Source organism: Schistocerca americana, chromosome 1 (assembly GCF_021461395.2).
Source record: "Schistocerca americana isolate TAMUIC-IGC-003095 chromosome 1, iqSchAmer2.1, whole genome shotgun sequence".
Taxonomy (NCBI): Eukaryota; Metazoa; Arthropoda; class Insecta; order Orthoptera; family Acrididae; genus Schistocerca; species Schistocerca americana.
In genome coordinates, this window is record NC_060119.1 from 362,793,990 (window position 1) to 363,034,815 (window position 240,826).

A 240,826-nucleotide genomic window follows, 5' to 3' on the forward strand; every position below is an offset into this window, starting at 1 on the left:
ACTCTGTCCATATTAGCCGAAAATTTTAAAACCAAGACGAAACCTGACAGCTCAGGAACGTTTGAAAAGCGGTTGCATTTACATGGGAGCGAAAATCGAATGCGTAAATGGAAAACCAGCAAGTAAACCTGGATTTCCAGAATCGATTTTGAAGTGTTTATATGACCATCCTGAAATGGTAATGGGAAATCGGTTTTCGAAATCCGATTTTGGGACCCCTATGTAAATGGTCAAATGGGGTGATTATGTCGTCGGGACGGCGAGAGTGGGTGCCGCCATTTAAAATGCATTGTAGTACATTGTTTTGACAGGACAGGATAGGACGGGACGGGACGCTCAGTATGAATTGGTCTCTCCGTGGTAACTTGAATAGTGAAAACAGAGAAATTGTCTGCGTCTGTCAGCATGCAGGCAGCTTGTGCCTGGTATAAATTTTATTATCTCTTCAATGAACCAAAAATAGTTAAATAATACTGAAAATTTATTTTGTAGCGTGCATCATTTTTCGCCATCCGTGGACTAGGCGCAAGTCAGCTCTGATTGCTACGGTTATTAACCAGCCCATAGAATAGTTGAAAGGAGAAACGACATTCAAAAGTAACGATTGAAGCCTAGCATTATTTCCCTTTTATGATTAAACATTGTAATTTCTCAAAGGCCAATGGATTATCCGAAGTGTGTTATTACAACTGTTTCTGAACTTTGTATTGAAACTGTACCTTACTGCATTGTCACATCTGATAAAATTTAAAATAAAAGTCATATTGAACTAAAAAAAGTTGGGTCTTCGGTATAGCATCTTTGTCTTAACGTCAATATCGTGTTGTACGATTGGCGGCTTGTTTAGTGTCAAAATTAAATATGCTTCGTTCGAAGTTGTGGGAGATGCTATTTGTGTCAATACTGTCTAGGGATATTTATTTTATGTCTTTAATCTATGAAGATTGCTATTGCTGTTTAAAAATTAGATCATTCTGGTGAGGTTTCCAGATCATACTCTGGAATTATTGTTTACTGTCGTAAACGTTGATGCAAGGTTTAAAATACATTTAAAATAATGGCTGCAGACGATTCAATGAATTTCTCAGAAAACGATCACGCAAATGTCGTTCTGGAAAAGCTGAAAGCTCAGAGGGATCAGGGGAAGTTCTGTGATATTGTTCTTTACGTGGGAGGAACCGAATTCCGAGCACATCGAAACGTACTGGCTTCATGTTCACAGTATTTCGAATCAATCCTAAAGACTCATAAATCAATAAAAGAACGTTTAACAGTCACCTGCCAGAGTTCAGAGATATTCCAGAGCTTGTTGAATTATATGTATACAGGTTGTGTCATAATTAATAAAAGCAATGTTTCTGAATTGTTGAGATTGGCCAATCATTTTCTAGTTGGAAAGTTAAAAAACTACTGCGCCGATTACCTTGACAGGCATTTGGATGTAACAAATTGTCTGTCTGTCAGAGACCTGAGTGAGAAGTATAATTTGCCTATCTTACTAAAGGCTGCAACCTTATTTGTGGCAGTGAATATAAACAAAGTACTTTTTGAAGAAGAATTAATGAACTTTAGCCTTCCAAAAATGGAAGAATTTCTTTCAGAAAAGGTGCGTTTAGCAAGACAATACTTGTGTAAAGAGCATACTGTATGAGTAGTTTATGCATAAATGCCTAATGTACGTCAATATTGATAGTATACTTTTTGCATGAAATAAGTTTCTGTATTTTTTATTTTCCTTTCACTGAAGTGTTATAAATATTGTTCTAGAATTCATTAGCTTGTTCAAGAAGGAATGGAATGAGTATAATTATGCATGCATTTTCCTCTGTGATTCAGTGTACTTCACACCATATCGTTAAATTCTCACACCTTTGAGAGAAGCATGAGGAATAATTATTTTATCCACATTGATTTGTGCTGTATTGATATTGTTTCATGGTTGCAATGTGCTTTCATATCAAGTAACTGCTATTAATAAAAGCCATTCTTAATAAGATGATTTTAAGTTTTTGTAGTGGTATCACAAATAAAATAAGTTTCATTCTGACATTATATAGTTCCAACAGTTTCCGGGTTGATGTAATGTGAATAAAAATTACTGTTTCCAGGAAATATTTATTATTATATTTTTAGTAAGCACAGAAGCCTTATATTGTGTTTCCACAGAGAGAGGAGGCTGATGACAAAAAATGCTAAACGCAAAATAACAAAATTGTAAAGAATCTGACAAAAAAAGTGTAGTATTTGCATCAGTAAAGCAATGTTTTCGTTAAGAGCATACAATTGGAAATAGACATTGAAATTTTGCAAACATATGAAAAAAATGACAGTGACTATGAGATATAGTATTAAAACACACAATGGTGTATTGTAGGGAAGGTAAATGACCAACTTCAGCTTGGTAAGAGAATTATAGGAAAGTGTAGCTTATCTATAAAGGGGACTGCATATAGGGCATTAATGCTAGAGTGTTTGGGATAGCCTCCAGGTTGAAAGAAAGGAAAACATTGGAGCAGTTCAGAGGTGTGCTGCTATATTTCCTACCAGTATGGTCAGTCAGCATCTGAGTATTAATGGAAGTGCTGTGTGAACTAAAAGGGGACTCCATGGAGGGAAGACTGCATTGATTTTGTAGAAGACTGTTGAGAAAATTTAGAGACTTGAGATTTGCAGCTGACTACAGAACAATTCTACTGTTACATCCAAACATTTTGTGTAAGGACCGTGAGGACTATATAAAAGAAGTTAGGAGGAGGAGATTAGTGTTTAACATCCTGTCGACAACAAATTCATTGGAGACAGCACAAGCTCGCATTAGGAAATCGGCCGTGCCCTTTGAAAGGAGCCATCCTGGGATTTGCCTGAAATGATTTAGGGACATAACGGAAAACCTAAATCAGGATGACCGGAGACAGATTTGAACCATCATCCTCCTGAATGCGAGTCCAGTGTGCTAACCACTGCAGCACCTAGCTCGGTGAGAAGAAGTTATGCCTCATAGGGAAGCATATAGATAGTTTTTCCTCACTCCATTTGTGATTGAAACAGGAAATGGAATGAGAAGCAAGGGTACCCTACTGCCATACATCATATAGTGGCTTGTGGAGTATGTATGTAGCTATACATATGTTGATATACAAAAAGATAAAAAAATGCATACATACTTATTTCGTTAATGCATCTTACATTGGAATGTCTGTACAGGCTTAGAACAAGATTCAAAAGTAAAAAGAAATTGTACTCACTATTGATGAATGTATAGCAAATATATTTAGGATAAAGTTTTCTTAAGATATGAATTATGTGGAGGAAAGGGGAACTCATTTAGTTCATGCAAGCTTGCCTTCAGGTACCTATCAACTGAAGAAAAGTGTTTTGCTTTAGCATTATCATTTTAAAGGTATTGATTTAATTTCAAATTGAAATGGCTAGTTTGTTGAGGAGTAGGCTGCCCATATTTATCAATCTATCTTGACTTACCCTCTGTCTTTTGCTCACCAGATTATGTTTAACTTGGTTCATGTGTCATGGTTGTTGATTTCTCTTTGTTGGAAACCGATACAGTTTTTCCCCCACTGCAGTAAACGGTTCTGAGTATATAAATACAGGAGATTAGTAATGTATTAAGTTATTTGAAAATAAATTCAGTGGTTGATATCACTGGTACTCTGTTATTTTTGCTATCCTTTCTCTGCATAAAGAAAATTTTTCTCAGAGATGCCCCGCAAAAGGGGACATTGAGAGTGCAAGTCTGTCATACAAAGCTTTTAGTGTGTTTATATCACACGATTACCTGAGGAATCTGAATGCTTAGTAGAGCCTGACGAGGAGTGAGCTGGCAAACCACACTTTAAAAACTTTATCCCTGCAATTAACGTGTCGTCAATTTGCGAGGGTTCCATGTAGTATGATAGTTCCTGGGTGGCTAGAAGAGAAATATGAGCTGTTTTTGTGGTGTTCAGCAACAGTTTAAGGTTGAGGAGCATAGAGAGGAGTCTTTCAGTTGTTTTATTCTGTTGTACCATCTGCGAGTACTACAGAATACATATTTAGAGGATTTAATGAAAGGTCATTGATAAAAACTAGGAAGAATCGAGGGCTTATTACTGAGTTTGTGCCACTCATTATCTAACCCGGGTTTGTCGATTCTTTTTTTTATTTTTTATTTTTTTTGTTTAAAGTGGATTTGGGTTATACTGTTTACTTTTTGTTGGTGATATAAGATTTAAACAACTGATTTGCAGCACATTTGATACTATATGGTTCTGCTAGAACAGGAAGCTAAAGTTAAAGAAGACTAATTCACAGCACTGATTTAGAAAGGCTATATGATTGAAGAAAAAATGTAGTGACGTTCAGCATGAAGATAATGATCAGTAAGTCTTACTTCTATGATATGTCTGAAATACAGTGACTAAAGTGGATCATGGATCATTACTCCAGTGGAGCGGGATTTCCTTCCATATCTTTTTGTTTGACATGCTGTCAGTAAGCTTTGAAGGACAAAAATGCATAATAAGGTTTCCAGTGTATTAAACTTGTCTTAATTTTATTGATACTACATTCGCTTCATTACAGATGAAAATAGAATATCCAGTTTCTTCGTGCCGGTGATGCTGTAGTGCTTTGCAGATCTACTTTAATATTATTTTTCAGCAACACTTACCAGCAGATTCAGCTTTTTACTGCTTGTTTTGTTTGGCGTATCCTCTCTGAGTAAATTTTGGTTTCATTAAAGAGTTCCAAATAAACGCTAGCTGAATCACTTAAAAAAATATATGCATTGTGTTCTCTGTACCGTAACGGGCACTTAAAGGGAGCAGGGGAATCGATGTAAGCCGAATGACTATGGGTTGTTATGACTCGGTTGTAGTCAGTGCAAACCTTAGCAACTGAGTGGTACTGTGGACTGTAGCAGTGTGGTTAGCAGTTTTTAATGCCTTTTCATTTTATTAAGACATAATTTGTTGCAGTAAGTATCAGAAATGGACTTATTACTATATAATTCTATCAAAGGAAAACCCATTCAAAGAAATAACTAATAAATTATGAAGCAGAAGTGCTTTTGAGTATGTACCTTCAAGAGAGAAAAAGAGTAGTGTTGCTCTCTCTCTCTCTCTCTCTCTCTCTCTCTCTCTCTCTCTCTCTCTCTCTCTCTCTCCACACACACACACACACACACACACACACACACACACACACACACACACACGCGCGCGCGCGCGTTTCCTCATCCCTGAGGAAGTAAAAGTGACACACATCGAAATAATTTTTCTTTCCTCATGGATGAGAAAGGGATGGTTTAGGGAAGGTGAAAGAGGGAGAGCAAGTCTCTCAGACCCCAGAATGGAAGGAGACCAACTATAGTGCAGGTGAGGGAGCGGGCAGGGGGGGGGGGGGGGGGGCAATTGGAGACAGCAAGTCAGAAATGTTTCATTTGTGAACACTGTAGTAGCTTCAGTCTAGAGATGGTAAGGATATAATGAAAAGTAAAGACAGTTTAGTATGAAGAGTTATGAAACATGCAATTTACAATTAGGGACTTAACAAAGTTAACAGAGATTAAGTCCAGGAGGATGCCAAGGTGCAAGGATCTGTTGTAGGGCAAGTTCCTATCCCCAGAGTTCAGGGAAACTAATATCGGTTGGGAGGATCCCAATAGCCCATGTAGTGTGGCAAGCACTCAGGTTCTTGAGTGATGCTGTAAAGCATGATGAGCAACTGAAACAACTCTCTACTCTTCCATTTCACAGGCATTAAATGAAAACTAGACCTGACCACCTATGTCTGTCTACATTCATACTCTGCAACCCACTGTGAAAAGTGCGGCACAGGGTATTTCCTGTTCATTTGCATATGGAATACTAAATAAATGCCTGTATGTGTGTTGTAATTAGTGTAATGTGTTGTTCACTATCCTTGTTGGAGAAGTGTTACGGACCCTTGTATATTCCTAGATTTCTCACTTAGTTTCTGGTTTCTGAAACTCTGTTAGCAAACTTTCGCAGGACAGTTACCGCATACCTTGAAGGATCTCATAGTCCTTGTTCTTCAGCATTTCCATGGCCTTCTCCTGTGATTCCAAGAAACCTGTGATGATGTGTGACGCCCCTCTACATATCAATTTAACATCTTGTGTTAGTCCTTAGTCCTACTTGTTGTGAATATCACAGACTTTTAACAAAATTCTGGGATAGGGAACACAAGTGTTTTATAGGAAATTTCTTTCGTAAACTATGTTTTCCTTGTATTCTCCCATTGAACTGAAGTCTGCTACCTGCTTTACTTACTGTTGAGTCTGTGACCAATATATTAACTATTCTCATAAGTTGTTACACCAGGTATTAGTAGTAGCTGGCCAATTCCTGAATCAGTAACAACTAAGCAGAAAAACATAGTATAATGCACAAGATATTAACCAAAAACAGCATTAACCACTAAGGAAAAAAAAATGAGTTTTGATCTGACAGAGGTGCAAATAGGATTTATTTGTGGATTAAGCACAGCAAACACTTGCAAGCCGTGAATGAAGTAATGTAAACTAGGAATATGATCTACCACTTTGCCTGGGAGTAATATACTTAAGAATGCTTTTAATTTCATTTCAATAAAATCTTTGTGTATAGCCCTTGAAAGACAAGATATCAGTTCACAATAATATATGAAAAGAATAGGTTACTACTTATGAAGTAGAGGAGGTGTTGAGTCGCAGACGGGTACAACAAAGAGACTGCTACACATTTCAGCCTGTAGTCAAAAGGACTAATTCTAAAGTAGAAAACACACTGACAAGCACAAATCGCACACACACAACCACTGTCACTGGCTGCCTGCCGGGGCCGGACACACTGTGTGTGCAGTCTTTTTGTTGTGCCTGTCTCAAAACCACATTTGTTTGGTGAGTAGAAAACTATCCTTTTCATAATATTGTCATTATTCCATCCTGGATTTTCCATTGTTTGAAGGTGAAGATGTCAGTTCAACTTGTTATAATCTTTGCCACACTTAACCTGGATAGCAGAAATTCAGAATTGGAGGAGGAACTGGGCAAGATGATTTCGTTATCATCAAATTTATTCCCAGCAGCACTAGCAGAAATTTTCAGTTCGTTAAACTGGAAAAAGAAGTAGAAATACATTCAGTGGAACATATCTGAAACAGCTAGAAATTTAATTTTACTGAAACTGAAAGACAACACATTGAAATTGCCTGGCTTGGCTTTGACAATCTGAACAAAGTTTTTGAAAGAAGTATTTGAATGTCTCTGAAACAGTTAACAAGCAGTGTGATTTGTCAGTGTTGGCTTGGTGTTGGTTAGATATGGATTTTTAATGTGAAAACCATTCAGAAACTGAGATACGCCTATTTAGCAATGGAGAGATGTGTGTTGTGAATTTATGTATGTATTGGTCCTCTGAATCATTTTTTGGCCAAGACATGTACAAAGAGTGTGTTATGGTATTGAAAAACTGGGAGAGACAGATAAACAGAGATACAAATTGAGGAACAAACTGAAGTGAAAGATGTAATTATGGATGTAACGAAGATAAAATGTAGGCAAGTGGGGTGTATTATCAGGTGAATGGGTAGTGTATGTGGCAAGGAAGGTATTTGCTGGATTTTATAAACACAGTGTTCTGCAGTTCACATGAATTGGGAACTTAATGTTTTATAAGTAGTCTTCACGGGTTTGCCGCCGGATCACGTTGTGCAAATTCCACAATATTTCCTCGAGGCAGCTGTCCGACATCTTCAGGTGGTTCAACTTTGCTTGTGGCTAGGTACGACTGACAGTATCCGCACACTGATGCCCCGTTTTTAGAATGTGCGTGAAGAATGCGCAGCTGCAGAAATCACACATGCGCAGTGATTTGCCTTATTCAAACTCCCTCTGCCAAAAATCGCAGAGTGGCTCTCCCACATGTGCATTGTACGCTGCCTTTGTCAAGTGCGACCAGACGTTACTCACCAACAGCCGTACTAGGCCATTATTATGACAGGCCTGTTTCCGAAGAATCTTGATCTTCACGTTGTGATTTAATAGCAACTAATGCAGGGTTCCAGGCTGTGCTCAGTTGAAATCCCGTATCCTTGTTGATGAGATTATCGGCTGTACGGATATGTATTGCTTCCTTAATGAATTTGCACAACGTGATCCGGCGGCCAACCCGTGAAGACTATTTACAACACATCCGCCGGGAAAGCTTGAAGAGTCACTTCATGTTTTATAATTGAATGTTGATATTGGTTTCATAGGATTTTTTGTTATTTATCGTGCCACACTTTATCTGGCTGCATACCCACTGTCAGCAGCACACTACAAAAGCTACATAACTGTAAACAAGATAAGTGTTACCTATCAAGATAATATACAAAGTTATTGGCTAAGTACAGTTATTGCCAACTTTCAATAATAAAAAAAAAATTAAGTTTCTGACTTATTGGTTCATCTGGGGCTGCTTGGTTGCGGAAACACAAAATGTGGCTGCTATAAATGGTGAGTTACGAGGTTTTCCCCAGTTGCTGGAGATTATTCCTTAGGTTATTTGGAACAACAAATGTAAATACAGTAATGTTGTCAGATTCATAATCAAGAAGCTACAACAGAGTTTCGAAACATGCCGTGGGAACACTACACTTGTGTTCACAGGAGACACGATCAATCTTAGGTAGACAACTGCAGCTAGTAGTATGTTTTAACAACCACTTGTTGATACTGCAGTCACTGTTTACTGTTGTTGTCTCCTGTGTACAGTACAGTTTGCGATGCCGTACAAGTTTTCATAACAGGAGTATGGAGAGATGGTGAACATTTTGGGCTTCTGTGATGGTAATGCGAAAGCTGCTGTTGCCGAATATCACCATCAGTATCCTAATCATAGGATTCCGGGTGCCAAAACATTTAGTGGAACACATCGAACATTGCTAGAAACTGGTACCCTTCCCAGTATTTGTATTCACTCCGAAAGGCATCGTGATGTTCAAGAAGAGGAAAACATTCTTAATTCAGTAGAGTGCAGTTCTCGTTCAAGTATGAGATGTCTAGCTACCCGATTGAATGTTTCACAATCTAAGGTATGTAGAATTCTTCATGAGAATGGACTGTATCCTTTTCATATGCAGAAAGTTCACCATTTAGAGCCACATGATTGTGCCAACTGTTTACACTTTTATAACTGGTTAAATGGAAATCGGCAGCTCTATTGCTTCGTAATGTTCAGTGATGAGGCAACCTTTACAAGAAACGGCATCAACAACATGCATGTCTGGACAGACAAAAATCCCCATGCCACAGTAGTATCTCAATTTCAATGAAGAGTCAGAGTCAATGTCTGGTGTGGTGGTGTTTGTGACCAGTTACTGGGACCGTTTATTCTTGTGGGAAATTTAAATGGTCAGATGTACGGTAAATTTTTACTAGAAGACTTACCGCAGCTTCTTGAAGATGTTCCTCTGTAAACAAGATGCCACATGTATGTCCAGCATGACGGGGCACCTGCACATTCCCACCATGTGGTAACAGCTTATCTTAATCAGCAATTCCCACATCAATGGATAGGTCTCGGGGGTCCTACCAACCAGCCTGCCAGATCTGCAGATTTAACACCCCTAGATTACTGCATCAGGGGTGGATGAAAGACATTGTGTACGAAGTTAAGGTGGAAACACAAGAAGAATTGATGCAATGCATTTTCGATTCCACAACGTTAATAAGGAACGACCATGTGAAATTACAAAATGCTACTCGCGTGTTTCACTCCTGTGCGAATCTTTGCCTTCAGATGCAGGGAGGAAATTTTGAACACTTGCTTTAAATCCACTCTGAATGCAAGAGACTGCTACAAAATTGTTTAAATTAATTACTATTTGCTTTTTTCAATCCCATTATTGTATTTACATTTTTTGTTCCATATAATCTAAAGAGTACCCTCCAGAAACTGGGGGAAAAACTTGTGACTCGCCCAGTATAATATTGGAACATCCCTATTTTGTGTTCTCTTTATATATATAAAAGAAAGACTTGTAATCCTGGAGATGCCCAGAGGAGGCCTTTATCCAGCAGTGGATGTAAAATGATTGTATAAAACTGCATCTAACTGAGGCTACAATAATTTCAAAAACATAATAATTGAAAGGCATTTTCATCACCAGTTCACATAAAGTTAGACACTGATGAAAATATGATATACATTGTGGACATTCTTGATGGAACATCCTGTTATTTGTCTTAAGAAGTTTAGAGAAACTTGGAAAACTTTTGTCCGGATGGGGACTTGAAATCTTCAGCTTACTGGCATAGGGAACTACCATCACTGCAAATGCACTGTCTGCTGGTAGCCAGATTATATGGGAGTGATTTTTTGTGGTGGGAGGAATGATAGCCATCAAAATGCAGGGACTGTAGATGGTTAGTGGGCTTCATATGGACGGACGGACGTACGGAAGGAGCTATCAGAGAGGTGGAGATCAATGTCCAAGAAAATGGCACATTGGGCTGAGGAGGATCAGATGAAACAAATTGCAGCGAAGCTGTTGAGGCTGTGTGGGACTAGAAATTACCGTGAATGAACCAGAACCAGACAAAGGGCTTGGGCTTTTGAGAGGCTAGGATAGTTTCCTGTACATGCTCCATCAACCAGTTGATGCAGAAGAGTGCCATGGAGATGCCCGTGGCTATGCCACAGATTTGTTCATATATTTTTCCCTCAAAGGAAAAATAGTTATGTACAAAGATATAATTAGTTAGATGTATAACTAATATTGTGGTGGTTCTGGAAATGGAAGAACGTTGGGGGAGGTACTGCTGGTGTGTAAGGAGGTGACATCACCAAAAATGAGTAGGGATCTTGGTGATAATGGGGTAGGGACTGTTGAGAATTAGAGAAGGAAGTGGGTCTTATCTTTCATATGGGAGGCTGTGCAACAAGCAATTGGTGCAGTGGATACTTAAGTGGGAAAGGGGGAGGGGTACAGTTGGATGGTGGTATGAATTGATAGAGGCAAGCTTCAGTGTTGAGGTTAGGTTGGCTTTGATTGGTGGGGTTTGTTCACATTAGAGTATTGACATATGGAGACTAGGTCTTTGACTAGTTCAGCATTATTGAATTTGGGTTAGGGGCTTAATGTGAGGCCATTGGAGTGGACTGAAATTTCTGTAGGATTGCAATTTTTGGGAAGCAGATTGACAGCAGTGTTTTGTGTTTGCATAAGTTCTGTTCTTTTTGAGATGTTGAGAGGTAGTTTTGGGATATGTGGCAGATGGAAAAGGTCGGAATTGCAGGGACTGGGTGCTATGAGGGTTTAGGTACAGGGAGGCCAGGAACAGTCTGAAAAGCTTGTAAGAGTGTTGAGGGTAAGTTGGATTGAGAATAATTGTTAAAAAAAATTGATACAGTGTGCCATTTCTGATTTTATTGGCACTGATGCCAGCCAACCAGGTTGTTGCTCGTGCAAATTCAAGCTCTTGCACATGCTGCAATGTGGTAATGCACAGACATCTGTGCAGCGGTTATTTACCACTTGTTCAAATGCTCATAATCAGTTAAAATGTGCCTTTTTCAGAAGTGATAAATTTAAGCTAGATGAGCAAAAGCTATGTTTAAGCCAGTTTGAGGAAACTAAACGAAGAACTCATTTGGTGACACTGTATCTGGCAGTCTACTTGAATTTGTGTGTGCAACAACCTGATTGGTTAACTTAGTGCTCATTAAATTGAAAGTGGCAAAGCACATAATTTTTTTTCTATCTCTGAGCACAACGTACACTGCAACACCCTTAAAATTTTTTTTGTCTGTTTCTGACATCCTGTATATCCGAAGTGTCTGTAATTAAAGTTCCAGTTTCAAAACACTGTAGAAAAATAACCACTACTCAGAATGATGTCACATTTGAACAGTGTATTATTGACGCAGGGAGAAATGGCGTGGAACAAATTTTTTTTGGAAAATTTCGTCAGTAGATGGCACTCTTAAGTGTCTTAATGTAAATGAGGTTGTCTATAAATTCAGCAATCGACAGTTGTGGCACGGTTAGTAAGGTAAGCCTATCCTCCACAACAAGGTCATACAACACCAGGTGGGAAAAATCGGTTTTTAACTCTCCTGAGGTCAAAAACCAAATAAAAAGCAAAATGACATTGATTTTTAATTGTCTCAGGACCAAAAATTCCATAAAAGTCAAAAGACATTGACTTTTGATTGTTCTGGAGCCAAAAACACATGAAAGCAAAACAACATTGGTTTTGACTTGTCCTGAGACTGGTGCAAGATATGTTCAGTTTGCTCTCCCTATTTACTGCCACAAGTTGAAATCAAGAAATAGCAAGTTCCACACAGCAGATCAGAGTGTCTCGGGGGTCAAGTTCAGAATGTGTAGTGGGACGCATGTTTTCATTTCAGCTGCAATTGTAATTGGAGAACTGAACACAATGTCACTCAAATAATGCTACAGCCAGAAGCTACATGGATTAAGATCAGGTAATCTGGATGGCCAGGCTGTGGGGAAAAGACGGATGATAATTCTAGAAAATAAAGAAGAAAATTATACTACCATGATTCATGGCTTTCAGGGTGCCACGTGAGAAAAGTTTGAATGGGTTTCGCATTATCAATGTTTCTGGAGTCCAGGCTAGGCAACATGGAAGATATCATTGCATTTGGGATATGTCATTACATTCGAGCTCAAAATATGTTCTAAGATTCTGCAACAAGTCAATCGTAAGGATACTGAATGGTAGTTTTGAAGATCATTTCTCCTGCCCTTTCTTTAGATGGGTGTGGCCTGGGCTTTCTTCCATCTCGTGAATGTGTAGCTATTTACAGTTAACCTTAGGATTAATACATATAAGAGTTGACATTTATTTCATACATGTCCACTTTCTGTAATTTTTTTTATGTTAAATTTCGATGAGAGTATACAAATTATAAAAAAAAAAAAAAAAAAAGAAAAAGAGAGAGAGAGAGAGAGAGAGAGAGAGAGAGAGAGAGAGAGAGAGAGAGAGAGAAACATTGGTTGAGAATGGTTATTTTTATATTTGTTTATCTTTTGATCATTTTTGAAAGCGGTATTAGGCAACTAATACTGAAAATAAATATACTATCTGACCCAACTACATACAGTGACAAATATGTGTATCTGAAATGTATATCATCATAGTAAATAGCTGTGATAAGTCACTAACTATGCCTTCCTCATATCTCTTCACCTGCATTATCACTGCTACACTACTAAAAGTTGCAGGAAATTCTGGAAAGACACTTTTTTCTTAGTGATTGTAATATTTATTTATTACTCTTGGACAGTAAAGAGAACATTTTTATTTGGTATGTTACTAAGAAGAAAAATGAGATGGGAAAATTATATTACTAATCATTTAACTGGGTTTGTAAACTGAACAATATAAATGCAGTTGTTATTTTCTTTCAGTTCTGTTTGTTTTATCATCTTATTCATGAAAGTTATTGTGTGACGTATCATCACATCACACGTGCAGTGCACAACTGCACATGGTTTAGTGATCCACTTTGTTGAGCAAATGCTAGCTTGTAAGAATTGCGTTCATAGTAGATAATTATAGTGAGAGACCATTATAATGACTGGTTCTAGCAAAGATGGGAACACATGGTTATGTGCTTGTTTATGTAAACAAACAAAAATTATGCATTGTGTAACATGCGTATCTAAAATATCTTACTAAGTGTAAAACAGAGTGTAGGGCCCTAGATGGAGTGGTGTTGAATAAAACCTGCCTAGATGTCAAGAGGGCAATATGTGAAAGCTTCAGCAGCATACGATTATTGAAATATCTCACAAAGTCAAAGAATTTCTGGCCATAAGTAAAGATTGTTAGAAATTGAGGGTATCAGAGTAAGAGTGAATAGGGTATTAAGTGAAATTTGTGACTGAACTGAGAATTTCTTGGTAGGGAGAATGCAGCATGTTATCTTGGATGGTGACTCATGGTAGCTGTATATTAATGGCTTTCCAGACAACTTTAACACCAATTCCAGACATTTTTGCTGATGGTGTAGTTATCTACAAAGTGCTGTGTGAAAAAGCTGCACAAATAATCATTCATTATGATAAAGATTTCAGCGTGATACAAAGATTAGCAACTTGATTTTAATGTTCATACATGTAAAACCGTGTGCTTCACAAGATGAGAACAACATAGTATCCTACGATTAGAATAAACAGTCATATAGGCACAGATGTAGGGTATGGCAGGGGGCACGCTTCAGATCATTGGTAGACTACTAGGGCAATGCGATCACTCTAAAAGGAACAAAGGAGATTAATTACAAAACACTCATGCAACACATCCTAGAATATTGCTCACCAGTACCAAGTATGCCTAACAGGGGTCATTGAATGTATGCAAAGAAGGTCAGCACCTATGGCCACAGGTTTAAAAAGAAAAACTGTTTTGACTGCTGTGTAACACAACCTGTTCACTAAGCAATAATTCTTTTCAAAGAGCTTGATGATTTTGCAGTTTGATTGCAATGAGTTATTGCTTCACGCACAGATTGTGCTATGTGGTTTCAAAACCCGTAATCATGGTTCTATGCAAGCAGTGTTTTTTCAGATGACCCCCGTGTGTTTAAGGTAAACACAACAGTCTCTATAGATGTGACAAATGCAAATTCTACAGTACATTAAAATTTTCTGAAGATTGCTTAGAAGGGCGAAATGCTTCAACAAAAGTATTGTTTTCCCTGCAACCAGAACTGTTTTATTTCAAAACACTACCCATGGATGCCGTCCAGATACGCCATGGAGTAGGAAGAACTTGTCGCAGGTTTGTTTGACCCATGAGTGTGTCACAGAGATGCTGAAGAAACTGAATGTCAGATACTTCAAGATACACGCATAATACCAAGAAAGCCTACTTACAAAATTTCATGAGCCAGCTTTAAGTGATGAATCTAGGAATATACTGCAGTACGGAGCAAGATTAGACTAACTGCAAGATGCACAAAGTAGTTTAAACCATCATCTTTCCTGCACTTAATATGTGGATGGAATGGGGAGAAGCTCTAATAACTGATACAATGGGAAGTGGTTTTCACAGTGGATTTGACTATGGGTGTGGATGTAAATCTTGCAGTAGAAAAATGCAATCTATACAGTACATGCAGAAGAATGCATAATATTACTGCAATCTGTGCTTGCCTTGTGCAGTAACCTAGTATCTCTGACTGGTTTGAAGCAGATCAAACCCAACTACCAGTAATTGTTTGTTGTTTAGTATATATCATTTCTAGAAGGTAGTTAAAAAGTCTTCTTTTTGTGTATTTTTGAATGTTTCATGTTTGAAATAGTTGTACTCTCCGACTGGGGATTCAGTTCTGTTCTCGCTGTACTGTGGTGTTTGAGATAAACATTCATTCTAAGCATTGTACTTCATTGATACAATGTGGCATTGTTTGGTAGATATGCCAGGTACTCCAAAACATGTACATCACTGTGGCTCCAAATCGGCAATGTGAAAGCTTCTCGTATACAGATGTGTGTACAGTACATCATATATTTAGGAGACCGTTGGGTTTCAAACTAGCATTAAGTCAGCCACACATCAGGCATCCATCAGCATTTACCAGTGATGCCAGTCGGAATTTAATGAAATAGCTGAAAGGATTCAACTGAGTCACCAAATACAGATGGGGTGTCATGCATTTGGCAGATGTGTACTTTTACTTAGCCAACACAGCAAAGCATTGGTTCACAAACAATGTAGAGAAGCTCATTAGGTGGGACAAATTTCATTACAAACGGAAGAAAACATTTGCTGACAACCAGCAGCAAGTCTGATTAGTGGAAGAACAATTGAACAACAGATCCAACGTCATGGGGAAATGACACAGTCTCATATTCAATCTTTGGCATAGTGCCGCATTGATAATTCAAGCATGACAGAAGCTGACAAAACCTTACACTTGATGAAAGAAGTTGCAGAAACTCTTCTGAAAAATAATGTGACAGCAACCAAGGGATTCATCAATTGGTGCCAGTGCATTGAGGAAATACAGCAAAAATGAGTTGGATGAAAGAATTATGACCAACTCTCAAATGTGGTCCCTAAGGCAGTTACGGAAGATCGACAACCTGGCTCTCTCATACACCAGGTGGTAAGAGAAGAGAGACAGCTTTTTATGACAGTCAGGGCTTAAACTGTTCTTACGCTATTATTATTTCTTCACAGGTACCATCTGATATCTTGAACATGCTTAGTGCTGTGTTTAGGTGCTCATGTTTCTTGTTGTTGTTGTCGTTGTTGTTGTAGTTGTGGTCTTCAGTCTTGAGACTGGTTTGATGCAGCTCTCCATGCTACTCTATCCTGTGCAAGCTTCTTCATCTCCCCGTACCTGCAGCCTACATCCTTCTGAATCTGCTTAGTGTATTCATCTCTTGGTCTCCCTCTTCGGTTTTCACCCTCCACGCTGCCTTCCAATACTAAATTGGTGATCCCTTGATGTCTCAGAACATGTCCTACCAACCGATTCCTTCTTCTAGTCAAGTTGTGCCACAAGCTCCTCTTCTCCCCAATTCTATTCAATACCTCCTCATTAGTTATGTGATCTACCCATCTAATCTTCAGCATTCTTCTGTAGCACCACAGTTCGGAAGCTTCTATTCTCTTCTTGTCTAAACTATTTATCATCCATGTTTCACTTCCATACATGGCTACACTCCATACAAATACTTTCAGAAATGACTTCCTGACATTTAAATCTATACTCGATGTTAACAAATTTTTCTTCTTCAGAAACACTTTCCTTGCCATTGCCACTCTACATTTTATATCCTCTCTACTTCGACCATCATCAGTTATTTTGCTCCCCAAATACCAAAACTCCTTTACTGCTTTAAGTATCTCATTTCCTAATCTAATTCCCTCAGCATCACCCGACTTAATTCAACTACATTCCATTATCCTCGTTTTGCTTTTGTTGATGTTCATCTTATACCCTCCTTTCAAGACGCTGTCCATTCCGTTCAATTGCTCTTCCAAGTCTTTTGCTGTCTCTGACAGAATTACAATGTCATCAGCAAACCTCAAAGTTTTTATTTCTTCTCCGTGGATTTTAATACCTACTCCGAACTTTTCTTTTGTTTCCTTTAGTGCTTGCTCAATATACAGATTGAATAACATCGGGGATGGGCTACAACCCTGTCTCATTTCCTTCCCAACCACTGCTTCCCTTTCAAACCCCTCGACTCTTATAACTGTCATCTGGTTTCTGTACAAATTGTGAATAGCCTTTTGCTCCCCGTATTTTACCCCTGCCACCTTCAGAATTTGAAAGAGAGTATTCCAAACAACATTGTCAAAAGCTTTCTTTAAGTCTACAAATGCTAGAATCGTAGGTTTGCCTTTACTTAATCTTTCTTCTAAGATAAGTCGTAGGGCCAGTATTGCCTCACATGTTCCAACATTTCTACGGAATCCAAACTGACCTTCCCCGAGGTCGGCTTCTATCAGTTTTTCCATTCGTCTGTAAAGAATTCGTGTTAGTATTTTGCAGCCATGACTTATTAAACTGACTGTTCCGTAATTTTCACATCTGTCAACACCTGCTTTTTTTGGGATTGGAATTATTATATTTTTCTTGAAGTCTGAGGGTATTTCGCCTGTCTCATACGTCTTGCTCACCAGATGGTAGAGTTTTGTCAGGACTGGCTCTCCCAAGGCTGTCAGTAGCTCTAATGGAATGTTGTCTACTCCGGAGGCCTTCTTTCAACTCAGGTCTTTCAGTGGTCTGTCAAACTCTTCACGCAGTATCGTATCTACCATTTCATCTTCATCTACATCCTCTTCTATTTCCATAATATTGTCTTCAAGTACATCGCCGTTGTATAGACCCTCTATATACTCCTTCCACTTTTCTGCTTTTCCTTCTTTGCTTAGAACTGGGTTTCCATCAGAACTCTTGATATTCATGCAAGTGGTTTTCCTTTCTCCAAAGGTCTCTTTAATTTTCCGGTAGGCAGTATCTATCTTACCCCTAGTGAGATAAGCCTCTACATCCTTACATTTGTCCTCTAGCCATTTTGCACTTCCTGTCGATCTTATTTTTGAGACGTTTGTATTCGTTTTTGCCTGCTTCATTTACTGCATTTTTATATTTTCTCCTTTCATCAATTAAATTCAATGTTTCTTCTGTTACCCAAGGGTTTCTACTAGCCCTCGTCTTTTTACCTACTTGATCCTCTGCTGCCTTCACTATTTCATCCCTCAAAGCTACCCATTCTTCTTCTACTGTATTTCTTTCCCCCATTCCTGTCAGTTGTTCCCTTATGCTCTCCCTGAAACCCTGTACAACCTCTGGTTCTTTCAGTTTATCCAGGTCCCATCTCCTTAAATTCCCACCTTTTTGCAGTTTCTTCAGTTTTAATCTACAGTTCATAACCAATAGATTGTTGTCAGAGTCCACATCTGCCCCTGGAAATGTCTTACAATTTAAAACCTGGTTCCTAAATCTCTGTCTTACCATTATATAATCTATCTGATATCTTCTAGTATCTCCAGGGTTCTTCCATGTATACAACCTTCTTTCATGATTCTTGGACCAAGTGTTAGCTATGATTAAGTTATGCTCAGCGCAAAATTCTACCAGGAGGCTTCCTCTTTCATTTCTTAGCCCCAATCCATATTCACCTACTATGTTTCCTTCTCTCCCTTTTCCTACTCTCGAATTCCAGTCACCCATGACTATTAAATTTTCGTCTCCCTTCACTACCTGAATAATTTCTTTTATCTCATCATACATTTCATCAATTTCTTCGTCATCTGCAGAGCTAGTTGGCATATAAACTTGTACTACTCTAGTAGGCGTGGGCTTCATGTCTATCTTGGCCACAATAATGCGTTCACTATGTTGTTTGTAGTAGCTTACCCGTACTCCTATTTTTTTATTCATTATTAAACCTACTCCTGCATTACCCCTATTTGATTTTGTATTTATAACCCGGTATTCACCTGACCAAAAGTCTTGTTCCTCATGCCACCGAACTTCACTAATTCCCACTATATCTAGCTTTAACCTATCCATTTCCCTTTCTAAATTTTCTAACCCACCTGCCCGATTAAGGGATCTGACATTTCACGCTCCGTTCTGTAGAACGTCAGTTTCTTAATGCCATGTTTCTTAATAATGCTGTAAAACTTCCTTTTTCCTTGATCAAAAAAAGCGTATGTTGTACCACATCCACTAAAAGAATATGTTCACGGTTGAACCCGCAGGATGCAGTGAAAAGCAACTTATCTTCTGTACTTCCTCTTCCTGGTCTTATTAAAAGTGAGTTAACATATATTGTATTTCTACTGTACAAACCGCTCCAATGTTTTTGACGACAAGAATATGTGAAGTTGGATTGCAACCTTCTCACTTCTTTTCCACGCGTAGACTTACTTGGTGTGCACAACCGATCTTCTTCTCTGGATAGCCGTCTACGTCAGTCTCCGAAGAATGATGCTATTTAAAGAAATATATATGATTCTCTCTCTCTCTCTCTCTCTCCCTCTCTCTCTCTCTCTGTCTCTCCTCGTGAAATAAGTAGGTACTTGAAGAATACTTTTAGTTCACTGTTGGTGTATTTCAACTTCCATAAAGAACAAAATTATCATTTCTCACATAAACATTAGACTTCATGTAACTCACCCGTGTCGTCACACGTTAGACACAAATTAAGATACATTTACCACATTGTTGATTCAACAACCACGGAAATCGTGAACAAGTCTTGCCTCTAGCACGTTTGTGTTAAAAAGTTACTAAAAATTTTTTTTTTTTTTTCAACTCAACTGTTTTTTTCATCACTACAATAGTTAAAGAATAACACAGAAGTTCCTTGGGGCTGCCGTGTTCTTTCATTAAAATTTCCTTGGTGCGACCGACAAGTACTTGTCGATGCCGTTTGACTGCTGTGTCTACTGTTTTCTCACTACACACGTCGGACCTGCACACACATACAGGTGACGCGCCATAGATAGGCTCTCTCACTCTTATATTTAAAATATCGTGTGCTCAAGATGGTAGAAGGCCAAGTGGTTCTAGAATTTATGCGGAATTTCTCAAAACACTACATATCCTCCTGCTCAGATCGAACACGCAATATTTTATACATAATCATTATGTACATTAATATCACACATAATAACAATTCACATTTTAAGAGTACACATTTATTACATAGGTTTATATATATCCTTTTCACATCAAGAACAGTCTTTTTTTTCCAATCGCAAACTCCAGGTGTTCATGACTCATGAGTAATCTGTTTTCTGTACTCACTTTTTGTACTACCTCTTCTAAGTGTGTACTCATTCATTATCTATTGTAGTTTGCAGGAACTCTAGGGAACCTGAAAGTGTTCCTTTTGACACTCGTAAACTTAACATAAAATGTAATAATGCTCATTGTGCGTAGAATTCAGACTTACCAGAATAATCCCTATAAAATGTGTGACTTCTGTCATGATACTGTCCCCTTCTCCTAGGATCAGTACCTATATCTTGCATGTGGGTTGACCTTTTGGAGCACTTTCTCTTTCCGTTCTGGTAGGTACTCCCCTTTATACAATATCCCTATTTCTCAGGCCACAGGCCATCCTATTTCCATGTAGGTACGCCTGCCCTTTATACGTAGCAATGCTGGGTACGCCCCCTTTATCCTTTATGAGTAGGCCCCATGGTTCATTACCCTAGTATACATTTCTATGTATACTACAATTAAGTATTTCCTGGTAAAGCTACAAATCTATTTTACACTTCACATTCACTTTTATAATACATCATTTAATCCCTGGAGTCCTCTACTTCTCAACTCCTATACCCTTAGTATATACTGTGTCTACCTACAATTCAAGTCTCACTATCCTACTATTCATCAATTTATCAGAGTATTTGCTACACTGACTTTTCTTAAATAAGCATCACGATTAATTCCAATCTTGCTTGCGTGCTCTTTCATTACTCATGCCTCCTTCTTACGTATACTCGCTCGATGTGAAATCGTCACAGTTTTTGTACCTACAATGTAGAACTGTCGTAGTTTTTATATGCATATACATATGTGTACATGTTTGCGTGTGTACACAAATCTTCCCCTAAAATACCTGGCGGTTCTCACGTCGCGACATGTTTCTAGTCTGTAATTTTAATGTTTGCGTATAAATGTAATTTTGTATAAAAACAAAGATGAGGTGACTTACCGAACGAAAGCGCTGGCAGGTCGATAGACACACAAACAAACACAAACATACACACAAAATTCAAGCTTTCGCAACAAACTGTTGCCTCATCAGGAAAGAGGGAAGGAGAGGGGAAGACGAAAGGAAGTGGGTTTTAAGGGAGAGGGTAAGGAGTCATTCCAATCCCGGGAGCGGAAAGACTTACCTTAGGGGGAAAAAAGGACAGGTATACACTCGCACACACTCACATATCCATCCACACATAGAGACACAAGCAGACATTCTCGTAAATCATGCTGTTATCCACAATACCCACCCCTTTCAAAACTGATGTAAACCCTCCCATCTACATCAAATCTCATAAAAGGTATAAAATATTCTGTACAAAGTAGAAAATCTATATACAATGTTATCACAGTTGTTTAATTAGTCATCCAATATTGTATGTTTTGCGAACTTAATATTTCCTTCAGTTCACTCAGAAAAATATGCGTCAAGAAATATAAATTGGAACTCTGGTCCAATTATATTACATTCAGTATGAAAACTGTATTCTCATGACTTCAGAAATTATTTTGAAAGTTATGCGCCAGGATATGGTTCTCCATATTTACCTAGAAATATGTGACCGATCAAAGGATTACATGGCATCTTTCAAGAAAACCAGTGTTGGAGCCATTGTAATGACACTGTATATCAATAATACATACAAAATTGACAACATTGATTTTACCAAGACCTCTACACACAGGTTTGCAAAGAAACTGGTGAAGAGATTATATACGAAGATCATTCTTAGCTAAAATATGACTTAATTATATGTGGAGACCGCGCTGGTCAAAACGGAGGTCAAAGCAAAAATATGACGTAATTATACGTGGAGACCTCACCACTCGAAACCGAGGTCCAAGCAAAAATATGACCTAATTATACATGGAGACTGTGCCAGTCAAAACTGAGAGAGATAAGAGCTGACCAGGCACACTTAATATATCTTGTCCCAAGGCTGTGCCAAATGACGGAGATCGGAGACAACATGTGTGCAAATTTCCATCTCAAGTTGCAGCCGAGCAAAGTCGGGACAAGTCCGGATTGGGGACAGGTAGGTGCGAATGCACTGTGGAGTTCCCTACCTCATGCGTGCTCATGCAGGGTACATAAGAGTAGTACCAGAAACAGGTATGCAGAAGCTTCTTTAGTCCCCCCCGAGAGATTTTATAGGGAGTCAGAGGTTGTTAGTAGTTTGACTGAATGGAATAAGGAAATCCTCCACCAGGAATCATTGGGGATGATGTAACCACAAATGCTAGTTAGTACATTTTTTTTCCGTACTATTTTTGAATTTGGGATGGTAGAGTAGCTTAAGATTTTGAAGGAATCCGGTGCATAAAAACTATTATAGAAGGAACACCGAAAACAACTCAGGACCTGATGGTCGTCACTCCGCCTGTTAACTCAGAACATTAATGTCCCTGGGGGTTATATGACTCCGCCCGGGTCCCATGGATCTGATATTAACTCTTTAAACTTCTTTTGAAAGTCTCCCCACTGCAAATCAGTCACCACTTCCCTAGTTAACACAGCATTAGGTGAAGATACTCTCTTTTTCTACTTTGTCTTGGATAAGCTTGAATTTTTTCCAGAGTTCATCTATGACCTTTCTGGTATTAGTAAGTTCGGAAGAAGCCATAGGCGACACATTCGCAGATGTTATTCTCTTGGTAACTTTTCTTTCTATAATTTCCTCTACCTGTTCCTTGAGACTACTTACATTTATGACATCAGAGCTTGTTATCTTCTCTTTGAAGCTTCTTTCTGCACTGTATACTTGTGTACTTACACCTGTAATTTGCGATTGAATGACAGTCATTAATTCGCTATGCTTATCAACGCTCTCTTTCAAAGTATGCCATCCCTGCTTTACGGCATTACATCCTCCAGTGATCCTAACTTTTCATTAATCCCTAATTCTACACTATTATATTTCTCCTCAATATTCAAGTCTAACTTTTTTGTCAAATTCTGAAAATTATTAGTCTGTTTTTGGTTTAATTCAGCAAACATTTGATTTACCTGAATGTGTAAAGAATTTGTTAGTTCCTTCTTTAAATCTAATTTCAAATTTTTAACTTTACCATTTAGAGTGTCAAATTCAGTCCTTAAAACATCTATGCCTTTCCATAGATTACTAAATTCTCTACTGTGTGCGTCAACTTTGGCAGTTAATAAACCTAGATTGGTTGCTTGACTATTCAAGGTTTCACTCTGGGCATCTAATTTATCATTTAATTGAGCATTTACTGAGTCTAACTTAAAACTCTGGGTGTCTATTTTTTCACTTACCAAAGTCGCACTTAGTTCATTTCTTAAAGTAACATTTTGAGCTTTGATTAGATTTACTACCTCAGACCAGTCTGGCCCTTCTTTACTAATTTTCATAGGCATGTCTGGTTATAAAGTTTCTCCAACTTGCTGTTCCTGATCCATAGTTTTACAAGCTTTAGCCCTTGTGAGCATCTAAAAATTAACTTTTAAGTATATTAACTACACTAATAATGTTCATTCAATGGCTTATACCATGTTGTATTAATATAATAAAGTTCTGTTTTACACTCACTCGGCGTAGAATTTCAGCTGCATTGTTAAGCGTATGTGTTATCAGCACTGGTGAATTGCAACTGGTACCAGTGGCGTCGGTTGTTGGTTTCCACATAGGCGTCAGTGAGCGGATGTGGAAGTACGTCAGCACCGGTGAATAACAACTGGTGCCAGTGGTGCTGGATGCTGATTTCTGCGTTTGCATACCCACGATATGTGAGAAATTTATACCCACCACACCAAATTTTCTTAGTCATATCATTCTAGGCATATCTCTTCTTAGTCTAATATGTTGAGATCTTCTCTCCGGTTTTTCTCGTTGTGTTTTATCACTTCTCTCCGTTATTCACATTTACAAATTTTCTCCATCGGATATTTAGGCAGAATCCAATTTCATGAAATGGTTGTTTTTTCTTGTTATGCTCGGTTGCTATGGCATCACTTGATAGCTTTTTCTCTCGTTTTGTCTCAAAATTCCTTTTTTCCATAGGTCCTTTCACACTGGTTGCCACGTTCTAATGTTTTTGATGACAAGAATGTTGGAAGTTGGATTGCAACCTTCTCACTTCTTTTACATGCATAGACTTACTTGGTATGCACAGCCGATCTTCTTCTCTGGATAGCCAGCTACGTCAGTCTCCAAAAACTTCTCCGAAGAATGATACTAGTTAAAGGAATAGGTATGACTCATTCTGTCTCTACTCGTGAAATATGTAGGTACTCGAAGAATGCTTTTAGTTCATTGTTAGTGTATTTCAACTTCCATAAAGAACAAAATTATCATTTCTCACATAATCATTAGACTTCGTGAAACTTCCTGGCAGATTAAAACTGTGCGCCGGACCGAGACTTAAACTCGGAATCTTTGCCTTTCGCGGGCAAGTGCTCTACCATCTGAGCTTCCCAAGCATGACTCATGCCCCGTCCTCACAGCTTTACTTCTGCCAGTACCTCATCTCCTACTTTCCAGACTTCACAGAAGCTCTCCTGTGAAGACAGAACTGGCACTCTTGGAAGAAAGGTTATTGCGGAGACATGGCTTAGCCACAGCCTGGGGGATGTTTCCAGAATGAGATTTTCACTCTGCATTGGAGTGTGCACTGATATGAAACTTCCTGGCAGATTAAAACTGTGTGCTGGACTGAGACTCGAAATCGGGACCTTTGCCTCTCTCCTGAAGAGAGCTTCTGTGAAGTTTGGAAAGTAGGAGACCAAGTACTGGCAGAAGTAAAGCTGTGAGGATGGGGCGTGAGTCGTGCTTGGGTAGCTCAGATGGTAGAGCACTAGCCCGCGAAAGGCAAAGGTCCCGAGTTCAAGTCTCGGTCTGGCACACAGTTTTAATCTGCCAGGAAGTTTCATATCAGTGTACACTCCACTGCAGAGTGAAAATCTCATTCTGGAAACATCCCTCTGGCAGTGGCTAAGCCATGCCTCCACAATATCCTTTCTTCCAGGATGCTGCAAGGTTCGCAGGAGAGCTTCTATGAAGTTTGGAAAGTAGGAGACGAGGTACTGGTGGAAGTAAAGCTGTGAGGACGGGGCGTGAGTCGTGCTTGGGTAGCTCATATGGTAGAGCACTTGCCCGCGAAAGGCAAAAGTCCCGAGTTCGAGTCTCGGTCTGGCACACAGTTTCAGTCTGCCAGGAGGTTTCATATCAGCGCACACTCCGCTGCAGAGTGAAAATCTCATTATTAGACTTCTTGTAAGTGACCCGTGTCATCTCATGTTACACTCAAATTAAGATACATTTACCACGTAGTTGATTCAGCAACCACGGAAATCGTGAACTAGTCTTGCATCTAGCACATCTCTGTTAAAAATCTTTTTTTTCAACTCAGATGTTTTTTTCATCACTACAGTAGTCAAAGTTATAAAATAGCACAGAATAACACAGAAGTTGCTTGGGGCTACCGTGTTCTTTCATTACAACTTCCGTGGCGCGAACGACAAGTACTTGTTGCTGCTGTTTGACCGCTGTGTCTTAAGTTTTCTCACTACACACGTAGGACCTGCACACACAGACAGGTGACACGCAGTAGATAGGCTCTCTCACACTTGTATTTAAAATATCGTGTGTTTGAAATGGTAGAAGGCCAAGTGGTTCTAGAATTTACGCGGAAATTCTCTAAACTCTACACCACAACTGAAATAGAAGTGCTCTAATATTTCATACTTTGGAATTTTGCACTGAGTTTGAAAGTTCTTTACTTTTTGTGAACTTTAGTGCCCCTGGTATTGGATGCAAAAAAAGATTGTAGTAATCAAATTTGTAGAGAATTTTATGCTCTTCTAGAAAGTAAATGGACATGACAGTGCTAGGAACAAAAGAAATTGGGATTTTTTGAAAAACTATGAAATTTTCAATGCCTTTGACTACAGAAGGTTTAGACAACATAAATTTTGTTGGCAAAATTTGGTTTTCCAATGTTTCCAACCACATGAACTAGTTAAAAAAATAAAATCTTCTATCCTACCTTTTGCAAGGTACAGGCTTTTTCTTTGACAGTTTGATTGAACTATATGCTATACTAGCAAATTGTAATCAACCTCTGGGAAGGTTCCCAAAGTCAGAAAATTGGTGGATAATAGTCTGCAGGGACTTCCTGACCCACTACGCTGTCACCGAAACTGTGCTGACTGCCGAAGTCCTTGAAATTGCAAAGTTTCTTGTTGAGGATACCATTTTGAAAGACGAAACATCCCACATGATGATCTGTGATCGTGGAAAAAATTGCCTTTTGAAGACTAGTATCAGAGGTAATCAGCCACAAGATGACAACTGCTTTTCCACCCACAGATGACTTTTCTCACAGAGTGCTATAACAAGACGTTGGCAGATGTGCTGTCATATGTTAGTATCAAGCAGAGACATAGGGATGCATTACTGCTTGCCGTGACATTTGCACGCAACACAGTGCAATAAGAGACTACAGTCTTCATTCCATTCCTCCTCTCTTCTTTTTTTTTTTTTTTTTTTTTTTTTTTTTTTCCCTCTGTGTTTATGAGGCCAAAATGACAATGGATATGCAGTACCTGTTTCAACTGGATGTTGCTCTGGATGAGCGTGTGAAACGCTTCATCACCAGGACCAAAGAAGCTAGACAGCTCTATCACATATAGACCCTGGACACCCAACAGGATATATATAATGACACATTTCCCTGTGGTGATGCTTGGTGGCGGCTGTGTGCAGTGCTTTTGACTTAAGGGATGGTGAGGTGCTGGGGCAGTTGAGGTTTTTTCCTGAGGACCTTTCCACTGCCCAGTACTTCTTTTATTTGGCGAGTAGTGAACTCCATTATATAAATATTACACTCATGTATATGGAAGTCTATGTATGTAGAAAAATGTGAAGCAGTTACAGAAGAAATGAGAAGTAGATTCTGTACATCTTGAGCTTACATAGAAAGTTAATTTTGTGGTAGCATATACTGTTTGGAGGGAGACAAATTCTTGGAGAAATTAATAACTGCACTCAGCTTATTGCTGTGTATTTTTTTATTAGATTTTTCTCCAACCATGTTTTAGCATGAGAAGGATAGTAGAAACATTGTCAGTAGTCGTATGTTACTATCACTTTAACAATTGTTCTCATAGTGGCTGGTTACCTCTATAAAAACACTGTAATTTGTGTACTATTGAGTTAGACTACAGAAAGGGATTATGAACTGATAAAATAATTTATTAATTTAGCACAAAACACAGCAAGTGTTGTTAAGAAAATAATAAGAGTTGTCCTTTTATTATGATCATCAGTAGCATTTGTGTTCACAGACTGTGAAGTATTATGCATTAGTTGATGACAATGTGAAATTTCGATGAACTATATATATGACGATATCTGTCTTGTATTAACTCAGAAAATATGAACCAAATGAATGGAGAGTGTTTCTAATGTGTGCAGTCACACAAGTAAGAATCAGAAGAATGATGGGTGTTTCAAAAAGAGTACATCTAGTGGCCAGCATGACAATCAAGTTGTCCAGATACATTATGTTTTAAGTCAAATGAAAAACTCCTTGCAATAAACATTTTCACTTCAAGAATATCTTACAGCTGTTTAGTTAAAGACATCTGTGATGTCATTACTACATCATCTGCAGTACAGAAAAACATAAGTGTCTGACATTGGTCTGCCCCTGGTAGCTGAGTGGTCAGCGTGACAGACTGTCAATCCTAAGGGCCTGGGTTCGATTCCCAGCTGGGTCAGAGATTTTCTCTGCTCAGGGACTGGGTGTTGTGTTGTCCTAATCATCATCATTTCATCCCCATCGACACACAAGTCACCGAAGTGGCTTCCAATTGAAAGACTTGCACCAGGTGAGTGGTCTACCTGATTGGAGGCCCTCGTCACATGCCATTATTATTATTATTATTATTATTATTATTATTATTATCTTGTGTATTTTCAGTTGTGTCTCTAGAGCCCAATATGAGTAGTGTTTCTTAATTTCCCATGGTCTTCATGACTGATGGACTGACTGGTTCTTATTCAGTCCTGTTAACTTACATTCTGTAGAAAGGATGTACCGTGCAATTTAGGACAAAACAAAGACTACATGTACATCTGCCTGTGTATCAATACTTCGCAGCCCATATTACAGTGTGTGACAGTAGGTACTTTCTCCCATTTCTGTTCCAGTCGTGAATAGTTCACGTGAAAAACAATTGTTGTTAAGCCTCCGTGTGAGCTTGAATGTCTGTAATTTTACTATCATGGTCTTTTCTCAAGATATATTATTGGAAGCTTATTGTAAACTTTTATTCCAAACTGGATAACTCCTTTTCACATTATTTGTGAGTTATTGAGTCTTTGTGAAGACTTGCTTCTCTCTTGTACCATGATTGTGAATGTCACAGGTAGCTTGGAGAAGATTTAACCATAAATCTTCTTGATTAGAAATGTTATAGTGTCAGTATCCCAAGAGTCTTGACCAGGTGCCTGCAGAATGTAACAATATAATGAGAAGGAAAGTTGGTACTCACCATATAGCAGAGATGTGTGTGCGTATGTGTGTCTGTTGTTGACAAAGGCCATTGGCTGAAAGCTTTAATTGTGAACATATTTTTGTTGTGCCTATCTGCGACACTGTGTCTCCGCTATATGGTGAGTGGCAACTTTTCTTCCCACAATATTATTACATTCCATCCTGGATTTCCTATTGTTTGATTTATGCCTACAGAATATGTGATTTAAATTCCACAGATATGAAGTGCTCTGTGGACTTATACTCCCTGTAAAAGTGAATCTCTCTGCACTGACTCAATAAAAATGCTTTAGTTTATGCTTTGAAAAGTGACATATGAGAAGTGGGTATCTCACAGCAATAGCTGCTGCTCTGCATGAATACTGGCTATGTAACTTACTGCTACGTCAAGGAGAGACAACTACTGCTGGTGGACTTCTGCTGGTACTTCTAGTAATCATTTTCAAACTCTGGCAAAATAGTAAATACTGAGTAGTAGATCTGGAAAAAATGCATTAAGATGTCTGAGTTAAGCAGCCTCTATGACCCATCAGAGAAAAAATGTTAATGTTTCACAGAATTAATGTGAAGTTGCATATGTTGAGAAAACAGTGTGAAAACTTTGTGAGATTCCTTTTCATGTACCACATCCAGTAGGTTCAAGACACACACACATACACAAATGAACATCAGCGTCATGTGATGTGGATGAGAGGGATAAAGGAGGTGGTGACAGAGAGGTAGGGACAGAAATAAAGGTGGTTTGGGGCTAGCAATGAGAGGCATTAATAGAACATTAATAGAACATAAGAAAAAGGACACTTCAGAGATGAGAGAATGAGTTTAGAACGAGTAAAGTGGAAGGGGTGGGGAGGGGGGGGGGGTCACAGGTGCAGGAGTGGAGGTGGACATGGGACAGCTGCTTGCCGAGATTGAGTCCAGGATGATTGAATGACAGGTAGTAAGGACAGTTCCTGCCTGTGTAAAACAGAGACATTGGTTTCAGGACACAGGAGACAGAAATTCAGGTGCTAGCAGTTTGTGAAGCTATCACTGAAATTGTGAAATTGAGCAGGTTTCCTCAGCAGCATGTAATTTCTCTAGTAAAAAATAGAGAACTTATTTAAAAGTTTTTTAGTTTATCATTGAGAGAAATGTGCAGCTTTGAAGCTGCTTTTTGTGATGAATAACTGTTACTTTTTGTCAGTGTACAATTATTTGACAGTTCATATTCAAAAAAGTGTTTAGGTAACTTGCTGTGTGTTGCTATTAGAACAGGACAATTTTAATTCTTTAACAGCCCATACGTGCTGCTGATGTTACAGAACTGCTGTTTCAAACAGATATTCAATTACAGATCCTTGTTTCTCGTTTTGAGGATGGGAAACATCCATTGGTCTTCATCAAGTAATACAGACTAGAAGATGCAACAAGTGTTAAGGGGAGGGAGGGAGACCAAAGTCAATATCCAGTGGTTGCAATTCTCATTATTCTTTTGATGTATGGCTCAGTAAAATATATCTTGTTGCCTGTTGAGTCATAATGCTTCAGTTGCAATGGTGCATTACTGGTGTAAAACAATTTTTACATGTCAGTTGCCCATTTATGATTTTGATATTCCATAGCTTCATTCACATGGTATTTCCTTCTATAACACTGACACTGGCTTGGATGTATTTACTGAGTTAGGTGGTGCAGTGCTTAGCTCACTGGTCTCATATTTGGGAGGATGACAGTTCAGATCCGCATCCATCTTTTCAGATTTAGGTTTCTACATATTTTTCTAAATCACTCTAGGCAAGTGCCAGGATGGTTCCTTTGACATTGCATGGCTGATTTTCATCCCCATCCTTGAAACATTCCAAATATCTGCTTTGTCTCCAATGACACGGATGTCGATGGGGTGTTAAAACATAAATGTCCTTCCTCCTTCAATTATTTTTGATGTATTTCACTGCACAACAAGATTTTGTATGAAAGTAAAGTTTACTTCAGTTATCCGGCATACTGCCAATTAAATAATGATCTGATTGGCAAAATTCAGAGGAAAGCCTTGAACCACCTCAAGAAGAGTTCACATCCATCCAATATCATTATAAGTTTGTACCAGCAACCCTACCAAAAATCCACGTGGTTAGGATCCCCCTTTGACCTGTTGTAAGTAACATTGGAGTGCCCACGTATGTTGTAGCTAAACATTTTACATCACTTGTGGGACCACTCATAAGCAAATGCGACCACTACACCCAGAATGTATAGGACTTTATAGGTCTCCATAAGACACTCAGTCTACAACCATCATATCTCTTAGAATAAGTAGAGGGTAATTCTGGTCTGTGAATATTTTGAAAGGGACTGCTCACTACGGATGTGATGATTGTGGCTGGCTGGGCTGTGTGAAATGGACTTTTTGGTATGAAATGGGTGGCAGCTGTTGAAGCAGAGGTTTGCTGGTGGTTTTTAGGTTTGATATGGATGGATATACTGATGTAGCCATCCTTAAAGTAGCAGTGAACATAAAGAAAGTTGGCTTGTTGGCTTGAGGAGGACCAGGTGAAGAGAATGAGAAAGAAGACATTGAAGGTATTGAGATTCTGCCCTCCCAACTTTTGCACATAAAGAGATCTCCTGTGTTTTATTTCTCCAGTCACCCACCACATCCCACATTCCTAATGTCCGGCCACCTCATGGCTCAATACCACCTAGGGCTGGAGCAACTGAAGCACATTTTCCAACAGGATTTTGATTACCTTTCTTCATGCCCTGAAATGAGGAATATTCTACCCACTATTCTTCCCACCCTTGCACAGTGATAGTCTACCATCCACTAAACCTATGCAATATCCTTGTCCATCCCTACTGCCAACCCCTTACCTCACACCTCACATTCCTGCAATAGATATAGATTTCACGACCTGTCCCATACATCCTCCCACCACCACCACCACCACCTACACCAGTCCTAAAGTCCCCACTGAGATAATCTCTGCTCTTATGGACCAACAACTTCAGCCTATTACCCGCAGCCTATCCTTTTGTATAAGACATACCAATGATTTTATCCACTGGTTCTGCACAGTTTCTTCAATACATAGTGCCCTACTTGTCATTGTTGATGTCACCTCCCTATACACTAACATTACTAATGCCTATCTCCTTACTGCTATTGAACACTACCTTTCCCAATTCCTGATGGTTTTGAAACCTGCAACTTCCTTCCTAACTGCCATGACCAACTATATCCTCACCCACAATTACTTCTTCATTCAAGCTATTACCTACAAACAAATCCGAGGTACGACTATGGGCTCTCATATGGGCACCATCCTGAACCAACTTATTTATAGACCATCTAGAGCAATCCATCCACAACTTCCAGAATCCCAAACCCCTTACCTGGTTCAGATTCATTGATGACATCTTCATGATCTGGATTGAGGCCGAATACACCGTATCCACATTCCTCCAGAACCTCAATATCTTTTCCCCCATTTGCTTTACCTGGTCCTACTCAACCCAACAAGCCACCTTTCTTGATCTTGATCTTTACTTCAAAGATGGCTACCTCCACCCATATTAAACCTACCAGCCAACTGCAATATCTCCACTTCAACAATTGCCACCCATTCCATACCCTTGAAGACCCTTCCATACAGCCTACCCACTCACAGCCGTTGCATCTATAGTGATGAGTGGCCTTTCTCGAAATACACCAAGGATATCGCTGAAGCATTCACAGACTGTAATTACCCTCCCAACCTTATATAAAAAAAGAAACAGATCTCCTATGCCTTATCTCTCCAGTCACCCACCACCTCCAAAAGTCCCACCAACTGGCCAAGAGGAGCATTCCCCTTGTGACTCAGTACCACACAGGACTGGAGCAACTGAATCACACTCTCTGCCAGGGTTTCAACTACCTCTTGCCATGCCCTGAAATGAGGAATGTCCTACCCACTATCCTTCCCACCCCTCCCACAGTGGTATTCTGCCACCCACCAAACCTATGCAGTATCCTTGTCCATCCTTATTCCCAACCCATTTCGTCATGGCTCACATACCTGCAATGGACCTAGATTTGCAAGACCTGTCCCATACATCCTCCCACCACCACTACAACCACCACCGCCACCACCATCTACTCTAGTCCTGTCAGAGGCATGTGCGATTCCATCTAAGGCAGGGCTACCTGTGAAAGCAGACATATGATCTACAGACTAAGCTGCAACATTTGTGATCCTTTCTACATTGGCATGACAATCAAAAAGCTGTCTGTCCGAATGAATGGCCTTCGAGAAACTGAGGCCAAGAGACAGATGGACCACCAAGATGCTGATCATGCCACCCAACACAATGTGTTTCATTTCAGTGACTGCTTCAGAACCTGGCCATATGGATTCTTCTTGCCAACACCAGTTTTTCTGAACTGCAAAGGCAGGAACTCACCCTGCAATATATCCTACGTTCCCGTAATCCCCATGGCTTCAACTTTCGCTAGTCCTTGTCCTCCACCAACTAGTCCCCTTCTCTGCTTCCAATTGAACATTGCACAGACTTCTATTCTGCCAATGCACCCACTAGTCTTTTTCCCTTCTCTACTTCTCTCCTTTTCTGCTCTTCCCCCTCCCTTCCCTCCTCCCCCCTCCCCTCCCCTCCCCCAAACCTCCCGACTGCATCTAGCAGCGATACCTTGTTCCCACCATGTCCCTGCATGCTCCCACAGGCAGCACACCACCTCCCCCTCCCTTCGAACATGCTATCCCCCCACCCCACACCCCCACCCTATGCCCCTCCTTATCTGCTCCACCTATGCCAAAATGCTGCTCCCATCAGGTGCAGTTGCTGTCAGGAGTCTGGCTACAGCACCAAAGACAGTGGTCATGTGTGTGTGAGTTGTGCTTTTGTGAATGTGTGTGTGTTTTCTGCCTTGGAAGAAGGCCCTTCATCAAGAGTTTAAATGTTTATCAGTCTTTTTGTTGTGCCCGTCTCTGACGCACTGTCTCCTCTATATGGGGAGTAGCAATCTGTCCTCCTCATAATATAATTTACTGGGAAATCTTCAAAGCACCAAAACTGAGACCTGTGATATAGTCTTTTGTTATTGGAACTAATGCCATTTTTAATTATGTCTTGTATATATTTTGAAAATGTGATGTTTTAATTATCTCATATTTTTCAAAATATGTTTTTGTCTTGCAACTAAAAGATAAATAATATTTATTTCTGAAACTTCTTTTCATATGTTCAGGCTTGGGTCGTTCCTCAGGACAGTCTCCTAAGCCTGATTTCAAGATGGGTTCAGAAAGACATTACAGCAAGAGAGCGAAGCATTCGAGCACTGCTTACATTTGTTGATTGGAGTAACTTAGAGGCAACTTTTATATCTGAACAAATAGACAAAGACCAGCTTTATTCTATGAGTGAAATATCATTCTATTTTGTGCTGCAATCACTAGCTGAAAGTAACTTACTTTTTCCAAAGTACCAGTCTGCGTATCAAGCCCTACAGCAGAAATTTCCTCAGGTTAGTGTATAAGGTAACAAAAAGTATTTTGCATTATAGTTTACTCTTAAAATGTATGTAAGTCTTAGCAGTTATTACTGATGTGATTGTAATTAGCTGAACATCTACATAACTGGAACAATGAACAGACCAACTAGATGCAATCAGTGTGATGTATTTAAAATCAATAATCACTGTTCAGTATGTTTCTTACTTAGAAACTTCTTTCATTGTTTGGTCTTGAAGGTAGGAATGCTTCCTCATTTTGTATGCTTTCAATTGCTATTGACTTCCAGTATTATTTTCTGGGAGAATGCAGATTAAAGAAAGACAGTGTTTTTCACAAAAAAAGACCAGTAAAATGTTGTGAAGGTAAATCAACGATAACATGAACTTTGTAAACTCAAGTGCATAATTACAATTTTTTAAGGGACAATAAATTGTATAACTTTAGAATCTAAAGACAGGTTGGTGGAAATGAAAGGAGCATTATGTAAGACCAAACAGGGTCATATGAAGTACATGAGCATGATGATGATATTGCTAAAATTTCTCACAGATCTTGGGATGCTAAATTCCCACTACATTTATTGTTTAAATGTTTTCTTGCAGCTGAGTTGACATTTACATCATCAAAAAATACAGTAAAAAAGTAATTTCCATTAAGACTTGCTTTCTCTTCTGTGGTTCATAGTGGCTGTGTTTTCTGGTGCAAACATTTTCAATAAACTCGTGTTAGACATTAAGTAAAAAAATTGGGAATTCCTACAATATGAAAAGACATATGTTGTTGGCTACTATTTCTTCAAATTATCCACTTATCTGTTAGCTGCCTGACAAGTAGCAATGATTATTTAAACAGGTGTCAATTCATAGCACACTTAGATAACTTTGATAAATATGAACATCATCATGCTGATGATGTGCTAGCAGTAGGGGGTAAACAGCAGGTATTTAATGTAACCAAGGAAGTAGCAGCTCTTTCTTGAAAGTAGTGGCTTCCCTGCCAATATTTGTGTGTTACATTTTATCTTCAGCACAAATATTTATTCAGGGATATTGTTGAATGTTCTTTCATTCTTTCTGATATTTGACTTATGGTCATAAGGCTAAGACCCAAGGAGTAATTACCTGCCAAAGATTTCCTCTCCCACTGCTGGAGACATCACCAGAGACTTCAAGGACTCAGGATGCTATTTAGATAAGTCAAATATCAGCAGTAACACAAGTACTGGCAGTGAAAGCTTGCATTCCATGATTCTTGCATTTTGTCATCAACCATGTTTCTGTGTATGTTTTCTTTTTTCACATGTATACAAAAATGTATAAATTGTGGAATTCAGACAATATTGCTAACAGACATAACATATCAAACTTATAAATGAGGAACTCTTGGATAATGGCTTAAAACTAGTCAGTCTTTCAGAGGAACATGACAAACTTTCAGAAGAGATGACTATTTATGTGATGAAATATGAAAATTGTGCTGCAGATAGAAAAGATGAAAGTGGTTATGAAAAACCGAATGCACATATTTCAATAAAACATGAGGCTTCATGTCTGAAGATCTTGAGTATACAGATAGATAAAATTTTCAGGTGGCACCAGCATATGGATAAGCTAGCTGAAAAACTCAATTTTGCCTGCCTTGCACTCAGAAATCACTCCCCATTTGTTGACCTGCAGACAAAATTGCATACTTCCACTCAATTCTGTCCTATGGCACAATCTTATGGGGCATTGCACCTAAGGTGAAAAGAGTGTTTATTCTACAGAACCATGTAATAGCAATATTGTTTAAAGTTGACAACTGAACATTTTTCAGAAATCTCTTCAGGAATCAGGTATTCTTACACTTACATACCAATACATGTACTCCCTAATGGTATTTGTGGTTAATGACAAGAGCTAACTTAGGAGAAACTCAGCAATCCACAACCACAATACTAAAAGTAAAAATAATTTCCATATAGCTCTGCATTCCTCACTACGGGTCAGAATGGAATTTTATATACTGGGGCAAAGTTGTATAACAGTGTGCCAGTAGACATCAGGTGGCAAACTAAAAATTCCCAAATATTTTAACACACAATAAACAAATATGGCACTAGCCGCTCCTCCTAGAATATATCCAAATTCTTTGACTTGAGAATGTAAATTTTGTGTAACTCAGATACTTGAATCAGATAGAGCCTTATTTTGCCAATATATAGACAACTCATATTGGTCTGTATAAAGTAACAATGGTTTGTTTGAAATGTTAGATAGTAACAGTAGCTGAGTAATGTAGAAGGATGAGCAATGGCTTTCTGCAAAGTAGCTGTTTTTCTCCCAACATACATATGAGTACACAAAGAAATCTAGAAGTGATTGTCATAATTATCAGTTTGAATAGGTTAAAACTAGTCATAATTTGTTGTCAGTTCACTTCAAAGAAGTAGCTAGCAGTGGTTGCTTCAGCCTGTTAATGTATAACTTGACAAGTTCCACATTCCTGTTGTCTCTCCTTCATGATGGGATAAGCAGAACATAATGTATGTATGTATTAATAATGTATGAATCAACCAATCAGTCAATTAGTTACATTTGACATGCAAGGGAAAGCTATAAGAGAGAAGATATGGTAATACTGTATGCCGCGTAATGTAGGCTTCCATGTTTTGAGTGCTTCAAAAAATTCAAATCAAAGTGACTTTTTCTAATGTATGAAAAAGAAAAAAAATTAACATTTCACGGTAAAATGTGATATTCATAAATGGAGTGTTTAAAACTGTCTGTTTAATACTGTCTGGTAAATTATTTAAATTCGATAGCTACCCTTCTTTATGAATGATGAAATATTTGTATATTTTCAGAAGAAAGAAAAATGTTGAAAAGTAGTATCCTCAGAAGTATAAATACAATTCCTGTATAACTTATTTGTTATAAGTGTATATCTGTTTTTACAGAAGAAAGATGGAGATACAGACTTATAAATTTTCTGAAGTGGTAGGTGCATCAGTGAGTTTATAATTTCTTTTCAGTTTTATTTTTATGTTACAACAGATTTGCTCATGATCCTTGGTTGAACAAGACTGCCAACTCATCAGGTTCCAATCTTTTAAGACAGTGGGAATGGGGTGAGTCTGAAAGAATTTTTGTGATGATGTGAGGTGGCAAGTTGTTTGCACAGCCTGGTTACATGCAGAAAAGTACTTACTTGAGCCATTCAGTGCTTAGAAAGGAATTCCTTCAGATATTATCTTTACTGTCAACACCAGCTCAAAATTCCTCTAGATTGGTCACAGTAATTATGGAACCAAGTTTAAGCAAAATAATTAGTGTTACTGTGTTATTCGTTGCTTGTCTTTCCTCATTTACGCTAAGACCTGGTCCCTTATTTTTTGAGTCAAGAAAGTTTTCTTGTTGCATGAATCATTTTGCTCATAAACTCTTTCCTACTTTCATGGCTGCATTTATGGATGAATGGTCTTTGTTAAAATGCTATACTTTCCCTCAGCTCTGTCTCAACATTTGCTCAAATCACAATAAAAAGGGTAATTTGGTTTTGGTCTGCCTTTGTTAGTGTTATAATGTCAGACCTAGGTTTCAGTAATGGCAAAGCCTTTCTCAGAGTCTTCTACATTTCATTCTGTAGCAGTCTTCACTCTGTTGAATTGCACTTCAGATGACCAATTGTTTCCATTATAGTTTCCCTGTTCTTCAACAAGCTGTTGAAACATATTATACAACAGCACATGACACTGGCCTCTATGGCCAAGGTCATTAATGCACACTTGTCCGATGGCACTTGAGCCAGGGATAAGCCAGTTCAAATCCTGCTAGTGAAAAAATTTTCACTGCCAGTATTTTTGCAGCAAAGTGAAGAGAAGTGGTGGCATAGAGTTTCTGATCACCATATTTTGTGCCAACGCCATTTTTTTAATACCAAACCTCTCTGCAATGTCCCAGAAAGTTAGCGCAAGTGACACTGTTGACGGTGATCCATCTGTCAGATGGGGATGATAAGTGTGGGTTCTCTTGGTGCTATTCCTGAAAAATAGAGCATGTGCTGGCACTGGGTTTAACTGTCTCCTTTCTCTCATAATCATAATTACAATCATCATCATCGTCGTCATCATCATCATCATCATCATCATCATCATCATCATTATCATCATACAACACAAACATTACACTACACACACACAAGTGCTTGCGCATATGCGCATGCACGCGCGCGCGCGTCTGTTGTGGACAATATTAATAGAAACATCATACTTTTGACAGATGATGTAGTTAGCTATGATGAAGTACTGCCTGAAAGAAGCTGCACAAATACTCAGTCAGATCTGATAAGATTTCAAAGTGGTGGCAGAAACTGACAACTTGCTTTAAATGTTCAAACATGTAAAACTGTCCACCTCACAAAATGAAAAAAAGTAGTATCCTGTGACTGTAATGTCAGTGAGCCACAGTTGGAATAGATGAACTCATACAATTATCTGGATGTAACAGCTTTTAGGGATATGAAATGGAACGATTATGTAGTGTCATTTGTAGGTAAAGTAGATGACAGGCCACTCTTTATTGGTAGAGTATTAGGGAAATGCAATTAATCTACAAGAAGACTACATACAAAACACTTGTTTGACTGATCCAAGTGTGTGGGACCTCAACCAAATAGGACTAATAGGATACTCCATGAATACAAAGAAGGGCAGTACGAATGGCCATAGATCTGTTTGAGCCAAGGGAGAGCATTACAAAGTTTTCGAAAGAACTGAATTGGCAGGCACATAAATTACCTCTTGAAAAGCTACTAAAAAGTTTCTGGAATCAACTGTAAGTTGTGAATCTAGCAGTATATTGCAACCCTCTGTGTATCATTCCATAGGGATCATGGAGACAAGATTAGACTAATTACAGCATGCACAGAGTCATTTAAGCAATCATTCTTCCCATGTACCATATGTGAATGGAATGGGAAAAGTCCCTAATACTGATAGACTGGGACGTATCATCTTTCATGCCTTCACAGTGGTTTGCCGAGTATAGATGTAGATGCAGACCAAGTTTTCAGTAGAACTGAAACTGGGGACAAGTAGTATAGATTCATTAGAATTACAAGTGGAAACAAAAAAGTTGTGATACAGGAAACAGAAAATAGTGACTAAGTCTTTAGACACCTGAAAATGTGGGTGATACAGTTATATGCAGCAAAGCCTAGGACACACAAGTAACAAATTAACTATGTTACCTATATTCCACTCTAAAATTACCATTTTGGGACTGTTGTGTTACCTTATGTCACATTTGTTTCATTTTAACTGTGATAAGTGTTTTTATTTGTTCTAGGGTGGATGTTCTTTAGACAGTGACACTTTTCTTACCATGGCTGTGTCAACAGCCATAGAAGAATTCCAGGAAACATCAGATAATCGCATCAGCTCTATTCCTTCACGAAATATGGTATGCCAATTTAATAGTGAAATTTTTGTACATATTGCTTGATATTTATTTTCATCATTCTGTACAGACTCAAAACAATGAAATTTTGTTTGAAGTTAGATAATATGTCATTTGTCTGGAATGTAGGCTTGTGCGGAAGTGAAATGAGGACAATAAACTGTTCAGACAAGAAGAGAATAGAAGCTTTTGAAATCTGCCACTACAGAAGAAAGCTGAAGATTAGATGGTTAGACAGGTAACTAATGAAAGGACATATTGTGAGGCCACAAGGAAGTATTGCTTTTGCTAATGAAGAGGGGGAGCGTGGGAGGGCGGGGTGGGGGGCAAAACTTGCAGAGGGACACCAAGGCTTAGTACAGTAAGAAGGTTCAAATGGACATAATCTGCAGAAGTTATACAGGGATAAAGAGGCTTGTACAGGGTAGACATGCATGGAGAGCTGTGTCAAATAGTCTTTGGACTGAAGATCACACCACCACCAACAAAACAACCACAACAGCAGCAACAGCAACAATGACATGTCATGTTCTGTCACTAGGCAATTTCTTACAGATTAACAGGAGATAATGCAGTAAACGATACCCAATCATCAGATTTTACATGAATGATATTGATTTAACTTTAAACCATCCCACACTATTTATGGAGTTGAGGCGTAATAATTATTAACATAATGTTATGCATGCAGAAATGATGGTGTTTTATTTTTGACACAATTGCAATTTAGAGTCAATTGCAATTTGGAGTAATGGTTGTCAATACGTAAGTATATTCATACATATGAGAATGTTCTGCATCGGATAGCTTGTCGGCATCTACTGTGAATTTTAACTTTTTTTTTTCTTGCTCATTTGAATATTGAGAGCATCAGTTTTATTACACTATTAGAGTGCGAAATCCAATTGTCAGGTCTTAACCCCATTCCAACCATAATTAGTTAATACAAATGGTAAATATGCATATATCTGTAGGTAAGCTGGCTAGGTCACATAAAAAAGTTGTACAGCAGGTGAAGAATGACTTTGCTGATCACGAAGTATGCATGATACATTTCAAAATTGTTTCTATCTTCAGAAATCCGAGTCCTAAGTAGCCCAAAGAGAAGAGTCATACAGACTACCTGTCATCTCACGTTATGTGCACAACTGGTTATGGCTCTTGTCCTGGTGCTATTTTTGCATTTGGATTTCTCAAGATGGAAATAATTCCAAAATGTCTCATGCATACTTTGTGATCAGTAAAGTCATTCTTCACATTCTGTATGACTTTTTATGTGACATAGCCAGCTGAACTACAGATCTGTGCATATTTACTAGAATGATCACTAGCCTCCTATGTGGCACACCTTTAATACAAACTGTCTCTGGTAGAAACAAATGCAATAAAATTTTCTTTGAAACATTGTTGAGATTTAGGTTAGATACATGGTAGTCATAGGTTATTAACACTTGCCATTAAGTGTAATCTCCTAAGTAAACATGCATGATTGCAACAAAAAATATATTTCTCTCTTAATTGGGGGTGATAACCATGATACAATATCACCTTACATGCAGATTGAATTTCACCTGTGCCCTTATAATTATGCCTATCATTAGTTGTAAGACTGATTAACTAGGTGTTTAATCCCACGAATTAGCTTAGACACTTCAGTATTTTCCTTGTCATAACAGAAGTGTTACGTGAATCACTTTGTGTTGATTGCTGGCATTAATTACTTTTTAATATGTGTTACACTTGAACTTTCATCCTGTGAAAGACCAACAACACTATTTCTTTGACGTGGAAATCATTGAAGTCAAGTTGGCATTGCATAAGATAGGTTTTCCAGACTTAAGAGTTAACCTGTTTTGAAGCTTGTTCAGATGTTTTCTTGACTGTTTCTGATGTGATTAATTTCAGGTTGTTGATTAATAAATTTGTATCGCCTGTGACTAGTACAGATTCTAAAAGACATTTTACTTGCTTTGATAGGAGGCTTTTACATTCCCCGAAATACTACCTTTCGGTGTTTCAGTTCCTCTAAAAAGAAGCACCATTGAAAAATCTGTTTAATCAGAAAAGTTAAAACTTTGATACTGTTAGTATACATAGCTTTTCCCCTTTCCTTTTAGTAGTTTTACAGTAATGTGATATAAGAGTGTATCCGGCGTATTTCTGTTCAGTTTGTTTAATTTTCAAGAAATACCCTTGTAACTAAAACATACTAGGTGATATTCCATTCCTGTTTCTCACTGGTGCATGCTCAACAAGAGCCTCTGTTTAGTTTGGGACAGTAAGAGAGAGGTACTGACAGGCTGATATTATGACCCAAGTTGTGAGACTTGCCTGTGTAGCTTACAAGAGAAGATCCCCAAGTCTCAATGAATAGTCTTGATAAAAGTTGGCAAGTGTATGGAGGGGACAAAATGTGTAATATGTATTTTTTTTTTTTGTCCAATTTCACTTTTGAGGAGTAAAACACACCTCAAAAGACATTTGGCATTCTACATTAAGAGAGAATATCTTTGAAATGATGATGTATAAAAAGTGTTATTCAAATAAAAGTTGATACATAATTAATGTTCTTGAAAGCTGTGTAATCAAATTTTGTAATAATCTGAAATTTTCCAAAATACTCCTTCACCATTAATTAATACTGAAAACTTCTGTTACTACATAAATTAAAGTAGCTTTCAAGGCACATACATTCCTTTGTAATAAAGCTGGTTTATGAAATACCATTTTTGGAAAGTGAGCTGTATATAATGTGCTGTCAGAGCATTTTCAAGATACCTAACTAAAATATCTAAACTTTATTACAATTCTAATTATTTGTTTTATTTACATTTCTTGTATGTTTTAAATTGTTATTTTATGTTTTACATTCATAATTTTTTTGTTCTTTAGTTTACCATTTACGTTCCTGTATTCTGTTAATTGGAAATAATAAGTAATTCATTGTTAAGATAGAAAATAATTACAATAGTGATAAGATATAAAGAAATGCTTAAAACATAATGTTTTTTCACACCATGCACATAAAATAAACAAAATTTCTTCATGTAATTTACACGTCAGAGAAGACAACATAAAACAAGATTCAGTAGTATTTCAAATCATCACAGATGATCCTCTAAATAACCTGATTTGTACCATGTATATTTCAGTATGTTGGTAAGTCTTGGCGAAGAGAATTGATTATATAATAATGACTGCAGCTTGATTATGTTGTTTTTCAAGTGAAGAGTTACATCATAATCATTCACTGTTAGTTTCTCTCAAAAGTATGAAAAGGTGGGTGGTCAGCATGACAGCATAGGTACAACTGTGGAATGTGTATGGCTTTCGATGTTGGAAGAACTTCGTGAGAAGATTTTCAGGTCTAGGTCTGTTGAATGATTATGATGTTACTCTCCACTTGTGAAACAGTACAATCAAGCTCCAGTCACTAGTACATAATCACTTCACTTTACCAAGGCTTAGCAACAAACTGAAATATGCCTATTACTAATCAGGATATTTAGAGGATCACCCATGACAATCAGAAATCCTGCTGAATTTTGTTTTATATTGTCGTCTCTTTCATGTATATTAATGAAGAAATTTCATTCATTTTGTGAGCATGGTGTAAAAAATGTTATGTCTTGAGCATTCCATTAAAGATTATCATTATTGTAATGAGTTACTTAGTATTTTCAATTAATAAAATACAAGTATGTGAAACGACAAAAAGAAACTGAATGTAAATGTAAAATAACAATTTAAAACACACAACAAATATAAGTAAAATAAAGAATTAGAATAGTAATGGATGAATCTATAGATGTTTCAATTGGGTATGTTCAAAATACTTTGACAGCACATTGGGTACAGTTTATTTCCAAAAATCGTATTTCAGAAAACAGTTTATTACACAGTGATGAATATGGTTTGAAAGCTTCTTTAATTTATGTTGCAACAAAAGTTTTCAGTTTCAAAATTAATTAATGGCACTGGGGTATTTTGCAAAATTTCATATTATAACAATATTTGATTATACAGTTTTCAAGAATGTTAATTACATATCAACTTTTATCTGAAAAATATTTTTATATATCATAATTTTGATGCCAAATTACCTTTGAGGTGTGTTTTACCCTTGAAAGGTGAAACTGGACCCAAACAAAAAAGTGTGTATTGCACTGTTTTGGTCACTCTACACACCTGTCAAATTTCATCAAGATCACTTATTGACATTTGAGAATGTTCCTTTGTTAGTCTTTAAGAAAACGCAAGGACCTATACCAAAGCCCTGGCTGGCACACAGTTTTGATGTCAAGAGGTTTTGCAATAGCATGCAGTCCGCTGCTAAATCAAAGATTGTGTGTGGGGTCTTCGCATTGTTACCTATACCTGATGCTAATGAAACAGCTTTGTCACTTGCCCATTTCAGTGATTATTACTCTGTTGTAATAATGTAGGTAATGGTACTAAACCAATGGAAGATAATGTCTGTGTTTTCTGATTACAGTTTTTGTGACTGAAGTGAGCTGCTGTCTGTTGCAAGAGTGCAAAATACTGCTGCTACAAAAATATAATTTTAATGAGTCAAGCTGCAGCGCTAGTACAATGTAGTCAGTCAGAACAATTTAGTCGTTTGAGTGATGCAGCTATTAATGTTTATGTTTGCATGACTGTTTATTCAGTCAGGTCTGAAGAAGGATTCATTCGAAAGCTTAGCAATGTTCTTGGTGTTGTTTATGTGTCCATTGAAAACTCAATGCATGAACTATATAGTGGGTTTATATGATTGCTCCTTTCATTATTTATAGTTCTAATCGTACTTGCTGATATGCTGATAAAAGGCTTTTTATATTTGAGTATGTACTTTCACTAATTGAAACATACCTTATCACATATTAAAACTTCTGTTGAGTTGGAGGCACTAAAATAAAACAAATCTGAAAGATTTAGATCAGGGCACTTGCACAAAAGCAGCAACAGAAATACAAATAGCTGTAATGGTGGAGCAGTGACAGTATTGTGGCCAGTTTTGGTTGAAATATAATTTTACCTATGTTGACTTATTTCCAGCATAATCTACAAGAGCATTTTGACTAATAACCAATTTGAATTTATCTTGTAGATAAGCGATGTACCTTATATTTTTAATTTTGTTCACAGGACCAGGAGCCAACACATGAATTACCAGAGAAAAGAAGCTGTGAAGCTGTTACTGTTACTGGTTCTAAGAAACTGAGTAAGTAGAGAGCCAATACATTTTTACACATCTAAAATTCTGACCAAATAATTTTAACTCATAAAATTTTTACTTTTGCTTGATTTTTGAGATCTGTTTTAGTGTTATCGTCCTATCATATAGCTAATATTGTATAATGAAACTACATTGTGCATGGGACAGATGTTGCACCTGAGTCATCCGCTAAAATACAACACACGTGACTGGATTTTCAGAGCAAGAGTAGCAATTAATGAACAAGGATATTATATAGGATTGGGGAGAGAGGAGGAGGGGGGGGGGGGGGATGTATCGGAATACCGTTTTGTGAGGGATCAAGGATTGTGGGAATGATATTCTTCATTTCATTTCAGAATTAGACAAAAGGTGTTTGAAGTCCTAATGGAGAACATAGTTCATTTGTTCGAGTCTTATGTGGTTCTGCTGAGGTTACTGTTATTCAATAGATTCTTCATCATAGCAAATACCTCATTCTCATTCATTAGTCACCGTTTTCCATCAGACTCCAACTCCACTCCTGTTCCCACCCCATTACAGCTTTCTACCCCTGCATCGCTTTGAACATTACATGGTAGTTTCCTACTTTATTCTTGTCCACTGTACCTTGCTTTTCATATCTATTTTCCTTGATCAGGATATACCACCTCCACTGCTTACTGTTTTCCTAATGTATCTTGTAAAAACTCCCTATCCTGCACCTCTGTACGCATCTAACTGAAATGACCCACACATGCCAGTTATTCCTATCCCTCTCTGCAGTTGCTCCTCACACTCCTCAACCCACATGTCACTGAAGAAAGGCAGTTTTTTCTGCTCAGGTGATAATTGTCCTTACCTGTATACTTACCTGCAGCTCAACACCACTTGTCTTAACTGAGCAGCAATCTCTATTCCTAATTAGTGCCATAAAAATATATATAAGTAAATGTGTGTGTATGTTTTTTCCATATCTCTTCCCTCTTCCTAAACAACTGGTATGATTTCAAGCAAATTTGGTACACATGCTATTTATCATGTAGAGAGAAGTACTATGGAGGTGAGTACCACCTAGTTCCATAGGGGTGGGGGGATGGGGATGAAGTAGTGTTGGTAACACCTGACACCTAGACTGCCTTGCACATCTGGTGTGTTTTGCAGGTAGCAACAAAAAGTGTTCAAGGGGGTATACATGTGGATGGGCGCTGCTGAGCAGACTGAGTGGAGCGAAGGAGAAGGGTTGTGAGAGGGGAGGAGGAGGAGGAGGAGGAGGAGATAGACAGAGAGAGGGGAAGGGGAAGATAGGTGCAATACACATGGCTTATATGTATGCCGGTGAACCCATGAGTAGAAAGTTAGTTTGTTGTAATTCTGCTACTAGAATGGTTTAGACAACTGAAAACTGTGAGATGGAATAGGATTTGAATGCTTTCACATGCAATATTTGAGTAACAAAGCCACTTGGTACAGCTTTGACTTTGAATAGCAAAGATCTAGTTTTGAGTCCCAGTTTCATTCTGTTAAAGATTAATTGTGGTTTTCATGACAGAGTGAAAGGTTAATTCTAGCCCTGCTTTTTTTGTTGCCTAATATATTGTCTCATTTTCAGTTTTACATTAGTGTTTTTAATGAGTTCACTGCTGTCATGTGTTATCAGCAATTAATAACATTTTGTTTGTAATGATCTCTGCCAATTGGAACAACAGAAGAATAATAGAAACAGATTGCATACTTGCTTGGATACTTGTTTGTTCTGCAGGAACAAAGGAACTGTGATCACTTTTTGAAATACACACAGAGAAGACTGTTTCATGGTCCAAGAAAAATGGCTAAGATAAACAAAAGGGGAACGATGAGGAACCAGTGATAAAGAAATAGATACAATGCTGCGTCATAGGAGATACTGAAAGTGGATGGATGTAGAGAATCCTCCTCTCAACATTACGTCTGAAAACTATTTGGCTCAGCACTGCACCTACACTTATTGTCAAAAGTACAATCAAAAGGGATATAAAGTGAACTGGATTGAGGACTTTTTGATAGGGAGGACACAGCATGTTGTCTTGGGTGGAGAGTCTTCATCAGATGTAGAAGTAACTTCAGATGTGCCCCAAGGAAGTGTGTTGAGACCCTTGCTGCTTGTATTGTATATTAATGACCTTGCAGACAATATTGATAATAAAATCAGGCTTTTTACAGATGATGCAGTTATCTGTCATGAAGTACTATCTGGAAGAAGCTGCATAAATATTCAGTCAGATCTTGAAAAGATTTTAGTGTGGTGAAGAGGTTGGCAACTTGATCTAAATGTTCAGAAATGTGAAATTTTGCACTTCACAAGCTGAAAAGAATGTAGTATCCTATGACAACAGTATCAGTGAGTCACTGTAGGAATTGGCCAACTCATACAAATACCTGGGGGTAACACTTTGTAAGGATATGGAATGGAATGATCACATACGTTCATTTGTGGGTAAAGCAGGTGGTAGCCTTTGGTTTATTGGTAGAATACTGGGGAGGTGCAATTAGTCTACAAAGGAAATTGCTTACAAATTGCTTATGTGGCTGGTTCTAGAATATTGCTCAAGTGTGTGAGACCTGTACCAAATAGGATTAACAGGGCCTACTGAATGTGTACAGAGAAGGGCAGCATGAATGGTCACAGGTTTGTTTAATCCATGGGAGAGTTTCCCAGAGATACTGAAGGACCTGAACTGGAAGACTCTTGAAGGTAGATATAACTATCTTGAGAAAGTGTATTAACCAAGTTTCAAGAACTGGCTCTAAATTACTCTTGGAATATACTACAACCCCCTATGCATTGCTCACGCAGGGATCATGAGGATAACCTTAGAATAATTACTGCATGCTCAGAGGCACGCAGCTGAGAGGAGGCTTTGAGCCCAGGAGGGTGGGTGTGGGTGGTTGGGCGGGGTGGTGGGGAAGGGGGAATAGAATAACAGAAACATTTCTTTTATTATTAATTCTACATTTCTCCATGAACATTACTTATTAGTACGTTGTTGTGTCAGCATATTGTTTGGCTGTTGCCAATTGTTTGGCTGTTGTCAAATTTGACTATGCTCGATTTAAGTTCTTGGTTAACATATCTTCTTTTTTCTTGTATGTATTGTTTTCTAGAAGCAGGACTCAGATTTCTCCAGTTTTCAATAATGTAGTATCGTAAATATGGCCTAAAGTCATTTATTAGCCTGTATATTTTCTGTATATTCACAATTCCTTGTGGAGCATCCTGTATTATTGCAGTATGTTGTCTTTTAATGCTCCAGCTAGAAAAATAAGAATAGGATTATTTTCAAATACTAGACAGATGTTTTGCAATTGGCTTACATTACATAATGGCTTTTGGTGATAGGCAGGGAAAGGTGGTAATTTAATTTTTGAACGGATTAGATGTCTGTATAGGAAAGACACTCAAGGTGGAAGTGCAACTAAACTCGGGCTCGTTCACTACCTATTTTTTCACGTGGCTCATCTGGAAAGGGGGTTGGTAGTGAATGGTTGCATTTGCACCCCCTACTATTGAGTCATATATTGGCTAGCTTTTGAACAGCAGCGAAACGAACTATACACATTCAGATTGAAACTTATTTATTAAAAGAAAAACTTTAACTTTGTAGCCATGTGTTTTTATGTTCACAAATAAATTCGATCTGTGCAAATAATAATCGGTGCGATTCATAGACTGTTTGTCTCACACCCACACACTTTCACATTGTTGCTTCACATACACTGGCATCCATGCTTGCATTCGCAGCATTTTGCCGCTCCCAACTTGCCACCACAACGGACAACCAACAAAGACCCCGATTTTCCCGCTCATATCCACAGTCCTGAGTCGGGTCACATGACACCACAGTAGTCAAAATAATTGCTAAACATGGCCACAATTCGTTTACAATAATTTATAATATTTAAAAACTTAAATCTAAATATATTATCTCTGCTGCTGTGCTTTAAATTTAAATTATGAACTACTTGAAAGAGCTCCATATTATCCCCTGTTACCTTGCATACCCCCACTTCATGGAGACATTACCTTAATAATGGCCACATGAAGTAACACCAAATGGAGCGAACACATATTACTTTATATATTAAACATTTTAATTATAACTATAATGGTACCAAAACATGAAGAACAGTGTTATAGTGGTGAGTTAATCAGTGTAAGTACTGTCATCAGAAAACATACAAACATTATCCAACAATGTATCCAACTCAAATATACAATTAGATAGTCTCCTATTGAGTCTGATTGGGCAGGCAAAATGCAAAGAAACTTATATTGTATAAATGCCCATGTTAGTCTATATGTAGGTTGCATACTCACTGCACATTAACACTTCTGCTGTTTACACAGTTGTTTCTGTAACTTGCACAAAGTTGTTGTAACCAGGTCCTTGTGTTCACAGGTTTATGCATTGGAATGCAGTCTTTCCAAACTTGTCAGCCAGCAGTACTGTGGTAGCCAAGCCATCCTATCAACATTTAATCAAATCCTCATAAATCTTGCCTAGACATGCAGACCCACATTTCCCAGGAGTCAGGCTATCCAAACTCTCCCTGGAACATCCTGTGTTCACTGATCAGCTCTTATTGAGGTTTATACAAATGACAGACATGCACACAAATCAAACACAAACATGGCATTCTTAAATGTATTCTATTTCACCCTTCAAATGTTCCAAAATCAGGAGCTCCGACATTTCTACCCCCCGCACCAAGAGAATTTATTCCCAGATGCAGATTCTTATATTTTTTAAGCACCCATACATCTACAGGGTGTTACAAAAAAGTATGGCCAAACTTTCAGGAAACATTCCTCACACACAAATAAAGAAAAGATGTTATGTGGACATCTGTCCGGAAACGCTTAATTTCCATGTTAGAGCTCATTTTAGTTTCGTCAGTATGTACTGTACTTCCTCGATTCAGCTGGTCCAATTGTAGGAAGGTAATGTTGACTTCGGTGCTTGTGTTGACATGTGACTCATTGCTCTACAATACTAGCATCAAGCACATCAGTACGTAGCATCAACAGGTTAGTGTTAATCACAAACGTGGTTTTGCAGTCAGTGCAATGTTTACAAATGCGGAGTTGGCAGATGCCCATTTGATGTTTGGATTAGCATGGGCCAATAGCCATGGCGCGGTACGTTTGTATCGAGACAGATTTCCAGAACTAAGGTGTCCCGACAGGAAGACGTTCAAAGCAATGGATTGGCATCTTAGGGAGCACGGAACATTCCAGCCTATGACTCGCGACTGGGGAAGACTTAGAACAACGAGGACACCTGCAATGGATGAGGCAATTCTTCGTGCAGTTGATGATAACCCTAATGTCAGCGTCAGAGAAGTTGCTACTGTACAAGGTAACGTTGACCACGTCACTGTATGGAGAGTGCTATGGGAGAACCAGTTGTTTCCGTACCATGTACAGCGTGTACAGGCACTATCAGCAGCTGATTGGCCTCCACGGGTACACTTCTGCGAATGGTTCATCCAACAACGTGTCAATCCTCATTTCAGTGCAAATGTTCTCTTTACGGATGAGGCTTCATTCCAACGTGATCAAATTGTAAATTTTCACAATCAACATATGTGGGCTGACGAGAATCCGCACGCAATTGTGCAATCACGTCATCAACACAGATTTTCTGTGAATGTTGGGGCAGGCATTGTTGGTGATGTCTTGATTGGGCCCCATGTTCTTCCACCTACGCTCAATGGAACATGTTATCACGATTTCATATTGGATACTCTACCTGTGCTGCTAGAACATGTGCCTTTACAAGTACGACACAACATGTGGTTCATGCACGATGGAGCTCCTGCACATTTCAGTCGAAGTGTTTGTACACTTCTCAATAACAGATTCGGTGACCGATGGATTGGTAGAGGCGGACCAATTCCATGGCCTCCACACTCTCCTGACCTCAACCCTCTTGACTTTCATTTATGGGGGCATTTGAAAGCTCTTGTCTACGCAACCCCGGTACCAAATGTAGAGACTCTTCGTGCTCGTACTGTGGATGGCTGTGATACAATACACCATTCTCCAGGGCTGCATCAGTGCATCAGGGATTCCATGCGACGGAGGGTGGATGCATGTATCCTCGCTAACGGAGAACATTTTGAACATTTCCTGTAACAAACTGTTTGAAGTCACACTGGTATGTTCTGTTGCTGTGTGTTTCCATTCCATGATTAATGTGATTTGAAGAGAAGTAATAAAATGAGCTCTAACATGGAAAGTAAGCGTTTTCTGACACATGTCCACGTAACATATTTTCTTTCTTTGTGTGTGAGGAATGTTTCCTGAAAGTTTGGCTGTACCTTTTTGTAACACCCTGTATATCACTGTACATAAATAAGCTCTTTTTTTTTAAATTCCTATATCAATTTTCACATAATATTTGGCAACATCTTGAAACTCATTCTTTTCTGCCATTTCCATGGCTAACTAGATTCAATCATAAATGGCAAACAAACTCACCAAGGTCATAAACTTTTACAAGCATCCACTTAGCCATTAGCGTTCTTTCCCTCACTTCCCTTATCTTATAATAAGCAAGTTAATTATTTCCCATATGCCTCTACAATTTGCATATTTAGTGATGGCCCTACCTGACTGTCCCAGCAACAATCCTGCCCCCACAAACCAGTATCAACTCCAGATGCCACAGATACATTAGAAATTTTAATAAAATGTCAACTATTTTTTTAACAAACTATTTGCAGGTTTCCTCCCTCCTATATTCTCCACGCATTTATACCGAAATAGACTATATGTACAGTAGGTTTCAGTTCCTGTATGACTTTCAACAAGGCTTCTATCATACCCACACCAGTTGTGCAAATCCATTGGACAACAGATTCCCTTATTGCAAATACATACAGTATAATGAAGTTTGTTGACCACCAACAATGGCATGCCAACATACACAGTAACACAAATAATACTCCAATTATAAATACACATATACATAGCCCCCAATACTTTTTTTTTAACTTGACAATAGTATACATGGGAATCTCACTTCCTTACCCTTTATTCTTTCACCACATATTTTTTCAACTCCATTACATTTCTCAGTCCAAACGGCTTTTTGGACACTGGATATACCAACCTATATGCATTAGGGTGTGGACAACCCGTTATCTCAAAGGGTCCATGGTATAATTCAAATAACTTTTTGATTTCGCCATCAATGTCACTGGAATTTTTCTTGTTCCTCACCAGCACCTTATCTCCCTCCTTGAACTTTGTTGTCTTATACCTTTCTCCATGCCTCCTCTGTCTCTCATGTCCTTTCTTTAACATGTGCTGTCTGGCCATCTGCATCTTCTCTTGACTTGTCAATCCTTGAGATGGAGGAAAATCTATGTGTTCTGCTATTAGATTGTCTGGCTTGATATTTTTCATGAGCTCATAGGGTGAGAATCCTGTCGCACAACTCTTCACTGTGTTCATAAGATCCTCAAACACAGTTATGTATTCTGCCCGAGTACTATGCTTTTTACTGCAATATGTCCTACATAGCCTACCCAGCTCCCTCATATACCTCTCAGCCAGGTTTCCCGCAGGGTGATACACTGAAATCCTTATATGCTGTATCCCAGATCTTTGCATAAACTTCCCCCACACACTAGATACAAATTGTGCTCCATTATCAGACAGAACATTCTCTGGTTTTATAACATTCACAAAGTAATCTTTCTCTAACTTGTTAATTATATTCTGGCTAGTGGTCTTTTTCAGTGGATACAGCCATACAAACTTTGAGAATACATCAACAGCTAAAAGAACGTACTTTACACCCCCTCGACCTGTTGGCAGCCTCCCAAATAAATCAATAGCCAGCAGTTCACCATTTCTTTTAAGAACAATATTCTGCATCTCTCCTTGTACTGCAATAGTATTATACTTCACCCTTTGACATTTGTCACAAGAAGCCAACTGTCTCTTTACTCTCCTGGCCATGTTGTTAAAACTAACATAGTCCTGCAGTATTTCCAAACATTTCTGAGCCCCATAATGCCCATGGCTAAGGTGGATGTAATTGATTAATTTTTCCACGTGTTCATCTGGAAAACATACCTTCTGTTGTGTCGGTATCTGGGCCGACACCGTGAAGTTGAGATGGCTGAAAAGGCAAGCTAGACTAACGCAGACGGGCGTGAAGTACTGGAACAAGATAAGTAATTAATGTTAGGAAGAAAAGTACGGAGCAGGTTTAATACTTAACTTTACTCAAGCATTGAGGTACATCGATCTTGACGATACACAGGAGACTTTAAGTACAATCACTGTATGGCTAATGGCGCCTTGCTAGTTCGTAGCCATTAACTTAGCTGATGGCTATTCTGTCTCTCGGCTAATGAGAGAGAAAGGCTTCGTACATCTGGTCGGTAGCTAGGTTCTCGTACAACTGGGGCGAGTGCTCTCTCGTATCACGAGACCTGCCTTGGTGGTGGCGCTAGGTCTGCGATTACACAGTGGCGACACGCGGGTCCGACATGTACTAAATGGACCGCGGCCGATTTAAGCTACCACCTAGCAAGTGTGGTGTCTGGCGGTGACACCACACCTTCCACTCCTCTTTGTCCAAATTTCTTTGTCTAAATAAAATCCCCTTATAAATTCTATAGTATTTTGCTATTTTTTCATGTTCTTTACTTCCAAAGTTTGTTTTGATAAACTTCAAGGTTTGGTCCTCATTCTGAAGTCTCCTCATGTCCTTACAGATTGATTTGATTTCCTTCTCTCCACCCACTCCTTTCATGTACAATATCTGTAGTTCTTTCTCATCTGCATTCCCTTCATGTTCTTCTCTAATGAAAGGTAACCTTGATAAGGCATCAGCCACATTGTTGTCTGTGCCTTTAACATATCTTATCTCATAGTTAAACTGCTGCAGAAACATGGCCCATGTCAGGAGTCAATTATTTAACAGCTTACATTCTTGCAAATAGCTCAGAGCCTTATGGTCTGTCTAAACAATCACTTTCCTACCTTCCAAATATATCCTGAACTTCTGAAATCCAAAGACTATGGCTAAAAGTTCCTTCTTTCAGATACCATACATTAATTCATGTTTGGACAGCATTCTGCTTGCAAAAGCAATTGCCCTGTGCTCAGTCTTCCCATCTACTATCCTCTCCTGAAATAACACTGCCCCTATCCCATAATCTGAGCTTTCTGCCTCAGTACAGAAAGGCAAAGACAAATCTGGATAGAACAAAATTTTGCTATTTTTTAAGCTATTCTTTATGGCTTTAAATTCCCTGTCACACTCAGATGTCCAGCACCAGGTTACACTTTTCTTTAATAGTCTACATAAGTTAGGTGAATTCAGGCTATAATCACTTATATACTTCCTGTAGAATGAACATATTCTTATAAATGATTTCAATTGTTTCCTGTTCATTGGCACCTTGCAGTCAACAATAGCCTTGATTTTCTCTTTATTGGGCAGAATGCCATTAGGAGTTAACTGATGACCGAGAAATAGTAATGTTGCTCAAAAAAATTCACACTTACTTAACTTAAGGGTCATTCCCCCTTTAGATATAGCCTTGAATACATCCTCCAACAGCTGACAGTGCTCTTGCCAATTGCTACTCGTAATCAAAATGTCATTTACATACACTGTCAATTTTCTCATTAGTTCATCACCCAACACATGACTTAAAGCCCTTACAAAAACTGCTGCAGATATTGATAAACCAAATGGCACAACTGTAAACATATAAGTCCTGCCCTCAAATAAGAAAGCAGTGTACATTCTGCTCTCTTCAGCCAATTGAACCTGCCAGAAGCCTGAAGTCAAATCAACACTTGACAGAATTTTAACATTATAAAATTTTTGCAACAGCTCATTCATGTTCTCTGGCTGATCATTTTCTTTGACTATTATTTTATTTAGCTTTCTTGCATCCAATACTATTCTTATAGAACCATCCCTCTTTTTCACCACTAGTATTGGATTACAATACTCACTCCTCCCCATTTCCAGTATGCCCCACTTCAACATCATCTGTATCCTTGCCCTTACAGCCTCTCTATTAGCTATTGCTATAGGATTATTACTTCATGTGGCAATACCCTCAAGATATAACTGAAATCTACAACTTTTCCAGGTCTGTCGGAGAACACATGCTTATGTTTACACAATAAATCTGTAAGCTGCACCTTTTGTTCCTCCTTTAAATGTCCCATTTCATTTACTTTGTCATATATCTGCTGTTCAGTGCACATTTCATCACCTACCTCATCGATCCTTTGTAAATGAGTCATTGTCTCACCTCCTTTTAATTCCTCTTTAAATTTTATTATTCGTCTGTTTCCACCAGCATCAAATTCTGCCACTCTGTCCTTTACAAAAATGACACAGTCATACTTGTACAAGAAGTCCATACCCAAAATTACATTCAATGCCAAACCCTTCACCACAAAGCAACTAATATCAAAACAATACTCATTACTATTAAATTCCAGCAAAACTTCTCTGCTGATGGGCTTGCTGCATGTCCCAGTTGCTGTCTTAATTTTGACTCCTGTAACAGGTAATTCTATTAATTCTAAACCTTTAATTTGCTGCCAGAAAGATTCAGAGACTGCAGATAAACTTGAGCCAGAGTCTAATAATGCTATATCTGTAACTCCTCCCACATTGATATCAATTATTGGCTGTATCACCTCTATTTCTACTCTGTTCAGCCCTGATTCCTGTAATAAATCTCTTTCTACTTCACTCCTGCTTTCCTCTTGCTTAATGCAAATATCTTTAGGACTTTCTCCAAAACATACATCAGTATCCCCTTCAAACAGATCCTTAATAGCAAACTCAACATTCTCTTCTTCACTTAATTCTTCCAATTTTCTGGCAATTTTAAATTTTATTTTACCCCATTCTTGAGGCATCAAAGCTTTATGTAATTTTGCTTCACTCAAATCATAATCTGCCTCCTCCTTTCCTAACCATCCACAATTCTCAGGCTTGCATCCTCATCAGTTAAGAACACATAGGTTTCAATTTTATCTTCTGGGCAACCTACAGCAACATTCTCCATATCATTACACATTTCCATATCTACATTGAAGTCGTTATCACCACCACCACAGTTAACACCTGCATCCACAAGCACAGTAACATTATCAGTAGGAAATTTACCAGCATTTTCCACATTGTCCAATACACCGCTCATATTAGCCTTTACATCACACATAATACACCTTTTCCACCATTCTCCATACTATTTCCAATAGACATCTCTACCCACTCATCACATCCATTATTACTGTGAACATCGCCCATATCCACTTCTGTTTCCCCTTTTGATGAAACAACCTCTGTCCCTGATCTTTCAATGAATTTTGCTGCACACAAACCAATATTGTCCTCCTCTGCTTGTAATTTCTCTTCCCTTTTAAACATGTCATCAATGTTAAACTCACACTGTTCATTGCTGATATTAACCTTGTTCCATTTTTTCCTCTTATACCTTTTATCTGTATTTCTATAATTGTTAAAACCTCCCCATAGATTTTCATTTCCTAAGACAGCATCCAAATGACACATCCCAATTTCCCTATTTTCCTTGCTGACATTATTACTCATCCCATCAGGTCCTTGTCTGGCCCTGTTGACATAATTACCAGCCCCCCTGCAGACCTTAAGTGAGGCATCAATTAGTTTTTTGATTGCCTACCCTGTCTATTTGCATCTGGCATTCCTGTTCTCATACCTTCTCTATCACTCCTCATCTGATCAAAATTGTCTCTTCTCCCCCCAAAATTTCTGTTATATCTTTGTGGCCTGCTTCTCCAATCTCTATCCTGATTATTCTGATCACTTCTATCTTCTCTCCACCTGTTATGATTATTACTGTACTCATAATTAATACTGTTTCCCCTTTCATGATACCTTCCACTCTCCCTCTGTTCCATGTATTTAGGTCTGTAACACAATGCCCTGTCCATATTATCCACAAAATTAAGAAATTCTTCCACTGAATCTGTTGCACTGTGAATCAAATCCCATTGCAAATGCTCTGGTAATCTTCTCGTTAGTGTAGATATTTCTGTTAATACACTCAGTGGCCTATCCAGATGATTTAATTTATTCAGTTCTCTAACACAGAACTCTCTCATACTTTCCTTTCCACTCTTGTAACTGGGTCCATTCAAAAAATCGTTTTGCAATCTTAACTGTTTTGCCTGGCCCCAGTATTTGCTCAAGAACAGGCCTTCAAAGGCTTTAAAATCACAAAATTTATCATCATTTTGGTTTGCCCAGGTTTGAGCTCTCCCTTCCAACTGCCTCTTAACATATTTAATTTTTGACTGCTCACTCATCCCTGTCACAAAGTTATCCTTACAAGCAGCTAGAAAGTCAACTGCATGGTATTTATTCTCCCCACTAAAAGGTTTTGTCTGAAATCCATGCCCCATAGGATATCCTAACAATAAATTTCCATTCCCTGCTGCCACAGTATTAACTGTTTCCCTCAAGACATTTATTTCCCCTTCTAATTCCTTCTTATTGTCAGTAATCCCCTTATGGCAATCCAGCACTCCTATCTTAATGGATTCAATGTCTGCCTCTGTTTGTATTTGAAAGCATGTGCATTTCTATTCCTGTACCTGAATCTGCCCCACAAGATTACTTTGCACAGTGTCTACCTTGGCTACTAGTTCTCTTTCAACCTCATCAACTCTCTCAATAATTCCCTCAACAATTTTAACTGTGCTTTCGACTTTATCTGTAATTTGAGTGAATCTGAGATCTAGCTGATCAAATTTTTCACTCACTGTCTTTATTTTATCACTAAGCCTCAATTCCATATCCCCTATTTTCGAATCCATTTCTCCAACTATTGCAGTTTTTATATTCCCTATTTTTGAGTCTATTTCTCCTAATTTACTAGTAAGTTTTACAAAAAATGTACTCAGGTCACTTCCTGGTATCCAGCCTATTTCTTTTGGCATGCTAGGGCTACTACAGTTACTCCTAACATCCACTGATTCGCCTTCACTTTGAGATTCACGCATCTCATCGTCCATGGCTAATGAAAGGGCACAATTTTGCAATGTAGCTGCTGGCTGTACTTATCTTTTATATCCTCGTGTGACGCGACGTCTGCAGTGAGCTCCGAAGCACAGCTATGCACTGAATCGTAAACGGCAGCGTGGACACGCAGCAAACTCGATCAGGAGCAAGAACACATTGCGTGGGCCCTTGGCAGCATGTAGTCGTATTGGTCGGTGGCATGGACGACAGCATTGATCATCGGCAGCACGTGGATACAGCTTCGACTGCTTTACCCATAGCAACACATGGACGTGGCACGGACGATGGTTTTTTCTCGCGGCAACACGTGGTCATGGCACAAACTGTGGTTTTACCCGCGGCAACACGTGGTTGACTCATCAGGCTGTGTAAATGACTGCCTCACAATCGTGGTGGCCTTATATCGGTGTAACCAAGAGGCAGTGCGTATCTTGTCCAGCACAAACACTCCGCTACTGCTAATGCACTGATTTAGCTCAGAGCGCCCCCCCCCCGCCACTGACTGTTCGAAAGCCTGAACATCAGACAGACACCCGATTCCGTAATACTATGGAATAGACAAGGAAGTCCGATCCCGGACGAGCCCCCCAATTGCAACTAGACTCGGGCTCGTTCACTACCTATTTTTTCACGTGGCTCATCTGCAAAGGGGGTTGGTAGTGAACGGTTACATTTGCACCCCTACTATTGAGTCGTGTATTGGCTAGCTTTTGAACAGCAGTGAAACGAACTATACACGTTCAGATGGGAACTTATTTATTCAAAGAAACACTTTAACTTTGTAGCCATGTGTTTTTATGTTCACAAATAAATTCGATCTGTACAAATAATAATCGGTGTGATTCGTAGACTGTTTGTCTCTTCCCTCCAGACGAGCCCCCAATTGCAACTAAACTCGGGCTCGTTAACTACCTATTTTTTCATGTGGCTCATCTGCAAAGGGGGTTGGTAGTGAACGGTTGCATTTGTGCATTAAAAGAAAGCCAAAGTACTTTGCAACGGAACTACAACGCCCATCAAAACACAAAACAAGTATTTTCCAGTCTATTTTGCCCAGCATATTATCTCTGCTGCTGTGCTTTAAATTTAAATTATGAACTACTTGAAAGAGCTCCATATTATCCCCTGTTATCTTACAGAAGAAAGGCACTCATCGGCAGGCAAGGTTCTGGAAAAATTATGCCTACTGTCTTCGCCGTCCCTGTCATGTATTTACTCGCCAACATAAATGAAAAGCCAACCAAAATAAATAGTAGATATTACAAAACACTGATTCATAATTCACCACTGCCTTTCACAAAATGAAATATACAAGAACTGACTGGAAAGTAACCTCCACTAGGCTAAAAGAAACTATAATTATTAAAGCAAGTTTATTAGAAAATTTTTCCATTTGCTAGTGAGGCTCCATTGCTTCAAAAATCTATGCCATCACACCTAATGAACTTCCTTTTCTTGAACAACTGAGTTGCTTTTTGCTTCAACAATTACATGTCTCTGTAAGTGTTATTTTGTATCCATAAAGTGTTCAGAAGGGGAATCGAAGGTCTTATCTTTTCCACTGTAGCAACTCTGGAATTTGGAATCAAGTATTTTAGTTTTCATTTGATTGTATGCTGCAACTGTTGTTCTCCTAATGTACATAAACAGGTATAAAGTAATTTCTGTGTGGATAGATTAGCACTAGTCATAATTTTGTTATCAGTATACTTTATAGAAGTAGCTTGCAGTAGCTGTTTGTGCTTGTTAATGTCTTAATTCATTCCACACCCTTCAAGGCTCTTTCATTATTGGATACATGAAACATGATGTGTGACTGAATGAATAAATGAATGATTGATACTGGTAGAGTCAAGAATTGATTTGATGGATGCACTGGATCCATTGATTTAATCTGAAACAAAAACTTAGTAGAGTTTTTTACAATTTGGCAGTTTTACAGTCATTGAATGATTCTCATACAGGTGTCTTTATGCTTGTTTTTGCTTCATCCTGTTCATCCTGGCCTTGTTTGTCAGCAGTGGGTTGGCTTCATTTGACTCTCATGCTTTGTCTCCTTCCATAGTATGTTCCTAACTTTGCTATTGGACCTCATCCTCTATCTTGGAAGGCACATACTCGTCTAAGATGTGGCATACGTTACTCCTACGGGTGTACCATAAATCTTTCACATTTTTCTACGATGATGAATGAGCTTTGATTTAATAATCGACAGTCCAGGATGAATAACTATGACAATGAAGGAGTAGATTGCTACTCACCACATAGAGGTAGCATTGGGTCACAGACCGGCACAGTTGCAAAGAATACAAGAAGTATTCAAGTGTTCATACAAACTCCGTCCTCAGAAATGGGAATCTCAGGTATTGATACAACAACAACAACAACAACAACAACACACACACACACACACACACACACACACACACACACACACACACACACACACACTCGTGGCTACTGTCTCCACATGCCATGACCTGACTGTGGCTGCATCATACATGAGCAGGAATCTTCTGGAGTGGGTGGTGGGAGTAAGAAGGAGGTATGTGATGGGGAGGGGAGGGGTATTCGGGTGGGGGAAGATATTGGTGATGTCAATGGGAGGGTGCAGAGATATAGTGGAGACAGATGTAGCATTGGTAGGGTGTGCTTTGGGGGAGAACGCGGAAAGAAGGGGGGGAAAGTACAGAAGAGGAAAGGATCTGCAGGTGAATCAGCAGGATAGAAGGCTTGTGTGCACTGTACTGGCAGCAGGGAAGGGGATAGGCAGGTGGAGGACAGGGACTTGTGAAGGTTGAGGACAGGAGGCTGGGGGGGGGGGGGGGGTTTACAGGAATGAAGGATGTGTTGTAACGACAGTCCCTGCATATGAAGTTCAGAAAAATTGGTGTTGGTGTGAAGAACAGGAATGGCACGGGTTGTGAAGCAGCCATTAATATGAAGCACATTGTGATAGGTGTCATGTTCAGCAACTGGATGGTCCAGCTGTCTCTTGGCCACAGTTTAGCAGTGGCCATTCAAGTGGACAGACAGCTTTTTAGTAGTCATGCCCGCATAGAATGCAGCACAGTGGTTGCATCTAAGATTGTAGATCGCACGGCTATTTCCACAGGTTTCCCTGCCTTTGATGGGGTAGAAGATGCCAATGATAGGCCTGGGGTACATGGTAGTGGGAGGATGTATGGGACAGATCTCTTGCATTAGGGTCTGTTGCAGGGATATGAGCCATGAGGCTAGAGGCTGGGTGTAGGAATGGAGTAGGGATGGACAAGGATATTGTGTAGTATGGGTGGGCCCAATTGCCCATTTTTCCCTCCTTGATTATAAGGTGAAATGTTTCATACTTCTTTTAACATTAAGAGCATATAACTTACATTGTCCATGTCTTCAGCTATAATTATTTGGTTATTATCAAAAAGGAGAGTGCACAAATTACAATCTCCTGCCAATATCTCATGTACATTGCATTTTCTTCTCGAGACCTTAAGGGCTTGTTCTAAACATGTCTTCAAGAGAATAGATGCTATAACAGAAGCTTTTTTTCAGTCCCTCTGAGAAGCCAAATACCGAAGAAATTTCAGTCTATATCTTTACTGTGCTAACATCGCATATATAAAATTGATCTACAACTGTCACTTCAATATTTATTAGCCCACTGTTTCACATACTGGGCCATAACTGACTGTGTTACGTGCTTTTTGGAAATTCACAAAGATGTAATGGTTGGTTATGAGTTTGACTGCATGATTTCTTAAAGTAATTATTCTGTCTATACATAATTTCCATGGCCTAAATCAATTTTTTTCTTATTTCTGTTCTCCCTTCACTGCCCTTTAGAATGTAGTCATAATGTCATGCAAATATATTTGGAAATTCACAAAGACTTAATCGTATATTAGTTTGGCTACATGATTTCTTTAAGTAATTATTTTATCTATAAGTAATTGCCGTGATCTAAATCAACTTTGTTCTTATAATTTTTGTTCTGGCTTCACTGCCCATTAGAATGTAGTCATACAGTTGTGCAAAAGTTGGGATTAAGTTTGCCTTTCAATAATTATTGCAGTTCACTATTTTTATAGATGAATATGATAGTGACTTTCTGATATTTTTATGGCATCACATCTCTGTAATGCTGATGGCATGTCATGTGACAGTTTTGCAATATAGCTTATCTGCAAATTAAGAGCAGTGAATTTCCAGATGCTGATGGATGAAAAAAAAAAGAACAAAAATTGGAGACGCAACTGAAATTTTTTTTTCACAGCAGTCACAGCCTCGTCATCAGGCAATTTCTTCATGAAATTTGTCAGCTAATAAGTTTCAATGTTTCACAGTATAACTTGCCATTACATAGGTGTTAAACATGTTTGTTGATTAACTTTTTTTAAATGATGGCAAGCACAAATGATATAAATTAGTGCAATTATCTGATTTAGCAGCTGTTTTGTAATTCATATCAAAAGCTCTTATTGCTGGTCCTTCAACGTTTGAGGAACTAATAGACCATGGGATTAGATTCTCATTATCACCTAGAAAATCAAATCCATTTGTATACATCAACCATTAATTGCATTTTTTACTTTGCTGTCCATCAGTTGCACAAAACTGATTACAGCATCTTGCATTGAAAAAATTTCATATTTTCAATTCAAACAATTTTTTACTATTCTCTCTGTTAAGAGTAAACAGCTACTCACCATGAGATTTCTCCAGGAACTACCACTTTACAAACATGCTCTTGGTAATTTTGGCTCACAGACACAGAAAATAGGACATATGAATGATTTAATAAAATATTAATTATTGTAAACTAAAAAAATTTAATGTAATTGTACTTTGTTTTAAGACAGTTGATTATCAGTTTATTGTGTTACAACAAACATTTATAGCGGAGCATTAATATGTATAATTTGGTATTTTGTCTTTGTAATGTCTTGCCTATTATTCTGACCCTCAGAATAGTTCTGATTAAATATTGGATGTTACTTAACAATTTAGACCATTCTTGCTGATTAACAAACAATGAAAATAATAATTTTTAATGGAATTTCTTTACAGAATATTATAATGTTCAGATTTTTCAAGTACTTTCCTGGTACTACATTCAAAATACAATGTGGGAAACATCCACACTTCATGTTACCTTCCACTCTCAGTTATGGGAATTTAAAATTAATTTGAGGCCAAGTGTACTCATTTGAGTGAGGCCCATTGGCAGGTGATGTCCTAAAAAAGCTTTCCATAGTCTGTCATTTGCTCACCAAGCTGTTGGTGTATTTGGTACCAGGTTAGTCAATTGGCTTTACTTCATTGGTGGGATCTATATTTATGACATGCGATGTACACTGTTGAAAGGAAGTTCTTTCATCACTAGACGAGACCACTTGCTTCAGCGACAATTGTGAAGTATTACTGAAGCATGCCTGCTATCCCATACATTTTAAGATGGCCTTATTGCATACAGAAATTATATCACTTCCTCTATTTATTTTACTATTTCCATTTTGTACTGTTTGCATTGGAGGTGGAAGAACAGTTATGCCAATGGACTTTTACCACTGCCAGGTGGAACATCCAAACTGACAAATGTAAATAAAAATCATTCAGGAGATATGTTGTGTAGTGATGCAGCTGGTTCTATTGTATTATACTCTTGAAATACACTGCTCAGTTGTAGATTACTACGTAAACAATGCACTTCCAATTATTGGCACATTATACAATCTGAAATAAACAGTTGTGAGATAAATTCTTGATTTACAGATTTTTTAATGATTTCCCATCAAAGCATTAAAATAAAATAAAAAATTACAGTTATCATACTAAGATAAAGTTAGTCTGATGTAATTGGAGCACTGGACACTGGCAAAGGACAGGCAGTAGCAAATGTTGTCTCAAAATAATTAAACTTACTATAGACATTCCCTTGCATAAGTTTCTCTGAGATTACTTCTGTCATTAAAAAAGGGAGAGTATTTCTGAGAAATTTATGTTGATTTTGAGTATGTTTTATTGCAGTTTTTAAGTAAAGTTCATAAAACATAGCACTGAAGAGAGGCATACACAGAAGACAGGCATACATGATTCTGTGCATAGAAAAAATTATAATAATTTATGAAATATTTATTGAATTGTCATTTGGCTAAATATAGATTCTGTGAAAAAATATTTAGAATAAAATTAACTCGCATTTTGCTTTCATTATCGAGTCTGAAGATACAATAGTATTGCATTACCTTGTCTTCTGACATAACACCATCAAATTTAACTGTTTTGGTGACTTCTTTTATCTTATGATAACCTGTAACACTGAATTTTCAGCGTTTAGAGTTTTAAATAATTTATTTGTTAGAGGAAAGGTATGAAATAGGGCAAAGAAAGTACATAATGTGCAATGACTTGAGGGAGTGAAACATTGTTTCAAGTCCTGTTTTAGTGAAGACAGGACACTGAAGATACACAAGTACATCATAAATAAGAATGTGAATTGTGTCTGGTTAAAAAGATTTTGGTGCATCAAGCCATGCAGGAGACATTTCATTCTAAAGAAAGCAAATAATTTGAAAAATTCTGCAGGAGATTGTTCATATGTATAGTATATTTTTAAGAAGTAAAACTCATTTGAAAGTGCATTAATCTGTTACAGCTAAAAAGCGAAGGATGCACTGGCGGAACAAACACAAACTGCTACGTTCGGCTAACCCTACATCTCGTATCACTGCTTTCAAGAATGCAATAAGCACTTGTCACAAGAGATTCTGCCTCCATCACAAAAAACAAAAGAGAGGTGAGTTTTCACCAAACTGTTTTTCATGTATTGCTTGCTCTCTGTGGGAAACTGTGATGTACTTGACTTGTCCTGTAATTACATAGAAAAAAATGAAAATCAGTATTACTAGATTAAAATGCATGGTTGCAGGAATAAAGTAACATTTTTTAATGTAGAGACTTGTTCTGTAATTACAGAGAAAAAATGAAAACCAGTATTACTAGATTAAAATGCATGGTTGCAGGAAGGAAATAACATTTATTAATGTACAGACCTTGAAATACCCACCACAGTCCTAACTGTTAAGAGTTGTGTCCCCTCATCTTCACAATAGGTGGTTCTCTCTTGATCTGGGTATGAGTGACCTGCTGCCTCTCTATTTCTAACCTCCCCCAAACTATAATTCTTTCCTTTCTAAGAAAGGAATAACAATTCCAAGAACTAGGATAGTTAATTATTTTTATGCATTTATTGACAGTAGAAAGAATTTCACCACCTGAAGGTATGTACTGGTCAGCCATTCAGCTACTTGTAATTTTATAACTTTTTGAAATGAATTTTCCCCTTTGATACATGCTGTCTATAGTTTTATGACCCTGTGATTGTGATAATATACATTGTTTATCATTATAGTGTGTGGATGAATCTTCATTCATGTGGGGCTTTTGCGTCAGACTTTTAATTATTAAATTGCCACTATGAATTTTGGTTGGTCTAACTCTGTGCGTGGTGAAAAGAAACTTTACAATAACTACTCTGAAACAAACTTTTATTTTGTCAGACTTCAACAGTTATTTTTTAACTCTGGCATTATTGTTGTAATATTAATATCCTCTAAGCATAACAACAGTGAATGCAACAATGCTGTTACAGCACCTTCATACATCTAATGACAGAGGCTGCATCCAGTGCAGGTGTTAAGAATTAACATTGGCACAGCTACTTTTTTATTTTATGGTTATTTATGATATACATTGTGACTCCAATGCTGTACCTATTACTGTAAATTAAAGCTGTCGCAATCACTTAGGGAAATTCCTAGCTTAGATCATACCTCAAAAAGTAAATCTGTATCAGAACAGATTGATTACATTCATATGAAGTGTATTACTGAACCCCTTTCTTAGTTTTGAAGGTTTGGTTGTTAGGATGGTACCTAATAACACATGGATTGAGAGAAAAGAAGGTATATGACTTTCAAAGAGCAAAAATTTGATCAGGGTAAAGCTAAAATTTTATGAGACTTAGCGTAATAAGAAGAGGAATGTTTAAGAATGTCAAGCAGTAGTAATTGAGAAAAAAGAAATAGCTGAAAATCATAACTGATAAGATTGAGGCAGAAAAAATTAGCCAATTGTGCATAGGACTCGCGCACTGGGGGTTCTGTGTAAACTTGTAGTTCATCCATTTTGGGAATCAAGGATCTCAATGATTTTTGCCTGTTATCGACATTGATATTGGCAATATGTCAGTCTCAGGATTTCCAAGAGCTTATCAAAATCTTGAAGTAATTCATGATATCAATATAATAGAAGGAAACATTCCACGTGGGAAAAATTATATATAAAAACAGAGATGAGGTGACTTACCGAACGAAAGCGCTGGCAGGTCGATAGACACACAAACAAACACAAACATACACACAAAATTCAAGCTTTCGCAACAAACTGTTGCCTCATCAGGAAAGAGGGAAGGAGAGGGGAAGACGAAAGGAAGTGGGTTTTAAGGGAGAGGGTAAGGAGTCATTCCAATCCCGGGAGCGGAAAGACTTACCTTAGGGGGAAAAAAGGACAGGTATACACTCGCACACACGCACATATCCATCCACACATACAGACACAAGCAGACATATTTTGGTCTTTAAATATGTCTGCTTGTGTCTGTATGTGTGGATGGATATGTGCGTGTGTGCGAGTGTATACCTGTCCTTTTTTCCCCCTAAGGTAAGTCTTTCCGCTCCCGGGATTGGAATGACTCCTTACCCTCTCCCTTAAAACCCACTTCCTTTCGTCTTCCCCTCTCCTTCCCTCTTTCCTGATGAGGCAACAGTTTGTTGCGAAAGCTTGAATTTTGTGTGTATGTTTGTGTTTGTTTGTGTGTCTATCGACCTGCCAGCGCTTTCGTTCGGTAAGTCACCTCATCTCTGTTTTTATATATAATCTTGAAGTAATTCCTCAGACTAGCCTGAACTTACAGAAAGAAGCAAGCAGGGGGCTTCAGTTATACATGTAGACATATAAGATTTGATAAAACTTGACTATAACTTTTATTTTATGTTTGCATGCAGTAATGTTCATCTATTATGCTTTTGACAGATCATGAATGCAATGTATGTTCTAATGGCAAAGAGATATTTTTAGATGATATAATTATAATTGAACAATATTCAGATTTTATTACTTTACTTCTAACCTGCAACCTTGGTTCTTGGCAAATTTCATGAATCTACGTCAATGGGAAGCGCCCTACAGGTTTTGATGAGTGGTTTGCTAGTATCAAAATCTGTGCCATAAATGCATTAATCTTTTCATTGTATTTACTTAGTAGCTTAAATTTTTTCATTGCCAGACAACCACAGACAGACCTTAATGTATGGCATAAATTTGAACTTAATACATCTACCCATGCCTGACAAAATGGGTTCTAAATAGTCAGACTGACATAGACAGACAACAAAGTAATCATATAATAGTTCCTTTGGTTCAGATTGAGGCACGAAGCCCTAAAACACAGAAATAATACTAAAAAAAGCCCAAGAAATATAAAACTGGAGACCATAAATCCAACAAGAGAAAAGAGTTTATGTGAAATCCTAATGAAAGCCGAAGTTAGTGAATTAAGAGGAAAGAGACTGCTATGCTACACAAAATTACACTGTAGATATAACATGTTGTGAGATTTCCTTAAAATAAAATATTTCACACCATATATATCAAGCTTAAAATCTCACAGAAATAGAATTAGGAATATCAGATCACGCAGGGCTATGACTTCAAATAGAAAAGTCAGCCTTCAGTTCTACAGAGAAAGAAGTGACATATAGAATTCTAGGTGAATCCAATGTAAACAAAATGATAAACCAGTTAAAAGAAATGGATTGGACTCATGTAACGGATAACAAGAAAACGACTAATAAATGTTTTTTCATTTTCCTGACAGAGATCAAGCATATAGTAGAAATGACATGCCCCTTGGTAACCAAAAGGTACCAGAGTAATATTACTCATAAGCAACAAAATACTAACAAGTGGTACACCCCACAACTTAACAAACTCAGAATACTACTGATGATTATGAAAGACAAATCTCATAACAGTGATAGGGACAAGGAAAACCTTTACAGATTAGAAATAAAAAATGCTAAGTGCTGTGTGAATGATGAATATATTTTAAATTCTAAAAATAAATGTAAAGCTGCCTTGACTGTCATTTAAAGGGAAATTAACTATACCAATAAAGAAAGGAGTATCTCTATTGACTGCAATATTCTCAATGAATATTTTGTAAATATCGTCAGCACCCTACCCATTAATTCTGCCTCTGAAGCACAAGCATTGCTCACTTGTGCAAAACAGACGAGAAGTGAGAAGTTCACTTGGACCCGAATCACATTAAATGATATTCATAAGTCAATAAACAAATTAAGTAACTCCAAAACAGAAGACTATTATGGACTCAGTAATTTCATCATAAAATGTATAGCAAAAGAAATTAAAATGCCACTTCTCTCACTATCAAACAGAGTACTTGATGAAGGTATATTCCCTGACTGTCTTAAGCTCACAGTTATATTGCCTGTGTATAAAAAAGGTGAAAGAAACCTCCCAAATAACTACAGACCCATTTCAATAGTACCAATCATATCCAAGTTAGTAGAAAGTTGTGTGCATAAACAGATATACAGGTATTTTGAAACCAACAAAATTTTAAATGAACAACAATTTGGCTTCAGGTCACATCTATTAACTGTAAAAGCAGTAGAAGCTTTGGTGGGCAATGTTTATGAAGGGTATGAAAAAAGGGTATCAATGTCTGGAACACTTATTGACCTAAGTAAAGCATTTGACTCAGTGTCACGTGACATACTCATCAAAAAGTTAAAATACTATGGCATTGAAGATGATACACTCCATCTATTCAAATCTTATCCAAGCAATAGGTTACAACTTGTATATGCAAATAAACAGAGGTCAGAAATACTCCCTATAGAAAGAGGAATACCCCAAGGCTCTGTTCTTGGACCTTTTCTGTTCATTGTCTATGTTAATGACTTCTCGAATTACATACCGTGTAAGAACATACTATGTGCTGACGATATGACATTAATAAGTATAGGAGAGAACTTACAGAGTGTACGGGACAAAAATAGAGAAATGATGCAAATGGCTAATTACTGGTGTCAGGCTAACCAGCTGTGCATAAATCAAACAAAAACAGAAGAAATAATATTTAATCTCAAAGTAACTAAAACTGAAAACAAAATAGTGAAATTACTTGAACTAATCATAGACCAAAAGCTCTCATGGGAAGGACACGCCAATTATCTATATAGTAAACTAGCACAAGTACTTTTCTTATTGTATAAATTAAGAAACAGTGTGAGCAAGCAATTGCTACTCCACTCATACTATGCTTTTTTTCATTCCCAACTGCAATATGGAATATTGCTTTGGGGTAACTCCCCGGGTGCTGAATGTATTTTCAGATGGCAGAAGAAAGCAATCAGGTGCATGGAAAGGTTAGCACCCAGAGAGTCCTGCAGAAATTATTTTAAATCTCTTGGTGTAATGACAATGCCAAGCATGTACATATATAACTGTTTAATATATGCCAGAGAAAATCTGAAAAAATTGAACATGAGATGTGATGTGCATGCACACAGTACAAGAAACAGTCACCTGCTGGACTTGCCTTCCACAAGACCTGCTGTAGTCCATAATAACTATAAGTACTTAAGCATAAAATTTTTCAATAAGTTACCATGCTCAGCTCGTACGGTACCACTAAATAAATATAAGAATACATTGCAAACGTGGCTAAAAAACAACGAATTCTATACAAATGAAGAATTCTTAGAAACTAATCATAAAAATATATGTTTTACCTAAGTTATGAAGAAAATGTTTTGATATTATGTAAGCTAGTTATTTACTGTGATTCTTTTCTTATGTGTGTATTTAATTATTGTATAAAACATTGTTTTACATAATGCTGAAGAAAAGGTCTTTAGTTCCTTTTCTCCCCTTTCTGTAACTATTTGAATATCGTACTGAAACTGAAACCCTCTGTAAACTTTGACAAAGCCAGTTATATGAAAAATTCTGTAAGGCTAATAAAAATATTCTATTCTATTCTATTCTCGTTTTCAATGATGAAATAGTTCCCTTCTGCTTCATTCAGTTGCTGTGATGTGCAAGCAACCATATGTTCCTCACCTGTACTTCTTGGCTTGAAACACAGCCTATCACATAATTGGGGTGCCCACATGATAAAATGAGTTATTTTTCATAATCTGGAAAGACCAATATAGCACTAGTTGTTAATAATTCTTTTAATTTTTCAAACATGCTGTTGCACTCCAATATCCAATGGAAATTCATGCTTTTCTCTAACAAGTATGTGAGAGGTCATGCTATACATGCAATTTCCGTTACCTGTTACCTATAATAACGTGCTAACCCCAAAAACAATTGTAATTCTTTGCTTGTCTGAGGTGTGGGGAAACTCCTTGCAGCATTCACTAATCTTGGAGCTGTCCTCTCTTCATCTTCGCTAGTTACATGTCCCAAGAATGACGTTTCTCTCTGCTAAGAGTTGGGTTTGCTGCATTCAGTTTCTTAAAAACTTTCCCCAACTACTGTATATGCTCCATCATTCTTTTTTTTTTTTTTTTTTTTTTTTTTTTTTTTTTTTTTTTTTTTTTTCAAACACAATAATTTCAATTAGGTATGTCATACAATGTTTCTCTGTAATTCACACAAAGCTCTGACCAATAACTGTTGAAATGTTGCTGGTACATTTTTAAAACCTATCAGCATTAATTGATACTGGTAATGACCCCAAGAAACTATAGCTGTAGTTTTTTGTTGGTTCTCTGATACTAACTCCAATTGATGATATCCCCTGCTTAGATATGTTGTGGAAAAGTACCTATATTTTCCCAAATTATCAGGTGTTTCTGTTATATTCAGTATTCATATATGTCTCTAATCATATGACTTGAGTTATTTGTAATCACAGCAGAATTGATACTTCTTTGTACTGTCGGAACTTTTCTTCGGTACTGTCACCACAGGTGCATGCCACTGATTGGTACTTTCCTCAGTCATGCCCTCACAAAATTGTCAGTTAATGAATTCCTCCAGTACTGGGTGTACATGATGAGGCATTCTATATGGCTTAAGGTACGTAAGTGATTAATCCCCAGATAGGATCCCGTGTTGTGTCACTGATGCAGTTACACTGGTGGCTTGCTCATTGCTAGGTTCCGAACACATCCTGTCTAGATCATCTTCATCTAGAACATCTGAACTGGTGACCAGTAATCCTGTAGACAAACTCACATCTACAGTCCCAAAATTGTCAACACCAGTGGGCACATCTCACTCACCATCTATTTCCTGTATGTGTACAATACCTCTGTGCACAGAACACTGTCCTTATCTAGCTCATCTTTTTCTTCCAGGGTTCCACCACACATTAGACATTTACAGGTAATTCTGTGCCCACATTCACCCAATGTAATTTCCCTATATCTTGCAGCATTTTAGCACCTGAATTGATTCTTAATCATCTTGCACCCTTTGGTTTATCTTTCATAAAGAGAGAAACCATGAGGTGGTATGTCACTGGCAACAGTTTGTTCCATTTGGGGAAATGTTCCCCTGAGTTCCACCAAGTGTTGCCCAATGTCAGTTTTAGCATCATGCTTGTACACGAGATTTAACCATAGATTGTGCAGTACCCTTCACCTATATGGAGCAAAACTTTGATATTTTCCCGGAACTGTGATGTACCTAGCGATTGTACATTGTTCTCTGCCACCTCACATAAGCTTTGCTATGGATAGTTTAAGTCCCTCTTTCCTATGACATCCAGACTTGCCACAGGCACATGAACACATGTGTCTAACTAAAATCTATGTCCTCTATCATCTACCATGCCACTCAAGCAACATTCCACCTGTACATACATTATTTATGTAACATTAAATTTTCCTGGAAGCACAGCTCGGCAGGGGTGGACTTCTTGTTGTTGTTTAAATTGTTGATTATTTGCACTCCATCCTGTTCCACTATGTTCTTTACTTCTACAATCCCACTCTCATTGTCCCACTTTCTCACACTTCTTATGTTGTGGTTGTCAGTGTCTTCATACATGATCCAAATGTTCACACTGATAATATTGAGTGTTCCACACAGTCCTCTTGTTAATTTTGTTTGGTCACATTTGTTAAAATTGATTAATCTGATGTATTTTGATCTTAGTGGCAGTCCATGTATTTCTTGTTAACTTTATCTCAAGACATATATGACACATGACATATCTGTCATGTTATTCCTGCCATGAAGATGGTTAAAATCCAAAACTGGTTGCAAATAAATATTGTTATAGACAGTACAGTGGCACACATTTTTTTAAGTTTGTACATGCTGTTGATTTTCAGACATGTGTTGGCTTGTGATCAATTGGATCCTGTCTACTCCATATTTCCAACAGCTCTGTCAGTTCAAACTTATCTTGTATACAGGCAATCGTTCATCATGCAGGTGGCTGTTTTCCAAACTTTTCTGTCACTGCCTTTGTACTTCATGATTTTTGTCATACTTCCAATATAACATAAATACAGCCTTGAATTCCACAAGTGATAACCTCAACTCAGCCATAGTTGCTATTTGACTGTCATTCACTGTACGGGTTCACAGTGCATCCCCAACCAACTGCACATGCAAAGCACAGTTTTCCAGCACCAATTGCCCTCAGAAAATTTAATAGTTACACTAAAGCAAACTATGGAAACTCCACGTAAGAATATCAAAAATATAGGAAAAGATAGATTGCTATTTGCTGTAAAGATGACATGCTAAGTTGCAGACAGACAAATTTAAAAGGCACTTACACTTGAGCTTTTGGCCATAGCCTTCATCAGAAAAAGAGAAACACACACCATTCATGTTGTGGTTGGCAGGAGAGCCAACACCGTGTTACTAGAAGAGGCCAAAAGGCACGCGTTTTAGCTCACGCAGGCTGGCGTGAGGTCTGGAACAGGACAAGGAAATTAGAATTTAGAAAAACGGACGTAGCTGGTGGAATACTTAACTTTAATCCATTAATGATGAACATCGCTCTTGACGGTACATGATTCACAATACCAATAGTAACTGAACATGGCGCCTTGCTAGGTCGTAGCAAATGACATAGCTGAAGGCTATGCTAAACTATCGTCTCGGCAAATGAGGGCGTATTTTGTCAGTGAACCATCGCTAGCAAAGTCGGTTGTACAACTGGGGTGAGTGCTAGGAAGTCTCTCTAGACCTGCCGTGTGGTGGCGCTCGGTCTGCAATCACTGATAGTGGTGACACACGGGTCCGACGTATACTACATGACCGCGGCCGATTTAAAGGCTACCACCTATCAAGTGTGGTGTCTGGTGGTGACACCACATTCCTCCCCCACAAATCAGCATATGGTTGTGGTATAAGGCTTCCGCCCGGTGTGGGGAGAACCCCATGTTTACGTATGCAACAAGGTGGGGAGCCTAACAACAGGCGAGGCTGTGCCGCCCGCACCCTGCCATTCGGACTGCGGGGAGCTAGGATACACCTGGAAACCTGCTCCAGGGTGCACGCCAACATGCGGCGTATGCGCCCGTAAAGAGACAGAGGGGCCGAAGGGTCAACCTCCATCGGGCCGGGGCACCTGACGGGCGAAGACGACACATGGTCCGGAACGGGCAAGAGTCCCGTGTCGGAGGACAACTGGTCCTGGGAAGCGATCGGCGGCACGTGACCCAGGGAGGCGCCTGGCGGCTGCAGTGAAGTGTCCACTGCGGGCGTCGCCAGCGGGAGAACAGAGGGCGGCGGCGGCGCAGCCGCCATGGGGCAAAATGGAAGGCAGAGTCGGTAACACCTGCGGATGAGGCGAGCCAGTAGATGGGCCCCCAGGGCGCTGACCGGACGGCACCATCGCTGAAAGCAGACGGGGAGCGGCAGATCCCATGCGATGACAGAGGCGCAGCTGATTGAGATGCCGACGCACCTCACCAGAGGCCCCCAAAACCAGATACATAGTGCGTCTGAGGCAGCGAAGAACGCGCCCTTCGACCCAATGCCGTGAACCCCAATAGTGGCGATAGTAGACAACGTTGCCTGGAGCAAAAGCAGGTGTCTGCCGCTGCACAGGAACCTGATGCGGCGGATGTAGCAAAGACATCAAGATTCGATGATGAAGACCGTGGAGCAACTCAGCCGGCGAGCGACCATCTCTGGGCTGAGAGCGATACGAGGCCAAATGAGCAATAACGCGTCTTCCCGAGAATGCGACTCTTTCAACTTCAACATCTGTGACTTGAAAGTCCTGACCAATCGTTCAGCGGCATCGTTTGACTGAGGCGAAAACGGCGCAGACGTCAGATGTTGAATACCATTGGCCTTGCAGAATGACTGAAATTCTGTGGACATGAATTGTGGGCCATTGTCGGAAACAATAGTCTGTGGAAGACCTTCAATGCAAAAGATAGCAGATAACGCTTGGATGGTGGCCGATGACGTTGTGGAAGACATCCGGACAACAATAGGAAAATTACTGAATGAATCTACCACAGCCAACCATCGAGCATTCCAGAATGGACCAACAAAATCGATGTGTAAGCGTTGCCAAGGGGAAGTGGCTTTTGGCCATGCAAAGAATTTCCGTGGTGGTGCTGATTGTTGTTCAACACACGCCATGCAAGAAGAGCACATTTTCGTAATCGCGGCATCGATTCCAAACCAAGCACAGTGCTGACGAGCAAGTTGTTTCGTTCTCACTATACCCCAATGTCCTTGGTGGAGAAGCCGTAAGACAGAGGACTGTAACAAACGTGGGACCACGACCCTGGATGGACTGATCATTATCAGAACGCAACAGCAAAACACCACGTCGAACAAAAAGTCTCTCCTTGTGAACAAAAAATCGGCAAACCAACGGGTCCCCGATCCGTGACTTTGACAAGGGCCATTGCGTAGCAACAAAACGCAGAACGGTAGCAAGGACAGGGTTGGCAGCTGTGGCCGTAGCTACATAACGAAAATCAATCGGAAACAATTCGACTACGTCATCGGTTTCCGCATCAATGAACATGCAAGCAAGTTCGGAGGAATCGAATGCTCTATCCTCAGCAACAGGCAAACGGGACAACGCATCGGCGTTTCCGTGCTTAGCAGTGGACCGATACAAGATATCGTAGTGGTACTGCGAGAGGAAAATAGACCAGCGAATGAATTTCTGCGCTGTACGTGGAGGTACAGGCTTGTTCAGATGAAAAAGCAATGTCAAAGGTTTGTGGTCTGTGATTATGGTAAAATGACAACCATACAAGAAGTCATGAAACTTTGTAACACCAAATACGAGAGCCAATGCTTCTTTCTCGATCTGTGAATAATTTATTTGCGCAGACGAGAGCAATTTGAATGCAAAGGCAATAGGGCGATCGTGCGATCCATCTTTGTGCGCAAGCACAGCACCGATCCCGAAATCCGATGCATCCGCTATCAACAAAAGGGGCTTGTGGGGATCGAATGGCGTAAGGCAAGTATTGGAAAGCAACGCCGATTTCAACTGGCGAAAGGCTCGTTCGCATTCCGTCGTCCAGACAAACGGAACACCTTTACGGTGTAAGCGATGAAGCGGAGCTGAAATGGAAGAGGCGTGTGGAACATATCAGTGATAATAGTAGATTTTTCCCAGCACACTCTGTAGCTGCTTCAAATTCTGCGGCGAAGGCAAGTCTTGTATGGCACGGAGGTGCTCGGGACTGGGATGTATGCCTTGGGCATTGAGTACATGACCCAGGTATGGCAAGTCACAAGAAAAAAACACACAATTGTCCTTCTGCAAGCAAAGACCATTTTGTCGCAAGACCTGAAATAATGCTCTGAGATTGGCTAAATGTTCTTCTTCCGTCTTTCCGGAGATCACAATATCGTCCAGATAGTTTGCTGCAGTAGGGAACGACGCACAAACAGTTTGTAGATATTGCTGAAACAATGCAGGGGCGGATGCACACCCGAATGGCAGTTGTTTGAATTGATACAACCCAAGATGCGTGTTAACCACCAAAATGCGCTGGGATTCTTCGTCCACCGGTATTTGCAAGTACGCATCTGCTAGGTCCTACTTCGAAAAATATTTACCCGGGCACAGTTTGTCAAAAAGATCTTCCGGGCGGGGTAAAGGAAAAGTTGCAATCACTAGTTGTGGATTCACTGTTGCCTTGAAGTCCACACAAAGTCTCAATTTTCCGGAAGGTTTTGGCAAAATTACTAAGGGTGATGGCAAGAGAGAAGCCTGCACACATTCAATTACACCTTGTGATTCCAAATCGTGTAATGTTTTTGAGACCTCATCATGCAATGCGTGGGGAACATTGCGTGCTCTGAAAAATTTTGGTTCCGCGTTTACTTTCAGTTTCAAATGTGCTTTATAGTTCTTAGCGCAACCGAGGCCCGGTGCAAAAATGTCTGCAAATTCTTCACATAGACGAGAAACACTGTCGGAAGGCACAGTCTGGTTCACTGACAGGACCTGATTTACTATACACAAGTTAAACAACTGAAATAAATTGAAACCAAACAAGTTCACTGCAGAAGAAGAACGAAGGACGTAACATGACTCAAGTTTTGTTTGTCCTTTGTATGTTGCAAGAAGGCTGCACTGTCCAAGCACAGGGATATCTTGACCTGAATAACTAGTTAACTTAACATTTGCGGCACACAACGGAGGTGTGCCCAGCAGTTTGTAAGTGTCTTGATTGATCAGTGAAACTGCAGCCCCGGTATCGAGCTGGAATGGTATCACTTTGCCGTTAATGTCCAAAACCACAGAAAGTTTATTTTCCTGCTGATGACAAGAGCGACTGTCTCGTGCAACGTGAACTGACACTGGTACATAATCACTTGCAACCTGACGGGATTTCCGGCGATGTCGATGCACACTATTTGTGGGATGAACACAGTCGCTTTTAGAGAGAGTGGCACTGAGCGGAGTGGAATGAACCACATGAATTTCCATGGGCGAAGTTTCACGAGCCTGAGTATCCTTGGTTCGAATCCGGCGTGAAGCAAAGGGCCTGGAATGGTTGTGAGTTTCCGATCTGAGCTTTTTCTGGCAAACACTCTGAACATGTCCTTTTTTATTACAATAAAGGCAAATAGCTTGATGTGACGGGCAATTTTCACGCGAATGTCTAGTAGCGCACCGTGGGCAGGATTTGAGCACTACATTTGCTTGCTGGCGCGGCACATGTGGCTGAGAGCCTGGCGGCACGGCCGGGCGCGAGGACTGTTTACTGTTCCGTGCAGCTCGCCCGGCGGGCCGGTTAACCTAACACACGGGTGGCGAAGTTTCAAATGAGCAAAGTCAAGTGTGTCCTGCCGATCCAATATGTCCATCACTTGTTGAAGGGAGGGATTGACTAGTTTCAAAATCTGTTCCCTTATACGAAAATCAGAAACATTCTGTGCAATTGCATCACGTACCATAGTATCTGAATAAGGGAGTCCACATTGACACTCAAAAGCACAATCCCTAGTAAGGCCTTGCAAGCTTGCAACCCACTCCCAATTAGTCTGACCTGCCATACATTTTGTATGAAAGAAGGTATACCTTTTCGCAACTACATTGACTGATTCTTTGAAATATGCATCTAATGCAGACAAAATTCCTTCGTAGGACAGAGTTGCTATGTCGCGTCGGGGAAATAATTTGACTATCACACGGTACATTTGTACGCCGACCGATGATAAGAGATAAGGCTGCCGCTCGTTACCTTGAATTCTGTAGGCGGTGAGATGGAATCCAAATTGGCGTGACCACTCTGTTCAGCTTTCCAGTGCAGCATCAAAAGGTCGAAAAGTTGGTGCAACAGTGTGTTGTGGCTGCGTTAGCGGTGGAGCGGCGGCTGCCACATCATTTTGCATTGCACATTGACCCTGGACGAGCTGTCCAAGGGCATCCAGTAATGCCTGCGTCTGCTGATTCTGTAAGCAATAAAATTCGGACAGTACATCTGGAGATTGTGGCAAAGCCATTACACAAGTAAATCAGGGCAGTTTAGAGAAGAACGCGGTTTTGCCTCGTCGCCAATGTTGTGGTTGGCAGGAGAGCCAACGCCGTGTTACTAGAGGAGGCTGGCGTGAGGTCTGGAACAGGACAAGGAAATTAGAATTTAGAAAAACAGATGTAGCTGGTGGAATACTTAACTTTAATCCATTAATGATGAACGTCGCTCTTGACGGTACATGATTCACAATATCAATAGTAACTTAATATGGCGCTTTGCTAGGTTGTAGCAAATGACGTAGCTGAAGGCTATGCTAAACTATCGTCTCGGCAAATGAGAGCGTATTTTGTCAGTGAACCATTGCTAGCAAAGTCGGTTGTACAACTGGGGCGAGTGCTAGGAAGTCTCTCTAGACCTGCCATGTGGCGGCGATTGGTCTTCAATCACTGATAGTGCTGACACGCCGGTCCGAAGTATATTACCGGACCGCGGCCGATTTAAAGGCTACCACCTAGCAAGTGTGGTGTCTGGTGGTGACACCACAGTTCATTCACACAGTCACAAAGGTTACAACTGTCATGTTGTAGTGCATGATCTGCAACAGGATACTGTGTGTTATCAGTATAGACCTGCTGTCTATGGCCATTCATCCTGACTGATAACTGGGTGGTAGTCTTGCCAGTATGTAAAAGGCTGAACAGTGTTTGTGTAACAGCTGGTATATATGACACATTTCATTTTACAGGTGGTTCTTCCTTTGATAGTATGTGTTTAGTCAGTTACAGGGCTAGTATAGATTGTGGTAGGAGGGTGCACTGGGGAGGTCGTACAGCAGCAGTGGTCACAGGGATAGGAGCTATATGGTAGAGAGATGGTTCCAGAAGGAGTGTAGGGTCTGCCAAGGATATTGTGGAGATTGCTAGGGTGACAAAAAGCTATTCTAGGTGGGGTTGGCAAAATCGTAGTAGAATAGACCTCATTTCAGGACACGATTTTAGGAAGTCATTGCCTTGTTGAAATAACTGGTTAATACATTCAAGGACAGAATAATATTGGGTGACAAGTGGTGTAGTCCTAAGTTGTTTTTTGGAGGGATCAGCAGTACCAGGATTGGATGTAATGGCCAGGGAAATCTGCTTTTGAACTAGGCTGGTGGGGTAATTATGCCATGTGAAGGCTGAGGTGGGAATGGTGGTGTATTACTGTAAAGAGACTGCATCTCGATAAATACGTTTTCATCAAATACCAAGGCTGAGTGGGAGGGAACATTTCACATGGAAAGGATGGAAACTGTCAAAATGTAAGTACTGTTGTTTGTTAGCAGGTTTAATGTGGACAGAAGTGTGTAGCTGGCCTTTGGTGAGGTATTGCTGATCCCTCCAAAAAACAACTAAACAACTTAGGATTACACCAATTGTCGCCCAGTATTATCCTGGTCTTGAATGTATTAATCAGCTACTTCGACAAGCCTTGACTTCCTAAAATCATGCCCTGAAATGAGGTCCATTCTGTCTGAGATTTTGCCCATCATACTTAGAATAGCTTTTTGTCACCCTCCCAATCTCCACAATATTTTTGTCAGGCCTATGCTCTTTCTGCACCCATCTCCGTACCCTATGGCTCCTACCCCTGTGACTGTCCCCACTGCAAAACTTGCCCTATGCAACCTTCTACCACCACCTATACCATCCCTTTAAATGGCGAAACATTTGCTATCAGAGGGAGAGCCACCTGAGAAACAACACGTGTCATATACCAGCTGTTATACAAGCACTGTTCAGCCTTTTACATATCGGCATGACTACCACCCAGTTATGTCAGGATGAACGGCCATAGACAGAGCGTCAACACTGACAACACACAATATCCTGTTGCAGATGATGCACTACAACATGACAGTCATGATCTTGGTGCCTGTTTCACCAAACAGGCAATCTGGATTCTTCCCCCAGACACCAGTTTCTAAGAGCTCCGCATGTGGAAACTGTTGCTACAATATGCCCTTGTTTCTCGTCTGGCCTTACTTTATGTTAATTTCTTTGGTCTCAGCATTTCTTCACAGTAACTGTTCCATTCTTCACTTTATTTTAGTTTTCTACATCATTTTCTGATCTGTCTATTTTTTACCATCCCCCTCCCACCTCTACTAGATACAATGCACTTAGGCTTTCACTCTTATTAAATCATGCATGATCTTTCAAGCAGTAATCTCTGTCATGAGTATTATCCTTTATTTCACCTTTAAGCTTTCATATTTTCAAATCTCATCTGGTGCAGTCCCCAACAATCAGTTTTTCCTTCTCATCCTGTCAGGTAAGTCTTCCCTGACTCAGGTCCTGAATGACTTTTCTGAACTCTATCACTTTTCCTAAATTCCTCCAGTCCTTTTCTTTCACCCCTCTTCCTTCCCCTTCAACCCTTCTACCAGAAGAAGGAGCCACTGGCTTGCATATGTAATACCTTTTATGTGCATATTTTTCTGCCACCGCTTGGTGAGTAGATTTTTTCTTTATCCTGAAGCAGAAGTGAAGAAATATTGGCAAAGGAATGGTGTTTGTTTGGTACAAATACACACACGAAACAGCCACACTGGACGGACATAGGCAATAGCTGCATATAGATATACTTGAGTTTGTTTCCCAAAATCCCCCCCCCCCCCCCCCCCCCCCCAAAAAATAATAAAGCTTTTACCAAAAATAAACATGTGGTGTTATTTTAAGTCACCAAAAGTGATTTTTCTGCTTGTACAATGTTCTTGAACAAATTTCTGAAATGTATATTGTGGAACCATTACTAATGTGTGTGAAAGAATGCACCAATGGATACATCGTGATGTACAATATGTGAAACTTAGCTCTGAGAAATGCAGGAATTACTTTAGCAAGTAGTAGTATGCACTAGAGTTTATGTAATAAATGCAAATATTTCCTTCCTGTTACAGGAAAGTTGAAGTTGTGCCACCTATGCACATTTACAACTAGTGATATATCTCAGCTGGAGCAACATATGGCTGCAGTCCATGCCCGCGAAATGTCATATAAATGTGGCCTCTGTGGCTTTGTGTGTCATCTTAACAAAGATTATTATAGCCACATGAAGACAGAACATTTCCAGGGACCACCTTTCAAATGTGATACCTGTAAGTCGTATTGTGTCTGTTGGGAAATTGCCGATTACAATTATGACAAGAGAGGCTGTTTTTCTTACAACTTTGTTTTATTTATTTATTTTTTTCGGAAGTAGATTTGGATTCTTACTTCAGTTTTCAGATGAAAAACAAAATAAATAATAAATGATGAAATAACGTTTACATTATTGATGCTCTGCAATTACAGTAGCTTTAATCCTTTGATTGGTTTTTGTAGCTGCCACAGTCACCTGAGCAAAAGTAAGTGTCAGAGAGCACTAATGTATGGGAAAGCATAGCTTTAATATATAGTTCAAGGTGTGCTAATCTGACTACAATTTCAGTTAACCTCTCATCTGATCTTCTTCATTTATTAAACCCCATTACTGTTTTTTCTTTCTGTTCTGTACCCCCTGTCTTTCTCTCAGAATTTGAATGTGAGTAACTAAAACATTTTGTTGGAGTCTTTTTTTTATCTTGTAGCATATCTTTCGTGCTCTATGCTGCTCATACCTTCTGAGACTAATTTATGTCTTTAAAGTATGAACATTATCTGACATACAACTTGCAAAGATATTTTTTCCCCTGTGACTGAAACTGATTTTGGTTGTGTCAGGTGGATCCATTCCATCATATTCTCTCACTAAAATATGCTGAGTTATTTGGACATAGTGTAACTAACAGCAGGGAGCAAGCACAGCTTCAGAAATGCACAAAAAAATAAAATAAAATAAAAAAAAAAACTGGATATGATAGTGATTACAGTCAATGGAACAAGTGCAGATAACCATTCACCATACAGTTGAGGCCTTGGGCACTCAGTAGGCATGTGAACAATAATGAAATATTTGCTGAGCTTCCACAGTGGCTTAATTTGAAACAGAAACTATGGACAACTCTTTCCTTCAAAAAATTATTGCATACAGTGAGAGAGAATACTTTCAATATGAGTCTACCATGAAATAATGTAATACCAAACACAGTGGCATAGTGAGGGAGGCCAGGGAGTCTACCACGCCTTAGGTGCCACTTATGCTGGGGTGCCAAATGGTATCCAAGACAAAAAATATTTTCTGTAAAATATAATAATTATTATATATTATATTACAATATGTGTTTCTGGAGGGGAGGAGGGGTTGGCACCAACAAAGTGTAGTATTTGCACCGGGTGCTGAGGAGGTGGAGATGTTGGTGGTGGTGGGGGCACCAATAAAGTGTTGTGCCCGGGGTGCCGGGGGGTTGGGGAGTAACAAAGTGTCATGCCCTGGGTGCCAGTTATGTTTGTTTGCTATGCTGCTGACCAAATGGTTGGAAGTTGACAAGCAGAATTATCAAAAGTGCAGATAATTAAATCTGATGAAGATGTCATGTCTGTTAAATGTGTTAACAAACAAAATATGCTCAATTTGTGTTATATTTCATTTTTTTGTTTCCATGAGCAAGTAGCACATTGATGTGGAATGTTACAGTGACATTTATTACGTCAAAAATGTGAGGAACATTACAACAGTATAATTTTCAAATGGCTTTCAATTGTTGGTATTAGATTGATTAATTGCAAGCAATATTTTTTCTGATATGTGCAACTTTTCCTTAGTGTTAACCGACAGTTCTCTGGAAAGGTGGTACATTTCATTTGTTTGTAATTGTGCCTAGTAGTAATATCACTGTTCCCACTTTTATATCATTGTTAAACTGTTTAACTGTAATTGAAGGATTGATGTTCAAGAATTTTTCTGGATGAAATACTGCATAGAAACTAAAATGCCCTGTGCTTGGATATTGCACAATTGGTTTGCAACATTTGTGTCAAAGGCCTTTTTAAGAAAAGTGATCCACAAGCCAAGCATCCATATCTTTTTATTTTCATTTTTAATGCAAAGGAAGATGCTTTTATAAATAATAATATAATATAATGTATGATACCATAATTGTGTGTTTGCAGGAATAAAAGCTGCAAAAAAATTATCATCATTGTAGTTATATTCTTCTTTATACCTTACAAAATACTTTTTCTTTCAGAATTTAACAGTGGAATGAGTAAAGGTAACTACTCACAGTGTAACCAAGTCAGACAACACATTGGTTGATGTCTAGGCTCACATTTGGGAAGTGGAAGTTCAAATCCCTCTCCTAGTGTCCATTCTTAGGTTTCTATGGTTTCCTTGAATTGCTTAAGGCAAGTGCTGAAGAGACACATATGGATAAGAGATCACCAATTACGTTTCCATTCTGTCTTCATCAGAGCTATTATGCAATCCGTAACAACCTCTTTGTGGATGCTACATAAAAACCTTCCCAGCTCCGTTTCACTCACAGTGTAGTTGGGGCCCTGAGTGGTAGAACAGCACATAGATAATTTTTTGAACAATGTCCTTCATTTAAAGTAACACACACACACACACACACACACACACACACACACACACACACACACACTAGTGCAAAGATGTTGATCTGACATGCAGCAGCCACCTGTCTAACTCTCCATGCCTCAACTATATGGTAATTGCGATTACTTTTACTGTTTCCACTGCTTGTATTTCACTCAGAACTTCAAAGTAACATATTGATTTTTCCAGGCTCAGAATACTTTCAGTTGATGCATTCCCAGAATACATTGTAAATGGCTGAAATTCAGTAATAATAGATTTATCACAAATTTCTGATATCACAATATTTGGTAAAATATGTTATGTTGGGACTGCAGTAGGTTTTGCACTTTGTTTATAGTAGAATAGCACACTAAAATAGAGAACAAGTCACTTTCAGACAATAATGCAACTATATTTCACAATAGTGGGAATAAAAATGTTTTCTTGCATTTACTCTGCGCATTTTCTGTTGTTGTTTTTATTTATTTATTTTTATTTTATTTTCTAGGCAGTTATACAGCTGATAAGATCCAGCAGCTCCTCTCTCATCGACTGCAACATTCTGATGAGCCACTGTATAAGTGCCAGCAATGTGATTATGAGTGTCGTACCCGCAGCAGTCTCCTCTTACATATGCACAGTCATGCAGGCGAAAAAGCCATGAAATGTAAGGCCTAGCTTAATAAAAGTTTAAAAATTTAGAATCATGTGTAATGAAGTTTTGAGTTGTGTGTAGTTCAATAGGATGTTTTTGCCAGGTATTGTTTCAGAGTTGCTTGTTCATCAGAAATTCCTAATAATAATAATAATAATAATAATAATAAATGTTTTAAAGAAAAGCATGGAGTGTTTAATGAGCACTGTTATACTTCATTTACAAATGCAAAATTGAATTATTAACTAGAAGAGTTTGATACACAAGACGTATTCATATATGATTTGGAGGTTTCGGTGGACCAACAACAATACAAGAAACTCCCTTCTTTCATTCCAAGGAGAAATTAGAAATTAAGAAAAGGAGTTTTTATCATTGCTCACTGAATAGAACTAATATCCAACAGCAGACAGACTCATAGAAAAGATGATTACCAGCTGATCTTTTGAGCAAAGTATTTTGTTACAGAGATACCCAACACATATGAACACTTTGTCCTGAAGTTAATGTGAGGTGTAGATTGCAGTAATTTGTAGACTGCAGAGGAAATGCTGATAAATTAAATATGTACCACAGGCAAATGGTGGAGACCATGGCACAGGACAACATGTAACATGGTCATTGATGATCAGTGTCTTTACAAGACCACTTTAAGAAATATGTGTAGAATCTGGTAGTAGCTGTATGCAAACTTTGTGACTGTTGTTGATCAGTTTGTGTTTGTAAGTACAGTATGATTTGCGCATTTATTGTGCCAGTTGCTATAAATTGATGTAGTCAAGAAATTTGTATCTGTGTTTGGTATGCTGATTCCTAAGGTATTGACTTGTTGTAAACTCATTTTTTTTATGTGACTTGTAAATAAAGAGTTGTGTTAGACTCCACATAGCTGCCTATTACTGTCATTGATGACATCAGTGGAGAGGTGATATGCGTACTGTTGATGAAGAACTATACAAAAGAAAATTTGCAACATGTTAGAGCACATACGGATTAGAGATGTGAAAAGCAGTGGCCAGTGCTCATTGTAGATGTTTTCCAATTTTTTTTACCATGTGAATAGTTGGCCAATAATTAAAGAGATACAATATGAAAAGGAAAAAAAAAAAAAAACAAAAGCCCTGCCCAGATCCTTAAACCTTAACATTATTGTTTGCATGTAATACCCATTCATTCTGCTGACTTTGTTGTTTTAAAATCAAATATCCTCCAGTTAGAGGTTCTGTTCTATACCTTTTGAGCTACATATAAATTTTCTTGGAGTTTTAGATTTGTCTTGCACTAGTAAAAACTTGATCTTTCAAACTTGCACACCATCTTCATCAGCAGGACCTGTCTGTTTTGCAAAACCAAGCTGTGTCTCTTATACAGTAGTGTTCTGACTTACTACTGGTGGAGAGACATTGTCTGGAGTGAGATTTGCATGTACAGATGCAAAAAACAGACAGCGTAGGTTGCGCAGACTCATCTCTATCAACCAAGCCAGAAGACAACAGAGACCATCCCCAGTAGGACCATTTCAAATAGAAATGATGGTGCTGCAGACATTCTCTTACTCTTACCACCTGAGAGTTCTGTCCTGAAAGTGTAAGAGATTTGTCCATTTTCCACATTTGCGAAAGCAAATCCCCAGTGATGTCATTTCATCAATAGTAAACTTACCAAAAGATGTGGGGCAGTCGTTAGCACTCTGGACTTGCATTTGGGAGGACAATAGTTCAAACCCGCATCCGCCTATCCATATTTAGGTTTTCCATGGTTTAGGGAAATAATTCCAGGCAAATGCCAGGGTGGTTCCTTTGAAAGGGACGGCCGATTTTCTTCCCCATCCTTGACATAATCTAAACTTGTGCTCTGTCCCTAATGACCTCAATGTCGATGGGACATTAAACCCTATCTTCCTTCTTCCTTCCTAATAATAAAACTGAACACTGAGAAAATTTTATGGGTGGATGTCACCATAAAAAACTGGGAGGCCATACTTATTAAGCTACTTCAAACAGTTTATTGTATTACATTATAAATATGGATTAACAAGGGCAAAGAAAGACAGGAGGATTAAGGAGTAATCTAGAGAATAGAGAAGCAGCTGTATGAATATCAAGAGCACAGATGACAAGCCAATACTATACAAAGAATGAAAGCTGAAAGGAATATGTAGAGTGTCTATATACAGGAAACAAACTTGAGGACAGTGTTATAGGAAAAGAAGAGAGGAAAGTAGTTGAAGATGAGATATGGTACGGCAAGAAGAATTTGACAGAGCACTGAAAGATCTAATGGAAACAAGATCTCTGGGGTAGATGACATTCCCTCAGACTTATTGAGATCCTTGGGAGAGCCAGGCATGATGTGAAATAGGGCATTACCCTATCCCTGATGTTATTCAATCTGTATATTGCGCAAGCTCTCAAGGAAATAAAGGAAAAACTTAGAAAGGTAATTAAAGTCCAGGAAAAAAAAGGCTTTAATGTTTGCCAAAGACATTGTAATTCTCTCTGAGATGTCAAAAAACTTGGAAGAGCAGTTGAATAAAATGGATAATGTCTTGAAAAGAGATTATAAAATGAAACAAGGGTAATGGAATGTAGCCAGATTAGATTAGACAATGCCAAGGAAATGAAATTAGGAAATGACACACTATAAGTAATCAGTTTTGCTACTAGGGCAGCAAAATAACTGCCAATGGCTGATGTAGAAGGGATATAAAATGCAGACTGACAATAGCAAGATAATAATTGCTGGAAAAGAAGACTTTGTTGACATATAAAATAAACGTAAGTGTTAGGATGCGTTGTCTGAAGGTATGTATTTGTTTAGAGTAGCTTTGTATGGAAGTGAAATATGGATGACAAGCATTTCAGACAAGAAGAGAACAGATACTTTTGAAATGTGGTGCCATAGATGAATGCTGAAGATTAGATGGATAGATTCAAGAACAAATGAGAAGTTGCTGCATTAAATTGGAAAAATGATTTATAGCACAAATTGACTAAAAGAAGGGATCTATTAATATGACACATCATGAGACCTCAAGGAATTTTCAATAACAACTAATGGACCACATCATTTCAACCACTTTTTTTCTGTGATCTTTAACATTGGCCCAACATTCTTCCAGTCTTTTTTGGTGTTCTTGCTTCTTTTTTTGGTGAACACCTTACCTGTCTTCCTCTTGTATTTTGGTTGGAAACTCTGTTGTCCATCAAGTTTCTTGTATGAAAATACATGTTTCATGTCATCGTATGAGATCCATAGCCCTTGCATGTCTTTCTCCACTTCTTCATTGTTTTTAACTAGGGCAGAGCACTGTTATTTTTCAAAAAGTAGATAATAATTTGTCTTTACAACTTTTCAGATCTCTTTTCTGTCAAATGATCATTCAAAGAAATTCTCTTTTCTGATTGATACCTGTAATTTTCTCTTCACGGGAATGTAGCTCATAGTTTTGCCTTTTGTACTCTGTATTTTCTTTGACTTAGCCAGAGATCTTTCTCAGAATCTTCAATTATTTTGCATTTGTTTGTCGTGCCGTACCTTTATTATGGATTTTGAGGCTTTCTGGTGCATGTAGTGCATCAGGGATGAATAATTGTGCAGCACTGTTTAAGGTAGGCATTGGTGGATACTGATCATTTATAATAAACACCTTTGTTACCGTCAAACAATGGAAAATTCCGGAAGGACTGTAGCAGTATTATGAAAAGGACAGTTGCTACTCACCATAAAGTGGAGCTGATGAGTTGCAGATTGGCACAACAAAAATACTGTTAGAAAATGACATGTGCGTGTGCGCTCACTCACACACACACACACACACACACACACACACACACACACACACACACGCGACCCCAGTCTCTGGCAACTGAAGTCAGACACCATGGTCATGTGTGTATGTATGAGTTGTGTGTGTGTGTGTGTGTGTGTGTGTGTGTGTGTGTGTGTGCATGTGCATGCATGCATGCGTGTGTGCGTGTATGTGTGTGCATGTATGTGTGTGCATGCGCATCTGTTGTCATTTTTTGTTGGCCGAAAGCTCATTTTGTGACAGTCTTTTTGTTGTGCCAATCTGCAAGTCAGCATCTCCACCTTCAGTACCACGTAACATCATTCCTATCTTGTTGAAACATGAATGATAGGGTCCTTTCTCAGATATATTGAACTTTATCCAATATACTAGGTCTTTAAAATTTTCTACCTGCTTTATTTTTCCCCCAATCTGCCAGTATTGTGTATGGAGTGTGTGAAGAATGACTACTTAAGTGTCTCTGTGCATAGTAAAATTAATCTAATTTTGTCTTTGTGATCTCTATGAGAGTGATATGTAGGAGGCTGAAGAATATCTCTGGATTCTTCAGTTAATGCTGGCTCTTGTAATTTTGTAACTAGGCTCTCCGGAGATAATTTACATCAATCTTCAAGACTGTGCCAATTTAGGTTTTTCAGTTTTTCTGTAATTTTTTCCACAGGTTAAACTGACCTGTGAACATTCATGATGCCCTTCTTTTAATATTCCATGTTAGTCCTATTACATACAGGTCGCACAGCTGGATCAATAATCTAAGATCAGATGCACAAGTGAATTGTACGCTGTCGCCTTTGCAGACTGGCTGCATTTTCCCAATACCCTGTGAATGAAGTGAAGTCTGTCTCCTGCCGTACCTATGACTAAGCCTATGAGATCATTCCATTTCACATACCTACAAATCGTCAAGTCCGGATATTTGTAAGAGTTGACTGATTCTAATTGTGAATAATTACTGATATTTCAGTCATATCAAGATCTGACAAAATTTGTCAACCTTTTTTTTGGACAGTATTTCATTATAGAAAACTGTATTATCTGCAAAAAGTCTAATGTTACTATAATGTTATATGCGAGGACATTATATACAACGTGAACAGTGAGGTTCCCAAAACAATTCCCTAGAGCATGCCTGAATTTACTTAAACATCTCTCAATGACTCTCGATACAAGATAACCTGTTGCGTCCTTGCTAAGAAATCCTCAGTCTTGTCACATATTACGCTTGTTATCCCACATGATATCCAATTTTCTGTCTGATGTCTTGTGGCAACCTGTTTTAGACTTTTGCATCAGGATTCTGAACCTTAGTTAGTGCACAGTGCATAGGGAACTTATTTTTACTTCAATATTGTAGTTATGAATTTCATAGTTTGTCCTAAATTCATTGTTAGTATTAATGACAAATGCCATTTAGAAAATAAATGTAATAGCACGTTAGTGTAGAAATCCCAAGACCTTTGAAAAGGTTTCTGCACTCTCAGCTTTATGTAATACTCTTACTGCAGGTTTCTGTGGAATAAATAATTTTTTTGCTGTAGCTATATTGTCCTAAAATATTATGCCACAGCACAGCATTAAGTGTAAGCAAGCAAAGTATGCCAGCAATCCCATCTGTATATGAACACAATGAGAGAGACTCCTAAGTGAAAAACAGGCAGGACTGAGTGATGTGATTAACCTATCCAAGATGCTGGTGCCACCTCAACTTCTTATGTGTCCAAGTGCCTTGGAACTTCACACATGGAGGGAGCCTCATCCAGTGTGTACTTATTACTTTGTACTTCTACTTTCAAACTTAATCTTATTCCTACTTCCAAAATCTCTCCTTAAAATTTTACTTTGTAGGTACCACAATTAAACCAATTATACTGTTTAGAGTAACCACTTCCATAATTAAAATGTAGTTATAGTTTTTAAATATCTCTTTACAGTGACTTCTTTGATGCCCAAATTTGTAAAATGTCATTTGCTCAGATAATTTTGAACTACATATTGTTTCCAGCAGTCATTGGGTATTTATAATTTCCATTCAGTTATGAGTAAATTTTATGTACAACAATTTGTTTTTATTATATACACTGATTTTTATAAACAGTGTAATCTATGATAATCATTGTACAGTTAAAGTTATTAAAAAAAATCAAGCTGTTATGCCATGATCAAGCTGATTTTCTTGATAAACCCGTCAGTATGACAGCACAAAAAGTTTCAATCTTTGTAACATTTCTGGTGATGAAAGCTTATATTTTATAACCATATACTCAGAACACTTCAAAAGTAAAAATTGTAATCAGTAACAAATGCACAGGGGATTTAAGAAGTAGGAAATATACATTTATTGTTGAATAGAGTGCAGTATTAAAATGATGAAATAACTAAGCTTTTGCTTCATTATTTGTGCTATAGCAAGACCTAACTTTGTTTGCTTTGTGACAAACTAGCACAGCACAATTAAAGGCACAACTTTATGTGAAGTCGGTATAAACACAAAAAATAAATAAATAAAGTGCATCCACCTACCCAGCATACTGTCTATGTCATGGCATGGTATACATGATCAATCAGTGTTGATCAGAATTTACATCTGCCTATCCACATATTTGTAGAAAAAAAAGTGCAGCACTGGAGGGCTAGCTACTTGAAACGTTGCTCATGTCATTTACTAGCTGACATGCATTCACAGCACAGGATTCTACATTGGGATGGTCTCCACCAGACTGGCAATACACATGAATGGGTGCTGATGATGTGTATGCCTTGGGGATTTCCAGTACCCACTTGCTGATCATGCTATACAGCTTGTCTGAGGATACCTTAGTAGTTGCTGTACCACAAGTTTATTTTCGATCCTGTCACCCAGTAACATTTTCCCTGATCTCAGAAGATGAGACCTTACTGTCCAATATATTTATTCTCTTATCTCGTCTTCCTCCTTGCCTCAACCTACATTAACCTACCTCCAGTATTGCTTTGTAAAATTTCATTTTCTGCCTTTGTTGGTGACCCTTTCTTCTCCATTTACTATACTTTACTTGTATTACTCTCACCTCCTTCCATACTCAAGATTACTTATCAGCCTACAACACCCTCTTCTCTTGTCATCTCTGAACTGCTGGTGACTGCTTTCTGATGTAGTATCTTTGATCTGATAGTCTCTTTTATGTCATTTTGTTCATATTATGGTCCCTCATTTGACCTGAATCCTGAATGCTCTGTTCTCCATCCCCTCCTGCAATCTTCTTTTCTCCACTGAAATAGGAGCTTGTAGTTTTAGAAAAATACAAACACTATACTCAGATTTACAGTTCCTGATGGTAAGTTCAGGCCAATTCATAAGTTTCTGGATGAATTTAACAGACTTCTGAATGTATTTATTCTTGTCTTACAATTAAGAGCACAGTTATCTATTGCCTTGCAAAGATTTATATAATGGTACTGGAAGAGTGTGGCATTTTTATTGTTACTATATCCCTGTATTTTTTAAATTGCAAAAGCCTCTAACCAGCTGACAAACCTATGCACAAAGCTTCAATTGGTTTAGTTAATGTCTGTCTGTCCCAGAAGAAACTAAAAGTTTACCAAATCTGGAAATGAAACTATTTTCTGGCTTTAGAAAAATGAATTGTAGTTACTGACCTCTATGATTGCTCCCAGGCACAGAAAATCTCCTTTTCATTTTCACAAACTGGTTTCAGTTATGTAATATTTTTAATAAACTGTAAACAACCAGAGCTAAATAAGAAAATATTTGAACCAGATACAATATGTTATCGTTCCAGGTGACATTTGTGGGAAGGCCTTCTCCAATACCACCAGCTTAGAACATCATCTCATCACTCACAGTTCAGATCGGCCATATATGTGTGATTCTTGTGGATTTTCTACTAAATATATGAGTCATCTGATTGCACACAAACGAATTCATACAGGTATGTAATCTACCAATCTTTATAGAAAAATGATGAAATTTTATCAGTCTTCATGGGAAGGTATATGAAAAGCTTCAGAGAGGCCAAAATAAAACTGGTCCAGAAAATATTTACAATGAAGCTGATGTGGGTTTGGGCATTGTTAACGACCTTTGAGCATATGTGACCTTTCAGTTTGAAAAATCACAGGGAGAGAGATCAGGTGATGAAAGTGACTAGCAGACTGTACTGCCTCCACTGACTGTCCTCTGCTCACCGAACACCTCATGCACTCACATCAAGATTGTCAAAGTGGTGTGAGTTGTTGATCCATCTTTCTGAAAATATCCATACAATCATTCATCTTCTACTGAGTTGAGCCACATATGGATTAAACAGTTCCTGGACATACCGCTTAGAATGAAACAGTTTGGTGGAAGAGATTGTGGAACAGCACTTCAAGTACTGATGAGGATTTTCTCATGCTAATGGAATGTGTTCTGTGAACTCACATACCCAAACAGGCTGAACCACACCTCGTGAAAGGAAATGAAAAACTGAGCATCCAAAAGTACTGTTACCACTTAACTCAGAAATCGCCAGCTGAACTCAACATGCAAAAGTTTGTCTGTACGATTTAACTCCTGCACAGTAATAAATTTGTAAAGATTCAGATGAAGGTCATTTTTGATAATGTTTTGACATGTCGATCTCCTAATTCCCACTTGCACAGATAAATGGCATTGAAATTTCATATATTTTGTCTGGGCTTTCCATCACTTGAGCAATGTTTTCTGGTGTTTGAATTGTTTTCAGATAATTACAGTTTTGACAATCACAGAGCCCATTTTGTGCCATTTTGCCAGTAAGTTTTGCATTGCAAACTTTGCTGGAGCTTTTGTAACAACACTTCCTATCTTAAACATTTGCGCAAATAATTCTACCATTTTCCATGAACTGTGTTTTGCATAACACTCAACAGTGAAAATGCACTGTTTCAGCATGAGCAATATTTTGCATTACTTCAATATTAAAACATGTCTGCTCTTCTCGTGCACTCAAGTGTACCGTCAATGGAAAGTGCTTGGGACAGAGCACGTGGGTGGTGTACAAGTGCAGACGTGTTACAGCAACTGATTGATTCATTGGAATTACAGTTTCCAGCATTTTTTGTGATGGGAAGCTCTCCTGTCCATCAACAAGGACCAACTCCATGTCAGTCTTATAAATATTTTCCAGGACAGTTTTGTTTTGCCCAGCCTGTATAATAGTTTTCAGAAAGACACTTAGCAGAATGTAAAAGGCTTCAGAGCTGGGAACAACAAAGGCTTAAAGCTATTACAGCTGTACTTGTGACTGGAAAGCAGACAGGATATTCAGATATATTCTTGAATGAAATTGGAGGAAGACAACACCAACACAAGGAAAGCGTTACTGACCTGTTTGATGCTGGTTAAGTCTTGTGGAATTTTTTCTTTAGTCTTCCCCTGTGATTAGTTGATGTGGTGAACAGTTATTGAATAAATGTACACAACACTGTAGAATTTACATTTTCATTCTGTTCCTGTTTATTGACACTAAACTCAGTTACAATGGTCAACTTATTTATAATTTGTTGTTATAGATTTCATGACATAGGCTGCTAATCTACACAAACTGCAAGTGGCCTTTCTAAATTATCAACAGGCAAAAACTAATAACCATACAATGTATAACATATACATGGTCATATATTGAATGCTCACCCATGACAGCCTGAAAATTACTTAATGGAATATATACTCAACTTAAAATATACACTCATTGAAAACTTGTTAATGACATAGAACTAACATACAAATGTGTGAATGCCTATTTATAGATGCGGAAATTACAGAAATGATAAAATGTTAAAATATAAGTCTATTACAGTTTAGATATTACCATAAAAACAGAAATGGTAAAATATAAAAACACACAAAAGGCAGTGAAATAAACATGTTTACCCAAAAGCTGTATAACTAGAAAATGGCAAAAGGTACTGTTTTATGAGTGGGAAGTTTTAACATACAAAGGGATCTCCGAAGCTTGCTAAGATTTTTCTTGGGGCTCCAGGGGCTTCATTTGCTGTGGCTGTTGCTAAACTCTAGTTGTCTTTTGCAAAGGATGCCCTTTCTTAAACGCCAATAAATCTTTTCATATTGTCATCATATTTCAATGTTCATTTCCCACTAACTGACAAGTCCTCCTGCAATGTGCTGTAGGATTGTGTTACAAATTGTTTTGATAGTCAATAGTGTAGGTTAGCGAAATGCTATAATTTACTGTTCACATTCTGTAATTTCATCTCCTAATAAAATATGCAGAAACAAAACAAAGAAAACAAGTAAACACAAAAATGTCAATCACTAACCCAAATATTACTTTGAAAATAGTTGTGCTTAACTAGCTCTGCTGGAGGTGGTGCACAATTGACTTTGTGTGACTGCTGTGGTCTGCTGTGGTTGAACTTTGAAATAAATTCACACATTAACTTTCAGGAGATGATACACATGTTAAATTCTAGTAAAAATGTCGCATTGTTCCATGCTTGGAACCATAGGCACTGGAGACTATTTAACACATTCACAGCCATGAGGTTGCCAAAGGCCTGATGCCATGGGCTGGTAGTGAAATGTCCATCAGTATGTGCGTGGCAATCTATGTGTTAATGGAACATGGAATTTAGCTGCTTGTATTGCAAGAAAGTGGAAAAAAAGGAAACTTGTGGAAAGCAAGAAACATTGGTTAGAAGAAGTTCTTACTAGCGTTCATTGAAACGGTGTCTAGCATGAGAAAAAATGAAATTCATGATGTTAATAAATATTTGTGGGTAAAAATATCAGAAATAGTGTAATGTTAAACACTATAATTTTTTCCCCTGTGGTGTTTGTTATAACCTTTAATCACCAATAATTGCGTGGATATTCAAACACACTCACTTAGAAACAATAGCTGGTTACATGATAACAACTCAGTATCTCTCATTCGACTGCCGTGCCGTGACATGCGGCCGGCACCGTTCGTAGCTAGGTGGCGCTGCCGCGCCCAGCCGAGTTGTGGAGCGCCTCTATCGCCGTTTGCATGTACTGTCGTGGCGGCACTGTTAAATGTCGTGGCACTGTCACAACACTTTTCCCCCCCTTGAGGAAAAAAAAAAAACACTCACTTCCTTGAAGACATGGACAGTGCGGAGACATCCATGGCCTCTTGTGAGGCCCTGAGAAGATCCCGTGGAGAGACACGAGAGTATGGTCGAAAATGTCCAGGACGGAAGCTTGTGCGTGTAACGTGCCTCCTGGATTAGATGATGGGTGAAAACTCCGGAGCAGCATCCATAGGTGTCATGGACCTGGGGGTGTGCTCCAGCGAGATGGGTCCCAGAGAAGGCGGCGTCGCGACTGGGGCCGGTTCCGGTATACTCGGAAGTGGTAGCGACGTTGGCTGCATCAACACGTACGGTAGATCGGCAACGGCGACAGGACTGGCTTCTCGGGCTGGTGGAGGTGAAGGAAGGGGCGGTGGCACCGGCGTGGCCACCACTCGTGGGCGCATCTGGTCGTAATGGCGAACAACCATGCCATCGTCCATACGTATTTCACAAAGCCGGCGGCCGCGAAGAGCCTTGACCACCCCTGGAATCCATTAGGGTGAGTTCCATACCCTCGTGCCCACACGTCGGCGCCCACCGAGCACAAGGCCTGACAGGGTGAAGCAGGTGCAGTAAAGTGCACGGTTGGCGGCCATGCAAGAATTCAGCAGGGCTGCGATCACCCAGAGGCGTGAAGCGATAAGAACTCAGAAATTGCAGCAGAGCGTCATCTATGGAAAAATCACTAAGGAATTTTTTCATCTGGCTTTTGAAAGTGTGGACAAGGCGCTCGACCTCCCCATTCGATTGCAGATGGAAGGGCGGTGCTGTAACATGATGAATCCCTTGTCCAGTACAAAAATCATGGAAGGCCTGTGAAGAGAACTGAGGGCCATTGTCCGTGACGATCGTGGATGGAAGACCTTCTAGCGCAAAGATTTTGGACAAAGCCAGCGTCGCCGCTGCAGTGGTGGGTGACGGACACCGAACAACAAACGGAAACTTCGAGAAGGCGTCAATCAACAGAAGCCTATAAGTACCGAGGAAGGGGCCGGCAAAGTCAGCGTGCACCCGCTCCCATGGCTGCGCCGGATCAGGCCACAGAGAGGGCATTGTACGAGATGCAGCCAGTTGTTGAGCACACTGACCACACGCAGCAACCATGTGGGCGATGTCCGAATCAATACTGGGCCAATAAACGTGCCTGCGGGCCAGGGACTTAGTCCGAGAAATCCCCCAATGGCCGTCATGCAACAGTTTGAGAACATCTTTGTGAAGAGAGGCTGGCACCACGACCCGTGGAGCTGCGCCATCCGTGGCCAGAAGAACACCACCATCACGAACAGACAGATGAAGGTGCAAGGCATGGTAGTTGTGAAGGGGATCTGATGCCCGGCCCTTGGTCCTGTCCGGCCAACCCCGTGGAACAAAACTGATCACCTGACGCAGGACCGGGTCCCGCACAGTAGCCGATGCAACCTGCGAACCTGTAAGTGGAAAACCCTCGACCGCACGATGTTCTTCCTCATCAATGTGGAAACAGAATATTTCATCACGATTGAAAACCGGGTCGGGGCCCATCGGCAATCGCGACAATGCGTCAGCATTGGCGTGCTGGGCCGTGGGGCAATAGTGAATCTCATAGTGAAAACGAGACAAGTATAAGGCCCAACGTTGCAGGCGGTGAGCTGCCTTATCTGGAAGCGATGCCGATGGGCTGAACAGAGAGACCAGCGGCTTGTGGTCGGTGATGAGGCGAAACTTAGAACCATACAAAAAGACGCTGAACTTTTTTAGAGCATAAATGATAGCGAGCGCCTCCTTTTCGATTTGAGAGTAACGCCGTTGCGCATCGTTGAGGGTCTTGGAAGCATAGGCGATGGGTCGTTCCAACCCATCCTCATACCGATGGGCGAGAACAGCCCCTAGGCCATACTGTGACGCGTCAGTCGCAAGAACCAAGTGCTGACCCGGACGGAATGTGGCAAGACAAGGCGCCGACTGCAAATGAGCCTTCAGGTGGACAAAAGCCTGCTCACGCTCGTTGGACCAACAGAAAGGGACGTTTTTGCGTAACAGCTGATGCAGAGGATGAGCTACCACCACTGCGGATGGAATGAATTTGTGATAATAAGCAATCTTGCCTAGAAACGCCTGAAGTTCTTTGACCATAGACGGCCGGGGTAGAGCGTTAATGGCTGCAACGTGCTGATGTAGAGGACGCATACCCTCACGGGACAAGTGGAAACCAAGATACACAATGGAGGGTTGGAAGAACTGTGACTTGTCCAGATTGCGCTTCAACCCAGCCGAATGCAAAACCCGAAACAGTGAATGCAAATTGCGAAGGTGCTCCTCAGTGGAGTCCCTGTGACAACAATGTCATCCAGATAGTTGATGCAGCTGGGAATGGAAGCCGTGAGCTGTTCCACAAACCGCTGTAAAATGGCCGGCGCGCTAGCGACGCCAAATGGTAACCGCTGGTACTGATACAACCCACAGGGAGTGTTGATGACGAGAAATTCCTTGGAAGAAGCATCCAACGGCAACTGATGGTACGCCTCCGATAAGTCAAGTTTGGAAAAGAACTGGCCCCCAGCGAGCTTGGTGAATAACTCCTCAGGACGGGGAAGAGTATAAGTGTCAATGAGGCTCTGAGCGTTGACGGTGGCTTTAAAATCACCACACACTCGCAGACTCCCGTTTGGTTTAGAAACCACCACGATTGGCGATGCCCATTCGCTGGAGGTAACAGGAAGGACAATCCCTGAAGCTGTTAACCTGTCTATCTCAGCCTGGACAGGTGCACGTAACGCCACTGGAATAGGGCGTGCCCGGAAAAACTTAGGGCGAGCTGTAGGTTTAAGAGTAATGTGGGCTTCAAAATCCTTGGTACGACCCAGACCAGCAGAGAACATGGACGAAAATTCAGAACACAATCCATCCAGCTGTTGATACAGAATATCCTCAGATATGAGGTGCACATCATCATCAATGGAGAACCCGAACAACTGGAAAGCATCATAACTGAATAGGTTTTTAGTGCCCGCATGATCCACCACATAAAACGTGAGGGGCCTAACAACAGACTTGTAGGCAGTGGAAGCATCGAACTGGCCAATGATAGGAATTTTCTGTTTATTATAAGTTCTCAGATTTTGCGTAACTGGAGACAAGGGAGGGGAGCCCAACTCCAAATACGTGCGAGAATTAATGAGAGTTACTGCAGAGCCAGTGTCCACTTGCATGCAAATGTCTTTATCCAGAACACGAACAGTAACAAACAACTTATTTGTTTGAGAAAGCACACAGTTAACATCCATGTCCGATGCCTCGTCCTCGTCGACAGGAACTTTAGGGGACTGACACACAGAAGCAATGTGGCCTTTTTTCCTGCATGAATTACACGTGGCCCAGCGTTTTGGACACGCGGCCCTGTCATGCTGTACGAAACAATGTGGACAAGAAGGAAGTGCAGAACGAACCTGCTTCTGTGGTTGCTGTTTTCGCTGCGAGCATTGCGGCCCAACACGACGTTGTTTACGCGAGTGAACAACCGCCACATCTTCGTTCTCCTGTGAAACAGGCAAATTGTCCGTGTCGAAAGTTGACTGTACAGCGCCTACATCACACCACGCGTCTATTTGCGCGCCAGCAGCGTGAGACACTTCAAAGGATTGAGTGATGCTTAGAACTTCCGACAACGACGGGTTTGGCAGTTGTAGGGCACGTTGCCGAACTTCTTTATCAGGAGCAAGCTGTAGAATAGCATCCCTAACCACTGAATCAGCATAAGACTCATGATGAGTGTCCGTGACAAACTGACATTTCCTACTCAGACCGTGTAGTTCCGCCGCCCAAACCCGGTAAGATTGATGGGGCTGTTTACGACACCGGTAGAACGCCATGCGGGCGGCAACGATGTGGATGTTTTTGCGGTAATAGGTAGACAATAAGTCACACATTTCTTGGAAGGACAGGGAGGCAGGTTCCCGCAGAGTGGCTAACTGAGATAGTAGCTGATAGATCCGTGGGGAAATCCAAGATCAAAATAACGACTTACACATAGGAGCGTCGACAACACCGAAAGCCAAGAAGTGTTGCCGCAAACGCTTCTCATAATCCTCCCAGTCTTCAGCGGCCTCGTCGTAAGGAGGGAATGGAGGCGGAGAAGAGGAAGACAGACGATGAGTAAGCGACGTCGACAACGCCTGAATAGCAGCCGTCAGCTGTGTTTGTTGTTCAATGAGCGCTTGCATAAGCTGTTCCATGTCTGCCCCGTCACGAACACACGAATCCACAACGCAGTGGAAATATCCCATCCTCGTCGCCAAAAAGTGTTATAACCTTTAATCACCAATAATTGCGTGGATATTCAAACACACTCACTTAGAAACAATAGCTGGTTACATGATAACAACTCAGTATCTCTCATTCGACTGCCATGCCGTGACATGTGGCCGGCGCTGTTCGTAGCTAGGTGGCGCTCCAGTGCTCAGCCGAGTTGCGGAGCGCCTCTATCGCCGTTTGCGCGCACTGTCGTGGCGGCACTGTTAAATGTCGTGGCACTGTCACAACAGTGTTGTCTTTGCAAGTGTCCATACTTTAAAACACTGTAGAAAGAGAACCACTGATCAGAATGATGTCAAGTTTGAACAGCACATTAATGATGCAGGGTGGGACTGTCATGGGGTAAAACTACTTTAACCAATAGATGGTGCTGTAAGCTTCAGAGTACACATACCAACAGACATGCAGGACATGGCTATTCCTCAGTTTGCTTCAGACATGTCCAACATGACTGTCTCCATGGAGGATCACACACTGCTGGTAAAGCTTTTTTATAAGAATGGTGTCTATATGCCAATAGCCCTGCAGAAGTTCTGGACATTCAGGGGTATGAAAAACAGGCATAGGTGTGATGTCTGCTAAGGATCTGGAAAAAAGAATTACAAAATTTTAAATGACAAGTTTTTAGCACCTCATTCTGTCCCTGCAAACGTAAGTGTACAGTGGAATATAAGCATTCCATGTGACTGGTATTTGTCATTATTGTTACTCTTTGACATTAGTGAAATATAGACGATTCCATGCCTCTTTAACAGTTAATTGTGCAGCCTTCCATGCTTGCAAGCTATCTTGTGTAGATGTGTTTTATGTGGAAAAAAATCTTCAATTCTACCAGATACCATATATTTGGTGACCACAATGATAACACAACAAAACGACCCCATCAGCTTCAACGTTCTGCACCGCATCGTAACATGAACGTTCCTTACATCTGCATCAGCCGGGCCGCATGAAAACGGACAATCCACCAGTCGCCACAGAGCCAGCTACAAGCAGCACAGTTAACAGGGTTGCAATTAAGTCCCTGCTATTCCGGCAACATAACCTGTTGTTATGGTTTGCGCAGCTTGAAAGCCAGTTCATCCTTGCACAGATATCAGCAGACGAAACGAAGTATAGTTATGTAGTCGCAGCACTACCAGAGGACTTAGCTGCTGAGGTACAAGATATCCTTGCTGCACCACCCAACGCCGAATGTTATATGTCTATTAAGAATGCGCTAGTGACCCGCTTATCACAATCGTAAGTGAAGCAACCAGAGAAGCTTTTTTGGACTGAGGAGCTCAGTGATTGAACCCCTTCACAACTTTTAAGTCACTTGTGCACACTGGCAAGCAACACAGTAAGCAATGACATGCTGTGCAATATATTTAGTTGTCTCGATTACCCTCTGAAACTCAAAAAATTGTGACAGTGTGCATGGATGATTTAAATGCACTAGCGCAAACAGCAGACAGGATTTTCGAGATGTATCCCACAGCAAATGTGTCAACATGACACCATGGCAAGAGAGTATGTCTGCAGTGGCACTAGCATTGCTCCAGTTGCAATTAGCAGAGCTTACCATGCAAGTAGCCACATTACACACGACGCACATATGTCATCGACCATGCCTCTGGTTGTCAAGAAGCTGTAACTGCTTGCCGTTGACACAAAATATGTGTTGACACCACAATAAATTGGGCAACAACACGCGAAACTGTACACCACCATGCAAATGGAAACACGAACCGGAAAACTTAGCAGCAACAACTACTCATACCAGTAATGTATGTGGACTTTTTGTCACAGTCTGCAACACGAAAGTACAAACGTAGTGGACACAGGGGCAGAAGCGTCCGTATAACAGGTAACTCATGCACCACACCGGAGCTGCAATGATTATTGTATATTTGCCACTAACAACTCTAAGATTAAAACATGCAGTTAGGTCACATTGTTCCTTACGCTTGGCTACGCTGTACATTTGAGTGGCACTTCATGGTGGCGGATACATCGCAGCCTATCATAGAAGCTGATTTTTTATCTTTTTATGATCTGATACTTGACATCCGACACAAGCTGCTGATTGATTCCACTACAACCTACATACTCCAGGGAAGGTGTGTTGCATCACTCCGATGAGGGTACGTGTGGTAGCAGGCGATGCACTGTACACATGATTGCTAAAAGAATTTCCAAAAATCATGCAGCAGTTGCCTACTCTCACGCTGGTTAGACACACAGCAGTACATCACATTTTAGCCACGCCAGGCCCGCCATCTCATGCTGGGCCTAGGTGTTTGATGCCAGAGCAGTTGCGAATGATGAAGCAGGAATTCCACAGCATCCTGTCAATGGGCATTTGCAGAGTTTCGAGTAGCAGTTGTGCCGTTCCAATCCATGTGGTACCCAAGAAGAGGAATGGATGATGTCCATGTGATGATTACTGACAGCTCAATGTGAGGACCATCCTGGATCGGTGCCCGGTGCCACACGGAAGACTTCTCTCCCAATGTTCATGGGAAGGCAATATTTTCCACTGTTGATCTAGTGCAAGCATATTATTAGATCCCCACTGCCACAGAAGAGATCCCGAAAACACGTAAGATATCCTGAAGACAGCAGCGACAACACTTTTTGGTCTATTCGAGTTCACTAGGATAACTTTTGGTCTGTGCAATGCAGCACAGATGTTTCAACGTTTCATGGATGAGGTCACTATTGGCTTTTACTTCTGTTATGTTTATGTAGATGATATTTTGGTGATGTCTGCAATGGAAGAAGAATGTTTACATCATCTGGCTCAGATATTTAATTGTTTACACACACAAAGCTTAGAAATTAATCCTTCAAAGTGTACTTTAGGAGCGAGGGAAGTACTGTTTCTGGGTTACACGGTAGGTGCGCATGGTATTTGACTGCCACAAGATAAAGTGAAAGCCATAGACAAGTACCCTCACAACATTATAGTCACAGAGCTACACCAGTTTTTAGGGGTCATACATTTTTACCAAAGATCTGTATACAATTACACATTGATAACAGTGCCCCTGAATGAATTTCTTAAGAGCACACCAAAGCCAAACAATAAGTTGCATTGGACAAGGGAAGCAGTTGACACTTTTTATGCTGTAATAACAGCAGTTGCAGAGGCTGCACAATTAGCACACTCCATAGCACAGGCTCCACTTGCACTTATGGTTGATGCCTCACGGCCGTTGGCACTGTACTGCAACAACTGGTCGAGCATCATTGGCTGTCCATAGTATTCTTTAGTCACAACTTGTCACCTTCATAGCAACCTTGGGCAACCTATGACCACCAACTGTACCCAGCTTATGCCACATTCAAGAAATTCAGGTATTTTTTAGAAGGGCTGACAGTTCATTATTTATACAGATCACAAGCCGCTAATATACACCTTTGCAGTAAAACCAGACAAGGCATCACTGAGGCAACTATGCCATTTAGATTCCAATGGCCAATTCACCACCTGCATTGTTTATGGACAAGGGAAGCTGAACATACCATCAGATGTGCTCTCATGTGTAGAGGTTGTGAACGTGACAGCAGACATCTGCTCACATGTTGAAGCTGTAACGGATACTGTTGATTTTGATGCTCTTGCACAATCTGGCACATCCAGGAGCACGAGCCACTATTAGATTGGTGAAACAAAGTTTTGTCTGGCCTGGAATGCTTGCAGACTACAAAACATTTGTCAAGCAATGCATTGCATGTTAGAGGAACAAGATTACACAGTGTGACATAGCACCAATAGTCGCATTTCTGTCACCGAATCACGAAAATGTGCATGTCGATATCATAGGCCCGCCCTTAGTCTCAGAAGGCTATAATTACTGTCTTACAGTTGTGGATCATTTTACCAGGTGGCCCCATGAAGGATATCAGACCCGAAACCATGGCGCAGACATTTTTTCACAGTTGGATCACCCGATTCGGTGCACCATGACAGATTATCACAGACCATGGACGACAATTTGAAGCCTTCCTTTTCAGAGCATTAGCTACATTATTAGGCATGAAGTTTATATGCACCACAGCCTATCATCCTGCATAAAATAGTTGAACACCTTCATCACCAACTGAAAGCAGCTCTATGATGTCACATAATGCAGAATTGGATGGAGACAGGAAACCGCTATGTCTGGCAGGTGAATTCTTGCACAGCATGGCAGATAATGCAGTCGATGCATCAGACTTTGCTACTAGATTATGAGAGGACATAAGTCAGCGGAGACCAATGGCACCCAGAAGTCAGGCTGGGAGACACTCATTCATGTTCACAGATCTTGAGAACAGCACACATGTTTTCTTATGCGGTTATGCAGTACCCAAGCCGTTGCAATCACTGTACAATGGGCCATATCCAGTGATTAGGAGAGGTGGCCACACATTCCAGATTAGAGTAAATAGTATGCCTACCACCGTCGCACTTGACTGACTCAAGCCAGCATTCTTTAACACATTGGACACAGCTAGGACTGCAGGAGGTGAACAAGAAGATATGAATGTAGCACTAGAAAATGTTCCAGTACACCACAGCCACCATGGATGCCAAGTGTGTCGGAGAAGAAAACAACACCGAAGACTGGTGCCTCACATCCTGCTGGAACCACTGGCTCCAGTGGCACAATGCCAGGTTTCAAGAAAGCAGTGGTAACGCATGCAGGATGACATGTGATGTTTAATCTGCGACATCATTAACACTTGGGGGTGAGTTATGCAGCATCTCATTCTGTCCTCGCAAAGGCGAGTGTACAATGGTATATAAACATTCTATGTGGCTAGTATCTTTCATTATAGTTACTCTTTGACATTAGTGATATAGACGATTCCCTGCCTCGCTGAACAGTTAATTGTTCAGCTTTCCATGCTTGCAAGCTATCCTGTATAGATGTGTTTTATGTGGAAATGAATGTTCAATTCTACCAGTTACCACAGGTTCTTTAAAAGTTCAATGTGGCAGAGGGAGGAAAGCAGTTGATCCAATGTCTGTGAATGATGTGGCCACAGCATTGCAGGAAGGATTGAGTGGTGGTGTGCAAACATGCCATATATGGGGAATTACCTGAGCATTGGACATACCTGTGAGCACAGTGCATAAAATCCTATGAAATATCCTGCTTTGCTATCCACACACAATCACCCATGTTCAAGAATTACTTCATGCTGACTTGCCAGCGCAACAAATGTTTAGTCTGGAATTTCAGGCTTGACCTGGAAGTGGACAGTGAATGGCCATGGAACATTCCGTGGACAGATGAAGCCCATTTCCATCTCCCAGGACAATTGCAGAACATGGGAAACATAAAACTTGCATGCACATCAACCAGTACCCCTTCATTCTGCAAAGGTGACTGTATGGTGTGAGACGATAACATCATTTATTGTAGAGCCGTATTTTTTCAAGGAGATGAATCCTGCGGAAAATGTTATGAGAGTCTTTTGCACACCAAAGTCATTACAACACTCCACAGCATGGAAAGTGGATGCTGCAGAGGCAACTTCAAAAATGTCAGGCTTCTCAGCCATTATTTCTCTACAGCCTGACTGTCCAGTACACCTGATCTTAATCCATATGACACCTGGCTGTGGGGTTATCTAAAAGATGTTGCGCTAAGTGTTCCAATTACAAATGTTGCTGAATTGAAGGCACACATTGCGCAGCACGTTCTGAATGTGACCCATGAGACACTCCGACCTGTTGTGGAACATGCTATTTCTTGGTATCAGCTTGTGGCAGAAATTAGTGGACAACATATTGAACATGTCTTGTGCCAGTTAGAAACAGATTCATTTCAATTTTTATGTGGTTTTTGGACCCAGGACAATTAAAAACCAATTTAATTTTGTTTTGCATGTGGTTTCTGGCCACAGGACAATTAGAAACTGAATTGTTCCATCCAATGTCGTACAACCTTGCTGTGGTGAATGGCCTTACCTAACAGTGCCACAGCTGTTGATTGCTGAACTTGTGCAGTCACGCACATTGAACAATATGGATGGTATAATGTGCAAACTCAAACTATAGATGTTGTATTGTAATTCATCTGTCATTTGTACCAACCCCATTTACATTAAGACACTTACTGCACCATCTATTGGTAAAATTTTCATATTTTGTTCCATGACATTTCCTCTGCATCAATAATATGCTATTCAAATTTGATGTCATTTTGAGAAGTGGTTCTCTTTATGCAGTGTTTTGAAACTGGAGCTTTAATTATGGATGTACAGTATATAATAATACATTAGATGTGGTACTGATAAATTGCTTACATAGATAAAAGCTACAAATTGTGAATGCTTGAACCAGTACTAATTGTGAATATTTGAACCAGTTTTGTACCTTCAAACATTTGGTCTATTCCATTTACAGGTATTCTATGTGTGACTAGTTCACTATTTATCCTCTTGTTTAAATGTTTATGTATTATATCATTCATTAAGCAAAAATTGTGTGTTTTTATTTCCCTTCTGTATTCTGTAAGTACTTTACCAGGAAAGGTTAAGTACAATATGAAGATAAATTTACTCAAGGTTTAGAAGTTTCTAAGACACACATTTGGGTGTCACTATCCAACTGTTGACTCTAGAGTTTTGGTGCTTCTTTGTTGTACTTATCTACATTATTACATACTGCATTTGTTACTTGCTTTATTACAATGAATCAATGAGGAAACATATTTCATTTTAAAATGATTAATGGCTACTACAGATTCTTGATACTAAATCAAAATTACATATGTGGTTGTATAGCACACTGCCTCATTATTACTTCACATGTAAATGTAAACATCACTGTAACAGATTTCCAGACTGATGTCTATTATTGAAGTATGTGGACATTTACCTGCTGTAAATGGTCAGACAAGAGACCCTTTTACCCCTTGTTGCAATGAATTGTTGTTAACTAGAAGAGATGTTATATTATAATCTCATTAAGATCTCTGTAGCTATTACATACAGAGATTTTTATCTCTGTAGGAGGTCATTTTTGACTCTATGGGTATACCATAGATATATAATATCAAAAAGTACTTGGCTTCCTGACGCTTTAGCTATGCAGGTGTTTTGTAATGTTACAATGAATGTAATATGATGTGTTGGGCACATAATGGAACATTGTCACTTATGAAGCTATTACTTCTTTATAAAAAAAAAAAAAAAAAAAAAAGAGAGACCATTTACTTGCTCTCCATAGCAGTGTTTCCGATCATTGAAGTCTGATGATATGTGTGAACTATGAGAGTTATTTCCATTAGCAAACTTTTTATTTTTTCAGGAGATGTATATCATTGCTCGTACCCACAATGCCAGTATTCAACAGCAAAGAAGTCACAGCTTGGATCTCATATACGAGTTCACGTAGAACAACGTCCCCACTCGTGTTCTACATGTGGGCGAGGCTTCCTTGAAAAGAGCCATCTGGTAATGCATATTCCACTAAAATAACTCTCATGTTTATTTCAGATTTAGTATCAACATCTTGGATGGAAGAAGAGCTACTGTGGGATATATACAACTATTCAAAATGTTTGGATGATGTTTTCTTCTATGGAAAAGTTTGAGAGTGCGAAAAAGACAAATGACACTGATGTTATCATAATATTCATGTTAATTGTTCTTTTGCCTAAGATGCTGTGACAGCTTTAGACATACATTTCTAGGATTTTGCATCATAAGTGAAATGTTCACCATGAGCTGTAAGGGTGTTGCAGACAAGGAACACTTTCTCTGTACATTAATTGCACTGAAATGTACTTCTACAGAACCGAATAACCCAGAATTATGAACATTATTAGTTCTTTTATCACAATAGCCAGTCTCATGGAAAGATTCAAAATGTTTACTGAATGTTTCACATGGTTCTGTTGACTTTGAGTGAGATTGTTAAACAGCAGATAAATATTACCAGCAACATAAAATTAAACTGGGCTGAGGACCATTTGATACACTATCTGATCAAAAGTATCTGGTCACCCCTATGTAGGACCACTAAATGTCATGAGAAGTGGGCCTATCAGTTTAAAATGTGTTTGGGAGTATTGTGTTGTCAGTAAAAAAGCAGTAACAGCAGAATGGGTCAATCAGCTCACTGATTTCGAATGTGGACTAGTCCTCGGATGTCACCTGAGTAACATATCCATCAGGGACATATCGACCCTTATAAAGCTGCCCAAGTCAACTGTGGGTGATATGATTCTGATGTGGAAATGCAAAGGAACAAAAACAGCCGAACCAAGAACAGGCAGACCCCATGTACTAACAGACAGGGATTGTCAAACATTGTGGAGGGTGGCTGTAAAATACTGCATGAAATCAGTGGAGTAGGTCAATCATGCTTTACATAATGCTACCAGCACTCCAACTAGCACAATGGCTGTTCATAGGGAGTTAAAAAGAATGTGGTCCAGTGGTTGAGCAGCAAATCATAAATCACAGGTTTCTGTAGTCTCAGTGCGTGCAGTGCTAAGTGACACTTGAGATCATGTAAGGAGTGAAGCCACTGGACAGTGGATGCCTGATAGTGACTGATTTAGAGTCATGAATCACAATATACATTGTGGCAGTCCAATGGAAGAATTTTTGTTTGTTGAATGTCTGGAGAATGCTACCTATCAACATGTGTAGTGCCAACAGTGAAGTATGGAGTGTGTGGCATCTTTCATGGTTAGGGTGTGGTCCCCTTATTGCACTTAAGAAAATGCTAAATACATGAGGATATGAACACAATTTACAGGATTGTGTACTGCAAGCAGTAGAGGAACAGTTCAGAGACAACGATTGATGGTATCAGCATGACAATGTACACTGCCATAAAGCAGCATCCATGTGACATTCCTGAAATGGACTGGCCCTCTCCAGAGTTCCAACTTGATCCCAATGGAACACTTTTCAGATGAGTTAGCTCAAGAAATCAGATCAACATCATTACTTTCTCTGGTTTTGGCTCTTCAGGAAGAATGGGTTGCCATTTGTCCACAGACATTCTCTAGACACCTCACAGAAAGTGTCTACTGCATAGTTCAAGCTATCATAAATGAGAAAGTATGGACACACCCCACGTTGATGTCCAATAACAGGTGTCTGGATCTTTTTGATCACATAATGTACAATATAAATAACTACCATATAAGTAATTAATTCAGGACCCAAAAGTAACATCTGTTGATTTATTAACTCCACTTATATAAATAATGTCATTAATTGCCCTGAACTATACTTCCACAGAACCGAATAGCCCAGAATTATGAACATTATTAGTTCTTTTATAACAACAGTCAGTCTCATGGAAATATTCAAAATGTTTACTGAATGTTTCACATGGTTCTGATGAGTTTGAGTGAGATTGTTAAACTGCAGATAAATATTACCAGCAACATAAAACTAAATTGGGCTGAGGACCTTTTGATACACTATCCGATCAAAAGTATCTGGTCACCCCTATGTAGGACCGCTAAATGTTGTGAGAAGTGGACCTACCAGTGTAAAAGAAGACTGAAAATGTTCGATTACAATTATGAATTAGGATGGATTGCTACTCACCATATAGAGAAGGCATTGAGAATCAAAAAGGGACATTTAAAAGTAGATTGTTGGATGTTTTTGCTATTGTATAGAGTACTTAATCAGATAAAGGAACACATAGACATGTGCAGTTCACACACATGGCCACTGTTATCTCCGGACGATAATAATCATATCAGATATCAAAGTCCATTCAGCCAAGACCAAATTATTTTAGATATTAATAACTAGCTCACTAAATTTTCAGTCAGTAACATATTTATAACGTTTTGGTTTTCAAACTATATCAAGAAATATATTTCTGTAATTACAATTTGGTACAAGAATCAGAAAACATGTATGTACATCCATTCACTTAGATTTCAGATTTTTCTGTAGTTTGTCATGCAAAACATTCCATTTCAATAGCACTTTTCAAGACATAAAGTTACAAAACATTTGAAACCATTTCTCTGCTTCTTTTTTCTACAGAATGAAAATATATATGTGATACCTAGTGTGAAAAAAATTGAGATGGAAAATTATAAGACTGTTTTTGTTGCACCAAAAGCAGAATTCACTAGTGAAAACTATAAAATTACAAGGGGATGGAATAGCTGGCAACAATTTACCTGAAGAAGGCAAAATTGCATTGCTGCAGATAGTCACACATTAAGTTATGAAAGTTATTACATAGCTATTGAAACTGTTAGTGTCTGTACTAAGGATAAAAATGGGATAGGTTTGGGAAAGAAGATCATGTCTCTCAGAGCTCACATTGAGAATGTTCACGTGTTGTAAGGTGGCTGCCCTCGTTCCCACAACAGCCCTCTCAACCTGGGCTCTGAGTGAACTGCTTCTCTTTATCCAGACCTGTCCCATTTTCCTCTCTGGGGAAGAAAATCAGTTCCAAAAACAATGTACAGTTTTTTCTACTTTTAAATGTGCCTATCAGCAGTACTGGAATATTGTCTTCTGAAGGCAAATATTTGCCAGCCATTCAGTTCCTTGTGATTCAGTTTTCTCAAGTGATTTTTTGTTGTTGATATAATTAACCTTTCTGACATTCTTCCTATAGTTTTGATCATGTAGTGTAATTCTTGCCTGTTGTCTTTTTTGTCATTTGATGGTCTCTTTTCTGTGCTCCGTTATCTTTTTTCCTATTTAACAAATCCTTTTCCCATGTTCAACAAACCTTTTATTTATTTCATAATTTTTTTCTCTACCGAGCAATATTTTCTGTGTGTCCCCTGACCATTTTTTATTACCATTCACTTTTCTTTGTTTACAAATCTTTTTAGAACTTTTACAATATATTTTCATTGTTTAGTGGTCTACTTTTCATTGTTTGGTGATCTTCTTTGCTGTCTCTTTGTAATGCTATTTACTCCTCTACAATCTTAACAATGTCTTCAAAGAGCATCTTTGATTATTCGCCTGTCAATAATTTTTGGGATGTTCTTCCAGTGGCCAGTGGCCTGTTTATGCAGACTCTTCCCATGTTCTACTACTGTTTCCCTTATAGGTGTTACTTTCTTGACTCTAAGACATCCTCCCCACCCCCACCCCCCTTTAAATGATCTCATCCTTGTTCCCTTGCCTTATCCCCAATACCTACACTCCTTCTGAAAATGTATGTCACGGCATCCAAACGTTAGTACCACATAGTTTCCTTCTAATGAAGAAAGAAAAGAAGGAAGAAAGATTAGGGTTTAATGTCTACTCAGCAGTGAGATGTTTAGAAAGGGAGCACATGTTCAGATTGGAGAAGGAAATTGGCAGTGTACTTTTCAAGGGAATCATCCTGGCATTTGGAGATTCAGGGAGCCATGGAAAATATAAATCTGGATATCAAGTCAGGGATTTAAACTGCAGTCATACCAAATAAGAGTACAGACTTTAATTCCCAGTTCCCGTCTCTTGCTGCAGCCATCTTCCCCAAAACCCCTTTTTGAATCATGTACTTAGCCCTTGCTCACCTTGTTCTTGATCTTTAAACTGTCTCTACCAATCACCACTCCCAGCAGCTATGGACTTTATTTAAATCCTCCACTTTTCAGCCTCTGGATCTGCTAGCATATTCAGTTCTTCTTAAAACTATGTTTAATAACTTTCGCATAATGCTGGAAATGGGAAGAAGTATCTGTGTAGTGTGAACTTTAAAATAGTTGGTTGTACTTCAAAGCAGAAAAAAATGAATTTGCAAAATTGACTCTTATAAAAGATAAACACAATCCTATTTCCTTATGTTGTATTATTTTTATGTCAAAACACACATAGGAAAAATAAGTAAATCTTTTTTATGCATTATTTTCATTGTGAAATTTTAATTAAAAAATGTGATTTAGAGGAACTGCAGAAAATTTAAATGTGTATGCTTGGACAGATATGTAATCCCCACGCCTGACTCACTGGAATGTCTCTTTGTAATTATGTTTTCATGGAGTATGAATACTAATATATTGTATTTAAGAACATTCTCTTAAATGTGATGTGAATTTGTATGCAGGCCAAGATTTGTAAACATTTGAAATTTAAAAGTAATTAACTATAAGAAATCCCACAGGGAAATGTTGGTTAAATATCAGATTAGCAAACCTTACTTGTAAAAACAATCAAAGCTCCACATTCTAGCCCAGATGGGCCACTGAGCGCTGACCGACTGCCAGGTCATCCTCTGTCAGAGTCGTCGCTGGATGAAATATGAAGGGGTGTGGGGTCAACACTCTGCTCTCTCGCCCATTGTCAGTTTTCTTGACCCTGGAGCCATTACTTCTCATTTGAGTAGTTCTTCAATTGGCCTCAAGGAGGCTGAGTGCACCCTGTACTGGTCCTCTCACCAAGGAAATATCTCTGGCAGTGGACAAACCTTACTTGGTCCTCAAATTTTTTATGTTTTGTAAGACGTAATTCATCAGTGTTGTTCCTTAAGTATGTGAAAAATACCAGACTAAATGATCTCTTACACTTCACATTAACTAGCAGGGTAAGTTGATTCTTGGGTAAAAGCAGGACAAAGATAAAGTAGTTTCACTGGGTCCATGTCCAGCAAAATTGCAAACAGATAATTTGGATGATGACTGATTTCTTTCTTTCTCATTAAATTACATCATTCCTGCAAAAAAACACTTCCAGTGGTAGCCTTTTGTGTTTATGACATGGCGTTGGAACAAGCAGCCAGTTGTCATGAAAGAAATATTAACACTCTATGATGAAAGCTTATTGCAAAGAATATAAAAAGGTATTCACTGTGAATTTTATCAGTCTGTTTTTGGAGTGGTTCTTTTTGTTACTGTTGCCTAAAATAGGTTTAAATTGAGTTGATTCATATTACATAATACTAGCAATCTAACTTGATAGGCTTTTGTGAACAGTAGTGCACTGTTTACATATTTTTAAATAATGCACATGTTTGCAGCCTGAAGTACAAATGCTTAATGCCAAATTAGAAGTTACATTCAAAACAAGAAAAGAAAAGTTCAAAATAGTAACATCATGAGATAAAGTAGTTTGAGATTCTAACAGCAAAATGCTGAAAAAATAGGAACATTGTTATGATTGTCCAGTATGGATGAAAAAGCCATATTGATGAATGACTTTTTTTACACAATAGTGAATGAACTTGATTTAATATTTGCTTTATGATAATCTGACCCTAATGGGTACATTTTTGCTTTTTTACACGGAATTAGTTGGTTCTTTTTGTTTGCTGTAGAACATGCATGCAATATTATATTGAACCTATTATGTTTCTTAAGGTAAGGCCAAATTAAGACGGGGTAATTTTTATTTTATTTATAATTATTTTTCTCTTGGCACAGCTGAACAGTTTGTCATCATTTAGCCCTTTCTGCAGCATGTGTGGTGGTGCTGCTCATAAAATCTCAACAAGCATTGTGTGCTGCACTACATAATTTTGATCTGCCATGCTTTCTGTGACATGTGACTTCTTTCGTCACTTAGAAGATTTTTTTTGGTCATTATTCACATTTTATTTTTCCTGTTTTATTTGCATGAATTCATTATTGTATGTTAAAACTGTTTCTAAAGGTTCGACATGAGCGAATTCATTTGGATGAGAAACCATTCAGGTGCAGCCAATGTGAATATGCTAGTTCCCGTCGAGATAAACTGAAAGAACACTTTGGCCGTCATCATGGGGAACAGGCTTCTGCTAAAGTGCCCTACAAGGCTCGCCAAGCTCGTGTAAATCATAAGGTAGATTTTTGCTTCACAGTTAATACTTTTGCTTTTTTAAACAAATAAATAAGGCAAACAACTACATTCACTTTTAATTTCATTGTTTACATAGCAGATTCGTGCACTATAATGCAGGATTGATGTGTGACTTGTCTACTGTTCTGTTTCACTTTCTCATTTTTAACTACTTTCTACACATTAAAGATAGTTCCCACAGTAAAACAGGAGTACTTTTTACCATCCTGAAAGGCAATAATATGAAGCAAAATCAACAGGTGCCATGTTATGACTGGCATTTTGTGCAGCTTTTTATCTTATAAAATTTTTAGATTTCAAGATCTTTCGTGGCAGGAAAGCATAAAGAGGGCAATCTTCTCTCACAAGCTTTGCAGTATCTCTATTTTCTTGAAGCTAAAATAATCTGATGGTCAAGGACTTTGTAACAAAGTGCCCCTTCTTTCATGCAAATCTTTGGAATTTGCCTGGTGCTACCACCAATGAATTTACTTTCTCATATTTGAAAGATAATAAACTCAGTATTTTTCATGCCAGTCTGGGTCATGTAATTTCCTTAACCTGCCAATTTCTCATGTTGTGGCCACTTCGTTTTTCTTAACACAGTTTAAAGTTTAATATTTAAGAAGGAAAAACATAAATTGTGAATGTTCTGCTATATTTATTTATTGTAAACTGGTTTTTGATTTGCAAGAGATTCATCAGATGATTCGCTAAATTGTTACACTTTTTTCAGATTTAAAGATAATTGACTCTACATTCTGCATGCCAGTTAGAATCGTGCGACTTCCGTAACATGCCAAATGTGTGGGGAATATTTATTTTACAAAATAAATAAATTTGAAACTCAAGATGCAATTATACCTGGGTAATTAAGCAGGGAGATTATATTTTTGCCTGGAAAGAAAATTATTTAATATTAATCCTTATGATAATTTGAAGGATTTCTGAGTTAAAATTGGGGTCACATGGATGGTGATTACACTGAACTCCTCTTAATCACTGACACATACCAGTCACGATACATTTCACTGAAGAAATATGCCCTGAAACATAAATTAGTTTTGTTCCTTTTTTAATGGAAACATATCCAGTCACCAATCTAGTGAAGAATGATGTAAAATGGATAAATTTTTGTATCCATAAGAAAGCCTTGAAAGTCAAGTGCTGTTAAAAAGTTGTTACTAGAGACCGGATTATATGCATTTGCATGTTGCATATGCATTTGCATCTTTGGCTCCTTTTCATTGGTCATTGCATATTTTAACTAAAAACTAGTGATGATGCATATTTTCGCTCTATGTTTAAATATTCTAAAAATTTATACAGACAGTCTCTAGCTTGATCTAGTTTTGATGTCTCACAGATTGATCACGACCTAGAACTGCATGCAATCGCTAACCAAGAGGCCACTGCCTAGCAAAATCATTACAGAAGAGGAATAGGAACAGACCAGCAGAGTCAATGCTTCTGCACCCGCACCCCCGGTTAATTCCCTCCGCTGTCATACCATACGCGTCGGCAACAATTAAATTAAACTACGCAAGCTTTTAATTGCATGTCTATTGTTTCAGTTTAGCTTTCTATTTACTTGTAGACAATTGAACGTGTTTACGACGTGTAGTGTGTAACGTATCGTGTGCCACCCCCACCCCCTCAAAATGAAACATCATTTTATGGATAGCTGATCGTCTTGGAACATTTACATATGACAGAATTGTTTTATATTGTGGAGTTTGCAAGAAAAATGATTTGTGCAAAAAGGAAAAAACGTTTCAAATAGACCAGCATGTCAAGACAAGTCTTCGTATCACAGGAAATTCATTGCTCGTGGAGTGCATCACCATGCTGAAAAACTATGTTCCGTATTTGTGAATGTAAATAAACTGATTTCATTCACAAGGAAAGTGTTCTAAAGGCTCCTGCTCATATCAAGACCCGCAAAGAAAAACTAGCAAATATGCCTTCACCTATCGAAACAGTGGTACTAGTTGGGGTATGTGGATTGAAGCTGTGTTGTTTTACAGTGAACATTTCGAGGCCATCAGAGGGGTAGTAAATGACTTCGATAGTGCAGAGGCTTTGTCAGTGCAAAGATGCTTTTAATGATTCCAGCATTAAAAAACGACATTGCTGTGATTAGCACTCATTTTTCTCATATACTTGCAAGTATTAAAAAGCTTGAAACTCAAGGTTTGGCGCTAAATGAATCTATTCAGTTAATGAATAAAATTATTCTAGTGAACTCCTTATTGTCAGAGGTATTCTCAAGAAAACTTAAAGAAAAGTTTGAAAACATTTTAACCCAGGCTTTGAATGCTTGTGCCAAATTGATAGTTTTATTAATGGAACAAGTGAACTTTTACCAGAAACAATAAGTGGCAACATAGCACCCAAATTCAGATACTGCCCAGTTACCTCAGTTGATGTAGAACAGTCCTTTTCTGCTTATGAAAATGTTTTGAGTGATCAAAGACACGATCTTACTACCGAACATTTGAAACAGTACTTGGTCATTTATGTTTACAATAGTAGACAAATATAAAATAAATTGTAAATGATGCTTTAGTCAGATAGTATTAATTAAAAATTAATGCTGCTCAAAAAAATTCATTATTGTATGTTATTTTTTTAAATAAAATATTATGGAGTTTTTTAGCATGCCCCTCTGCATGCGATATATCTCGAAGTTGGCTCTGTACATATTGATTGTTTCACTGCAACTCACTCGCATTGCATCTGCTTTTTACCAACAACAACACCAAAGAAGAAACAATTCTTGAAATAGGGTATGCACCCCTATTTGCAGATTTTTTGAAAATAATCCCAGAAAGGCCCCCTTCCTAACCTCTACCAGAAAGTATTCAGAAAATGATATCAACATTCCAAATGTACCAATTTTTTGTGCGCCCAATGCTTTTCCTCATAACTGATATGTGCAGGTTCTGCTTTGATGCACAATACATGCAGTAACTACCACTTTTTTATTATTTGATTTTGCATATTTTGACACTTTTCATGCATTTTTAAGCATTTTTCATGCATATTTTAAGGTTTTTATGATGCATATAGTCCAGTCCCTAGTTATTACCAAAAATAACATCAGTTAAAATGATACCATGCTTCATGCACTTTGGAGTGACATACAGAATCAACTCTGCCAAATTACATGATTACTACCACTAATTACGGTCACATGATATACTCAAATAGTGAGAAAATATAAAAATAAAAAAATTCAAGATTTAATGATATTATGGGCTGAGGAAGGCTTGTTACAAAACAGGAGTTGTTTCTCATCTTACTGCACTTGATGCACCATTTCCAGTGTACGAGTGTAAGATGAAAATCTCTCACACTGCCTATGAAAGGATATATTTTGAAAATAAAAACTACAATTCATCTCTAAGATCAAATATTGTTCCAGCCACTTATTTCTTTAAATATAGGAACAAGTGGAAATCAGAGAGTGCCAAACCTGGTGGATGATACTCTCCAATTTCCCTGTTTTTGCATCACTGAAACACTTTTGTGAACAAGTGTATTGCCCTGAAGAAAGAGGATTTCTTTTTCCAGCAGTATCAACTTCATATTTTTTGTTGCGGGACTGCTAACTTCCACCAAGGAGGATTCCATTTTAAAATGTTCCAAACATTGACAAGAGTTTTTGTGGTTTGCATACACTCTTGAGCAGCATTCAATACATGTGATATCCATCTTTCACAAAGCTTTTTGTGTAAATTGTACCATTCTCTCATCTGTTCTGACATCTTTAGTTGTCGTATGCCCAATAGTATACTGTACATTCTCTCATAATTTTCATCTGCGGTTGCAGTTTTAGGGCATCACATATTGTCTTCAAGAGAAATTTTGAAGTGTTTGAGGTTAGCTGTCTGTTTTTTACAGTTGAAAATGGAGAAGCAGACTCATAAACTTTCATAAAATTTGGATGAATTTCAGTTGGTAATGAACCATCCAAAACAAAGAATTTTATGACGCCACTGTATTCCAGTTTAATCATTTGACTGAAACACACACAGTATATTACTTAAAAAAATGGATATAAAGAAAAGTATTTCACAGGTCAAGTTGCCACAATATATGCTAAAAAAAATTAATTCACTAATATCAATGACATCCCCGTGATAGAATTTTTTGCTTTGCTCTCGTAGCTTCAGTTTTTTGTTGAAAACTACTAATGACATTTTTGTACTGCTTGCTAGGATTGCACTAGGGAGATTTAGTGACAAAATAACCAATTCTTGCAATATAATTGGAGGGTTAAAAAAAACCTCACCAAGTGGTGGCAGGAAGAAAAGCACATAAAGGCTATGGAAATGTGAAAGCTTTAGGAGCCAGTGATTCCACATTCTGGCAGAAGTGTTCTTGGGAATCAAAGAGTTATAAAAGTAGAGGACTGGCAAGGTTTTGGATACGAAGAGAGAGATGAAAAAGTTGCCCAGAACCCCATGTCATGGAAGATGTACAAAATGGGTTTGGTAAGTCTCTCTTGACCTGGGCTTGTGGGCAAGTGTTCCATAATGTTCCTAATTTGCTTCCTCTCCAGTCCTTTCCCTTCATCCCTCTTCCTTTCCCTTCACCCTTTCTGCCAGAAGGAGGAGCCACTGGCCCCAAAAGCTTGCACATTTTTATGACTTTTATACATTTTTTCTCCTGCTGCTGCTTGATGGGTACATTTTTTTATCTGTCCCATTATATTATATTTTCATTTGGGAGATAGTATGCCATTAGCTCATACCCAACATAAGACTTGCTCTCAAAAACGGGACTTGCTCCTATGCCACAAGCCACTAAAGAGAGAAAAATATAGCAAACCAAAAATGCTACATGATTGTGTATAATTTTGTGGCAGAAGGAGAAAAAATACACACACACACAGGTTTAACTTATGCAAGATTTTGGAGCCATCTGCTCCTTCTTCCAGGAGAAGAGTTGAAGGGGAAGGAATAGGGGCGAAGGAAAAGGACTAGAGAGGTTTAGGAAAAGCAGTACGGTTCAGAAAAGTCACCCAGAATTGCAGGTCAAGGGAGACTTACCAGACGGGATGAGAAGGAAGCACTGATTATTGGGTACTGCGCTGTACAAGATTTGAAAACCTGAGAGCTTAAAGGTGGAAGACTGGGTAATGTGCAAGACAGAGATTACTGCTGAAACATTGTGCACAAGTTAATAAGAGTGAAAAGCTAAGATCATTGTATGTAATAGAGGTGGGACAGCAAAAAATGGAAGATGTAGAAAACTAAAATGGAGTGAAAAAAGGAATACACTACTGGCCATTAAAATTGCTACACCCAGAAGAAGTGCAGACGGTAAACGGGTATTCATTGGACAAATATATTATGTTAGAACTGACATGTGATTACATTTTCACGCAATTTGGGTGCATAGATCCTGAGAAATCAGTACCCAGAACAACCACCTCTGGCTGTAATAACAGTCTTGATATGCCTGGCATTGAGTCAAACAGAGCTTGGATGGCGTGTACAGGTACAGCTGCCCATGCAGCTTCAACACGATATCACAGTTCATCAAGAGTAGTGACTGGCGTATTGTGACTAGCCAGTTGCTCGGCCACCATTGACCAGACGTTTTCAATTGGTGAGAGATCTGGAGAATGTGCTGGCCAGGGTAGCAGTTGAACATTTTCTGTATCCAGAAAGGCCCGTACAGGATCTGCAACATGCTGTCATGCATTATCCTGCTGAAATGTAGGGTTTCGCAGGGATCGAATGAAGGGTAGAGCCAGGGGTGGTAACACATCTGAAATGTAACATCCACTGTTCAAAGTGCCGTCAATGCGAACAAGAGGTGACTGAGACGTGTAACCAGTGGCACCCGATACCATCACGCCGGGTGATGCGCCATTATGGCGATGATGAAAACACGCTTCCAATGTGCGTTCACAGCGATGTCGCCAAACACGGATGTGACCATCATGATGCTGTAAAAAGAACCTGGATTCATCCGAAAAAATGACGTTTTGCCATTCGTGCACCCAGGTTTGTCGTCGAGTACACCATTGCAGGCGCTCCTGTCTGTGATGCAGCGTCAAAGGTAACCGCAGCCATGGTCTCCGAGTTGATAGTCCATGCTGCTGCAAATGCCGTCGAACTGTTCGTGCAGATGGTTGTTGTCTTGTAAACGTCCCCATGTGTTGACACAGGGACCAAGACGTGGCTGCACGATCCGTTACAGCCATGCGGATAAGATGCCTGTCATCTCGACTGCTAGTGATACGAGGCCATTGGGATCCAGCATGGCGTTCCGTATTACCCTCCTGAACCCACTGATTACATAGTCTGCCAACAGTCATTGGATCTCGACCAACGCGAGCAGCAATGTCGCGATACGATAAAATGCAATCGCAATAGGCTACAATCCGACCTTTATCAAAGTTGGAAACGTGATGGTACGCATTTGTCCTCCTTACACGAGGCATCACAACAACATTTCACCAGGCAACGCCGGTCAACTGCTGTTGGTGTATGAGAAATCAATTGGAAACTTTCCTCATGTCAGCATGTTATAGGTGTTGCCACTGGTGCCAACCTTGTGTGAATGCTCTGAAAAGCTAATTATTTGCATACCACAGCATATTCTTCCTGTCAGTTATATTTCGTGTCTGTAGCACATCATCTTCATGATGTAGCAATTTTAATGGCCAGTAGTGTAGTTATTGTGAAGAAATGGTGAGAGGGAAGGAATTACTGTAAGTTTATTGTAAGTAACAGAGGTGGGAGGTGAGACAGTGAAAAATGGACGAGTCAGAAAATGAAAGATGTAGAAAACTAAAATGGAGTGAAGAAAGGAATAGTTACTGTGAAGAAATGATGAGATGGAAGGAATAAATGTAACTTAATGCCACGTGGGTGGCAAGAACCAACTGTGGAGTTTGGAAAAACTGGTGTCTAGGGGAAGAATCCAGATGGAATTGTGTGCTGAAACAGGCACCGTGGTCATGACTGTCATGTTGTAGAGTACGCTCTGCAATAGGATATTGTGTGTTGCTGGTATACACCCTCTGGATGAATTGGCATAGGCAGAGAGTGTATACCACCAACACATAATATCTTGTTGCAGATCATGCCCTACAATGTTACAGTTGCGACCCCAGTACCTGTTTCACCAAACATGCCATCTTGATTCTTCCTCCAGACACCAGTTTCTCCAAACACCACACGTGGGAACTCCTTGGTTCTCACCATTCACCTGGCCTTAATTTCTTCTGTCTCAGCATTTCTTCACAGTAGCTATTCCTTTCTTTGCTCTGTTTTAGTTATCTACATCTTTCATTTTCTGATGTGTGTCCATTGATGAGAGATTAAACTGGAAGAAACACATTGATGATCTGCTGAAACTTTTGAGTTCAGCTACTTATGCAATAAGGGTCATTGCAAATTTTGGTGATAAACATCATAGTAAATTAGCTTACTACACCTATTTTCACTCATTGCTTGCATATGGCATCATATTTTGGGGTAATTCATCACTGAGGAATAAAATATTTATTGCACAAAAGCGTGTAATCAGAATAATAGCTGGAGTCCACCCAAGATCATCCTGGAGACATTTATTTAAGGATCTAGGGATATTCACAGTAGCTTCTCAGTATATATACTCTCTTATGAAAATTGTTATTAACAACCATACCCAATTCAAAAGTAATAGCAGCATGCATAACTGCAATACTAGGAGAAAGGATGATCTTCACTATTCCAGATTAAATCTAACTTTGGCACAGAAAGGGGTGAATTATACTGCCACTAAAGTCTTTGGTCACTTACCAAATAGTATCAAAAGTCTGACAGATAACCAACAAGTATTTAAGAAGAAATTAAAAGAATTTCTGAATGACAACTCCTTCTACTCCATAGAAGAATTTTTAGATATAAATTAAGAAAAAAAGAAAAAAAATTAAATAAATAAAAAAAGTTGTTATATTAACTTAATTATGTTGTTACATTAACTTAATTATGTCATGTATTGGAAAATTTGATTCGTTCCACATCATTATGAAATATCGTATTCATGATCCATGGAACTAGTATTAATCTAATCTGACCTGTCTATTTTTCATTGTCCCCCCCCCCCCCCCCCCCCCCCACACCTCTGTTACATACAGTGCACTTATCTTTTCACTCTTATTAGTCTTCCACCCGTAAGCTCTCATGTTTTCAAATCTTGTCTGGCGCAGTCCCCAACAATCAGTCCTTCCTTCTCATCCCATAGGGTAAGTCTCCCCTGACATGGAGTTCTGGGTGACTTTTCCGAATGGTACCCCTTTTCTTAAACCTCTCCTGTCTTTTTCCTTCACCTCTCTTCCTTCCTCTTCAGCTCTTCTGCCAGGAGAAGCCACTGGCTCCAAAAGCTTGTTCAAAAGTTCAACACTTTTGTGTGCATTCTCCTCCTGCCGCTTGGTGAATAGTTTTTTTTTTTTTATCCATCCAATTACACTACTGTGCATGCTATGTCAGCCAACAAAATATTAGTGTCTTCCCACTACTAGTATTTTAACCACTTATGCTTGATATGAATGCCACTGCACCTGTAGAGGGAAACACTAGAGATGTGCTATATCAGTGTCTTCTGAGTACTCACTTTAACTGAGTAATGATAAGTGTACATTATTGAAAAGATGGTGCATGTATCCTTGTTTTAATTGTGTTGACATTATAGCAGCAGTGTGGAAGGTGACATCATTTGATCACTTTTAGGATGGAACATTATATTGTCAATATGGGGGAACATACTTGTATATTGCCACTAGGTGGATATGGCATATGTGTATCAAGAACATTTATAAAATCACAGTGAAAAGTATTCAACTTACATTTTTTCTGTAAGTACAATAATTCAAAAATTTGGAGGATAATTTTTTTGCAACTTTAACATGTGGGTGATGCTGTAGGATCGTGAGATGGGAAATCAGTCATGATGTGTTTTTCCAAGTTCTTATTAGCTGTCAAGGAAATAATTCTTGCATTTAAAAGCATGAGATTTATCAGTATTTTTAAACACTACAGTCTATTGACCTCATATGTTTTTGTTGTTTCAAGCTTATATTTGCACATGGCAGACAGATTAAAACTGATTACTCTCTTATAATTTTGTTGTTTCTGTCCTAACATCTGTTGCAAGAGATTCTGTAAGCGAATGCTGCAGGTTTTGTTTAATGTGCTCACATCATGTGTTGCAATTTGTTACTTCTAACTAGTTTGTAAATGGATGCCCCTTGTATTGATTAGTGAGCTACACATTACACAGAATGCTTGTAAATAAATTTTTAAAATACCGCAAAACATCTTTGTCAATATATTTTCGTAAAACACATACAATTTCATTTTACTTTTTGTTGTTTGAGTAATCCTGAGCCACATTCTTTATAGGGTTTATCAGTTTTGAAGGGATGTGGTGTGTACTTGGGGCAGGCGGGTTGGACCTATCTCATTGCTTTGTCATGATATTAATCAATGAAACAGAAAGGGCGCTCATCAGGACGTGGAAGAGCAAAGATGGCCAGTACCAACAGATGTGACATTAAACCATTAGTGTTTGAAATTAAAGAGCAAGTGAAGAGTTGATAAGAGTACAGGGGGATGGGTAAGCTGGGTGTGACAAACCAATGAAATGATTTGTTGTTGGGTACCCTGTGAAGACCTTTTCCATTGACAGACATTTCACAACTGCAAGCAGAAAAACACAGTTTCTACCTATTCATTATTCTTCACTTACTTTCACATTTTCCTTTGTAAGTGTAAATGACCAGAATTTGTTTGAAGGCCTTTTAAATCAACAATGTTTGTTCTCTCATTGTTGATCAGCCTTCTCCTTACAATTAGTGTTTGGGAACTTCAAAATGAGAGCAAGTGTTTTTTTAGAAGTCTGAGCCAATTTGCTTGACATACTCAGATGACATTGTACTTCCTGGGCAGATTTCTAGTCTTGAATCCCAGCCCTGTGCACTGTAATCTATCTATCTATCTAAACATAACCCACATGTCATTGTACAAAATGCCCTTGATATCAATATTAACAGCTGTCCTATTGCATTCAAATGTGGAGAAGAGAAAAAGTGATTGTCTATGTGCCTTGGAACCCACCATAATCTCTCTTGTAGCATTCTTATGGTAATATATAATGCAGAATTTTTGTGCAGTCTTCTTTGGGTATTGTTTGGATAATTTCATGGCAATAAGAACTTCAAAAGAGAAACATTTTGCTTCCAGAGATTCCTGTTAATTTCCCTGGGTGCCTCTGCTACACTTACATATATGTTTTACCGACCTGTTATGATCCTAGCTGCATACCTCTGAATTCATTCAATGTATACTTCTGTGTGTATCTGATAAGGACTCCAAACACAACAGTAATCTAGAATTGGTCAAAACTAGCATCTTGTACATAGTTCCCATTACAGATCCACCACACTTTCCCAGAACCCTCCAAAATAAACTTGTCTTTCTTACTACTATTGATTTCACTTCTTAAATGTCATTTAATACCACTTCATAGCATTGCTCCAAGACACTTAAATAATGTTGCATGCTTCAGTAGTTTACCACTGATATTAGACTCACATAATATCTAATAACTTCTCTTTGTTATGGACATTATCTTGCCTCTATTTACGTTTAAAGAGGGCCAGATTTAGTACATGTAGGGAAAATAATTTGTCTTTAAGCAACTATATACAATCGTCTTGTGACAGTACTTTCCTGTACACAACATCACTTCAATTAATGGTCAGAGTGGTATCGGTTTCACTTTGGTGTGGTGTCAAATGCCTTTTGGAAATCTGGGCAGGTATAATCTACCAGTGATTCTTTGAGAGAAGCTTCTGCTACTCCAGAACTATCATATTGTTTGATCCAAGATGATGATGTAGAATATTGCAGCAGACTGACATTAGGGATGTTTATCTTTAATTGTATGCATATTTTTTGTCCTTTTTTTTATAATCTGGTTACCTACACTCTTTACAGTTGAAATGGGACTATTCACTGCACAATTTATTCTTGGTAAAAGAGTTAGAAAGAGGGCTCATTCAGCTGCATATTTAATTTGAATCTGCTAGTCCATCAGAATATGGTGCTTTGTTCTTTTTGAATAGTCGTCATTGATTGCATATTTCAGACCCTTTCATTTGTGGGTCTGTGGTGGTCAAACATCAATATGCTAGTGATCTCTGCTTCCCTGAACATATTTTGAGTTACTGAATTTAATATTTTATATTATTACTAACCGCATTCTCTGGCAGTACAGCTCAACAGTTTAACTTTTGACTGAACAGTTCCCTGTCTACTATAATGCAGCTTCTATCTCAGCTCTCTTGAGGTCCTTTTTAACATATTGGATCCATAGCATATTTTTTTTATTTTCCTGTACAGGTCAATTTATGTGTAAGCCTCATTGTTGGGAGTCTTTGAACATGTCAGTAAAATTTCGATCTTCATTTTCTAGTGTTTGCTGCCAGGTTTGATAATTTCTCTGTCACTTTACAGATTTTAGTCTGTGTCCATCCTCCATCTCTCTCTCTATTTCTGAGCCAAGAATTTGCCTTATAATCCTTCAAAATGCTTTCCACTTTCTCTTTTTGGTTTAGAAGTAAAGTTTTGCTAGCCTACAGAGCATCAGGTCTGATCGCTGTGTTGTAATGTGTAACCTTTGCATGTATGGGCTAGCACTTTTTGTTGTAAATGTCATGCATTCTCCTGCATGCTTTCTTGAGTTTCCATAAATGAACTTTTTGTGCTTCTTATTGTAGCCCCATTGGTTCTATGTTCTCAATGAGATACTTGAAAAGTTTGTGCCTCTTGATTTGTCCATATTTTGTATTTAATTTCTGAAAGTTAAATTTAATGCAAATGAACTAATTTTTTTTTCAGCAGAGATTTGTACATCAGCTTCTTCAGCACATTCTTTGGGGACTTCTATCTGTTGGATTGCTGTGGTTCCATTTTTGTTCCAGTATATAAATCAGTTTCCAACATTAATTTAACATACGCCATAAAAACAAGTGCAATACTCAACAAAAAAAAAAAAAAAGCCTAACATATTGTCCTGGTGGTAAACTTGTGATTAAACAGTGCTACAATTTTGCCAAGGGCAGATTGTGGATAACTGTATTGTCTTCCTGATGATGATGATGATGATGATGTGGATGGTGCTTCTAAAGTCATGAAAATATGTTGCTCAGGAATCCAGCAGGTGTCTTTAGCAGTTGGGCAGTGGTAGGAACGAGCAGAATTGTGGGGGTGCATGAAGCTCATGAGGACATCTTGTTGTTCATTTGAAACTTCACACACATTTCCAACCCACCAAAAATTGTCATACATACATGCATGCAACATATTGTCCTGGTGGTAATCTTGTAATTCAGATTGCTGGAATTTCTCCATATGCTTCGAAGGCATGAACTGTAAATACTGTAGCATCATTGGAAACTCTGCTTGCTCTGAGCTAATTACAGTTAATTGCCTTAAACTGATGATTTTCTCTTATTCCAGATATTGTATGGCCCATGGAAAACCTTGTTTCTTGATAAGGCTGAATTTTTTCAGTATCTTCTTTTGGTACGTAAAAAAACCTTATGACTGGAATACTACGAGGGTTGTTCGATAAGTAATGCCCCACATTTTTTTCTCAGAACATATTTATTATAAGAGTCAGAATTTGGTGACAGCATGCATCAACATGTCTTGTCCACGTCCTATTTTTCTACAGTCATCATCATATTCTATGGCCGTACGTCAATATTGTGGAAGAGCATGTATTCCCTGCTGGTAAAAGTGCTTGTCCTGTAGGTGTAGCCACGTTTCCACTGCATGATTGACACTTTCATCATCTTCAAAGTGTGTTCCCAAATTCAATGTGTGTTCCAACAATTCAGATGAAATGGCCTTTCTTTGAATCTTTTGGTCCACTGTGAGCATTTGTGGAACTCACCGTGAGCACCTCTTTGAATATCCGAGAATCTTTATCACTGCAGACGCACTTCCAACGCTGACCGACAACTGTAGAGCAAATTGTAAAGTTGTGATGCACTGGTTGGCATGAATAATGGCATCTGCACGATTCAGCATGTCTGGAGCAGTAGGCTGTGACAAGACGTCCTGAGCATGGCTGATCATCGAGCTCTGTTTCTGCATTTCCTGAAGCTGTAACTTTCTTTACCATTGCCCAACTGTGCTCCTATCAACTGCAGCATCACCATACACTGCACATAAACATTTATGGACATTCACGACGGTTCCTTTTTATGCACACAAGAATTTAATAACAGCACGCTGCTTGTAATGTGAGTCGTATGTAGATGTCATTTTGATGCTGTACTACGGCTCTGCTCTCTGCCAGAATGGTTCGAAACTTCACCAGCACACAGAACAAACATCAAATGTGAAGCACCAACAAGGATGTTTGTCTATTATATTAACGGCTTTTTTTTTTTTTTTTTTTTTTTTTTTGTGGGGCATTACTTATTGAACGAACCTCATATCATCACAGAATTTGAAAAAATCATGTGGAGTCAATATTTGGTTATCTAATGGCCTCTACAGACTAGCACGGGTTGCTAGTCTTTCTGCTGTTCCTCCAGTGACATCACAAGGCGATTTAGTGTGGCTGGTTCCAAAAACATTACATTTGCCAGTGACGCCAAAATCCTTATCATGCAGACATAAATTGATGAAATTTTTGAAATTCTTATACTGAACAGGTGAACCATCACTAAAGTATTGTTATTAATGTTTTAAATCTTTTTCTTTAAATATGCTACTAACTTTATTTGAAAGGAATTAACAGCAATCGTATCATGATGGAGACAGATTGCTGATCATACAAATGATAATACTCTGACATTCTTTGCCACCAAAATAGGCAAGAAATAGATGTAATGTGGCCTGACTATTCTCCCAATGAAATCCTTGCACAGCACCTTGAACAACAAATGAATAATTCTCAGCAAAATCCACGAATATAATTAATTCACTTTCTGTAAGATTTCCTTTTAGCTGTTTAACCTAAAAACATTGGCGTTTCGACATAAAGTGATGGCTTATTAAACCTGTAATTTTCAAAATCAGTGGTTCCATGAAATCATCAACAGTTTTCCGACATGTCTCAAATGTGTGTCTGTCAGTATGGACCCTTTACTTGTATTCCAGTTTTTCTTCAGAGTCATAGTTTTTAAAAGGATGTTCAAGAAAAGCCTCTTGTTGCATTTTTCCTGGACATTCTTTACAATGTTGAAGCATACAAACTTTCGATTCCAAACTGCATTCAGTTTCTTTGATCAAGGTTGCTGAAGCCAACATTAATTTGACATTTTGATGAACTGCACAGACACTACTGAATTTGATCCAGAAGCACTAACTGTAGTACACCATTTCGGCCAGTGCTCCCAAAATTTTGAGAACCTCAGTTTATTGCCATATTGCTTACAGTAAGCAATAAACATCTCAATCAGGTTACAAAGTAGCAGGCTTTCTTGCTTGTGAATCTTTTCCCCTTGTATTCTTACTGCAACACAATCCTTTTTGCCAGCACATAAATGAGAAAACTGATCTTAAAAAAAAAAAAGTGAGAACGTTTTGTTTTATTTCAACATTGAGCTTTCTCCCTTTCCAGTTTGCAGGTGTTGCCAAGATCCCATCTTCCATCTTTAGTTTTCTAGCCTTCGTCATTTTAGTTGAAACAGCAAATTCTTTAGCTGTTTTTTCAATAGCCCAGTGATTTGAGGCCAGGGTCTGAATTTGACTTTTACTGCAACTGCTTGAAGTCCGGAGCTTAATCTTAAGTTCTTCAATTACGATGTCCATCTCTTCACATTTTTGGCACTCTTCTGTTTCTATTTGAGCAATATCTACTTGACTTACAGCAGCAGCTGTGGCAATTACCTTAGTAATGCTGCCTTGGGCTTGCTGAACTTTGCACTTTATGTATCCCATTGAAACCCTTTTGCTGATTCGTTGGTTACTCTCCAAGTGATGATAATGAAGTGCAGTAAAGCAAGCATCAACAACATTCATGTCTGCAGTGGATGGTGATTCTTGCTCATTCTGGTGGGATGATTCTTTTTGGGCCACTTTAGGTCTGCATTTGGTACAAATTTTCCAGCCAGATTTAAAAACTTCATTATGAAGTAACTTCAACCTATTAGACATTGCAATGGTTATTGGCATTCAAGCCTTCTTGATTACATGTTTTTCTTTACCAAACAGGTTGCAGCTAGTCTTTGGCAAGAATTGAAATTTTGTCATCAACAAGGCATTATGGTATGACAAATTTGGAAATTTTGTGGTAAGTTCCTATAGGAGCAAACTGCTGAGGTCATTGGTCCCTTACACACTACTTAATCTAACTTACACTAGGGACAAAACACCCCCCCCCCCCCCCCTTATACACACACACGTGCACTCGAGGGAGGACTTGAGCCTCCGACAGGGAGAGCTGCACAAACCGTGACAAGGCACCTCAGACCATGCGGCTACAAATTTGGGCATCTAGCCCAGAGCTATGTTGTAGAAGCTCCTTGTTCACTGATGACATTTTCTTAATTGATTATAGGTGACTATTTCCATAATAGAATGGTGATGACTTATCATAATCAGCTCCATCTGATCCACCAAAGTAGCAGGTTGCAAGGGTTTCTTGGCTCCTTTTATACAATAGTTTATTAACCTACAAAAGCAATTTTGAAAGCTCATGAATATCCTGGTTTGAAGCACAGCAGATTCAGACTTGTTTGTATATAAAGTATACAAATTAATGTATCAAAATGTATTGTTTTAGTGCATACCTTCAGCTGCAACAATAATTATTGATTATTCAAACACTCAGTACTCAACACTAAGATTGTACAATGTCAACACCGAAGATTATACTGCACAGAAGGCTGACACTGTGAAAACTGCCAATATTGAATGCAACAATTGAATGCGGTGATTCAGCAATGTATCACTGCTGCAAGGGTAGAGCCTTAAAAACTATTGCTGCTTTATAATGCTGATGGGAACTGAGTGACAATGCATATATACACCCCCCATGCATTGTAGGTTTAAAATGTTTTAAAGCAAGGTAGTATTCCATTATGATCTTCTAGATTTTATAATTGTAAGAGCATTTTTGGATGTTTTATTATATTTATAGTCTATAGTTTAAAATAATGTAAAACACTTCTCATTAGCATAGTTACATTTCCTAATCCACGGGAAAATCTTATACTGTTAAAAGACACTTTTTTTTTTATTTACAACTTCATATTTTATTATTTTTTTGTATTTCTTGATAATCCATTTACTCTACATTTTAAAGGTATCCTTACTCATCAGTATACAAGATCCAGAAATTAAACACTATAGTTTTCCAGCTGTGGGAAAAAAAAGGATTGAACTAGACACAGTTGAGATATTCCCCCCAAAATGTAGAAAATTTTGGTCAACTTTGCAGACGCATATCTTTTCATCTAGGCATCCAGTGTTAATTAAATTTTATCCACACACAGGCATCATAGTTATAAATAACCTTCTGAAGTTTTAGTGTGTTTGGTTGATATGAAAAGTAGCGGTGGTTGGTCAAACTTTGGCTCTTGGAATAGTGCGATGAATTTTTTAGCCACTTTAGAGGCTTTTGTCTATATTTGTTGTTGTTGTGGTCTTCAGTCGTGAGACGGGTTTGATGCAGCTCTCCATGCTACTCTACCCTGTGCAAGCTTTTTCATCTCCCAGTACCTACTGCAACCTACATCCTTCTGAATCTGTTTAGTGTATTCATCTCTTGGTCTCCCTCTACGATTTTTACCCTCCACGCTGCCCTCCAATACTAAATTGGTGATCCCTTGATGCCTCAGAACATGTCCTACCAACCGATTCCTTCTTCTGGTCAAGTTGTGCCACAAACTTCTCTTCTCCCCAATCCTATTCAATACTTCCTCATTAGTTATGTGATCTACCCATCTAATCTTCAGCATTCTTTTGTAGCACCACATTTCGGAAGCTTCTATTCTCTTCTTGTCCAAACTATTTATCGTCCATGTTGCACTTCCATACATGGCTACACTCCATACAAATACTTTCAGAAATGACTTCCTGACACTTAAATCTATACTCGATGTTAACAAATTTCTCTTCTTCAGAAACGCTTTCTTTGCCATTGCCAGTCTACATTTTATATCCTCTCTACTTCGACCATCATCAGTTATTTTGCTCCCCAAATAGCAAAACACCTTTACTACTTTAAGTGTCTCATTTCCTAATCTAATTCCCTCAGCATCACCCGACTTAATTAGACTACATTCCATTATCCTTGTTTTGCTTTTGTTGCTGTTCATCTTATATCCTCCTTTCAAGACACTGTCCATTCCATTCAACTGCTCTTCCAAGTCCTTTGCTGTCTCTGACAGAATTACAATGTCATCGGCGAATCTCAAAGTTTTTATTTCTTCTCCATGAATTTTAATACCTACCCCGAATTTTTCTTTTGTTTCCTTTACTGCTTGCTCAATATACAGATTGAACAACATCGGGGAGAGGCTACAACCCTGTCTTACTCCCTTCCCAACCACTGCTTCCCTTTCATGTCCCTCGACTCTTATAACTGCCATCTGGTTTCTGTACAAATTGTAAATAGCCTTTCGCTCCCTGTATTTTACCCCTGCCACCTTTAGAATTTGAAAGAGAGTATTCCAGTCAACATTGTCAAAAGCTTTCTCTAAGTCTACAAATGCTAGAAATGTAGGTTTGCCTTTCCTTAATCTTTCTTCTAAGATAAGTCGTAAGGTCAGTATTGCCTCACGTGTTCCAGTGTTTCTACGGAATCCAAACTGATCTTCCCCGAGGTTGGCTTCTACTAGTTTTTCCATTCGTCTGTAAAGAATTCGTGTTAGTATTTTGCAGCTGTGACTTATTAAACTGATAGTTTGGTAATTTTCACATCTGTCAACACCTGCTTTCTTTGGGATTGGAATTATTATATTCTTCTTGAGGTTTGAGGGTATTTCGCCTGTTTCATACATCTTGCTCACCAGATGGTAGAGTTTTGTCAGGACTGGCTCTCCCAAGGCCGTCAGTAGTTCCAATGGAATGTTGTCTACTCCGGGGGGCCTTGTTTCGACTCAGGTCTTTCAGTGCTCTGTCAAACTCTTCACGCAGTATCATATCTCCCATTTCATCTTCATCTACATCCTCTTCCATTTCCATAATATTGTCCTCAAGTACATCGCCCTTGTATAGACCCTCTATATACTCCTTCCACCTTTCTGCTTTCCCTTCTTTGCTTAGAACTGGGTTTCCATCTGAGCTCTTGATATTCATACAAGTCGTTCTCGTATCTCCAAAGGTCTCTTTAATTTTCCTGTAGGCAGTATCTGTCTTACCCCTAGTGAGATAGGCCTCTACATCCTTACATTTGTCCTCTAGCCATCCCTGCTTAGCCATTTTGCACTTCCTGTTGATCTCATTTTTGAGACGTTTGTATTCCTTTTTGCCAGCTTCATTTACTGCATTTTTATATTTTCTCCTTTCATCAATTAAATTCAATATTTCTTCTGTTACCCAAGGATTTCTACTAGCCCTCGTCTTTTTACCTACTTGATCCTCTGCTGCCTTCGCTACTTCATCCCTCAAACCTACCCATTCTTCTTCTACTGTATTTCTTTCCCCCATTCCTGTCAATTGTTCCCTTATGCTCTCCCTGAAACTCTGTACAACCTCTGATTCTTTCAGTTTATCCAGGTCCCATCTCCTTAAATTCCCACCTTTTTGCAGTTTCTTCAATTTTAATCTACAGGTCATAACCAATAGATTGTGGTCAGAGTCCACATCTGCCCCTGGAAATGTCTTACAATTTAAAACCTGGTTCCTAAATCTCTGTCTTACCATTATATAATCTATCTGATATCTTCTAGTATCTCCAGGCTTCTTCCAGGTATACAACCTTCTTTCATGATTCTTAAACCAAGTGTTAGCTATGATTATGTTGTGCTCTGTGCAAAATTCTACTAGGCGGCTTCCTCTTTCATTTCTTAGCCCCAATCCATATTCACCTACTATGTTTCCTTGTCTCCCTTTTCCTACACTCGAATTCCAGTCACCCATGACTATTAAATTTTCGTCTCCCTTCACAATCTGAATAATTTCTTTTATTTCATCATACATTTCTTCAATTTCTTCTTCATCTGCAGAGCTAGTTGGCATATAAACTTGTACTACTGTAGTAGGTGTGGGCTTTGTATCTATCTTGGCCACAATAATGCGTTCACTATGCTGTTTGTAGTAGCTTACCCGCATTCCTATTTTCCTATTCATTATTAAACCTACTCCTGCATTACCCCTATTTGATTTTGTGTTTATAACCCTGTAGTCACCTGACCAGAAGTCTTGTTCCTCCTGCCACCGAACTTCACTAATTCCCACTATATCTAACTTCAACCTATCCATTTCCCTTTTTAAATTTTCTAACCTACCTGCCTGATTAAGGGATCTGACATTCCACGCTCCGATCCGTAGAATGCCAGTTTTCTTTCTCCTGATAACGACATCCTCTTGAGTAGTCCCCGCCCGGAGATCTGAATGGGGGACTATTTTACCTCCAGAATATTTTACCCAAGAGGATGCCATCATCATTTAATCATACAGTAAAGCTGCATGCCCTCGGGAAAAATTACGGCTGTAGTTTCCCCTTGCTTTCAGCCGTTCGCAGTACCAGCACAGCAAGGCCGTTTTGGTTATTGTTACAAGGCCAGATCAGTCAATCATCCAGACTGTTGCCCTTGCAACTACTGAAAAGGCTGCTGCCCCTCTTCAGGAACCACACGTTTGTCTGCCCTCTCAACAGATACCCCTCTGTTGTGGTTGCACCTACAGTATGGCTATCTGTATCACTGAGGCACGCAAGCCTCCCCAGCAACGGCAAGGCCCATGGTTCATGGGGGGGGTGTCTATATTTAGGTATGGCTAAATCCCAAATTTTTCCCATGGTGTGATTCTGCATAAAAAGTTGTCTGTGTATATTAAATCAAATAAAATGACCAAATGTCTGCTAGAATCTTTAAAAAAAAAAGCCTAGCAAATTTGGCACATTTGCACCTTCATATGCGATGCGAACATGAGTAGCCTCTCTTTAAAAGCTCCTTTTTATTCAACCACTGAAGATATTGGACTGAAATTTGGTATATAACTATCAAAGACCATATGGAACCTTCACACCAAATTTCATTAGATTTGTAGAGGGTCGAGTGTGGACACTTTTTAATATTGGTCCCATTGACATGGAATGACCCATTTGCTGTCATGGTGTGTGGGATAACCAATAGAGTGCTCCTGCTGCCATACATAATCATGCCCCAGACCTTAACTCCAGGTTGTCCAGCATGCAGACAGGTTCTAAACTGGCATCGTCCTAACCAACAAAGCAGAACCAGTCCTCATCAGAAAACATAAAAGACTTCCACCCTGCTCTCTAATCAGCTCTCACTTGACACCATTGAAGTTGCAAATGGGTGGGGTTTGGGGACAGTGGAATGCACACTACCGGTTATTGGGATTGGAGCTGTCATTGAAGTAATTGATTTGTAACATTTTATCATGTCACTGTGGTGTCATCTGGTACTCAAATTGCTGCCACAGATTCAGTATGATGCACCAGAGCCATATGCCAAACAAGGTGGCCTTCCCGCTCGGCAGAGCCATGGGGCTGTCTGGAGCCCAGTCTTCTTGCAACCATACAATTCTCATGATCACTGCTGCCAGCAATCATGTACAGTGACTACATTCTTGCCAAATCTTCCTGTAGTATCGCAAAGGAACATCCAGCTTCTTGAGCATGACCTCGTTCAGTCTCAGTGAAGTGTTGATAATGGCGTCTCTGTCACCTTACAGGCATACTTGATTAACATCATCCAATCTCAAAGGTAATTGACGCTCACAACTATTAAGCACATGTTTAAAGCAAACCTGATTTGTATCCTCAGTGGCAATACTAGCGCCACTCTTATCCCAGTGGCACAAAATCTGAAAGGACATCATCATTCAAATATAGACACATACCTACCAGCTTTCTTTTATGTTGCACAACTCTTTTCTGGCGTTGCAGTTTTTTTTTCTGTCAGTGTGTTTCAGTATTTTTTTTTTATTTTTTTTTATTGAAGATTTGTTTTGTGTGGGAGTGACCTGGTCAAAGGCCCACTTGGAATTAGCCAATCTTATGTTCAAGTTGTGCTTGTGTCCTTGGAAGCAAGCATGAAGAGAATACCTTGTGCACGACTTGAAGGAGATACTTCCGTAGTTATTTACATCTGTCCTGTGTGCGTGTGTGTGTGTGTGTGTGTGTGTGTGAGAGAGAGAGAGAGAGAGTCCCTGAGAAATCTTAAAAGTGGATCTAGACAGTTGGGATAGCTCAGAGAAGTATTTCGTTAGCTCCCTGGAGTTGTCATGATTTGTCAGATTCAGTTTACCATTATGCTTTTTGAGATGTAGATTCTGTGGTGTGTATCCATGGATCTTTCCTTTGGATGTCTTGTGAAAATCAGATGTGTTGTGTTCTCTGATGTTCTTTTCGATATAGTCAAGCTGAGTATGTGATCAGGGGGATTTTGGATTTCATTGGAGCTAATGTTTCTGCTAGTTACTATAAACATCCCACTTCGTGAGTATTTAATTTATCTTTTCAATGTACATTCTTTATCTTGAAAATTTCCATTTTTATTTTTTATTTTATTTATTTTTAAAGAAAGGTGAAGCTCTGGGGCGCTGTGAATGATTTGTCAGTTAACAACTAGTATATTAAGATTGTCAGACTATATATTCGCTATACTAAATCAAACAATGGAAAACCCAGGATGAAATAATGACAATATTGTGAAAAGGATAGACTGCTACTCACAATATAGTGGAAATGTTGAGTCACAGACAGGCACAACAAAAAGACTGCTGAACAAGTAAACATTTTATATTCAGACATAATTGTCGCAAGAAGTGTGACTAAATATAAGTTAAATGTTTGACACTACAATAGTGAAGTCACAGTCAGTACATTTTTTTAAAGAAAAATTTGATGTATTGTAACTATGGCTTCACTATTGTAGTGTCAAATAAACACTTAAGTACACATTTGGTCAGAGGGCCTCCTTCTGAATTAGACAACATACAAACACAACTCACACACATATGACCACTGTCTCCGGCTGCCAAGAGCTTACTTGTTTGGCAGACTTTTTGTTGTGGCTTTTTGTGACTCTACATCTCCAAAAGTGGTGAATTGTCAATCAATCTAAAAAAACTCTCATATGCATTTCATATTAGTCTGTCACCAAACTGACCATTTCCATTGTGTACCAGACAGAAAATTTGACAGCCCCAATTTATGGTCTCCGCATGACATAATATCAGAGGACTCCTATTAGTTCTTAGAATGATATTGCAAATCTACAGCTGTTGTGGAACAATATGAATGAGATGAGCTGTCTTCACCACTTCCATCAGTATATGGAAAGAACTGAGAATAGAATAGTCTCAGATGATGATGGTGCCAACATGGTTGATGATCCACAGTGGAGTTCAATTCAACCATTGATTGTTCCCAGAATGGTCTCTTCTATCTAGTTAATAATCTCTCTCAATGTATTAATTGCATATTCGATTCATTCTACCAAGCTTTTTTGAAATTCCAAATGCAGATTTCAGCTGATTGTGAACAGCAGCAAATTATTTGATCAAGATTCCAGACTGGCAGCAGTTCCTAGGTCTATCTGCTGTACTAGTGTTTGGCTGTAACACTTTATAATGGATAGCACAGAAACTGAATTCTCTTATGGATGCTTATTACTAATGTTACTCTACAGTAAAATAAAATATTTTGGAAATGTATAATAACCGACAGACGAGAGCACAAAACCTACCTAAAATGGCAAATATCATTGTAATAATGTACAAGAGTGTGCTGCGTAGTAACATAAATCTGAATTTTAATTGCTTTATTCATATTTTGATTTACAAGAATAAAATCATATGAATTCTGCCGTTACATAAAAAAATCTTCATTTGGCAGGGCTGCAGCAGTGGTGAGTCTGGATATAACAACTCAGAATCAAATCATCAAGGTCAAGAAAATGTAAGCAGCAGGACAGATGGAAATGCTGGTGTTAACACACAGCAAAATTCGAGTGCACCACCCTCATTTGGTTTCACTAATGCAATTCACCATCCCTCGTTTGACTTTCATCACCATCAGATTTTGGCATCTAGGGCAGGTGGTCTCTCTCATAAGGATATACATCATACACATATGCATCACCAAAGCCCTGCTGCAGCAATGGCAGCTATGATGCTCGATCCACGTCTGCATGCATCTGCTGATCCTGGAAGTTCATATAATGGTCAACCAGTTCCGCCACCACCCCCAGTATCAGCAGCAGTTCCAACAAGTCAACAAAGTGGGAACCATCAACAAGTTGATTACCCTTGCATGCCTCTGTTTTAAGTGTTGGGCACCAACTAAAAATCTGAATGAAAGCAACACCTGAAACTTTATCTTCGAGGTGCTGCGAGGAGGAAAAGGAGCAACTCAGATGTTCAGGACGAGCTTTTCAGCAATGAAGTTAAAATTCAGATAACTTCTCCACTTCAGTGATTCATGAATGGTCAGCCAAATATATATTATAATTTTTATTGCTGAATTTAAGTTTTTTCGTTGTTCATTGAGACAAATTATTTAATAGAAATTAGTAAGCAGATTTAAATTAATTAAATCTAGTTAAATTAAAACATCTTGTGTGGTGTGAATGAAATCCTCTGTGAAAAAAATGAAATGATTGGTACTATATGAAAGAAAAATTCATTCTGCATACTTGGATACATTGTCAACATCACCACAAAACATAATGTGAATTGAGCACTATTCCGTACTGTGTTAATATGTGTACAAAGATATTGATATGTCACACTAAGTATAAAAAAAATGCACATAGTACCTTATCCTTTTTATTTGCAAAACCTACTACACAGCACATCTTACTGCTTAAAACTGTGTCAGCAGACACCACTGTGCAAAAAAATTGAAAGACATGATACAAGTGGTATTTTATTTTTTGAAAGCTGTATATTTTCAAATTGTTTACAAAAGAACCTTATCCCCTTCAAAATGCCCTCCTTTACAACTAATACATTTGTCAGTGCTTCCACTGTTCGAAACATTTTTTTGTAGTCGTCTTCAGATATGGCTGACAGCTCCTCCCTCTTTTTTTCCTTCTTGACTTCTTCAGTGTAGTCAAATTGATGCTCCTGTTCACATATGGAAATAAGAAAAAGTTGCACAGAGCCAGGTCAGGTGAGTGACATGTGTGGGGCAGTGAAACCATGCCATTTTTAGCCAAAAACTGTCTAACAGAGATGTATGTGTGTGCAGGTGTGGAAGAACCAGTCTGCTGTCTGCCACAAGTCACTGAACTGAGCTCCAAGATAACACATTAATCTCTGCCAGTTGATCAATTGTCTGTGAGCACATGCCCTTGAATTTTTTCAATATTTTCATCTATTAGGGTAGTTGATGGGACACACAGAACACAGTTTGTCATCATTCGAAATGCTGCCATTTTTAAATCAAGCAAACAATTTTAACACACAAGTTTTTCCCATAGTGTCAACTTGGTAAGCTGTTTTCAACATAAAACAGTTTCAATAGCATTTTTACTGAGCAGAAAACAAAACTGATAGCTGCATATTGTTCACTTAAACCTGCCTTCATAAAAAAGAAACAAGAACAAAACCTGCTAGCAAAAACAATCACTGCCGACAAACAAAACAAGCCAGGTCGACAGCAGAGGTGGCACTGAACTGGCAATGAGATGCACTATACACGTCTAGTGGCAGGAATGTATACTACGCAAGCTCCGCCCACGACAAGATATTTTCTTGTGAGACATTGCTTCATTTTAAACTGTTCAAGTTTTATACAGGGTGACTACGTATTTATCAAACTCTTATTTTCGCTGGCTTCTTATCCAATATCTTTTAACACAATTAATTCATAAGGATTAACTACCAAAATTTCATTGCTAGAGGTAATTGAAGAAATGCTTCATATATCTATGAGAGCTGTTGAAAAAGTATCTAACTTTTCGGATACAACAGTTTAACACTACCCACCTTTAAAGCAGTCCCCTTCAGCTTCTACACACCTCTCCCAACACTGTTGCCATTGCTGGAAAGCCTCATGTGGCATGGTGCACAGCTTCTCTGTAAAATTCTGCATGCCTGCTCTGTTCTGAAATCTGGTCCCTTTCAGTGTCTTTCACAGTTTAAGAAAGAAACCAGAAGTCACTTGGTGCTACGTCAGGCAAAGGGAGGTGACAAATTTCAGCCGAGTTGTGATCAGCAAAAGAAATCCTGAATTAATTGACAATGATGAGTGGGTATGTTGTCATGGTGAAGGTGCCAACTGCCCACATGTCCAGCCATTTCCATCTCACTGCTTCACAAAGCTGATCCAGAACCTCTTGGTAGTACTCTTTATTGACAGTAGTACCTTCTGGGGTGTACTTGTGATGGAGCACGCCATTGGTGTAAAAAAAGACACATCAGCAATTTTTTTGGGTCTCAGTGATGATGGGGGCTTCCACTGCGATGATTGGAATTTTGTTTCTGGGTGATGTTGGTTTGTGGGGTGCTCAACATTGTGGTCATCAGCGCCCGTACGAGTCCCAAATCTTTCCATTTACAGTCTCAGCACTTCACAAATGATGATGAGGACAATACAAACGCCTAGTCCCTGAGTGGAGAAAATCCCCAACCCGGCCAGGAATCGAACCCGGGACCCCGTGATCCAGAGGCAGCGATGCTAGCCACTAGACCATGAGCTGCAGACTTTGTTTCTCGATCATACCTATAAACCTAGGACTCATTACCAGTAACCACTGTGTTAAGGAAGTTGGTATTACTGTTCACAGTATCTGGCATGTCCTGTGTGATCTACAAATGAAGCTACTTCAGTTCGGTTGTTTGCAACTTTGGCCAAATTCTGCTGAGATCCTCCAGAGGTCCAAATGTTCTGTTAAAATGGAATGAATGGATCCAATATTAATTTTAACTTCACCTGCAAGTTCTCTGATCATGATCCATCAATTCTGCAACACCAGAGTCCTTAAATAATCTATAACAACCTCATTTGCATGTTGAAGGGCCTACCTGGAACTGCTTCACTCTTCACTGATGAGCAGCCATCTGTGAAGTGGTTGTGCCCTTCCTTGATTTGTGTGGTACCCATTGCTTCGTCCTAAAACACTTGCCGAATCTTGCTGATTTTTTAACATGAGAATTGCCAAGCTTAAACAAAATTTGATGCAGCAACCATGTCCCATTTTCTGTCATTTTGTCCACAGCGCAAAATCCGGCAACTGCCACATACACGTGTTCACTTGTTAACAGGCAGCCAGCGACTGCAAGCGCACTATATACACTTACAAACAGAGCGCATGTGTACCCCGATACCACATTTGGTTTTAACTATATGAAGTCAGACACTTTTTGAACTCTCAATGGTTTGCTGATAAAAAATATAGTATTACTGACATCTTTGTTCTGACTCCCATTTCCAAATCCAAATAACCTTGCAGAAATCGCTCCTACCATAAAGCATTTGCTTCATATGATCATGCTTGACAAACCGAATTTTTGGTTTTTTATTCATAGATTGGTATCCATAGAAAGGAGAAAATTCAAGAACATTTTAATAATTTTCAATTATGATAATTTGGATTATTCTACCTAAAGTGAACAACAAAAGTCAATTGGCAGAAAAACCACTATTTAGTCACTGAAATGTGTCAAAGAACACCTTAATCTGAGCCCACTGGAGTTTGAAGAGGAGATTTGTCTGTCTATGATCTCTCAATTGTGGACACAAGTAAAACAATTCAGCACGCTGAGTGTTGAAAGATAAAAACCTACATGCACACTATCTGTCAAATGGTGCCAAATTACTCTGATCCTAATCCAGTGATTTCCGTTTTTGGTTGGTTGGTTGGTTTAGGGATGAAAGGGACCAAACTGCAGAGATCATCGGTCCCTTTTTCCAAAATACGAAAAAATACCCACAGAGAATAAAATATGTTCAACAGAATAGGAGACAGATGACACAGAACAAAAGAAACGTAGACAAGGACCAGACAAAACAAAATAAGATCACACGGAGTGCGACGGTGGTTGGCCGACCATAGGAACAAAAAAAAAAAGGAAAAGCCAACCACCGAAAACACATTAAAAACTGAGTTTAAAACCATAGGCCAAAGGCCAGAATCAACACAAAACAATCAAATAAAACAGAAACACTCAGATTAAATGATAAAAACCTCCTGCCCGAATAAAACATAAAACTAAGTCAGCAATAGCAGAGTCATCTGTTAAAAGGGCAGGGAGCGAGGCAGGCAGTGGGAACGACTGCCTGAGCGCAACTAAAGGTGGACAGTCTAAAAAAATGTGGACCACTGTCAAAACGGAGCCGCAGCGACATAAAGGTGGGTCCTCACGTCGCAATAGGTGGCCATGCGTCATCCATGTGTGCCCAATGCGCAGCCGGCACAGGACAACAGACTCCTTGCGAGAGACCCGCAAGGAGGACCGCCACACATCGGTCGTCTCCTTAACAGCCCGCAGCTTATTCAGGGATGGCAGGCCACACCACTCATCAGCCCACATCCCAAGCACCTTACGCCGCAACACCAGCTGCTGATCGCGAGCCGTGAGGCCGATCTCCAAAGCTGGGGCGTCGATCGCCCCTTTGGCCAGCCTGTCAACACGTTCGTTCCCCGATATTTTTTTTTTTTTTTTTTGTGGTTTTAGGGCGCACAACTTCAATGGTCATTAGCGCCCTGACTACTCTAAGAATGCACCGCGAGGCACAAGTTGACCACAACAACTAAAAGGGAAAACACGATAAAAGACAGACTGACAGGCATAGGATTAAAAAACAGCATCATCAAATGTCCTTAGCGAGGTTTGTCAAATTGATAAAACGAAGAACACGAGCAGCTGCTCGTGGGTCATCCGCTAAAATGGCATCGAAAGTATCTGGCAGGTTAAGATCGAGGCGCAGTGTGTTAAGATCTGGACAGGACATTAAAATGTGTCGAACCGTCAGCAAGTGCCCACATGGGCAGAACGGCGCCGGCGCCGGCGCAGCCGTCAGCAGATGGCGATGGCTGAACCGGCAGTGTCCAATTCTTAACCGGGCTAAAACGACCTCCTCCCGCCGAGAAGGGCGTGAGGAGGACGTCCAAGCCACGGGAAGAGGTTTTAAGGCCCGAAGCTTGTTGTCAGTAAGTGCAGCCCAATCGGCATGCCACAGAGATAAAATGCGCCGACAAATCACCCTGCTAAAATCGGACGAAGGGACGCAACAAGAAGCTGTCCGAGGCTGGAGGACGGCAGCCTTGGCCGCGGCATCTGCAGCTTCGTTCCCAGGGATACCGACATGGCCAGGAACCCACATAAAGCTAACTGGAGAACCGACGTCCACCAGCTGCTGAAGAGAGCGTTGGATCCGGTGTACGAAAGGGTGAACCGGGTACGGATCACTGAGGCTCTGGATGGCGCTCAGGGAATCTGAGCAGATGACATAAGCAGAATGTCGGTGGCGGCAGATGTAAAGAACAGCCTGGTAGAGGGCAAAGAGCTCAGCTGTGAAGACCGAACAATGGCCATGGAGCCGGTATTTGAAACTTTGTGCCTCGACAATAAAGGAACACCCGACCCTGTCATTGGTCTTAGAGCCATCTGTATAAATGTCGATAAGTCATAAATAATAATAAATATAAGTCATGTCGATGAACTTCGAACGAAGTTCCAAAAAACGGGAGTGGTAAACCGAACCGGGGGTGACCTCTTTTGGGAGCGAGCTGAGGTCAAGGTGAACGCGGACCTGAGCCTGGAGCCAAGGTGGCGTGCGGCTCTCGCCCACTCGAAAGGGTGCAGGGAGTGAAAAATTAAGGTGTTGAAGGAGGCGACGGAAGCGAACTCCAGGAGGTAGCAGGGCAGAGACATACAACCCGTATTGACGGTCAAGAGAGTCGTCAAAAAAGGAACGATAAGACGGATGGTCGGGCATTGACAGTAGCCGACAGGCATACCGACAAAGCAGTATATCGCGCCGGTAGGTGAGTGGCAATTCGCCAGCGTCAGCATGAAGACTCTCTACGGGACTGGTATAAAATGCTCCGATCTCAAGTCGTAAACCCCGATGTTGTATGGAGTTGAGGCGGCGTAAGATGGATGGCCGTGCAGAGGAGTATACGAAGCTCCCATAATCCAGCTTGGAGCGGACGATCGACCGATATAGACGAAGTAGGACGGTTCGATCCGCTCCCCATGACAGACCACTGAGAACACGGAGGACATTTAAAGAACGGGTACAACGGGCGGCCAAATATGACACATGTGGAGACCAGCTAAGTTTCCTGTCAAATGTAAGGCCTAAAAATTTGGTTGTCTCCACGATTGGGAGAGCAACGTGACCGAGTCGTAAGGACGGTGGGAGAAACTCTTTGTAGTGCCAGAAGTTAATACAGACCGTCTTCTCGGCAGAAAAACGGAAGCCATTGGCGACACTCCAGGAGTAAAGACGGTCAAGAGAACGCTGAAGACAGCGCTCCAGGACACGTGGACACTGCGCGCTGCAATAGATGGTAAAATCGTCCACGAAAAGGTTCCCCGATATGACAACGTGACCAGGAGTCCAAACAAAGGCCACCGAACGACCACAACAGGTAATGGCGGAAACAGACTCCTGAATAGAGGATACCAGATGAGAAGAGGGACAGCAGCGGTCGATGGCCTGGAGGCTGCTCAGGGAGTCACTGCAGATGATGATGGACGTACCTGAGCAGGAACGCATATGCTCAAGAGCGCACAATATAGCCACCAGCACTGCAGTAAAAATACTGCAGCCAGCCGGCAAGGAGCGCTGTTCAACATGGTCAACGTGAGCAAAAGCGTAGGCAGTGCGACCATCAACCAGGGAACCATCAGTGTAGACAGCCTCACAGCCCGAAAATGAGGTGAGGAGCGCGAGAAAATGGCGACGAAGGGCTACAGGCGGAACCGAGTCCTTGGGTCCCTGTGCCAAGTCCAGACGGACGGACGGCCGGGGCAAACACCAGGGAGGTGTAGGTGCACGGACCCGGAAGGGAGGCAGAAGAGGGAAGGACCCCAGTTCCGACAGCAGGGACTGGACGCGGACAGCTATGGAAAGCCCAGATCTAGGTTGCCTTGTGGGCAGATGGAGGACCATGGCAGGGAAAAGCAGGCGACGATTGGGATGGCCCAGCGAGCAATGCACGAGGACAGCATAGTCGGCGAGCAGTCGATGGCAGCGAATCCGCAGCGGGGGAACCCCGGCCTCCACCAGTAGACTATCCACGGGGCTCGTACGAAAAGCGCCAGTTGCAAGCCGAACCCCACAGTGGTGTATGGGGTCTAACAACTTCAACACTGAGGGTGATGCAGACCCATAGGCCAGGCTCCCATAATCAAGCCTGGACTGCACAAGGGCCCTGTATAATCGCAACAGCGTGCAGCGATCCGCACCCCAAGATGTGTGGCTCAGGCAGCGGAGGGCGTTGAGGTGCCGCCAGCACTTTTGCTTCAGCTGAGTAATATGAGGAACCTATGTGAGCCGGGCATCAAAGACGAGTCCTAAGAAGCGGCAAGTGTCCACCACTTCAAGCAGGTGGCCGTCGAGGTAAAGTTCAGGATGAGGGTGGACCGTCCGACGCCTGCAGAAGTGCATAACTCGAGTCTTGGCTGCAGAGAACTGAAAACCATGAGTCAGAGCCCATGATGCGGCCTTGCGAACGGCTACTTGCAGCCTGCGTTCGGCGACTCCCGTAGTCGTGGAGCTAAAGGAGATGCAGAAGTCGTCGGCATACAAAGAAGGAGACACCGACGACCCCACAGCTGCAGCCAGACCATTAATGGCGACTAGAAATAAGGAGACGCTCAACACCGAGCCCTGCGGGACCCCATTTTCCTGTGTATAAGATGAACTAGAGGCGGCACCGACTTGCACCCGGAAAGAGCGGCGAAATAGAAAGGTTTGAAGAAAAGCCGGGAGCCGACCACGAAGCCCCACTCATGCAACGTAGCAAGGATGTGATGCCTCCATGTGGTGTCATACGCCTTCCGCATATCAAAAAATACAGCAACGAGATGCTGACGTCTGGCAAAGGGCGTATGGATAGCAGATTCCAGCCGCACCAAATTGTCCGCTGCAGATCGGCCCCGACGGAAGCCACCCTGGGATGGAGCGAGAAGACCGCGCGACTCAAGGACCCAACACAAACGCCGCCCCACCATACGTTCGAGCAATTTGCACAAAACGTTGGTGAGGGTAATGGGACGATAGCTGTCCACCGCCAGTGGGTCTGCACCGGGCTTCAAGATGGGGACAATAAGACCCTCTCGCCATTGCGACGGGAACACGCCCTCGCTCCAAGTGCGGTTAAAGATGGTGAGAATGTGTCTCCGGCAGTCCCTGGAGAGATGCTTCAGCATCTGTGCGTGGATGCAGTCTGGTCCTGGTGCTGTATCAGGGCAATCGGCGAGGGCAGCGAGGAATTCCCTCTCGCTGAAAGGAACATTGTATTTTTCAGAACGACGTGTGTGGAATGATAACGGCGCCTGCTTGGCTCGCTCCTTTAGATGGCGAAAGGCGGGGGGATAAGTTGCAGTCGCAGAGCTCTCAGCAAAGTGCGCAGCAAGGTGTTCAGCAATGGCGGCAGCGTCCGTGCAGACAGCGCCGTCCAAGGAGATCCCAGGGACACCCATAGGGGCCTGGTATCCGTAAATCCGCCGGATCCAGGACCACACGAGCAAGGGGGAGACACGGGAGCCCAAGGAGGAGACATACCTCTCCCAGCACTCCTGCTTACGCCGCGCAATAAGACGACGGGCCCCGGCACGGAGCCTCTTAAAGGCGATGAGGGTCTCGAGAGACGGGTGCCGCCTATGACGCTGGAGAGCCCGCCGACGGTCGCGAATAGCCTCAGCAATCTCCGGAGACCACCAGGGGACAGCCTTCCTCCAAGGGAGTCCAGAAGAGCGGGGGATGGCAGCCTCGGCCGCCGAAATGATGGACGTGGTTAAGACACGGACCACCTCGTCAATGTCACCCTGTGGGGGAGACTCAATGGTGGCAGCGGAAGTAAAAGCCGGCCAGTCAGCCCTGTGGAGAGCCCAGCGGGGCAGGTGCCCAGAAGAACGACACTGGGGCAGTGACAAATAGATGGGAAAATGGTCACTACCACACAGGTCGTCATGCACTCGCCATTGGACAGACGGTAAGAGGCTAGGGCTGCAGATGGAAAGGTCAATGGCGGAGTACGTGCCATGCGCCATGCTAAAGTGTGTGGAGGAACCATCATTTAAAAGCGAAAGATCGAGCTGTGCTAATAAATGCTCAATGGTGGCCCCTCGACCTGTCGCCACTGACCCGCCCCGCAGAGGGTTATGGGCGTTGAAGTCACCCAATAACAAGAAAGGTGGCGGCAATTGGGCTATCAGAGCAGCCAGGACATGCTGCGCGACAGCACCATCCGGTGGAAGGTAAAAACTGCAGACGGTAACAGCCTGTGGCGTCCACACCCGAACAGCGACAGCCTCTAAAGCTGTTTGGAGAGGTACAAACTCGCTGTGAAGAGTGTTAAGGACATATATGCAGACGCCACCAGACACCCTTTCATAAGCTGCTCGGTTCTTATAATAACCCCGATACCCACGGAGGGCGGGGGTTCGCATTGCTGGAAACCAAGTTTCCTGCAGAGCAATGCAGAGGAAAGGATGAAGGCTGATAAGTTGGCGGAGCTCAGCTAGATGGTGGAAGAAACCGCTGCAGTTCCACTGGAGGATGGTGTTGTCCATGGCTGAGAAGGCGTGCAGGGACTAGGAAGACAATTTACGCCGCTTTTTCACTCGCTGCCTCCGATTCAGAACCCGCACGAGTGACATCCATGGCGTCTGAGGGACCGGCAAGATTCACGTCTTCAGCAGACGCCAGGATCTCGACCTCGTCCTCAGACGCTGAGCTTGTTGGTAGCGGTGGGATGGGTGCCCCCACAACGTCGTTAGCCTTGGGGACTTTCTTCTTCTTCTGTTTCTCTCGCTGTGCCTTCGGTGGGTCAGGCTGGGAGGGCCTCACTGGGTCAGTGTCAGGGACAGACGACGACCGGGAGGCCCTACGACCAGGGACCGGTGGTTGTTTGAGCCACTTGCGGCTGTCTGCTTTGGGACCGGTCGGAACTTGTGAAGGGAGATCCCCAAGGGATCCCTTCCTGGCGAGAGGAGCCGAAGAAGACTTACGCTTCTCCGGCTGGGAAGGGGGAACTGATGTCCCCGATGGTTGGGGGGGGGGGGGGGGGTGTTGCTCCTGAAGTAGATGGAGCAGGAGCAACAGGGAGTTTAGTGCCCCCCACCATCAAGGGGGCAGGTGTGGGCCTTCGACTCTGAGAGCTGACTGGAGCGGATGGAACTGTAGCAGGAGTGACAGTTGCGGCATAAGAAGATGTCATGCGCACTGGATGAAGCCGATCATATTTCCGCTTTGCCTCAGTGTACGTCAGGCGGTGGAGAGTCTTGATTTCCATGATCTTCCGCTCCTTCTGCAGAATTGGACAGTCCGGCGAGCAAGGCGGATGGTGCGCACCACAGTTCACACAGATTGGAGGCGGGGCACAGGGATGATCAGGATGGGATGGTCGACCGCAATCGCGACAGAATTTCCGTTTTTCCCATCTATTTTGTTTACTGATGTAATCTACCACATACACGAAGAATTCTATAATAACAGTAACAAACACTTCTGTGATGATAGCAAATTTCATGCCAAATTTTTTGAAAGGATCAGATACCCATGAAGCTTTTCAAAACATACTTCAACCATGCAAGGAATATGCATGCTTGTGATGCAGTGAAAAGGTTCATATTAATGTGACATTCTACTGCTCTTCAACCTGGTTGTGCAAAAACAGTGTGACATGTATGGTGAGCAGTGTTGACTGACCTTACTTGATTCCCCACAGGTTTCTTATGTGGGGTTGTAAAGACTGTCGTATAACACATACCAGAAAATACACTGATGTCCAAAATTAAAGCAACAAATGGAAATTTTGCAAGGTTGCATTTATTTTGCTTCAGAACAATATGAACAGGTGATAGTAGAGTAGAAACAATGTAAAGAATACAGAACGTAAACAACTGCAACATGTATAACTATAGACGAAAATGTTCTTTGCCTTTTCCAACTTAACAGATTTGCACACACATTCCAACAACCGGTTAATGCACTCCTTATGGGGTGTGACCACCTCACAGCAGCAATACAGGCCTCATGACGTCGAGGCATGCTACAAATGATGTAATCAATAACAACCATTCTTCCTGCATAGCTGCTCATAGGTCTTTGAGAGTGGTTGGTGAATGGTGACGTGATTAAACCCATCTCCCTAGTGCATCCCAGATATGTTCTATGGGATTCAAATAGGGAGACTGAGCAGGTGACACCATGCATGCAGTCTCTTCCGTTTCCAAGAAATTTTCAACCACACAAAGTCTATGAGTTCAAGCATTATCATCCCTCAGTATGAAGGCTGGGTCACAGGCACCTCACAAAACCGCACAAGGTCCCAAGATTTCATCGCAATATCTGACAGCAATTAAACCTTGCCGATTCACTCGTACAATTTCACGAAGAAGTGTTCAAGTGGTCATAATACCCGCCTACACCATTAGGTATCCTCCTCGATATTGGTCTCTCTCAGTGGTCATCATCCCTGTCTACACCATTAGGTATCCTCCTCGATATCGGCCTCTCTCCAAAATGTTTGGGCCTCAAAGTCGTGTTCCACGTTTCCTCCAGATGTGAATCCGTACAGAATTGGCACCATCGTGCCCTTACAACCAAATAATGGTCCTCTGTTCCTGATGTCGCATGGTCGGTCCTGTCCTGGTCTTTGGGATCAAGTATAGGTCTCTATAAACTATTGCCACATCTGAGAAAGAACGGAAAGATTCACATGAGTTTGCAACTATACCGCTTCCTTTCTTGCTACGACCCTCCACCGCAGAGTGTCTGGTATGTGTCTTCTCTGTGCCATACTGCACCATGTGTTACTGTGTACAGTGATTGTGATAGTGGGGCTACTCAGCAAACGCTGCCCTGTTTGATAGATGCTCTGACATCATTGCTGGCATGGTTGACCATTGATAGGAGTGCCATCTTTGAGGACACGATCATATGGACATCTGTTGACAGTTTTTATGATTATATCATGAATTAAACAAAGGATGGAGAAATAGCAGTTTGTTGCTTTAATTCTGTACACCAGTGTAATTGATATTTGAATATTTGTTACCTTAAAAAAAAAAAAACTTCAGAGCAAACAAACTTTTAATTGTGTACAAAGATGACTGTGTGCTTTGTTCATCTGATTTAATTATGTCTGTTAAGACCTACAGAATGAGGTGTCATAGTGATTAACACACTATTCTCATAACAGGGAGAAACAGTGTTCACTTTCCCAAATGGTTATACTGGTCATAATGATTTCTGTGAATAACTCCAGATTGCTATCAGTGTAATTTCTTCAACAAAACGATAAAATGTTTTATGAAGCATTAGGTACAGTCTGTTTGTAACTGTCCTTCCTGATAAACAGGTAATTCAGAAATTATCATGACAACATAAACACAGGTTAGTGACAATATTACAGTTTGGAAGTAATATTTTCACTAGTCTGTGGGGCCCCTCAACTGGCTGCTTGACTTATGTATATGTTCTGTTGTGGGGCTGGACACAAAGCTGTCCCTCTACACCTTACAAACCGGTATGAGGTATTGTCCATTGCCAACAATACATCTGAGCCAGCATGGGACACTTCTTTTTGGACTCGGGGCCAATCTTCCTGAAAGGTCCAAACAATACGTGCATTAGTGTGATCATCGTGACCAACATAACTACAGACGTTAATTCTGTTACTCCTATCTGATCAAGGACGAATCTATCTTGTAAGTTGTTACTCTGTTTTGTGTTGAACTTGTCTGTGTTGTGATGCTGTAACAAAATTATGCTTAAAGGCTAACGTGGTATCATCAGTGAATCTTCAAGTATATGCATACAGTTTACAATAAAAGATAAGGAGTACAGTGTCATAACAACATTGATTGGTAAGTGTACAGTGTTCAAAGATTTGGAGGTCAGTCTGCCCATACAACATTATGCCTCCTCATATAATAATACGTCCACAGCTCATGGTCTAGTGGCTAGCTAGCGTTGGTACCTCTGGATCACGGGGTCCTGAGTTCGATTCCCAGCTGGGTTGGGGATTTTCTCTGCCTGGGAACTGGGTGTTTGTGATGTCCTCATCATTCCATCATCATTCGTGAAAGTGGCTACATTGGACAGTGCACAGATTGGGAATTTGTACGGGCACTGATGACCATGCAGTTGAGCACTCCACAAACCAATCATCATAATCATGATTTCATAACACCAGGACCACCAAAATGACCATGTTCCACAATGTTCCTGGATGCAATATGTGTTGCCACCTCCCGCCATACAAGGATACATCCAGAATCACTAATTAGAGTGAATCTGTTCTCATCCGAGAAATGCATGTGACCCCACTCATTTGTCCAATGCTCAAGTGAAACCCAACGCCTCCTGTTCATCCATGAAATCCAGAAAGCAGTAGATCTCAGCACCCTGATCAATGCTGTGTTGCTTGATTTACAGAAACATTTGTTACAGTTCCACGATGCTGCCTAATAAAGTATGAGCAAACAGAACATCAGACCAGCTGTGCAACTGGATTTAAGAGTTTTTACCACACAGAACACAGCCTGTTATTCTTAACGCAGAGAAAGTTTTAGACAAAAAACTGATTTTAGGCATACCCTACAGGGGTGTTATAGGACTATTACTTTCCACAATATGTATAACAACCTAGAGGAGACTTTTCACAGGTGAAGCTGTTTTATAGGGAAGTCAGTCACAATGCTAGAAAACTAGTGAAATACATGAAGATCTGCAGAGGATCAACATTTGGTGCAGGGATTGGCAGTTGACCCTCAACATACACAGATGTAATATTGTGCATAAATAGGCAGAAAGATCCATTATTGTACAACTGCACAATTGCAGAACAATGACTGAAAGCAGTCACAGCCATAAAATATCTGTCAGTATGCATATGGAGCAATTTAAAGTGGAATAATTGCATAAAACTAATCACAGGTAAGGCACATGCCAGGTGAGTTTCGTTGGAAGAACCCTAAGGCAATGTAGTCCACCCATGCGTAATGGGGCCCCTTAGGGATATGGCAGCAAGAGAGGGGAAGAAAACCAATGTGCGCTCCGTGTGCATACCGGGGGGAGCCATTCCAGATGTGGAAAGGGTCCTTCCGGATGCCATGAAGGGTACAGGGTGTACCCATCTGCAGGTGGTCGCTCATGTCGGCACCAATGATGTGTGTCGCTATGGATCCGAGAAAATCCTCTCTGGCTTCCAGCGGCTATCTGATTTGGTGAAGACTGCCAGTCTCGCTAGCAGGATGAAAGCAGAGCTCACCATCTGCAGCATCGTCGACAGGACTGACTGTGGACCTCTGGTACAGAGCCGAGTGGAGGGTCTGAATCAGAGGCTGAGACGGTTCTGCGACCGTGTGGGCTGCAGATTCCTCGACTTGCGCCATAGGGTGGTGGGGTTTCGGGCTCCGCTGGATAGGTCAGGAGTCCACTACACGCAACAAGCGGCTACACGGGTAGCAGGGGTTGTGTGGCGTGGGCTGGGCGGTTTTTTAGGTTAGATGGCCTTGGGCAAGTACAGAAAGGGCAACAGCCTCAACGGGTGCAGGGCAAAGTCAGGACATGCGGGGACCAAGCAGCAATCGGTATTGTAATTGTAAACTGTCGAAGCTGCGTTGGTAAAGTACCGGAACTTCAAGCGCTGATAGAAAGCACTGAAGCCGAAATTGTTATAGGTACAGAAAGCTGGTTGAAGCCAGAGATAAATTCTGCCGAAATTTTTACAAAGGTACAGACCGTGTTTAGAAAGGATAGATTGCATGCAACCGGTGGTGGAGTGTTCGTCGCTGTTAGTAGTAGTTTATCCTGTAGTGAAATAGAAGTGGATAGTTCCTGTGAATTATTATGGGTGGAGGTTACACTCAACAACCGAGCTATGTTAATAATTGGCTCCTTTTACTGACCTCCCGACTCAGCAGCATTAGTGGCAGAACAACTGAGAGAAAATTTGGAATACATTTCACATAAATTTTCTCAGCATGTTATAGCCTTAGGTGGAGATTTCAATTTACCAGATATAGACTGGGACACTCACTCAGATGTTTAGGACGGGTGGTAGGGACAGAGCATCGAGTGACGTTATACTGAGTGCACTATCCGAAAATTACCTCGAGCAATTAAACAGAGAACCGACTCGTGGATATAACATCTTGGACCTACTGATAACAAACAGACCCGAACTTTTCGACTCTGTATGTACAGAACAGGGAATCAGTGATCATAAGGCCGTTGCAGCATCCCTGAATATGGAAGTTAGTAGGAATATAAAAAAAGGGAGGAAGGTTTATCTGTTTAGCAAGTGTAATAGAAGGCAGATTTCAGACTACCTAACAGATCAAAACGAAAATTTCTGTTCCGGCACTGACAATGTTGAGTGTTTATGGAAAAAGTTCAAGACAATCGTAAAATGCGTTTTAGACAGGTACGTGCCGAGTAAAACTGTGAGGGATGGGAAAAACCCACCGTGGTACAACAACAAAGTTAGGAAACTACTGCGAAAGCAAAGAGAGCTTCACTCCAAGTTTAAATGCATCGAAACCTCTCAGACAAACAGAAGCTAAACGATGTCAAAGTTAGGGTAAGGAGGGCTATGCGTGAAGCGTTCAGTGAATTCGAAAGTAAAATTCTATGTACCGACTTGACAGAAAATCCTAGGAAGTTCTTGTCTTACGTTAAATCAGTAAGTGGCTCGAAACAGCATATCCAGACACTCCGGGATGATGATGGCATTGAAACAGAGGATGACAAGCGTAAACCTGAAATACTAAACACCTTTTTCCAAAGCTGTTTCACAGAGGAAGACCGCACTGCAGTTCCTTCTCTAAATCCTCGCACACAAGAAAAAATGGCTGACATCGAAATAAGTGCCCAAGGAATAGAAAAGCAACTGGAATCACTCAACAGAGGAAAGTCCACTGGACCTGACGGGATACCAATTTGATTCCAAACAGAGTACGCGAAAGAACTTGCCCACCTTCTAACAGCCGTGTACCGCAAGTCTCTAGAGGAACGGAAGGTTCCAAATGATTGGAAAAGAGCACAGGTAGTCCCAGTCTTCAAGAAGGGTCGTCGAGCAGATGCGCAAAACTATAGACCTATATCTCTGACGTCGATCTGTTGTAGAATTTTAGAACATGTTTTTTGCTCGAGTATCATGTCGTTTTTTGAAACCCAGAATCTATTATGTAGGAATCAACATGGATTCCGGAAACAGCAATCGTGTGAGACCCAATTTGCTTTATTTGTTCATGAGACCCAGAAAATATTAGATACAGGCTTCCAGGTAGATGCTATTTTTCTTGACTTCCGGAAGGCGTTCGATACAGTTCTGCACTGTCGCCTGATAAACAAAGTAAGAGCCTACGGAATATCAGACCAGCTGTGTGGCTGGATTGAAGAGTTTTTAGCAAACAGAACACAGCATGTTGTTATCAATGGAGAGACGTCTACAGACGTTAAAGTAACCTCTGGCATGCCACAGGGGAGTGTTATGGGACCATTGCTTTTCACAATATATATAAATGACCTAGTAGATAGTGTTGGAAGTCCCATGCGGCTTTTCGCAGATGATGCTGTAGTAAACAGATAAGTTGCAGCATTAGAAAATTGTAGCGAAATGCAGGAAGATCTGCAGCGGATAGGCACTTGGTGCAGGGAGTGGCAACTGACCCTTAACATAGACAAATATAATGTATTGCAAATACATAGAAAGAAGGATCCTTTATTGTATGATTATATGATAGCGGAACAAACACTGGTAGCAGTTACTTCTGTAAAATATCTGGGAGTAAGCGTGCGGAACGATTTGAAGTGGAATGATCATATAAAATTAATTGTTGGTAAGGCGGGTACCAGGTTGAGATTCATTGGGAGAGTCCTTAGAAAATGTAGTCCATCAACAAAGGAGGTGGCTTACAAAACACTCGTTCGACCTATACTTGAGTATTGCTCATCAGTGTGGGATCCGTACCAGATCGGGTTGACGGAGGAGATAGAGAAGATCCAAAGAAGAGCGGCGCGTTTCGTCACAGGGTTATTTGGTAACCGTGATAGCGTTACGGAGATGTTTAACAAACTCAAGTGGCAGACTCTGCAAGAGAGGCGCTCTGCATCGCAGTGTAGCTTGCTCGCCAGGTTTCGAGAGGGTGCGTTTCTGGATGAGGTATCGAATATATTGCTTCCTCCTACTTATACCTCCCGAGGAGATCACGAATGTAAAATTAGAGAGATTAGAGCGTGCACGGAGGCTTTCAGACAGTTGTTCTTCCCGCGAACCATATGCGACTGGAACAGGAAAGGGAGGTAATGACAGTGGCATGTAAAGTGCCCTCCGCCACACACCGTTGGGTGGCTTGCAGAGTATAAATGTAGATGTAGATGTAGATGTAGCTAACAAAATCCTCATTCGACCAATAGTTGAATACTGCAACTCAATTTGGGATCTGTATTAAACAGGATTGACAGAGGAAACAGAAGAGATTCTAAGAAGACTAGCACCTTTTATTAAAGGTTCATATATAGGAAGCGCAAAAGTGTCACAAAGATTCTCAGTAAACTCCGGCAGCACATACTGCATGACAGGTGTTTTGCATATGAGGTGCTTTTTAGAGGTGGTAAAGAAGTAATGAGAGGCAAGAGACAGGAAGGGAAATAGCAGGAGACAGGTGGCTGTCAGTAAAAAAAATTATTGTTGTCTTACAGTAACAGTTACAAACTGAGGGACAGTGGAACATGAGAGAGAGAGAGAGAGAGAGAGAGAGAGAGAGAGAGAGAGAGATGCAGTGGTAAGGAAGTACAATGTTGGAAGCGGGCAGGTGAGGATGAGAGCTTGCACGAGTTTAAACTGAGGGAAATGCCATAATACAAGATGAGGCTAAAGGTACAATGCCAACTTACACAGTCCAAAAAAGCCTATGACTAATAGTGTGAAAGGGGTGTTGTAATAGGATATTGTGGCATGCAGTACATTCTTTAGTTAGGTAAATGAGTTTGCGGTTAGCCACAGTTTGATGAGCTTGTTCATGCAAACAGGCAGCAGGCTACTTGTTAATCCACATAGAATGCTGTGAAGTAATTGCAAATAACTGTTATATGATGTGGCCTTGGGTATGCTGATGGCTGAAGAGCAGGAAGAGGTGGTGGTTGGGGCCTTTATGACATGTCTTGCACCTGAGGAGGGCAAAGAGAATGATCAGTGCTGTGAAGGATTAGAGGTGATGGAATACTACTACAGAGGACGAGTGTAATGTTTTGAGTATGATGTAATCCATCTCAGGGCACATCAAGAGGCAGTCATGACACCGGTGAAGGGTATGTGTGTGTGTCTTCATTCCCTAGATCTACATCTATAGTCTGTAAACTACTGCAAAGTGCAAGTAAGAGGGAACATCCCATTGTGCCAGTTGTTAGGATTTCTTCCCACTCCCTTGAAGTACCGAGGGTGGGCCGACTGTTTGAATGTCTCTGTAATTAATCTAATCTTGTCATTGTGATCCCTAGGTGAGTGATATTTCAGGGGTTATAGCATATTCCTAGAGTCATCATTTAAAGCTGGTTCTTGAAATTTTGTAAGTAGGTTTTTTCAGGATACTTTACGTCTATCTTCAAGAGTCTGCCAGATCAGTTTCTTCAGCATCTTTGGGACACTCTCCCATGGACCAAAGAACCTCTGACCATTCATGCTGCTCTTCTATGTATATGTTCAATTTGGTACAAGTCACACAACCTGAGCAATGTTCTAGAAAGGCTTGCACAAGTGATTTGCAAGCAATTTCCTTTCTAGAGTGATTGTATTTCCCCAGTATTCTTCCAATAAACTATAGTCTGAATCTGCTTTACCACGACAGAGACTACTTGATCATTACATTTCATATTCCTACAAACTTTTACACCCACAATTTTGACTGTGACTCATTCATATTACATGATATCAGGAGAAGGATACATTGCTACTCGCCGTTAAGATGATCTGTTGAGTTGCTGACAGGTACAATGAAAAGTCTGTTGCAGATTGTAGCTCTGGCTAAGGCGTTCTTCAGTAATTAAGACACACACACACACACACACACACACACACACACACACACACACACTCACAAAAGCAAACACACCTCATACACACAACTGCTACCATTGACAGCAGGGTACGGAAGGGGAGGGGGGAGTGCACAGTCCGCCAGTCTCTTCAGACCACAATCTACTCCCTCCATGCCCCGCCACATAGCGCTCTTCTCTTCCCCCACCCGTACCCTGCCCCCTTTCACACCCCATTCCAGATTGCTATTCATGAGACACTTACACTCTGGTCAGGGCTGCCAGTGGCAGCAGTCGTTTGTACACTTACTTGTGTGAATGTGTGTGTGTGTGTGTGTGTGTGTTTTCTTTGCTGAAGAAGGTTTTGCACCAAAAGCTATAATGTCTTTTCGTCTTTTCATTGTGCCTCTCTCAACTCGATGGGTCATCTTTAAAGTGAGTAGCAATCTATCCTCCTCCTAACATCATTAATATTCCAACCAGGAGTTCCTATTGTCTCTTTCATTGACATTACAGTCATAGGATACCACATTTTTTCATTTTGTGAAGTGTACAATTTTACATTTCTGAATATTTGATAAGGAGACAACTGGTTAATGACAGGTTCAAAATGGAGACAACTTTATTGGTGTCTCGGAAAGAAATAGTGCAGGGCTTCCATTTATGACATAAATGGGTAGAATACTGAAACTTCCTGGCAAATAAAAACTGTTTCCCGGACCGAGACTCGAACTTGGGACGTTTGCAGGAGAGCTGAAGTTTGGAAGGTAGAAGATGAAGTACTGGCAGAAGTGAGGCTGTGGGAACGGGTTGTGAGTCGTGCTTGGGTAGCTCAGATGATAGAGTACTTTCCCATGAAAGGCAAAGGTCCCGAGTTCGAGCCCCAGTCCGGAACACAGTTTTAATCTGCCAGAAAGTTTCATATCAGTGTACACTCTGCTGCACAGTGAAAATTTCATTCAGAGTAGAATACTGTTCTGGCAAAATGGCAATGTATTTGGTTAACCAGTGCTTCTGGCAACACATGTGGCAGCTGAAGGTGCCAAAGGACTTGAGACCTAGCAAGTTGGGGTTTAACCCACCTGTTATGTTTTTTGCTCCCAAAAATAAGTATAATTTTTTATGTGATATATTATGCAGGTGCAAATGCAAATGTAAAACTTTTATTCGTGCAAAACCTCATTTAAACTTTCAGCTAAGTTGGTTATACTATATTCCTGTTTACAACAATACAATTAGTTTTTCTGGAAGCCTTAATTAAAAGATACAAATTATTAATATTATAACAACATCATGTAATGGAATAACTTTGTGAGGTAATCTGTAGCACAGGAAGTACTGTCACCTATTATTTGAAAACAGACATTCCCAAATTTCTGGGGCATTAAAAGTTCAAACCCTCCAAATTTCAATCGCCTATTTTGATATAATGTCTATAAAATTTTGAATTCTGACAACATGCTTTTACTGCTGTATTTTTTTCTATATCAAATAACACCTCTCACTAATTGATTCAAGCAGCAATTAAGGTTTCAGATAACTTAGAACCATAAAAGCTTTATTTCAAGATCTATGCCACACTCTTAAACAGCAGGTTCCAAAAATTGTGTAATAATAATGTTTCATGTACTGTTGTGAATTACTAATCTGTCACATTTTTCATAAACCAAGCAACAGCAAAGTCTTTAAGTCCTTGCAGAACACCAAAATCTAACCTAGCCAAATTCCACAGCATTGTGTAATTTCCAAATTCACATCATGTTCTTATGCCTGTCTTTAAATAGTTGCCCCCCCCCCCCTCTCAACTTCGGCACTCTGTGACTGGTCAACTTATCAGTAACAACTCTATGCTGGATCACGTTAAGAGTCTGCAGCCTGCCAGCATACATGTGATATCTCAATGTCGATTTGTGTTAGTGAACACAGGTAATTATGACGGGTTGTGTTAAAGAGCATGTCTGACTAGTGTACCGCTAACAGACTGTGAATATCAGCATATTACTATTGTAATGTTCACATTCCTTTGTTGATTAAAGTGACTCCTTGTGCCACAGCATAATATGCACGATAAGTATATTTGAAAATAATATGAGCCTTTACAATGCCATTTCTATAGAACATTTCATGTGGAATTGTAAATTTATGATTTCTGAGTACTAATGCTTCAATAACAATATTTATGAGACACTGTTATGAATTATTTGACTATCATAACTATTTCATGTGCACTGTTGCAACCATTTCTGAACATATACTTCTGTTTTGCCACTGTGATCTTAAACCAAATCTGTGACGTTGTTTAGTACTTGGGTGATTCTCCTTTGCTCTGGAATTACAAAGAAGGAGATGTGCTTCTGTTTACTTCTGTAACTATGAACTGTAAAACTGGAACTGGTCACCAAAGTTAAAACAGTGAAAATACAAATAAATTGTATTAAACCACATTTAAAACTTATTTCGTGTACTTTCTACACCATTTGAATCTCTCCTACCAGTTCTCAGTATTTCAATCCAACGACATTAGAGAGATTAGAGCGCGCACGGAGGCTTTCAGACAGTCGTTCTTCCCGCGAACCATACGCGACTGGAACAGGAAAGGGAGGTAATGACAGTGGCACGTAAAGTGCCCTCCGCCACACACCATTGGGTGGCTTGCGGAGTATAAATGTAGATGTAGATGTAGACATATGAGACTCCAAGATTCTACGAAACTAAGTGACAATAAAACCACAAGTAAGCGGAATGTCTCAAGACAGATTGATGTGTAATGGATGACAGCTGTCTAGACATAACCGACCTTAATGACACATCTTCAAATACCAGAGGAGTGCACAAGTTGTAACACAGGGTGACATCCTGCAATGACTGTTCATCACTGATATGTAATATTAGTAAAGTCCCATGTTCTCACAGTGATGGGTCAATTGGACCCAACTGACTGCTGTGTCATCCTCCGTCAAAAGTGGATCCACATGTTTTGAGTACACTGCAGAAGTTTCGCCAGGAAGTCCTTATACATCCTATATACAGTCCTGATCTCTCCACATGTCATTTCCATAGTTTTGAAGTCCTGATGAAAGAGGTTCAGGGCAGTCAATTTGCTTCGTATGAAGACGTGCATGCCAGCGTACAATCGTGGTTCCTTAGGCAACCACAAACATTTTTCCATGAAGGCATTGACCGTCTTATTTCACAGTGGGATAAATGGAATAACAGTTAAGGCAATTACTTTTAAATAATAAACAGTTTATTTACTTTTTTCCGTCTGTCTCATTTTCATCTGATTGCCCCTGTAAACCTTTCTACCGCTGTAGACGTCCTTACACCTGAAGAAAGGAAGAGTTTGGGTATAGAGAACAGGTAAAAGTGATTGAGCCAGACCTGGAAAACAGGGCAAATGCTCCAGTGATGTCATAATGAGCATCATTAACTTTTTCTTCTTGTTAAAACATATTCACAGGTCTATTTTTCCTGGTGAAAAAGGGCTTTTTTCTTCTGCAAACCAGTCCTTATTGGACAAATTTGGACATTCAATATGGTCAATATATCAGTATAATACACTGATCACAATAAAAAGAGCTGCACCCACAAGGACACAATTGATCTGCTGCAAGCTGGGTGGCTATTTCGCACATTATCAGCTATGCCAATGGTTACTTTTGCATGGTCGGTCACACACTTGATGAGAATGGGTGGGGTCTTGATATTGTGTCCAGCAGTTAATGTATGAGGGCCCCAAATAACTGTGCCAGCTGGTAAGACAGTGGGTAATGTCAGAGCATCACCTGAATGTGCACTGTACCCAGGTAACAGATTTGATCAACAGGGGGCTCCCCAGGTAGACAAGTTCGAGAGGAGCCATATCGTAGTGCTGAAGGAGACTTGGTGGTCCTATCATCTTATTGCATACCACACTGACCATATGGACATCACCAATGCCTGTTGTTGGCAGTAGTGGATAAAGGAAAGGGGTCACGCACAACATGTACGATTTGGATGTTTGATGTGCGCCACGAGGAGGGAAGACTGACAAATAGTCCGCCATGTGTGGACAGATCTGACAGCAATGACAACGGCCACTCACCTGGTGTCCTGATTTCTCTGCAACATCCCATGAGGGCTAGCACCGTATCATTGCAGGTGGTTGCATGGCACAGGGCACACTGTATGCCAACCATTGCAATGCCTGCCACTCAAGCCCACACAGCATCGTGGCCACCTCACCTGGTGTCAGCAACGATGGACATGGGACCCTGCAGACAGGCAGTGGGTCACCTCCAGTGATGAGTCTTGCTTCTGACTTGGAGGCAACAACCACCAGTTGTGTGTCTGGAGTTGGAGTGGAGGGCACCATGAGGAATGGTTTGTGGATTTCCATCACACATCCTGCCAGCCACATGTTAGTGTTCCTAGAAGGCTACGTGACAGATGCACAGTATGTGGAGGAAGTCTCTAAATCAGTGGCTCTGTCATTTGTGAATGTCTGCATATGTGCCCTATTTCAACAGAACAATGTTCATCCTCATGCAGCAGTCACCTGTCAAGCGTGCTTGCAGCTGTGGGTACTTTGCCAAGGGCAGCTGTGTCACCTGATATTTCCCTGATCGAGAATGTGTGGGAAGCCTGGAGCATGTCATCAAGACCCCACCGCACCCCCCTCACCTCACCTCACCTCACCTCACCCCACCCCACCCCACCCCACCCCACCCCTCACACCTCACCTCACCTCACCTCACCCATTCCCCTCTGTGGGAATTGCGTATTCAGGTGCAAGCAGTGTGGGATGGAGGACAACAGGACTACATGCAATGCCATGACGTCTGGGCACTTGTTGTCACAACCATAGGGGGCCAACGCTGTACAACGTGTGTTTTGTGGCCATTTAGTGCAATAAATGTTGGTCCTTCAATGTTGAAAATGTAATAATTTTGTGGGTGTGGTACCATCTGCCTGCCTGCCAACCATGATTGCACTCTGCCGTGTCCTTCTGGTTGGGTTGTTTTGGTGGAGGAGACCAGACAGCGAGGTCATTGATCTCATCGGATTAGGGAAGGAAGAGGAAGGAAGTCGGCCGTACCCTTTCAAAGCAACCATCCCGGAATTTGCCTGGAGTGATTTAGGGAAATTTCGGAAAACCTAAATCAGGATGGCCTGACGAGGAATAGAATTGTCATCCTCCCGAATGCGAGTCCAGTGGGCTTGTCCTCCTGGGTGCAGCTCTTTTTAAGATGATCAGTGTATTTATCCGTTATCTGGACATTAAAGGAATAAAATTCCTGTAACATCCCAAAAATGCTATGCAGAAAGAACAAAATTGATCTTTATTAGGCTGAACAATTTGGTTCTGACTGCTGCTTGGATTCTGATGGGCAATGATGAATCTAAGTTCCAGCCACAGTTACAAAAAAGTTGGGTGAAAAAATCATACATATGCTCTTACTATTAAAATATTCCGTACTGTCCCCAACTGCAGACAATTTTCTCAAGGAGGCTTGTATCTTTTTCAAAGATCGAATGCACATCCAGTTGTCAGTATCAGGCCAGAGTGTGCAATGGACCTCCAAAAAAGCTACAACCCTCTTAAAGATGTCCTCCACAGACAGGGAAGAACCATTGGCTTTGAACAAAAAATTCATGCAACCATGACTTAACATCCCTGAATATTATACTGTATAAGTATGACATTTCTGGTTCTGAAAGTTCACATTTTACATACTCGGTTGTGATATTTTCACCAAGATGTGAATTTTGTTCACATAGAGCAATCAGAACACCTACCTTTCTCAAGGTTTTTTTATTGACTACTCTTGTGGTTCAGTACAATTATTTTATTTTGTTGCAAACTTACTGGCTTTTATTTCATGTTGCAGAGCATTTATGCATGTATAATAAATACCTGTTTCCACAGAGGGTGAGTCCCAAAAGTCTGTCTTTCTCTGTGGAACACCACCCACCACAACCCTCCTGGTCACTCACCTGGCCTAGGTGCTGATGCCTGTGGCCTGCCAACAGTCTCTGAGTTGCTGAACCCACTTGCTCTGGGACAGCCTCAATGCCCAACTCCACGGGTTGAAACCTTGTGGATCTGTTCACTTCAGAATATTTCATCTCAGCAATTTCAAGTAGTCTAGTCTTCTCTCAAAATATTGTGGTGTTTTGGGTAATGGTGACACTGTACTTCAACAGATTTCATATGGATCACTTAAAAAAATGGTATGGCCACATATTAACTAAATAGACCAGTTCTTCAGATTTGAAAATGAAGAACGATATAAACTATCTACTTACACAAATTTCATTTTATGTTTGATAGTTTTTGACAATAACAAAACAACTGAAAGTTGCTGTGTGATGCATTACTTTGTACACTGTCATCTATTCCAACAATTTTGGCACTTTTTATGATTGTACATAATGAAATATTAAGGGCATAATTTGCAATCTTTGATCAATGCTGATTGCTTGTGGAGGGGCAGACAGAGAGAGAGAGAGAGAGAGAGAGAGAGAGAGAGAGAGAGAGAGAGAGAGAGAACTGCAATTATTCAAGGGAAGGGGGAGGTGTATGACTCTGATGTGATAGTATTTCTGCCACACGAATACATTGTTGGAAAAAATAAGTTTTAGTCTATATATTTACATAATTTTATTAATATACTACAATTTGTGAACATATGTTGGAAGACGAGTCCATATGAAATTTGGATCATTACTATCATAATCTACAGAAGGATATGGGGATTTGCGATTTTTATAATAATCTGATGGCGCATGCATAACAAATTCCATGCACGACAAGAGTCTTGGTAGCTCCTCATCAGGACCTGTAAATCAGGTAAGTACACCATCACATTTCTTCAAAGGAAAATATATACAAGTTAGCAATAGTGTTAAAATGTCCTAACAAAATTTAGTATTTATGACAGAAAAATTAAGTTTATTCATAGCTGAAAAAGAAGTGCATTGTCAATAAACTCAAATATATTAGACAGGTAGTGTAGTAATGATTTCTCGGGTGAAGCTCAAAGCAAGAAAATAACTGTTTATCTAGTAACAAACAAATGTGCTCTCTCTGATCATGATGCACAGTTAGTTAGGATAAATAAAATACTGCCTCACAGTACGAATAACCCTCAGTGAAAATCAGTTACAATAATTAATGGCTACCATCACAAATTTTCTTAAGAATAGTTTACAAGAGATGACCTGGGATGAAATCTGTAATGAATCAGATGCTACCATAAATTTAATCTACACCATGATAAATTCACATCATTATTTGAAAATAGCTTTCTGCATACACTAATCGGAAAGGGCTTTAAACAGTCATGTATAAAATCATGGATATTAGAGAGATTACAGTATCTTGTGTAATGAAGAGAGAAATGTATCTGCTGGCAGGAATAAGTAGAGATCTTGCAGTGCTTGTACGCTAGAAAACCTACGCAAAATTACTAAGAAAAATTATTTAAAAAATCAAGGAACATGCACATAATATCAGAAATGATTAACAGACATAAGGCTATACGAAATGTTGTGAAAGAGGTGATAGGACAACTACCCACAGACCAGGGTAAAAACGCTGTTGAACTGAATGGAATGGTTATAGATGAGGAGTCACAGGTAGCAAATATATTTAATAATCATTTCTTAAAGATAGTAGAAAGTATAACGACAAACAATTCAAGAGAAAAATTACAACAGTATGTTCACAACATAACTCTCATAGAATCCAAGAATATGAATGTATCATCAACTTCTGCTTCTGAAATTAAGAAAATTATACACTCTCTCAAAAATAGAAACTCATATGGTTTTGATGGGGTTTCCAATAGAGTACAAAAACTTAGTTCCTAAATAATAAACCCTGTCTTATGAGAAAGCTGTAATGCATTAGTAACACATGGCATTTTTCCACAGAGACTGAAATATACTTTCGTCAAACCCCTCTTTAAGAAAGACAGAAGATATTTCAATAACTACCTACCTATTTCACTGCTGACATCATTTTACAAAATTTTTGAGATGATGATGTATTCTAGAATAGTATCTCACTTGAGAAACAATAACATCCTCTGCATATCATGGTTTGGATTTCAGAAGAGTTACTCTACAAAGAATGTCATTTAAATGTTCACTCGCCAAATTTTATGAGCATTAAATAACAAAATAACACCAGCTGGTATTTTCTGTGACCTATTTAAGGCATCTGACAGTGTGAACCACAATGTTCTCCTAGATAATCCTAAGTTTTACGGGATTGATGGTACAGCCAACCAATAAAAAAAATGTTCAAATGTGTGTGAAATCTTATGAGACTTAACTGCTAAGGTCATCAGTCCCTAAGCTTACACACAACTTAACTTAAATTATCCTAAGGACAAACACACACACCCATGCCCAAGGGAGGACTTGAACCTCCGCCAGCCAACCAATAGATAATGTCATATCCAACCAAAATAATGTAGGAAGTTGTACTTAGTAATTCAATCAATGTAGTCAACAGACATTATTCTGACTGCCAATCATGTATAGGGTTCCTAAGGGTCAATCTTAGCGCCTGTATTGTTCCTCATATACATAAATAATATTCCATCTACTATACAACAAGCAGAGTTAGTTATTTCTGCAGATGACACTTGTATAGTAATCAATCTAAGCACGCATACAGAAACAAAAGAATTATAAACAACGTTCTTAGGAGTAACATTGACTGGTTTCCTCTGCTAGTATCATCCTCAGTTTTAAAGATGCACAACATATTTGTTCTGCACATCTAGGGGTACTACATCAATGATACGTGTAATAAATGTTGAGGAAACAATAAATAGTTTGCAAACTTCAAAAATCTTAGGTGTCATGTTGTGGGAGTTTAAACTGGCAAAACCACATTTGGAACTCTTAAAACAAATTAGTTCAGCTGCATTTGCACTTACAATTACTGCAAATCTTGAGGAGAGACAATCAGTACGTTAACATAGTTTGCATATCTTCATTCAATAAGGTCATATGTAATAGTGTTCTGGAGTTTTAAACCACAAAATCTTCATTGCTCAAAAACATGCTGTAAGAATATATGGTGCTCACCCATGATCATCCTACAGACATCTGTTTAAGAAACTGGGTATTGTGATTACTGCTTCACACCACATCTATTCTACTATGAAGATTGTTGTAAACAATCCACCGCAGTTCGAAAGGAATGATGATGTGCATAACTACAATACAAGAAGGAAAAATGACATTCATTACTCCAAATTAAGGTTGGCTTTAGCACAAAAAGGGGTGTATAATGCTGCAAATAACATTTTTGATAACTTAGCCATGATATTTTGTCTAACAGACAGCAAAGTTAAATTTGAAAATAAATTGAAAATGTTTCTACTTGATAGCACCTCCTATTCTGTAGAAGAGTTTCTATTACTGTAATGTGCAAAAGGCGGTGGGTAGGAATTACTAACACACATTTACAGATTTAAAAAAAATCCACTTATAAATGTTCAGCATGCAGCCACATTTGCAAATTACTTTGCAATGTGAATGTAAACTGACTCATTCTACATTATTGTGATTTATTGTATAAATGATCCATGGAAAAGGATGAGATATTCACCTAGAAGTTTACAAATTTCAACATTCATACAGCTCTTTGAAATTTTCACTCAAAATAGCTTTTTATTTAGGTCACAGTATTCTCCTACAGAAGCTCAGATATTCTGGCATCAAGAGATCTTGCTGGCTACTGGTTTTTATCCTATCCAACTAAAAGAGTGGAAAGTGTTTTATTAAGAAACCAGGAGAGAGTACACAATGATGATGATGATGATGATGATGATGATGATCGGTTTGTGGAGTGCTCAACTGCGTGGTCATTAGCGCCCGTACAGAGGCCCAATTTAAACACTATTTTTTTACACAGTCCAGTGTAGGCATTATGATGATGATGATGATGATGATGACGACGACAATGCAAACACCCAGCCCCAGGCAGATAAAATCCCCAACCTGGCTGGGAATCGAACCCGCAACCCCGTGTTCCAGGGGCAGAGTACACAAAAAACACATTTTCAGAAGGGGGAATAATCACTACAAGTGTACCACAGTAATCAATATTGAGTCCACCCTTTTTCTTGTTATGCATAAATGATATGCCATGATATATCCAACAGGCTGAAATAGTTTCTGAATCGCAAGTATTATAATCGAGAATGATTGTGAAACTTCAACACTTGCAAATGTAAATTGGCCCAAGCATAAGCTCCACCTGAACATTAGCCACACACTTAATTTTGAAGGGGGTAAAAAGAAACCTAGTGGAGAAAAATGTATATTGCATTATCTGTTCACAAAAACTGTTCACAATACGTTCATTATTTACCACATTATATATATATATATATATATATATATATATATATATATATATATATATATATATATTTAATGCTGTTATGTAGATAAATTACAGAGATTTATCAGCCTTCTGTAATCAAAATCTGCACTGATGTCACTGTTAAGTTCACTACTGGTATTTGTTTCACTGCTGTCAATATTTCCATTACTCTCTGCAAAGTACATTCTGGTCATTACCAACAAGGGATTGAAAGACAGCACATATTGAAATCTATGATGAAAGTGTCTGGTACCACTGTGAGCCACAAAGAAAGAATATACTCACGCATGAGAATGACTGATGGATTTTTAATCTTGGCAGATCGCATGAGAGGGTGATCTGCCTGTAAAAACCAATACAATGGAAAATCCAGGATGGAATGTAACAATATTATGCAAAGGAAAGTTGCTGCTCACCATATTATAGCAGAGATGCTGAGCCACAGGTAGGCACAACAAAATACTGTGCCAAATAAAGCTTTCAGCCTGTAAGGCATTTGTCAAAAATAGACGACACACGCACACACACACACACACACACACACACACACGCACACGCACACGCACACACACACACACACACACACACACACACACACACACACACACACACACACACACACACACACACACACACACAGCAAGCTGAAGCACCGGTGCGTGATGGGAGTGGCGACTAGGTGGGGGTAAGGAGGAGCCTGGGGCGGGGAGGGGGAGGGATGGTAGGTTAGGGGTGGTGGACAGGGCAGTGCTGCTAGGGAGCAAGCTGGGACAAGGTGGAGAGGGTAGGGCAGCTATGTGCAGTTGGGAGGTTAGATGGAGGGCAGGGGAGAGGTGAAAGTGGGGAGAGGGGATAGTGGAAAAGGAGAGAAGTAAAAAGACTGGGTGCAATGGTGGAATGAGGATTGTATAGTGCTGGAATGGTAACAGGGAGGCTGAATGGGTGTTGACAATGACTAATGAAGGTTGAAGCTACGAGGGTTACAGGAACGTAGCATACAGGGTGGTAGGAAATTCCTGTTACAGACTTCTAGGACATGTAGAGGGGAGTGAGTACATCATATTTTTAATAGGAACCCATGTCCAGAAACATCATCCAACAATACTACAGAGCATCAAAGTTATAGGTGCGGGCATCTGTAAATGTACAGGGCTATTACAAATGATTGAAGCGATTTCATAAATTCACTGTAGCTCCATTCATTGACATATGGTCACGACACACTACAGATACGTAGAAAAACTCATAAAGTTTTGTTCGGCTAAAGCCGCACATCAGGTTGCGCTCGAGAGCGCAGTGAGACAAAATGGCGACAGGGGCCGAGAAAGCGTATGTTGTGCTTGAAATGCACTCACATCAGTCAGTCATAACAGTGCAACGACACTTCAGGACAAAGTTCAACAAAGATCCACCAACTGCTAACTCCATTTGACGATGGTATGCGCAGTTTAAAGCTTCTGGATGCCTCTGTAAGGGGAAATCAACGGGTCGGCCTGCAGTGAGCGAAGAAACGGTTGAACACGTGCGGGCAAGTTTCACGCATGCCTGCGGAAGTCGACGAATAAAGCAAGCAGGGAGCTAAACGTACCACAGCCGACGGTTTGGAAAATCTTACAGAAAAGGCTAAAGCAGAAGCCTTACCGTTTACAATTGCTACAAGCCCTGACACTCGATGACAAAGTCAAACGCTTTGAATTTTCGGCGCGGTTGCAACAGCTCATGGAAGAGGATGCGTTCAGTGCGAAACTTGTTTTCAGTGATGAAGCAACATTTTTTCTTAATGGTGAAGTGAACAGACACAATGTGCGAATCTGGGCGGTAGAGAATCCTCACGCATTCGTGCAGCAAATTCACAATTCACCAAAAGTTAACGTGTTTTGTGCAATCTCACGGTTTAAAGTTTACGGCCCCTTTTTCTTCTGCGAAAAAAACGTTACAGGACACATGTATCTGGACATGCTGGAAAATTGGCTCATGCCACAACTGGAGACCGACAGCGCCGACTTCATCTTTCAACAGGATGGTGCTCCACCGCACTTCCATCATGATGTTTGGCATTTCTTAAACAGGAGATTGGAAAACCGATGGATCGGTCATGGTGGAGATCATGATCAGCAATTCATGTCATGGCCTCCACGCTTTCCCGACTTAACCCCACGCGATTTCTTTCTGTGGGGTTATGTGAAAGATTCAGTGTTTAAACCTCCTCTACCAAGAAACGTGCCAGAACTGTGAGCTCGCATCAACGATGCTTTCGAACTCATTGATGGGGACATGCTGCGCTGAGTGTGGGAGGAACTTGATTATCGGCTTGATGTCTGCCAAATCACTAAAGAGGCACATATCGAACATTTGTGAATGCCTAAAAAAACTTTTTGAGTTTTTGTATGTATGTGCAAAGCATTGTGAAAATATCTCAAATAATAAAGTTATTGTAGAGCTGTGAAATCGCTTCAATCATTTGTAACAACCCTGTACATATACACAGGGTGATTCCGTGATGATGTTACAGACTTTATAGGAAGATGGAGAACAATAAATGTATTAATTTGAGGTAAGGATCTCTGTAGCGGAAATGAACGAGCTGAAAGTTATAAACGAAAACTGTTCTGATACCTCTGACAGTTGAATAAATGTACCGGTTCTTGTGTTGCGAAGAGTGTAGGGTTGGTAACTTTCAGTGGTGGTAGTGTGGACAAAAACGAGAAAAAACATCCAATAAATGTGTGCTCTAAAGTGTGTACCATAACAGCTATGAACACTTGCTCAGTAGAGGAGACGTGTTTCACATTAGCGAAGGTGAACGAATGGTCATAGCTCCTCAGGTATGCAATTTAGAGCAAGCATTTACTGGACATTTTTTCTTGTTTTTGTCCACACTACCACCAATGAAAGTTACCAGCCCTACACCCTTCGCAACACAATATCCGGTACATGTATTCAACTGTCAGAGGTATCAGAACAGTTTTCGTTTATAACTTTCGACTCGTTTGTTTCCAGCACAGGGATCCTTACTTCAAATTAATACATTTATCGTTCTCTATCATCCTTGAAAGTCTGTAACATCATCACGGAATCACCCTGTGTATACGTACATTTACAGATGCCCGTGCCTATAACTTTGATGCTCTGTAGTCTCATTGGATGATGTTTCTGAACATGGATTCCTATTCAAAGTACGATGTACTCACTCCCCTCTACAAGTCCTAGAAGTCTGTAACAGGAATTTCCGACCACCCTGTATATTGCAGGGTAAGTTCCCACCTGCGCAATTCAGAAAAGCTTGTGTTGGTGGGAAGGATCCATATATCACGGGCTGCGAAGCACTCACTGAAATGAAGACTGTCATGTTTGGCCGCGCTCTCAGCAACCAGGTGGTCCACTTGTTTCTTGCCACAGTTTGTTGGTGCCATTCATGTGGACAGACAGCTTGGTGGTTGTCATGCCCACATAGAATGCAGCACAGTGGTTGCACCTTAGCTTGTAGATCACGACTGGTTTCACAGGTAGCTCTGCCTTTGATGGGATAGGTGATGTTTGAGATCGGACTGGAGTAGGTGGTGGTGGTGGTGGTGGTGGTGGTGGTGGGAGGATGTACGAGACACGTCTAGCATCGAGGTCTATTATAGGGGTATGAGCCATGAGGTAAGGGGATGGGAGCAGGGGTTGTGTAGGGGTCAGTCTTTTTGTTGTGCCTATCTGCAATTCAGCATCTCTGCTATATGGTGAGTAGCAACTTTCTTTTTCATAATATTGTAAATATGACAACATCAATCATCTGTAGTTTTGAAATCATAATTCCAGATATAACAACTAGGTCTGTCTTCAAATGCAGCAACTCCATACAGTGTGTCCATTAATTATCTTTATAACTTTAAAACTAGATATTAACAAATGGCTTTCAATATGTGATAAGATAGCTCAGAAGGTTCTTTTTACTGTCCAGCTGATGCAACTTTGATGCAATATTGATCTTGAAAACCTGATAAAATGTGGATGACACAGGAGAAAGCCCCTTGTGTGGCTTGGTTCATACACACGATGTCTAATACCGATAAGTGTCACAAAACTACTTCCTGTGCAGGATCTGGTGTACCAAACAATGGTCAGAGTCCTACAAGACTTGAAGCCATGCATTCACGGTGCATTTGAACATATCACCATGGAGATCTCGAATTGTATTTGGAGAGAAATGGAATTATAACTAGATATTATCTGCACCACTATGGGTGCACACATTGATGACCATGAATAAGGAAAAAAAACCTTACTAGTTTTCTTATCACATGTTGAAAACCATTCATCAATACCTAATACATTTTTAAAGCTATTAAAGCCATAGGTCATAAAGAATTTATGGGCACCCAGTATTTTACTTCACATGCTAGGGGGATTTTTAAAGGCATTCAATACCAGTATAGCTCTCTTACTGAGCTGCACACAAGTCTGTAATTCCAAACAGCAGCTAACTACTTCATCACTGTAGTGTCGTCCATGCATTTTACTTGATGGAGGATCACTAACCACTTACAGAAATTTTCTTTTGGGAAAATTTTTTAATTCAGAATAACAAAGGGGGGAGGTTTCCTACTCGTTTAGTAATAGCCAATATGACACTTAATTAGATACTCTGTGTCCCTTTATACACTGAAGTGTCAAAGAAACTGGTATAGGCAAGCATATTCAAATACAGAGGTATGTAAATAGGCAGAATATGGCCTGCAGTCAGCAACGCCTATATGAGACAACAAGTGTCTGGCGCAATTGTTAGATTGGATACTGCTGCTACAATGGCAGGTTATCAAGATTTAAGTGAGTTTGAATGTGGTGTTATAGTCTGCGCATGAGCAATTGGACACAGCATCTTGAGGTAGCGATGAAAAGGGGATTTTCCCATACGACCATTTCAGAAGTGTACCATGAATATCAGGAATCTGGTAAAACATCAAATCCCCAACATTGCTGCAGCTGGAAAAAGATCCTGCAAGAATGAGACCAACAACTGAAGAGAATCATTCAACATGACAGAAGTGCAACCCTTCCACAAATTGCCGCAGATTTCAATGCTGTGGTATCAGCAAGTGTCAGCATGTGAACCATTCAATGAAACATCATCAATATGGGCTTTTGGAGCCAAAAGCCCACTCATATGCCCTTGATGACTGCACAACACAAAGCTTTACACTTCGCCTGGGCCCATCAACACAGACATAGGAGCACTGATGACTGGAAACTGGTCGGACAAGTCTCGTTTCAAACTGTATTGAGCAGATGTGCACGGGTATGGAGAAAATGTCATGAATCCATGGAATCTGCATGTCAGCAGCGGACTGTTCAAACTGGTGGAGACACTGTAATGGTGTAGGGTGTGTGCAGTTGGAGTGATATGGGACTCCCGATATGTCTATATATTACTATGACAGGTGACACATACATAAGCATCCTGTCTGATCACCCGCATCCATTCATGTCCATTGTGCATTCCAACGGACTTTCACAATTCCAGCAGGACACTGTGTGACATCCCACACATCCATAATTGCTACAGAGTGGCTCCAGCAACATCATTCTGAATTTAAACACTTCCTCTGGCCACCAAACTCCCCAGACATGAACATTATTGAGCATATCTGGGACGCTTTGCAACGTGCTGTTCAAAAGAGATCTCCACCCCCTCCTACTCTTACGGATTTATGGATAGCCCTGAATGATTCATGGTGTCAGTTCACTCCAGCACTACTTCAGACATTATATGATTCTATGTCACATGGTGTTGCAGCACTTCATGCTGTATTACTCAGCATGTTTCGAAAGAAGGGTATCTTATTAACACAACTGACATGTGTATGTGGCAAGAGTGCCACTGCCGCATTTAGATTATGTGGAATGGTTTCTCCATAAAATCAGTCTCTGTGCAATAGGAGTACTTTGCTGGATACAGGGGCCACTTCTCTGCATAAATTTATGGCACCAATTGACCATCCTATGGAATATTGTCTGTGATATGTTTAAGAACTTTGCAATGTCCAAGGCCTTTTCAGGATTATTTGTCGAGAGCTACGCACGTCATCATTTTTTATCTTCTACGAAAGGAAAGAACCCTAGCTTCAAGTTCAGGCTATGTCCCAGGTTTTGGCCCATTGCAGGAGTTTTATGATGAAATGATACTTAGCAGTTTATTCTCTAATGTGAACCAAAGATGTATATTAGATTTCCTCCGATCAATACTTCTTTCATATTCTCTAGCAGATGTACTCATCACATAACTAAGAACTATGACATTGACATCTCCATCATAACTGTATCAAATTCCAAAGTGTGTTGATAACTTCTTCTTATTGTCACCATTTATTGATAAACAGTACATTTTACTCTTTAGTTTGAAAAAAAATCTGTGCCTGTAATGGCATAAAATAATGTAACTCCGAGTACCGTAACAGTTGCTACCTAAATGGAATATCAACACTCACAGACTGCTGCACTGTTCAATCATATACAAAGACTAATTTCCAAATATTGATGATAAGAGTTGCTCCATTCTGAATTAAGGAATGAGAACGATAGTTGAAGGTTCAATGACTGTGCAAATAGGCCATAACCTGGCTGAATTTTGGGGAAAAAATGTAACTCCTATTGGGGCCAGTTGGCTACAAATGGAGTGTCACAGAACTTAAATAAACACAACATAAGCAATACTGCACAACAAAATGCCTGACCACACCATTAGAAATAATACATGGCGGTAAATCATAATGGAAATTCAATATTCAAAATTATTATGTTTTTATATCTAAAAACAAAGATAGTGTAACTCACCAAACGAAAGCGTTGGTATGTTGATAGAGACACTAACAAACACAAACACACACACAAAATTCAAGCTTTCGCAACCCACAGTTGCTTCATCAGGAAAGAGGGAAGGAGAGGGAAAGACAAAAGGATGTGGGTTTTAAGGAAGAGGGTAAGGAGTCATTCCAATCCCGGGAGCGGAAAGACTTACCTTAGGGGGAAAAAGGGACAGGTATACACTCACGCACACACACATATCCATCTGCACATATACAGAATTTTTTCATGTGTCTGTATATGTGCGGATGGATGTGTGTGTGTGTGTGTGTGTGTGTGTGTGTGTGTGTGTGTGTGTGTGTGTGTGTGTGTGTGTGTGTGTGCGCACGCGAGTGTATACCTACGCTCCCGGGATTGGAATCACTCCCTATCCTCCCCCTTAAAATGCACATCCTTTCGTCTTTCCCTCTCCTTCCCTCTTTCCTGATGAAGCAACTGTGGGTTGCAAAAGCTTGAATTTTGTGTGTGTGTTTGTGTTTGTTAGTGTCTCTATCAACATACCAATGCTTTCGTTTGGTAAGTTACATCATCTTTGTTTTTAGATATATTTTTCCCACGTGGAATGTTTCCCTCTATTATTATGTTTTTATATTGATAAGAACGTGACTGGAAGTTATATATAACAGATCCAAACTTTTCCTCATGGTGGCACCTTTCTAATACATAACATTTCACAAGACACCTTTCCATCAATATTTCATTTCTAGGTACAGTACAATTCTACATTAAACACCTGGCAGTAAGACTCTATGGTGGGTGATGGTTCCAGGTGAGAAAGTCAACAGCTGACCACACAAGGAATGTGGGTACACCAACTCAGGGGCTAGATGCCTGTCTGATGCCAGAAGGTGTTATTAAAACAGTATTACAAAACCAAACATTTATTGTCCACAAAAGACAACAGTTGATGTACCAACATTCAGGCAGTCATTGCTGGTGGGACCTCAGGCAGTCATTGCTGGTGGGACCACAAGCTGTTAAGTGCCTGCCTAGTATGTGCTGACCAGGGGCAGTCCATAGCCACAATGGCAGCAGCAGAGTTAAGAGTGTCAGCACCAAAGTCATCAGGAGATCTTTGCTCCATGGAGTTAGCGAGTGTCGCCATCTGCACTGCCCAAGACAGCCAACAGATTCCTGTAGATGATGACCAAGGTACCTACAATCCTGTCGTGGACTGCACACAGGAAATGCGTCTACCAGCTTATGCAGAGAAGCACCGTGGCCTCCTGGTATGAGAGAGATCAGCAGCTTCGAAGTTGGTCACAGGAATGGACATGGGCAGCAGTGGTGTCATGCCAAAAAAATTACAGATGCCAATCTGTTCTTAGGTAGTGCCCTTATAGCTAGACCTTCAGATGGCCTGCCGGACAGTGGCCCCCATAGCTCCCCAACAGTCAGTCCCGCAGCTCACAGTGACCAAGTGGAATTCCTGCAAGAAAGGATCTCTGCTGGAGTGGAAATGCAGCAAGACTATGAGTTAACTTTTACTTAAGTGAGGGTACATAAATATGAGATTTGGTACTTAAAGAGCAGTTGTTCTTCAGGCCTGCTGGTTCCTCCTCTTTGTTGTTGAAGTTCTGAAAAGTGTAAAAGGAATTCTGTCAAATCATACTGGTTTATATTGAGTGATGAGAAATATCCATTCAACCTCTTTTTCAATCACGCGTAATGGTCATGAATCAATGGTTGTATTTTGTTACAAACTGTTGATTTATATGTCAGTGAAAACATTTCAAAATTGCCTCCCCCTCCCTCCTCCCTCACCCATACCTGATGACTTCGTAAAATATATCACTCTTAAAGCAGTAAAATAATGACATGTCATGAATGGAACAATGAAACAGACTGAGGGAAAAGCGTCCAACCTCAAACTATTGCCCTTGAACAGCTTGTTAAGACATGGGCCAACAGAGAGTGGGAGTGTGCACCAGATGAGGAGAGAAATCTAGTGCCATAACTGGAAGTAACATGTACAAAATATTGGAATTAGATACACAGATCACTTGTTTAATATGCATTCTATGGTTACACTACATGAACAGAAAAGGATGGACTGAATTATTTTAGCACAAGTTTTTCATTTGTTTTACATTCTGAATTTACTAGTTTAGTGGCACCCTTGATGCTACTACTATCATATCGGCATGCTGATGCACCCAGTTTGGAAAGCTGTGGTCTGAGCTCTGTAACATTTGCAATTCTGTATTAGATTGAATTACTTTTCCCATTTTCACTTGCTAATGTTTTGTTGTCTCACATTCTGCTATAACTTATCACTCAGTAACATGTGTTTGTTTCATGGAAGCATGCAATAAGAATAATATGCACTGTCCACTCTAGAATCTGTTGTAGATAGCTCTTAAAAGTTTGGCATACTGGCAAAAGTTTCACATTACACTTATTCGACATGTGGGTGAACATTAATAAAACTGACAAATTGCAGGGATGGATTCCTGACTGGAAATAGAGCAAGGAAGATCCTGTGACCATGTGTCTGGAAACGCACAACTACCACAGTAGATGCCACTGATGAATGATAGTCCTCTGACAACGTGCTGTGTGTTCCTTGTGTGATGTAGGCTGTGAGATAGATGCAGCACATTGTAAGCAACAGAATGGTCAGGTATTTCTTTTGGAAACAAACCAAGATAGTGTTTATGTACATCCAGGCAGATGGAAATGATCAAGAAGCAGAATGGCTATACCAAAACCTGTACCCTTACAGACACCAACCACATCACACTTCTGTGATAATGGGTCCTCAAACAGATGAACATGCAGGGAGGCTGCAGACTGTGTGTGTGCCAGATTTGAAGGACCAAGCTCTACAGGATATTGAGATGAATCCTAGTACAAGCTCAAGGCAAGTGCCCAGCCAACACTCTATAACCCATAGTACGATTATGTGTATCCTGCACAACAGATGCATCCCATGGAGGTCACTCTGAACATCTGTTGTGACATGGATGCGATGTGTGTGTGTGTGTGTGTGTGTGTGTGTGTGTGTGTGTGTGTGTGTGTGTGTGAGAGAGAGAGAGAGAGAGAGAGAGAGAGAGAGAGAGAGAGAGAGAGAGAGAGAGAGTTAAATCATTAAGTAATTGAGTTATTGTGTAAATGGTCAACATGTTGCCACATTTTTCAATGAGAAAGTGTAGTGTGCCATAATTTTATAACTGACTCTTTATACCTCCTAGCAAGAGGAATAATTAAAGCAAAATAAATCAATCTTTAATGAAAAATTTTTACTATGTACATAAGTTGGTATGAATTTATATAAAACCATTTGTAATACAAAAAGCTATTTCATCATCATGTCTGAAAAATATTCTTAACTTCTGTAGAGGTGTAGAAATGTCAAAGTTGAATAATACTATGGGGATGTCTAACAGGAAGTCAGTTCTATAAATCAGTTAACCTTCAACCTAAATTGAATTCCTGGGAAAAAATTTGAGGCAAAATACACATCACTCACTTCAGAAAACATCTAAGCAATTTGGGCCAGGGGGTCAAGGATTGGAGAGGAGGAGGGGGGCGAGGGCAGAGAGAGATTGCTTAACCAGGCATAATCAACACGATCGTAATGCACAGTAATCCCAAATTGTGAAAAACTAGCTGTCGACAATATACGAAATCTATATACTGATGAGTGTGATTTGTACATGGAGAAATTGAACATGTCAAAACAAATCATATCACAGAGAACTTACATGCAACATATGAAACAAACAGAACAGAGGAAACGAGTTCAAACAATACTTGAAGTTTAATTTAATGCTCTCACTGAAGACCTAATTCTCCTAAAATATATAACTTAGGTTGGGTGCAATTAACTGAACTAGTCCTGATGTCTATGTGAAATTGCAGCAGCTACTCCCTATAAGAGAAATAGAATAAACTTTCTAATTAAAGGTAAGTCAATCTCATACACAATTTATTGGATTCTCTGAATCCAAAATATTAATTATAAAACCAATGTGTGCAAAGGCTTGTACAATAATGGGTAATAGCATATAACAAACAAGCAAAAACACACACACACACACACACACACACACACACACACACACACACACACACACAAAAGCAAATGTACGAGCAGAGAATCTGAGAGGGGGATAGAGGGAGGGGAAGAGAAAGAGGAGGAGGATCTTTTATATAGTGTAAGCTTGCTTGCTTACTTACCAATTATGTAGGTTGAGGGATCGAACCCCTCATTGGGATCAGGACTGGCAGTGGTAGGAATGAGCCACGTCAGAACACAGCTTTTTTCACAGTACTGATCTGTAAGGAGACCTCTTATTTGGGCATAATATAATCCACCATCAATGTCCTGCACAGAGACTATGTCCCCAACCTGGAAATAGCTACCCTGAAATTCGAAAAGTACTTCTCATAAAACAAACTTCAAGTAGAAAACAAGGACATGCATGAAATCAGAAAAATTACTATTATTATTCTACTATATAACTAATATACCCTCATAAATGTATCATACTATATACAAAATACACTTATATGAGTTATAGTTTCAACCTCCTACTGAAAAAAAAACAACATAAAATCAGTTGCATGTGATTTTAATCATCCATATCTAAATGTTTATGAAATTCTGTGAGATGCTTTGCTTTTATTTTCTTAGCTTGAAGAGAGAACGAAACATATCATTTATTCTCATAAAATTTACACTGATTAGTTTGAAACAATAAGAACTGTATCAAGATATGAAACTAGTTAATAGCTTGTCATACTGAACACCATGATATTGTCGTTTTTAATGCTGCTTCAATATCCATATCATTTGGATGCCTGTCGACCCCAAAGCAACAGACAGAGCTATTGAAACTGGTTCCCCTGCACATCCTCCATTATGTCAAGCCGCCTGATGTAGGTGTTCACTAAACCTCACTCATCATCCATCCTTTCCACTTTTGTTATTCCATTTGTTTTGTCCAAATATAGTACTCTTCTCTCTCTCTCTCTCTCTCTCTCTCTCTCTCTCTCTCTCTCCCCCTTCCCCCCCCCCTTTCTATCTCTGACACCCCCCCCCCCCCTTTCTATCTCTGACACACACTTGCACATACAGAAAATTACTTTTGCAGCTAAGTTTAGTGATTATTACCAGAATAAATGCCCACTTTGCTGTTGCCACTGGGAGCAATCTGCCTCCAAATTAAGAGGTAAAATGAAGATGCAACAGTGACTCCACTCCCTGCAGCCCTTTTTTATTAATACACATATATTAACAGGCGTCCCAGTCATAAGGTTTCCTGGGAAATGTGTTCTAAAAAACTTAATGGAAGAGCATATGAAACAAAATTTGTTCATGACATATTTTCAAGGTTGACAAAAGAAGGTACATTACAAGAAGCACTGGAAGTCACCTCCCATCACAAATTCAACATGGTGTTGCACATTTATGAATGTTGCTGCCAGAGTATTGAGTGCAACTGTCTGGATGTCATGGTGGATGGTGCATGATTTGTTCTTTTACATATTACCTGCAATGTGACCCTACACAAAAAAGGGGGGAGGGAGTGCAACTTATGTGACCATCAGGGCTATAATCCTGTGGAAATTACACTGCCAGGGAAAAGTGACTCCAAGACAGTGGTACTCACTTTATACATGTGATGTGGCATGGTGCACAATCTTGTTGGTAGCAGCCAAGTGTCAGTTCCTTATCATCCAAATAAATGATTCACAAATTAGTTGTTAGACTTCACTGGTGACAGTAGTGTCAAAAGAGGCCTGCTGATGTGCTGTTGTTTTAATGCACAGAATAAATGAATGAAGAGGTTCCTCAATTACCTGCAAGTGGGTTGTCACTACTGCCTAAATGTGTGTTCATATATCCTGACAAGTGAGACCACACTTCATTACTGTAGCATGTGCTCTACCAGATTCCTGGCTTTTTCAGTGATAATGCTGAAACCAATAGCAATATTTTAGGAATTTATCACTATCAGTCTGTAGCAGCTTATGAACAACTGTAAACTTATAGGGATTCACACCTGCTTTCTTAGGAGCCCCATGTCATATTCTATGCAATAGTCCATATTCCTGCAATCTGATAACTGCAGTTGCCTCACACCATGCAGCTCTAACAATATTCCCTCCGTCTCCATGCCGATCTAGCAATGTTTCCTTTGTCTCCGTTTTGTCACCAAACCTTGGATGCAGTATTTAGATGGTTTACATAGACCACCGAAATATTCTAAAAACAGTCACTGATGTGTCTTAAAGGTATCTCTTCTGCAATATTGTTTCACAAGAAACACACACTCTTGAACAGAATATCAATACAGGAGCAAGTCATGCAGAAAACCATGAACAGTAAGCCATGCCACACAAATGCAAGATGTGAGACCCACACAAAGCTCACAGAACCTCATTGTTGCCACATTTCACAGGTGCTGCCACATTGAGTTACATGAGAACATCTGCCATGAAATCCAATACTCTGGCAGCAACATCAAGAACATGCAGAACTTTGTATACAGGTGGGGGCAAATCACTTAGTGCACCTTCATTTCTCAACCATAATGGTATGTCATATGCAAATTTGGTTTCATATCCTCTTCTATTAAGATTTTATTAACTTTTCTCACGACCCCTTACAAGTGGGACCACTTTTACTAAAGAAGAAAGGTATTTGGAATTTTGAATATGATCAGACTTCAGCTGCACAATTTAATTGTGACAAATGAAAATTTGTGTCAGGAAGGGGCTCAAACCTGGATTTCCCACTTTACGGGAGTGGTTACCTTAACCATTTCAATTATCCTGGCATGCCTTCATGACTGTCCCAAACATCCATATATCACTTGCACAATTGTTATGAGTCCCACACAGTGAGATACTTCATTATTATTGTCACAGCCTGTTGTAACACTGAAAATATAGATAAAATACCTTCTGAATTTGTAAGCTTTATTACAGAAACTATGGTTAATATATAATGGACATAATAGTATATTTATTTCTGACTGTATATAACGAACTGCAAATATTGTAAATTGCTGGGTAACACCCAAGGGAACTTTATTTGAATGTATCAATAACAACGATGAAGCGGCAGTAGCTGTGTCATTGTTTATCTTTGCATATGGAGTGTGTCTGTCATGCTGTGAGCAAGAGGAAGCAGAGCAGCTTGAGTCACAAAAGAGTGCGGAACTGTTTGTTCGGCACTCGCGCAGATGCAGTGTGCATCTATGATCATGGCAGTGTGGACACACCTACTTCATTAAGCTTCGAGTTTTGAGAGCACGGTGGGAGCAGACAGGCACAGGAAGCTACAATTCTAACAATGGGCTGTCTCATAATTATCCGTGGCTCTGGAAACAACTCGTGGTTTGCATATGGCAGCAGTTCTGCATTGTCGTTCGCTACATTTCCGTCGTCTGCACAGCTACAATAACATAGGACTGTTGGCTCTGAGCACTATGGGACTTAACTTCTGAGGTCATCAGTCCCCATTATAGGACTGTTAACAGACAGAGTATTACTAATAATGTACAGGCATTACCCAGTGACATTTCTTTCACAAAGTTTAATAATTTTCTTGAATAGTAAACTGCATTAGTCAAAACTTGTAGGTCAACTGTGTTGTCATTGTCCTCCTCAGACATTATTGCCACACAGAGTCCCTTTCCTTTCCATACAATCACCCAGTGTTGTAAAAATATGAAAACTGATTAACTATTTACTGCCAGTTTTGTTTGTTTGTTAATGACCAGTTTCAGTCTAAATTTTGCTGCCTCAGTAACTGTTCATTCTTGTATTGCATGACAATTTTGGGTATTAACTCCACTCAAAGTAATGTAAAATTTCATTGGCAAAACTAATAACTACAGATACAGCACAAATTAAGAGGGGGCAATTTCAGTTATTTTGTATTGAGCTTAGCAAGTTATTTCTGCTGGCTTGGTAAGTGCCTTATTGCTTGTATGTTAAAAGTAAATTCAACTGCTCATTTGCTTAAAGAAAATCAAATTCAATTTTTGAATAATTAAAAGTAAATTGCCTGCCTTTTTCCAAATTTTGCATTATGTTATGCTGAGGTTACAGAAAGTAATTTTTTTACACAACGTAGTTTCAGTTACAGCCAGTCATTTATTTAACCAGTAGCTTTGTTTAACTTTGCTTTCAAAATTAGGCATTTCAGATTAAGTAACTGCAAACTCAGTGCTTTCTGATTCATTTCATTTTCTCGTGAACTGTTGTGTTGTGGAGAAGCGTAACAACTTTCTGTTGCCACACCAGTTATTATCTGCTTAACTTTTTTTGCCATTACCTTTCTTAAGAGTCTGGAGATTCAGTGCCCTAGTCGGTTGGTAACTTTAATTATCCCTTTCTTGCTAATCAGTATTTTCTGTATTATCAGTATTTTTTGTATAAAAAATATTAAGTGGTATCCTTTTCCCCCTGCATGGTTTGTGAGCGATTGCACTCTATTTTACCCCACTCAAAATTACCATCAGTATTTAGATTAGGTTTAGAATACATTCTTCCTTCGGAAGGCACTGAGGCAGAAACAACTTTCATCAGAAAGAAAACAACAGACCTCCAGCTCGCCCTCCAATGAGCTCTCACAGTGGTTTGGGGTTGGAGGAATGCTCACTACAGAGTATCTGGCTTGGAACTGTCCTTGAAGTAACCAATTTGTAACATTTTGTTGTGTCACTGCAGTGTCAGCTGCTGCTCAAATTGCTGCTATAGATGTAATGTGATGCACCAGAGCCATACGCCGAACACAATAGTCTTTCCGCTCGGTAGTGCCATGTGGCCGGCCAGAGTCCAATCTTCTTGTGACCGTAAATTCTTGTGAGCACCAATGCCAGCAATTGTGTGCAGTGGCTACATTCATGCCAAGCCTTTCTGTAATATCACAGAAGGAACATTCAGCTTCTTGTAGGGCTATTATATGACCTCATCCAAACTCAGTGAGCTGCTGATAATGGCATCTTTCCTCCTTAAAGGCATTCTTGACTAACATCAACTTATCATGTCCAATCTCAACAGTAGCTAATACTCATGATTGTTACAGCGTGTATTTAATGCAAACATGATTTGTATCCTCATAGTGGCACTACTAGTGCCATTTTTATGTGACTGGTGAGAAATCTGAATAAACATCTTTCAGATATAGAAACAAGTCTACCAACTTCTGTTCATGTCGCACAACTCCTATTCGGTGTTGCAATCTTTTTTCCATCAGTGTATTTAATCCTTAATGGTTTTTGTTGATGATAAAAGACCTGTTTAGCTGAACTGTGATTTACACAGTCACAATGCAAGAGACCAAAATAACTTGCATGTAACACTAAAATAACTTTCATGTAGACTCTGCCTCCTTGTTTACTGTTCAGAATAGAGTCATGTACTCAGGTGTCAACATATTCACCAAGCTCCTGTCTAAAATAAAGCAAGAAGTTGGGAATTTCTACCAGTTCCAGAGAAAATTAAAAATGTACCTGATTAGCCACTCTTTCTACAAGTTATCTGAACATATAGATTTAGGGACTGAAAAATTCTGTTAGCTACAGGGCAAGCAGTAACATTCATACTGATGCTGCATGACAACTAGTAAAATACTAATAACACACTTTTTCTTTGAAAAATACCACTATAATATAAAGCTACCAGGAGAAGGTAAACAGCAGCTATGTGGTATACATGAGAGGCAGCAGCTTTACTTCCAATTTACTCAATTAAATTTAGCTGTCTCAAGCATAAATAGCATTAAGCAGCACAGTGATAGTTTGCTGTTAATACAGTACACAGATTAAGTTTTTATGATCTCCTTGTCTTTTGTTGTCGTATACCTTGACTCTTTCCACATTCTCAAAGATTCTCCTCATTCATGGGATTTACAAAAGATGGTGAGTGAGTGAATAAATCTGAAACATTTCCAATGTCTCTTCCAGGTATAACACCTTCTTTTGTGATTCTTAAACCAAGTACCTGCATTGATTAAATTGCACTCTATGGTAAATTCTACCAAGCAGCTTCCCCTTTCATTCCTTTGACCCAGTCCATATTTCTCACTTGTTTTCCTTCTTCTGCTTTTCCTATTATCAAATTCTAGTTTCCCACTATAAACAAATTTTTGGCACCCTAATTCACTGACGACTATCTTATATCTGGTTGAACATTTTTAATATTTGCATCATCAGTAAAGCTGGTGGCCAAGCAAAGTGTAACTTTTCAATGAATATGAAACCAAGCAGCTGAAAAGAATTAAAAAGTTATGTATCAGTTTCACACAAACCAATATTTACAGAGCTACTGTCACTTTTCCATGGCTTTTAAATAACAAATCATACAAACATAAAACTAATTCATATGTAAAATGCTCATATTATAAAGATTTGATGAAACATGTTGGTAATGAAACACACAAAAATTATCTGCCATGAACCGAAGCAAAATAGGTTACTGACTTTAGAGACACCGAACACCCTCAGGGCTTGGAGGCTGCGCTATACTTTTCTTTTACGCCAGCTTTGCGTATGCAAATTCCAACACTTGTGCAGGCAGTGTTTCTGAATACACCTTGTATACTTTCAATACTGAGGTAGGATGTTGTTCTGTATCTCACTTGGTTGTGACAATCTGTTCACTATGCTGAATGAGATTTTCACTCTGCAGCGGAGTGTGCGCTGATATGAAACTTCCTGGCAGATTAAAACTGTTTGCCCGACCGAGACTCTAACTCGGGACCTTTGCCTTTCGCGGGCAAGTGCTCTACCATCTGAGCTAGCGAAGCACGACTCACGCCCGGTACTCACAGCTTTATTTCTGTCAGTACCTCGTAACATTAACCTTAATATTAACCTGCCAGTAACATTACTGTTCACTATGCTGTTCATGATAGTTTGTCCAAATTTTTATTCTGTTGCTCATTAATAGACAAATATTACGTGATTCCAATTTGATTTTGTGTTGATAGCCCTGTACGCACAATATCACAAATCCTGTTCTTCCTGGCACCACACCTCATTGAATCCCACAATATCTAGCTTCAACTACCATTTCTCTTTATGTCGCAACGCTGAACAGAGACAATTACAGAAGTAATGCCAACCAAGTTTTATTCTGCTTGGACGAAATCCACAATAACACTGCATGAAATAAGAGGACAACATAAAGTTTCATAACTCTAGAATACATCACTACACAGTCACATGGTGAGCATATAATAAGCAGGTAAATCTGCGCGAGGTCGAGGGCCTGGTGTACCAGGCTTATATTGGGCTGATGTGCAGATGGCACAGTGCTTGCTGCACCATCTGTCTAGGTTGCGAGGCAACCTCACTAGGCCAGACGTGGAGGCACTTGTATTGCTTGCTATTTGATTCCCCATGCTCACACTACAACGTTACAACACTTTTCATGTTCTGTAACCTACTAACATTACTGAATGTTCTGCCTCGAGAAAGGAGTGAGACAGGATTGCAGCCTGTCCTGGGTGTTATCTGCACACTGAAAAAAAAGGAGTAGTAATTCAAGTTCAGAGAGAAGAAATAAAAACTTTGATATTTGCTGATGACATTTTAATTCTGACTGAGACAGCAAAGGCAAAATGCTGAATAATGGCAGGCAGTGGCAGTAGCCAGAGCAAAATTCTCTGCCGTAGTTTGGGTGATGTCTTTGGGTGTTGTTTGGAAATATCACTGCTTCAGCACCGCTGCTATAGGCAACCAGCTGCATTTACCAGACCACCTCCTGATGGCTTCACATTCTTCTGTAGAGCAGCTGAAGAGGTTTGATAGAGCATAGGTGCACTTGCCATGAGCTGTTATTGCTCTCCTTGATTACGAGTCACACACTGGCTCTTGCTACATGAAAGGCTGTGTAGTATTCTGCTATTTGTCAGTATTTAAACCAGTGCAAAGCCACATACCTGACTCAACTAATTGAGCTGCACTCACCATTCCACCAACATAAAGGCTACATTTTAAGATGACCTGAGGACACTGGGATGGATACATCAGGGGAAAGGTCATTCACACAGTCTGTGATGTAGTCTACCTACTCCTAGATGCTGTCTCAACTGTTCGAACATGCCAGCTGGCTGTACAGAATCCAGTTTTTACTGCTGATCATCCATCTTGGTGATTCCCCTTCAAGGACTGTTCCATATGGTAGATGGATCCCAGAGTCTGAAATGATCACTGGAATGTAGATCATCAATAACTTCCCACTGAGAGGCATCATGAGGGCTGGGGAGTGAAGAGAGCTCTATGGCTGAGGATGGCTCAGTAGCAGCCTTGAAATGTATGGGATTGCCCATGTTGAGCACGCATAGCTCCTGAGATATCACAAGGCTCTCTGTAACTTGACCACTGGGGCAGGCAGAGAATGAGCCCCATAACACATTATGGTTGGTTGGTTGTGGGGTTAAGGGACTAAACAGTGAGGTCGTCATTACCATGTTCAAGAGAGAATCTGTATGGAGTTAGTGTTTGATCGAATTGTGAAAGTATAAAGTAGTGGTAAAATTGAGGCACTGAAGGCAATATTAATTGCTGACATGAGAACTAAATTAAAGAGAGGTAAAAGTATATGAGTTGGGCCAGATGTGGGTCAGAGAGCAGAAGACAACTCCCTCAGGGCTCATCTGCTGCAAGAGACGCTTCACCCACATCTGATCTCCTGCCCACCTGATGCAAGGTCAAGACAGTAACAGAATAAGTAATGTGTTATAGATAGCATACTCATAATACTAAAAATAAGAAGCTAAAAACATAATGAACATCAATAGGCCTCAAAAAGGAGAGATAAATAATCAGCTCAAATGTCCACTCCCGGAACCATTATACACAAAGTGTAACAAATGGAGACAGAACCCACTTATTCACAAGTTCATTCACAATCACCTATTATCAGCAATATGGAATCCCAGAAGCCTAGCCTTTACTGTAGTGTTATTCCTAAAAAGTTTAATTGGATGTGGCAGAAATAAGGGATAATCATGATAAATAGCAATGAAAATGGGTGAAACAGGGATGATCAGTGACTGGCAGAGGAGGTAAGGTCAAGGGCCCACTGGACCCAAAATGTGGTACAAGGCAACACAACTCAAACAACCTTGCTCATCGGCAGTTTAAAACATTACATCTGAGAATAAAAACCACTTCCTCAGAGGAAAAAAAAGAATGAGTTCAACTATCCATATGCCATCCACCAACACTAAAAGTCAAATAATCCACAGGCTAATGTTTGGTATGGAGAGCCAGAAGTGCATGGTTCATTACATAAGGTAAAACTATGAGTTAATCTGGTATGACCAATGCAGAGGCAGCTTTGGATGGTGGATTCACTCAGGGAGGAATGGAAAGAGGAGTGCCAAAAAACCATAGACTCACTGATAGAGCAAGTGTTCCTTAGAGGGAAGAATAGCCCATAAAATGCTGTTCTATCTCCAAGTGAGTAAAGGTCTTATTTGCATCCACAAATCTGCCCCTGGGATCATCAAAGTGAATGTTGGGTGAGTAACTGCTTCTGCAGCCAAACAGACAGCCAATTCATTCACTGGGATATCAATATCTCCTAGGACAGGACACAAGAGAGAGACAACTGAGAAAGCAGTATGACTACGATCATAAAGAAGATCGTGAATAGTAGAAATCACAGGGTGACAAGAGTGACATTAATCCTAAGGTGCCCTGCAAATCCCTCTAAAGTTTTAATTTGTGGGTTGGACAAAAATATGGAAACATCATGAAAAATGCATGGTGAAACAAAAATGCAGATGCTAGCCAAGCCTGCAGGTAGGTTGGTTGGCTGGTTTAAAAGAGGGCAGGGGAGGGGGGATCAAACTGCGAGGTCATCGGTTCCTTGTTCACGGTAAAATAATTACACAAGGAAAAGAAGAAAAGAAGAGACATCCAGCACAATAACAGGAGAAAGGAAGAACCAGAAGAATGACAACCAATACTACTATGGACAAAACACAAAAAGAAAACTACAGAGAGAACCAAGAAACAGGTAGAAGGGGGAAAAACAATAGAGGAGATGACTGTGGCTGGCCGACCACGAGAATAAAAAGGAAGAGCCACCCACTCTGCGACACATTAAAACATCCACCCTAAAAGCATTAGAGTGGAGAACACAAAGGACATGTGCTAAAGCTTATATAGAATGATAAAACCCACCGTCCTGTATAAAATGTAAAACTAAATTAGCTGATAAGGCATTATCAGTTAAAATTAATGGCAACGAGTCCGGTAACTGAAGAGTCCCTCACAGGGCAGCCAAAGGAGGACAGCTCATCAAGATATGGGCCTCTGTCAGCCAGGCGCTGCACCAACACTGAAATGGGTCATCATGGCGCAGGAGGTAGCTGTGTGTTACACAAGTGTGGCCAATGCGGAGCTGGCAGAGAACCACAGAGCCCCTGTGAGAGGCCTGCATGGAGGATTGCCACACATTCGTAGTCTCCTTAATGGCACACAGTTTGTTGTACATGCTGAGGTTATGCCATTTTGTCTCCCAAAGCTGCAAAAACTTGCGGCGTAGTACTGAACGCAGGTCAGTTGCAGAGAAACCGATCTCCATAAGCAGTTTCTGTGTAGCCTGTTTGGCCACCCTGTTGGCAAGTTCGTTGCCTGGGATTCCGACGTGACCTGGGGTCCAGACAAACACCACTTAACGACTGGACCGTTCCAGAGCATAGATGGACCCCTGAATGGTCGCTACCAAAGGATGACGAGGGTAGCACTGGTCGATAGCTTGTAGGCTGCTCAAGGAGTCTGCACACTGAAGAAACAACTCCCCATGGCATGAACGGATGTGCTCAAGAGCATGAGATATAGCCACCAGCTTGGCAGAGAAAACACTGCAGCCATCGGGCAAGGAATGCTGTTCAATATGTCCTCCATGGACATATGCAAAGCCGACATGAGCATCAGCCATCAAGCCATCAGTGTAAACCACTTCGTGGCCTCGGTACATGTCAAGAATCGAGAGGACGTGGCAGTGGAGAGCCGAGGGGTTAACTGAGTCCTTACAGGCATGTGAAAGGTCCAGGCGAAGCCGCGGCCTAGGTGTACACCATGGAGGTGTACGTGAATGGACCTCAAGTATAGGTGGTAAAGGCAAGGACTCCTGTTCGGAAAGGAGGGATCGGACACGAACTGCAATTGGAATCTCTGACCTGCCACCGATGCAGGAGATGAAATGCCATGGGTGGGAAAATGAGACAGTGATTCGGATGCACAGGACAACTACAAACATGTGCAGTATAACTGACAAGAAGTTGTGCACGCCTAACCTGCAAGGGAGGGACTCCAGCCTTCACAAGGACACTGGTCACCGGACTCATCCTAAAAGCTCCTATCGCTAGGCAAATGCCCCAGTGGTGCACTGAGTTGAATCAACACAAAGCCTGCAGGTCATATCATTTTATCTGACCATGAACAGCACCTGTGCAACACCCTCAATATGTTGCAAGTGCCAGTCGTGGTCGAAACAGTGTCTGTCTAGTTGTGAGTGCATTATGTCAAAGCTGAGTACAGGGATTCCCTGTACTAAATCCTGTATTATAAGGGGCAGTCAAATGAAAACTGAACACCTGTCACAATAAGACCATGGAATGGTTCCATTCAAAAGTAATAACCACACATACATTAAGATATTTAGCCCACTGGGAGACGGGACGATCAATTTCTCTGCCACACAACATGGTCGACCACTGACAGATCCACAACTGCACTCGTGCTTGCTCTTCCTCATCCAGCTGAAACCAATGTCCATGCACATCTTTCTTCAGGTCGCCAAGGATGTGAAAATTATGTGGTGAAGAAAGTTGTAGCTTCTGAATCAAATCCCTGTAGCGTAGCCTTCATCCAATTGGCAGTGTAGGGGCAGGCGTAATTGTGCAACAAGATGATTCTGTCTGACAGCATTCTTGGACATTCTGACTTCAGGGTATGTCACCATTTCTGCAAAGTGTATTCACAGCGCTGTACATCGACTGTGGCTATACATTCGAGAAACTCAGTGAGCAGAGGGTCCCTGTAGTCTAAGAAGGTCATCATGACATTCTCGAAATTTGAGTGAACAGCTTTGGATTTCTTTGGCCAGGGAGATGTAGGAAGTTTACAATGTTGGCTTTGCCATTTGTTCTTGGGCTGTTGGATGGAATCAACTTTTTGCACAATAACAGCCATCCCCACACTGCCAATCAGATGAAGGCTATGTTTCAGTGATTTAGGTGGAAAACACTGCAACATCCTCCATACACCTATGATCTTTTACAGTATGATTTTCGCATCCTTGGTGACCTGAAGAGACACTTGCTTGGACATCGGTTTCAGTCAGAAAGGGTACATGCGTAGGTGCTGTTGTGGATTTGTCAGCAGCCAAACGTGTTCTAGAAAAAAGGAATTCCCTGTACTAAATTGATAATCTCATCTCCAAGTAGGATAGATGTCTTAATGTGTGTAGTGATTACTTTTGAATTGAACCATTCCATGGTCCTACTGATGATATGAAGATAAACGAATGACTGTATGCAAAATAAGTTAATTTACTAATTTGTATGAGCCAAAACTGACAATTATTTATTGCTCGGACCTAACTGTTATATAATATATGAATGTGACTTTTTCATCTTAAGTACCCATTAATTTATACTCCAAAAGGTGTGATTCATGCTGTTATACTATTCTTTTGTGTATTATTTTTCCTTAAAAAACCTGAATAAATCACATATTTTCAAAGTTTAAATAATACCCACCAGAGTTGACACTGACCCACAAATGTTGCAGCCTGCTAATGATAAATAATTACTAGATTTTTCTGGGCACATACAGCACTGTTACAACTAAACTATTGCTACTTGAGTGAGCCCCCATGACAAACAGGTGACCATCGGACAATGAAACTTTGTGGAAACATTTGTATGGACGTTTGGAAGGGAAATAATGAAAAACCATTGAAATAAACACATTTTAATTTCCACATGGAGGGAAACATTTGTTAACTGCATACTATGTTTACGTTTGTGTTACAAACATCACTCAGTCTGACGACCATCTGTATCCATGATAGCCTGGGACCACAGGAGAGATTGCTCTACTGCTTCCTGACACAATAGAGTATCATGGAAGGTTCACCTACCATGCAACGGAGGCTGGGTTCGATTCCCGACAGGGGACTGGGTGTTGTGTGTCCTTCATAATCATTTACATCATCATTGACGCGCAAGTCGCTGAAGTGGCATCAACTACAAAGACTTGCAATATGGCAGCCAAAACCTGAAGGGGATATCCCAGACAATAAATGCCATACGACCATTTCATTTCAACTGTCATGACAAAGCTTGTGCAGTGCTTGAAGATTGCGCATTGCATCCAGTATTCTCAGCCATGGAAACAGTAACTTCGACAATCTGGGTTGCAATTGGCCATCAGCCTCTCCCAGGAGCAGGTCCCAAATCCTCAATTAAATCGAACTTCCGTATCACGTTCAACCCAGAGCAGAAACAGGGACCCCGCTGATCTCCATTAATGCATCAATACTTGTAAAAAGCAGCAGCACTATTGCTGTTGTTCTGATAAAGCAGCTATACGAGTAAAGCCCTGCTCACCTTGTCCAGACAGATGTTGACTGTCTGCAACTGTAATGCACACTGATGTTTGTTGTTCAACCCTATGTTGCTGTGCCAGTACCTGTGCCTATTGGCAAGTCATGACACTGACACTAACACTAACAATGCAAATCCTGCAGCGCACAGTCTGAACATCACTCCTATGAAGTTGGGTATCAATACAGTAAATAGTTTTTTGTCTACACTGTTTCATGGAGTGAAAGTTTAACTATATACATGCTGTATTTTGTGACTGATAGGTAGCTATGATTAGAAAACCATAACTTTTAGTTTAAGTTACTTAAATACAAAGAAAATGTCAGATTACTTTGAAGTAAGCACAGGTATAAAGCTGATATAAGCACATTTATCTAGTTGATATGAATATGAGAATTTTGTTTGCAGTTTTGAATACCTGAAGGTTCCTTCCAGAAATTAAAGTGTGTAAGGCAGAATGCATTTGAATTACAACAATGATCCACCAAGACTGTACAGTTAATCACAATAATATTTATCTATATCATACTATTTACTAATTTCAGCTACAGACCCATTTTGAAGTGTTGTAGCTGGAATACAATCACAAATGCATGTCATACGACATTTGAAAAATAAGATCGTCATTAACACCAACAAATACATGTCATATGACGCTTTGGAACAAAAACGTGATTTTTCTTGCATAGCCATGCCCGCACTCCCCCCCCCCCCCCCCTACCCCCGTCCCACAACCCCCACAGAGTGCATTTAAAAGTGATCAGAGCTGCCATATGATATACATTTATGGTTGTGTACCTGCTAACCCACTTGAAAATTGCTCATACAGCTACAATTGGCCAACAGTAATTCTATTATTACTAGCTGTGTTGTCTTGGTGAAACAACACTGACATTCCAAACATATCTGTGGATGGCACAAAATTCGTAAGACATAATCAATATAATCCTTTGTTTGATAAAATAACTATTAAATACTGTAGTTTGTCCAGTCAAACATGGGATACACAGTATTTTCACCACCAGTTTCCAAAATGAATGCATCACATTTTCCTTGTTGTAACTACTAGGAAAGGGAAGGAAAATGATTGCAACGTATTACGACATGAAACAAAGAAATTATTTTCTCCCTCAAGTAAATCCTTTCCTTCTTACCTCCTTCTTCCCTTTCTTATGAAAGTTCTTAGAAATCTAATTCTTTAGTTTGTAGAAATTCATAAATATTTTACCTTGTAAAATACGTAATTGCTTGTCACAGGTGTAGCAACTGCCGTAGGTGCTTTGGTTGGCTGCAAAAGTAAATACTTAAATAAGTGACACAGCTAGTTAAAGTTCTACTTAAAAAATTGTGTATGCTCAGGTTATTCATGTGTTTCAAATAACAGCACAAGACAGTCATCATATTGAGAAAGTAATAACCATAATCAGACTGGATTGAACAATATTTAATATTATTGTCATGAATATCAGTTATTGATAGATTAAAATATAAGATATCTGCTTTCACTTGAATATGTGGGTTCATTTTACAGCAATGTGAACTTCCTGCAGGTCCACAATGTCTCATCAGGCACAGTGTCAAAATAATTTTGGTATAATCAGATATTGTAAGCAATGTGTTTTTGGAAATTTGCATTTATATACTTTATTTTTTAACAACTATGATAATGGTTCACTGCAGAGGTAATTTGGATACCCCCTTCCAGCACAAGTTTCTCTGAACTACACAGGTGGGAATTCTTTCTCCAGCATATCACGTGCTTTTGCAATCCCTCTGGCCAAAACCTCTCCACTGCCTCACATTCCCTTTTCTCTCCTGTCAACACCATTGCTTCCCCATCCAGATTATGTACTGTCTTCTCCCATCACACCCCCCTCCCCCACTCACACTCACAGACTCTCTCTCTCTCTCTCTCTCTCTCTCTCTCTCTCTCTCTCTCTCTCTCTCTCTCTCTCCCTTCATCCCCCTCCCCACTCTTCTCCTTCCTCCACTCTCCCTTTATATCTCCCCTCACTGTCTCTAAGTCCCTTGCCCCCTTCCTCTCCTTTACTCCCGTCCCTTAGCCCCCTCCTCTTCCTGTCTCTCTTATGTATTCTATACCCTAATCTCCTTTGATCTTGTACAGCCACTGAGTCATCTGCCGAAAACCTGCCTTACACTACCTCACTATCGTCCCCTTGCCTTGTGTGTCTTTCCCTACCCTTTCCCCTCTTCCTTCTACACAGGCAACTGTTCTCAATAAAGCAATTCAGTAATCAGTCACACTCCTACTGTGGGCTAGTACGTTTGGATCACCATGTGGTTGTGTGAGTGAATGCATGTATTTTTACAAGAAAAAGAGAAAGATTTGAAAGCTTGTGCGAATACTGTTTTGTGTTACATGTTTATGAGCACCAGGTATCAGTCTGCTGCAGGTGAATGGTTGCCGTTCCCTTATTTTACAGGTTTTCATGAGAGTGAAATAACTTTATTCTTGCCATTAACATTAACTGCTTGTTAAAAGTGTGGCAGACCAAGCTCATATCTGGATGCATGCTTTCAACAGGCAGCATTTTTCGAATTGCCTACCCAAGCATGTGTAACAGACCGACTCCAAGGTTTAACTTACTGCTAGCTTCTCTTCATTCATTCTAAACTCCAAAGAGGCTGTTACACGATACTAAAGGCCCATCACTGTTGGATAATGGATGAAGTTGAAACTCTGCATTCAGTCCATCCTCTGGGCCATAGCTGAGGATTTTATGCTACATTTTATTCTTTCCATGTCATGTGTAAGCCTCTGTAAAGTGGTTGGATCTGAACTACACTATTATGGAAAGGAAGGGTAGTGAATGAGAGGCAGCAGGGAGGGGGATGGAGGTGGAAGAGAATAAAAAACCACTCTTTGAATCTGTTTTGAGGTCTCACTGAGGGATTCATGAGACCTATTACTGTGAGAGACGATGGATAACAAGCTTGACAAAGCAGAATTATCAGTAGCCATTAATTTAAGAATAACATGACATACTTTCAATCATCATAAAAAATGTAATGAAATGCAGCAGAAGTAAAAATATGAACAAGTCATATATGTATCATTTCATCTTGTCAAATAAAACTGTTTTCCGTTAGTTAAAACTTCTGGGCTGAGAGGCCATGGATGATCAGTAAAACCTCTTCTTCCTGACGTTTCACTGCCGACTGGGCAACATCTTCTGAGATGAGTTAACAACAGCTGTTGAGTCAAAGACAGTCATTGACTCATTTCAGAAGATGTTGTCCGCAGTTGGCAATGTATCATCATCTTCCGAGATGAGTCAACAACAGTCGTTGAGTCAACGACAGTCGTTGGCTGAGCTCTGAAGATGTTGCCTGCAGTTGGCAACAAAATGTCAGGAAGAAGTAGTTTTACTGATTGACCAGGGCCTCTCAGCCCAGAAGTTTTAACTAATGGATACACCCGTCGTGAAAGCCTACACATTATGAAAACTGTTATATCCCACCCTAAGCTAAATCTACACATCAGCAAGTTACCAGATTTAAGATTTTGTTTTTATAAGAAATCATTAATAACTATTTCAACATAAAAAGTAAGTGCAAAATTGCAATAAATATCAATAAAGAAAATATCAAAAAGAGACAAATGAAGAAAGTGATAGAAGGGCTTCTACACCATGCAAGCAGCTTGTGTTTTCTAGAATAAATACAGCATACAGTTAATGGTATTATTGACTACCTGTATCATATCTCATTAGCTACTTGTAACTTGGCATGATAATGCATTACTGGCATACGATATGATCTATACCACACACAAGGACAATATATGGACATGGTACCTCTGAAAAACATAAATGGTTTCACAAGACAATTCTCTGAACCTAAGAACACAAGTCCTAAGTAATATATCTTTTCCAGCAATCAGATGTTTGATTTGCTTGAACAAGGGTTCTTTCTATAAGAGTATTTCTGCAATAACTTTAACAAACTGCATGTGAGATATCTGGAAAAAGCACTGTTAGCAGGAATAGATGGCATGAAAGCCTTAATAATAAATAACTTAGTGCTGTCTACAAAATGTGTGATCTGAATTATATTTTCTAAAGTAAGCAAAGAGCAATATCTGAGCTCTTCAGAAAGAGCAATATCCGAGCTCTGCAGAAACAGCACATCTTGGAGGCACTTATGTCTTTCACTCTCCTTTTTTTTTTCAGATGGAAGGAAGTTGTTACATTCGCCTGCTTTATTTCCTCATATATTGTCCTCTGTGTCAACGTGCTACGTTGCTGTACTGGCTGAAAAATGGGGGTGCAAGTTCAACACTGACTACTTTAAATGACATAGCCGACAGGTGCATATTTGCGTTTCACAGTTCTTTACTTTCACTGTTCACAACCCCTCAATAATACACAGTTATATGGCCAGTGCACTATTGTTTAACTTTCGATATGCCTCATTAATATATTGCAGGCAAACATCCACATACTGCTATGACAGTTTACTGTTGAACATCTACAAGAAGTAAAAACCTAACCACATATTTCACAGTCTTTCGAATAAACTGAATAGACACTGTCATTGCTTTAACACATGGCCTACTGGTGTAACATTTATTTCACAGTTAAGTTGATGCATTGTTGTTGATCTAACCAATATGGGTTCCGAGTCTGAAACTCTGCCGTGAACTGACTGTCTCGGGACCAAAGCCGGGCCCTTATATATCCTCACAATAACAGGCACTGAAACTATACATTGTTCAATGTTTAATTTACAAAAATTACAATTAAAACTTGACTCATTAAATTTACTGAATACATCGAAAAATTGTGTGATTTTAACAGTTTCTTCTACTTCAAGGGCTAAGTCACATTATTTGTTTAAATGATGAAGTTAACATATATACCTATGCAAACAATACTTTTGACGAAACTAAAAATTACTTTGGAATTCATTAAGGGTTGGCTTTGCTAACATGTTTTTGAACAGAGTCAAATACATTCTTTAAGAATACCATTAGCTGTTCCTCCAAATGTTTGTAATTAGTACAGAATTTATATTTATTTACACGTCAACAATAGAATTTAAGTTACAAAATAATTACTGATTTCACACTGTAACAAAAGTATTAACTAGGAATAGTCAAAATAAATTAGAAAATCAATTACATACATAAAACTAAGCACAAAATTAAATCTAGTGGTATAATTTTTAATACTGAGGACCAACATTTCTCTTTTATGGAAATGCAGATTATACTCACGTATGTTCATAGTAATTAGTCAAAAATGAATTTAAGGAGACAGGTGGCAAAACAAGAGGGGAAGTAAAAGGATTCCAGCTTGCTTCGTCACAGAGTTGCTTATTTGCTGTGAATGATGGTAACAAGTTCTCCCTCAACTTGTGTTACTCTTTCACTATAAATCAGCAGCATACATTGGGAAAACCAACAGGAAATACCATTTGCTTAACAAACAATGGGATGGAGAGAATGTCTTCAAATTTCTGCTGGAGGAACAAATATGTGCTTTACACAGGTATTCCATAAGAAACATGTGATTAGACATTTTCTCCTCTTGCAGCGAGCCACCACTAGCTTGGAGGGAGTACAGTGTAGAAAGGTGTCTTAAGATCCTGAATTGTGGCCAAATAACATCTCAGAGGTCTACCAGCGATGAATCACTGCTCCAACATGTTGCTTGAGGTCTATCTGTTAAGACATGGCATAATGCTAGAACAAGGTACAGTGCAGTCTGCCACTCAGCTCACAGTGAAGTCGCCTATGTGCACATAAGCACATCTACTGAACTTTATTCTTGACTATCAATCCCTACCTTTGTATGGATAGTGAACTTGTTTCAGTGTAACAGAAGCAAATTTAGATAACATACTGTAGCTGTTCTGCAAGTTGTGTAATTACTAATGTTATTAAATACTGTCACTTAAAAGAAGGTGTAATTAGATGAAGGACGAACACTAACTTCACTTAACAAACGTTTATTCAGCACTTGCACGTACAATAGCGCGGAGCGAACTGCCTCTGGCCAGAACACATACAGTGTATATATACAGTTACAGAACATTTCAGTACAATGATTCTTGATATTTGTGGATACTCCTGGAGTGCTCAAACTGAATATAGAAATTAAAATTTTACAGTTCAGGTGAGTTTTGAGCTCACGACCCTCCATGCAACAGTCTAGTATCATAACCACTGCAACACAATGACTGTGCTACTCAGCTTCTTCTGTGACACTGCTCCCTCCTTAAGAGAACAGCGTCTCGATGTTACGTCCTCCTAGTCCGGGAGCAAGTCATTGGTCCTGCATACTCCAACTCCCAACGACTGATGTTCACCCTGGCGGTGATCATCTTAGAATTTCCTTTGCCACTACGTTCTTTGTCACCTTTCCAGTTGCTTGTTGCTGGAGCTTCGAATTTATCCTGGACTGCAGGATCCTTATAGGGCTTCATTCGAAGGAATGAAGCTCTGATCTTTCATCGTCTTGTGTCAGGGTCGAAATCTTCAACTTCATAAGTAACATCAGACAACTGTCTTACAATCTTATAAGGTCCAAAGTAGCTCCTGAGGAGTTTCTCAGAGAGACCAACCTTCCAAACAGGAGTGAAGATCCAGATGAGGTTGCCAAGCTGGTAGACAACAGGCAGTGGCTCGGGTCATACCTTCGGCGATTGTTTTCTTGAGCCTGCAGCATGCAAAGTCCAGCTAGCTGCCGAGCTTCCTCTGCCCTGGTTGAAAAACTGGCCAATGTAGTCGTCATCCACGTCATCAGGATGTAACAGAAACACAGTGTCCATCTTTGTAGTCACCTCACGCCCATGCACGAGGAAAAATGGCGAACATCCTGTAGTGTCTTGTTTGGCGGTGGTGTAGGCAAACACCACCTCATCCCAGTTGCACTGCTCAACATTGACGAACGGTGATAGCATGTCGGCAAAGGTCTTATTAAGGCGTTCAGTAAGCCCGTTATTTTGCGGATGGTAGGCAGTCGTCATGTGATGAGTAATGTTGCACTGCTGAGTTATCTTTGTCACAAGATTCGATTGAAAAACTTTCCCTTGATCTGTAATTAACAACCCTGGGGCACTGTGTTTTTATACAATGTCTTCCACTATGAATTTGGCTGCCTTGAATGCTTCGGCTATTTTCACGGCTTTTGTAATGGCATAGCGTGTCAGATAATCAGTGCAAACAATAATCCATCTATTGCCACTAGCAGATGTTGGAAATCTTCTGAGGAGGTCAATCCCAACACGCTGGAAAGCCGTTTCGGCTGGTGGAATTGGTATGAGTCAGCCAGGTGGTTTCCGAGGAACTGACTTTCTCCTCTGGCACTCTCGACAGTGCAACACATAGTGAAGGGCACGCCTAAATAAACCTGGCCAGAAAAATCTCTTGCAGATCCTATCGTATGTCTTAATAAATCATAAATGTCCAGCCTCAGGTGTCTCATGGACTTTCTGAAGAACATCTAAGCGCAGGTGTTTAGGAATCACTGGTAGCCACCTCTTTCCAAACGGATCAAAGTTTTTCTTGCACATCCTCTAACCAATTTAAGGTAAGAAAATTGAAACACATGTCCTCCTCCTGCTCAGCAGAGAAATTCTGAGGTGCAGCGAGACAGTCACTATCTTCATCAAAGTCTTCATAGTCTTGCACAGGATTTCTTGAGAGACTGTCGGCATCTTGGTGTTTTCTTCCACTTTTGTACACTATGGTAATATCATACTCTACAAGACATAGTGCCCACCTGGCGAGTCGTCCTATTGGATCCTTAAGACCTGTCAACCAGCAAAGTGAATGATGGTCTGTAAAAACTGTGAATGGTCTTCCATAGAGATACTGTCGAAATTTGCACATGACCTAGATCACAGCTAGACATTCTCTTTCTGAAGTTGAGTAGTTTCTCTCAGCTTTTGTAGGTGTCCTAGAAGCATAGGCTATAACTTTCTCTTTTCCATCCGAAATTTGCACCAGAACAGCATCGATCCCATACCCACTGGCATCTGTATGTAGTTCTGTAGGTGCTCTCTCATCATACAGACAAAGTACAGGATCAGTTGTCACAGCTTTTCACACAACATTGAAAGAATCTTGTTCAGCACCATCTCAGATAAATTTAGCATTGGCATTTAACTCTTGGAGTGGCCTGGCTTTGATACAACAGTCTTTGATAAAACGACAGCAATAAGAACATAATCCGAGGAAGCTTCTCACATCTCTAATACTTTTAGGAATAGGAAATTCCGTTACAGATCTCACCTTTTCTGGGTCTGGCTGTACACCTTAATTTGACACAAGGTGGATTAAGTTTCAGTCTGCCTTGTTGGAGACACTTAAGAACAGCCCTCAGTCTTCTTATGTGTTCATCAACTCTCTCTGCGAACACTATAATGTCACCTAAATAACAAAGACACATCGTCCACTTCAGGTGCCTCAGAAGATTATGCATCATCCGTTCAAAAGTTGCTGGTGCATTACACAAACCAAACAGCATTACCTTAAACTCATACAGGCCCTCAGGGGTGATGAAACGCGGTTTTATCACGATCAGCCTCATCTACTTCAATTTGCCAGTATCCCGAGTACATGTCCATGATTGAGAAAAACTTAGCCCCATGCAGACAATCTAGTGTATCGTCAATTTGTGGAAGGAGGTAAATGTCCTTTTTAGTTATCTTATTAAGCTTGCTGTAATCAAGACAAAATGTCAACTGCCATCCTTCTTCCTGATGAGAACCAGTGGTGACGACCACGGGCTCTGCGAAGGCTGAATTATGTCATTCTTCATCATTTTCTCTACCTTGTCGCGAATTACTCAATGTTCTGTTGCTGACATGCGGTATGCTCTCTGGCTAGGAAGATGGTCTCCAGTGCTAATCCAGTGCTTCACCGTCGATTCGTCTAATTTGCTCATCACCTGTGGATTGAAGCATTCAGAGAAGTCTTGAAGAATGGCAAGTAGCTTCTCCTGTTGTTCCTTAGTGAAATCGGGTGAAAGTCGAGCTAGAAGATCTTGTCTCGTAGTGGCAGCACTAATTTTTCCCACAAACTCAGTATGGGAGGTTTCTATGATGCTCAGCTTTTTGGCAATTAACGGCTTGGTGTTTGCTGCGCAAATGCGTCTTGGAAGGATCTGCGGTTCTCAGTGACAGTTAACTATCCACCAATTCACTGAATCCATTCTTAAACGAGACGACAGAGGCTGGGATGACCAAGTTATTCTTCAGTGGTATGCTTCTCTTACATTCCACTACAAGATCCATGGGTTGATGCATGGCATGACACATGACAGTTACCTTTCTAGCACTGGCTGCAGGAATGATCACTTCATCCACAACACACAGTCTTCACACACTCGGATGCACATCTTCCTGTCCACAGTATCTCATCTTGTCTAGCATAATCTTCAAGTGACCACAATCTATGCCTGAGAAGCTTATAATAACATCATGACTACACTTTTGTAAGACAATGAACTCTAAGGGCTGTGTATGGCCACTTATACCCACACGAATGACCCATCTTCCTGTAGGTTTTACATATTTCCCATTAGTCACCTTCAACAGAGATGTTTTGTTGACGATGAATACGGTTTTCTGCAACTGGCAAGGTACTTCTCCAAAATGACTGAATATGATGCTCCAGAGTCCACAAGAGCTGGGGCTGGCCAGCCATCCATGAGGATATCGATGTAGTTTCGTATCATTTTTGTAGTGATCGACGGCAGAGGATTTTTCTCTTTGGCAGCCTCACCTCCAAAGAAGGTCGCACCATTTAGTTTTCCAGGTTGTGGCGGCTAGGTGATTGGCTGCAGCTTCTAAATGGCAATGGAGACCTTGATTGGAGTGTTGGGGAGCGTCCTCTCCAGCGGCTAGCTTGCGGTGATGGTGACCTATTTCGTCCTGTACCCACATCCTCTTGTTCACCTGCGTCATCCTGGAGTTGGTGTCGGCCAAGATCGGTCTGCTGTCTGCTGGCTCGGACGTCATCAAATATCCGCTGCCTTTCTCGACAATGGCGCACCACATGTCCCCGTCATCTGCAGTGGAAACATACTGGTTGGTTATCCTGGGTCCTCCAGATGTAAGTCTTCCTTGGTGCCCAAACAGGTTCCTCATACGGTATTGTAGGAACATAACTTTACCTGGGTCTCGACTTTCTCACCATTTTAAAGGGAAATGAAGGACGAGAGATTGGGTTCAATGTCTGTTTCACTTCCTCCCTTATGACCTCTTGAAGCGTCTCTGTTTTTTGTTCACTGTGCAATCCAAGTGCCTTCTGAACTTCCTCTCTCACTATCCGACGAAGAACACTTGTTTAATCAGTTCCCTCCTCCATCACAGACATCGATTTGATGTTTGGACGCTGTTCAAACTTCTTGCATGTAATTCTTTTTTGATGCATTGTCTTGATATACTGGCACTATTTTATGAACTCACCTGCTGTCGAAACCTCCTTCAGGAATAGGGCTTGATACATGTTCTCAGCAACACCATTCGTGAGATGCGCAACCTTATCTTCCTCCTTCATTCTAGAATCCACTATTTTACACAGCTCCAAGACGTCTTGAATGTAGGATGATGTAGTTTCTCGTGTACGCTGTGCCCTGCACTTTAATTTATCTTCAGCCTTGCACTTCTGTCATTGTGTGTTGCCGAAATACTTGCACAGTTCCACTTGGAATACTTTGCAGCTTGTGAAGTTCTCATCGTTGTTCTCATACCATTGCTTGGCAGTGCCCTCCAAGTAGAAAAATACGTTAGCCAAACACAAGGTGTCATCCCATTTGTTAAATTTGGCTACATGCTCATATACCTTCAGCTGCTTGTTTGGATCTTGGCCCTCGTCACCAGAGAACCCAGAAGGATGTCACATGTGGTGGCACACAGTTGCTGTCATTGTAACGTCCTCTTCTTCTTCAGTCTCCAATAGATTGTGATATGTTGAATATGGCTTGAACTCGGGTTTCTCACCACATAAATGGCAGCTCTGCCGTGGCCTGATGGGAGCCATCTCCATCAGAATAATGTCACGTTGAAGAAGGTGTAATTAGATGAATGACGAACAATTCTTGATATTTGTGGATACTTCTAGAATGTACTCGAACCGAATATAGAAATTAAAATTTTACAGTTCAGGTGAGTTTTGAACTCACGACCCTTCATGCCACAGTCTGGTATCATAACCACTACACCACAGTGACTGTGCTACTCAGCTTCTTCTGCGACAATATTGCTCTTTTCTATTCTAATTCACTGAGGGTACAAGCACCCTGCAAAAACAAAAATGTTTTATGGCTATTTATTAAAAATAAACAGTTAAGGTTATTTATCATCAACATAAACAATTTAATTGTAATTTTAATTCATTTAAATGCAAGGAGTAGTCATTTTGATTAAAAGGTTTGTTAAAGGAATGAATTAACAACATAACTAATCAAACAGTAAGTAAAAATGTTAATAGCAACATTCTCCAACTTCAAGGTTGTAGTAAACTCACTGTTACAACAACTACTGCCCACAGCATACGTAAGGTGGGTCATTAAGGCAGGCGTAGTGTGTGCCGACATTCAAATGGTGCACCCACAATTACCCAAGATGACCACCAGGGACAGCCCAGTCACTGACCGTTATCACCTGGTTTGCCGTGCGCGTGCAGCGCCACATCAGTGACACCTGACTGGGACAGGGCCTTTAAAAGAATACATCTGTCAATGTATTCGAGGCATGTAACTACCTTTACTGAGTTGTTGTTGTTGTTGTTGTTACTCTATGACTTTACCTTCATCATATTCTTGTTGATGCCACTCCATGATCCAATTAATGTGAACATCTTTTATGGTTGTGTGTTTTCTTGCGTTCTTAGTTAAAATACAAGTAGCAACGATGTTGGGAAGAATTTTCACATGCTTCCTTCTATTCAGTTCTTCAATGCAGCAACAGCAGGCACATATGGCTGTGTTGGAATGGTTGATGGTTACGTTGATCCAGGCTCCACTGCTAGTTGCTCACCTGCTGCCATTACCCCCCCCCCCCCCCCCCCCTCCACAGGTCACCCACCTAACCGTGATGAAACCACAAAAGAGTGGGATACTTACAAGTTACAAGAAGAGGCATCGTCAAGGTTTCTTGGCATTCCGAACGGTTGTCTGTGAAGCTCTTTTCTTGCGCAGGACCCCCCCCCCCCCCTTGTGCATATTACTTACTGTGCCAGTTAGCCCCTTTGCAAGAACCAACCTCACTTAAAATTTGATAATATATGTAGTTTTTTGTCTGCCAATCACCACACGTGTACACATGTGGTCACCATGCGTAATCAATTCTACCAATGTTGCAAACAGCTGCAGCAATCTTATTGCACTTGGGTGACCAAGCTTCACAGCCTTTGTCATAAATGTTGAGTCATCAAGGCTACGTATGAGTCTTATGCAAAAATCATTACCAGAGTTGTGATCATTTGTTCAGCCTCAGATAAGAAGGTGTATCAGCTTGCCCTTCAGGTTGAGGATCTAACATTGGAGGATCACCTATATAACCTTCGTTCTTTATTTTCTGTTCTCCGGGCCACATGCCTCAAATGTAATCTCAAAAAGTCTCACTTTTTCCAGTCTTTCATTGTTTATTTGGTTCATGGAATTTTGTGGCAGGGCGTGCACCCCATGGAACAAAATATTGCTGCCATTATGAGTTTGCCAACCCATCTGATCTAAAAGAACTTCACACATTCTTCAGCAAAGTTGCTTACTGTCAGAAGTTTATTCCCAGAGCAGCTACTCTTGTCCACCCCTTGAATCTGTTGCTGCGGAAATGTGCTCATTTTGTTTGGTCTGCAGTTTGTAAGCATGCTTTTGTGCAGCTTAAGGACAGTGTCTGCAACGCGTTGTGTGTAACAATCTTGCAACATTTCAATCTGGCAAGCATCTAGTTCTCACCATGGATGTGTCCGAGTACGAGGTGGGGTCAGTCCTAGCCCATTACCATTCAGATGGCTCCGAACAGCCTTCAGCTTCTCCATCAAAACACTCAACTCGGCTCAGCAATATTATTTTCAGGTGGAAAAAGAAGCTCTTGCTACTGTCTCTGACGTAAATGAATTTCAAGTGTTCTTGTATGGCACAAAATTTCTTTTACTTACCAGCCATAAGCTCTTTGTTTCCCTGTTTAGCCAGTTGGCATCCTCACTACACTTAGCCACTCATTGTTTTCTGCAATGGGCTCTGTTCTTGTCCTGGTACAACTATGAGATCCAATTTTGTCCCTCGTCGCATATGCAGATGCTTTGTCCCAGCTCCACACAGGCCCTGACCCCTTATTCGTTCAGGAGAAAATGCTCTGTTCTCACCTGGATACAGAGGCAAGACATACGGCAGATAACTTCCCCATCAGCACTTCCCATGTTGCCTATGCTGTGGTAGTGGATCCATGCTTCAACAGGTTGTACACGTGATACAACATGGGTTGCCCGACAGTCCTCCAGGCCGGGCATCTGGCCCACTTCACTTCCGAATTATTATGCATCACACTATCACCGCTCCGTCTTGAATGGTGTTATTCTCCTGACAACAGAAGGGTCATGTTTCCAGTAGCTCTGTGGCAGGAAGTCCTCCACTTATTACGTTAGGCTCACTGGGGGATCTCCTGCGCAAAACCGTTGGCATACCACCATGTGTTTTGGGTGGGCATCAATCATGAGATGGAACAACTTGTCACATACTGCCAGAAGCACCCTGGTTACCAGGTGACATTGTGCACTGTCTTTTTCACCATGGCCTGCTCCAACACAGTCTTGGGAAAGAGTCTACACTAACATAGCCGGTCCTTTTTAGACACTTTCTGGATATTGGCAATTTATGCCTTACAAAATTGTTAAGGCTTTCGTGGCCGCTTGTTGACAAACTGCCTATTGGATTCTGTCTCGGGTTCTTCGGCCAACGTTCATCTAATGATTTTTCTGACGTTTCGCCAGCATGAGTGGCTGGCATTGTCAAAGCTTCACCCTCCATTGCCGGTGGTGAACTGGAGCCGTGCTCACGGGCGCAGACTATATGTACCTGGCGCGCCAACGTCCGAGGGCTTCTCCGCGGTCATTTCCGGTGCGGTTCTCCTCTTGCTACCTGCGACGGTCGTTCGCTGCAGTACGGGAAGCCAGGATCCGTTGACCTTAAGGCTTTCCTCTTTCTTGTTCAAACTGTTCGCGTGTTTTTGTATTTCCACAGTTTCTCTGAACAAGCACGTGTGATAATGCTTCTCTACAGCCAGAACTTCCGTGTCAGCGAATTTTATTACGTGGTCGGTCTCATTCAGTGCGTGCTCTGCCACGGCCGATTTCTCCACCTGCCCCAACCTGCTTATGCTCTTTGATCCTGGTGTTGATGGATCGTCCAGTCATTCCGACAAAAACTTTTACGCATGTGCATGGTATACGGTATATTCCCGACATTGCAAGTGGGTCACTTTTCTCCTTCGCCGATCTAAGACACTCTTTGATCTTCCTTGTCGGTTTGAAAATCGTCTTTACGCCATGTTTGCGCAAATACGGCCGATTCTGTCCGTCACTCTGGGAATGTATGGCAGAAAGGCCATACCCGACATTTCTTTTTCTGGTTCCTTACTTCACCGAGTGTTTGGCTCTGTTACACTTCTAATATAATTTGAGGAGTACCCATTGCTCCTCAGGACAGTTTCCAGGTGTTGCATTTCTCATTTGAGGTGTAACGGCTCACATATTCGTCCTGCTCTCGTTACGAGCGTACTAATCATGCCTCTTTTCTGGCTCAGGTGGTGGTTTGACAGTTTGTGCAGGTATCAGTCCGTGTGTGTCGGTTTTCGATATACGCTGTGTCCCAGGGTTTCGCCCTCCCTGGTGACCAGCACATCTAGAAATGGCAGTTTCTTGTCCTTTTCTACTTCCACGGTAAATGTTATGTTGGCATGAAGGCTGTTCAAGTGTCTTAGGAAGTCACCAAGCTGTTCTTCACCATGGCTCCACACCATGAAAGTATCATCGACGTACCTGTACCACACCTTAGGTTTGCAAGTCGCCGAGTCCAGTGCATGTTTCGAATTGTTCCATGAAGAAGTTGGCCACCACTCGACTGAGAGGACTATCCATGGCGACGCCTTCCAGCTGTTCGTAGAAATCGCCATTCCATGTGAAATAGCTCGTGGTGAGACATGCATGGAAGAGCTTTCTGATGTCCTGCGGGAAAATGGAACTGATGTGCTCCAGAGCGTCACTGAGTGGCACTTTCGTAAATAACGAAAGAACATCAAAGCTGACCAAGACGTCGTTTGGTACAAGTTTCAGTTTCTTCAGCTTCTCAATGAAATGTCCTGAGTCCTTAATGTATGTGTCGGTCTTCCCCACGTGTGGCTGGAGCAGAGAGGCCAAGTGTTTTGCCAGTTTATGTGTCGGTGATCCAGGAGCGCGAACGATCGGTCTCAGTGGAACGTTGTTCTTATGGATCTTGGGTAATCCATAGAGCCGAGGTGGTAGGGCTTCTGTATAGCGCAGGTTTCTCTGTATGTCCGCTGGCAGAGAAGACGCCTTGATTAATCGATTCGTATTCCGTGTGATACGCTGCGTCGGATCTGCGCTTAGTTTTCGGCACGTCGTCGGATCTAATAGGTCTCGGATCTTTTGCTCATACTCTCCGGTCTTCATTATGACGGTCGCATTCCCCTTATCGGCAGGCAGTACCAATATACTCTTGTCGGCGTTGAGATTCTTAATGGCTTGTACCTCTTCTTTCTTTAGGTTGCAAGCTGGTGGTTTCGCTCGGCGCAGTATCCTGGCTGTTTCCGTGCGTATTTCCTCTGCCCTTTCACAAGGAAGGGTCCGAATGGCTGCTTCGGTGTTGGCAATGATGTCCTCCATAGGTATAGTTTTCAGGGTGAAAGCGAAATTCCCTCCTTTTTGAAGAACAGACACTTCCTCTTCGGTCAATTGTTGTTCGGTGAGGTTGACAACTGTGTGTGACTCGTCGGGAATCGCCTTGTCGGTCTGCTTCCGGCATCTTTCAAACTTTTTCTTCTGTCGCTCGGTGCACCGCTCGAGTTCGTTCTGCATGCTCCTGTGAGTGATGCTGTCGATCTTGTCCCAGTCATCTCGATGGATTCTGCAACGACATCCCCCAGGCTGTGGCTAAGCCATGTCTCCGCAATATCCTTTCTTTCAGGAGTGCTAGTTCTGCAAGGTTCGCAGGAGAGCTTCTGTAAAGTTTGGAAGGTAGGAGACGAGATACTGCCAGAAGTGAAGCTATGAGGCCGGGCGTGAGTCGTGCTTCCGTAGCTCAGGTTGTAGAGCACTTGCCCGCGAAAGGCAAAGGTCCCGAGTTCGAGTCTTGGTCGGGCAAACAGTTTTAATCTGCCAGGAAGTTTCATATCAGCGCACACTCCGCTGCAGAGTGAAAATCTCATTCTGGAAACATCCCCCAGGCTGTGGCTAAGCCATGTCTCCGCAATATCCTTTCTTTCAGGAGTGCTAGTTCTGCAAGGTTCGCAGGAGAGCTTCTGTAAAGTTTGAAAGGTAGGAGACGAGATACTGGCAGAAGTGAAGCTGCGAGGCCGGGCGTGAGTCGAGCTTCGGTAGCTCAGTTGTAGAGCACTTGCCCGCGAAAGGCAAAGGTCTGCATGGCTATTAGTCATGGACACTTCTCAACCTCTTGTTGCTGGGCAAACGTACCCCAGTGGTGCCAGGTGGACCAGGACATTTGGATGGTGCCCTCACTGGATTCTGGCTGTTGTCCACAGACGACGCAATCAGCCTGTCTTCACGATTTGCACTGAAGATCAACTCGTGGCATGCCAACCAGTTGCATCGCAGGATGGACACAGAGCCTCCTGTTGAGATGTAGGCCAAAGTCTTGTTTTCCATCAGCCCTGACCACCACATGGGTCGTGCAAGCCAGCCTGCCTATCCCGACAGTCAGGACTTCAACAGCACTAATGGCAGGTTTGCTTCCTGCAGCAGGTGGTGGTGCCTCCCACTGAGCTGAGCAAGCATCGCTGTCAGCAGAAGCGGCAGCCGCCAAGTCTCCATCACCAGAGCCTCTCCTCTTCAATCCAATGTCATTGCTGATCGTGTCAGCAACCCTCGTCATGGACTCTAATGTCAAAATAGCTACTTGCACAGTACTCAACGATGGGTCACACTAGTGTTCTATACATGATCTTGTTCATAGATGAGTTACACTTTCCTACAATTCCCCCAATAAACTGAAGTCTACCATGTGCCTTCCCTACTAAAGACCTTAAGTGCTTGTTCCATATCACATTGGTTTTCAATGTTACAGCTAAATATTTAATCACCATGACACTGTCAAGCAGCACACTACTAATACCGCATTTGAATATTACATTATTTTTCCTAAGCATCTGCATTAACTTAAATATTTCTGCATTTAAAGGAAGCTGTCATTTGTCACATCAAATATAATTTTTTTCCAAGTCATCCTTTATCCTCCCACAATCACACAATGATGACACTTTCCTGTACAGTACAGTGTCATCAGAAGACAACCACAGATTGCTGCTTGTTCTATCAGTCAGATAATTTACGTACATAGAGAACAAGAGAGATGCTATCATGCTTCCCTGGGATACTACTGATGATACCCTCATCTGTGATGAATACACACTGTCCAGAACACTGTACTGGGTTCTTTTACATGATAAGTCTTTGGAGCCACTCACATACCTGGGAACCAATTTCATATGCTTGACCTTTCTTAACAGTCTGCAGTGCACCATGCCATCAAATACTTTTAGGAAACCAAGGAGTACGGAATTTGCCTGTTGCTCTTCACCTATGGTTTGCAGGATATTGCGTGAGAAATGGGCAAGCTGAGTTTTTCACCAATGATGCTTTCTAAGTAAGTGCTGATTTGTGGACAGAAGCTTTTCTGCCTCACATAAATTTATTGTATATGAACTCATAATGCAGTCAAGAATTCTGCAGCAAATCAGTGTTAAGCATAATGATCTGTAATTTTGTGGAAAGATTCTTTTAGTCTTTTTATATAGAGGAGGCACCTGCGTTTTTTCCAGTCACTTGGGTCACTGCACTCGGTGAGAGATTTTCAGTAAATGCAATAACAATCAATGAACACATTCTTTGGCATCCAGATGAATAGCTTGGAAGCCCAATAACAATTGACAAATCTTTGATCGAGAGGCAACAGACACGACAATGAAGCAACTGCAGCAGTAATTACTGAAGTACAATGGGCAACTAAAATAAGTAGTACTATTTAGGCCTACATGATCAGTAAACTAAATAAGAAGGCAGGAATGTTGTTCCCTATGAAGAATTTGAAACATTTAACTCTGGATAGGAGAATGTAGAGCAACTGTGGCTGAAGATAGAAAAATAACTGATCAAGCACTGGATAGACATGTACCTAGCAGAACAAGGTCGTGATGGGAATGATCCATGACACAGAGGCTCACAAAGAAGCTTCTAAAGAAATAGCAACTGCTGCACAATAGTGTTAACTGTAGCACTGGACAACAGATTAAGATGCTAAATTAAGTGCATTTGATCATCAAAAGGGCAATACTTGAATACTTCATTAACTTTCGAACCAGAACTTATTGAAACGTCTAGCAATCCCCAAAGGCATTCTGGCCGTGTGTACAGGGTGTCAGTGGCATCTAAGTTAGTAACATCACACTTATGAATGGCACAGGAATTGAAATTAAAGATTCAAACAAAAGCAGAAATGCTGAATGTTCATTTCACATTTCCTCACAAAGGAAAATCCAGGAGTACTGCGGCATTTTAATTCTTGCACCATTACAAGGGTGACGAATAACATAGACATAGTGGTACTAAGAAACAGCTGAAATCACTAAAAAAGAACAAAGCATCAGTGACTGATGGAATGCCTATCAGATTCATACAAAATTTGCATCCAGGTTAGCTCCTCTTTTAACCATGAGATTGTCACACCATTATCAACAAGTCCAAACCCACATGTAGGGTCATCGCTGAAGTACAAAACTTAGCACTGAACTCCTGGACACAGAGTGCTGCTATTTATACAATTATCAAATATTCCACAACACAGAAACATTAAAAACAAAAGAAATTTCGAGAAACTTCCAGAAATGTCAAATACTAAATAAAAAATAACTGCTAGTGCTTAGATTTAAATTGGATACTCACAGCATGCCTGCCAGTGATGCTAACTGCTATGCCACACTGCATGCACTACAGCTCACAGCATTGCTTCCTCTCCTGGAGAAACAGTGACCCACTATTTCAGAAGTTTCCACTGGAGCTTAATACAGCATCCTGGATCCAGATCTTGTCAATGGTCATCCTTATGGCAGCACCTAGCAGATCCTTACACTCCGTCCAAGTTGTCACATGCTCTTCACTATGATGAGCGTTGGAGGTAGCAAGTCTTTAGTTTCCTCGAATGAGAAGCCCCCATCAGGACCGTAGTACACCTTCTTAAGGAGGACATGGATGACATCTCTGCCCTGTCTGCTTGAAGGGTCAGAATCCTACACTTCATATGTTACATCCAACAAGCGACAATGGATACAATAAAGCCCAAATCGGCACTTCAATAACTTTTCCGACAGTCTCACTTTCCACACAGACGTAAAAATACATATCAATCTCCTGAACGTCCACATGCGAGTCAGTTGTCTTGCTTCTCTGGTTATGGTGATGAGATGTTTCATGTAGTCATCCTGAGTTAAAATGAGAAAAGTATATCCATTGTAGTTTCAGGCTTGTGACCATGGAGCAGTAAGAACAATGTGAAGCCTATAGTGTCTTATTTCACAGTTTTGCTGTATGCAAATGTCGCAACAGGCAGTATTGTATCACAATCTCTCTGACATCGACACGCATTGAGAGCATATCTTACAATGTCTTATTAAAGGGTCCTGTGAGACCATTTGTCTGCGGATGATAGGCAGTTCTCACCCTACGGGTGATATTTCAATGTGAAATTACCTATGACACTAATTTCAAATGGAAAATATTTCATGAACAGAGACTGTCACATAGTGCTCTATGCTTCAAAATTATGTCGTCTAAAAGGAACCCTGCCATTTCAGGAGCTTCAGGAGCTGGCACAATCTTCTACAAATAATTATTTGGCAACAATTTTTTAAACACGTCTTTAGAGCTCTTTAGCATTCACACTATAATGTAATTACAGTGTATGCAGCGGTAGCTCGTGAATATACGTTCTGGGTGATCATAAATTTTTAGATTCAGAAGAAAAGTGAAATTAACAGCATCTGCTGTATAACAGTTATGCATATCAAGAAATTTATACAACTACAGTCACTGCCAATAACAACAACATTAATGTCAATAATAGTAGTAATAACCATAGTAATGATAATAATAATAAATAATAATAATAATAATAATAATAATGGCATCAGGATAAAGTTGACATTATACCGATTATACTATCAACTACAGGAGTCATACCACACAATATCCACCAGTACATCAACGCAATACAGCTACATCCAAACTTATATATACAACTACAGAAATCTGTAATTATTGATACTTGTTCAATTACCCAAAAGTTCCTAAATGCAATGTAACATATACCATACAGTTAAAAGGAAGTCACGCTTGATCAAGATCCGCGTCACTTTCCATTTTTAATCAGACGTAATGTCTGAGAAAGAAATGAAAATAATAATAATAATATGCATAGCTTACCTGACAAAAGAAAGAATTGTTTTTGTGGAATTTTATTGTTTGTACATAATTAAGTACAATTTAGGGCAACTCTCCATTTCACATTTTTGGGTAAGCGAGAGTTCTCGCATTTTTCCATTTTTTTCAGACAAATGTACAAGATTCCTAAGACATGTATTAGTTCACGAATTTACTTTTGGGCTGAAAAATCAGATATTCTTATGCTGCACTCACACAACTGTAAACTTCCTTGTTAAATAATTGCTTGTAGTCATGCTTATTTGAGTTCATCACTCCCTCAATCAAAGGATCTGTTCTCAGAGACCCTAGTTCCTTTGCAGTTAACTTTTCCTGGTAATTTACTTTTCTGTTCCCGGATTGATATTTTCACTTGGCAGTGGAGTGTGCACTGATATGCAACTTTCTGGCATATTAACACTGTGTGCCGGACTGAGACTTGAAATCGGGACCTTTGCCTTTCACAGGCAAACGTTCTATTGACTGAGCTACCCAAGCACGACTCACGACCCGACCTCATAGCTTTACTTTTCTGTTAGCATTTCAAATAAATTCAACATAGTTCAGTTTTACACTGCACACAAAAGCTGATTTTTGCACAGTGAACAACCAACTACAAACACAAAATGCCGTTGGTGGAAATGACTGAACTCAAACAGTAATGTCTACCAACATGGTCACTTGATGAGAATACAAATGATGTGCTGAGATGCATAAGAGCCTAAAGCACATCGCCATAAATCCCACATTTAAGTGAATATCAGAGAAACTAGTGATACAACTTCTCATGAATTTTCATATATGCTATGTAGGCCTACAGCAAACATAAAACTGATTCACTATAAGATCAACAGATTTCAGAAGCATGAGTAAATCCTACAAGCTCACAATAGACTGTGACATGCCTTAGGCCCTTACGATTCTCACAAGGGAAACTCCTCATTGTATCCCCTTCAGATTTAGTGGTGATATGGCCTAAAGGATAGCCCGTCAAAAACTGAACACAGATCCAGCGTGAAAACAGGAAGAAGGTGTATTGAACTGTGAAAAACAGTGAATGGTTCAAACTTAACAAGTGCAATATTAAGCACACACTCAGAGGTGTGGCGTCGCAGTTAAGTGGTCACGGTGTTTTACTGTGAAGTGGATGAATCGTGTTCAAAACTCTTTCATTCCATTTGTTTTTATTTTTTTCACAACATTAAGAACTGTACGTCCGGTCATTGAAACTTGTGTTCTCTTTCCGTAGTCTTGGCAGTTGTTATACTATACATTGGTTACAGAATATGAGTCACGTGTTAAGAATATGTTACTGTCACAAGTAAATGTGATGAATAGTGATAGCAGGCAAGATACCACACAGACGTCTAACAGAAATGAAAAACAACAAATAAACAGGTGTGCACTATGTTATGACAAAGGAATTCAAGAGTCAAAATTTCCAAAACGGAATGCAAGTTCAGAAACGTTAAAAACATATGTTTTAACAGAGTACAGAGCAACTGTGTGATTATGAAATGGTCGCATTCGTTTTTTTTCAGCTTATGTGACAAACTATCATGTTTTCATCATATCCTTGGGAGTGAACACATTCACATTCGCACGAACACCTAAATCGCGCAAGGAGGCATATCTCACTCACTTACCAGGCGTACAAATTAGCTGTGTCGGTAAGAGATTCCTATCATATGACACACGTACTGTCACTAATGCCATGTATGATACACCAGATGTGTTTTCGGTGGCAGGTTTGGTTGACTTGTCACCTTGTCATCAAATGTTTGCAGTTCCCATGCGGAAGCCACTTCCTTTCAGCTGCTAATACAGTAGTTGTGCATAATGAACTGTCATTACAGGCCCCTTCCTTACACCTCGCTTTTGCAAACAGGCATTGCACCATGATACAGACATAAATTTAAATACAGTGAATAGCGGGGAAAAAATGTGGTGCCCGGGGGATTTGATCACAAGTCACCTGCTTGGTAGTACACCATGACCCCTTAACCACGACGCCATCACTATTTCAGCTTACTCTACATTGCAGTTATTTTCCTTGGACCATTCACCGTTTCATTTTGCTCCCCCCCCCCCCCCCCCCCCCCCACACACACACACACTTCAATACACCTTCTTTCTGTTTTTGTGCTTGATATGTGTTCAGGTTTCGACGACATGTCCGCTGGGTTCTCTTGCCACAGAATCGGAGGGGGGTGTGATGGGAGTTTCCCTTGTCAGCGCCTTACTGTATGATAAAATTCATAACTTAATATAGTATAACTCTTTCAGAAACCCAAAAATAGGTCTACCGTCAGTACAACTGAACATATACTGACGACCGATCTAATTTTGCTGCAGTATGTAGTGAATGAATTAGCATATCTGAGGAGTGTGCTATCATCTAGCAGGATTTGTGCTGAGCGAACAGTAATAAAAGTCTGCCATACTGTGCTACCACCTGATGGCACTGATGTAAACTTCTAATTGAGTGGCAAGGGCTACCTGTGCACATCGTATTTGGCCCATATGGCAATTATATCACACAAGTTACACAAGTGCAAAAGCTCCTTAAAATGTGCACAACTGATGGTGTACTCGCCACCCTGTTGTCAATCATTCAAAGAAAAATAACCAATAAATCCACTAGATATCGAAAATTAGGGTGTTTGTTGGTTGGTTTTGGGGTTTGATGGGGGTTAAACATCGAGGTCATTAGTCCCCAGTTCCAAACAGACATACTTGTAAAAGGCCTATACAGTAAAAGCGTAACCTCTGCACCCAGAGGGAGGGAACACCAAGGGGTACAGAGCTAAAATGAACACTGCAGTAACACAAAATAGAGGACACTTAAAAGGAGCAGAGCAAATAGGTGACTAGAGTAAAACAGAGTACAGTGGCTGATGGATCACATAAAAAGTCAACCTCTCAACTACAAATGAAGAACCTCCAGCTGGAAAGCATTGATAGAGGTACCAACACAACTTGTTGCCATAAAAGACACTATTTTGGTATCCACGCCACAATTAAAAGTCACTAGAGTGGGTGTAGCTGGAGAAATCATGCAAGAGCACCCACACTAGAGTGAGTGATAAAACCCAGCTGCACGGATAAAATGTAAAACTGAGTCAGCTATAGGGGCATGGTCACCTAGAATTAAAGGAAGTGCAGCTGGTAAATTAAAGGACTGCCGCAAGGGGGCTAAAAGGGGGGCAGTCCATCAGAAGATGGACCACTGTCAGCCCTGCATCACAGCGACACTTGGGCGGGTTCTCCCAACGAAGGAGATAGCTGTGGGTCAACTGCGTATGTCCAATTTGGAGACAGCAGAGAACAACTGAGTCCCTATGCGTGCCCCTCAAGGATGACTTCCATACGGCTGTGAACGACTTTACCATGCGGAGCTTATTTGGCATGTTCAAGGCAGACCATTCAGAGCTCCAGACATCGTGGACCTTGCGATGTAGGGCTGACCGGAGGTCTCTTTCCACGAGACCAAGCTCCCTGCTTGGCCAATCGATCGACACGTTCATTTCCTGGAATGCCGATGTGGCCCGGGGTCCACACAAACGCCACTGAACAACCACACTTGGTGGGAGCAAAAATAGCATCTTGAATACTGTGCACCAAAGGGTCCCAAGAAAAACACTGGTTGAATGCTTGCAATCCACTCAGGGAATCACTGCATATGACAAATGATTCCCCAGGGCAGGAGGAAAGGTGAGAGAGTGCACGATAAAGAGCAACCAGCTCCGCAGTGAAAACACTGCTCCCACAAGGCAGGGAATGCTGCTCAACGTAGTCGCTGTGGATGAAAGCAAACCAAGTGCGCCCATCGACCACAGAACCATCAGTGTAGACTACATCTGCATCACGAAACGAGGCAAGAAGAGCCAGGAATTGTTGACAAAAACTGGCAGGTGGAACGGAGGATTTGGAGTCGCAGGAAAAATGCAAGTAAAGCCGCAAGTGAGGGAAGGACCAAGAAGGGGTAGAAGAAGAGTGCCAGAAGGATGGAGGAAGGGGAAAGGACTCAAGTGACAAGAGAAGGGAACGAACGCGGACTGCAATCGGGAGACCCGACCTAGGCCGCCGTCGTGGGTAGGGGAGTGCAGAAGATGGAAAAAGGAGCCTGCGGTTTGGGTGGTCGGGTGAGGCACGGATGCGGGCGATGTATGACACAAGCAACTGTTGTCGGCTGAATTGTAGGGGAGGGATTCCAGCTTCTACAAGAAGGCTAGTCACCGAACTAGTGTGGAAGGCACCTGTCGCCAGTCTGACGCCACAATGGAGAATCGGGTCGAGGATCTGCAATGTTGAAGGTGCTGCTGAGTCGTACACCACGCTCCCGTAGTAGAGACGGGACTGGACTAAGCCCTTATAGAGCTGTAGGAGAGTTGTTCGTGCAGCCCCCCAAACGGTGTGGCTGAGGCAGCGAAGGATGTTGACGTACTGCCAGCACCGTTGTTTAAGCTCACGAAGATGAGGTGTCCACGTGAGCTGAGCATCAGACAGCATGCCAAGGAAGCGATGCGTCTCCTCACTACGAAGGAGTTTATTGGCAAGGTAGAGCTCTGGATGGAGGTGGACCGTGCGATGATGACAGAAATGCACCACTCGGGTCTTCGAGGCTGAGAACTGAAAACCATGGTTGGGTGCCCAAAAATATGCCTTACGGATAGCTCCCTGCAGCCGCCGTTCAGCGACACTGATGCTTGGGGAACTGTAATAAAGACAAAAGTCATCGGCATATAGAGAGGAACACACCGATGAGCCCACTGCAGCCGCAAGACCATTAATCGCCACCAAAAAGAGGGGAACACTGAGAACCGAGCCCTGCGGGACACCGTTCTCCTGAATATGAGCAGAGCTAAAATATGTGCCAACTCGAACTCGAAAGGAGCTGATTGGAGAGGAAATTCTGTAGAAAAATTGGAAGTGGACCCCGTAAGCCTCATTCGTGCAGCATAGCAAGGATATGATGGTGCCAGGTGGTATCATACGCCTTCCAAAGATCAAAGAAAACAGCAACTAGATGATCTCGCCGAGTAAAAGCTGTACAAATAACCGTCTCTAGGGAGGCTAAGTTGTTGATTGCTGAGCGGCCCTGATGGAAGACCCCCCCTGTTGCTGGGCTAGGAGGCCCCGAGCTTCGAGGATCCACATGAGCCGCCAACTCACCATCCGTTCCAGGAGTTTGCATATAACATTGATAAGGCTGATAGGATGATAGCTATCAACCACCAGCGAATCTGCACCAGGTTTCAGCACTGGGATGGTAACGCTATCCTGCCAACGAGTTGGGAAAACGCCCTTCGTCCAGATGCAGTTAAATGGGGCGAGTAATTCACCCTGACAGTGCCGAGAGATGGCGAAGAAACTGGTTGTGAATTCGGTCTGGACCTGGAGAGGTATCGGGGCAAGCTGTAAGGGCACTTTGGAACTCACATTCACTAAATGGGGCGTTGTATCGTTCCCAATGGTGTGTCTGAAACAACAACTGCATGCGCTCAGCCTGCTCTTTAATGGCGCAGAATTCTGCGCTGTAGCCTGCTGTTGCGGAAATATGAGCGAAGTACTCTCCCAGATGTTCGGCGATGGTGATTGGGTCAGTACAAAAGGTACCCCGAAGAGAAAGGCAACGGACAGAGGCATGAGGGCGAGAGCCAAAAATGCACCAAACCCACGACCACACCTGAGACGGGGAGGTGCGAGAACCTATGGTGGCAACATATCATTCCCAACAGTCCTGTTTGCTCCGCCAGACTAACCGCCGAGCACGGGCCCGCAGCCGTTTAAAGGCAACCAGATTCTCTAGGCAAGGATGACGCCGGTGTCGTTGCAGGTGCTCACCGGCGGTCCCGGATAGCTTCTGCAATCTCTGGTGTCCACCAAGGGACTTACTTACGCCTTAGGATACTTGGAGAGCAGGGGACAGTTGCCTCGGCAGCAGAAACAATGGCAATAGTGACCTCATCCACTGCCAAATCAATGTCACCAGGAAGAGGAGCAATGGCCATAGTAGCTGAGGTGTAGTCTGCCCAATCAGCTCCACGAAGAGACGATCGTGGCAGCTGGTAAGGAGGTTGGGATTGAAGAAGAGAAACCAGGATAGGAAAGTGGTCGCTACCACTAGGGTCGTCGTGGACCCTCAAACTGAGGTATGGAAGAAGATCTGGGCTACTAAGAGAGAGATCAATGGCCGAGTATGTGCCACGAGTCAAGCTAAAATATGTGGGTGCACCAATGTTAAGGAGGCAAACGTCCTGCTGTGCCAAGAGAGCCTCAACGTTCCTACCCTGGCCCGAGATCTGGGCCCCACCCCATAAAGGGTGGTGGGCATTAAAGTCCCTCAAAAGGAGGAACGGAGGGGGGAGCTGGGCAAACAAGGCAGCTAGGTCAGCAAGAGGGACAACCTCATCTGGGGGAAGATAGAGGGAACAGATGGTAAGCTCCAGTCCTGCCCGAATTCTAACAGCCACAGCCTCGAGAGCCATGTGAAATGGCACTGGGGCACTAGGAACAGTGGCAAGAACATAAACACAGACATCGCCAAACACCCTGTCGCATTCTACATGGTTCTTATAGTAACCCCGGTAGCCATAGATGGAGGGGGTCCGCCAAACAGGAAACCAGGTTTGCTGTAGGGCCAGACAAGTGGCAGGGAAGCATTAGAAAAGCTGTTCCAACTCAGCAAGGTGGTGGAAAAACCACGGCAATTCCATTGAAGGATAATGGTATCCAACTGTGAAGACATGATAGAACCTGGGGGGGAGGGGGGGGGGGGGGGGATAGGTTACGCTTCAGAAGCACTCGCCGATACAGATTGCGAAGTAGCCTGATCAACTTCCACAGGAGCTGCGGGTCAAGCAACATCTAGCTCCTGAGGGGATGCTAGATGCTCCTCATCATCTTCAGGTGCAGTGGTGAACTCCTTTTCTGTCTCTATGTCCTTCTCCTTTTGCTTTTTCTTCTTTTTGGTAGGGTCCCATTTGTCCCTCGGTTTGTCAGGCTGGGTGGGATTTTCCGACCCAGTCTCATGGACCGAGGAAGACCTGGAAGCCCTACGGCCCTCAGGTGGTGGCTTTTTCAGCCACTGGCTGACATCTGGAGGGGCAGTAACCATGGAAGGGAGGGCACCAAGCGATCCCTTCCGTGTGAGGGGAGCCGGAGGAGGCGGGCACTTCTCCAGCTCAGAGGTGGGGACTGAAGTCCCCAAAGAAGGAGGGGTTGTTACTCCCGATGTTGATAACAGGGGAGCAACGAAAGAAGGTGTTCTCCCAACGACCTGCGGGGCAGGAATAGATGGCTGGGCTGGAGGGCCAACAGAAAGCGTCTGAGCTTGGGGGCTCGTCGCCAGGGACGGCGACAGCGAAGCTGCTGCAGCAAACGTCGATGAAATGCGCAAAGGGGAAGTCGGTTATACTTGTGTTTAGCCTGTGTAAGTGAGCCTGTCCAAGGTCTTATACTCCATAATCTTCTGTTCTTTTTGATAAACCGCACAGTCTGACGAGCAAGGTGAATGTTTCTGTCCGCAGTTGACACAAACAGGGGGCGGCAAACACAGGACGTTGGGGTGGGAGGCACGTCCACAATCCCGACAGGTAGGGTTGGCATCACATCTCGATGACATATGCCCAAACCACCAGCACTTAAAGCAATGCATGGGAGGAGAGACGTAAGGCTTAACATCACATTGATATACCATCACCTTGACCTTCTCAGGCAGGGTGTCTCCCTCGAAAGCCAAGATGAAGGCATCGGTGGCGACCCTACTATCTTTAGGTCCCTTAAAGACACGTCATACAAACTGGACACCGTGGCATTCCAGATTTGCACAAAGCTCTTCGTCAGACTGCAACAACATGTCACGATGAAAAAATAAGTCCCTGAACCATATTGAGGCTCTTATGAGGTGTAATGGAGACTGCAACATCACCGAGCTTGTCAAAAGCAAGCAATGCCCGTGACTGTGCTGGGGATGCTGTCTGTATGAGGACTGCTCCAGACCTCATTTCAGACAGGCCCTCAACTTCTCCAAACTTGTCCTCTAAATTTTCCACAAAAAACTGAGGCTTTATGGTCAGAAATGAGTCCCCATCTGTTCGGCTGCAAACCAGAAATCGAGGAGAATACGCCTCACCAGGTAATTTAGACCACCGTTCCTCCCCTGGTGTGGACAGGGAAGGGAATGATTGGGGGTCATACTGTAAAGCATTGAACTTTCCTTTCTTAGAGACTCGTGCTTGTGCACTATTCGTATTTTGTTTCATGGTGGTCCCACGAGCAGCTCGGGGAAGCAATGTCCACCAAGACAGAGCCCTGCTTGCCTGGGTAAGCCTAATACAACAGGGGGGGGGGGGGGGGGGGGGGCGGCAGGTTCCCCAGAGGTCACCCATTAGCAACTGTTCTACCTCAACAGACATGCATCTCCTTGGCGCGCAGCACACCTTGGGATTGTTTTTTTTTTTTTTTTTTTTTTTTAAATAGAGGTTTATACCATCCTCGTGACCCAGGCAGTTCAGCCAGGATCCCCGGGCTCTGTACCATACAACATTCCACTGTCGCGCCTTACGGTGGTTGTTGAAGCACGCTCAGAGCTTACGGTATTGAGGACTGGAGGCGCTTCCCAGTCCCCAGCTCAGGGATCCCGGGGCCGCCAAGCCTGTACCCAGCAACTAAATGCTGAGGGGAAAAGTTAGGGTGTTCATGTGCTCTTACACAACAGTTGCCACTGAGTGTATGGATGGGCTATGTAGCAGGTGGATCACATTGTCAATCTACTGCAACAATGCTAAACTAAGTGTTACCACTATTGCTACAATTATTCCTCTTTGGCTAATGTGGTTTCCACTAAGGTTTTTTTTCTGCAGCATGGATGGTTACCCAAAAGACATATGTAAGCCATGCTGATAACTTTTCTCTCTTGGAATTTTTTAAAGTTATTTTTATTTATATTTTTACTATGTTACTATTTGAGTAAATTTTTGTTTCTTTGGTCAGAATGACAGCTTACACCGCTACTTAAATGACTTGGTAGAAGCCCAGGTTACCCAAATGACTTTGTGTAAGCCCAACTGATAATTACATTTCCACATTTTATAATAATTTCTTTTAATTATCATTTGTGTACATTGTCGTTACTTTGATGTAACCACAGCTTACAATGCTATTTAAATGACATTTTCAAGACCAGACTGCAATTTTTAACCTTGGATCTTTAGTATCTTTAAAATTTTTAGATATATATTTTGATGGCTCCATATGTGTGTCTGTGGTTTTTGTAAATTGTTAAATCGTGTTTGCAGTGACCATACCAAGTATGAATTCAGTTTCTATATAGGTACATTGCGTAATTAATGCTATAAAAATATGTTTTCAGAGCCTGCCTTAATTATTAATTAGCAATCATTTCGTAAACATGTTTTTAGAATTATTTCCTGTATGTTTCAGCTAGCACTCTGTGATGTAATGACACAGCTGATTTTAAATAACAAATACATGTTACACTAGACAACTGTCAGTCCAATTGTCAATGCCTGTCCTTTACCAGTCACGACCTTTCAGTCTAGCGGTGCCCTGGCTGCAATGGTGCACTCTGCTGTGAGTGCCATAAGACAGATGTATGTAGTGAATAGCTGAATATAACGGTTTTAATTTTAACTTGCTGGTGCATCAGTCTTTTAGTCTGTTATGTACCAGCCAATTCATGAGAAAGAGTACTTATATCCTATTTTAAGATATATGCAGTTGCCTGTCTGTCAAGGTACGTTGTTGTACACACACACACACACACACACACACACACAGATATATATATATATATATATATATATATATATATATATATATATATATATAAAAAAATAGAGGGAAACATTTCACATGGGAAAAATATATCTAAAAACAAAGATGATGTAACTTACCAAACGAAAGTGCTGGCATGTTGATAGACACACAAACATACACACAAAATTCAAGCTTTCGCAACCAACGGCTGCTTCATCAGGAAAGAGGGAAGGAGAGGGAAAGACGAAAGGATCTGGGTTTTAAGGAAGAGGGTAAGGAGTCATTCCAATCCCGGGAGCGGAAAGACTTACCTTAGGGGAAAAAAAGGACAGGTAGGGTGAGGATCAGGCTGGACCACCAAGCCCACACAGCTGCAGCTTGCTCTGGGCAGAGGAGGAAACAGTGCGTTCTGCCAACCCCTCAATGGGCCGATAAGGTTAAGTGGCCCACCTTTAAAGAAAATGGTAAAAACCTGCTTCATGAACAAAACGTAAAACTAAGTCAGCTGCTGGGGCATCGTCTCAGATTCAGAGTCTCCTTTATTACCCATGGTTTGTTTGGTGAAGTCAGAGTAAACCATTCCGTACTCCAGACACCTAAAACTTTATGGCGTAATACCCATCACAGGTCTGTTTCTTGAATACCGATCTCAATAGTCATCTTACCGGTAGCCAGTTTGGCCAGACTATCAGCGAGTTCATTCCCCGGGATCCCGATGTGGCCAGGGGTCCAGACGAAGGTCATTGAGTGTCCACACTGTTCAATAGCATACAGGGAATTCTAGATAGCTGTGACCAAAAGGATGGCGAGTGTAGCATCCTTGCTTGCAAAATGCTCAAGGATTTGGTGCAGAAGATAAAGGACACACCAGTGCAGGAACGGATATGCTCAAGAGCATGACAGATGGCTACCAACTCTGCAGTGACAGCACTACAGCCATCTGGCAAGGAGAGCAGTTCAGTATGTCCCACATGAGTATAAGTAAAGCCTACATAGCCAGCAACTATTGAGCCATCCGCTTAGACTACTTCTGCACCCTGGGATGCACCTAGGATGGAGAGAAATTGGTGGCGGAGGGCCTTAGGATGAATCGAGTCTTTTGGAATTTGTGGTTAGTCAAGACGAAGCTTTAGCTGAGGGATGCACCATGGGGGTGTATGGCAGTGGTTCCAGAGGAGAGGCGGAAGGAGAAACAATTGAAGTTCACAGATGATAGATCACATGCAGGCTGCGATAATAATTCCTGATTGGGGCCGCCATTGCAGGAGATGGATTATGGTGTTTGGAAAGACGATACAGTAGTTTGGATGCTTAGGGGAGCTGTGAATGTGGGTAGCATAACTGACAAGCTGTCGTTGGCACCTGATCCGCTATGGAGGGACTGCAGACCCCACGAGTATGCTGTTCACAGAGCTAGTTCGAGTGGCTCCTGTCAAAAGTCAAACCCCACAGTGGTGTATCAGATCCAGTATCCGCAATGCTGAGGACGATACCAGACTTCCATAGTTGAGGTGGGATTGTATCAGAGGTTTGTAAAGCTGCAGAAGGGTAGTGCAATCTGCACGCCAGCTGGTATTACTCAGGCAGTGAAGTGCCCAGCACTTTCACTTGAGCTGGGGAGGATGGGGAATTCACGCCAATCAAGGCCAGTTCTAAAAAGCGATAAGTCTCCCACACATTGAGCAGTTGGTTATCAAGGTAAAGTTCTGGTTGTGGTTGAATGGTACGACATTGACAGAAGTGTATAACGTGTGTCTTGACAGCGGAAAATTGAAAGCCATGGATGAAGGCCCTTGCCTGTGCTGTTCATATGGCACCATGCAGTCAACATTCAGCGACACCCACATTAGAGGAGCAATAATAGAGCCAAAAGCCATCAGCGTATGTAGGGTGATACCAAGGATGCCACAGCTGCTGCTACACTATTGATGGCTACTAGAAAAAGAGACACACTCAGAACAGAACCCTTGGGACCCCATTCTCTTGAATATGACGAGTACTGTGGGAAACACCAACTCAAAACCGCAACATTAGGCGTGACAGGAAGTTCTGGATGTTAATAGGGAGTGGATCCTGGACACCCCACTCTTGTAAGGTAGCACAGATATGGTGTCGCCATGTGGTGTCATAAGTGTTTTTCAGGTCAAAAAAGAGGTGTTGATGTTAGGCAAAAGCTGTTCGCATGGCAGACTCCAAGTAAAACAGATTATCTATAGTGGAACAGCCTTGGCGAAAACCACTCAGGGATGAGGGATGTAGCCAGGAGACCACAAGAGTCTAGGAGCCAACACAGCTACTCACTCACCATCCGTTCAAGCAACTAACAGAAATCACTGGTGAGACTTATTGGACAATAACTATCTCTATAGGGTGCTTAACAGATTCATTACTGTGACAATGACACTTTCTAGCCATTGTGAAGGGAACTTGCCCTCACTTCAGATGCAGGTAAAGATTGCAAGGATATTATGCTGACAGTCCACAGGTACATGCTTGATCATTTGGTTGTGGATGTGGTCTGGCCCTGGGTACGTATCAGGGCAGTGGGCTAGGACCCTGACGAATTCCCACTCACTGAATAAAGTATTATATGGCTACGGGTGGTGTGTAGTAAAAGATAATTTCTTTCACTCCACCTGCTGTTTTAGGACATGAAAGACGGATTGATAATGCTCAGACAATGAGGCTTGAGCATAGCGCACAGCAAAATGTTTGGTGGCAGTGTCTGGGTCGGTGTAGTCAGCACCATTCACGGTACTACCAGGTATACCTTGCAGGTGTCTGGTATCCACAGAGATGTCTGATCTTAACCCAAACTTGTGAAGGAGAGGTACATGGTCCATTCCCAGCATTCACACTCCCGTCTTTTTATTAGGTGGTGGACCCAGCCACGCAGTCCCTTAAAGGGAATGTGGTGCTCCACCGATGGGTGTCCCTTATGGCATTGCAGAGCCTGCCTACAATCTCAAATGGCCTTTTCGATTTCCGAGAACTACAACGGTGGCCAGTGACGTTGTTTTCACCCCACAAAGGGCTAGGGGCATTGAAATCATACCAAGAAAGATGGGGGGGACGGGGAGGGGAGGGACTGAGAAACCAATGTAAACAGTATGGTCTGAGACTCTTCACCATCAGGAGGGAGACACACTTTGCAGACGGTAATATCACGAAATTTACTGGCACAATTTGACCTTTGCCTCTTCACACACTTCAGTGCCATGCACAGAACCTTTTCGGCCACTGACATTTATATTTGCAGCCCTTGTCTTCTCCCGTCCATCCACTGGAGGGTCCACGATGGCCTGTGTTGTAGAGACAACTACCTGATCTTCCTGCCCTCCGTCAGTGTCACTCCTGTGGATGCCTGCCCAGATGGGCTTTCAGCAGTGCTGACCCGAGGAACAGGGGATCACTAAATCAGCTGCTGAAAAAATGGCTGTAGTTGTAGTCTGGACATCCTCATCGATATCTCCATATGGCAGGGAGCTAAGGTCAACAGCAGAGGCAAAAGCATCCGTCAGCACTAGGACAGCCGATTTTTATAAAAATATCAAGAATCCAATACATCAATTTTAAAAAAATTGATAATTACCGACTCTCAATATATTGAAAAAAAAAAAAAAAAGTATTGACATATCGGCGGAAAAAATATCAATATCCTGCCTATAAAAATATTGGCTGCACATTGCAAATATACTGCTGATTTTAGATCTGTATATTTAGATATTGATTTATTATAAGATATTCTGTAAATCAACAAGCTGATAGCTTGCATGTCCAAATAGCAACTCTCAAGTTTTTGTCCCAGTTCGGAAATATAGTAGATCTACAGCTGAAGACTATCTGGCCAGTAATCCATATCCATCACTCAGAGTCCCCGTGTCCCAGTCACAGCGGATACATACTAACTGACATACGTGGGGAGTTATCAGTTCAGCAGACAATGGTCAGGGCGCTACCACCGTGCAGGTACTTTATGGCCCCCCATAATGGGATGGCTACCATGCTAGGTTTTGGGTATACTACCATATTAAAGGGAAGTGTTCACAGACGGGAAGACACAAAGGAAAGCACACACCACACTGGGCGACATATCCTCCACAATTCGTACTCATGGAGCATTTTGAAAATTGGTGATAGGTCAAACCCAACAATGGGGACCCTGTGTTTATGTAATGAAAAGTTGTAGAATATGCCAGAAGTGGAAACTTGAGGCCCAATCATAAGCCAGGTCCAAGCAGGTTCAGCACCAAGAAAACCATCCAATGGACAGGCAGAGAGGAAAATGGATAGTGAAAGTATAAGCATGCACCACGGAAAGGAAGTAATGCTGTAAAGGCTGGGGCCCCATGGCAGCCAAGGAGATACAAAAGAGTTGTGAGCCTCTGGGGGATGGAGAATGTGACAAGGTACTGTGGTTTTTGGATTCCTCCTCCTCTTGTTTTCCCAGTTTAACGTCATGAAAATTTCCTCTCCAATAGCTGACAATAGTCTTGGTGATACAGAAGCTCCTTGTCTGACTTCTCTTACAGATCTATAATTCCCCCTTTTTTTCATTAATTCTAATGGCAGTGGCAGCATTCATGTCTGTATTCTTCAATGTACTGTCACTGACTGAACTAATGCCTAGATTCTCTGGGGTAGTTAATGCCGATTACATTGGAATATTGATTTTTCAAAATCAATGCAGCCCAGACATTCATGCACGTTACCTTGTTGTGTAATTTCGTTCATTTGTTGCAAACTGACCACTGTGATTCAGTCATTTATAGAACTGGTTTGTTTTTTTTGCTTTATTTGCTTTTGTAGTCACTAAAGAAATATGAAAATCAGTAAGACAAACAACATTACAATTTCTTGAAATAAATTGTTGTAGCTTCATCATAGGTTGTATTGAGAAGTACCTATTTTTTTTTATTTTTTTGTGGTGACTAGTTTCAGACACCTGGGTCCAGTTTCAAACCATCCGTACAGGTGATACCCCATGTACAGAAACCGCTCCTGCAATAACCTAAGCATTATGTGGCCAACTTAACAACAGGCTGTTGTTAAGTCACCCATTTACTGCTTCCCTTACTGCAGAGGCAATTACTGTATATGGGCTGTTGCCTCTATTTCTATGATTTCAAAATAAACACAGATGTCAGAAACCAGTTACATTCAAGGAATAAAAAATAGATAGTTCTCAATGCAACTTATGACGAAGCTACAACTATTTGTTTCAATTACAAGACAAGTTGTGGACCTATTTTTTTACCTGCAGCATACTGCAAGTTCCTTTAATATTTCTACTCACTAGATCACTTAAAGATATCCTGCCACCCTCCATATTGAAAATAAATGTAATCAATTATTATCTATGGGCACACCCCCATAATCAGAGTCAGTGATTCTCACTGTTGTCATATACTACCATCTGATTCACTACAACTGATATCATTGAATTGCCAACATCAGCACACAACAGAGGGGCCACCGGAACCATAAGTGCTTTTCAGTTGGGAGATCTACTTACTCATTATGATATGAATATCTTGATGCATAGCTTTGGAAGGTATTCCATAGGAACAATTCATTTATTTTATAAAACAAGACTTGTTATCACTGTATTTTTGTGATTCCGCCAGTGTATATACCTCCAAAGTTTGGTATTCAAATTTTCAAAAATTCACTTTTCAGGCCCAAAAATAACAAACAAGGAGCTATTTATGAGAGTCTATTTTTTCCTATAGTTAGATATCATACACTACTAGCTTCATATAGAGCAAGAACACTTACAAACGTTTCCTTAATTTTTTATGAATTTTTGAAATTTGAAAATTTTAATTTTTTGTAAAGTTTGGGATTAGTTATCTCACCTGGGACTGAACATAAAAAATATGATTTTTGCACAGTTTGTACACCTATATGATAGCAACGTACTGTAAAATTTTCAACACTGATATCTGACTGTGACCAAAGATATGAATTTTTGAAAATGAGGAGATAATTCATTTCGCTTCTTTGGTGCATATTAGATAAACGCAATCCATCTACAATAAACTGCTTACAAAGCACTTTGAGCAGTTCTAGAATATTGCTCAAATGTTTGGGACCCATACCAAATACAACAAACATGGAATACTGACCATATACAATGAAGAACAGCTTGAGTGGTTACAAATTTGTTTGACCCATGGGACAGTGCCACTAGATGCTGAAAGAAAGCTTCAAGAATGACAGCTCTATGAATATACAACAACTGCATAAGTAGAGCACACAGACAAGTCAAGAGTAATTAGAGGATGCATAGAAGCATTTAAGGAGGTGTTTGTACGAGTTGGCCGATTCCAACTGACACTCATTGATATTATGATCGTACGATACTTTTTTCCTTCTTTATTCGTTTTGTGAAGGGCATAACTTACATATATGAACATTTAAGGGAAATTAACGATCTTTGCACCGCTTTGAAATAGTAACACGGTCTCACTGAATAGGCTATTTGTGTCATTTCTTTCAGATAGTACTTCATTTAATACACAACATGAGCACTACAGGTCCCAACACACTTCCCTGTGACACACTTGAAGTTACTTCTACACCTATGACTCCCCATCCAAGTTATCTTTCTGTATCTTCCCTATTAAAAATAATTAAGTCACTTCAGCACAAACAATTCTCGCTGTCTTAGCGGCTATTCTATTACAGCTTTTCCACTTTTTCACTCGGTGTTTGCTACCAATACCAGATGGAGGAAATTTACAACATTCAGACAAATCTATTTTATGAACAAAATACTGACGTTCTGGGAATATTACACGTACGTGGGATCGCTTCGTAATATGGACCTAATTTGTGTAAATTTATGTACAGAACATTTTAATACTGCACTACAGGAATCAACAAATTGTTTGTGAGAAAGATAAGTTACTCACGGTTTTCTTGAAGATAACACGCCTCCCTTTACCCTTTGGAGTAAGAGGCTTCGGAAGAGCGTATGGATTTAATCTTGTTTTGTAATTCCGCGTACTTCTTGTACTCTTACGAGTTGCAATACGTGGCGCTGTTTCTTGGGACTTCGACGACTGTGAAGCAATGTCTTCATTCTTGGGAGGGCAAGAGGTCTTAGTTACCAAATCACAACAGTCCGCACACACGAAGCCATCGGCTGTCTGTTTCCAAAGTTTACTTTCAGTTACATTACACTTATAGCACTCAGGCTTTATGCCCAACGGCATTGTATCATCTGACATTCCACCATAACAAAACAAATACCGATTGTCACTTTGATGCAAGGAGTTTAGAAATTCGAACCTCCTTGCTTTGTAGAATGTCAGAGGTGCCAACATTAGCTCACCCAAATTTTTCAGGGATACTGATTGTTTTGAAAAAAAAAAAAAAAAAAAAAAAACTACATTTTCAGGAAACAAGGTATTCGCAAAGTTGAATCATTTCGTGGAGTGGAAGAAAGAAGACTGAGAACTTTGGAGACGGAGATTAGTACTCTGTTGGAAATGCCAAAAATTCCGTGCGAACTTTTACTTTTGAGTGTGTAGGAACTGGTCAACGAAAACGACTTTCATGGTGTGCAAAGACTGTCAGCGTTACCGATTCATATACACAATATTTATTTATGTACATTATACGGACAGATACCACTTAAACACTTGGCTTGGAGAGCTGAAGTTGTGTTGCGGTGTGCTGTAGGTCGTCTCTGGTGATACTGTCTAGCTCGTACTTGTCTAAATGTCTTCATTGGCGCAGCTGTTTGCCTGTTCGTGAGGTCGATACTGGCTGAGGCTTGCTGAGTAGGTGGTACCACAGTCGCGACACTTCGCCTCGATTTTGGTGCCTACAGCGCCAGCAGCGCCCCAAGCGGCTGGTAGGTTACACTGTGAGTTCGGCGCGATCGTGAAGGAGAATAGTGGTTGTTTATTTTGATTTTTACAATGGCTTTTACTGGTGGGAGCGTTTGTAGCACAATAAATTGCACCAACAACAGAAAGAAGACACCAAAGCTGTCTTTTTTTAGGTTTCCTAAGGATCCTGAGAGGTATAACCATCATGTTACTAAACTGTATCGTCAGGATTCACTTGCAAACTATATGTGTATAAATGATGAATGTTTCGTTTTAGGAGCAGAAAATGGCTTGTTAATAGCAGGCGAGAAGACCTCATGAAGAAAGACCCAGTGTACCTGTATAGTAATATTAGGTTTTGTTCGCTACATTTCGAACAAAACCAGTTCATGAACGCAGACAACAACAAACTCGTGTGGAATGCAGTACCCACCCTGTTTGACATTCCAAATAAGCCACCTCAGCTGACGATGAAGAGGAAACTGCCACAAAGATTCGACAGTCAATCTAAAGCAGTAAAACAGTCCTATGACACAGAAGCAGCTGGTTCAGCTCACCATGTATCAGTGCCAGATTCGTGTGAATCGTCAACACAGACCTGCTTTGACGATGAAGTGGTTAGATTAAGTGCAGCTGTTCGTGTCTTGCAAAAGCGTGTGAAGTGTCAGAATGTGCAAATCGCTAGACTTCGAGCGAAACTGCTGTTAATCAAGTTATTTGTTAAAGTGAGACTCGTTTACAGGCTGAAATATTGGAATCAAGACGTAGTTTCTAACAACAAGAAAGCAAATAAGAAACTGAAGAAGTTGGCTCATTTGGGCTGCTGATTTCTTTGGTATGTATTTCGTTCACTTCTGTTGTTAGTCACTTAATTTCCCTTGCTTCTTTCGTGTGATGACATTATTTTGTCAGCACCTTCTTCACTGACAGATTGTTTGAAAATTATACAAATATTTGGTTTTTCTTGAAATGTAGTGTAATCAGCTCATTATAGTGTTTTCAGCATATTCTTCCCACTATTTGGCAGTTGCTTGTCCCACTTAGAATAATAAAAAGATGAAGGTCGTACTTGTGGCAACAGGCGAAAATGACAAACAAACGCAGTAGGCCTACAGAACGATAAACGAGCTGTCGATCGTTTTTGCAAGTAGAGGTACATGTCTGTGCTTCTGACATGTGAATCTGTGTGTTTATATTCTTTTGATATGAACGTGGTAAGCTGCAATTCTGTCCAATGTCACAAGTGTTTCTTCACGAATGTGTTGTAGCTTGCCACTCTATTCATGATTTTTGTCCGTGCTGGCGCTTATTTTAGAATCATTTTTAGAAACATATATGCCTTCTGATACCACACAAACCCTTGGAGGCAAGAAAATAACTCAAATAATGCGGAAATTACGTAGGAAATGGATGTAAACAAACATTATGCTTACGACGCGTCTGACGTTCACCTTACCTACCGCTTGGAGCGCTAGTGTCGCTCCATCTGTCAAACGGCAACAACTTTTACAACAGTGAGTGTCGCGACTGTTATATTAGACTGTGGTGGTACTGGAGGTGCCATCGTTAGGTCCTCCGCCGGTGGCTGTGCGTGATCCTGTTGTGGGGACGCAGGCAGTGCAGGATTAGCGACGCAGAAGGAGTTAGCAAATGCTAGGGGCCCCAGACTTGGGGGGCGGGGAGGGGCCGCGCCTGGGTGCGAAAACTCTTGTCAAGTTAGAGGGGTCTTTTCCTTCTTTTTTCCTTTCTTGGACAGTCATTTCAAATATAGCATTTATTTTATGCAAGTAGGCTATTGAAAGAGGTGAATTATCTCACCATTTGGTTAAGTTCGCAACATTCTGCCAACTGATTAATAATGCTTCTGGCGTCACGATGAAGAACAGGGTTATTGGTGTGTCGGAGCTAAAATGGCGGCCAGCAATAGCTTCTTAGTGACACTTAGTTCATTCATCAAACCCCTTGCATGCAACCAACGCCACACAGTACGACAATTCGATTCAAAAAGGGCAGTCGACACAAGTCTCGAGAGGTACGGACTCCTAACAATCGGTGCTTGGAGGCCAAGTGCCAAATTCTTTTGCAAAGTAGAGGATCATTAAGTGGGTGACATCGCTTTTATATTGTTATTCCAAAGTTGGTGACTGAAGCATAAGGTAAGGTCCTACTTTGTTCATATATTTCCCAAAGTACAACAACATAAAAGTATGTCGGTTCTCGGTATGTATCTATATAGGAATCTGCTATTTGTGTTTGATATCACAAAAAAACACTGTAGTTTTTATTTGGATGATTTCGAATGTGGTAGACATTTATTTAGCGCTCAGAATTTGTTCACCATTCGTTCTGGTATATAGTGGAGAGTTTTTAGTACCACAGTGGAACATCGTTGACTTGAAGTCCTATTTTAAAGAGGAAAACAGAACATTGGTGAAATAACAACCTTGCAATCGATTTTGAGTCAAAATTTTCATAGTGCGCAGCTTTGACCATCTGTGGCGTACATTTTAAGCATTAGCACGTTGCAGTACCCACCCCACTGTATCCTCTCAATGGTAACGCGTGAAGCACGAACACAGGTAATTGGTTAAACAATTATTTTAATAACAGGTTAATAATTTTCAAGTTACAGATCCATACCGTTGAAGAACGGCGTAGCTCTTGAATCTGTATTCACATTAATGTTGTAAGCTTTACTATTCAAAAGAAGTGTTCCCTTAATGTTACCTCTAACAATTTTACAAAGGATGGTGATCTGGAGTGACGTCCATTAAGCTACTCAAGACATTGGCAGCGAAAATCATTCAATATTGGACATAGCTTTGCTGCATATAGGCCGATACTCTTTAAATGATATGCACAGTGGTTTCCACTGCATTGTGAATTCACAATTATAATAAAATTGTAACTTGAAGAGGTCTGTATATAGGAGATATATAAGAAAACTAGACATGAGGGTGTTTTTTATAACAGATATCGAAGCGAAAACATTATTTTTAGAATTTTTGTATGTATGTCTGTACGGGCATCATGCAAAAACTAATGCACAGAATTGGATGCGATTTTCAGTTGTATTTTTGCAGGTCTAACTTAAAATGTGATGCAACTTTCATTCTGGCACACCGGGTAGAATCAAAGCTATCGCAGTTTTGTGATAAAAGCTTGTGCTATTACACACTACAGGGCATTGTCGCTTGCTACAAACGATCAAATGTGCCGACAGGATGGCAAACCACCGGCGTCCTTTATGTGCGGACGAAGTTGCGAGTGAAAGCTAATCGCAGTATAAAAATGTACATTACTGGTACCAGCTACAGACTAATATAGCAAGTGAACAGTCTCAAAACTATATTACGTGGAAGTGGCAAAAAAAAAAAAAAAAAAAAAATACGTGTAGAGTGTGCGTGGCACTGGCCTTTTTTTAATGTTCGTTGAACGAAACTACGCACACAACTGTCAGCATTTAGTAAATTTTTAACAAAGAGTGTTTATGAATGTGTTGTTTTCAATCATTCCAATTTCTCCGACAACAGAAACAAGTCCGGGCTTCTCTCAGACAGTCCCTCCCGAATATGGACAGCCTTGAATAAGGTCAATACAAAGACAAATCCGGAGAAAGCCAGATTTGTGACAACTCTAAACCAGTACGCAATCTTCTTCCAACTGGTTTTATTCCGGTAACGGCAGACTGTTCAATTCAATGTTCTTCATTCACTGACAAGGTTTTGTGACCTAAAAACTATTACAGAATGACAACTAATCTACTGTAATCTTGTACGATTTTAGAAAACACGTCTTCTCGCGACATCCGTCAGTATTCCTTGTCTATAAAATGACCTGTCTGCTAAAATATGATCCCCATAAAACAAACTTTCTTCATCTCGTGCCCCTAGTATGCACGTCACTTCTTTTAAAAGTAGAAACAGAGGCGACAGCAAGAGTCGATCTGCAGATGCCGTTGGCATTTTGTGTAGCTTTATATAGTATTAATGACGCACAAGACTGCAAGAGTGTGTCGTCTTTTGTCCCTTTTTGAAAGGAGGAGGACCATACATAGTTTCTAAAATGAAAATATTCTGTATATCGAAAACTGTTGCTGAAACATTCTTCATACACAGTAAACATGACTGTTTCGTAACGATACCTAGTTGTTTTGTTAAGATGGGTTACCTTTCGCACAACAGTAGAACTCTTAATGAATACGTACACCCATGTGACTGATTATTTTTAAAAAAATTGGGCCCACTTGTATTATACCCCATTGCTCAATACCTTAACGTCGCGTACCGTCACGTTATTGTAGCATACGATACTAAATTTATGTAGATCGATTATGCCTACCTTTGAAAATATTTGCCCACGCGTAAATCGCTGCCTACCCTTAAAAGCTCTGAAAGATTCTCTTCTTTTTAGTCTTTCAGAAAGTGACAGACCTTTCGCATACTCCTTCGCTATCATCTTGAGCTATTGCTGATGATTTTAAATCATCAGAACAGTATTCATAATCACTTACTTCATCATTTTAGCGTCCATTGTCCTTACCACCACTGGAGGTTGTAAAGAATTATCGGAAGTCAGTCCATTATTTGCATCTTCATTTGGAAAGTTGGCTATGGCATCTGCAACGAAACTAAAACGTATAAATTAGAGCGCAAAGAAAAGTCCATACACTTTAGTTTGCATGTGAAATAGCCGGAAAATAATGTTTTTAGTCAGTCATGTCTTTATTAGCACTCGCTATTTTACATTCAACCGTTTCAATTTGACCGTCTGTCCATTCAAACCCAGGAACTGCCGCACTGTAGTCGCTGGGTAGCCAATAAGTCGAGGTTACATATGTACTTCGCGCTTAGGCATAAAATGGCTGCAGTGTGGCAGAGCGTGTGGCGAATAATCAGTGTGCACGAGTATACTCAGATCTTTACTGCATACTTTCAGTATATTGCCTACATTCTCAAGTTAGATCGTTTGTGGGAGCCGACATGTTACCAGTATTCTTCCCTTATCAAATATAAAACATGAAGCCAAGTGGATGATGTTTTTTTGAGAGCGCTAATTACGAATAATTTAAAGATGTGCTTGCGTTTGTATTGATGGGTAGATAACAGCTGGGAGCTCACTCTTATCTCGTTTCCTTCTTCTGCCTGCATAATGTCTATGGGCAGAGATTCAATAGATCTCGACAGATGGGAAGCTGTAGTAGTCTGAACTCTTGGAGGTGAATATCGGTTTCACCCCTCTCTCGTATAGTGCTAGTGAGCAAATTCTCGCTTTTGCTTAGAAGGTACGTATCATTTGCAGAAGCTGTATGGGTGAAAAACTCTCATATATACGCAGTCAGATTAAATGGCAGTGATCCATTTTACTTCGTAATTTATTTGATAGGGTTAACCACCATGAGAAGCAGACAGGGAGATACTGGACGCCACTACTCTTCTGGAAGTGCAAAGCGTAAAGCAAGAGATGGAAAGGAGGGAAACACACATGTTGTTACATCTAAAACATGTGCACTGTCAGAGTTTTTTAATGTTCAGAATGATTTTGCCGAATATACAGAAAATCAAGTACAAAATAAAAAGCTGTAGTTGATTGTAAGGATGATAGTTATACCACAGAAGATTCACAAAATATGCAAATTTTTCCGATGGAGTTACGTTTTCCACAAGTGATACAGCAGAAATGCATAGGAAGTCCTTCAGGACAAAGATAAGTCGAAAAAATGTTACAGGCTTCTGATGTTGCAGCACCTTGTACAAGTGGAACACAAAGTGAAAGTAAAATGTATTCTAACAATATTAGTGAGGGGCCAAACAACTTTGACACAGACTGTTGAATTATGAAAGGAAGTAGCGAAGTTCAGCATATGAACAATAGTTTTTTGTCGTAAATGAAAACATATATGAAGGAAAATAAGCCCAGATTCTGTAGAAAGTCGTTTTCACATATAAACATAAACTAACGAATTAAACTTACATGAGAGATTGGTTGTGCTATTCAGAAAGCAAAGAAAAACTGTTCTGTTTTGTTTGCAAAGTGGCACATTCTGACAGTATTGGGACCATGGAGGTAAGCTCCATGATTGGGACAAAGGCAGTACTGGCGCACTCTGCATTGTTGCCAGATGTATCCAATATGGCGGCGATATCGTCACCCAAGATGGCAGCGTGTAGACTTGGCAACAGTGCATGATGTCATCCACGATGGCAGTTATGAAGTCATCCAAGATGGTGAGAAGATAGGTCAATTGGGCTACCTCCACAAACCTAACCCCTCCTCCCCCCCCCCCCCCCCCCCAAGAAAAAGGCGGGAAGTTCAAATTTCATAAGAATAATGCAATACACCACAGTTACCTCTACTAAGCTATGAAAAGGTGGGAAAATAGGTCACTTGGGCTACCTCTACCAACCTAAGAAAAAATGCGGGAAAGAAAAGGCACTTGGGCTACCTCCACTAACCTAACTCATCCGACTGCCACTTCCCCCTAGGGATTGGCAGAAGTCTGAATTTTGGTGGTAAAGAAAGGTCACTTGGGCTATCTCTACTAACCAAAGAAAATAGCAGGAAAGAAAGGGCACTTGGACTACCTCCACTAAACAAAGTCATCCAACCACCACGTCTTCCCAGGGATTGGTGGGAAAAGGACTCGGGCTGTGCTGGACATAAGTCTTTATTATTTTGCATGCACTATTTATTTAAACAATTACAGGCAATAAAGTAGGTCACTTGGGCTACCTCCACTAACCTAAGTCATCTGATCACCACCAATTTCCAATCCAGCAATAAATTGCCGCATACTCTGCTGATGTAGTAAACATAAAATTCTTATCCTGCACCATACAAAATCATCCCTTCTCATCATTCGTACATATACCACAAAAACAGATAGCATCGTATATACCCCTCACAGCATTAGATATTTTCCTGCGAGGTCGGCGGCCATCCATGACCAGCAGGTGACCAGAGCAGCCCCAAGTCACCCTCAGAACTGTTCTACAAATTCGGGCTCGCTTACCATCGGCACAAGCGCATTACTGTTTCTAGCCTGGACATGCTTGCTTGCTTGCTTTTCTACACCCATCTCTGGACTCTGGGATTACAAGAACACATGTATTTTCACATGGTTTGCCATAATATTATACCATTATAGCGGTACTTCTCGATATCAAGCACACAGCAGTAGCCTACTGCTCGATCGCACAACATAATTCTGAAGATATGGACTGGAAATTATTTCTCTGCAAAACCCAAAACTTCAGCGTTTACCCCGCCTATGAAGACCTTTATGGGAGAACTCGAAACAAATGGAGGAAGCTGATATATCCATTCATGAATACCAATGTCCTTGATGTAACAGATTCCAAATCATCCCTATAATCTACAAAGTCAACTAATGTGTTTCTCATGTCTAGAGAACCAGGAAAGTCATCTTTCATCTGCTAGATGCACATAACACAATCCATGCTGCATTAAATGAATAAAGGCGCGAAATGTGCAGAAGCAGTGAACCGATCAATTTACATGGGAGGGAATAACGGTCCAGCACAAACACACCTTGATTTTCGATCTTCTCAATTTTCCATGTGATCACGAAAGCTATCCAACACATATTAACTATTAGCTCGCTATTCGATGGTCTAGAGGATGACACAGGTAAGTCATCTACATTTTCATGGCTCCTATTGTTAACGGGAAAAATGAATCATTCGTGCACAGGTCACTTATGCTGCACGAATAGGCAGAATCATCATCCTAAGAAACCACCCTCATATATATTTTGTGCCTGTACTTCAACTAAATGTTAGGATTGCGGTCTCAACTGAATGACATTCGACAATGAGCGAAGTATCAGAAATACACCCTACTGACAGCAGTGGCTCTGGAAACAGAAATATCTGTACCATCGTTAAGATACTCTTCCCTCTGCATATTTTGGAACACAAACACATATTTTATACGCCTCATGCTCAAGGTGAAGCTATCACACATACCCTACTACTACTGCACGAATAAATGACTGCAGACAATACAAAATAATACCGAACGAAAAAAAGCAATGTCTGGACATGTGTAATAAGTTTTTCTGTGTCTTAGAAAGATAGGCATAATCGTCCCATATGTTAAAAAACCCGATCGCACCAACTACTCTATGTTACTGTCGTAAGCGCTCTTAGGACAACAGGTGCCCACAAGTATCTATGTTAAAAGGAATACTTGCTTTGTAAATCGAGGTATGACATTACCTCTGAATGAGGTGGTTTTTTTGTCCAGACAATTACCGAGACAGTGATCACTGGAGTGTATATTATCATACAAGCAGTCCAGTTACACATAGCCCACGATGCTACCTCATGATAAACTCGTTGAATATTGAAAGTGATTCAGCTAAGGAAGGTGGTATGAAACCGCTATCTGCAACTCCCTCACACCGCTAGACATACACTAGCTTTTCAGATCTCTAGTACTATGCTATCCACTAGAAATAATGTCTATGATTTGGAATCAGGTCTTTCCATTCAGGCACATACCTGCTTTGGATCCTATTGACAAGTCCTTTGATGATTACAATCATTACTCAATCATATTTCTGGCATCCTCATATCTCAAAACGAGTCGACTTTCTCGAACCTGTCTGCTACAGTAAAATTCCAACATGGTTTTAGTCAGACCCTATGCATCTTGCAACTGATTCCATTTCTACAGGTTTGCAAATGTGATCATTCCAATTTATGTTGGAACTGATCTGAATTTGGAGAAAGACATATCCACCACCTTCCGAAACCCATGTAGAAACAGAATGACCTGAGTTAGTGCAACAGGACCATCTTTGACCATTCGATGGAAATGCACGCATTGTGGTGCGTCTCCAAACCAGATACAGTCACTACAGTCCAAAGCAGATCGGCATCCATTCACATCTATCAGCCCAACATGCTATCATGGCTATTCCGTACCATCCAACAGAGAAAAATTACGAACTATAAAAGTTCCACTAACTTCATCCGACATAGAACTCACCTAGGCACCAATGCTGGTGTGATGACGCATAGCTGCAGTGGGCGTTCAACGTGGAGAGAGAAATTTCACAATGCTTCCCAGGATAGCATTTCTCCTAGTATTCCTAATGGAACAGCCAGTCTGTCAAACTGCTGTTGGTGTGGGATGATCCTATGAAATATACAGCTTTTGATCTACTGCAGAGGCCAGTTTCAGGTTTCATCACCTGTACTGTAGGAGGATGATCATATCCCGCAGACTATACTGTAAATCACAAGAGACGCTCCCTGTTGTTTGTAACATTATTTGTTTCTGCTGTTGCACGCTTTGTACATCACCATATGTTTTGTTTTTTCTGCCACGACTTCGAGGTCTGTGTTAGGTTCTAAACTAACATTAAAACGTTCTGATCCATGGCCTCTCACAGAAAACTAGAATCACACCATGTAGATCATGTTATTACTGAGTCTGCCATAACATGCTCCCACCCCCCCACCCCCCCCCACACACACACACACAAACACCAGATGATTTTAAATAAAAGACGGTGATGGATTAGAGGGGTTCTACTGTAGCTGACTTTGTAGGTTATAGGGATGATTTGGAATCTGTTACATCACACATATTGGTATCCATGAGTGGATTTATCAGCTTCCCCTATTTGTTTTGAGTTCTCCCATAAAGTTTTTCACAGTCTATATCTTCAGAATTATGTTGTGCGATCGATCAGTAGGGTATTGCTGTGTGCTTGATATCGAGAAGTACTGCGATAATGGTATATTATTATGGCAAACCATGCGAAAATACATGTGTTCTTGTAATCCCAGAGTCTGGAGATGGGTGTAGAAAAGCAAGAAAGCAAGCATGTCTGGGCTAGAAACAGTAACGCGTTTGTGTTGAGGGTGAGCCCAAACTTGTACAACAGCTCTAAGAGCGACTTCGGTCCACTGAGTGGGCTTTGGTCACCTGCCGGGCATCAATAGCCACCGACCTCGCAGGGAAATATCTAATGCTGCGAGGGATATATACAATGCTGTCTGTCTTCAAGGTATATGTACGAACGATGTAAAAGGGATGATTTTGTTTGGTGCAGGATAACAATTTTATGTTTACTGCAGTGACATGGTTTGCGGCGATATATTGTTGGGTTGGAGATCAGTTTCTCACTCTTACATTCAAGCTCCTGCCCTCAGTGGGAGAGCAGAGTAATTGAGTAAGTGTCTTTCTGTATTTGACGATATGTAGGGGCACTCACTAGGGTTTAATTGTCAGTGCAATATGGCGATATGTGTAAAATAGCTTTTTTTCACCACTGAAAGTCTCGTCTGCAGAAAGAAAGAAAAGGTGGACAGTGCTTTGATACCCGCAGCATCAGTAATTCAGCGGGTAAATTCGATAAAAGCCAATCATAATGCTCGATTCATTCACAAGACATTCCTTTTGCTGTGATATAGGAGTCTCTACATAGCAGTGAGAACGTTTGTGTGTGTTGAAAGCAGGAAGAATAACACATGATGGATGGGGTACCACATTGGGACCGCTAGGAAGACTGCATTCGATGTTATTCTGCGCTATTTTCGTAAACAGGTTGTGTTAGGGCAAGAATTTCCTTGCATACAAGCTGAGACATCAAGAAAGCGAGTGTAAAGTCATGCTGGGGCAGTTAAGCACAGTTAGACATGTCTTGCATGTCGATCTGGGAACTCGTGGAGAACGGTAACTGTATACCTGAAAATAGAAGCAACTTTCACGTGCTCGCTGCAGGTAGCAGCGGCTTGAGAGCGATGGCTCGTGCTGGCTTGTGTCTGGCGGTGGCCTCATCACAAGCGCACTCTTGGAATGCCTGTACTCTGCAAATATGTCTTCACTCCCGTCCAGTCGCATCAGCAACAGTGCCTAGGTGAACACATATTTCGAGAGGAATTTCTCAGGTACCAAGTATGAAAGGGATGTTGCCGCCTCATGCTTGAGGGTGCATGTGTGTGGTTTGACAGCTGATGGCCGCATCACTTTGAAGGGGCGGCCAGTAGCCTCCTGTGTGGTCTAGTGGACAGGGGGTGGCGAGTGGTGCTTGTGCATATTGATTGTGTGACTATTGCATTATTTTGAAAGCAGGTCTGTAGTTTGTGCTATGCGTTATTTGGACAGTTTACGAGTTGATTTCGTGTCTGCACATCAGTGTGCTGCATTATTTAGGAGGAGTTTGCATGTCTGTACTGAAACTATTTCGGTAATTTAGGAGTTGTTTCCATATCTGCCGAGCGTTATTTAGGGGTAGTTGACAGGTCTGTGTGCTGTGTGGCGTGACCCCGAGCATGTCAGAGCGTGTGTTTTGTATCAGTGTGATAAATACACAATCTCAAATCAATCCCTAAATAAATTGTTCCATAATAAATAAAGTACACTCCTTCATCTCTCCAGCAGCCAGTGCATGCCGAGTCATTTTCCCCTCCAGACAGTCATCTGGGGTTATGTCACTGAATGGATGACAGCACCCTCTGGTAACATTACTGTGAGGTCCAGGCCTCATGCTGACCACACTGTTTCCCTCCAATTCCCCCACCATCTTGGATTACTTCACGGAATGGACAATAGTGCTTTCTGGTGGTGTTACTGTGTGCTAGGTCCAGACTTTGTAGTGAATACACTGTTTCCCGCCATCTTGGCTAATGGTACTTGCATCATCAGCTGACATCATGGCAGTCATCTTGGATTACATCACAGAATGGACGACAGTGCCCTCTGCTGGTGGTACTGTATACTACACTCCTGGAAATTGAAATAAGAACACCGTGAATTCATTGTCCCAGGAAGGGGAAACTTTATTGACACATTCCTGGGGTCAGATACATCACATGATCACACTGACAGAACCACAGGCACATAGACACAGGCAACAGAGCATGCACAATGTCGGCACTAGTACAGTGTATATCCACCTTTCGCAGCAATGCAGGCTGCTATTCTCCCATGGAGACGATTGTAGAGATGCTGGATGTAGTCCTGTGGAACGGCTTGCCATGCCATTTCCACCTGGCGCCTCAGTTGGACCAGCGTTCGTGCTGGACGTGCAGACCACGTGAGACGACGCTTCATCCAGTCCCAAACATGCTCAATGGGGGACAGATCTGGAGATCTTGCTGGCCAGGGTAGTTGACTTACACCTTCT

At 40.6% G+C, this 240,826-nt stretch overlaps 2 protein-coding genes across 6 annotated transcripts; one reads left to right on the forward strand and one right to left on the reverse strand.

The window, feature by feature from the left end:
- The first annotated feature begins 816 nt into the window (after positions 1-816).
- LOC124600124 (myoneurin-like) lies at positions 817-137,072 on the forward strand. 2 transcript variants are annotated; one of them, XM_047136134.1, is made up of 11 exons: positions 817-1,606; positions 34,009-34,284; positions 39,601-39,714; positions 44,860-44,935; positions 64,664-64,804; positions 80,989-81,186; positions 84,058-84,216; positions 91,795-91,944; positions 106,674-106,819; positions 112,949-113,116; positions 136,175-137,071. In XM_047136134.1, exons 1-11 carry the CDS (start codon positions 1,058-1,060, stop codon positions 136,604-136,606), a joined length of 2,409 nt encoding a protein of 802 aa, XP_046992090.1. In that variant the 5' UTR covers positions 817-1,057; the 3' UTR covers positions 136,607-137,071. The 2 variants fall into 2 exon arrangements, with proteins under 2 accessions (XP_046992090.1, XP_046992091.1); XM_047136135.1 differs by lacking the exon at positions 112,949-113,116 and having other exon boundaries at positions 136,175-137,072.
- A 25,048-nt stretch (positions 137,073-162,120) lies between these two features.
- Positions 162,121-228,112, reverse strand: LOC124600150 (GATA zinc finger domain-containing protein 1). Of its 4 annotated transcripts, none has more exons than XM_047136137.1 (5): positions 227,740-228,112; positions 191,567-191,626; positions 176,928-177,114; positions 174,272-174,322; positions 162,121-162,330 (listed from the first exon to the last, which is right to left on the reverse strand). In XM_047136137.1, the coding sequence occupies exons 1-5, from the start codon at positions 228,055-228,057 to the stop codon at positions 162,164-162,166; spliced, it is 783 nt and encodes a 260-aa protein (XP_046992093.1). In that variant the 5' UTR covers positions 228,058-228,112; the 3' UTR covers positions 162,121-162,163. The 4 variants fall into 4 exon arrangements, 3 of the variants coding, with proteins under 3 accessions (XP_046992093.1, XP_046992094.1, XP_046992095.1); XR_006978573.1 differs by lacking the exon at positions 174,272-174,322 and adding an exon at positions 164,594-164,724 and having other exon boundaries at positions 162,195-162,330; positions 227,740-228,109; XM_047136139.1 differs by lacking the exon at positions 162,121-162,330 and adding an exon at positions 173,698-174,174 and having other exon boundaries at positions 174,268-174,322; positions 227,740-228,109.
- Positions 228,113-240,826: the final 12,714 nt, after the last annotated feature.

Bases quoted from the DNA above. Each gene is read 5' to 3' on its own strand.
- LOC124600124 (XM_047136134.1), top strand. From the start codon at position 1,058: ATGGCTGCAGACGATTCAATGAATTTCTCAGAAAACGATCACGCAAAT. The intron at 39,715-44,859 runs GTATGCCAATTT...TTTTGTTCACAG, and splicing joins CTATTCCTTCACGAAATATG to GACCAGGAGCCAACACATGA. The intron at 64,805-80,988 runs GTGAGTTTTCAC...TTCCTGTTACAG, and splicing joins TCACAAAAAACAAAAGAGAG to GAAAGTTGAAGTTGTGCCAC.
- LOC124600150 (XM_047136137.1), bottom strand. From the start codon at position 228,057: ATGTCAGATGATACAATGCCGTTGGGCATAAAGCCTGAGTGCTATAAG. The intron at 177,115-191,566 runs GTAAAATATTTA...TTCGAATTTCAG, and splicing joins GCAATTACGTATTTTACAAG to GGTAGCTATTTCCAGGTTGG. The intron at 174,323-176,927 runs GTAAGTAAGCAA...TACACTTTTCAG, and splicing joins TCCCTCAACCTACATAATTG to AACTTCAACAACAAAGAGGA.